This window comes from Condylostylus longicornis, unplaced genomic scaffold, assembly GCF_029603195.1.
Source record: "Condylostylus longicornis isolate FDR11 unplaced genomic scaffold, ASM2960319v2 ptg000013l, whole genome shotgun sequence".
Lineage (NCBI taxonomy): Eukaryota > Metazoa > Arthropoda > Insecta > Diptera > Dolichopodidae > Condylostylus > Condylostylus longicornis.
The window spans coordinates 14,303,528-14,508,571 of NW_026577982.1; the positions used below are offsets into that span (position 1 = coordinate 14,303,528).

The 205,044-nt window shown below is 24.6% G+C and overlaps 11 protein-coding genes and 1 long non-coding RNA gene across 25 annotated transcripts; 6 read left to right on the plus strand and 6 right to left on the minus strand.

Moving 5' to 3' along the window:
• Positions 1–4,709: 4,709 nt before the first annotated feature.
• On the minus strand, positions 4,710–14,062 carry LOC129605318 (uncharacterized). The gene is made up of 3 exons (XR_008696708.1): positions 13,842–14,062; positions 12,978–13,159; positions 4,710–4,845 (listed from the first exon to the last, which is right to left on the minus strand). It is a non-coding gene; the product is annotated as an uncharacterized LOC129605318 (long non-coding RNA).
• Positions 10,352–35,159, plus strand: LOC129605317 (uncharacterized). 3 transcript variants are annotated; one of them, XM_055514999.1, is made up of 4 exons: positions 10,352–10,581; positions 33,977–34,091; positions 34,209–34,338; positions 34,420–35,158. In XM_055514999.1, the coding sequence occupies exons 2-4, from the start codon at positions 34,037–34,039 to the stop codon at positions 34,772–34,774; spliced, it is 540 nt and encodes a 179-aa protein (XP_055370974.1). In that variant the 5' UTR covers positions 10,352–10,581; positions 33,977–34,036; the 3' UTR covers positions 34,775–35,158. The 3 variants fall into 3 exon arrangements, with proteins under 3 accessions (XP_055370974.1, XP_055370976.1, XP_055370975.1); XM_055515001.1 differs by lacking the exon at positions 10,352–10,581 and adding an exon at positions 23,608–23,733 and having other exon boundaries at positions 34,420–35,159; XM_055515000.1 differs by lacking the exon at positions 10,352–10,581 and adding an exon at positions 33,750–33,854 and having other exon boundaries at positions 34,420–35,159.
• Positions 35,160–35,338: 179 nt separating this feature from the next.
• On the minus strand, positions 35,339–52,571 carry LOC129605315 (CAD protein). Its single transcript, XM_055514996.1, has 9 exons — positions 52,436–52,571; positions 48,745–50,027; positions 47,098–48,664; positions 45,891–47,038; positions 45,735–45,839; positions 38,160–38,308; positions 36,213–38,085; positions 35,763–36,146; positions 35,339–35,704 (listed from the first exon to the last, which is right to left on the minus strand). The coding sequence occupies exons 2-9, from the start codon at positions 49,999–50,001 to the stop codon at positions 35,486–35,488; spliced, it is 6,702 nt and encodes a 2,233-aa protein (XP_055370971.1). The 5' UTR covers positions 50,002–50,027; positions 52,436–52,571; the 3' UTR covers positions 35,339–35,485.
• Positions 39,156–45,594, plus strand: LOC129605316 (uncharacterized). The gene is made up of 5 exons (XM_055514997.1): positions 39,156–39,817; positions 42,009–42,140; positions 42,380–42,783; positions 42,841–44,165; positions 44,231–45,594. The coding sequence occupies exons 1-5, from the start codon at positions 39,471–39,473 to the stop codon at positions 45,428–45,430; spliced, it is 3,408 nt and encodes a 1,135-aa protein (XP_055370972.1). The 5' UTR covers positions 39,156–39,470; the 3' UTR covers positions 45,431–45,594.
• A 2,351-nt stretch (positions 52,572–54,922) lies between the features above and the next one.
• On the minus strand, positions 54,923–104,984 carry LOC129605192 (uncharacterized). 7 transcript variants are annotated; one of them, XM_055514791.1, is made up of 12 exons: positions 104,798–104,984; positions 102,056–102,368; positions 68,207–69,020; positions 68,010–68,129; positions 66,465–66,545; positions 61,542–61,650; positions 60,558–60,681; positions 59,246–59,381; positions 58,222–58,272; positions 56,496–56,760; positions 55,913–56,424; positions 54,923–55,851 (listed from the first exon to the last, which is right to left on the minus strand). In XM_055514791.1, the coding sequence occupies exons 3-12, from the start codon at positions 68,778–68,780 to the stop codon at positions 55,733–55,735; spliced, it is 2,091 nt and encodes a 696-aa protein (XP_055370766.1). In that variant the 5' UTR covers positions 68,781–69,020; positions 102,056–102,368; positions 104,798–104,984; the 3' UTR covers positions 54,923–55,732. The 7 variants fall into 7 exon arrangements, with proteins under 7 accessions (XP_055370766.1, XP_055370768.1, XP_055370767.1 ...); XM_055514793.1 differs by having other exon boundaries at positions 104,844–104,943; XM_055514792.1 differs by lacking the exon at positions 104,798–104,984 and adding an exon at positions 104,728–104,743.
• Positions 104,985–108,521: 3,537 nt separating this feature from the next.
• LOC129605176 (uncharacterized) lies at positions 108,522–113,365 on the plus strand. The gene is made up of 8 exons (XM_055514766.1): positions 108,522–108,768; positions 108,840–108,991; positions 109,103–109,285; positions 109,349–109,558; positions 109,625–109,801; positions 109,866–110,158; positions 110,219–110,341; positions 113,284–113,365. Exons 1-8 carry the CDS (start codon positions 108,522–108,524, stop codon positions 113,363–113,365), a joined length of 1,467 nt encoding a protein of 488 aa, XP_055370741.1.
• Positions 113,366–113,387: 22 nt separating this feature from the next.
• LOC129605397 (probable serine/threonine-protein kinase DDB_G0282963) lies at positions 113,388–164,519 on the minus strand. Of its 4 annotated transcripts, none has more exons than XM_055515140.1 (7): positions 164,354–164,519; positions 146,651–146,712; positions 115,675–115,853; positions 114,774–115,500; positions 114,090–114,702; positions 113,754–113,927; positions 113,388–113,686 (listed from the first exon to the last, which is right to left on the minus strand). In XM_055515140.1, exons 3-7 carry the CDS (start codon positions 115,721–115,723, stop codon positions 113,576–113,578), a joined length of 1,674 nt encoding a protein of 557 aa, XP_055371115.1. In that variant the 5' UTR covers positions 115,724–115,853; positions 146,651–146,712; positions 164,354–164,519; the 3' UTR covers positions 113,388–113,575. The 4 variants fall into 4 exon arrangements, with proteins under 4 accessions (XP_055371115.1, XP_055371113.1, XP_055371116.1 ...); XM_055515138.1 differs by lacking the exon at positions 164,354–164,519 and adding an exon at positions 151,216–151,629; XM_055515141.1 differs by lacking the exons at positions 146,651–146,712; positions 164,354–164,519 and adding an exon at positions 151,216–151,629.
• A 1,627-nt stretch (positions 164,520–166,146) lies between these two features.
• LOC129605217 (ubiquitin-conjugating enzyme E2 H) lies at positions 166,147–173,766 on the plus strand. Its single transcript, XM_055514834.1, has 2 exons — positions 166,147–167,256; positions 172,978–173,766. The coding sequence occupies exon 2, from the start codon at positions 173,035–173,037 to the stop codon at positions 173,584–173,586; it is 552 nt and encodes a 183-aa protein (XP_055370809.1). The 5' UTR covers positions 166,147–167,256; positions 172,978–173,034; the 3' UTR covers positions 173,587–173,766.
• A 6,581-nt stretch (positions 173,767–180,347) lies between these two features.
• On the minus strand, positions 180,348–190,817 carry LOC129605362 (uncharacterized). 2 transcript variants are annotated; one of them, XM_055515071.1, is made up of 6 exons: positions 190,658–190,817; positions 188,193–188,815; positions 187,228–188,135; positions 186,279–187,153; positions 180,675–180,874; positions 180,348–180,618 (listed from the first exon to the last, which is right to left on the minus strand). In XM_055515071.1, the coding sequence occupies exons 1-6, from the start codon at positions 190,783–190,785 to the stop codon at positions 180,476–180,478; spliced, it is 2,877 nt and encodes a 958-aa protein (XP_055371046.1). In that variant the 5' UTR covers positions 190,786–190,817; the 3' UTR covers positions 180,348–180,475. The 2 variants fall into 2 exon arrangements, with proteins under 2 accessions (XP_055371046.1, XP_055371045.1); XM_055515070.1 differs by lacking the exons at positions 186,279–187,153; positions 187,228–188,135; positions 188,193–188,815; positions 190,658–190,817 and adding exons at positions 180,933–181,807; positions 181,882–182,789; positions 182,847–183,469; positions 183,665–183,826.
• On the plus strand, positions 184,289–186,061 carry LOC129605363 (DEAD-box helicase Dbp80-like). Of its 2 annotated transcripts, none has more exons than XM_055515074.1 (2): positions 184,289–185,078; positions 185,232–186,061. In XM_055515074.1, exons 1-2 carry the CDS (start codon positions 184,403–184,405, stop codon positions 185,972–185,974), a joined length of 1,419 nt encoding a protein of 472 aa, XP_055371049.1. In that variant the 5' UTR covers positions 184,289–184,402; the 3' UTR covers positions 185,975–186,061. The 2 variants fall into 2 exon arrangements, with proteins under 2 accessions (XP_055371049.1, XP_055371047.1); XM_055515072.1 differs by having other exon boundaries at positions 184,289–185,096; positions 185,232–186,055.
• A 480-nt stretch (positions 190,818–191,297) lies between the features above and the next one.
• On the plus strand, positions 191,298–193,706 carry LOC129605342 (DEAD-box helicase Dbp80-like). Its single transcript, XM_055515038.1, has 2 exons — positions 191,298–192,106; positions 192,242–193,706. The coding sequence occupies exons 1-2, from the start codon at positions 191,413–191,415 to the stop codon at positions 193,063–193,065; spliced, it is 1,518 nt and encodes a 505-aa protein (XP_055371013.1). The 5' UTR covers positions 191,298–191,412; the 3' UTR covers positions 193,066–193,706.
• A 131-nt stretch (positions 193,707–193,837) lies between these two features.
• Positions 193,838–198,548, minus strand: LOC129605345 (short-chain dehydrogenase/reductase family 16C member 6). The gene is made up of 6 exons (XM_055515039.1): positions 198,384–198,548; positions 195,033–195,204; positions 194,818–194,969; positions 194,482–194,659; positions 194,234–194,416; positions 193,838–194,173 (listed from the first exon to the last, which is right to left on the minus strand). Exons 1-6 carry the CDS (start codon positions 198,404–198,406, stop codon positions 193,913–193,915), a joined length of 969 nt encoding a protein of 322 aa, XP_055371014.1. The 5' UTR covers positions 198,407–198,548; the 3' UTR covers positions 193,838–193,912.
• Positions 198,549–205,044: the final 6,496 nt, after the last annotated feature.

The window sequence follows — 205,044 nt, forward strand, 5'->3', positions numbered from 1 at the left end:
TAATATATTGAAAGTGATAGAAATTTTTTCAAAATGTTGAAATATTTTATGAGTGGTGATTGCTTATTGGCAAGTAATATAGTTTGAATCAGCGTAGGAGGCCCTTTCACACGAAATGTAGTTTTAGTCAATTGCATTGCTTTTTGAAGCTACACCTGTGTATTTGTATATTTGTTCAATTTTGAACATAAGCTGCAAGTTCAATTATAATACCATAATGAGCCATAAAATAAATTGCGGTCCCTATACAGACTTTATGGTTTTAGAATATAAAATTCATAAATGTTAAAATAAAATCAATTCTCTATGTATTATATTTATTTCAATTCCAATATTGAGTCGTAATTTTTAAATTTCATTATTTGAATTATTTTATATAAGATTTATGACTTATTTTCTCTATCTTTGACAGTATTTTCTAATTTATTTGAATTTTTAATTTTTATATTATTATTTTGCAGATTTCATTCAAATGTCAGATTTTCATCATTCACTGAATAGTTAGACGAACATTGTGGCAATTTAATTATAATTATGGGATTTTTATTGTATGTAAGAACAATAGCTTAAAATGTAAACACTTTAGTATTTTCATCTGATGATCAGTTATATGTCTTTGTTACTGTACACATGTATATATACTTTCGTGCACAATATACAATATGAACTATAAATATTTATTATTATTATTTTTTTTATAAACTTGTTACATTCGCATAGAAAATTTAATTAATATAGAATATTTGACCGTTAGCGTAAAGTGTAAGTTCAATATCAAGGTTTATTTACATTTGATCTTGACATTCACAATATTATTAAAAAATAAACAATTAAAAAGTCTAATGACTTTTTATATATAAGCGATTTGTCATATTTAATGTTAAGAATTTTTTTTTTATAAAATGCGAATAAATTTTACACATTTTTTATTATTTTATAAAAATTTAATTAAATAAGTATGTACATACATACTATATATACGTACAAGCCGATGTAATTTAATTCTTGTAAATGAATGTCTTTATGTACATTTTACATGAGCAAATTGAACGTTAATTTAACGTTGTCATAAATTTTAATTATAGTTATATTGACTTAAAAGGTTAAAGAATTTGATTCTAGTTAGCTTCATAGCTAACTAATAATTTTTTAGAATGATTATAAATTATTATACAATTACAGGTACAAATGTAGAAGAATATTACTAGTGAGCAATTTTTCTTCGGAAATTTTAAATTTTAGATCGTATTTTTGTATACAAAGTTTAAGGAGAAAATAAAAAGTATTGCCTTTGACATTGGTCAATAAAATAAAATATGTTTAGCCGAAAAATGGTACTGCGTGCGAATCATTTAATGAAATTTTATAAAAATTTTATTTACTTGACACTTTTTATGATTATTTTGACAGTTTCTCTTATTTCAAAATGTCAGTTATTGCATTATTATTACAATATTCAGCAATTAAAACTTACAAACTGTTATTTAAGCCGGAGTTTATCTTCACGTTAATCTTCATGTTGGTTTCTTTTTGATTTCAGCTTCGAACTCATAAATTTTCAACATTGGCTTCATGTTGCCAATAATACTCGGTATATCTATAATTGGTATAAAAAATTATCATTAATTAAAAATCATCAAAAAACCGAGTTACTTTTTTTTTAGTTACCTACAAAAAATTACATAAGTCAATGCAAAATTATTGCATAACTCACAAAACAAATTGTTTTACCTATAGCAAATCTTTCAATATTCCAACACTGCAATATTGTTAATATCATCAGACCTAGTACAATATTGTGACGTCTTTTTATAGTCTTATGATACACTCATATATAATATAATGATAATGATTTATGCATAATTAAAACATATCCAGTATATTCGAGAAAAATTATCATTCAATTATTTTATGATATAAAATTATTCAATTTTTATGCAATATTATTATTGTTTATCAACTGAAATTATATCATTTTAATTGGCGGTATTTTACTGTTTATTTAATTACAATAAATTTCTAAATTTTTTTCCAAATTAAAGTATGTATACAGAAACTGGTCATTATTATCATTATGTAATTTATTGTTTTATTTTATTGCAACGTAATACGATGTAGTGCAATTTGTACTATGAATATGATTTAAAATTTTTAAAAAGTTTTAAAAGATATGTGGGGCCATAAAACAATTCAAAATCGAATATGTGTTATAACAAAGTATTATTTCATACGCGTACTTCTAAATATTAGCTCATGTCTGAAAGTCAAACATGTCCTAACTAAGAATCAAAACATAAAAAGTCGAACAGATTTCAGATTCAATTCTGCAATAGTATATTAGGTCTGTAAATTTTCCTAGAAATTTGAAATCAACTGGTCATCTTAATTTTTCAAGTAAAATAGCGTTATATATTATTTTTTGTTGTTCTTACGGAATAATTCTTTACAATTTTTCTTTACAATTTTTTAATTTAAAAATTGAATAAATAATTTATTCCATTTTCACAATTCATACATTCATATACATACATACTTACATTTTTTTGTAATTTTGATGTTAATGAACGACACTCTTCAATATATTGACTAAGAGAATTCTTTTACTTTCTTATTCAACTGTCATGTTAATTAATTTATTCTTTGTTGAAGAATAAAAAGAACAATAGAACTGGATGTAGATTTCAGTTTTAATTTTTTTTTATAAAGAAATTTAAGGAGATTTTCTAATTACTAATTACAGGAAAAAAATTGCAAATTCTCTCGCATTACATTTTATAATTTTGTAAAATCATTATTAAAAATTTTAATTCTAATGCATTTTTATTTCAAACTTGAAAAAAATAGTGTAAACATATCCTTTATTTCTGATGTATTCCATTTATTGTATAAAAGTTATTCCTATTTAAAAATATTGAGAAAAAAAAGAATTTAGGATTAAAAAAATTAATTATAATTTTCATGTAAATTAAAAAATTATCTGTCAAATGTATGGGAATTTTAGTCCAATTTATTTGTTTTATTGAAAATTAATTAAGAAAATTAATGTTTTAATGAAGTTTTGATTGATTGTCTAAAAGTATGTATTTTGCAATATTCAAACTTTACTATATTAAAAATGAGTTGAGAAAACTTTTTATAACACTTTTAATTTTAATAAGTCAAACGGGAATTATGTGAATATACCTAGCTGTCAATTAATTAACGTTTTGTGTGAACAAATAATTTATTAGGTAACAATTTATTTTTCAATTTCATGGCTTTAAATTGTTAGAATGTTTAAAAGAAATTTTCTAATGGCAAATTGAATGATTTAAAATTTTATTGTTATTAATGTTGTATTTAGTTTTTTATAATATGTAAACGCAGTTAATTAGATGGTCCATGTATAGAAAAATATTAGTCAAGTCAACCACTTAACTAGTAGAATTTGTTAAATTACGGCTGCTCTGAGAATGGTCAATGATTTGTTAAAAACATTCATTCATTTGTAATATACCGTATACTTCACGGGATGTATACATATGTACACCTACACTCATGCTATAATTTAAATGTTGCATGTTCAATTCTATGATTTTAGGTAACTATATTAATTGGAAAAAGTGTTTCATTTCATTAAATTGATTTTCTGTAGATGCAAGATTTTATTTTGTGGAAAAATACAGAATTTATTCATGATTAATTTTCAAACTTTTACAATTTTCACAGATTAATTATCACTTAATTAATATTAGGTATTATAGAAGAACTATTATAACATATGTATCTAATTTTATTATACATACACAAACCGTTGATAGGCGATTCCTGTATATTTAATTAATTTTTTTCTCTATGGGAAAATTAAATTTTATTGCATAATACAATACAACTTTTTTTTTACTAATTTAGCCATTGTTATAAAATACTCATTATTTTTTTTTATTTGACGGTTAGTTTGTCTTGTCAAAAAGGTATACAAAATATAATTTGTGACATCAATAAGTTCACATTGTTTTAATTTCAATAGACTTACTGCAAATGCTTAGAGAGATTTGTTTTATAATTTTAATTTTCAATAATTCGCCAAAATATTTTACCAAAATAGCATACGTGAAAATAGTACGGAAAACTTTGAGTTTAATTGATTAAAAATTTTATAAACGGGGTGGTCCAGAACTAATTTTTAAGCTATCATAGATTCAGGGGGGAAGGTATATCGCGTATCAAGGAGTATATTTGCGGAGAATTGAAGAAAATCGAATTAAAAAAACTCTATCTGAAAAATATTTATAACAGCTCCAATACCGTTGATGCTAGAGCAATGTGTTGTTTGCAGTTTTTTTTTCTTATTCAATGGTCCTATGTATACAAAAGTAATTTCCATGGTTAGAAAATTTTTCCAAATGTGTTAATTATCTCAGAAAAGGTAGCTTTTTATTTTCTTTTTCGGATCAGGCTATTTTCACATCAATTCTTAAGAATTAAGAATATTTTCTTAATGATATAAACCAGTCTACATAACAACCTACTTATTATACTAAAATATTTCACATTGTAATTTTTCCCTTATCATTCATATTATTAGCATGTACTACATATACGAGTATGTATGTAAGAATTTTTATAATTAAGTTTTCAAATATAAGTATGATGAAAAATTCTTTCTTTTTAATTAAATTTAAATATTAGCATATAAAATAATTTATTTCTTTTATACAAATATAGAACATTATAATATTAATATGGAATTTATGATGCAATTTGAATCGAGGATTACAAACTATTTAACTTATTTGTAATTTATTATAACAAACTACAAACGGTCTCATTTAATAATTAAAACAGAATTGCAAGTGTTATGATCTGAAATGAAAAAAAAAACAAGTAAAAACGTTTCAGTCGGTATAAACCGATTGAATTATACCCTGCACCTTTCGTTGTTGTATAGCAATTACTCGAACCTGTGAAATCAGTTTATAGAAACTTGACGGATATGTCTGACCTATAATTGGACATCCGACTACCAAGTTTCATGAATCTGACTTTATAATTTTTCCAAATATTTAAAATTAGCTTTTGGAGTTGTATGGCACGTATCTGAACCTGTCAAGCAATTCTATCAAAACTTCACAAATATATCTGACCTATAACTCGACACACAACTGCCAAGTTTCATGAATCTGACTTTATTATTTTTCCAAATATTTAAAATAAGCTTTTGGAGCTGTATGGCAAGTACCCGATCCTGTCAAGCAATTCCATCAAAACTTCAGAAATATGTCTGACAGATAATTGGACACACGACTGCAAAAGCTCATGAATCTGACTTTATTATTTTTCCAAATATTTAAAATAAGCTTTTAGACTTGTATGAGAGCTACTCGAACCTGTAAAGCAATTTAACCAAAACTTCAGAAATATATCTGGCCTATAACTCGACACACAACTGCCAAGTTTCATGTATCTGACTATATTACTTTTCCAAATATTTAAAATTAGCTTCTGGAGTTGTATGGCAGGTACCCGAACCTGTCAAGCAATTTTTCTAAAACTTCATAAATATATTTGACCTATAATTGGACACATGACTGCCAAGTTTCATGAATCTGACTTTATTAGTTTTCCAAATATAAAAAATTTGCTGTTGGAGTTGTATGGCAGCCACCCGAACCGGTGCAGCTATCCCATTATAATTTTTAGAGCATATGTAGAATATAATTGGACACATGTATACAAAATTTAGTATTTATACCTTTATTAGTTTTTGAAATATTTGAAATAAACTCTTGGAGTTGTATGGCAGCTACCCGAACCCGTTGTCCGAATAAGTCCAATAACAATAGGGCTCGTCCTTGGCACAAAAGAAAAAACTTGTGAAAGTTTGGTGTCGATTGCATTATTCGTTTTTGAGTTATCGTGCGATCGGACGGACGGACGGACGGACGGACGGACGGACGGACGGACGGACGGACGGACGGACGGACGGACGGACGGACGGACGGACGGACGGACGGACGGACGGACGGACGGACGGACGGACGGACGGACGGACGGACGGACGGACGGACGGACGGACGGACGGACAGACGGACATGTCTAAATCGACGCAGAATTTTACGCTGAGCAAGAATATATATATATGTCCATACCGCAGATGACTCCTTCAAGTAGTTACAAACTCCATACCAAAGTTAATATACCCTTCACGAAGTGCAGGGTATAATTATAAATTTTCTAATTATAGTAGCCATACTCGCCATGTATGATTTAAATATCAAAATTATAATTTAATAGAAATTTATTAAAGCAATATAGGTGATAAAAACTGCAATGATATCGACTAATAATTATTAGAATTACGAGTTATAAGATTTTTATTAGAAGAATATTAAGTTATAAGATTTTTATTTAACTTTTCACATAAGCGCTCAGTAATTTATTGTAATTTATTTAATAAAAGTGTAAGTTATAAAGATTAAAAATAATTACTAATGTTAATAAAATAGTTATTTTATATGTACATACATATGTATTCTACATACATATGTACTTATATAGAAACCTTCTTTTAATTACATATTAATATTAAATTTAAATAAATGTAATGGGAATAAATTTAAATTACAAAATAAAAAACAAATAATTAAATTGTAATAAAAATTTTGAATTGGTGAAGTTTACTTTGTAAATATATTTGTAATATGTTTGTAACTATAATTTGTAATATATTTTCATTTGTAATTGAGATTGTAATTGAGGTCTATAGAATATGCATCATATCAGTCTTGTATTTAAAAATTTTACTGTAAATGCAAAATGCAAGCTACAATTAAGTGAGCCACTCCAAAAGTTATTCAGCACAATAGCACAATTACAATAAAATGCATTAATATATGTATATTTACATACATATATTTTTTTCAAATTTTGATGAATCTCTTTAAAGAAACTACTATTTAAATTCGTATTTCAAACTTTTTTAATATATTATTTTGCTTATGTAGTGTAGATTCATATGACCCAGTAATATCATTACTTATATATACATACATATGTACATATAAATATATGTACATGCACTTATGTAAAAGATTAACTTGTTTATCACTTATATTTTGAGTATAAGTGATCCTTATGCAAGCAAATTTTTAAAGAATTTAATAAAAATTGGTAAAAGAAGCAGTTTCTTTTTTATTAAATTTCTTATTTTTAAAAGTTCAGTTTTAGCAAAAAGTTCAAAACATACTCATTATACAGACTTCTACGAAATATATAAATGTATATTCTGATTATGCAGTATAGCATGGTATTATGAGTTTCCCGTTTAATTTGTGGAAAAAAATACAAAGTTTAAATTGAAAATAGAACAAAACGATGCTCTGCATCGAAATGTTAGAATTCATATAGGCACACATGTTGAAATTACAGGCGCGAATTTGCCCTAAATTCCTATTTTACCGCTGGCGGGTGTTTTTTTGTCATGATCAGTTTCTATGAGCATGTTTTTATATGCAAAATCCTGTACAGTTGATTTTGCTCTTCCGGTACTGTTCTGGCTTGCCGTTCACAGTTTTGGTAAAGTTTTTACAATTATCTGCAAATAAAAATTTATGTGTTGGGGAATAAATCAAGTTATGGTTACTCGTAAATAAGACGTATGACTGAAAATGCATTTTGAAAGACACCTTGGGGCAGAGAAATTGGTGGCCGGAACATTTTTCTTTCGTTAAAGTGGTAATCATTTCTGCTTGAAAAGTTCTAATAAGTTCCAATGACAAAACATCAATGAAAAAAATTTATATTAACTTTTATATCAGCTTCTAACGTATAATGAGTTTCTAAACAACGTTGCAGTTACCGAAAAATTCTGTTAGTAATTTTTTCGTGCTTTGCATTTATAGTTGCGATTTCTTTTTTTCATACTTATGTACATAGTTTAAAAAATTCGATAAATATGCAAGTCACACGAGTATCCAAGAATTGACTTCGCGTTAAATTTATCTTCCTTCTTTTATTCATTATTTTCAATAATTCTAAAATTAAAAGTGTGGTTAATAATTTGGGATTTCCAGATTATTTAACAATTATACACAGACACACATTTAAAAATTTATTACCTTTGTATAATAAATCCATTAATTTTTAATAACCAAAATAAAATAATAAGGTAAAATCTATCACGTTTGAGATCACCGGAAATATTTCACTTTTATTTTACTACATAATTAAGAATTTAAGTTTCATTTTTTAAAAGTTAAATTTTTTTTCAATTACTTGTCATCATCAATCATTACAAAACTTAAAGCATCTAAAATAATTATTTTTTTTGGTTTTACAAATTTTATTCACGAATTTTTGGTATTATATTTCTTTTTTAATAAATTATGTGATCAGATTAACTTATATGGAGAGAGGTGCTATTGACTTTTGAATTATAAACACAAAATTGAAAAAAAGAATTCAATTTAAATTGGAACATGACGTTTTCAAATTTCCATATTTTTTTTTCCTTCAAATTTTAATGACCATTTTTATATTTTTTGTATCAAATTAGTGACGTATTAAACTTATTTTTACAAACATTTTTGTTTATTTCTTTAACTTTTTTCGTAAAGGAATTAAATTTTTTTTAGAGTTCGATGATGAATGAATGAACGACGTAACACACTTGTTTTGTGACGCTAGATAATCAAAAATTCACAAACAACCATATTGAATTAATTGGATATTTAAGAAATTTTTTTATTGGCGAATTAAATTTTGATATATTGTGTGTGCATTTAAATGTTTGTATTTTTTGATTATAGTTTTTTACAAAATAAAGTTTATCAATGAAATTTATTTAATAAATTGTTCCATAATTCCCAAAATCTGATTAATTTTAAATCGTTAGCTTCCAAAAGAACATCATATAATTTTAGTTAGCTGAAAACAATATTTAATTATTCTTTTAAGGAGTGAAGATTTTAAATAAAGATTTAATTGTGGGTTTAAATTAAATTTGACCATTGTAGTACAAAAAAAAATATCGTAAAATTAATTTGAAGAAAATATTTACAGCTTCATAGTTACAAAATTCGGGAGTAAGTATTCAATTTACTATAGAGTTTTGTCTGAATCATTAAATTTCCTATTCAATTTTTAATTATAATTACTAAAATTAGTAAAAATATTGTTATTTACAAATTGTTTCAAAAACAATAAAATATAAAATTTTTAATAGTAATGAAATATTTAACTTACAAAGTTGGGCCATTTAGGGCTACAATAATTTAGAAATTATTTGTAAGAGTACAATATTCGTTATGTACATTCTTTTTCATTTATGACACATAAATGAAAACATATAAAGATCCCGGAATTTTAGAACAAAGATTAAAAACTGTGCATTTAAGATTTAATTTCTTTGACATTTAATTAAAATTTTTTGATTTAATTTTATTTAAGATTTAATTGAACGTAATTATGACAATGAGTGAGAGCAATTATTATATTTTTTTTTAAATAACATTATATTATTATTAATTTCTTTGTATATATACCAATGTTTGTATAGGCATAAATACATGTATGTTTGCATGTACGTAAGTGTTAAAATATATTAATAGATCACCCTCATTTTCCGATTATTTTGACTAATACACTCGTTTAAAATTAAAAATAAAAAATAAAATCTTTGTTTTCATTTTCGTATTTATTTTTGTTTTTATGGGAATTTTTGGCACAATGAAAAATTTAGTCCAATATTTGTTTTGGTTTGCTTAAGATCTTATTATATTTAATTTATTTTATATTTTTTTTTTTCGAAAAAATAATTTTTTCTTAAATATTTGTTTAACTTCTTATAAGTTTGAATAAGTCTACAATTTATGCACGTGCTTTATTAGAAAATATGTAAATGACGTTAATAGAAAATTTCGTGCAATTTTAATATTGTACAAATTTTTTTATGTATATATGTATGTATGTAAAAATATAAATATAAATAATACAAAAAATATTTGAAAATATGATAAACATTTTAAGGGTTAATGACCCCTTCCATATGAAAGCTCTTTATTTTTTTGTAATAATGAAATAAAATTAAATTCTACAAGAATTTTAATGTGAATAAAATTTAAAAAATTATAAAAAATCAATATAAAATAATTAAAAATAAATATATTAATTGTGGTTGAATAAAATTTTAACTGATTAAAATAAGAAAAGATTCTTGTGTTTATTTTTAAAAAATTGAAATTAATTGATATTATTCTTTTAAAATTTTTAACATGAATTGATGACGAATATCGTTCAAAAAAATGATACAGATTAAAAAAAATTAATTAAAATTAGCCAATAAAATTGCTTTGATTATTAATAATAAAATTTAAACAAAAAGAAAATAATTCAAGTGTTCGAAAATTATAAAAAAAAATTTAATTTAATTTTAAAACATTTTAAAATTTTAATATCGGGGTGTTTAAAAGTGTGTTGCTAATTAAGATTTGTGGGAAAAAAAGGGATATACACATTTACTGGATACTTGAAATAGATGAACAGATTTCTTATACTACTCGTATCTAGTTATTTAAATAATCACAGAAGATAAAATTTAAGGTAAAAGGATTGAATTAAATTTTTAATTAAATTTAGTGTATACTTATTTAGTCTTTATAGGTTTGAATCAATTAATTATAATTTTTGAGACCCTGGTAGTATAGAATATTTTTTGCGTATTAAGCATTTAGCTAATAAAAACTTAGTTTAAGTAATTTTATACTCATTTTTGAGTAATTTTCCCAATTTGTGTACAATTTTTATAATATTTCTTTTTCCGGTCTTCTACCCGTTAAGAAAAATTGCCATCGTTTAATATGCCAAAACTCTACTGTTGAACCAGTTAAGCCTAGAAAACATGTTGACTAAAATATGTGTATTCACTTTAATCTTTCACTTCTTCAATAATTACCGACCGTATTGTGTAAACAATAGGTAGGTTATGTGATGGCAACAAATTTTGCATATCGAGTTTTCGGTGGGAACGTACTTCTCCATAGTAGGGAAGTGTAAATAAACTATTTTTAGCAACCTGTCGGTCTGTCGGTCTGTCGGTCTGTCGGTCTGTGTGTGCACGCGTGTATCTCAAGTTCGGTTGAACCGATTTTGATGAAATTTTATATGTAAGTTTATTTCCACCATGGCACGGATCGATCAACTTTTGGTATATATCAGGCCTCGGGAACTGCACTTTTTAGCGGGCCTGTTTTACATTTTTGAGCATATTGAAGAACATATTCAACCGATTTACTTGAAATTTCATATATAAGTTTTGCTCTACCGGCGATGAAACCTCCTAACTTTTGGAAGAAATCAGGCGTCAGCAACTGGACGTTTACTACGGGCCAAATATACATTTTTGTGTATATAAAGAGAAATAATCAACCGATTTCATTGAAATTTAATATTTGAATTCCTTGTATTAAAACAATGAACATGTAAATTTTTTGGAAAGATCAGGGCTCGAAAACTGATCTGCGGGCCGATTTTACATTTTTCACCATATCTACGGAACGAATTGATGGAGTTTCTTGAAATTTGATATTTGAGTTCTGATTGTTACCGAAACTAAATGGCGAGCATTTCAGGGAATTCGGGTAGCACAAAGCGAAACTCTACTAAGAGCCAAATTTACATTTTTCTAGGTATGCTAACTATAAGCTTACTAATGTCCTAAAAATTGGAAAGAAGTATTTAACAGACATTTTTATAATATTCTGTAACACTTTCACTTAACTAGACAATACACATTGCGGTCGGTTATGTGCTGACCACATCAGATTTTTTTTATATTGATAATGTTATATACAAACACATACAATTAAAATATGTATACAAATTGTTAAAGATCTATATATGTATATATATCTTGAATTAATTTATTTGTTTTTCTTTAATAAAAACAAAAAAATAAACAAAAACTGCGCAATACTGTGATTTTTGCGATACGATTTTTTTTTTTAAATTTATAAAATTAATAAATGGATGTATGTATGTATGTACACTAAAAAGAAATTTTTAAAAATTCAAAGGCATTATAAGATCTTAATACATCTGTTTGTTAATTTTATTTTTGTGTGTGTGTAGATATTTTGAAAATTATGGTAACAGTAATCATAATAACAGTGAAAAAAGTAGCAATTCTCAATGTTTAGAAAAATTCTGATAAAACATTTTGAGATGCTTTCAATGGGAAAATGCTTTGTATATTTGAATTTTAAACGTTTTATGTACTAATATGGAAATACAAATTACCGTTACAATATTGTTAATGACCGTTATTTTATGATTTTTATTTAACATTACTATAGTTTATAACTCTTCTCAAATTAAGTTCTTGTCTAGAAGTCAAAATTATGTTAATATAAATTGATTAATTTTGTGGTAAACAGTTTTGGCAATAGCGAATTCATTAACTGATTATGTTATCATTATTAGTTCTGCTTCTTTATATACACATACATACACACATACATTCATACGTATGTAAGAAAACAATTTTATTTTCGTGCTTTTCTAATTTTAACAAAAACTATTTCTAAAATTAAAGAAATTTCAAAATGTAAACAAAGTGGAAATTATTCATATCAATATATGAACATTGCATATAAATAACGTATATACCTATACATATGTACACACATTTAATATAATAAAATAAGTAGGACGATTGAAATTAAAATTAAATAAATTCTATTTAAATTCAATAACAATAAATACAGCGGCATCTTTTGTTATTGTTAAATAAAACTTATAAATTCACTATATCTTTACTAAATAAATAAATTGATGAGGCGAATTCATGTTTTGCCAGAGCTTAGTGAAATAAAATAATTCTTTTAAAATTAATCAATCACTTGGGACTATCATTTACACTGAATATTATTTGTAACTGAATATTATGACTTGACAAACCTGATTTTTTTTAAAAATATTATTTAACTAGATTTTTTTACCTACTGCTCCTTGTCCCGCTTCCTGTTTAAATGTTTAGACCTTTAATATACACTTGAAATACAAAGAACTATTCCTCTTAAATTACTATATAGGAGGCTTCTTATTTATACTCGTATTAATAAATATGTTGCACAAACTGACCACCAGCAACCCTGTACATAAATCGAAATATGAAATGTATCTAAAATTAGAAATTTTGTTGTTAGAAGAATTAAATACATATCTATATTTATGTATATATACTAAATGTATGTAAATAAATATGTGTACAAATCTTGTATTTGAATTATTGTTTATGCCAAAATATTGTTTTACATACATATACACTAGTGCAAAAATTTTAATATAAATGTGTGTATTTTTTAATAAGTATTTATGATATACATGTTTGTATGTATGTATGTATTAAAAACTTGTTTTTATATTTATATAATATTTATTTTATTTATAAATACATTCAACATTGAAAATTTATTAAAGATAAAATTTTCTTTAATCTAGCTCAAGTTTAAATCAATTCTATACATTTTTATATGATTAGACGCCAAATTTATAAGAAAAAAATTGAAAATTTTTCGGGAATTTTACTTTGTAAAATTATAAAATATTTTCTTATATATACACAATAAAATCGTGTACAAAATAATACTGTTATTAATTTTAATTACAATGTTTTTAATTTTAATATTATATATACATATATGTATGTATATGTATGTAAGTATTTTTATAATAAAATGCATTTTGAATGCGTCATTTATTTAGTTAGTTGAGGTACTTGACGTGAATCACAAGTCAAATTTTGTGTATTGCATATTGTAATTAATGTAAATCATACACATTGTATGATACAAATTATTTACCCATTGTGAATTTGTTTACTGTCAACTTCTTTAAGGCGTTCAACTTTTTTGATAAGGAATTTCGGTTCTAATATTCCTGTAGAAAACATTTTTGAAGCTAGAATTATATTTAATTTTTTTTTTCTAAAAATTCATGAAGTTAAATAATATTCTCTTAAGAAAACAAAAACCTCCACATTATTCTAGGTATCAAAACAACATTTTATTCGACTTCTCTTAGTTTCCTCACTAATCCTCTCAGGTAATCCTCCTTCGTCTTTTACTGTATTCTTTATTTTTGAATGGCCCTTTACTATTAATCTGCCATCTTCTTAATTAATTTTGTCATTTTATCAAAATATCATAATAAAATGATCAATTTAAAAATCAACCAACTGATAAAATATTATAGATATAATAAAAGAACAGCAATTTCGTGTAATAAAATATGACAAATGAAAAACATTAATAATAAGAAAAACAAATGTGAAAGCAAAAAATTATAAACAAAAAGTTATATCATACCCATACTATGTATGTAATATAGAAAATTTTTTTTTATCATTTAAAATTTATAATTTCTATTAAAAATAAATTTGTATCCATTACACTAAGAGTGTTTTTTTATATACAATAATGTCCATATAATTATATAACAACAGAATGAAAATTATATGCTTTTCCTGAATCAATAAAAATCAATAAAAAGTTGAAATGAAGAATTGCATGATTTTTTTTTTATACAAATACAAAATATCTATAGTAAAGGTACACAATCATTTAATTTGTAAACTCTTTTTTAATAAATGAAATATTTTTGCAATATATATATATATATATATATATATATATAAATATATATATGTTGTAATTTAATCACGACTCTTAAAACAACAGATTCAATTAATTATTGTGAATTAAAGTGTTAAAATCTGTATTTAATATGTTGAAACAGTGTCGTCAAGTTTATATGTGTGTATAAAATTTATTTATAAAATACAAGTTATAGAACATAGTCTATAGTTGTAGTCAAGTTGCGCATGAAAACAGTTTGTCAATGATATCAAATTACTCTTAAGTTGCGCATAAGAAATTTGAATTGAACCGATTACTGTCATTTGTTAAATATGAATACTATCAATTAAATCAGATTGAGAGATTGTTTATTTTCAATACATTCTATTCTGACACATATTTCAAACATATACTTGTAAATACACAAAGAACATTTCTGTACAATTTAAAATATTTCTTTTTTATAATATAAAATATAAAATAGAACCAGAAAAACCTATTAACTCAAAAACTCTAAAATTAGATTTTCTCAAATGTGTAAATTTTGAGTTATGTCAATGTTGCAACAAACGACCGATATGTACATATGCGCTTTTTACTTATGCTTTTAATACATTTAATTTAATTGTTACTGAAATTCCCTCAATCGAAAATAAGTATTTCTCTTCGGTGTATTAAATTAACCAACATAATATAATGATGTGCACAAAATTTATGCATGTCGGCATGTCTATAGTATTTATAATAAAATCTTTAAGGAATTTAATCAAAGAAATCATAAAATTTATTATTTTTGATTTAAATTTATAATTTGATTAATTTTTAATTTAACTTTTGCTCCTTTATTAATTCAATCTCCAAAGAGATTTGAAGGATGGAGGTAGCACAAAAAATGCAACTGTTTTTAAGCACATTTCCTAATTAGTTAAAATGTCAAAATTAGTAATTTGACATAATCTTTAAATTATGTTACATACATATCTTAATACAAGTCAATTAGCTTCAGTATGGGTGTTATATATTAACAAACTTTATCATTTATATGAATTTAAAATCACAATATTGTTTAAAATTTTGTGTTATACAATAAAAATATAAAATTCTATAATGTTTATGTATATGATAAATTCAGATTGATGTACAAAATTTTTAATTTATTTTTTTTCCTTTTGGTTACTTAACATATAAAATCAGAAATAAAACGTGATAACGTTCTCACGTGTAAAAAATTTCAAGATGAATGAGCATAAATAGTGGAAAAATAAAATTTGATAACAATCAAAATCTTTACTATTATAATACAAGCCAATAATTGTACTACACAACAATATTATGATGACATAACAATGTTATGATAGTAATCAGATATAGTTGGCATCTTTTGTTTTATAAATTTTTTTTTTTATTTAAAATTAAGTAATAGAATTTTGTAATAATTTGCAATAGGGAGTATATGTGTAATACTTTACAGTATTTTGTCTCTTACTACATGTATTTTGTAGTTTACTTTTAATATCAATCTGTCAAATAAAATTATAAAACTATTAAATTTATAATAATATACGCAATTTTTGTAAAAAAATATTAACATGCAATAAGAATTAAAATGTAATTTATTCGCTTTAATATGCAATAAAATTTGTATAATAAATCATACCTATACTTACATATGTATATGTACATGAAATTCGAGACTATTCTTAAGTTGAATTTTTTTACTATACATAGGTACTATGCGAAAGAAGAAATATCAATAAACAATGTAGTTCTTTTCCAGTGTTGACTATATGTGAATTATAGTATTCCCATCCAATAAATTAAATGACTTTACGACTGTTATACGTTCGTATTTCAATAAGTTTTATTTATTTAATTGCTTTGTTTATTCTACAATAAATTGCTATAAAGTTGTGATATACAAAATTTTTTTAAAAACTTTATGTTAATCTGTTATATAATTTGTAATATAGAAAATGTTGTACAAATCAGTGTATAACAATTGAAATTTTTAATATTGTATATAAAGGAAATTATATAAAATGGAGATTAATTAAAATAAAGAAAATTTATTAATAAAAATTATTGTGTAGGTTATAAAATTTGATTTCTTTTCACACATTTTCAAAACATTCAAAAAAGTATACATATGCACTTTTTGTTTCATAATGAAATTATATCAGTTATAAATATTTTTTTTGTTGATTATATTGTTAACCCTATCTATGAATTTCATTCTTAGATTTCTACTAAATACAAGCTATAAACATGTGTGTATTTAATATTGTGTTTAATATGTAATTAAACTTGGTATATGTATAATTCGAATCACATAATGCGTTAGTTATTTAATCGATTTTAAATTATGCAATCGTAAATTTAAGAACGTGATATACTCGAATCAAGATTCAAATTCAAAAATATTAATTAAAATTCTAAAATAACAGTATTGAACTGTTTTTCAAATTCACTTACCTCTTATATACATACGAGCATATGTGTATATTTATTTTAATTACATTATATGTGTTTTTTGTATTTCAAATGCAAAATAGGAAATGATTTTTATTTTAAAATCATTGCTTATACACATAATGCACATATAATTTTTTTTTGGAATTATATCAGGAAGTTTATGACCATTTAAATTTACATGAAGAACACCAATCTTAATAAGAGTATGGGTATATACCTTTCGTAAAATAATGAGAAATCGCTTTCTCAATCGAAGATTTGAAATTAATTTCAAATTGCAATTCAATTCAATTTCAACATTTTCTAGAACAAGATGTTATAAATTACTCGAAAAAATATATAATTATAAAACTATTATAAGCCTAGGCATATAAGCCTATTTAATATCGACCATAATATTATAATACAGTATATTTAAAAGTTTAAGATTCAAACTCACTATGTTATACAGGTATATTTATAGAGCAAATCTACCGCCGCCAGTTGTTATGCATATCGCTCTACTTCCTGCTCAATAAACTAATTTTCTATATGTACGTAAATTAATAAATTTAATTCTAGCACGCTTTTTGCATTTATGTGTACAATGGGAATATAAGCTTACATATGTACATATGTATATATGTATATTATACTGAAATTAATGATTTTCGCCACTTATGATTCAAAACGTTTTGATTTTTTTTGTTGCGTATAAATTTATAATGAAAAAATTTGCTTATTGTGATCTCTTGAATGATATGTAAAGTTTTTATTTTGCATAAAAATCTGAATATTCAATAATTTTTTGATATTAATCTGAACATTCAATATTATGGGATTTCGGAGATTTTTGATATAATCATAAATATGTTGTTGATTTGAATAAAGTGAAATTTCGTTCCAAATTTCAATTTAATATAATAAAAAAAGTATACACACACACAGGTTTTGTTTATCAAATCAATTTTTCAATGAAAGTAATTTTTTTTTTCTATTCCATTAACATATGCATGTATGTTTAGCTTTATGTAAGATGAGAACAGTACTGCTGCTCCTACATCACTGTATAATGTGAATTACCAAATTAATTTCTTTTTGTAAGAGAGAATATAAAAACTTCAGACAAATAAAGAATTATTAAAATATTTGCAAAAAAGAAAAAAATTACCCAAAAATAAACATTACCAGCCGTCAAATACTTTGTCTAATTTCTTCGTCTGTCAAATCAGTGGCTTCATTTACTGGCTTCAATCATTGTTTAAAGGCTACAATAAAGTACCTATACTCTACAATGTATACGTTATGAATATACTTATATACAATGACATGCCATTATTCGCTCATGTTACTTACAAAAATATATACAAGTTATAGCTGTTCAAATTAACTAATTATGAGCAGGTTCAATGTTCAAAAATTAGTCACACTTTAAACAAAATCAAACTTTTGCAGCTATAACCAGGTGAACAAACGTGTTTAAATATTAAAACTATTAAATTATCACTTGAAAATAAATTTTTATTAATTTTCTACCTTATAAATAACATTAACATTGTTTAAACATAAACACAAACACATTTACTAAAAATTTCTTTCAATAACAAAACTACTTGTATACAATAGTAATATAAATTTTTACTTTCTAAAAATCTCATTTGTTTTGGAAAATTTTAAATTCTATTTAATTTTAGATCTTGATTCTAGAAAAACAAAAAGCGTTTAAATTACTTAGTTGATAGATTTTAATTTAAGTATAGTATCAGGACAGGAATAGAAAATTGTTTACAATTTTTACAATTGTTTTTTGTAAACATTAATTAAATTTCTTATATACCATATACAAAATTAATGAAAGTTTTCACTATAAATACAGTAAAGTTGAAAAAATAAATATAAGGAGAAAAACCTTGACAATTCGTTAGTTGAAATTTTAATAGATAGTTGCATAGCATATAGAAGCGTAAACAAATGCATACATATATGAATAACATAAGTCATAAATGCTTGCTCAAAACTTTTGTTATGTTTCAGAGAAATTCAAAGTTATAACATGTTTACATACTCAAATCATTTACGAATCCTGAAAATATCTTACAAAATTGAACGCAAATATATTCGATATGTGTATGTCAATATTTATGTGTTAATAATTCACATTAATTTACTTAGATGAAAAATAAATTAAGTATTTTTTAGTGCTTTCTAAAATTGATTTGATTTGTTTTTTGCAAATTGCTTTTCGCAACTTGCGTTACAGTTAAGTCATTTGTTTTATTATAAAAAAATTAATTTAACATGGTTTTATTAAATTAGGAAAATCACAATTGAATTGGATAATAGTGACTTATTTTGAGATTTTACCAGTTTTTAATTGTTCATTATTGATTTCTGTTCACAAATAGAATTGTACTACATATATGATAATTTCTATTAAATATATTTTAAAATTTATGCAGATTTATTCCAATTTTTGGAAAATTTGGAAAATTAATTAATAATTTTTAATAAAATTTTATTTTCACTTCTAAGTCTAGTTCATTATTTTAAAAACTATACAAATTAATCTGATTGTTTACATAATTTAATTATTAAAGCCTTTACACTCTGGTTATAAAAATAATTTGCCCTGCACTATAAAATTACTTCTTCACTCTCTCTATTCTTGAGGCTTCATAGTATCACATTAAAAGCAGTAATAGTCGGAATGTTTAAATTCTAATGATTTATTCCGAATTTTATGAGAGTTTTTCGTTTATTCCTCCTATTTAGTACGATAAGTTTAAACGCTTTGCTATATTCGTACATAATTTTAATAAAAATTTATATCCATTTTTTATTACTAAAGCTATAAAATTAATATTAATATTGCATCATTCCATAAAAAAAAATTTATGTTTTGTAGCACAAACTTACTTGCATGCATATTTAATACATAATTATACGCGTATATATCGTAGTAGTGTCTGTGCATATTCGCCAAATTGATTTTTGCATTATTTTAAATAAATTGAACTTTTTTAATATTGAACTCAGTTGAATGTTAAGGTGAAGGCCATTAAATCTTTAAAGTTGTTTTACTATAATTCAAATTTTACTTTAAAAACTTTTTTTTTTTTGCGAATTTTTTTCAAATTTTTTGAAATTTTTATTTAAAATTATTTTTATTTTATGTGTATACATAATGTATGTATATATTAATTATTTTAAAAATTATTATTGATTTCCGACATTTTGTTGTAAAATTATTTATGAAATATGCGAACCCGCACTTTTTCTTAAATTTAAGATTTTCTAATTACGGTAAAATGATAAAATTTTTCATATCCACCAGTTTTTATGGTAAATAATATAAATTTATCTTTCTTCCGTATATACAATATTTATTAAGAAGCTTTTTACACAGCCACGAATTTTATTAGCATGAAAATGCATAAATAATTAAATGGTATTAACAATTTCTTATTCTGTTCATCGCGTTAAATATACGTTAAATTTCAATTACGATCATATTGTTTTGAACAGTTCCTAAATTTTAATTGCTTCTTAGTCGAATTTATTCATTTGTTTTCGAATACCTGATAAAAGTTCTAAATTAGAAAGATTTTTAGCTTTGTTATTTTCAAAAGTTATTTGAATTCCATATAATGTTAAAATTAGTTTGAATGACTGGGTTTTAGTCGAAAAATTAGGACTTTTTGAGCAGAAATATAAAAATAAACGTTTTATCGTTCTATTAAACAATAACCATTCAGTGAGAAAAGCTTCGATTAGCCGAAAATTTAAATTTTGATGAAATTCGAGAGGCGGCAATTAAAAAGGAGGCTTGAATCAGCTGAGTGGAATCAAGTATCTGAAGAAACAGAATTTAGAATTTTGGTTAATTCGAAAACTTAATTTGAATTCCTGATAATGTGTGTTAACATTTTTTTAATTTTATTGCAACAGTAAGTTGCTAAAAATTGTTAATTTTATAACAGTAATTGCTAAAATAAGATTATTACTTCAATAAAAGAGAGAAATTGACGGACAATCATATCGTGACAGTAAAATAATTTGTAAAATTTTCTCCTTTCCATTTGTGTATGTTTTCAACACACCATACTTCGTGTATATAGAGATAAATTCACTATTTTTGTTTAAATGGTAAATTTGATTAGAACTAATTTTACTACAATAAAATGACTCATCATATAATTAGAGTTAGATCAGAAATTATTTTCATAGTTTCACTTTTATAACAGTTTAATTGGCCATTTGAATTTACTTTCCATTATAATTTTACATCAGTGCTCGTTTTTCAACTGTTCAAATCAATTTTAACTGTGGTATTTCGTATTTATATTAAGATTTATAATGACTGTGAAATAAATTAAAAAAATTTGCAGTTGTTTTTTCAGCTTTTTCCAAATTTTTTTTTAATTTAATTTAACATACTTTAATAAATTCAAAAGATAATTACGTAAATGATTATAATAGGTGTTAAAAAAAAAATAGGTGTAAAAAATACATCTGATCCAAATTAATTATTTAGGTCAACAGAGTGACAATAGTGTAAAAGTCAAAATTTCTTAATAAAGAAATTAATAAAATAAAAAAAATTATAATATTTTCAATAAGGCACAAATATTTTGCTGCAACTGTTTCAACTGTTATGTAATGTTAACTGTTATGTAATTTAACGCAAAGCATTTGTCTTGATTAACTAATCTTCATTTAACTGATATCACAAGAATTGAGCGTACGTGTCTATTAATTACATTCCATTAAAATAATTAAAAATATACTCCTATTGCATATTGTAAGGGGCATAAAAGATTTTTAGGGTCACAGAAATGTTGCATTTCGACACAATTAGTTATAACAAGCTCTAATTTTTGAACCCTTACGGATTTGCAGCTTTTAAGATTAAGTAAGAAATTTTTCAACTAATTCTAAAGAAAAAGGAATTTTGCCAACAAACATTTAGCATAGCAGAATGAATGACAAATTAAAAAGAAAAATTTTTTTAAATTTTATTGAAAACGTGATAGAAATGGCGCTAACTTCAATTTTATTTATATAATTAGTTTTAATAATATTTTTTTTTATTTTTCTCCATCACGTTGTTCCCGATCAATAGTATATTACTCGCGCTCTTAATATTTTTAACTTCTTTTTATACCTGTGCGAACGAATGTTAGATAGGTATTATAAACTTACCACTCCATTTAAGATGTTAAGAAAAAACGCTCTGGAATCTAGGCATAAGTATAGGTTTCAGATCAGTAACAAATTCTTAATCGGTTTAGCTATGTCTCTCCCAGCGGTAATATAAGTCCCAAGTCCCAACATAGTAGCCAACAATGGCTACTATTCAACTTCAAGAATAATTTGATCTTATGATACAAAAAGTCTTACAATTGTTAATAACAAATTCAAAAGCAATTTGCACATACCTCAAAAATTATAAAGGCTTTAACATTTTTGGTGGCAAAACAGAATCACACAGTTGACGTGGCCTTCTTTGTCTTTGCTTGTTAATAAAGTAAAATTGCATATGAATCGTCATAAATAGTATGAGGCCAATACTGAAAAAAAAAGAAATTTTTCCACTAAAATTTTGAAGAGAACAAAAAATAGCCTTTATTAAGTATTTTAAAAGTCTATGCACTTAATCGATTAATTTTTCTTTTATCATGATTATATAAGTCATTCACAAAAGATCTTTTATAATATTTAATATTTGCTAAATAACGTATAACAAACTAAATATATGGAAAGTTTCCAAAATTTAACATTAATTTTTTGTACATATTTACATACATACATAACATATATTATATAAACTTGATACAATAATAATTTATTGTACTTCCCACGCTTATTTATGCTACGTACAAATGGACTTTAATTTCTCGAATTATTATACAATATAACTAAATTGCATTGTTGTAATTCACACATAATTCTAGAGATCAGAAAGATCTTTCTCTCTTAATTTTTTGTCTGTCTCTCTCTATATCTCTCTCTCTTTATCTTATACGTTGTTCGCCTCTTATTAAAATTTAAGAAAAAATTATTTGAAACGGAAAGCTCAATTTTCTTTTTCTCACATAAAATATTTTTTATGTATAGACAAATCATGATTGGGTAGCTGAGCTAGGAAGTACTTCTGAATCTTATGTTTTCATCAATTCTTCAGTTTTTTTTTTTTGTATTATAAATTAAAGTTTTTGCAAAGCTTTCAAAAATTTTTAATGTTGCTGAACTGTTAAGAACGAAAGTGATGTCAAATAAAAATTGTATGCATGTATGTATGTATGTATGAAAAAAAAACACTAGAAAAACAAAAACAATAAGAACAAAAAATTATAATAAAATTAAAATCTTAATTTAGTCGCGTGTCAGACTTTTCAAGCTTGACTCAATTCAAGGGGAAAGGGAGAACAGACAACAGAAGAAAAATAAAAAAAAAAAAACAAAGAAAAAAAAGATAGAATTCTCGTAAAATGTTTTGCGGTTCACAAATCATTTGCAATCGTTACTTTACAGCAGTAGGTTTATTATTTAATTTAACGGTTCTTCTGTTTGATAATAAACAAAAAAAAATACGGTTATTTTTTACAATAAAAAAAATTATAGAGAGAATAGTAAATAAAAATAAAAGTAGAAAAAAATTGAAAGGGTAAGTTGGGAATTATTTTATAAGCGTTATTTTACAGTTATTTTTTTTATTTTTAAATAATTGTAAATGGTATTAATTGTAGTTGATAATTAAATAACAACCTGGTTACATCAAAAATTTTTAATTTTATAATCGGAAGTTTACTTAATAATTATGTGTCAAATAAATTTTAGTAAATAACTTGAAAAATTTTGTAAAAAATCACGAAAATCGTGAAATTATTTTGATTTTTTTGAAAATAATATTTAATGGGTCTGATTAAAATAATATCTTTAAATAAAATATTTTATGTATTGATTTTTATGAATTTATGATTTATCAGTAAAAAAACGTAAATAATATTTTATTTTTAAAATTAAATGAAAACGTGTATGCATTTATGAATTTACATTCCGCCAAAAATTCTCATTAATATTTTATTAATAAATTGGTTAAAATAATTACGTATATTTCACATATTTTACGAATGCCGAACACCATATAGGTAATTCATATTGTTTTTTGGAATTAAATTTAAATAATTTTGTTATAATAATTTCAAAATATTTGATTCTTAATTATGATAATTTAGTAATTGTTATAATCACACTTTAATAATTTTTTTCATAAATCAATTATTATTTTAGAAAATCACTTCATTTATTATACAGAAATTGTACTATTGATCAAATTATTAAGTAATTACATAAATCATAAAAAATACCATGTATATAAAGGCATATTGAAAATTAATTTGGAATATTTAAAAAAATTTTAATTAAAATATTAAAAATTAAATATTTCTGTACATACAAGATGCCTGTAACACTGTTTACTTTAAAATTTTTAATAAAATCGAAATTAATTATCAGTTTTAATATGATGATTTCTAAGAAATTTATAAAATTATAAAAATTAATTGTAAATTTCCAGATATTATTTTTATAATAAATTTTCATTCAATAGAATATTAATCCATACTTAATAATTTTCAATTATTAAAGTTCATTTATAGTCTAATATTTTATAGTCTAATATTTTTTATTCTAATTTTATAATATTTTATAATTAAATTTATATATAAATTTTATATATAAAATAATACGGTGGCACCGACTTACTATAAAATTTACTGTAAAAATTTATTTTTGTAATAATTTCAATATTAACGTGCATTGTTATTGCATATATTAGAATTTTGCTGCGGTTTTCTAAACCTTTATAGAGCGTCATATAAGCTCAAAGTTTTTATTTAAAATTGAAATGATTCTACATTAATGTTACATAAATTGAATTCAAAGTTATTCTAATATTGTAATTTCTATTTACCTTCTCGGTGAGTGTGATCCGTTGATTCATAGGAAAAAGTCTGTGGGCCATTATGTCCTCGTAGCAAAAGACCTGCGGGAATCGATCCCCATACAAGATACTCAAATTTACCCCATGTCTAATATAATCTAATTCAATTTACTCTAATATTAAATGAGATAAAAATAATTAAATTTTTTTGGAATTTATTTAAATTTCATAAAAATTTTAAGTTCAAATTTTAAAATTTTAATATTTTTTAGCACCGCGAATATTTTCTGTATTCTTTGATAATTTAAGTCCTAACGACTATATTTTGCTTTACGTCTGAATTGAATATGAGTATACATATTATATTTACTTTTCCTTCAAAGAGAATGTTTGTTAGTTCATTTGTTCCAATTTTGTTCGAATTCAATTTCAGCTTTTATATCTGTTGTATAACCTTTTTCAAACTGTTTAAATTAAAATTAAAATTTTTATAAAATTTATAACAGATCTATTCCCATTATTTAAGTATGAATATTGCTTTTATTAAATAGTTTCTTTTTCTGGTGGTGCTCTTTAACAAAAATATAGTGATCCCTAATATAAAATAATAAAACTCTTCAAGTAAATTTATGTTGCTCTTCTAAACATTTTGCAATACTTGATTTTTCTTTTTAATTTGGATTTAAATTAAAATGGTTTATATTCTGAATTAAATCTTAATATTGAACTATTACACTTACACTTCCATTTAAACTATATACCCTATATATATGTAGTTAATTAAATTAAACAGGTTCCCGCGTGGAATTTTTTTTCCTCCCAAATGTATTTTATAAATTAATTACTATTTGACAATTTAATTGATCTCTAAATAATTTGTTGTATTGTTTTTTTTATTTGAAATAATTGTTTTTAAATACTTTAAGTATATTTTAATGACGCCATGTGAATTAAAATACTTTTTTTATATTAAAAATTATTAAAAAATATTTACCAATAATTTTGTGCAATATTGCAAATATCAAAACTGCAATGTTGAGAATTTTAAAATATTTTTTTTTTTATAATAATAATGTTAACAATAAAATAATAATTACCTTTCTTATTCTTCTCACTTATTATTTAGTTTTGTATACATTTTATAATAATTAATTAAATAAATTAAAAAATATAATAAATTTTATTATAATCGTTTCATATTAAGTCAATCAATCAGATTGAAAGAAAAACAGAAGAAATATGAAATATAAAAGTTTTTAATCATTACAAAATTGATTATTACATTATATTTGATAATAATGATTGAGTGTTACTTCACTATAATTGATGACATTATGTCAATTTCAATTTGTTACAACATTTTTTTAATTTTTTAACATCTTTTAAATTTATGCAATCTTAGAATTCTTTAAATGTCACAACATTTGACATATAAACAACATATTGTTGTTAATTATGAAGTGATAATTAAAATATATACAATTATATTAATGACAATAATTAATTAATTATTACCTATCGTATTGCGGAGCTTTCGGTGAAAACGCACTTCTTCATGGTAGGGAAGCGTAAATGAACTGCTTTTAGAAAGATGTCTGTCGGTCTGTCTGTTAGCCCGTTTGGTAGTCTGTGTGGTTGAGGTATGTCTGAGCAGATCAGTATCTGAAGTTCGCCTGAACCGATTTTTTCGAAAGTTTATACCTGAGTTTAGTTTGGAAATAAAACTTTTGGAATATATCAGGTATACAGCGAAATAATCAACCAATTTCCTTGAAATTTCATATTTAAAACTTGATTATTAAAATAATGAACCGGCAAATTTTTCGGGAATATCGGGACTCGCAAACAGAACTTTCAGTGAAGGTCCATTTTACATATTTGCTCGCATTTCATGAACCATAATTGACGAATATTTTTATTTGAGTTTTGGCTGTTAACGAAATTAACTGGGAAAGTTTGTAAGGTAGTAAAGGTCCCAGAAGATGAACCTTTACGAACCATCTGATGAACTGAGTTTACATTTCTCTAGCTAAATTAACTAAAACCCACTGTCTATCTTTTATATAGAAAGAATTTGAAATAAATGTTTACAACAAATTTCTATAATTTTATGCAACACTTTTAGCAATACGATCGGTTATGAGCTAGTCACATCAGATTTTTTTGTATATTTTGTAATTTATGCATAAATTATATACATATATGGATTATTAAGAATTTAATATCTTTATATTATATTTTAAATATTTATTTAATTATAATAAAGAAGTCATAAGTTCACTATAAAGATCAAAAACGGTAGTTTAAATTACACTATTGTTAATTAACAGTTTGAGAATATATATACATATATAGTATATCAATCATATTTATTAAAATTCAATAAAATTTCAAACAAGTTTATAAAAAATGTCATAATTTTAATAAATTATATAAGTGAATATTATAAAATAATCGGAAATTTTAATGATCGCTGTATTTAATATTAAAAAAAATTAATAAAATTATTAAATATTTGATGAGATTATATAAATTTTAATTTATATTTAAGAAAATTATTCAATATGGAAATATTGAATATTAAATATTAAAGAAGTTCTTCAAATTTTACCTGTAAATGTTAAAATGTCACTTTTTCAATCAAATAATATTTTACAAAAAAATTTCAAATTAAAAGAACGTAAAGCATTTCTCATAACTTTTTAAAATATGAAAAATATCTGAAATAATTCTAAATTAGGATAAGGTTTTCGATACATGAGTGATTCAAAAATTTTCAGTAAATACTGTCAAGATGTTAAATTACTACAAATTCTAAGGAAATTGGGGAAAACCATGTACTAAAATATTAAATTCTATTAAATTTTAGTATAAAAAGCTTTAGAGTTCAAATTTAAATGAATACTATCATATATTAAAATATATGTATGTCTTAAATCACTATTCAAAATATTTACAACATAATCTTAAAACACTTAGAAAACTTTATAACTCAATTAGTTCTGCTGTTTACCGCAATATCTTAGAAACTCTCTTTAAATTTTTTATCCAAATATATCGAAGTACATAATATGTATGTATATATAAACAAAAATGTTAATTCCATATACATATATACATACTTGTTTATTTACAATGTTATTTTTGCAATTCGGTATACTGTTATAAATTAATGAACTTTAACAATATTTACGTAATTTACAGCATGAATTTATGTGTGTATGGTAACATAGTGTATACAAATCATAAATGGTAATAAAACAATATTTTTATTATCGTATTTCCATAGTATGTATGTATGTACATATGTATGTACACACCCATGTGTAAGTTATGCAAGAATTCAATTAAAATTTCAAAATTTCAAAAAAAATTTTTGCTCATTAACTTACTTAACTGGCATGTTACGAGTATTATTTTTTGTCATTATAATTTTGTATTTTACGATCAAATAGGAAGAATAAATTGTCAATTTTTTTTGTAAAATGTTTTTTTTGGAGAAAAATTGTAATTATTTGTTAAATTCTGATATTTGAAATATGAAGAAAAATATTAAAATTTATTAAAAATATTCTGTATAGTTCTCACGCTAGATGTCTCTATAAAGTACAAAGTAATACCGTTCCGTTTAAATTACGATGGTTATTATGTGACGGATAATTTATGAAGCCAACCTGAAATTTAAAAGAAAAATTTATATTAAATAAAAATTAATTATAAAATTTAAGATTAATGCTAATAATTGGAGATTAATATCTAATTCTAATACTTTAAGTGTTGTTATTATTTTATTTACCTATAGCATTATGGCTAAACTAGATAGTCAAATATAATATAGTTAACATATTGTATAGCAAACATACACACGAATGCATATATGAATATATTTCTGTGGTATCACGGGAAAACTTCGGAAATTGAAAATTTTGGATTTGAGAGTAATTTTCAAAAGAAATTTTTAGCTTTTCATATATTTTGTTTCTCACCTCTGAATTAAAGTCAAATTAAAGTTAAAATTGGAACTGAAATTTTTAATATATATTTATAATAACTGTAAAACTAAACTTAGACAGATTTTGCATGCTACCACAGACTTTATGGCTTTATAACATTTATTAAACTGCCATGGGAAAAATTTATTCTATATCTAATATATTTATTAATGGGAATCAATAAATTAAAATAAAAATTCAAGTTAAAATTTCAATACATAATTTTTGGTTAAACTTTATTCTAAAAAAAAAAATATGATGCAGGAAGACGCAAAAAATAAAAGAAAGAAAAAATTAATTGAATATTATAATTTTATCAATATTATATCGAAATCTCAGCCGGTTTTTTTATATTCACATTTAAAATGGTATTGCGATCTAGAAAATTACGTTTGTTATAAAATTTTGTTGTTATTGCTTTTTAAGGAGGTTGGCAAATTTCGAAGCTTTTAATAGTAAATTACTATGGAGTAATTTTGATGTTTGAAATGTGCAGAAGATTAATATAATTGAAAAATAAAAAATATTTATACAATTATTATTTTAAATATTAAATTTAAGAATGAGTTCTGATTTTCATTAACATCAGCTAGAGGAAAGGGCCGACTTAGGATGTAAAGAAATCTTAAGTTCATAGCCAAAATTTGTGTGAAAGTAAATGAAAAGTAGGTGACTAATATATTTGTCCCATGATTGAATCACTTTTTGTTGTTGTATAACCTTCCTCTTAGTTATGGTTTACATAAACGATAAAATCTATGATTTAACCTGAGCCTTATGAAAGTCTATGTGTAAATCCTGATTGACATTAGATCATCTGCCAGGTTTTTAAAAGTAAAATTGCAACAATTAAATTTTTGTGATAGTTTGAAGTAAATAATTAAATTTTGGAGTCATCAGATAATTTTAGTCTGATATGTAAACAGTCAGAAAATTTTATGTACGATTTAACCTTAGATTTTGTCGTATATGTAAACAGTATACCTAAACAAAAAAAAAATATGAAGTTTAAGGTCAAAAATTTATCTTCTAACTAAAGTTTAAAGCGATAAGCCTCATAGAGGTTAGGTATTAAATATTTTTTATTTTCTTTATAACTATTGTCGTCTTATTGTCTTTTGTTAAAAAAAAATATATATTTTTTTTTTGTTTAGTAAAATTTTAGATTAGCAACTTATTTATTTTAAAAATGATTGTATTATAAAATATGGCAATTTATAAATCAATAAAACTTAACAAAAATTTAAATTAATTTATTTGAAATTTTAATAGGTACACCTTCTTTTTTTTTTTGGTTCTTCTATAAAGAATTGAATAAAATATTATACAAATATTTTAGTTAATTAATATTTTATGAAAATTTAATGATTGATTGAATATTATAGCCAATACGTTAATTCTCTATTTTGGGAATGCTCCACGTTTTTGTGATTTCTTAATAAACCAGACTTTTAGATTCAATTTAATTTATGTTTCAAAATTTTTGGAGAAAAAAAAAATAATTAATATGAATATAAAATGTTTGACAAACTTGATATAGAAGTTATGGTAATGCAAGAATTATTTATTGAATTAAAAAAAAAAAGTGCGTCTTAATTTGGCACACTCAACTTCAGGCTTGTAAGAGTTTTGTGTACAATTATGTATAAGTTATCCTTTGAAACTAGAATAATAGTGAAAAAAAATTTAACTGGTTCACTTTTAACATTATTATTGCTCTTAATAATATTAAATATTCTTCTATCTATACGAAAACGATGGTACTTAGTCGTATTTGTTGGTATCTGACAAACAATGTATAGGTCAATCATAACCTCAATATCTCTTGGAAAGTAGGGTGTAGCGAGTACCGTGATTATCACAAATTGTATGATTGAATTGATAACACACAGTTTAAGAATTTTAGAAAGTTTTTGAGTCAAAAGCGAGGAACATTAAAAAATCACATTAATTTTTTTTTTTTAATGTTTTTAATGGAAAAACAAAAGTCTTGTGATATTATTAAATTTGAAATCCTGTTCGAGTTGTATTGTCATTTTAATTTCTTTTAAAACAAACTAAAAATTTGAATTCGAAAGAAAATAAAAGATATTCTTAATATAATAAAACAAATATTTAAAAGTTGTAAATTTTAAAAATTCTATTAAGATTGTTTTCTTTATAACCGGAATTTATTAACAAAAATAATTTTTAAGACCTGTTAAGGTTTGGCATTTTTCTAAATAAATTTTCTAATATAACAATATGACGTTTATTTAATTTATGTGTATGCATATTTTTTGCTTAATCTTGAACTATCAAATAAAAGTAAGAGCTCTTAATGGTTCTATTTGGCGGAATTGGAATCGCTTTAACTAAAAATAAAGTTATTTAAGCCAGTCAGCCGGTTATTGCAATTTCGGGGTACATAAAATTCTTTCAAATTATTGAATTATTTAAATAATTAAAATTTTGAACACTCAATGAGGAATTTAATTTCACATTTTTGTAAAACATTACTATACGTGTAATTATAGTGATATTCCAGCTTAATTCATTCACATTTCCTAAATTAAATGCGACCATATGCGATTAAATTATTGTCTAAGATATAAATTATGTTTTATTTATTTAATTTTTTCCGCCAAGTTAATTAATTCTTCTAAACTAATAATATAAAAATATAAACTAGTATAGATTTCATCGTATTAATTATCAAAAATTTCCCCTTCACTCTGCTATTAATTCGAAGTTTCAATTGTTCTTATGTTATATTATGCGTCTACATTAAATATTTGAAAAACTTAAACGATTCAATTATGATTTAATTGAAATATCCTTAAAAATGCCTATACAAAATTAAAACTTTGTAAAAATTTTTACAAAAACAATACAATTAATTTGATCATTTCAATTATATGCGATCATAATTCAAGGAATTCATTTGTTAGCTTTCTAATAATACGAGTATATGACATTGTTGTTGAATGGTAAATGACCGAATAATTTCAAAGTTATTCCAATTGGAAACATTAACCTCCATAGGCACATATAATTTTCATCAATTATTGTATAAATTTAAGAATTAGAAAAAAAACGCGAAATTGAAAACCACTTCAAATAAATTAGTTAATGACATAAAAATTGGGTCAACATAATTTCAGTTCTCTTTTCTTGTAATATAAAAGTAAAAAATTAAGAAAATTATTAAATTTTCATAATTACAAAAAAAAACACATAAATAAGTAATAAGTATAATAGCAATAATTATATTTGTAAATTGTAGTAAAAAAATTGCGAATTTTAAAAAAATAAATAAAAATTATGTACTCGTATGGTGAAAATTTAACGAATTCATTAAGGCAAAAAATTAGAAACCGTTTATTGAACTTTGACGACGATGACGACGAACGGTGACAGTTGTATAAATTACTTTAAATTTATTAAAAAATTTCAGAGTAAATTTACACTTCAATAGTATTGCATAACATGATAGTGAAGGACAAGGTTACCTTTATCGTCGCAACACAATAATAATTGCAATAAATGAAATTATATTGGTAATTTTTATTGTTAATGATTTTATTTTGACACTTCGTTTTGGCACTTTGTTTTATGGTTTTTGTTTTGTGTTTCTTTATGAGAATTTGGAATTATTGTATTTTGAAATATGTATAACTTAAATTTTGTTTTATGAATTAATAATTGGTAATTTGTTAATTATTTTCACATTTATTTTAACATTTAAGAATTTTAATTACTGCGTTATATGAATTCTTCAGTCTCTCTCAGTTGTGAGAACAATTGTATAGAAATTCTTTTTATTATTTGGACCAATGTGATGGAATATCTTTTAAAGAGCTGCTTTTAAGTATAAATAATTCTCGAATGGGCAGTAATACTGCTTTATCGCATAATTCAACTTATAGAAAGAAATATCAAGAAATTTTAATTTAATTTTTAGCACTTTCATTCATTAATTTTAAATTTTCAAACAAAAATTCATTGATTTTTAAATTTGGATTCTAAAAGTACTTATGAATAATGCAATTTGTGAGTTCTTACGGCTGAACCTTATACAGTTGCATTACTCCAAGTATAAAAACATATGTGTTGTTTCATGGTTTGTGAATATGTTTTTGCAATAGTATTGATCGAGGAAAAAAGGAATGTTTACCTGAAAATTTCTTTTTGCTTTTGAAAAAACTAAAATTATTTTTGTAGTCTTTACAAGATTATTATTTCATACTATAATAAAAAAGTTTCCCTTTATTTTTTATTAGATATATTGAGGAACTGATATCTATATTACTTATACAGGAAATTCATAGATAAACGATTGAATCAGTTTTGAAAGAAAACAAAAAAAAAATTGTTATCATTTAAATGTTTATAAAAAAATCTATATAACAATATTGCGCGAATTGATGATTATAGAATGATAGCAAACATTTTTGATAATAAAAGAGGTTGTAAAATTATTGTATTTGTATTATATTACTGGTCCTATATTATTTTTATGTTATATTTATAATACTTATAGCTTTTGTACTATTTAATCACATTATAAAAAATGTGATTGACCATTTCTTCTTAAGCATAAATTTACCTAATTTAATGCAATTAATGAGCTCAATCAACAATAGAAAAAATTGTGTTTTTTAGGAAAATCATTCACAATTTACATATATAAGAACATAAATTAAAATTAAATGCTAACTAGATGATGACCTTGTAGAGTTTAATGGAATCCTTCAAATGTGATTTGCAAAATTTAATCAAAATCTGGCCATTAAATTGAAATAGTTTGCTTTAGGGCAGCAATTTTTGTTTGTTTTTCGAAATGGAACAGATAGAATTCAGTCATTATAAGTAAATTAAAGTTCTTAGATTCCAAAAATATCATTGTTTTTATTTATTTATATATGTACATAGATTAATATTAAGTAAATAATTTTCTTTAATAATTAATTTTTTTTCTTCTATTGTTACAGATTCTTATAAAATACTCCAAGTCTTCTTTTACATTTAATCAATTGATTTAAATATTTATTATGGAAGTTTTTACAAGAAGTCGAACAAGCCGATATGTAATTGATGAAGATTTTGGTAAGTTTTAACAAAATCTAATAGATTTTAAAAATTTTCAAAAATTATTTACGTCATTTCGTTGCATTTATACAAAATATTATTCACATTTTATCTACATAATTTTATTTCTTATAGTACCAAAAGCAACAATAGATGGTGAACCGCATGAAATGATGACATTAATTGCTGGAATATCTGGTATTGTTGCTGCCTTTATTATTCTTGCTATTTTGATGGTTTTCATAGGATGTAAACAATCAGAAAGGTAAGCTAATTATTCTTTTGTAATTATTTTGACTTTTTTCTAATTTTTTCTTATCGATTAATTTTTTTTGTAATTTAATAGATTGGAAAAATCTTCATCTTCAACATCATCTACAACATCAACAATTTCGTCACAAACAGATGAAAGTGTTGAAAATGGAAATGTTAAAATAAACGGCAGTGGTTCACATCCCAATTATCCATTGGTATTAAATTTACAAAATTTTAATAATGAAAAAAAGAATGGAACTGCTAAAAACACCGTATCATTTATAATTCCACAAATATTAGAATATAATGGATTACCAACATTAGGGAAATCTAATAATGCATTTAATAATGATGAAATAGATAACAATGGCCATTCAAAATCAGAATCAATAAATTTATCAGAAAAGAGATCATCGGTTCCAGTTGTTATCGTAGAAAAATATTGAATAGAAATTTTAAAATTTATTTCAAATTAAAAAATTGGAGATTAAATTTTTTTTGCAATATCTATTCGAAAATGTGATTTTGTCATCGAAATTTTAAATTGGTTCAATTGCACGTTATCTATCGTATGTAAACACATACAAAAGAAACTACACTGAATTGCAGTTAAACTACTTATATAACATTCAATTGAAAGTACGAGGTACAACTGATTGAAATTTTCAGTGATGGAATTTATTTTACAGAAAAAGAAATTGAAAAGACTGACGACTAATTGTTGAAATATAATTGAGAAAATTTATTTTTTGTTTGTACTATTGTTAAAAAAGTAATTTATAAAAGAAAAGTGATATTATTTTTGTATTTGTAATAAATAAAGTAGTCAATTTATAAATGTATTGGTAATGAATTATAATATTGATTATATGAGTTCGTATAGTTGTAAATTTATAGAAATAAAATATTTTTTAATTAAATAAATTTTGAAAAATATTTTTAAGTTAAAAAAAATTAAAAAAAACTTACGTTTGCGACTACTTCCAGCGTACCCACAAAAAATTTATTTTGGATTTATTAAAAAATTTTTTATTTCACACATCTTAATTAACTTTAAAAAAACAATTTGTTATACTTATGTATAAAATATTTGATTTAATTTTAGAAAATATTCTTTTAATAATTTAACATAATGCAAGAGTTTTTTTTTTATAAGACTAAAAATATTTTCCGCTTGATGAATCACGCCCTAATGTCATCGCTAATATAGCCATTCGAATATACATTCCGTATTCTGCTTGACGGAAATAAGCGGCTCTTGGATCTGAATCAAATTCAGCGCTAATTTCAAATACCCTTGGTAATGGATGCATTACAATTGTTCTCCTATGTGCGTGTGCCATTAATTTTGGAGTAACTATGAAATGACCGCAAACCTGTATTTTGATTATAAACTTTATTAAATCTTTCTAAATCCTAAAAAAATTATCATACCTTCTGATATTCTTCTTCTGATGAAAATCTTTCTTTTTGTATTCTTGTTATATATAATACATCAGTAGTTGGTAATGCTTCTTCAATAGTTTTAAAAGTTTTCTGGCTGATACCTTTTGAGTTAACAAATCTTGTTATATGATCTGGCATATTTAGACTATCTGGACTGACATATTGTAATTGAACATTGTAGAGAGTTAATAATCTTGCAAGTGAATGTACAGTTCGTCCATGCTTTAAATCACCTACCATAGTTATAGTCAAACCATTAACTGTACCAATTTCTTCACGAATTGTAAATATATCCAAAAGAGCTTGTGTAGGATGTTCACCCACTCCATCACCTGCATTTATAACCGGTTTTCTTATATGATGTGCTGCTCTCTAAAAACAAAGAAAAAATAGTCATACTAAACAAAAGTTTATTTTAAATTATGTAAAAATTATTACTGCAACAGCTCCCGGTTCAGGATGCCTTAATACCACGACATCAGAATAACCAGCCATAACATATACACTATCTTCTAATGTTTCACCTTTTTTGACAGAGGAACTTGTTTCATCCATATAAATAACTTTACCACCTAACCGTTGCATCGCAGCTGCAAAACTGCAACATGTTCTTGTACTAACTTCGTAGAATATTGATGCCATTACTTTGCCTCTTAATATATCATCAAGAGGACGATCCTTATTAACTTGAACTTTAAATATTTGAGCCAAATTAAAAATATCGTTGAGTTGCTCCTTTGTAAACATGTCAACTGATAATATATGCTTTCCTAATAATGTCGTACTTGAGGATTCAACAGTTGCTGCAGTACTAGTTTGTTGAATTAATTCCTTCAATCTTGTATTACTTGTGGAATCTAATCTAACACGTGGCATTGGTGATATAGGTCTTGAGCTTGGCTCTCCAGCAAAATGAACGTTCAGTTTTGGTAATGGTTCTGACAGTAATTTAGAAAATACTTCGTTAGTTCGTACATCAGATTCCAAATCAGAGTTTCTTGTGATATCAATATTTTGTAAACCATCCTGAATATCTGCTAAAGACTTATCAAGATTTTCAATTGATTGATGATGCTTACGATAATGTGGACTGCGTACATTTTGACCGTATCCGGGTGGAATTAAAACTTGACCGTCGACAAACGCTACTTCACCTCGTAATACTACCCTATGAACGCGACCTTTTACTTTTATTCCTGCAAATGGTGTCCATTTTGCTTTTGAATATTGTGATTCTCTCGGTATTTCCCATTCATCATCTAGATCAACTTCAACATAAGTGTTTCCTTGATCAGGTAGATTAAATATACGTTTAGGGTTTCTATGAAATTTGTTTTTAATATCTTCAATTGTAAGCCGTCCTTTTTCAACAGCGTCTAGAAGCAAGGGTAAAATTGTTTCTAAACCTGGAAAGCCTGGTGGCGGTTTAATAGAACTTTTTTCATTCACAGTATGTGGTGCATGATCTGTAGCAAAAATATCGATGTATTCCAAATTTTCCCATAAAGCTTGTTGATCTTCTGGAGAACATAATACTGGTCTGACTTCGGACCAACCCTTTCCAATACGTTCAATATCATTTGTTGATAAAAATAAATGATGTGGACAAACTTCACACGTAACCTTGACACCACGTTCTTTGGCAGCTTTTATAATCATAATTTCCTCTTTTCTTGCTATGTGGCAAATATGAATTGAACGATCCAATAAGTGTGCTAGTAATATTATAGCTCCCATTGTCTGACGTTCAGCATGACAGACAATCGGAGCACGTTTTGGCCAATTTTGTAAATGTTTTTCCCATACTGTCATATCAGTCATCTTTAAAGTGCTAAACGTATCATTCAAATACATTTTTAAACCAGCCGCCTGAGACGCAAATTCATTTATTTGATTATAATTTGAGTCGGTGGCTCCCAAATAAATCGCATAATCACAACGTGCACTTACTTTGGCCAAATCTTGAATTAGACTGAACGATGTACGATCAACAATTGAGGGTGTTGTATTTGGCATAGCACATAACATTGTTATACCACCAGCTAAAGCTGCAGCTGTTCCACTAGAAAAATCTTCTTTATGCGTGCCACCTGGTTCTCGTAAATGTACATGTACATCTATAAATCCCGGTAGTTTTATTATATTCCGTGATGTCATACAATCAGTATGAGTTTTCATTTGTGGTGCCCGGCCAATCAGACGCATTGCTTCAACTAATAATTTTGTACATTTTACATCAGTTACCAAAGGGATTGAATAATCTACAGCAAGACGTCGTGTACGATATCCGTGGGTCATGAAAGATGACACTCTTTTTAGAAAATTACAAAAAAATTAGATAATTTCAATTCAGCTATATTTATTTTTTGTTTTATAAATAAAAACCTTCTTGCTCCGCCTCCTCTCATTGGTAAATTTATAACCATATCAAATTGTTTATTCGCAAGAAATTCTGCTAAATGTCGTAGCTCTCCATTGTCATCCTTAGAGTCATCTGCAGTAGATTTGTCAAAAGTCCATTGTACGGATTCAACCTTAATGAAAAAAAAAATATTTATGAATCGCTTAAAGCATTTATTTTGAAAATTCAAGATTAAATAATTTTAAGTCATCCCTTGTTTTTTTAAAGTTCGCGACGTGACGATAACTTATAAAAACCAAGACTAACTAATTTTTACTTAGGTCATTTGTGTTGATCTTGTGATATCATCACATAAAATTTTATTGTATAACGATTGACTTTGTTAAAGAATGCAATATACAGAAAATTTATCAAATGATAACTTGAACTTTCCTGATAAAAAACAGGGTGAATCAATTTAGAATGATTAATTAACAATTTTAAACCCAACTTGAGGGTGCACTCGATTTCCAACTGAAAATTTCTGTTAAACTTTCAAAAGCAATTTTCAAAAGCTAAACTGAGCTCCTTTTAGGCTTTTACTTGTTTTATTTTCTATTATTTTTTTTGACTTATTAATGTTACGTTATTATTGAAATGAATCAATTTTTCAACAAGAGAGTCGTTGTTAATTTAATTAAACTGCCACCTTGAGAGTTATTTACAAAGTAATTGTATTCTCTTCCACTCTCACTCTTTCTAAATTTCTCTAACAAATTTTAAATTGCTCCGAAAAAAAAATCAATAAAATTCAAAGTTTTCGATACAGAAAAACATTTTATCGTAGTTTTCTGAATTTCCTTAAAGATTGCCCCTAGTAGTGATAAAATATATTTATATCTTCAGCAATTAAAATTTTATCTATAATAACATCAAAATGATTTCTTTATCAATTTATCTATCAAAAAGTGAAATTATAGAAAAAAAAATACTTTTTTATTTTAAAATACTACAAAACGCGAGCACTTTTAAAACAAAAATAAAAATATTCAGTCATCATATAAGGTCGGATGAATTAAGTTTGAAATTTCTGAAAAGAAAAAATCCAAATCACACACATACACTTTTAAGTTTAACAAATTCTTGCTACGGAAGCGCGTTTTGACCAAATAATCCGGAATGCGTTTCACGTGAACACAATAAAATTTCTAAAACGATTAATAAACGAACGAGCGTGTCGTCGTATGCTTAAAATGAATATTTTCAATTTTTAATTTAAATGTGATAAATTTATCAATATTATATAGTAAAGAAATTGTGATAAAATTGTGAAAAGTTAAAAAAAAGAAAAAGAAATGGGTCACTCTACGTCTAAATTAAAAAAACCTAATAACGCAGTTGACCGTGAATTGTATAAAGAACAAAAACGTAAACAGAAGCAAATTGAAGAAGAAAAGCGACGAAAAAAACTTGCAGAGAAACAAAAAAAGAAACTTGCTAAAAAATCAAAAAAGGATACAAATAAAAACCTTAATGACAACAATACAGTTTTAGAAACATCAAATTATAAAATTGCTTTTCGCATGGAAGATTATGACAATCAGGTAGCCCTGAAATTAGAAGATCAAATATCAAAAAAATTTGCTCATTTCTGTCTTAATCAAATCGTATTGGCGATGCAATTTTATGGTAATTATCAAAGGTAATAGCAAAAAAAAAATGCTAAATGAATTATAAAGATAAGGGATAGATTTTATTATCGGTTTTACGGACTATTACAAAACAGATTGGATTTTAAAAAGTTATAATTTAATTTCTTGACTTGAAAATTAACTAAAAGCTTATTTTAATCGATTTTATTGAAATTTTAAACCCAGTTTTGCTTAAAACTATTATTGAATTTGAGTCCATAAACAATTGAATGGTATGACAAAAGCGGTATACTCACAATATTCAAGAGTTAAAAATTTCGATTTTTTTTTTTAAATTCAATAAAATACTTAATTAAAATAAAAGTGTTCAAACAAAATATTTTTAAAGTTTGAATTGTAGGACAGTTTTAATACTGGCGTGTTGTTTGTTGGAATTGTTTGCAAAAATTCAATTTCAACTCAATTAATTTAACAAGCTTGTTTCGCGAGCAGTATTTTTAGAAAAAAAATTTAACTCTTACATAATTTGACATTTATCACTGGAGCTATTCAGTGTGTCAGTTTTTGTTTATAAAAAAATTAATATGAGTAAAAGAAATATGTAGAAAACAGAAAAATATTTGACAACAAATTTTTTATGTCAAAAATGTAGCGATTTCTTTGGTATAGTATGACTTTTTTTGCAATCCCCACTATTTTGTTGAAAATGCAGTATAATAAAAATTCTATATTATTTTTATATTTTAATCACAAAATTGATAGTTTTAATGAAAAAAGTCAAAATGCCAAATACATACGTCATTAAGATAAATATGTCATTACATTATTATTATGAGTGTAATATGTATGTACGTACATGAAATCGTCAAATAATTTTTATCTATTTAAAATTTTAGAGATCTTCAAAAAAATTGGATTTCGTTCCATATACCTATATTGCTACATTAATTTGATAAGAATTTGCCAAAATTGTTTTAATAAACAAACTAGATGGCACTGAATTTTTTTAATGAAAATTGTTTGTGTATAGGTATAAGCATGCATACACAATTCATACACACATATCTATAACAGTCATTATTTTGATACACGCGAAATTATGTTCCTTAGAATTTTATTATGTTATTATTTTTTTCGTATATTATGATTTTGATATAATTTGTGATTGAATTATGATAAATTTGATAAAAAACTTTAAAAATTTTAAAGATTTTTATCATTGAATATTTTTTGATTTTAAGGCTTAGAGGTAGCTTTCATTCATGAGTTCAGAGTAAACTTAAGGATGATTCTCTTGAATATTAGAGACTTATGACGTAACATTCAAATTTAGCAACTTTTCTGATAAATTAAATAACTAACTTAGTCATAATAATTAAATTTTCTGCCATACATTATTATTTTCATGCGAAAATGTGTCGGAAAAATTCTTTTAAAAAATTTTCTTCTGAAATTTTTAACGTCATACGCCGGTAAAAAATGGGAGTGGAAATTCAATAATTAATAATGCATGTTATAGGTGCTTAAATAAGGTTTTTTCATTTTTCGAGAACATTTTGATATAAAAAAAAATTTAATTGATTGGTTTTTCAAATTGTTAGAACTTAATTACACAATTTTATATCAAAAAGAAAAGTTATTAGAAAATGTAAATATTTAACAAAAAAATTAATTATCTATTGCGGAAAGAATTGACATTGAAAATAATAAAGAAAATTTTTGTAAATAAAGGTTTTGTAAAATGGAAAGGTTTTTTAACAAAGGCGTTTATATGTGCAAATACATTGCGAAATATTGTAGTAATATTGTTTTAGTTATAGAGATGTCAGCTGAAATTTGCAAGATCAAGAATTTTCAGGCCAAAAAAATTCGTTACTCGTTTCTCTCTTCTTTCGGGAGGCAACAACAAGTTGTATTACGTTTATAATAACTGTTGCGTCTAAAAAACAAATTATTATAGTGAAGAAATTTGAAAATACTTTAAGCTTTTCTTGGAAGTGGAATTGCTTTAGACCGGAATTGAAAGAAAAAATGAATGAATTAATACAAGGAAAACATATTTGAAGATAAATTTCTAGCTAAGGGTATAACAAAACAGCTAACAAAAAAAACTTTTAATCGAAGCAAGTCTAATCAAATTTTTGAGTCATTTATTATTTCGAACAATATTTTTGGTTGAAAGTTGCTCTCTTTTACATACAACATAAATTAAATAAATATAATAATATTATAATTTTTCAGCGAAAAGTCATTGAACTATAAACAAATTTTAAATAGAGAAGCGGAACAGAATCAATATCTTGATAAGCATTCAATTTTACTGCCAAATGCGATTGACGAGGTCGTTCAAAGTAGAATTCAATATAAACCAAAGTAAGTAGAAATTCCTTTTTAGATTATCTATGAGGTTCAGATTACAAAAAAAAAATTTAACGAGTATTTCTAGTATGTTATCTATTTTTTTGGCTTATCTTTATTAATGTTTCAATCAAACAATTTGTTTTAAGGGCCTTATAACAAATGCACTTGTTATAATTTTTTTTTCAATTGACACTTACAAAATATTTTTATTTTTTTGAAGAATTTTTTAATCTCCATTGCATTTTTTTAAGACATGGGCTTGATAAACATGAACTATCACCATTACAATTACAAACAATGTATGTTGTATTTGAAAACGTTGAAATTTCAAAGCCAGATGACGCAAACTATGACTCAATTAATCCTATTTGTAAAGTTGATATTGATACAAATATTGGACGTTCCAAAAAGTTCAAAGGTTATTTAAGACTTCGATTACGTGAAACAAATTCTATGCAAAGATCACATCAATCTGAAAATAGGAGTGATGATGTTGATACAAATAAAACATCGAATTCAAGTATCGATTCTTATTTTGAAAATGATGTTACTTATTCAAAAAATGAATCAAAATTACCAACAAAGGTAACAGAACCGCAATATGATACGCTTCGTATATGTAGGGATTCAAATAGTAGTGGTGTAGATGTAACTGGTAGGTGAACATCACACAATAGCCCAAAATATAAATAAAACGTAATATTTTTTTTAGGTTCAGAATACGCTTATATCACAAGCTTAAATACTCATCAACCGCTTAGTGAATTGTATAAATCAAAAAAATTAAAATCAGAAACTCTTGATGCAAAAGTAGTACCCGAATCATGTATTACAGTAGTTGAATATTATTTGGATGAAGCATACAATGAAGATGATGACGAAAGTACTGATTCAGAAGTTGATGTAATCGAAGTTAAATATTTAAATTCAAAATCTTTTTTTTGTTACTTTGCAACGGTTTTGCAAGATCATCTAGCACAAGATTTGAATTTATGTGATGTCGAATTTGACAGTGCGACTTGGAAAGGTGCATCTATATTCACAAAATCATATGAAATTATACCAGCAATTCATCTTAGATGTTGGCCTGACTGTGCCTTTGAATGGAAACGCAGAACAAGATCTATTATATACAATCCATTAAATGGCCAACAGCTACAATGGCCAACGCAAGAAATGATAAAGAAAGTTGAAAGTTTTGGATGTCATGTGATACCGATGGGATTTGCCCCAAAAACTGGTAAAAATCCATACCGTGAATTGGAATGGAAAATTATTTTTCCGAAAGCTGAACGTTACTTAGAAACCCATTTAACGGATACACAAGTGAAAATTTTCATGGTCTCTAAATTATTGATCAAAACATTTTTGGAACAAAAAAGAGATATTTTTATGTTTACAATGGATCATCTCAGGATGCATTTGTTTTGGGAATGTGAAAAAAATTGTGGGGCATGGCCAGAAGAATTTTTAGGTGAAGTATTATTAAGGTTTTTGAAATCATTTTTAGAGAGAACTACTTCAAAATGTTTACCAGACTACTTTATAACTGGAAGAAATTTATTTGAATGCATTCCTGAGAGCACTTTAGTAAGAATACATCAAATTATTTCGCAAATTGTACAAAATCCAGTTATGCATTTATTAGCAGCCTATCGAAATTTGGAGCAAATTGAACCATTCTTTCCAAAATTAAATTATAAAAAATTGTATTCAATTATTGTAGTTGACAATCCCTTGAATTTGATTGATCAATTAAAAACTTGTGTCCGACGAAATCCTATTTTGATGCAGATGGGAGAAAGCAATACTGTAAATAAGAAAAAGGAATTTGTATTTGCTGGTTACGATGATATTAACTCAGATGAAGAAAATAAAGGTTTAATAGGGTTTTCACATAAACAAGAGCGGAGACAAAAGCAGGGTAGACGTTCAAAACGCTTGAAATCTCGTGGAAGACTGCAGAGTGTAAGAAGAAAAACCAGAGAAGTAAAGTCCGTAGCAAGAGAATCAATCGACTCCATAGAAATGCATCAAGTAAATATTTTAATAAAAATATCTTAAAATTAGTATTTTTGCTATTAATGTATATTAATTTATAGTATATTTTCACAACCAATTTGGATGAGTTAGAACGAGAGAAAAGGAAAAATATTCCAGCAATGGACGACATTCGACGATCGTTAACCATTGAAATGTTTATAAGACAATTTATTCATCAGGCTAAAGCGTCTTATGAACTGAAGTCTTTAGATAAAACAAGAATATATTTAAATCAAGCTGCTCGTCTTTGTAATTTCTTAGCGAAATACAATTACGAAGATGGCGCAAAAAAATTTTTAGATAAAATCGAAAAAATGAAAAATAGTTTTGGATCATTATCACAAGCAAATGGAAGCAATGAAAATCCTCCAGAATTACCAGAGCGAACTAGTTTGGAACCAATAAAATCATTTAGGTTAGAAGAATTAAGTTCTAATAAGAATCACTCTGAACCGGTATTACTAAGAAATCAAGATAGCTCGTCAGCAGAAAGTCAACGTTTAAGAAATGAAAAAGTCAGATCAGTGCATTTCGATGAAGAAAATTCATTTGAACCCAGGACTTTCACTTTCGAGGCCGATGTACATAATCATCCAAATGATGTGTTAAAAAAGAATGACAAAGATAATAGGAACTCAAATCAGAACGAATTTGTCAAACAAAAAAGTTCTGTGGAATCTTTTAATCCTAATAAAATATTAAGGGCATCAAGTATAAGAGCTAGTAGAAAACAAGATTCGTTTAGAAAGCACGTACAAATCGAACCACGTGTAGTTACTATACAAAGAATGGAAAGTTTTAAGCCAAAAAAGCAAATATCTATTGAAGAAAGCCCAAAGGCAAGAAAAAGTATTTTAAAGCCAAGTAGAGAACTTTCCGTTGAAAATACCAATCGAAATACTCCAAAAATGAGGGTAACGTTAAGCGCAGAAGATTTAGAAACTGCTAATATTCCTAATGGCTTGTTGAAGCGCCCAAGCATTGATTCAAATTCTAGTCAAGGTGAAATAAGAGATCAAATATTTTCCAAACATCTTAATATTGATGATGACAATAATTTAAAGTTAGCCAGTTTTAGCTCAGATACAACAATAAGTGAAATTGAGGAAAATACCGCTGGTTTAACATTTAAAGAGTTATTTGAACGTCGAAAAAATCTTATACATAGAAAGTTAGTTTCAAGTTTAGTTTTACAACAAGAAGATGATTGCCACTACAGTAGCGAATCCGATGTTAATGAAAACTCAACTGATTTATAGATCTATTGTAAATTATTTTGTAACATATTGTTATGATTTTATTTAAGTTATAGATAGCAATAATATTAATGTTAGTAACTTTTTACTCTAAGAATTTTAAAATTTATAAATATTTTCAAAAAAAAAATTTGATATTCTTAATTTAGCGAAAATTTTTCATAAAAGTCATAAACGAGTATTAATTAAGATTACAGATATTAAATCATTTTATTTAAACATTTTTAAATTTTGTTAGTTTTATTATGAGAATTTTTTTAAAAAGCTTTCTTATTTATAAATAAGAATAAATAGCTAAAAAACTTACATCAACACCATGTTCTGCATAAAAATCACCAGTTCCCATTGAAGCATATAGTTTATAACCCATTTTGGCAAGGTCTCTTATAGAGGGAAGTAATTCAACTTTGTGCTACAAATAAAGCTAATAAAAAAATCATATTTTCAGAAAATTGAAATTTACCTTAAAGCTCCCAATTGACAGCAAAATTGCTCTTTTTGGTACTTGAAAGCCGGTGGACATCATAGCCTTCAAATATGCTTCATATCGATTATCACCAAAACAGGCAACTTCACCGGTAGAGGCCATTTCAACTCCTAACTGCACGTCAGCACCAGCTAAACGTGAAAAACTGAATTGTGGAACCTTAACTCCAACTTTGCCGCATCCATGTAAAATATCTACCGGTTCAACAACCATCCCAATTATAGCACGCGTAGCAGTTGCGACGAAATCATGATTCAAGGTTTTTGAAACAAAGGGAAATGATCTGGACACTCGAACATTACATTCAATTACTTTCAATTCATTATTTTTGGCTATTAGTTGCATGTTAAAGGGTCCCGTAACATCAAGTAAAGCAGCTAAGTCTCTTGTAATTTCTTTAATTTTTTCTAAAGTTTCAGCGTTTATGTCTTGTGGTGGTGTTACTAATGTAGCATCACCTGAGTGTACTCCAGCATTTTCAACATGTTCTGATACAGCCATACAAAGAATTTCCCCATCGGCTGCAACAGCGTCAACATCAATTTCTTTAGCTTCCATTAAAAATTTTGAAATAACAACAGGATGCTCCTTACTGACAGATGAAGCAGCGTTTAAATATGTTTCTAGGTCTTGATTTGAGTAGGCAACGTTCATTGCTGCTCCCGACAACACATATGAAGGTCTTACTAAACATGGATATCCTACTTCTTCGCAAAATTCAATTGCCGATTTTAAATTCGTTAATTCTTTCCACCGCGGTTGTAAAATACCTTTGCGATCCAACATACGGGAAAATTTAAAACGATTTTCTGCGCTGTCAATTGACTCCGGAGAAGTGCCAAGAACTTTGGCTTGTTGACGATGCAAATCCATAGCGATGTTATTGGGAAGTTGTCCTCCCATTGATAAAATAATTCCTTCTACGTTTTCGACGTTGTAAATATCCATTACAGTTTCAAAAGATATCTCTTCGAAGTAAAGACGATCACACATATCATAGTCAGTTGAAACAGTTTCTGGGTTGTAATTGATCATTATTGTAGATCGTCCAAGTTTTCGTAGTTCTCTCAAACATCCAACGGCACACCAATCAAATTCCACTGATGATCCAATTCGATAAACTCCTAAAATATAAAAATAGTCAGATACATGATTCTCAGAAAAAGATAGTTGTATATATTACCAGATCCAACAACAATAGTAGAACCACCTGGGAATTCAATATCATGGCTATCTGCGTTGTATGTCAGATAAAGATAATTTGTAGTAGCCGGCCATTCTCCAGCTACAGTGTCTATTTGCTTTACAAATGGCACCACTTCCATTTCTTCTCTTTGTTTTCTTACCACCAAATCTGTAACTTTTATAGCCGAAGCTATCTGCTTATCAGAAAACCCTAGCTTTTTAGCTTCAAGAAACATTTCATATTTTAAAGCATTTCCTTGCTCTTCCAAAAAGTTCAAATAACAAATTATATTTTTCATTTTATTTAAAAACCATGGATCAATTTTAGTCAACTGATAAAGTTTCGAGATTGTATAATTTGCTTTTAAAGCTGCAGCTAAAACGAAAATTCTTTTGTCTGTAGCTTGAATTAATTCTTCCTCCCTTACTGGTTTAAGATATGGATCGAAACCATTAACTGTTTCGTCCATCATTCTTAATGCTTTTTGGAAAGCTTCTTCAAAATTTCTACCGATCGCCATAACTTCTCCAACACTTTTCATAGAGCTACCAATGTTTTTACTAACTCTTGTAAATTTAGCTAAATCCCATCTTGGGATTTTAACGACGCAGTAATCTAAACTCGGTTCAAAGCATGCAGTTGTGACCCCAGTTACGGAATTTTTAATGTCAGGAAGTGGTATAGCAAGAGATAATTTCGCTGCAACGTATGCTAATGGATAGCCCGTAGCTTTACTGGCTAAAGCAGAACTTCTAGAAAGCCTTGCATTTACTTCAATAATATAATATTCTTCGGATTCCGGATTCAGTGCGTATTGAATATTACATTCACCAACAATACCGAAATGGCGGATAACTTTTATTGCGGTAGAACGCAGCATATTATATTCGCGATTTGATAAAGTTTGTGATGGTGCAACTACTATACTTTCACCAGTATGAATTCCTAAAGGATCCAAATTTTCCATATTGCAAACAGTAATACAGTTGTCGAAAGCGTCTCGCACAACTTCATATTCAACTTCTTTCCAACCTCGTAAAGACTTGTCTATTATAAGTTGGTTTGAATGAGCAAATGCTTGTTGGGCTAATTCTTGCAACTCTTTTTCGTTATTAGCAAATCCAGATCCCAAACCTCCTAAGGAAAAGGCAGCTCTTGCCATTACTGGATATCCTAACTTTGTAGCAGCTTCCATAGCTTCTTTAATTGAATATACTGCTTCAGACGGAGCAACCTTTTCCCCTATTTCTGAAACGCGTTCAGCAAATATTTTGCGATCTTCAGTTTCAATAATTGATTGGATTGGTGTACCCATAATTTTTACATTGTACTTTGCAAAAACACCAGTGCGCTCAAGTTCAACACCACAATTTAGAGCGGTTTGACCACCAAATGTTAATAAAACACCGTTTGGTCGCTCTGCTTTTATTACTTGTTCAACATATTCTGGAGTAAGTGGCAGAAAATAAACCTTGTCAGCTAAGCCGGTTGAAGTTTGAACAGTTGCGATGTTGGGGTTAATCAACACCGTCTGAATTTTTTCTTCTTTAATAGCTTTAATTGCCTAAAATATTCATAAAGCAAACAGTTAAATTTTCATTTAAAAATACTTACTTCAGAAATATTTTATATGTTTTACAATACCTGTGATCCAGAATAATCAAATTCTCCCGCTTGGCCGATTGACAATCCACCTGAACCTAAAATTAAAATTTTTCGTGGTCTTTCAAAATTCACGAATTCTTCTTTTAATGTGTAGCGTAATTTTTCTATTAGAGCATTTTTTACAGTTTTATCTTGTTTTCCACTTTTTCTGTATTTTACAGCATCTAAAAATATCTCGAATAAGAATTCTAGCTCCTCAGGTCCTGCTGTGTGTTCAGGATGAAATTGTACGGAAAAATAAGGTTTTTCTTTATGAATGATGCCTTCATTGGATTTATCATTTACATTTGTAAAAAGTGGTTCCCAATCATTTGGAAGTGTGTTCACATCAACAGCAAAACCATGATTTTGTGAAGTCATAAAGCATCGCCCAGTTCCATGGTGAATACAAGGTAAATTGTGGCCTCGGTTACCATACTTTAACTTGTAAGTTTTACAACCAATGGCAGTGGCTAAGAGTTGATGTCCCAAACATATTCCGAAAATGGGAACATCTGAGCTCTGCATTACCTTTTTAATTTGGTTAATGGTCTCCCCGCACAGTGCTGGATCTCCAGGACCGTTGCTTAAAAAGAGTCCGTCAAATTCTTTGGGATTTATATCATAATTCCATGGAACAAGATCGACTCTTGCACCACGTTTTATAAAACAACGAATCTGATTTAATTTTAAACCGCAGTCTACAGCACATATTCTCGGTGTTCCCTTTTCGTTATAAGTTTTAACTTCTTTTACTGAACATTCTTGCACCAAATTACGAATATTTGGGTCAGTAAAAACGTAGGAAGTTGGCTTTTCATAAATAATCCTACCCAATATTGATCCATTCTCTCGAATAGTTTTAGTTAAGGTTCTTGTGTCAATATCACTTATACCGGGTATACCCTGTTCTTCCATCCATTTTGAAAGAGTACGAGTTTGTCGCCAATGTGATGGCGTTGTACAAACTTCGCCAACAATGAGTCCTGCTACTGATATTCCATCAAACCATTCAAAGTGTTTGGGGAGACCAAATTCATCGATTTCTTCAGGTGATGGTACACCGTAATTTCCAATCAGAGGATACGTAAGAACAAGAATTTGAGCACGATATGATCGATCAGTCATTGATTCTGGATAACCGACCATTCCAGTTTGGAAAACCACTTCGCCATCAGTAATTTTTCGAGCTCCAAATGATTTACCTTCCAGAATAGTACCATTCTCAAGATACAGATAGCAGCGTTCTGTTTTCATTTTTCAAAGTAAAACAAAAAAAATATCTGGAAAAATGAAAAAATTAGAATGATAAAGTAAATGATGATAATCGACCTTGAAATTTTTACACACGTGTGTGTATGTGTAAATATAATACATATTTATATATACATAACTTTCTTTTTTCAACCCATTATAATAGTGTAAATGCGGTATGAAAAATTTTTATCTTAAAAGCATTTTCTAATCATGCTACTTAAAATATGTCAATTTTTAAATACGGAACAAAATATGAATTAGCGGTAGCTGTAAACATTACACTTTTATGCTACCTTTAAATCACAATTAAAAGAACATCTAAATTTTTTAAGAAGCGATGTTTCACAAGTGCACATTACTTTTAAATTATTAATTGATGAAGCTTAAAATGATTTCGATGTTAAAACAAATTTAAAAAAACAAAAATAAGAAGAAGAATTTTTTTTTTGCTATCTGGTACTTTATAAATTCTATTTCAGTTTAACTATTTTTCAAAAAAAAATGTTGATGACCCTAGTGTGTTTGGCAACATCATCAGAAGAGGCAATGTTTGTATTCAAATTTAAAATAAAACCCAAGAACTAATAATGCAAAATTGTTGGTAGCGAATGAGACAGTTGAAGACTGAAGTTAGTATTTCTCGTAATAGGAATTTTAGGAAACGATAACTGCAGATAAGATTGGGTCTGGTATTTTAAATCTAAAAATGTAATTACAGATAATTTTTTGTTAATGAGTTACAAATTTATTTAATTATTAAGCAGTTATGCAAACACAAAACTTTCTTCCAACTCGTATGATATATTTATATGTTATACGCACATATGTGTATCTGCACATGTAAGTAGTTACGAAAATATAAGAAAAATTTTATTAATTACAAATCGATGCAAAACAATTAATTATAACACCTATTTAATTTTATGTGAGCAATAGAGCACGTGTTTTAATTCAAAACAAAAATTAAATAACAATAAATAAAGAGTAAATTTCCCTTAAACCAAAACAAATACATAATTATTATGAAGGTCAATGTACTCAATTCAAACAAACCGTCTGAGTTTGTTTTTTTTTTTTATTATAAATACTACTTTATTATATAAAAACAGAAAAAAAAACATAAACACAAGTATTTCATTTCAACATAAACATAAATTAAGTCATGAAAGAGCTCAGATTTGAAGATTCAATAACTGAGAAAGCGAGAACTTATTTTCTCAATTTTAAACTTCTCTTTCTCAATTAAAATCTAAAAAGATATTCTCTCAATCAAATTTCAAACATTCATACATAAGCACTTATATTGGTTATTTACGAGATTTCAAACGGCATGTCTAGGATCCATAACTGCATCTAAAGTAGAATCGAATCGAATTCGATTAATTAAAGGATATAATTTGATTTAACTCATAAAATATTTTTTAATTTTTAAATATGCTTCTGCATTGTAGAATTCAAGAATTTTATATTATGTCCATATGCAAATATATAAAAGAACTATGGAAAAAATTGGGTTCATATAATGTTGCGGGAATTGTAAACCATTAAAAACATCACATCATCTAAAAAAAGTCGGTGTACCATTTCTGTTTATAATAATTTGACTATTTACTATGAAGTCTTTAAAAAAAACTTTTCACCGTTGTCAAATGTTAAAACTCAACTTTTTCAGCAACTTTTTCAGCAAACAATCACTAACTTAACTTGTATGCTAGACAAATTTTACAAATATTCCAATAAAAAACATTAATTTAACATATGACATTGTTTACATTTTTAAATTCACATTCTCATTCTGAGTTGAGCCTTCCGATTGTAGTTTAAAGCTTTAAAATGAACAACATGTATTCAACTTCAAAATTATTAGCTCTATACGCCAAATTTTTTCTCTATTTAATTGAACATTTGAACATAACATTTTCGTATCTCTACATAGATACATATTCATATTTAATATATGTATATATATAAAACAATATCTTTACGCAGTATTGAAAATTTATTTGCATAGATACATTTTAGGTCTACATAAAGTTATAAAAACAAAAAAAAACACAATAGATGCATACTTATATTTATTATTTTTATGAGTATTTTAAATTTTCCACATCTAAAAATTCTATGTACCATGTATATACATAAATACATACTTAGAAACCGGTTAACATGTACACTATAAAATATAAATTATGAAGTCCGCCATTTTACACCTAATTCTAACAAATAAATTTATAGTATATTTAGGATATTTAATTTAATTTCAAAATATTTGCATTTTCTTCACATTTATTATGTTAAATTAATATAAAATTCTACTTGAATATGTTTCACTTAAAATTATTAAAATAAATTTAATAAATAATTAAATCGGGTAATAAAATAATAAAGAAACCCACATTGCTGAACTCTTATAATTTAAATAAATTCAAAATACCTTTTCCGTCTTAATATTTTTTTAATAATAATTAATTTTGGTATAATAAACTTTCTTTTTATTCACTATTATTTATAAAATTTTATTAAAATTGCATAAAAATAAAAAATTGAAATATTCCAAACTTAAAAACACGTGGCGAATTTAAAATTTTAAAAAGTGACCGTAAATAAAATAAACACCTTTATTATTCGGCCGCCGTTAAACGACTGAAATTAGTTAATGAAGTTGAAGCTCTGTTTTCTCATTTTAATTTTACTCAAACCAGTCTTGAAGATACATACATAATTATTTCGAAATAATATGTGAGTCGTTTCCATATATCTTAAATAATAGAAAATAAAAAAAAAAATTATTTTTATCATTCGCATATCGCACCGCTTCGCATTTGTTTATGTAAAATGTGAAATAATTGTAGGGAGAGTAACATTGTACAATGTACCTAATGTACTAAACTTTATATACATAAATAATGTAAATGTATTAAGTAAATAATTGAGAAATAATTTTAACGATTATATATTGATACTGATTGACTCAATTGATAAGAGATAAGAAATTGAGGGCAAATTCTCTATCTCGGAGAAAAATTTAAATTTATCTCTCTCATATTGCAGGAAAATTATATTCTCTGTTTTGTATACTTTTTGATTTTTTCTCTTTTTTTTTTAATTTATCACACACGTGTTGAATATTGTTTTAAACATCATATTTTTACTATAAAACACCTGAGAAATCAAAACAGAGAATTTAATTGATTGACAACAAAAAATTAAAATAATCTGAGTTTCATTTTATTTGAGAATTTTCGTTGGTGTAAAAATTAACAGAGTGTACAAGAGCTTCTTCACCTAAACGTAATTTTTATTCAATTGTTAATATAAAAATAAATGCTTTATTACATACATACATACAATGATAATTGAAATGAATTATAATTATACTTTAAGATTTTCAGGAATGTGCTCTTTAACTTCGCTTCTTTCATAATTTAATTTTTACTGTTTAAGATAATTGGGAATATTCCAAAAAGTTGATTATGTCTTTATTGTTGGTGTTGCTGTTGACAATTCTTTAAAGCACAGCAAATATCAAAATACGATATATTGTGGTTAGATATGTGCATATACATATGTTCGTGTTTTATTGTTTGCTCTATAAAAATCTTCATTAAAGGAGCAGGTAAAAGGATAATATAATAAGATTTACCTAACTGATTTAAATAAAATTTATACTTAGGAGGTACTTTAATTTGTTATTGTGTATTCAGCAAATTATGGAAAACATACATTATGAGATTCTGAAGAAATCTAAATTAATATTACAGACAATCATCGTAGTTTTGTGATAATTCAATTTTAAAGTTTTTGCAATTTATGTATAATAATGATAAAATAATTTTGCATAATCTTAGTGTTTATATGCTGGATGATGTAATTTAAAAAGTTTAATATCAATTACTTTATTGTAAGTTAATTTTTAAACTGGTACATCCACAGGTTTTATTTTATTCCTAAAATAGCCTTTAGTTGTTCACTGCGTTTTAAAACCTAAGTAAAATCATATCAATGATGAATACATAAGTTAATACATGAGTTTTAGAGGAGTGAAGATATAATTTATTTCAAAATTATAACATTGTATGTTGATTATAAAAAATTAAATATTAATTATCTAGTTTTAAAAAATTATTAAAATGGTATGATTACACCTTTTCAAATTATGTCATGAAATCGTTCTTTAAAAATTTCCCTTTATTTTGTATTAAATGAAAAGCACAAAAAATTCTTTTTAAATTGAGATTTTTAAAAAATTTCAAGAAAAGGTAGAAATCTTTGCTATTTGAAAATGAGATAATTTAAATACGGTATTAGTGGGAAATTTTTGAAATATTAATTTTTTATTTTTTTGTTTTGTTTACTTTACTAAGAATTAACGTAGCCAAATTCTTGTAACCGTACTTTTATATAAGGATGAGTTTATGTCTTAAAAACAATATAGAAATTTATGATATACGATTTTAGGACGTTACAGTTTCTGCAAAATAACTGTCATAATTTTTTTAAATCTTATAAATTTGAAGTTATACAATCGTACATACACTTTAAAAATTTATAAATCGTTCATCGTAAAAGATTTTTGTGTTACATACTTGCGTTTATGTTTCACCAAACTAAAAAAAATAAAACAGGAATTTTATTTAAACCAGTAATTTTTTTGTTGAAATTTTACTTTATTTTTGTGAAAAAAAGAAAAGGTACTTATATAAAACATATTGTATTCAGGTTACACCTGCACAAATCAGGTTACAGTTTTAGCACAAATTTTGTGATAATTTAAAAAGCCAGCAATAGATGGTACCCCAGAAAGAAATCGAGTTTTCCATCTAGTGAAATATTTTTGAACTAACATTAGACTGATAACTTTTAAAAATTCAGTAAAAATCAAATTTAAATAAGTTCAGTGAAAAACTTGTTTTTTTAATTTTTCTACCATTATATTTATTTTATATATATATTTTTTTCAGTTAAAACAATTGATTTACAAAATTACATAAATAAATAATAAAAAGATAAAATAAATCATATTCTCTTTTTAAAATTTGCAAATTTTTTGTGATGATAAAAATTTTATTCATTAAATTTTGTTTCTAAACGAAGCTGGCGGAATTCGGTTCTGAAAAATCTACCTCAATAACTTGAATTGCCAGAAATAAACAAAATAGTAAAACTAAGTAGAATTTAATATTTCGTATTGAAAATCATAAATTTAAAAAAAAAATGTTGTTTTAAATACATGAATTTTAATTTTTTAAAATACATGAACTTTGCCTTTAAATTTTCAACGTTTTTAATTGAGTGCAATGTCGTATAGCAATCAACTAAAATTAGAATTATTAATTTTTAAAACTTAATATGACTTTATTAATTTTACAAATATTTACTCTCCAAATTTTCTTATGTATAAAAATTGAAAATATCTATTTGGTTTTATTGATTTTATTGTAAACTTGTTAGTATTAAAATAATAATTTAAAAATGTTTTAATTTCTTCAAAACGAATTTGAAAATTATTTTTATTTACTTTGTTTCGACTCTACTAGTTTCGGCGTTATACAATCTTTTATTTCAAATATTTAAATCCTATTTATAGAGAGAAAAAAAAAGCGAGATATTTTATATTATTTTAGACCTTCGTTTACATGTAAATACTTAGATATATAGATATTATGTATGTAAATGTGTAAAGAATAAAAATTAACAATTTATAATTTATTAATAGAGCCATTTATAAATTTTAAACATTTGTTGGAGCATCCATTCCACAAATAATGCTTTTCATAACAGCAGCTGCAATCAATGATGAATAATTCTGCCATTTTCTTGTTGATAATCCATCTTTATAATCAGAAACACCTAAAAATCGTAAAGTTATATAAATATTTTATATTTACACATAAAAGTTACTATTTTATACCTTTAACCAATATGAAACTATCACGGCAATTTCCAATAATACTTTCTAGAACTGAACTCATTTCAACATCTGTAGCTAATAAACCATATTTTTTAGCAAATTCTGTTCTTAAATTATCTGTTTTAATTAAATCTTTTCCAGAACCGATTGGTCCTAAATGTATTCTGGTAGATGATTGATTATTACTAATATCATTATTACTAATTTCATCTTCATTTAGATATTCTGGTTGTGGATGTTGTACTTCAATTACTTCTCTATTACCAATATTCATATATAATTTATCAGTATTGGCTGCTGGTCTACTAAAATCAGTTTCAGTTTTTAAACGTAATTGATGTAATCCTTCATTGAAATATGTTTCCCATGGTTTTTTATCATCAGTTGCAGCAACTTGTAAATTATTTGCAATTTTTTGTAAACAATCATTAACAGGATAAAAATTTTTAACATTATTTTCACTGCTATAAACATATATGTAAGGTTTATTTCCACTTGAGCTATTATTATTTCTAAAATAAGATAAATTACAATTTCATATTAAATATATTTCTGTTTTAATTTGAATAATGCAAATCATTACCCATTCATAATTGGTCTATTTTTATCATAACTGGAAACAACAACATCACCTAAGCGAACATGACGTCTATAATCAGTGAAATGTGGTATTCCACCAGCAACGCCAACAATAAAGACATAATCAACTTTTTGGAATGTTCCCAATAATCTTGTTGTTGTATTACCAGCAGCAGTCATTGCTTCACGGCTACCACCAATTGATGGTAATTTTGTGCTGACAATACGATGTGCACCAATATTACCCAAAGTATAAACATTTGATTCACCTAAAAAATAAATTTTAAAATTTTATTATTAAAAATTAATTTTTTTTTGATCAGTTGGTCAAGACAACAAATAAAAAAAACGTTGGAGTGCTTAAAATTTGTTCTATGAATGGTGTATGCAAAATATAATGCAAAAAATATATGTATAACAAATAAAATAATATTTTTTAAATAATGGTGTTTTGAAAAGCACACAAAATAACTAAGCTAAATCAAAAAAAAAATACACTTATATAAAACAAATTCATTAAACATTAATCAAGGCGGGGAGTTATTCTTTTCAGTTACCAAAATATGGGCAAGCAGACTATGAATAACAAAATGATGATTTATTTTCTGAATGTAAATTTGAAAATGTGAATGTGAAATATAGCATTTATTTTACAGTGATAATTTACAGTGAAAATTTTGATTTCTCTTTTTAGATGGAGGATTGTCGTCATCGTCATCTTTGAATTAATCTTCAACGTCGGCTTAATTCATACGATTAAATTATGCATGATTTAGCTATTATGAACCTAAAACACGTATAACGAGATTGATGTTGTTTACACTTTGTTTTAAATTAGATTTGATCGGTCGCAATACGATAAGTTTTCACACAGAATTACCTCAATTGTTTTGGTCACCATAAAAAAGAATCTACAAATCGTTTTCTAAATGGTTTTGTTTTTTGTATGTAACAAAAACAGGAGAAAAAGTGTTTAAAAACTTTCAATAAAAAGTTTTCCCATATCATGCCTTCATCTTTTGCTTGTATGAAATTACTTCTTATTTTTTCAATAGAAAAACAAGAAGCACTGAAAAAATAAATTGTGTAAACGCAACATGCGTCAAATTAATAAACGAATGAATTGAATGGAAACTGTCAAAATGCGTTGTTTTACAAATGTGTTAATCGATCGATGAGTTTTATTTTCTCTCTAGTAGTTTGAGATGAAATTAAAAATAGATAAATGATTGCATGATTTTCCATGTTAATAAGCATTTTAATCATTTTAGTAATATATTTTTTTTAATAAATTAATTCCGACAATCCAAAAATCCTTTTTAACTATTAAATAATAATAATGTCAAATAAAAAATTTTTCGAACGCTTAACATACAATTATGACAATTATAGAACAACACTTGGGTTCTCAAAATATAAAGGACAAATTTGGGCATAAGTACAAGTGTACCACAAGTAAATAGCAAAAATTTAATTTATTTTGTTAGTTTTTGTGTCGAATTGTGTGTATATATGTAACTATATATTTCTGTAATACCAAAATTAAAATTATGAATAACAAAAAAAAAAATAAATTATATTAAAATTAAATTTGAAACTTTGGAATAATTTTAAATTTAAATAAAAATAAATGTAACAAAAAATTAAGGCAACCATATTAAACGAAATGACAACCAAACACCTACTTATGGTGGATATTGAATTTTTCCGATTTTTTTTCTTTTTCTTACCAAATCTTTTTTTCTTACTACTCGTTCCAGTCTTGGGAATTTTATCTGAATCTAGGCATTTAACAGAAAGAAAAATTGCAGTTGACATAAATTAAAAAAAAAATATTTATTTAATTTAAATTTTCTCATTTAAAATTTTGTTTTTTTTTAAAACGTTGTATGTAATTGGGATATGAGTGTGAATGTCGTTTGTTAGTTGTAAAAGAAATTCAAAGTCCAGAAAAAAAAGGTTTTTTTTTACCAATTTTTAATTTATATTAATAAATTTTTCAATTTGAAATTTAATATTTTTTGAAAAGAAATTTATAGGATTAAAATTTTTTTAAGTTTCCAATATAAGGAAGTTAAATGAGAGAAAATAATTAGAAATCGTTGATTTTATTAATTGTGGAGATTGATACTTAATTGACAATCAACAATATTGTAAGTTTCATTTAAGTTTTTATAACGGAGAATGCAAGACACACAATATTATCAATTGTTATCTAAATTATATTGTCTTATTGACAATTTGACAAAGTGACATAAGCAACAAGAGCATGAATTAAGAAATTGACAGAAAAAATGTCAATATAATTGATTTATTTGGGGTAACTTCAAAGTAATAAATGAATAAATGATAGCATAAGAGAACACATTTCATGTCTATATGTATTAGAAAATTATTTTCTCGTTTGATAATAAAATTTCTTGTTCAAATAATAATGTGTAACGTATAAATGGTTTCTCTGCAAAAAACTATCAAAATTTTGTTTACATTTAAAAATTTTATTTATTAATGAAACGCCAAAATGTCAAATTTTTTATATATGTACTATGAAATGTGTTCATTTCGTTGGCAAATCGAAATTATAATTTTTATATAGACTTTGCTTTTTATCTTTAACTTTGACGAACTTTCTTAAAAATAATTTTTATTATTTGACCCTATATCGTAAATGTGATTTTAAAATTTTTGATGTACATTTTATTTATATGTATAATAAAATTTGTGTTTCGTGTTCCATATTCTTGTTTAACTTACCGACTGTTGTATATCGTACAAATGTTTCTTTATTTTCTAACATTGCATCAACTGCTACCTTTTCACAATATTGTGCTGTAATTATTGCAATTGTTGGTTGCTTATTTGAAGCAATTGTTGGCATTTGTTTAACGACCTATTATAAAGTATATGTATGTAAATAAATAAATCATAAATGTTATAATAATTAATTTCTTTTAATTCTTATACAATCTTTTGATATTATATTGTATATGTTTTAAAAGTGAAAGATATTTTAATAATTAAAATTTAAAAATTTCTTAATTTTATTATTATTATTACAGTAATTTTATTCCCAAAACACTTATATATTAAATTTTATGAGAAAAGATTCATAAAGGGTTTTATACGGGTGTTATACCTGTACAATACGAATACCTAAGTTCAAATTACTTTTTATATACATACTCGTATATATGTAACTAGTATAATTTGTACTTATATATAAAATGGTGTAACAGGGCTGTCAAAAGATTTTAATTTTAATGAAAAATTTTTTAAAAGGGAAGCTCTTTATTTGATTTCTATCCAGTGCCATTTATACGGAACAACAATACTTCAAAAGTTTACTGACCTTCGATTTGTTTAGATTTATTGCTTAAGCCAATCTTTTAAATCTGGTCACAGCATTTATGTGTAAATGTTTGTGTGCCCAAATTTGTGTATAATAAATACTCTTAATAGTCTTTTATGAAAATTTATTTACTTGTCCTTTTTGAAAAGTTTATCATCCGCTTGGTAAATTTCCTTTCTTTCAAAAAAATAAAAAATAAAAAAGGAAAAGCCCCAAAGGATATTTTCATAAAAATTTATATATGTACATACATACATATATAGAACAATTTTTTTTTTTTTGATTTATATTTTATTTTATGTACGAGCGTTTGTGTGTGGCATTATTAAACAAACATCAATTCTTTTATAAATGATATTGAATTGAATTGCCTTTCAAGGATATTCAAAAAGATTTTTCATAATAACATGTTACATAATACATAAATATATGTATATGTGTATGTATAATGTATATTAAGTATAATGACGCCTTTTATGTGTAATTTCATAGACATTCCGTCGTATACTTTTATTCTCATTCTCTAAATCTAAGAAGTAAGGATACAAAAAAAATATGGTAAACAGGAAATGATTGAAAAGATGAAATTAATCAGTTGTATGTGATTTAGTAAATATTTTAAAAATTTCAGTGCTTATTTAAATGATTTTAAAAGGTTGATCATATATGTAAAAATGTTAGAAGAAAACGATTTGCAACAAATATATTTATACATACTTTGATATCGTGATCTTCATGATGAATTCTTGTATATGAATTGAATTCCATTGCTTTGATTAGACCACGTTCTTTCAATGAAATAATTATTCTAAGGATTTCTTGTTCATCCCATCCAAAGTCTCTGTAAAAATAATAATTTTTGATTAATTTTTTTATAATTTATTAGTGCCAACATTAGACCATAAACAATACATCGTCGACCCGAAGTTATACCGTCATACCTTACAAAATAATGAACATAGAACTAAACTCTAAAATTGAGCCGAAAATGGAAATAAAATACAAGTAATTGGAAAGAAAATACGCGACAAAAACGGCGAACAAATGTTTTTTTTTATTCCTCTTCTACGAGCGTATTGATGTCAGGAAAACTGTGACTTTTTCTGTTAGTTTGTAAAATGCAAAAGTATAACTTCGGGATGACGACATGTGCGTAATTAAAAATTTTGAAATAGTTATTAATATTTTATAAATCAAAATTAAATCTACCCCATTTAGAGTAAGGAAAGCCGAAAACGACAATGGCGAACAATTTTCGTTGTTAACACAGAACAACAGTAAAACGGCTATTTTTTTCACCGTCATTTCTGTTTCAACCTTAATATAAGATTAAATTTATTTACAAAAATGAAATATTTTAAAATTGTAGATTGCCATTTTACATACGTCATTAACACTACCAATCCGTATTTATAAAAGTATTCTTTTATTTACATATATATGTATGTATATAATAAAATTCTAATATAGAAAAAGTATCATTTTACATTCTCAAAATAATTGAGTATTACATTTTAAAATTACGAAAATATTATGTAAGTATGTTACAAATGCATATGCTTTTAAAAATATTTATTCCATTTAATTTATTTAAGGAACACTCTCATCATATTTAAGTACTACTTGCCGCATTTCAAAAATGTAAACAAGATTTTTTGACAGATTTTTAATGTAATCGTCATAATTACATAATATACTTACTTAGCTAAATCATCTGGTCTTATTGGATTTGGATAGGCTTGTTCAATTAGCTCAAGAATATATTCCTGTGTTAATGGTTTCGCTTCGTATTGTGATTCTTCCATAGAGGCTATATGTAATAAAAAAATATCGAGGAAATTATTATTTTAATTTTTTGAATATTCAAAAAGTATATACTTATGAAATATCATAAAAATATGATGTAAACAAATTATATTTAATTAAATTAGAAAAAAATTGGAAGAAAAAAAATATTTAATTTAAATAAATATTGCAATTCGGATATTGCAATAATAATCAACCATATAAAAAAAAAAAAATATATATACATACGCATATAATACAGAGTGTTTCAGTATTTGGTCGGTTCTTTAAAATCACTTTACAATAAAGTAAAGTTGACATTTATTTATAGTTGACAGTTGAATTATATTTTAAGTCATGTTTTACTCATATATCGAAAAAGACCGTTCCATTTAAAAATACACATATAAGCTCATGAGTAGTGTGAGCATGTTAATGGAACGCAAATACTATTATCTAGGCAGTATGAATTGCCAAATTGCTGATTAATCAATTGATTTTTATTACTAATCGAGATTTTAATGTTAATCGCTAATTTTAAGATTTGAATATTAAATTTCGAAAATTTTATATATTTTATTATTTTTTATAATTATTTAATTATATTTTTTCGTTTTCATTATGCAAAATATTTAATGAATTTAAAATTGATTACAATCGATTTTTTGATAAATTTTACTTATTAATCGATTTATTTAAATATTTGCAATTCAGTTATTTACAGCGAAACATTTAAATCAGAACTGAAACATTCTGTACATTTGCTCTGTACATGTAAGATTATATAAATATATTTTTTAAATAATATTTTACAGTATTTTGTTAGTAGACATTTATTTGTTTTTATGTAAATTAAGGAAAACAACAAAAAAAACAACACAGAAAACATGATGCAATTCAAATTAACAATGATTGTTAGACTGAATATTTATAATGGTCCAAAATCAAATGGCTTTTTGGGAATTGCAGTTAATATTATATGAGTATTTAGTAATAATGGAAAAATGAAATTTGTTCTACACTTGTATGTCTGGAAATCATATCAGTTCGCACAGTTCAAATTTTGTACATACATACAATATATTGTGAATATTGTGAATATGGTGAAGAGTTAATGTGAATGGATGATTATATATGATAATGCAATATGTTATTGTAACATTATAATGATTTGAAGGAGACAATAAAATTTATTAATAATGACATTGGAGTAGGGATTCATGGATGTACAATGTATACATAGATATTTTTGTTTTATTGATGCAAATTAAGTTCATATACTTTAAATATAAGTTGGGGTCATCATGTACACATTATTTGTGGATATCTGGAAGAACAATAATTTGAATGATATATTTTTTATCATATCTTTATATTGTTATATAACTCATCACAAATAAGTCTATATAATCTTTAAATTAATTGAAATTGAAGAATTAATAAATGTATAAGGAAATTATTTATAAATTTAAGGAATAAAAGCAAGGGAAGAAGGAAAAATCAATTAAGCAGATGAACGAATATGAGCTATAGATTTATGGAATGATGAATTTTTTTTTGTAGTATTTTTATTGTCCAATTACAAAGTATATGCAAAATTGTTTTAATGTAAAAAAAAAAGTAAAAATTGAATTTTTTTTTGCAATTTTTCTTATATTCGAATTTTTTTATTTTATTTAATTAGCCGTAAGTATCATTAGTCGGTTACATTATTATAAATTCTACAAATTTGATTGGCTTGTTGACTGCTAAGGTTAGTAATCTGAAAATATAAGTATAATTATTAAAGAGAGTATGTTTACGGTTTTATCACGCTGCAGATGACGAAAAGAACAAACTATTTGTAGCAAATCTTTTGTGTTATTGTAAGATTTAGATGAACATTTTTTGTAGGACAAGTAATGCTAATAATTGTTGGAGTATACTTATAAGAAATTAAACAAAAAAAAAGTTCATTCTATTGGAAAGTATAGTTGCAAATCCTAACCTACACAATCTTTTCACCACAAGTTTTCAGAACAGTAAGACCTGGTAGTTATTTAAAAATTTAGTTAGTTAAGACGCAAATTTTTATAGTAATCTAAATCCAACATTAAATTAGGATGTGTTTAAAAATCCAAACTCTGCAATAAAGTGCTTGCGATTAATATCAAATTAATTCTTAAAAGGTATCATTTTTAAATGTCTCACCTGAGGCGGCTGCAAATTTATTGAGCTGTTACAAATATGTACACTCTTTTAAAATAAATTTTTCATTCAATTTGAAATTTCTAATTTTGATTTTCCGGGATTTTATGAAACTCTTATTATTTTTTTATTTTTAAAACACTTTTTTATAAAGATTTTGATGCCATGACTTGAAATTCGATTTCTATGTTCGAAACGTAATTTAAATTAAATTTGAAAATTAAATTACCTTGACATTTTTATAAAAACTTTTGAATTTTTATTTGAAATGTAAATAATATTATTAGAAAATTATGACTATGAAAACTATGATTATAAAATCAATCTAGTACAGAAATATTAAAATTTTAAATATTTTGAAATTAAAACAGTAGGATTGCAGAATGTCACTAACCCAGCATTTACACATACAAGTTACTTGCAAGCAAGTTTGTATAATATTAATTGTCAATTAGTTTTTTGAAATGTCAAATTACTTGCTATTATGACGTAGGCGTTTAGCAAGTTAATTTTTGAAAATGTCTTTGAGAAGAAAACAACTAGCAATATATATAATTGTTTATAAATTTTAGAAACCATAAGTTTGCTAAGTTTAATTTTTTCAAAACAAAATTCAAAAATTTTAAATTAAAAAAAAAAAAATCAAAACAACAAATTTTTTTTTGTGAATTTCTCAATATGTCAAATTACTTGCTCAAATTACTGGCAGCAAAATTTTCTTGCAAGTTGAACTGCAAGTAAACAAGCAAGTAGAAATATTTCAATGTGTTAGTAAAATTTTTGTATGTATTGCAACTTTCTTGCAAGTAACTTGTACGTGTAAATGATGGGTAAAGTAGAAAAATAGAAAATCTTTAAATTTTATGTGTAAATTAATGAAATTATTTGTTCGCTAGGAGAACACTGCCTTATATTGAGAAACTAGGACAAACTAATTTGTGTTGCTTTATGAGGAAACTTCACCAAAGATCTTTATTTTTTCCAAATAGAATAGAATAAAATTAAAAACAGTCAGTGTTACATTTAACATTAAAGGTATTAAAAAGGTGTGTGGATTCTGAAACGTAATCTGCATCATTGAATTTTTGAAACATGGAAATATATTCGAAATATATTAAATATTCATTCTTAATTGCATTTAAAAGATAACAACGCTAGCAGAAAAAAAGAATCCTGTAAAGAGATTCACATATGGTATAAGAACAAAGAAGTTGAAATTTGTTCTTTAAAATCTGTTAATAATAAACAAATATTGTTATTGGGCTCAAAAAACAATTATGCGAGAGCTCTACTCCTTCATATGTTTGCCATATATACATTTAAGATTTAGTTTCAAGAAAGAATAACCCAGATTAACGAATATCATTTTAGAATTAACAAAACTTAAATTATTGGACAACAAAGTTGCAAAACATAGATTAGTAAAATATAAAAAATCACTATTCATCAAGATTTTAAGAAGTTTTGTGTAATTTCTCAGAAAACGATTAATTTACTAGCCATCATCAGTGTAGAATGGGTTCTTCAAAAAAACATTTTATATTACTAATCCCAAATTATTTGGTTGCATGTAAAACATTGCAAATAAAACATGTTTTTGTAATCAATTGACATATTAGAATTACATTTGAAGTTTAATATTTTGTTTATAGAAAATGTAGGAATGAACAGGGACGGGGTCAGTTAAAATATTAAAATTTATTTTTATACAATTTTTTTTTCAGTTTTTATTAATTTCCAAAAATTATTTTATTTTTAAAAATGTAGAAGAAAAACAAAATTAAATAAAAGATTTGGTTAAACACCAAAAGGCAAAACAAATAATTTTTTATAAAATATATAGGAAAATTAAAAAAAGAATAATTAAAACAACACAAAAGAAAGAATAATTATATATATATAATATGTTTGTATGTAATATCACATTAGCATTAAAATTGTTACAAGAAAATAATTTTGTCATTATTTTGTACAATGTTTTGTTAATCTCTTTCATATTAAATTTGGAGTATTAGATTTAAATTATTTTATATATAAGTCAATAAAAGAAAAATAAAATAATATAAAACCAAGGAATTAACGGGGTAAAAATAATAATAAAAAAAATTATATTCCATTGACTATAAGTGGTGCAGTTTTAATTTTTATTCATAAATTTAGTTTTATTTTTTATTAGAAAAAAATAAAAAGAAATTTTATTCATATAGGTGAATGTTAAATTGTTCGATTTTTTATATTCGAGTTAAAATTATTTCGAAAAATCATCACTAAAAATTTTTGTTTAAAAAATTGAACTTTAAACCAAATTGGGCCTATTAACTCGTATGTGCGTTGAGCATATGCATAACAGTTACTTTGTACTTCTGACCTCCTCTATTTTACAAATAAATTTTATTTTCGCACAGGAGAGAAGCATAAAAGAATTGTTGTGCTGTTCAAACGCTCAATGCATTCTTGTGAAAATAGGCCCATTGAGAACATAAAATTATTCTTTTATTTTAATTTTGTAAATTTTAAATTATTAAGTTTTTTTTTCATATTAATTTTTTAGTGATTATTTTCGATTTAATGATTTAGTTCGTAAAAGCTTTTTAAATCTATTTTCAGCATAAATATCCAACCAAATTGTTTTCATTAAATCATCACCATCACCTGCTTTTTTCTGTGCCCGAAGAGCTTCTTCATATCTTCGATTACAATCACCATAGCAGTAAATAATGTAACCGTCCCTGGCTATAAAATAAAAAAAAGAAAGAAAGAAAAGAAAAAAAAACACAAAATGTTCACAAAACAACAAAAACAAATTTTTATTTTTCTTCTTTTTTTTTAATTTTTGGTGCAGAATTTTTTCTTTTTTATGCAGAATTCGTCTTTCATTTTGTGCAGAAAATCCAAAAAAAAATAAAGTTTTGTCGTAGTATTTTTTTTCTTTATCTAAGAAGGACAATTTCTAAAATCTTAGTCTCAATAAATTAAAATAAATTTGTGAATAACAGAACGAAACGAAAATTAATAAAATAAAAACAATTACGAATAAAAATGAGGTGAAAATTGTGTGATCGCTAAATTTTAAAAAATTAAAATATTGTAAATATTTAAATTATAAATTTTATAAACAATTGAAATAAAAATAATAGAAATTTAAAAATAAATTTGGATGAGGATTTTTTTTCCGAAAATTTTAATGTTTTTAATTATTTGAATAGTTCGCCCCCGTCGTCGTGAAAATATAACACTGGTTATTGAAAAATAAATTTTACTCAATATGTTTTCACTTGGTTGCTGTTTATTTTTTATGAGAATTTTAAATTACTTAAATATATTTTAAAATTTTCGTAAATTATCATAAGAACGATATAAGCGAAATATTGGAATATTCGCGAATTTTAATGTGAATGTTTTAAATTCGTGAATAAAAATTTATTTGTGGCAGTACAAAAATATGAAAAATGATCTAATAGAAATAAAAAAAATTCTTAAGCACCATTTCATTCCGCGGATATAAAAAAAATAAAAGTATTAATAGCATAATACACAAGATATCACAAAGATTCAGCAATATTTCCGATGTCGAAAGGTTACTTGATTTCAAATTTTGTATGCTATTCAACATAAACAAGGTAGGAATTTTTATATTAATATTTTTACAAAACTGACAAAAATCTGTGTTATTCCAACTTGAAAAATTAATATCCTGTGACATTATTCTGGAATTATCCTCAGATGTTGCTTAATTAAATTGAAATTATTCACCATATATGAAATGGCATAATTTAAAGAAAAAAAAATAATAAATTATTTTTAGAGAAAAAATTTAATCCTTTTGAATATGTTCTTTTTATGACATGAAAAAATATTACTCCTTATTGCGAAAATCCTTGGTAAATTGCCAAAAAAATAAAATGAAAAAGTAATATTCATATTTAGGCCATCGATTCTTGAATAAATGGAAGATTTTTTTTTTTAATATATGGAAAAAATTCTCATCCAAATTTCAATCGGGGTTTTTTTTTTGGTGTCTTTTCCAAAATAAACAAAAAAAATATTATTTTTTAATATCCTTTTGTTTTCTTTTTATATTTTTTCTAAATAAATCCACCATTTCTTAATATAAAAGACAAAAATACAGAAATAAAATATTAATAAAAAAAAATTTATTCTAAAAATACGAAAGAAAAAAAAATAAAAACTACTCACGTGGTCTGGTTGGTGGTTGTTCTGATTCATCCAAAATTTGTAATTCAACTTCCAAACATTTGATTTCGTCATATCCTTTTTGCATTAATTTCATTATTTTCTTAATAAATCCAACATAATCTAATTTAGATTTTAATTTAATAAAAATTTAATTTTTAATTTTTTTGTCCCCTTAATTAATTCTTAATTATAATTACCTCTTGGAAATTCCTTTGGACTAACCAATTCTCTAAAGAAATCTTGTGCTAATTGTGCTTGTTGATCATCATCTTTAATATATTGACGGAACCAAAATCTTAATGTTCTTGATTCTTGTGTATGTTTTCCAGTATTAGAATTTACTAAAAATACACGAAATTCTAATGCTAAATGTGGTGCAAATCTAGAACTTTTTTGATCTTTTAATTGTTCTTTATTAATTATAATACCGGTATGATCACCACCGGCAACATGTAAACGATCATGTACATGATTAACTAATTTTCTTTCAATTAATATTATTGTTGTTCTAGCTGTTTTACTTTTTGGTGTCATTACAACTTGTTCCCGTTCAATATGTGGTGGCGTGTGACAATTTCGAAGACCATTTCCATTCTGATTTGCTATTGAATTGTTAGCAATATCGTTGCTACCATTTGTATTCAAATAATCGTTATTTGTTGCTACATTATTTTGATATTTTGTTGTATCAATGTTTGTTGAAGATGTTTTAACTGGTTTTGGTGGTGGTGGTGGAGGTAAATGATTATTTGCAGATATTCTTGAAGACATTTTTATTTGTTATGTTGCTATATTTTATTTTAATTTTGTATGTATTTGAATAATATTTTCCTTTATAAAAATATTGAATAAAAAAAAATTTCTTTTGAAAGAATTCGTTTATTGGAATGGGAACTTTATAGTTGTAGTTGAAATTCTCCTAATTCTTATTTGGTAGTTGTGTATAAAAATCTCTTCAATATGATAAAGGTTTATTTTGTTGTATGTTGTCTAGGGTTATTTTCTTGTGACCTGGAAAATTATTAATAAAAATAAAAATTATTGTTTTACATACTTTTAAGTAGTTATAATAATTTTCTTTTTTTTTTCATAAATATTTTCGTTTTTCTTTTAAATATAATTTGTTTTCCTAGGCAGGGATGTGCAAATCCCTCAGAAAATATAGATCTTTACAAATAATTAAAAAATTGCATACTTTTAGGGACCTCACACGAAAAGCAGAATATTGTACGAACCATAAGATTAAGAATTTAAAACTTCGCTTTCAGTATAATAGGAAATCCTAAAGCTAGCAAACATCGCAATTTAAATTTTTAACACGTTTTTAATTAAAATTAGAATAAAAGTGATAAATTGAAGATTTCTGAAGTTTGAACAGTTCTTACATCTCTTAATAAATGTTTCGGTTTAGTATGTACTTATAACGAAATTATCAAAATTTATAAATTTACGGTTAGCCAACTTCTAAAACTCAATAAAAGTAATGAAATTAATGCATATTTTAATTGGCTTGATTAACCCTACAATACCAACATTGTGACAATAATCCTAAACCAATTTTATGATATTAAGAGAAGACCTAGAAAATTCTTTTTATAAATGAATCATAAATTGAATTTGTTAGATCTAAATTTGTTTAAGTTTTCATGTCAAATCTCATTTAATATGCTTCTGCACAATCAGTTGACAAAGAGAATATTCCGTACTTCCATAAATTTTGTAATAAAAACATTAAATTCAATAGCTTTGTACAACCCTTAAAATAATAACTTTATATATACTAGTGTAAATGTATGTCGCACAAATAAAAAGGAAAACCCACTGATAAAAATCTCAAAAAGTTTTTACAAATTATTTGTTATTTTCATTTTAGCTGACGTTTTCCGTATACAATCTTTTTTTCGTTTGCATTTTTCCATTTTTTTTATTTAAATTATCCTTTCTAGTACAAGAATTCATTATGTTAAAAATATCCTCAAAAATATTCGCAATTATAATACAAATACAAAAATGTCTGCGATTATTTTTTTTATGAATTTTTTAATAAGGAAAAATATAGTTTTTTTATAAGTATTATAGGGCGCATAAAGTCAATGCAGGAAACCAACAAACAAACTTTTTTTGTGCTAGATTTTTACTTTCTTTTATAACATTTTTTTTTATTTTGAAATATTATCAAAGTCTGATATAGAAAACGAAAACTTCACAAAAGGAAAAAAAATAAAAATTTAGTAAAGGAAACAATAACGATAACAGTTTTGAATTTTACAAGGAGAAAAAAAAATCTGTTTTGTGCCAGAAACCGAATGGCACAAATATCCTTTTTTTTTTTTGTTGGTTTTTCTACATATACACACATTTTCACTAATTTTTTTTACTCTATATTTTGTGCACGATATTTTTAAATAATTTTAATTCTAAATAAAGTATAAAATATAAACGCAGAACCAAAAATATTGGATTTGATCAAGGGCAAAATTGCAATTAATTTGAAATTCCATGACATTTGAAAATATTCAATAAAATATTAGTACATAAACACATACATATACACAAAATTTATTGTAAAAGTATGTAAAAGCATAAATAATATTCAAAATGAAGACAAATTAATAAACAAATAGTTTGAAAATTTTTAGAATAAAAAAAATGTCTTGAAAAGTTTAGAAATTTATTTTGATTTTCTTTTATAAAACTCTTTTGTAGTTGTTTCCATAAAATTTAGAAATTTTTTTTTGGGGGAACAAATGGATTTATGTGTTTGTATTTTAAAATAAAACTAAGATTGACTGTAGTTATTTTAGAAATCATAAAACTATGCGTTTTCATTAAAATAGACGATGAATTTTCTCTAACAACTCGTTTAATTTTTTTTTTTGAAAATTGCATATTTTTAGGATGATTTTTAATTTCTAAATTATTAAAACGTGAAATTCCTATTTTAATTTCAATTAGAGCGTGCTCGTGTCTCTCGCTATTTTACTTGTCAAGTGAGAAGAAGGTGAATAATGACTGTCATAATATTTGTATGTATAATGTAAGATTCGAGTCCGAAAAATTTTACCGTATTGCGTATTTTGTTTTTTCTAAAATACATACATATATACTCACAAAACTTAATTTTTATTTATTCATTTTGTTTGTAAAGGTGACATGGGTTCAGGTGATAATTTGAGAAATATGTGTAATCTTTTTGGAAAAATGAAGTATCCATTAGAACAAAAAAGAAATGTAAGTGATATGAAAAAGCGAAATACACGATTAGGGTGTTATAATTACCTCTTATTTTTAATATAAGTAACTCCGAGTGCGTTCATTTGACTTCTAATTATTAGAAATATTAAGTAAAGCGGTTAATGAACTTTTGCACTAGAAAAGGAGTACGTGTCCTCAATTATTTAGCGCTTGTAATTTTTACATCTGAAATTTAAAATAATAAACGGGAATTTTGAAAAATTCAAATGTCAAATGTCATATTCAAATAAATGTCATATTTATGATTACAAAATTTATTTAAGCCATTGGTTTAAAAACTGCCATGTATAAAAGCCTCCTGCGTATAATAGACGGTTCCGTTAAAAAGAATAATTTTTTAAATTGATCGCAATCAGTAAAAATTTTTTGTATACTTAATTTATTTATTTTTTTAAAATTCATTGCTCATAAATTCCAAATTCAAATTCACATTACCTTATACTTGCATAAATAAATAAATAATTTGTACATTACTCCATTTTTTTTTTCAAATTTTAATTTGTTCTGCTCCTTTTGTTATTTCATTTTTTTTTTAATTAATTATTATTGATTTCAATTAAATTTAACTAAAATATATTAAAAACAAGAATTCGTATGATGTCAACTTGAGTACAAAAAAATCCGATGTATTCATCATATTAGTTGTGTATTTTAAACATATACATATACTTATACATAAACAATTTGTATTCATACCTTTGTGTAGAAAAAAAAACTACACACTTAATGGATCAATTGAGTTTGACATCATAATAGCATTTTAACGATTTTATTAAATAAAAAAAGAGAGCAAAAAAAAAATTGTTACCGCGTGTTATAACAATTTTTATTACGTTTATATATATATAACAAAAATTCAAGGTTTATGTGTGTGTCTCTGATTTGACATGAAAACTTAAAATGGCAATTATTAATTATCAAATTATTTAGAAAAAGAAAAACATATGACAAAAATTTGGAAAGCAATCAATTTATAACAAGAAAAATGCGGACTTTTTTGATTTGCAGGTCTATTTTTCGTTTTATTATATAAGCAAAAGTACACGGTGAAATTACTTTGATACGAGTAATTAAACTAAAAGTATTTTAAAATTTGACAGTTGATCCGGTTCACAATTAATACACACAATTGAGTAACCGTAAATTTTCGATCACGTGATTTATTTTATCTTTGTGTAGTACACAAAACTGTAGCATTACTGTTTTGAGTACATACTTGTATCTACAAATATCTATAAACTTTGTACATGCACACATATACCCTGCAAATATTGATAATTATTATCACTTATCATAGTATTATCTCACTACTACTCCAATAATTGTTTAAAAACCAAAAGAAAAATGATTTTTCTAGTTATACTGATAATTTATTACGTTTGCAATCGATTTAAAGAAATTGAATTTCTTTTCATATATACAACAAATACGAAATTTTGCAAAGGGTCTTAGAATTAATTCAAAACAAACAAAACTCTGTTATAATTTAATTCAATTTTTTTTTGTGTTTTTACAGAACCCATCCCTCATATTGCGTGCAATTGAATTCATTCTTACTTTTTATTACTGTGTTCAATTTTCAACTTATTTTATGATAAAAACTTTTGTATATATATGCAATCAATTAAGTAATTGAAATAGTTTCAAGAACTAAAAAAATTTTTTATTCAATTATTTAATTTGATCGGTTTTCTTTAAGATTTCCAAAAACACATACATATTTTATTTTTACGCAGGATAACTTAATATTAGAACAATAATTATTACTCGTATACTATTTTCCGCAATGTTAGTTGTTGGTCAGACTCTTTGTTGTTAAAAATTTTTTTGTAAAAAAAAAAGTAGACAATTATGTTGTTTTAAAGAGTATTTTATGTAATGTAATCAGTGATATTACCAAATATAGATATTTGTATTACACTATGTAATGGTTAACCCTTTCGAACATATCAAACGAAATTTTTTGTGTTTTCTGTCATTCTTCTAATCTTCTAACTAATCTTCATTTTAAAAATTTGAAAGACTCATTGTGAATTAAGTTTGACAACTTTATACTCAATTATTGTCATCAATTAAAAATATTTACAGTTCATTTTAAAGAAAGAATTAATAGTTTGCATAATATTCTTCAAAAATTATATTCGCACTTAATCTTGGTAATTAAATTCGCGTAAGTATAAAAAATTCAAATCAAAAATTCATGTTAAATTACATGAACAAGAATTGAATTCACACTGCAAATAAAAAGTTTAATTACAAGCTTTCATACTTTCTTTTAATCCGAGTTATGTGTTAATGCAGTGTAGGTGGATGACGGAAATTATCTTTTGCAAAAAATGAATACATATACATACGTCTACATATATACAAAAAAGTACCACTTTAATAAATATTTCTACATCTAAAAAAAAAAGTATGAAAAACTTCAATTTATTGTAATGACAAAATTCGTTTCCTCTACCTTTATTTAATTGTAATCGATTCAAAAAGAAAAAAGAGAAGAAATTCCAAAAGCGGATGGAAAATTAACTCTTCATTTTATTAGGAAAAACGTGAAATGAACTGTCGTGAATGAAATTTGAACAAAAAAAAATTGTGTTTTTTCTTGCATTGAATGTATTTTTTTCGTTATATGCAATTTTTTAAACAAAACTTGCTTTCATTTATCGTACTTGAGTCATGAAAATTAACTTTGTTAATAAAATAATTAAATACGACTTTAATAATTAAATAAGAATTACAACGGTAAATTGATTGAAATGATATCGTGAATGAGAATAAAATACACTTAAAGCGTAGGTCATTTCAGCAAATTTTGTGCAAAAAATAGTAAAGAATCTGTCAAATTTCAGGCGTATTTCAGAATAACTAAATTTAAATGTCACTGTCATTTTTTGTGGAAATTCTCAACTATGTTTTGCGACACAGAATAATTCGATCGTTTAACAGCCCTTTTTGTCTGAATTGTCTGAAATTTCGATTTTATTTTTAAAAATATTTCCAATCAAGTTTTTTGTTTTTTAGTTTTTTTCTCTTGTAGCAAAATAAAAATAATCAATTTTATCAATCAAATGAAACTAAAGAGTTACACTACTACCAAATACTTCATGCTCATTTTTGCTACCTAGTTTAATTGCTTTTGTAAATTACAAACTTTTTATAACTTTTCATTACAATTTAGAAGAAACAAATTAAATTTTTCTTTGCATTTCCATTGTGTTTTTTTCTTTCCATTTTTATAACTTCCCAAAACTCTTGAATCTCCTTCATGACTTGAATACTTGATGATAACAATAACAGTAATATGATGAACTCAATTTGATTTCAGTAAAATTAAAATTAAAAATAAAAAAATTTTCTAATCAATTGTGGGCTATCAGACAAAAAAAGAAATAAGCACTATATAATAGGAAAATTTTTGAAAAGATTTTTACCTGTTTTGTTGAGTTAAAAGTATTTTACCTGAATAATATAAGTATTTTACCTAATACCGTTATTTTGTTATTATTTTTTTCCTTTCTTTGTTACTTTAAGTTGGATGGTTTTCTGTTCTTTTAAATTATAGTTCAGTCGTACTCACTCAACTCAATTGTCAAAAATTATTGTACAACGTTTACAACAAACGGTCGTATCGATACCGTTTCGTTTGCTATAGTAGAAAAAAACATGATGGTGGTTGGTTGTCGATTGTATGGAGTGACTGATTCGAAAAAGACAAAAGTTAAGGTTAACATTTCATGTAAACTTGTAATAAACTTTAGAGATTAGTGACTAACAACATTTTTTAAATATAATGTAAATGTAAGTGATTTATTTTATACATATGTACATATATACGTATAAATATATTTTGGAATAGAAAGTATTTCAAATTAATCATGTTTTAGGAAAACTAGTTTTCTAAGTTAAAAATATAAGGTAAATGTTTGAGAAGAAAATTAATAACAGAAAAACCAATAAAAAATATAAGAATATAAATGTAACAGTAAGCATAAAAGGAAATTAAAGACGAAGGATGTGCTAGTGAAAAGTCTGCAAAAAATATTGTCAAAAACTGATCCGAAAAGAGATTAATAGATAGTCTTCTGACAACTGCCAAACCATTCCGAAAAGATTTGAATTGAAAAATAAAGTTTACACCATTATCGGCATTTTATATTCGACATATTGTCAATATTATTAATAAAATAAAAAGATATAACTTAAATTTACATAAAGAACAATGACAAGTATAATAAATAATGGCGTATAATAGAGAACAATTTCGTAAAAACAATGAATTATAATTAGGAATTTGATTTTTAAGTACAGTTCATGAAAGTATTGCTAAAACGTTGATTGACTACAAATCGGAGAACGTTTGCCATCAAGTACAAGTATGAATGTGAGAACAAGTAAAAATACCAGAATGAGTGTAAAAGTACTGTTGAATACTCGTACTCCCAAACCTTAATGATTATAATTGCATACAAGAATAATGTAGATAATTAATATAACAAATAAAATGTGCTTAAAATTTGTAGCTACAATTGGTTGAGTAAAATTATTTTGTCGCAAACTTATTCTCTATCGTAATTAAAAACTTTAAATAAATATGTTTTTGGCTTTAACAATAATCTTCTGGAATAAAATTTTGCTTCAATTATTTATTGAAGAAACCAACACCTAAATTGCTTTTTCATAAAAAAAATTTATGTATAGAGTTTTCCATTAAAATAGAAAATTATGCTTTCATTTCTTTTAAAATTAATAATTCATCAGACTGACATTATCATTATCATGGAGGGGATTAAAATTATGTCAGTATATTTTAAATTTGTTTGAAAACTCAGACAAACTTATGAAACAATTATGAAGTCTTATTAATTGTTTTGTTGTAATTAAATTTACTTATTATGAATTGCACAACATTTATATGAGTGCTTTAGATGTAGCTTTTAGATATGTAAGTCTTATAAAAGCGAAACAATTACTTAAATAGATAAAAATAGATAAAAGATATGATTTCTATGGTGCTGGTACTTAAATAAGGAAAAAATTGAGAATTTCTAAATGAAAATGACCAAGTAGATTTCATAATTTTTTTAAAATTATTTTATGTAATAAGGTATACAAACCTTAATAGTAATGGATCAGTTTCAAATTACAAAAGACCTTAGATTTTAAATGAATAAAATTATTCAAATTAACAAAATGGGTACTTAAAGAAAAGTTGTTGATTTTTTTTGGTTTTTAAAATATCAATGTTACAACTTATTTAATAATTTCAAAAAATTTACAATCAATGACAGAAAATCAGATTTTTCTTTTCTACAGTTCTAAACTATTTTCTTTTATATTAATGCAATATTAGCAGTAGTTTTATACTTTCTATTATATAAGGACAAAAATGAATCACTGTTCAATTGAAAACTAAGAATAAAAGACTAAATTTTATTCAATTTCCTACAATATTGTCAATTAATCAAATAATTAATCACTTATATCTTATATAACTATTATTGTCTACCTTTTTTTATTCAATTTCCCATAGCAAGTGAATGAATCACAATTTACAGTCTCCAGTATAGAGAAATTATACAACTGCACTAAAAACTGTTCATAATTAATTTAATTTTAACTCTTTTATTTTATAAAAAATAATTAACTTTTTCTTTTTGTATAATTAATTTTTTATTTTAATAGTTTTTCAAAAGTTCATTTTCTATCCATAAAAGACTACAAGTGATTTCCGGAAGAAAATTTCATTGAAAATCCTATTAAATGAAAAGCTAAACACACAAATCTGACAACAATAACAGCAAATATGTTTTTTTCACTTTGATGTTTTAAAATTCTCCGATTTCAAAATATGTTATTCCCAGTCACAACCTGCAATTTGTTTATTTTTCCCATTGGAAAAAAAAAATAGTTGAAAGAGATGGAAGAAAGAGACGACTGAGGGGCGGAAAACACGAAATAAACATATGAATTCGAGAAGGAAATTCAAAATATTTATAATAGATTTTGGTGTTATATTTAACAAGATAAAATAAACTCTACATAACTATACTCGTATAGTGTTATAAAAATATGTAAATTAAATAAATTACTATGTTAATATCATTAACACTCACATCTACATGTAATTAGATAAACTGGCGCTACTAGTTGGTTGACTATTTGCTTCTATTTACTTTTATATTACGGTTTATTCAACTTTATACTTATTAATAGTACAACTATAGTGCACTCATTAGAAGAGTATAAGTTCCTGAAAAATAAAAACGAAATTTTTAATGAATGATAAGAACCATCAAAAAATGTAAAAAAGCATATCATGACAAGGTGTTATGTGGTCAGCACATAAACTACAGCAATGTGTATTGCCTAGTTTAGTGAAAGTGTTACAGAAAATTATGAAAATTCCTTTCAATTTTAAGGAAGTTTGCAAGCTTTTAGTAAACATACCTCGAAAAGTGTAAATTTGGCTCTTAGTAGAATTTCGCTTTGTGCCACCCAAATTCCATAGAATGGTTTCGGTAACAACCAGAAGTCAAATAACAAATATCAAGAAATTGCAACAATTCCTTTCGTAGATATAGTGAAAATTGTAAAATCGGCCCCCAATTAGGTTTTCGAGCCGGTTTCCAAAAAAAATTTATGGATTCATTATTTTAACACCCATACTTATATATTCACATATTTGTATACGCAAAAATGTAAAATAGCCCGTTTAGCCAAACTTGCACACTCCGACATTTCTCTAAAGAAGTTTGTTTACACTTCCCTACTATGGAAAAGTTCATTCTCAGTGGAAACTCACCATTCGAAATTTGGTGCCATCACATAACCTAACTTATTGAATTTAATGCAGTCGGTAAAAATTATATAATGAACTATTTTAATTGAAATGATTTATTATCCCCTTAACATCATAGAGCTCCGGTTAGAAAAATAAAATAGAAAAATTTTATAATAAGAGAGCTCGGTAGCACTTGGTAATTTTTACCAGTGTAATAACAGCAGTCATATTTGACATGCAGCTAATGCATGTCAACATACATTAGCATAATTAACATAATGTAAATTTCAATAGGTTTTATATAGAATTGCAAAAATGGCCAATTTGGAATTAGTTTGACAGTTTTTGTAAATTAGTAATATTTAAAACTTCCGTGCATGCCGAAATTTTTAGTTTAGATCCGCCACGTATGCGTGTGATCTACCAAATTTATCTATTTCAAATTGTTTCTAAACTAAAGATTTTGAAATATTAAGTGAATGTGGTCGTAAACTTGTTCTGTATTTTTTTTAATTTTATGGAGCAATAATGTTTGGGGCAGAAGTAAAAGTATTTAATAGCAATGATAGTATGTGGCACAGACACACATATTCACTCGATGTGCAGTTTGACTTCTTCTTGTTTGTGTGTAAGTGCATTGTAATTCATTTATACGTACATATATAGAAATAATAAATAATTTTCCGCAAATGAAAACTAAATAACAAAAACAAAAGTGAAATAAATTTTTTATTTTTTCCCGTTTTTCGTTTTTTTACTTTACTTTCAACTTTTTCAGTATTTCGTTCTAAAAATTTAGTAATTAAACGCATTAAAAAACAACAAAAACAAAAGAAATGTAACAAAACCCATTAGAATGAAATGAGCCTCTTGAAAATAGCAAAGTAAAAAACGATGTAAAAAGGAATGACGATGGAGAAATCCAAAAGAGAAATGGTCGAAAAGGGGGGAAAGGAAAAGAAAACAGGCAAATGATAAAATTTAGGCCATCCGCTTTAGCATTTTATTTAAATTTCAAAATTTTTTTTTCTCTTTTCCTCCTTCAATTCAAAAAGTCTTTTTTCTCTTCCCGCTTGTGTTTTTTACAATATTTTGTTTGTGACATCATATGTGCATTTAGAGGAATATTTGCATATGTATATAAAAGCCCATTTAAATGTGTGCATATACTCAGTTGTGCTATGATCTGATGATTTATATGTATGTAGTAGGGTTTAGTGATGCATTGATGCACTTTATGTACTCGTATGAAAATTTATTGCATTCATTTGCATATCTAGTTTTGTACTTCCTATATTACAATTTTTGTTTCTCTATTTATTTTTTATTACGTTCCCCTGCAGCGACACTTACAGATAATATACAAGCAAAGTGAATTATTCTAAAAATAAAATTCAAGCGGGAAGGTTATTGTTTCGTTGCCGTTGTACGAGTATATGTATATTTGAAAACGTCATCTTAATTTATGCACTGTACAAAAATATTTGCAATTTTATCATTTTGATAATATAAAAATAGACTGGAATAATGAAAGGGAAATAATTAAATAAGTTGTTGACTCTAGTTGTGGTCATTGAAAATATATACCTATTTTATTGGTCCCTAATATCACAATGCATACTATGAGATTATAGTATACAAAGCATTAATTGTTATTACTGTGATATAGGATTTCGTTTTAAATTAAATATTAGTATGTAATATCAATTTGTTACAAATTACAATTCTCGTCTTATATCAAGTGAGTGAGGTCATGCGTTTCATTATAAACACCCCCTAACTAATAAATTTTATAGTCAAACACTCTTTGCCGTGAATTTATTGAACGTGAACTACTTTTAATAAAATTAGATTTTGTATTTGATCACACTGTTCCTCAAAATGATCAAGAACTTTTTAGGCGTACTATAAGTAATATAATTAAAATTTCTCTAAAACCGAATGTCATCTTATATAATGCAATTTCATTAGAGGCGTTAATTGCGTTCACCAAATATCAAAATTGTTACAATTTTTCTAAATTAGGGTGACAATACATTGTTAAAGAATTTTAAACAGTGGGTAATTTACGAATTTAGTATGATACAAATTTTATTTGTATGAGAAAAGGTTTGGTAAATGATTTTCCAAATATACTTTGTAAAGACATCATATGGTCATGCAAGTTAATATTTTTTTAATTTTAAGGTAGTTTAAGTTTAAGGTAATCCCAAGAATGAAAAGTAAAAATATAAAAATCTCAAATTCAAGAGAAACGTTGGTCATTCACATGTAAACATTTTTATTTCGAAATTAGAGTTACCAGTTTTACATTAAAAAAAAAAACACACACAAAAATAATGCAATGGAAAACACATTACAGATTAGAGTTAGATGGCGCGTGAACGCCATGACGATTTTGCGTTATAAAAGGCATAATGACGGGCACATACATATATATGTCAAATATTGGACGCCATTAAATCTTTAAAAATTGCATTAGATTTTATGAGAAAAATTCTGACCGTAAGCAGAATTTTTACAACTCATTTTAATTAGGGGAATTTAAATATTTTAATATTCCATTGTATTTATGGCACACCTAACATATGTTTTAAGGTAGCCGGAATTCCTTAAGCAAAATTAAAAAAAATGTTTTTTTTTACCCACATTTCATGAATTACGGCTGTCAATATTCATTTTTTTAAAGAATTTCCCATAATGCTCTATGAGAATATGGTTCTTATGCGATAATTTTATATTTTTCCATATAACAATTTCCTATAACGACTATATCTTATTATTTATGTACGTATATAATAATGGTTACACAAATTCTCTGTTGATTCAATTTCAATATTGGCCAAGTCATACTCTACTTTCTCTAATATAAAAGAAAAACCAAAATTAAATATCCGCCAATCAATACACCAGTTTTCTTTATGTTGCGTGTCAAAATTTAATAAAATTCATATCATACAGTATGAGCCCAATAAGTTAATGAACTGAATAATTCTACTAATAATATAGGATCAGGATAAAATTATTGGACTTTGTATGTAAAATGATAATAAATTAATTTTGTGGAAGTAGGAATGAAAAAAAAAAACACTTTCTTTTAATGGCACGTAATATAATGGTACTTTTTGGTTTGAGTCCTTCCGTTTTTATGAACCCAGTTTTTTTGATTTATTTCCAAAAAATGAAATAAAAAAAATTATTTCTCAATTTGTAACATATTGTAGGAAAAGTTTTTGAATTATAGGTAAACAATGAATTTTTAATGAAAGTAATAACGAAATTCTTTTTTAGTTTAAAATTCAAAAAGTAACGAGAAAAAATAGAGACCTAATCAACTCTGTGATACCGTACAAATTGGTTATCCTATGCGCGAATAAAGATGCCATAACTTACTATGGGGCAGACTATGACTTTAAGTTGCCGTATTACCATATTAATTTATGCAAAATTTCAGTACTGTGTTTTTCAAAATACTGTGTGTGCCAAACTACTATTGAAGTTGTACGGCAGGTACCAGAAAGAGCTAAGATATTTTAACGAATTTTTTCAAACACATCGGCCCTGCTAATATATTCGCTTGTGTAAAGTTTCAATACAATAGCTTTTATAGTTTCTGAGATATAGTCAAACAACTTTTGAAGTTGTATGGCAGGTACCAGAAGGAACCAAGTAATTTCAACGACTTTTATCAGAGATAATGGCCCTACTAATATATTTGTTTGTGCGAAATTTCAATATAACAGCTTTTATAGTTTCTGAGATATAGCCAAATAAATTTTGAAGTTGTATGGCAGCTACCCGGACCGGTACCCCGATCATGTCCAATTTAAATAGGGTTCTGGCACTTACCACAATAAATCATTTGTGAAAATTTGGTGAAATTAGCTCAATTAGTTTTTGAGTTATCATTGGTACGGACGGACGGACGGACAGACAAAGCTAAATCAACTCAGAATTCGACGCTGATCAAAAACATACACTTGAGTCTATATCTAAGACCGTTATTTCTCAACGTTACAAACGGTAAGGCAAATTTAGTATACCCTTCGAACATACGTTCGTACGGGTATAAAAATAGTTGTTTAATCGTATCCAAATACCACATTTGACAGTTTTGACATTCGTGCTGTTTGCAATCATAAATGATGAGTTAGTATTTTAGCAATCACATATTAAATTGTCGAGAATCCATCAACATTGCCGACAATTGCACATCCTACGTGAAATCGGAAGTGCGGTTAATTAGAATTAAGTATATAACGATTAGTATAGATAGGTTTAGCTTTTACAAAGTGAGTTCTAAGCGTTATTTTGATCTTAACAGCGATTTATCAGACGTCAACACGAAGTCGTAAACTGTTATAGGTAATATGCTTTAATTTTATGTATAACGGTTTTGAAATGCAAAGGAATAATGTATAATATTTTATTTTAATCAATTCTTATTCTTCAATAATAAACTTACCATTAAATAACGGAGTGATATTATTTAATTAATAAAATGTAAAGTTCAACTACTAAAATATGCAATTATAAGATTAGTTTTTACTCTTACAACAATTTAAACTGTACATACATATAACCTATGTATCGAATTTCAAATATGAAATTTAATACATCAGAAACGATTATATTGCTATAGAGAATCAGAAGAAATTGTAATAAGTAAGTTAATTACTCTTTAGTATACCAATAGTAGTTATACCAATCACTTCGCTTTATAATAAAACATTAAAAGTTAATAAAATAAAAGCGAATCATAAGCACGGAGTTGTTGCAGGCATTTAAAAAAAAGCTAAAGTTATAAAAATTTTCAAATCCAAACACAAAATCGAGTTTTCTTTTAAAAAGAGAAACACTTTATCGTTTTTCCATTTAAAAAATTTTTCTTTTTTTATTTCATTTTTTTTTCACTTTTAAAATCCAACGATATTATGTTTCTAATGATTTCCGTCTCACTCTCTTAATGTACCCTTTTCGATTTACTACAACACAACTCTCAAGTGCTATAATTATAATATAGAAAGCAAGAGTTTTTGCTACATTATGATAATTTTAAGCAATTCTCATTAAATATTAAGCTTTTCTATAATTAATTACAACTGAATCGTGGAAAAAATAATAAACATAATATCGTATATTCATATCGTGTGTATGTATATAAATAGAAACGCACCAGATGGCGTCATCATATCGTACACTTGTTCATTATGTTTCACATTCATCTTTCTTTTATTTAGTACTTATTTTATTGTTGCAATGCCTCTTTATTAGGTACCTAACGTACATTATGTACATATTTAGAGTATTGCAGTATTTTCATGTTGTGTTTACATTCTAGACTTAACCATAACGTCTAACATTAATTTTTCTTTCCTCTCCTTCTTCATTTAATGTTAAAGTTTTTTAATCTCATTTTCAAAAAAGTGTGATGCTTATTTGTGGTTGGTTTATTACTTTGATTATACATGATTGTACAATGTGTGAAAAAATTTTAGGAGTACACGCCATGCCAGTGAACCCCATCTCAATATTTTTTTTTGAAAACTTGTGTAATGTTAATAATAACAAAAGATAAAAATGATGAAAAGTATTTTTAATTTTTTTTTTTTGATTTTTAATTTTAATGTTTTATTTTTGTCACAACTCAAAAGTAATCTGTTTTACGCCTCCTTCATCTCATTTCACCCCGCCTACACCTACAATTCATATCAATTTATTTTTTAATAGTAAAAAAATTAAAAAAGAAAAAAGTGGCAAATAAAAAATTGTAATGTAGAATGAATGTGGTTGGAAAACGTTTTTAAATGGTATTTTGAGATGCAATCCAATTGTATATGAATGAAACATAGTGATAAGAGGAGGGTTTCTTTCAAGTAATATTTTGTATCGACGCTATTCAATTTTATAATTACACACATACAAAATGTATTTTGTATTTATCTTTTTTTGGTTGATTAAGAAAATGAGAGCACGAGCTACGTGTACCTACATAATATTATGAAATTGTGCAATTTTTATTTATCGGTATGATTTATTTATATAAAATACTATATAAATAATATATTATTGATATATAAAATTATTGTGTAAATTACACGTAATTTGGCAATACTTATTGGTAAAATGTGATGCGTTTAGTAGACTGTGAAATTTGTTTGTAAAATAAAAAAATTCTACAGAATGGTGCAGCTCTAGACATTAGTGTAGACAATCCTTTAGTCGATGTAGTACAGTAGAAAAAGGAGAGCAAAAATGAGATTCATGAAAACCGATCAACAAAAAACGGAATAATGAGACTATGAATAAGTATAGCTACGTTTTCCATTTACGTAAACAGTTGCAACTACGTAAACAGTTGCAACAAATATTTAATTTCAGTGGGAATGATATGAGATTTTATTTTCTAATTATTTTCTTTAAATTTTTTAACAACAATAATGTAATTTATTGCTTTAATAACATTACTATAACAGTACACAATTCACTCTTAATTTACACAACCATATAAATAAAATATGCACAAGCCAAAAACATTTTTTTTCTTCTGTAATTACATTAAATTAAAAATTAAAGAAAAAAATAAAAATTACTAGGAATCACAAGTATCACTATAAGTAATAAATAAAAATTAAAAGAATTATACGGATTTCAGGCTTCCGACAAAATGTCAAATAAAATAAAGCCTAATGATTTTAACATTTGGTTTTCTGTTTGTTTTCCCCCTTTTTTCTTGGTTACTTTAAATATGAATTTTGTTTATTGATATTCCTAAACTAATTCACAATAATAAACATTTAGAAGAATATTTTTTGTACGAGTTTTATGTAAGATTGTTGTCATCCCGATTGTCTAAATATTCAATTTAAAAATAATGTAGTCTATTTGACATAATATATGTAATTACTTACAGTTGTTTTCACACATTTTGATATTTCTTGTTTTAGAGATTAAATTTCAAAATAGAAACTTAAATTAGAATTGAATCTCGACCACATATTCGCCCCCTGTGTCTTGAAACACTTTGAATATGCTCTATATAACCGACATAAGAGCATCTAAAAATTTTTATCATAGAGAATTTCTTTCAATTCTTTAACTAGACCATTTGATTAGAACAAGTTTATAAGTCCAATTGTTTTGTATTACAACTTGTGTAGTGTTTGAAACTTCAAATAATAAGAAAATCATTTTTACCATTAATATTTTTTTTCTCCCTAAAATTTTAAATGAAATTTTTTTTTCTTTTTTGTTTATGTAAACAAAAAGAAAACCAATGTGACATTATTTATGATGTAAAATAAACAAAACTAATAAACACAATAACGTACATATCCAAACATAAAAGAATACAAAACATAATTATAAGTATTTGTATGTGTAGGGAGAACATATTGGTTATCTACACAAATGCATAATGTAAACAAACTTTGCCACTCATCAACAATAAAAGCCCTATTGTTTTGACATAATGACATTTCGGTACTGTTCGAATAATTTCTTTTTATATTTTTTAATGACATTCTTTTAAAATATTCCTTTTAGAAAATAAAAGGAAAATCGTGAAAAGTCATTAGAAAAATTCTGTTATACATTTTATTACATACCTACATTAATTTATTTTTTGTTTTTGTAAAAATTTAATTGGAATGACAAGGAATGTTTCCGGGGATACAGGCTATAATTAGCCACATGTTAGCTTTTATTTTCTGATTTTTTTTTTATTATTCTATATTTGTAGAGGAATTTGATATTTATAACAGGAATGACACGTGGGTGTTTGGTATTAATTTTCATTATCATAGCAATATTTATGACAATGCTTTTAATACAGATGCAAAGTATGAATTTGGGTGGGGGGTGATTATGTGATGAGAATTCTAATTATACTGACTCTCTTTAATTCCAATCAAAAATTTATTTTATTTCAAAAGTTATCCTACACTTACAGTTGTATTGACATCTGGGACAATTTTTTTTCGATATTGTATTGGTTATTTTTATCAATAGGTATAGTACATTTATGTACATACACATTTTCTTAATAATGTGGTATAAACGTTTCTTACGTAATTTACTTGTGCATTGATTCTGAAATTTTGGAATTGCCAGAATGTTGCAATAATCATGAGTCGTGACGTCCAATTTGAAAAAAAAAAATTGAGATATTTTTGAAAATCACTCAATTTTATTTTAAATTACTCACTTACGTCATAGTTAAGTCAAAAACCTCATAATGTGTAAACGTTATTATAAAGCTATAGCACGATTATTATTCTCTGTTATTGTTGTATTTAAAATAACTGTATGTAAATAAGTTTAAGTATCTTCTTTGGAGATGACTCATAACATATTAAAAACCATAGTATTCCGGTATGAATATTGTGAAACAAGATGGTGAATCATCATTTTGTTTTGTTTTGTTTATTTATTTTATTCATATTAATAATTTTATGATAATGGTTTTTTTTTAATACACATATACAAATATTAATTTATTTATATTCCTTGGTAGCCATTTATAATGTAAATGCATGTAAATATTAAAGTTATCGTTTGTGTAAAAATATTTTTTTAATCTTTAACAAGAATTAAGTAGTCAAAAAACGCAGAGTGTACTAAAAAGATTTTCCTGTGAAGTCCATTTTAGTAAACAAAGGTAAATAATATTTTTAATGACTCAATACAATTATTTTACTAAAAATTAAGTAGTAATGAGTTTTTAAAATAAATTAAGAAGAATTCATTTTAAAATTTAAGTAGAAAAACAGTTTCTTTTGAGAATCAATTACTATAATTATGTATAAGTACACGTTGGGTGTATTAATTAGGTTTTATCAATATGTTAAATTAAGAAAAATTACAATTTAAAATCAGGTTTTTTACGCTAGACTCTTTTAGCACAGTCTCAGCTATTTTTCGAATACTTTCCTTGCAATCTTGTTTTAACAAATCACCCTGAAAATTTAAATTAAGTTTCAACTTTAATATACCAGTAAAACTTTAATTTATTATATAGTCAAAATATTGATTATTGTTATATTAAAACATCTACTTTTATCACTTAATTTAAATTCAATTCCAAATTTAATTTTCAATTTTTTTCTTTGTATTTTAGCTATTTTGAATAAAAATCAAATAAAAATTTCCATTAATGTAAAAAAAAAAGCAAATTATATTTTACAAGCTATAACTAAGGTAATAGACATTGAATTAAAGAGGGTGAATAAAATTATATTTTTTAATCTTTGAAAGTTTTTATAATAAACCAAACATTTTTAATGTCGACAATGTCATTACACTCGAAGTATAAGTGTATATATGTAATATAAAGTAAAAGTAATGAAGAGTAAATTAAATTGAAAAATTATGTTGTCTTTAGTGAAAAAGAAATGATAACCCCACCGTTATCAAAGTAAATATTATGAAAACAGACGCGTTTTGATAATAATGTTGTTGTTGTTTTTTTTTTTCAATCTCTAAAGTTAAATATAGCGAAATAACTTGTTTATAAAGGTATGTACTTGTATACGTAATATATTTTTGAAAATTAAACATATAGACTAGTAAATTTCATTGAAAAATATTAAATTTTTTTTTACTAAATAAAGTTCACAATTCTCCGCTCACTTTTAAAATAGTAAAAAAATAACTGGAAGAAAGTAAATCAAAATTTATCTTAACTGTAACAGTATATGTATGTATGTATATGTATCATTAAAAAATACAAAAATGTTTACTTATATCAGACATGAACAACATTTTCACTACTATGTGGCTCGAATTAAGATTTCGAGGGACAGTATTGTGCTTACTTCAAGATATAATTTTCATCAATGAATTTTATTTTTTACAAATTGAGAGGAGCTTAGAAATAAATAAAATTTTTATTCTTACTCGACTTGAACGTAAGTATTCTACATACACATTTCACCAACAAAATTTTTATTAAACGATTCGATAATGTTTCAAACATTGCAAACTATGGTCCAATAATGAAAAATTTTCAAATGAAACTTTTTACAGGCCGCATGAAAGAGTTAAGTTGATCGGATTTGGGTCAGATATGTTGTAGATATCGAATGTGCTTGTGCCGGATTTGGCTCTTCGATAGATATTACATACGCCTGGTTTTTAAAGTGTTATAAAAACGAAAACTATTAAATCAATAATTTTGCAAAAGCAGCAAACATATTTTTTTTTTTTGGATTTTCAATGAAATGTTGATTTTCAAGTTTAAAAAGTAAATTAATCAATTATACAATAAATATTTAATTTGTATATAGTTATCGTATAACGGTATAACCTTAACTTGCTTCATTAGGTGAAAGATAAACGTAATAAAAATGATTGCGAATGTATAGACTTCTATGTACCAATGGTAATCTGCATATTTGGGTGTTAAAAGTTTTAAAATTAAAAATTTCACATTATTTAAAGTTTTTCGCCATAAACTATTTCTCTTTTTGATTTCAATATAAGTAATTTATTTTAATAATCTCGCTTTATTTGTAAGAAGGTGTCTTCCTTGAAATCACTAACTTGTATATAAGTATGCATATTATCAGTTTTATATACCATTAATTTACTTATTTTATTTTATCTTCCTTCTACATACCTATAAGGTGTGAGATTAAAATATGCAGGAAAATAAAATTTAAGTTTGTTTTTTTTCTTTCATTTTGGTTAAATGTCAAAAACAAATTTGCATTATTAAGTAAGAGCTGAGCGTAATTGTAAGATATTTGCATTATAGAGCAATATAATCGGAAAACTTTGAGGCCTTTATTAAATGCTGTAGCAAACTATGGTTATTTATTAATAGAAAATGCCTCATACGAACATAAAGTGGCGGGATCTGCGTAGCGTGGACAACGAGGTAATATAGCTCTTGGTAGCGTACAATAACAAAATGAGTGCGGCAAATAATCTGGGAAAGAAAATATTTTTACTTTTATGTAGTACAAAATTAAAATCTGGAAGGGTAACAAAACTTCCAAAACATTTTTCTAAATTTAAAAATTGTTAATAACACACTTAAAAGTCTTAAAAATATCTAAAGGAACTTATTAACTATAAATGAAAATTATTTTCTTAAAACTCTTTAGTTCCTCCTAGTACCTAGTTTAACTAATAGCTTTGAACACCTCTTCAGTTAAAAATAATTTCCAATCAAGTTCAATAATATTTTACATTTTCTTTTGCAAACAAGTTTAAAAATAAGTCAAAGTACTCGTTAATTGCATTTTAACTGATCTAATTTTTCCTACACTACAAACATACCTACACATAAATATTTATTAAATAGTTTTATTCTCGTAAACTATAAAAACTTAAATGTAATTTTATCTAATAATTTAATAGTTTTAGTTGACAAAACGATTTAAAACAGGTAGCTATATAGAACAGAACCTTATAATTGGTGTTCAAAATTACTGATAATTAAAACGATATGAGAAATAAAAGAAAAAGGTTAGATTTTTGGCGGAAATCAAGAAAGAGATGTGGTCAAAAAAAAATGCTTTTTTATTGCTGTATTGTCAATTCTGTCGACTGTCATGAATATCAATGACAGCCTAACAAGTTTATGTATTGAAATGCTAACTTAAGTCTCTTCTATTGAACTTGTTTTTTATCTAAGCAAAAAAAAAACTATAAAAAAAGCAAAAAATGTGTTTTTTTCTGCGGTTTTCGGATCAAATTGCATAATTTATAATTTTTTTTTTCGTTTGATATTTTCTGATTGTGTTTTTGGGTTCACTGTATATAATTAAGTATAGGGGATTTTGATGGTGTCGTTTCCTTTATATTCGATTAGTGTTTGTATTTTCGAGGTTATTCGCAAAAACAAAGCGTTGAACTAAAATGAAAAAAAAAATTTTATAAGTAAGTTATAATAAATTTTAAGTAGTTCTGATTTCATCATCATATTTAATTTTTTTATATGCAATGACATAATTTTTCTAATTTCAGCTTTTTGTAAAACTTTAAATTTTTGCGGTAGAAATTCACACTATTCCCATGTCTTTTGTTGTTGTTATTATTATGTAAGATATTTATTTTGAATACAATGCTACTTTTACATTACATACATATTTAAATAAATAGAATTTATAATTTTTATATAAAATTGTAAAAAATAAATTTGAATATTTTTGAAATTACTTAATTTAAAATTTCGATTTTCTATATAATACGTCGGTTAATCAAAATATTAGAAAATATTTAAGCCATGAACTTATCCATAGAATATATTTTTTAATTTTTCATTAGAATTGCTCTGAAGTCACAGAAATTCTATGAATTTTTACAAAATATGAGCCATAAATCGCATTTTTATACATTTGATTCCGTTTAATTTGCTCACAATATAAATTCGTATAGCTCTAATTTAACAGTTTAGATTTTTTAATGTATAAGAAGAAAGAATAATTTTCGGCTTTCGAATTTTCTTGACATACAATTTTAATTCAAATTTTAAATTTTCAAATGTAATGCTTAAGTAATAAAATCTACAACTTAATAAAAATTAAATTAAAAACTAAGTAATTAAAATAAAAATTTCTTAACAATAAACTTGTTAAATTGTCGTGAAAAATATCTTTTAATTAAATGTAAAATGATGAAAAAAAAACAACAATTTCAAAAATTTTATATTTCATTTTCTTTTTCAAATATGTATAAGAAAGGTCGTAAAAATTCAAAAGAAAATTGCCGTTCTTAAGTATTTTAGTTGTTTTATTAACATGCCTTTCTCTCAAAATACGCACTTCCGAAAACATACTCTAGCTACATAAAATACATAATTTTGAAAGACAAGAAATACTTGGTACATTGCCTATAATTAAATTTTAAAAATTTCATAATAAAGATAAAAAATACTACAAAATATTTCCAACACAAAAAATACATAAAACATTTTGAAACCATAAATAGCACACCTATAAACATAAAAAGAAAAAACATTTGTATTTTTTTTGTTACATTGCATTTGAAATTCGCGTGCGTCGTGCGTATTCATTCTAGATTCTTAAAATCATACCTTTCAAATTCAAAAATTAAAGAAAAAGAATTTTGTATAGCAATAATATTGAAGGAAAATTAAATTTATACACTTGACGGAATGGGTTATCTTTCTTCGATTGCAATAATTTTTGGAAATTATCCAAAAATAATAATTAGTATAAAAAAAATTGAAACCCAATTGAAGAATGTCTATGCGATATACGGTTTAGCTTATAAATTTTTATAAAAGTATTTCGAATATACTTTTACATACAATTATGTTATGTGTATATTTTATGTATTTTAATGATGACAAGAAATCTGTTGAAGATTATCGCGTGCTCATAACATCAATCAAAGAAATTTTTTTCTATACCATACAATGTACCAAATGATTATTGAAAAAAAAAATTTCTTCCACATGATGAATAAAATGAAATTTTAAAATAAATAATTCTTTCTCTCTACCAAGGAAATTGGAAAAAAGAATGTGGAAATGAAAAAAAAAAATATTAAATTCGATTCATATTGAGATTTTCATATTGTCGAACACTAATAATTTGTAGAAAGATGAAATTGGCGTGTATGTGGTCATTGGAATTTTTGTAACGAATGTACATATAAACATAAAAATTTGTTTGCATGAATTTGTTAGCCATAAATGAGTGCAATTCATGTTTATATTAATATAAATGGATATGTGTATGTCAAACGCATAAGATTACATGTACAAGAAAAATGGTGGTCAGGAGAACGGTTGAGCTCAGCGAGAAATTTAATAATTTTAAATAAGTATATGTAGCCACATGTTAATAAAATTTTAATATTCTACTTTAAGTTTTAGTAATTTTTACTTTATATTTCGAAAGTTCGGTTTTGAAGTATTCGGTCAATTATCACCCGAAATTACATGTAGTTGGATTCTATATATAGTGATCGGAATAAGTCTAGAGTAAATATAGGTAAATAATCAAAATTATTGATTAAGAAGTCTTTATACGTCATGTGTCCGGGTGTACTACTAATTTGACTACGAAATTTTAATTCCTAAGTAAGTTAAATTAATATTACTTAGATTTGCTTTTATCTAGATTTATTCTTACAGTTTACTCATGTTTAAATAATTATGTTATAAGCAAATGTAGGTACATAATAGTGATAGCTTGAATGAATTTTTTGAATTTCCAGACGAGATATTCTTGTATTTTAGAAGCACTGATAATAGATGTTTTAAAAACAAAAAAAAATTATGTTGATATCTATCTTAAGGGCAAAATTAGAAAAGTAGCATTGACAGCAGTACACAACACACAGGTTACTGATCTAAACACACAGATCTATGACAATTTTCTGCAAAACAAAAGTCTCATTGGAAACTAAAATATTAAAATAATCTTAAAATTATTCATTTTTCCATTTTTGGTATTTTTTTTATATTTTCTTTCTTATTGCAAAATTTCAAAATAGAATCGTAATAATTTTTCCAACTTTTGTAATTTAATTAGAAAGGGGCAACAACAACAAGCCACACAAAAAAAAGAGCAAAAAAGAACTTTTTGTTTATTTCTAAAAATAGAAAATGATTTGAGTTGGTCGCTGTTTATCAGCTCTGTGTGGATACGCCAATATCGCAAGTTAGAAAATATTTTTTTTTTTTAATATTTTTCCAATTCTTTTACAAATTCGCCTACGGGACAATCCTCGGCGATTACATTATTTAGTAGGTACTCACTATTTCCTGTTTTTTTATACTTCAAAATTGTATATGAAAAAATATTTTTAATTTTTCTTATTTTGTTCTTGATAAATTTTTATTTTGTTCCTTTCAAAAATGATGAAGTAATTATATTGAAAACGATTGAAGGCCGAATGTTTTTTTTTAATAATATCTTGTAAAACTTTATTATTGATTGAAAAATTGCTTGTTAAATTTTTATGTGAAATTGATCACGATTAATTCTATTAACAAACTATTTAATTTTTTAATTAATTTTATATTATCTATTGTAATTACACTATAAAATATTTAAGATGTATGTAAGAAATGTGCGTAAATTAATGTATACATTAAATTGAGCAGAACTTTTAGAAGATACTCGTAATTTGTATTTAAGAAGCTATTTAAAATTTTTTATTTTTTTTATACACATAAAAAAAAAATTAATTAAAATTTTTGTCTTAAATCAGACAGTAACACTAATAGAACGAGCAATTTATTGTTGCGATTTTGGATGTGATGAAGGCCTCCAAGAAGTCTTAAGTAGTAAATCTCGATTTGGAGCAATTTTAAGTGAAGCATGGACAATACTTAACAGCACAATTAACATGCACAGTAAAATGATAATGGAATGTGCCTAAAGTAATCCGGTAAACAACATCACTCAAAAATTCGACTAAGTACATTAGCGTTATTAGTTGAATTGACAGCTGTTTAAAATTACGTTTTTGTTTACAGGCTATAAAAAATTGCATCATTCAAATTTTTGAAAAATTTTTCTATCATTTTCCAATTTGTTCCCATTTATTGAGATCAAGAACATTTTCTTCTAATTTAATAATAAAAAATATGCGCCATTCTTCATTACTACAAACGACAATTTTGATATTTTTCACATTCCATACTTTTTAATTACTATTATACGGCGCTACTTTATCGCATCGCAAAAGTATTATTCTTATGAATATAACTACATACATAACTAAATATATATGTGTATATGTATAAATGTTTATTTTATTTAATTATACGCAATGCACTCATATTTATGATAGCTGTGTTGTAAATGTCAGAATTTTTAAGTAAATAATAAGAAAATTAGTGTGTAGGCGATATCATTCTAAAATTAAATGACAAATAACATAATATTAAGGTCTAGATAATTATTACTTAATTTTGATAAATTTTTGTAGGCCAACATCATTTTACAAATTTTTTATCAATATCATTTTTATGATAATCATTTAATAAAATGATGTGTTTTTTTCTAAATATTTTCAGAATTTTTAATGTTTATTCTAATAAGAAACCATCTTCAATTTAGTAAACATTATAAAAAAAAACTATAAAAAGAAAATTTTTGTTCATTCCTATAACTTCTTTGTTGCGTGCAAAAATTTCTAATGTCACGCCATCTGGTTTTTAATAGAATAAAAAACATGTAAAATGTTTATCGTATGCGATTCTTGAGAATATTGTAAACATTAATTTTTCATATAACAAGAGCGTGTACACGACTTTTGTGCTTTATGTGTTATATAATTTAGTGAGAATAAACAAAATTTGGAACATATGCAAATAATTGGTATGTATTTAGAGCAAAATATTTTTTTTTATATTAAACTTCATTAAAATTTATATTTTAAGGTAATTGATTGAAAAAGCAAGTGGTCATCATCATAACTTTCATTCTATTTTTAGAAATTATTCATTGTTCATTTGTAAGGTATAATATTTGCAAAATTTCAGCAAAAGAGAAAAACCTGTTTTATGAATAAATGTGATAAAATATTTTGGAGTTGATGAGTAAAACTTTACAAATTGTGAACATTTTTTCAAATCAAATTTATCCGATTGAAATTATTTAAGTATTTATATTTGAATTAATAACACTGTGAACAATTAAAGATAATAGCTGATACGACAGTATATGCTCACGTATGAAAAGATACGAGGATAAAATAAAAAGATACCACGTATAAAAGATACCAGCATTTTTTGTAATTAATAAAACTGTTACCTACATAACTTTACGAAACTCCTACGAAGGAGATAGTAATTTTAAAAATAGAATTCAACATTGCATACATACATAGATTGTACAAATACCAGATTACAATACTCATGTTGTTAAATACACATCCATAGAAAAGAAAATGGTAAGGTAAAAGGATCATATCACACTTATTAAACTATTGTACCTTCAAAACTAAATTTTTAACTCAATTAAATAACTCGAATTCAGGAATACAAGATTAGTAGAAATATTTAATATAATTTAATAAACCACATACATATATGTATGTACATACATGATACACTTATCTACTTATTTTCTAATTTGTATCTAATAATTTAAGTTTGCATTATGTGCGTGATAAAAAAATTCTTTATGAAGAAAATTTAAAAAATTTCATTTCAAATAAGTATGTACTTTTGATTTCATACTCATAGTATGTAAGTAAGATAATAAATATTGTATTTTAGATTTTTTGTACATACACATATACCGCCGCCATATTTGATAAGTGCCACTTAAAATTTATATACCCTATCATAATTTATAGTAATATCAAACTTGCTTTTTCAAAAAAAAAAAATTTATTATCAACAAACAATGGAATGTTTTGATAAGATAAAAAAATTTTAATAAAATTAACACGTTACTACATAAAATGTATGCATACATATATGTACATATGTAGGTGAAATGAAAAAAGAGATAGATTTACATTAATTTATCTACTGAAACCGTATACTTATTTTAATGTTGTAAACGCAGTATAAGAGAAACAGCAACAAAATAATTTTTGGCAATCTATTCTAAAACTAGAATGATAAAAATTAAAATCAAAAATATGTTAATCATGTTCAAAACCTTAATAAACAAAAATTATAAACTTTTTACAATGTTTTCGCATCTGAAGAAAAATTTTTCTGCAATTTTAAAAAAAAAATTTTAATACGATTACGTCATTCTGTATAAAAAGAAAGAGAGAGAGAAAGAATAAAAAAATTAAACCTTCAAATAAAGTAATAATCTTTTGCTTTTGTTACCAGACTAAAAAACTCATTAAAAAAAATTATATGTCATTACTTTTAAACGCGGATTTGCAAAATGTATTACGAAATTGATTTCTAATGAATAATGCTGTATTGCCATAGAAGTATCAAAACGCTAGTGTATTCAACAGTTGGAAAATTTATTTATTACCGATTAAGTTGTTGTTGAAAGTAAAATTGAAGAAAGCAAATCATAAACAAAATTACAGAAAAACTTTAAATGATACTGGTAACAAGACGCCAACCGCACGTAATATTGGTGAACAAGACGTTGAACAAGACTAGTGCTATTCTGTATTTTAAAATTTCTAACTAAGTATATACATATTTAAAGTTTTGTGTTTACAAAACTTTAAAAGTCCATATTTAATAATCAAAATATCCATATAATTCATAATAATTCTATATAGATTACTAGAATTACGTGATCTTATTGCAGTTCGGAATAGTTGGCCATGACCTTTATCAAAATTACTTCTTCAATTTTGTAACAATAGTACAATTTAAAAAATTAAAGTCATCGTCACTACACTATTGCTGCTACATTAAATATGCCGTACATAAAACCCTTGGAGTTGGTAGGTGTTGCCTTTTGAAAAAAAAAGAAACAAATTATTTTGTTTTTTATCATATTTCCGTGTTAATTAGAAATCGTTATTACCACGTTCGAATTTGTAAATTTAGTTTTTGTGTTAATTTCTTTTTATTTTTCAGTGTTTGTTCTTGTTTTCAAATGAAATTAAAACCTTAAATCAAAAAGGGTGATTATGGTGTTTTTTATTCATAATTTTTTTGTTAAAATATTAAATGAGTTTTCAGAAAATAAGTAGAATAAAAATATTCTATAGAATTTTTATCAAAATTTCGTTGTTTTTTGATTTTAATAAACCTTGAGTACTAAAATTAATAGAGTGTAAAATTATATATAGAATTTTTGTAATATCATAATTGTGTTTGTATGTGTGTAGTAGAGTTTATAGATTAATTATTATTATTTTTTTGTTGGATTTGGAAAACCTTCGCCGAAAGGAAATGAATTATTTTTAAATTATGAACTTTTTGTTCATAAAAATAATTAAGATTTGACACTTTTAATTCTGATAAAATGTCACTAATAGTTATAATTATGAGAGATAGAACTAAAATTTTTATTTTGACAGGAAAGCAGAAATTATACGATAATACTTATAATACTTATTTGGAGCACCATCACAGAATGGTACAAGGACTCTAATTTACATTCTTAACTACTATACTGCAATACTGAAGTTTAATCACTGTAACATTATAGATCCAATTACTGAGCACCGAACGATTATACTCGCTCGGTTTCATTTAATCAAGTCCGTCACTCGCATCTAAACGAAAAATCAATTTAAATGAGCTAAACAATATGTAAACATATTTATTACACTTAGAAAAAAATTTTTAATAAAAATTTTTAATCAAATTATTCAATTATAGAGAATGAAATCAAATTCGTTCTTGAATTTCAATTTCATTTGATTTATTTTTAGTTCACACTTCATTCAAATTGTTTGTACTTAATTACAATCCATGGTTATAGAATAGAATTTTTTTTTATTAAATTATTTTGAATTGAAATAAATGTTAATCAAATGTTTTTCTTTTTTTACGTTTAATTAATGGAAAATAATATTTTTTTTGTTACAGCCTTATCATATTTATAAACTGGGGTATCATCATTTTAAAATAGAATTATTGTGTAATATTTAAGATTTATGACAATGATCCAATTACAAAGGGGTATTTTGATAATTATGTTATTGTTGTATTAATAAGTTAGGAAGCAATTGAACTATTCAAAGTACATTCACAAATCTCATAATTTAACGCCATCTTGTGTCATTTCTATTGATTGCTGGAAGCATATGATTCAAATGATGATTTCGAAATGCCAAAGTTATATTTTAAAAATCATTAAAATTCAAGAAAGTATGAGCATCCTTCCAAATGCAGATCCTATATGCACACTTGACCTATTAAGCATAACAATTTCAATTTATAATGTTTTAATATAATGTTCTAAAATCTCCATCGGCAATACTTACATTTTTATTTCCAATCAAATAAATTTCAAAATAATTTATATGCAAAATTGAATTTTACCAAGCAACTAAAAAAAAAAGGTAAAATTTTTTATATTGGGTCAATGTACCCACAATTTTTGAGTTCAATATTGTATCGATTTTTCAATAAATTGTACTTTATATTCCGTAAAATAAAATACGTAAGAAAAATATATGAATGACAAAACTAAAAAAGAAGAAACCTTAAAAGTTTCAATAATTCTTCATTAACTTCAGAATTAAGTAAATAGAATATTAGCCGAAGAATAACGACAACGATGACGTTACGTGATTCAACAGTTTTTTTTAGTACTTAAGTACTCGTATACCCTCAATTTGAAATATGAATTTTTTTAATAATTTTGTTTAAGGTATGGAATTTTAAGATGTAAATGTACTTCTATACCCACACAAATGACGTATATCTCCCATGTAGGTTGTGTTCCTTTCAAAGACATGTATAATATTTTCTCGGAGTAGAGTGTAAATGGACCGCCGTTTTGTTTTCAAATTCTATTGCAAAAAAGATTAAAAATCAGTGCTTAAAGTTAAGCACATTATTATTCAAAATTATAGTTAACATTTTTCCGAGCCACTTTTTAAATTACTTGCACTCATGAAAACTTAATCCAATTGAAAATTCAAAAAATTCAAAAATCAATTTCTTACGCTAACTAAAGTGCTTCCATTTCGTTATACTCACAAGAAATTATTTCTGAATTTTTATATTGAAGATCCATTGTTATTTATCAACTCTTGCGTAATTAATTCAACCTATTTTAACATTTCGTTTCATTCTCATATTTTAATCACCAGTAAAACAGTAGTCATTAAGTAATTTTAATAAGTATTTTACGGTCTCATGATCTTAAAAGTGAATGAATAGGAATCTTTTACTTATTTTACGTTAAAAAAAAACATTCTACATAATTGTAAAAGGAAAATATTTTAACTTTTCTAGTTAAATTACGTAAGAAATTGGAAAAGAAGAAAAATCGCAAGCCCTACATATATAGAATCACGTAGGGTGCATTTCCTATAAACATAAAAGACAAAAATGTATGTTAAGACATTCATCATTTCCGATGAGACAATAGACAATAGGTTGTCTGGCTGAAAAATGGCATATGCGTAGGGTGATGTAGATTTTTATATGTGTATGTATGTGCATGCACTTAGGTATTTAAAAAGTAGATAAATTTTTATTACATTCTTTTAGTGTTGCTTTACTAACAAACAACAAAATAGTGTTATAGTTGACTGGGCAACAATATTATTTCAGTATGATAAACTGAAGAGTATAAAGCAAAAACAATTCAACAATCATAATGAAATCAAGCATAAAACAAATTAAAATATCAAAGCATTTCAGCTTGTCAACTTTTTTTTCTCTCTAGTAACCGGTTAATTGGATTTTTCGCTATAATTATTATTAGCTTTTTTTTAACGTTAACTTTTATTCCATAGACAAAGTTTTTTGGTTATGTCATCTTACTTATTTAATAATATGTAATTGTGTTATAACATAAGTAAATGGTATGAGAATACAATTAATCACTATCTGTTGTTAAACAGTAGTATGCAGGGTTTTTTCTAGTAATATTGCTGCAGTATTAACTATATACATTTTAATCATTAGGTGGCATATAATGAAATTTAAATCATTTAATTCTTAAATTTTAATTAAGTATAGGAATTTTAAAAATTGATTAATTATGTAGGAATGGATTGAATGATGATTTCTGTACTTCCTAGTTAGCGAATGCAAAACTCGACCAGAAAAACTGAGAAATCAACGAAAAACATAAAACATAAAGAACAGAGCCATAAAATGTTCTTGCTCAATGCTCTGTGTCAAGTTTAGTGATCTCATATGGTAATTTTTAAAAACCAAAAGCAAATTACAAAGCAAAAGCAAAGATATTTTAAGAAAAACAGTAAGCTGAGTACAACAGCTTTATAAAGAGTAAGTAATTAAACTGTATTTTTAAGATTTTTTATGATGAAGCTCCTCCATTTAAGTATATTCAAAGAAAAGCTAATTTTCAGAATTTTTTTCTCATAATATTTTAACCTTGAATAATTCAATTATAACTGGCTATGTCTATAAAAACATATTCCAATTTATTTTGAAATTTTCGGCAAACTTTTTTTATTTTTATAACAATAAAAACCACATTAATTTACATATGCATACATACATATGAGAACTTGCTCAAAACAATTCACACTGCTATAAAATAAAAAATGAAAATTTTACAAATTGCAAACGATAAAAACAATAAAGAACTTAAGACACGAACACATTAATAAAACTCACACCTTACATTCACTATCATGCCACTTATTCATAAATAGCCAAATGCTATCTTTAACAAAGTACACAAACAACAACCTGTTAAATATATTTTTCTTGTTAAATAGATAATGGCACAACATAAAATCCATTTAAGCTCATTAGGTCATCCGTTTTACTTCTATATTGTTTACTTTTTTCACAAAAAAAAAAAATTGCCATTTTGCATTTATGCAAAAGAAATTTGCACAAAATTTTTGTGAAATTTTTTTTTGTTTTCGCTTTGCAACAGCAATGCTTGTAAAAATTTCAACTCAAATAAATTTTTTTTACCAATGAAAAGCACATAAAACGTCATAATTAAAGATAGACACAGTAAAAATAAAACAAAAAAGTTCCCGCATTTTAATTTTTAATTTTCTACAATATACTCGTAGAAAAATGAACACAAATTCAAACTTTAGCGTTTGTTGGCTTGTATACTAAAATTAATGATATTTCAGACACAGGGAGACCTCCAAAATAAAATGAATAAAAAAAAAAAACAACATGACGGTGAAGGTAAAAAAAAATTAAAAAACAACAACATGGTTCGTTAGAAAAACTATAATAAAAAAATGAAAACACACTTAGAAACATGAAACCCATACTCTACTATGATTTTTCATTAGAAAATTAATATGTAATGCTTAAATTATTCCAGTAGGGTGGTCTGAATTTTATATTTTATTACATAGTTTTTTAACAAAATATAGATTAGCAAGAATTCAGTGCATAGGTAATCAAAATAGATTCTTTGTAGCTTTTATAAATGGAACCCGTTATTCTTACTTTATCGGCTCCGAAGTTCCAATAAACATCCGCTTTTGGCATGCGCTATTGAAACTAAAAAATATAATTATTTTTGACGTTTTACACAAATGCTAATCATACTTTCTTAACGATAAATGCGTTAAGGATCAATTTCGCGATGGCGCGATATGGAGATTATGGTTATCGCATTTTCTATATCGTGTTCATTTATGTTTAATACTTAGAAGGTAATTATTATTTTGAAGTATTTTTCATTTTATTTTCAATTTAAAATATTAATAAAATCCATCTATCGAAATAAATGTGAATAATATTTCTCATCTACTTGGTATTATTTTACTCATATGTTGTTAAGTGTACAGATAAGAGTGTTACATGATAATATGTTCTAAAAGCGAACGTGGTCATTATAATAAAACCACAAGTTTTAACAAATGACTGTGTTACTAATAGACATATAGACATGTAGCGCAATCAACTTCATATTCATTTGAGTAAAACGCGTCTGCGCAGTCTATTGGATACAACACTCTAAAGTCCAGACTGAATTATATTTACAAACATTCATAATAAACTTCGCATTTTAATATGTAAATAGAAATCTTGAAATAATTATTCAAAATTTTATTAAATTTTATTATTGAGCCACACTAATTTTCATTTTTTTTTATTTTGAAAAATATAACCAAATAATTTTCTTTACTATTATTTATTAACCTACTGTGTAACATGCAGTAAAAATAAAAGTAATTATTATTAATTCATATGCAATTACATGTAATCTAGGCATATGATGTAAATACTAAAAGTACAATAATGTTGTAATGACCTTAAAAAAACTTTTACTAAAAGATCATTATTTAATACAGTGAGTGCGCTACCAAATATAGTTTTAGAGTAGGTACACCTAATGTAGGTACAAAAAATGTACTCATATACGTGTAGAGTGTAAATTCCATTATCATTAAATATAGGAAAATAAAAATAAAAAAAAAATCATTTATTCATGACAAATCAACTCACCTGAAATATTTTTAATAATTTCTTATTTTTATTATCTTGTCTCTTTTATTGTTCAGCTATAATTTTTCCAACTCTTTGAATTTTTCAAACTTTGTATGTATATATCTGTGTATACAGGTATTTTAATAATTTTTCTTTGTTTATGAAATCGCGTTTTCAAAAGAAAAAAATATCTACGATGACGATAAACAAAGGTTTTTAATTTTTAATATTAAATTGCAAGTCAATTTTTATTTATTTTATATTTTTTTTAAATACACGTTTTTTTGTCGATTTTTATCGTGATTTCACAAAATTATATTACAAAGTATACCTAGAAAAATTAACAAAATGGTAAAAATAACATAAGATTTTTATCTTAAAAATGATAAAAGTAATAAAATAGTTAAATTATGACCTTCAGCAATTTTTATTTTTACCCCGCAGAATTTTAATTTAATGTTATATGTGATTTATTCTTAAATGGCTATATAAAAAATTTTTTAATTTATTTAAACAATATCAAGAAAATTACACTTTTTTACAACTTTAATTTCATTATCATATTAGTACTTTGCTATTCAACAAAAATTTCGAAAAGTTATGAGTTTGAATACTCTAAATAGAATTTCATTTATTTGAACATTTGCAACATAAAATTTTAACTTTAAATTGGACTTAATCTAAGATGAAAAGTAAAAAAAATGCTATAATTAATTCTGGAATAACAATTTCATGATTTGCAGCAAAAACAGACTAAAATGTAACCCAGAAAACTGTACTGATTTCAGTGAGTAGTTGAATTACAGTCACTGATTAATTCAAGTATAACCGCCTGCTAGTGTTATAATTTGAAATAAGTCCTTATGTAGTTAATAATGGTAATTATTATATAAAGTAAACTGGATGGCTTTTAATGATCTAATCTAAATAATAATCACCAGTGTATAAAATTGATACTTCGTAAAACTTATAAGAAGCTGATTGTCATGCGCATTAAATTTTAATTTAAACAATACTTTTTAATAAATTTTATAAGAAAAGAATGTAATTGCAATAAGTAATTAACACGCGTATTTCGAATAAATGTATAGACAACTTGTTCAAAAAAAAATGTAAAAAAATATGTTAAAATTTACTTAATTAGAAAAAAATTAGTAATTCACCTACTTTTATTCAATAATCTACATTTGTACACATAATATGCTCTGGCCTTAATAATAAACAAATAAGTATGTAGAAAAGGTAAGTAGCACAATGATCTTTGACCGTACTGTTGTACAAATCTATAATAATTATTCTGTTTACTATAATAAGTATACTATGTATGGACATATTCTTAATTCATTTGCGTAGAAATAAATTAAATGAAATTACAAAAAATGTGGGCATATTTTATCAAATTACAATAAATTGCATTGTGCATAAGTACACACACAAGTATTTCATTCTAAATATTTACATAACATTTCCATATAGCTATTTACATACATATGTAAGAAAGAAATTTTTAACCCTCATGTAAATAATATTGTTTTTATAATTTTTTTGTATCAAAAACATTTTAATAACCATGTAGGTATAGATTTTACAATGAAAAATACTTTTAGCTCAAAAATAAGTTTACACAAGTGTATGTAATTTAAAAGCTATCGGAATGCATAACTATAATTAAAATGCAAAATTAATATTAACTGTAAGAATGTACACTAAGTTTAAATATAGTACAAGGCAATTAATTACTGTTATGACTCAGACACTATTTATAAATAAATCAATTAATAAACACAAAATTTCCAAAGTTTTGTATTTTGCTGTTGTCAAACGAATACTCTATCTGGCTTTTGTAAAAATAACAGTATGCACATGCACTTTAGAATTCGGACTGAAATTTTAATATATTTCATGAAAACTAGCAATTTATTTTTAAATTCAATATTTTGCAACATGTTGTTCTTTGAACTACATCTTATGCCGTTTTGCTATGCTTTACTATTAGAACGCTAAGATAGGTATTATGATATTATTCAAAACTATATACACACATAGGTATGTATGACGAACTAAATGTATGTAATATAACCACTAATCACTTAAGCTGAATTCGGTCACTTTAAATTTTTAAGACTAAAATTATGAAATTTCAAAAATTATGCTTTAATTTTTTTCTTCATTTTATACAAAAAATTAAACACAAAATTTTAAATAACGCAATTATAAGCTTGATTACAAGGTCCTTTAAAATATAAATTGGTGCTTCAATTAAATTTTTAATAATTCACTCTAAAATTTAAATAAAAACAAACATAAAAGCGAACGAATAAAAAAAAACACAAAGAACCGATCTTATTAACCAATGACGTCATACTGAATTTTAGTATGAGCTGTCAACTGATGAGATCATCTTTCACACATACTCTCATTTCCCATGTTTGTATTAATAGTTTTGTTTTTTTTTTTTGTAAAATAATATTCTCATTTTTTCATTTTTAGATTTTTTGTTTTCATTTATTTATAATTAATTTAAGTAAATAATTAATATTCATAAAATATAAAATTTTATTAATAAATTATTTTTCAGAATTGATATTTTTCGATTTGATGAAGCTCTAATTAATCTATGCAGAAATTGTTAAGATCAAATTTAAAAAAAATAATTCCACAATATAAAAAACGAAAAACACTAAACAAACCGGCACAGGTAAGTTGATTTTTTACGTTTTTTTTTTTTTAATAAAAAAACCCTGAAAAAAACTTGTTTACCTTCGAGAATACGCAAATTTTATTTTTTTTTATATTTTAATTTTACTTTTTTAATATTCTAATCAAATGCCGACACGAAAAATGTAAAAAAAATTGAATTTTTTAAAGACAAATCACAAACAAAAATACATAAATGTTTCCACTGAAAATACACTGAAAATTCGAAACGAAAACCAAAAATATGTCTTAATTCAAAGACAGCCGTTACATTACTGAAAAGAGTCTAAAAAAATATGAAAATGTAAAAAAGAAATATACGCCATTCGTAAACCACAACAACAAATGCTGTTTTTATTAAAAGGGGAGAGAAGAGTAGTGAAAAATGAAAAAGTTGTTTTCATTTTTCAAAAATTATGACTCAGTTTTTAATATCATATTGTGAGTAATATGTTATCAGTACATACTATTAAAAAAATAACTGAATTTCAAATTTATCTCACTTATTCTAAATATCTCATTTTTTCAAAGACAAAAACCATTACGTTATTTTTTGTACTCAATTTTATTTTTCGAATCACATAACGAACGAATTACGAATGAGTGTAATATTTGTTATTTTGCTCTCATTCGCAATAATGAAAACAATTAAGCAAAATTTGAATTTTATTGATTTGTTTTGAATTGACTGATTTGTATTGTCTTTTATTGCACCTGGGACGCATAGCAACCAAAAAATGAACAAATTAAAGAAATAGTAAGTATTTAAAATAGTTCATAAACTTTTTATTTGACAAATGAGAGAGAATGTAATTTAAAAGTAAATACAAAATATTCTCAGCAAATGTTTTCAGTTCAGTCATTCACTCAACATGATTTGAAATCCACTCAATATACTTTTATTTTGTATTCTATTAATTTTAAAGTAAAAAATATCGTAAATTCATTATTGAAAAATTGAGTGAGTTTCTTACTCATAAAATATCCTTTTCAGTTTTATTTAATTTATTGCTACAAGAATTTTTGATTAAGAACTATAAAAAATACTAAATTCAAATTTTGGAAAACAACACGTCAAAATAATAAAAATGCCAGTGATGAGAGTACTGTGATGCCTATATTGAATTTATTATTCTTCCTCACTTGAAATCAAAACCTTGAACTTGAGAGAATGATTTTCAATACCACAAAATAATGTGCAAAATAAAAAAAATTAAGAAAATCGTCGCATCGTAATTATTGTGCTTATTTTAATTTCTTGCTCTTAAGCACTTGATGTGCACTAAGAAACATACTCATTACATACATACACACATATATATATATGCACATACTTATCTTTTATTTAAAACCCTCATATTACATATAAAATCAACCACACAATAAGTTTGAATATAAATCAACTTTTTTATTATTATTAAAATCTTTTGAGAGCATAGCTTGTTCAAGAAACAAAAACACTTTATAAATTACACACCATGTTAAAATTTTTATACAACAAAAAAAGAAATAGGTTTGAAAATCCACACAACATATACATAATTTCATATACAACCATATGTACACATACTCAATTCTTTGCCACATTTTGTACAAACATTGCATTTAAATATACGAATGTTTATGTGTATAGTTCTCTATCCCGCATATACTTAAAGCAAAACATATATAAATTGTACAAAAGGACATTTTTAAACAAAAAAATTTTAACATTTTGGCCTATTCTCAAAGGATTACAATTTTTCCAATTGGAAATTTTTCGTTTTAAAATGCGATGATTATAATCAAAAAAAGTAAAAACAAAATAGAAAAAAAAAATAAAATCAAATTACAACTAGAATAATTGGAATGTCCTTATATTTTTTATGCAAGTGCATGTATGTATATTTATATATGTGCTATGCTAGATGTAAGTATCCTGTTTCATTTGAATAATTTTAATGAAAGCAATTTCGTTCTTTTTTTTTGCTTCTCTATGTTATGAAAATATGTGAAGTGTATTTGAGGAAATTGAGTCCTTGAGAACAAAAAAAGAATACAACATGAATGCATGTAAAAATAATATTGCACGAAATATAGAATTTAGGTTTTGGCGCGATTAATCATAAATGGAAGAGCAATGAAAAAATGTTTAGCCCGGTTTATTTAACAGCATTTTCTATCTGTTGCCAATGGTTTATAAAAAGCATTTTTAGGAATTCTAAAAAGTATGACTAATTGCAAATAATAATTTGATTGATTTATGATATTAAATTAGAAATTCAAATGAATAAGTTTTTATTAAGAACACATAAAATAGTTTGAAATTATGGCAATAATCTAAATAATGTTTCTGTTCTTGAGTTTCTTGAGCCAAACAAAACAAAAATTTTTTAAACGGACGGGAATGCTATAAAATGCAAGCTACTATATTTATGTATTTTTTTTTTGTTATCAAAAGAAAAGAAAAATGGAATGAGTCAATTGTGACGAATTTTGCTTCTGGTTAAAAATTTTTGGGAGTAGGGTAAAAAAAAAATTTGGTTTTTTTTATTTAATCAAAATTTCAGTTTTTTATGACATATTTTTTTTTCTTATTCTTTAACATAAAAGGGATTTAAAGGGACGATTTATGACGGATTATCGGAGGTCATTGCTTTTTTGCCCCAAAATTAGAACACAAAAAAAATCATTATTCCTTTTGCATATATGGCAAAGCGTTAAATAACGGTTGATGTGAGTTGTAAATAAAAATATTTTCAATTCAAAATTTTTTTGGAATGCACCCAAAAATATATTATGATGTTATACAAGGGTGCATAGTAAAATGTGTACGAAACAGTAGTTAATAATAGAATCGAAAGAATACTGTTTTTTTTTTCATATTACTTAACCAAATTATTAACGTTAAATTAAATTGAAATGTTAAGGAAATTGTGTGTTTATAAAGAAATTTTCATGTACGTGTATGTTTGTGTATGAAAAGAATGTATTTCTAAATATTCCTCCAAAAATCATTATTATACTGAGAATTAAACAAGATTATTGAATTGAGGGGTTTGATTCTTATGGATTATTGAATTTAATAATGTTTTGCACACTTTTATTTACAAATATATATATTTTTATAAAGTATAAGGTCAAAATTAAATTACACTATTTTTACTAAAACAAAAACAGCGAACATCAAAATTAAATTAAGATGAAATTCATTCAAGTTCTTAAAATATAAATTCTATGGTCATGCAGGATTCGCAATAAAAGTAAGACATTATGTTTCGATAGAATTCAAGAATTTGGAACTAAAAAATTAGGAAGAATATCAGTGTTGAAACGACCAGTTACTCAAAGAACAAACTATACATATATTTCTTTATAACATTTTCGAAAAATTCACAGCGTACAGAAATTTGCGATCTTCTAAAAATATTAGAATTGAATATTTGCTTGTTTATTTGATCCGTAAACCGTATCAGACGTACTATACAATAATAAGTCTTTTGCGACAAGCAACCAATCTTATGAGCATTCAATATTTTTTCAACAAATACTTTTACAGTATTTTTAATTAAATCTAGTGATTTTTCAATCATCATATTTGAATATTAAATATCCAAATACAAATATAAATTTTGTATTCATTTTTTTTTCGAAAATTATTTTAAAAATTTAATAGAAAATAGTTTGTAACTTAATTTTTTAATAATTCTAATAATTTATCTTTGGTTGGCCAAATTCATACTTTTAAAAACAGATAAGGTTAATATTTGAAGAATAGAAAAAATATTACCATTTGAATTGCAGAATTATGGAATACAATGGAAATTCGAAAAAATGGAATCGTATTAGATGGGATGATGAAACGATACAAATGATATACCGAGAATGGGGAAAATTTTATAGCAAAAGAGATATTATAGACAAATCAATTTTATTTTATGAAAAATCATTGATGTTCAATGAAAATGATACTGGATGTTTACATAATAAAAGTCTTGCATTATTACAAACAGCCAAAAGTGATAAAGCAATACAAGATTCAACAACTGCTCTAGGTAAATAATTAAAAGTTCTTCTTCAAATGCTCTAAACTACTTTAAAATGCTCTTATATCAAAATTTGTTAGATTTAAAGCGATTAGATTGCCCTATTAACTTGCAATATTCAGAAGCTGAATTTTATAAAAATCGACTTGAGGAATGTCTTAGCTCTCTACATAATAATTCAAGAAAATTTGAGGGTGGCAAATTGAAAGCATTTAAAGAAAAAATATGTGTGGTAAGCCTATTGAATAATTAATAATATTATAAGTGATACCCAAAGTGACCATATTTATTCGTAACTTCTTTATACTTTATTCAAAACAATTTTTATTTTATATCATTAAAGATGGACACGATATTTGATCAAAGCTTAAGTTCGAAACTTGGAACATTTGCTTTGGAGAATTACAATACATTTCTTAAAGTTGGAGAAATTATGAGAAAAGAAGCAGCTTCAGTAAAGCAAATGAGATGGAAAGAATTATTGGATGCAGGGGAATGTGATGTGGAAAGTATTGAAATTGAATCAGTAAGAAACAACTATTATGTATATAAATTAAGTTTTAGAATAATTGGCATTATGTAATTAAAGGAAAAATTGCTACACCCACGTGAACATGAAAGAAGAAAATTATCTTACAAAGTAGCAAATCAAAAATATATTGGACGAAGTTGGGCTGATTTAGTGTTCTTATCGAAACTGAGATATAATAAAACTTTGCTATTAAAACAAACACCCTTTAGTACTAAAGAGCTACAGCATCAAATTGAAGACAAATTTGAACAAGTTACAAAATTTGTGGTACTTATCAATTGGAGTTACAATTAAATTGCCTTTACAAATTTTAATTTAATAGTTTAATTTTAGAAAATGTTACAAAATCGTGATCCATTATATAATTTAAAATTGAAAGTGTGTCCAGATAAGCAGTTACTTGAAAAAGCAAAGCAAGAGCATTTATTTCGAATACAAAGTCAAACAAGGCGTGATATGTTTAATTTTCTAAAGAAAATCAAAGAACTACGCAAAAAAGAAGAACTGGTTGTAGGCAATGATTTACTCATCCAAAGTGCAAAAAACTTATTTCATTTATTTAATTTGTTATTAGAAACTTCGAAATCATGTTGAAAATTTTATGAGTAATTATACTATAATCAAAACAAAGAGGGTTATGCCATGGAAATACGAATTTATGTGTGAAGTTTATAATACCATTGCTTTGGCTTATTTGGACCAACTGAAAATACCAGATGATATTATGAACTATGAATTAGAAGTTCGATTATACAAAATCTTAAACATTGTACCTGTAAAAGAAAAAGAATCGAAACGATACATGTTTGGAGATAAATCAACTTTTGTTCAACCTGATGCAATTGATTTTGAATTCGTGGCATATAAGTAAAATAGCAATGAGTTTTATAGCAATACTGATAATAATAAACAAAAATGTTTTAACAGGCGACGAGTTAGCAGACTAGAGAAATGGTTAGAATTTAGTAAAAATGTTATTGAAAAAACTTTTATATTGCATTTAATATCCCAGTATCATTTGGAGCATGGTAAACTAGAAGATTGTGTTCAGTATGCTACAAAAGGAAGGATTTGTATGATATTAAAATTTTTATTCTAATTCAGCTGAATAATTTTTTAATAATAAAATTATTTTAATGAAGCGGCTCGTTCAATTGGAAATATTATTTGGACATTGTTATCAATTTTACAAGTAATTAAAGCTCAGACTCTTCAAAAAAAATATGATGGAATAACAAAACAATACAGGCAAGCTAGAAAATTAATTAAAAGATTTAAAAGAGCAGCAAATATTAAAAAATTTTTAGCAATGGCACAAAATTTTAATAATCAATTGAAAGTTTATATGAAGGAATCAAAAGAACGAAATTCTAAGTATGCTTATAAAATATTCTTGGATATATGTATATATTTTTTTTTTAAATATAACTTGCATATTTAAAAGTTAAATTTATTGAATAGAGGTGTGAATTAAATAGCGAATTTATTTTGGTGTGCAAGTAACGTTTCGCAGTTAAATTACTTATAGATGAACAAAATTTAATTATTATGAGAACTTATTATAAAGAATTGAAATTATCATTTGTATTATCAAATAAAAATAGTGAACATAATATTCTGTAATAAAAATGTCAAATATAACAACAATTGGACAAACTTTTTTTTCATATTTTTAGTTTTATTATATAATTTTCCTTTATATGTTATTTTATTTATATATAAATATGTCTATTAGTATTATATTGAGATTTTTCTTTAAATAATTATTACTTAAGATGTTTTTTTATTATATTTTTTAAAACTAGCCCGATTTCAACAGTATTTTGATTTTACTAATTCAAAATAATTTTGAACATTCAACTTTATTAAAAACGAGGTACATACAATATAATATAATTTTTCCTTAACAATAATTATAGTTTAAAGCAGTTTTAATATTATTTTAAATGAGGAAAATTTAATTTCAAAACATTTTTATAAAGATATATTATTTTGTAAAGGAGAATTAAATATTCTCTGTAGATAAATACTTATTAAACAATATGAATTTATAACTTAAAATATACATATGTATAGCATTTTTAAGTTTTTAATATAAAATATTTAAATTTGAATTAGTGTTGGAATTGATTTTTTTTATAGTTTTTATTCCCTTCTTAAATAAAATAATTTATATAAATAGAATTTTATATGAACAAATAAATAAAATCCTTGCATAATTAATACATTTTTGTGTATAATCTGAAATTATATTATTTATATTTTTATTATATATAACATTTTTATTTAACTTCTAAAAAGGACGCAATTTATTGACAAATACATAAATTTCTGGTTTTATGAAAGTTTTTAAATACAATTTTTGATCACTTTGTTTAGTAAATAATAAAGCAAATTCATACCAAATTTATATTTGATAATTAAAATGAACAAATTAGCTAATTAAAATAATTTTCTAACTTTATTTTTTACAATTAGTTTTATTATTTCTAAAATTTTTAAAAATTAGATTATTTATTTTAAATGCAACAAATATTTTTGCGTTGAAATTATAAAACTATGTAAATTATATAAAATTAATCAGAAACAAAATATTCTTTTTCAATAAACACAAGTTATTTTGTCAATTTTTTTTTGAGATTTCTATATTTCTGATATAATACCTACAATCTTAATATGTTAGATCATTATATTTAATTTGGAGTACATGTTTTAATATTATGATTACATTTTTTTATAAATATTTTACTTTGTGTCTTAATATAAATAGTAAAATTAGTAATTAATCATAATTTTCTTTGAATATTTTTTGAATACTTTACATATTTTCTTATGTAATGCTATAAAAACTTTTTCATAATATTATTTTTTACATTTTGTTAAAAAAATAATTTTTTATTTATTGCATTAGTATATAAAGTGTTATTTAATAAAATAATTTAATTATAATAACATTAATAACATTTTTCTTAAAAATTAAACAAAAAAAAATTTTACAATTCTATTTTTTTCTTTTTTTATTTGAATTTGAAAATTTAAATGTCAATAGTTTAATAAAATTTTAGTTAAACAAACTTTAAGTGTATATGTCATATAAAAAAATACATGTGTATATTAAACATAATAAATTATTGTTACTTTTTGTAATACAATAAATTATTACAATGTAATTTTATAAAACTAAAGAGGTTTGTAATTATTTAAGTTACAAAAATAGAAAAGCACTTTTATGTTAATTGTAATAAATTAAAGAACTTAATAAAGCATTAGAAACGTTATATAATTTTACAATATGACATAAAGTTTATTAAAATGCAAGCTCTATTTTTCAAATTAAATTTGATTTTCTGTTAGCATTACCAGTAATGCGTTTACACTTTAAATATTTCTGCTACAGAACTAGTGCTGAATTTTCGAATGCGTGGCATGTATAAATTTAAAATAGACTGATCAAAAAATCAAGATCTAAATTAAAATTGAATTTTTCAAAATATCTATAACATATGATTTCAATTTAAAATTTCAAATAAAGGAATTACCAAAAAAAAATCTGTATTAAATATTTTTTTCAAAACAAAAACGTTTCCGAATTGTAAAAATTAAAAAGTTATTCAGTTTAAATTGGAAATATACTGAGAATATAATATTAAATTAATACACAAATTCGATCTTCAATACAATACGTTTGACACAATTCCTAGTACTAATACAATATTTTGTTATATAAGTTTCCTTTAACGAAATAAATTTAACTTTAAAAAAAACAAGCATTAAAGTTTATTCTGAAATTTAATAAAAATTTTTTTTGATTATATGATTTTGGGCATTTTTTTAACTACATATTTTTGTTTTTGTTTAGATTATCACATATAAAATTGAAAATTTGAATAAAATCTAATTTATAATTTCGTACTTTCACATTACTAACTAAATGTAATCAATAATTAGTACATTATTTAAGTGTAGTTTTATGCATTTAATTTAACAAAAAGTGACGCTAAGGGTCATTCCATATTTAATACAGTAAGTGAATTTAATCCTGCAACAGAAGAGCAATTTGCAAATTTAAAATAATTTTCTATGTAGACATTTTTTCAATTTAAAAGCGTCACATTTTTTAAAGAACATTAAAATTTTGTTTATATTTTCTTTTCTGTTTTCCAATTAAAAACTCCAGTTTTACATTTTAAATTCTAATTATAATAAATATTTGTGTTACACGTATAAATTATGACATATATAATTAATTTCTTTATTAAGTTTCATTTTTCATTATCGCGATTTTTAAAGCTTTGTGTGTTTTACTGTGTCAGTCCAATAGTTTTGTATCGTCATTGCTTCCAACGAGTTCAGGAACGAATCATTATCTAAGCTGTACATCTCGTCAGAATTATCCTAAAAAATAAATAATGTAATGTTATTTTAACAAAATTGAGAATTTTAAAAAAAAAGTTTTTTATACCCTTATTGTACTATCATCGATGTACACACTTGAATCAGGTTCACTTAATGCTTGTGGTTTATTTAAAAATCTTCGACGATATAAAACAATTCCAACTGTTCCAACACCGCAACATATCGCCAACACGGATAAACATATGCCAGAAATAGTACCAGCATCCATTACGTAAGCTCGCTTAAAAAAAGTAGATAAAAAATTTTAAGTAATAATTAAAATAATTATGTCAATTATATTATGTTAAAGCGCAATATTTGTAAGCAGTATCTATCATATTTGACAAATTTTAAATCAGCAATGTAATTAACAACATTTTTAAGAAAATAAGTCACAGTTTACCTGTAATGCTTCTGACGAAACATTTCCACCATTATCATCTAAACGATTTCTTTCATTAAAATCCTCTTCTTGTCCTGCTGATCTTGTTAATAAACTTTTTGAATCGGCTGAGTAATTATTAATAAAAGCATCACGATATTCTGATGACAAACCTTTTGATTTACGTACACGTTCTACATCTTTATTTAAACTTTTATCACTTAATTTTGTGACATTTTCTAATGTAATTGGAAGTTTTCCTGTCATTTCATCATGATTACTGCTATTTATTGATTTTATTAATTCAGAATCGAAACCATCCTCACTTTTGCTATTTTCATTATTATTTCCAAGATCAACTGGATGTAATATTGTTGTCATAGATATAGCATCACTTCCTATTGTCGTCTCATCTAAATTAGTTAGAATTGATGATACATTTTCATTATTATTACCATTGTCACCATTGCTTATGCTAGTTTTCGATTTTATTTTACTAGAAGCTTTTGTAACTTGCATTATATGAGATACTGCTTTTCCAAATGCTCCAGTAGTTGTGACTGTAGTTGATGGGCTTGGAGTTGTTGAGATTTTTAATTGCTCATGTATTTTTTCACCTAATGATATATTTGTACTAAAATTTTAGAAATAAAATAAATTTTTAAATTAATTGTTAAAATTTTCGATAATTTTAAACATATGTACCTTAACTTACTAACATTACTATTATTGGTATCATTACTATTACTTATACTATGATTACTATTATTATCGAAACTAACTACATCTAATGACTCCTGTTGTTTTTTTAAATTTTGATGAAGAATTGAAGATGATATTTCACTTTCCGATGTATGTGAATCCAATTCCTTTAAATTCTCATGATTATTTTTTTGATTAATTGCTTTTGGAATCAATTGTATCACACTTTTACTACTATTACGATCACTATTACTATTACTATTGCTATCGGTAACATTCATGTTGCTATTAATATTTGTTTTGATAGTTTCATCATTATTATTATTAAGTTGTTGTTTATGCTGAACTGAATGGTCAATGTCTTTAACACTTCTATCAATTAATTGATTTTCCATTTTGGGTAAAAGTTCTTGGGCGGATGATGATAATGACGATGATGATGATGATGATTGGAATGACGTTGATGACAAAGACGGCACTGCTACCGAAGATATTGAACTATCATCTTTTCCACTATTTAATTTTTCAATAATTTCTTCTTTTATTAATAAAGTTCTTGGAATATTTTCACTTCCTGCTATTATATCATCTACATCTGTTTGTGCTGGCAATGGAAATTCGAGTGGTAACTTTGCATTATTATTGTTATTATTTTGATCTTCAATTTGTTCTACAGATGGACCATTTAAAGGATATGTCGCGACGGATGTAAACGGTAACGTAGCGAGCACTGTAAAACATTGGAATATATTAATAACATGTTACTATCAAGCATACATACATATTATAAGATAGCTGAATAAATAAAATTTTTAAGAAATTTATTTAAAATACTTTTTTCGGTAATAATTTATCAGGTGAATCGAATTATTCATTATATAGCATTTAACATTTTTAAACTTACCGCTAACCACTGTAATCCAAAACCAATGATTCCACCAATACAATGTCATGATGCTATAGAATAAATTTCAATTTTTTACTATTTCGGTGTATTTTTATAACTATTATTACGAACAGTTATTTTATATAAATTGGTTTTATTGATTATAACGGACTTCAATTTTAGAAATTAGAAAGAATCTGTAAAAGAAGAAAAAAATTAACGTTAGAAAATGTTTAAACTTGTATTAAAACTTAATTTAAGCAATATAGATCGAAATTTATATATTTCGAAGTAAAATTATGATTCGAAGTAAAAAACAGAAAAAAAAAATATTAATTTAAAGTACATAATTCAATTTCCTGCTTTTCATTAAAAGAAGTTAAAAATTGGTTAATGGCTATATACAATGCGATTCCGTATTACGTGACGTTATGAACACGAAATGATTGTATTTTGTATAAATATAACAGCTTAGATTCGAAAAGAATATTATGCGATACATTATAGTTATAAAATTCGTGCTCTGGGTCATATAAAACTCTATGAATTTAATTAAGAAAATATAAAAATGACAAAAATACCAAAAAAAATTCATGATCAATTAAAAGTTAAAGTTTGAAGTTGCAATTAAAATTACAAAATTTAAGAATCGATTATTGATTCGCAAAACTAATCGATCTAATACAATAATCGTTTTACTTATTTAACATTTATTTTACATACTGTTGTTTTACATATGTTGATATTTGACATGTTGCTTGATTTAAAATTACTCACTCCAACGAAATATTAATAATTATATTGTCTTCAACTCGATAGCAAATAATAATATAAAAAACGTTAATTTACTTTTAACCAACAACAATTTATCTGTTATATATGTATTTCAAAAAACTTATTTATATAAGTATTTGGTGTTATTATAATGAAATTTTATTTGTAAACTTCCCTAAAACATTTTATATACGCACCACCACTGTCCTGGTTAATATCCATGGCAGCGTTTGATAGTTTTTGACATTGTTTATGTAAATAAGCATAACAAAATAAGATGTCTTTTACAAATAACAATTATTTAAATATTTTAAGTTGAATAGATTTAATTAAGTTTTCAGAATAATTATGAGAAAAAATAAAACTTAATTGATATACATATGTACATATGTATATATGCACATTGTTTATTTGAACGAAAAATAATTTATTTTGACATATTAAACTCAAAATCTCATAATAAAACTTTATACTTCCATGTTTATGGAATTAAAATATGAAAATCAATTTGTTTGTATTCCAAAATTCCCATTAATTCTTATAATTTTGACATTTATGTTAAATTTATGTTAAATAAATATCTTTTTTAATTTTCGCCTTTTTTTTATTAATTTTAAGTTTTTCTGGAATTTATGTATATATAACAAAATTATTTGACATTAAAATATAAATTTTTTTTAAGTTCACCTTCAACAGTAAACTTTTTGTTTTTGTGAAAATTATGCTTCCATTATTATTTGACAACATTGATGTTAGCTTTGACATTAGCTTAATGGTTTGTGTTTACATAATCTTAATAAATTAGTGTTGAAAAAATGAAATAAAATTAATGTAGAAAAATTTCATACAAAATTTGGGAAAATTTCTTATGTAATTTTTTATATAATTCTCAAAGTTTAATTATCTGTAAAATTAATTTAAAAGTAGTTTCAGCAAATATCAAAGATTATCAATAGAAAATTATAAAATTTTTTCAGTATGAACTGTTTCTTAAGAGATAGTGGATAGCAAGCGAATTTTTCTACTTTTATTATAGAGTTAGGAGGAAAATTTTAAGGAAAGCCCTTTTTGTTATTTAATATTTAATTATTTTTTACTATTTAATAGTAATTTATTGTAATAGAAACTTTTTAAATGAATCTTTTTTTTTATTTCCAGGGAATTATAGATTACAGGGCTGTACATCTATTAAGAGTACATATAATAAATTTTTCATAATATTTACACAAAAAGCTCTAAAACTGCAATGTTAATGCTTCGATGAACTTAAAAAAAAACCAATAAAAACTTGCTTGATTCATAAAAGGTTGCACAACATAATATTTATGTACATAATAGTTATTGTTTTGGAAACAAAACTTTCTTTACTATATTTTTGTTTTTTATTTTTCCCCATTTCTTTTTTCCCATTTCATTTGCTTTATTTGAATTTCAATTGTGAAAGAGTAAACTGAATATTTATGTTGAAAAGAAATTGTTTTAAACTTCCTAGGTGTTAGAGTACATAAAAATTGCGATAAAACAACATGTTTATTTAATAATAATTTTTTTTTTTGGAATAAATGAAGAGATTTTTTTAGTTTTGTAACAATGCCAAAAGCAACAAAATGATTAATTATGACCTTGAGAAATCTGCAAGAATATCTCGCTTTAACAGCATGCTGTATTTGGCGCCTTATTTTTTTTGTACTTTATGAATTTGATTTTAATGACGTTTTATTGTTTTTATCCCATATAGTGAAAAATTATTTCAAAAAGTTTGAAAGAAAAAAATTACTTTTTTTAGCTTTATTTATTTGGTGAAATATTTGATCAAAAATAGATAAACAATCTGGCGAAATTCGCTTTGAACTTTTATTTATTAAAAAAATTTTATGTATTAAAAAAGGATAAGTGATATAAATTGAAGAAACCCTAACTCCTAATAAAAACTTAAAAGGGCAACGATATTCAATAATATAATTTTAATATCATCCTTACTTCATAAAACACCCCTACGTGGAATTATAGACCTATATGAAAGTTTATATGTTATCAACAACTTTCACAAGCAGTTTTATAAAAAAATAATTGCATATCTCTCGGCGAAAAATCTGTATTACTCGTATGTTGGTTGAACGATTTCCTTAAACATATTCTTTAAACAACGTTCCATTGCATATCCGTAAGATAATAAACATAAAAGTCACAAAAGTTTTGTATTCTAAAGAATGCAGCAATTTTACAAACAGACGCGTGGACACAGAACCACAAACGAGCAAATTGAAACCAGTAAACATATTTTTTGTTTTTAATAAAAATATTTGGTTGAAAACATACTAAAATAGTAAAATTTTTTCTAACAAGAAGTATTTTCACCGTTATAATTTAATGCTTACGCAAGTTTGTAATATAAAAAAGCGTTATGACCTAGTAACACCTTCAATAGATTTATGATTTAAATTTTTTTATTTTCAAAATAAATTTAAATTTACGCGCATCGTAACCCAACAATAACAATTAACGTAATATCTTATGTATACGTATCCGTTAAAGAATGTAATTTGCTTTATGTACTTTTCAGTATTTTGTATTGCATTATCAAAATAGGTGAGGTTAAATTGTTAAAAGGTGTCAGTTTTCAACTTTTATGTGTACCGTATTGGGTCATGAGAGAAAAATAAAAACAAAATATTTTTCATGTTTTTTCTTTTGTATAATTTTTTTTTCTTTTAGTTTTCTTTTTTTTCGTGTTAATCTTTAGAATTACAACTTATAATAAGAAAACGGGCTAAAAAACATTCAACAATGACAATAAAATTTTATACAATATTGGAAAAATACATATACTTAGGTTTTGTTACAAAACGTCAACACTTTTTGTACCTGTTATTTATGTACGTATTGTTATTATAATAAAAAATAACTGTTAATTATAAATGATGTTAAATAAAATGTTAAAATGTGTGGAAAAACAAAAACATAAATTCGATGAATTTGTAAAATTATTTGCAGTTTTTCTACTCGATTTGGGTCTAATAAGTGTAAACACACATATGCATGTGGACAAGCGCTTAATTACAATTAATTGCATTTTGCAAATTATTTTGTTTTTCAAATATTTAATTTTATGTATGTGTTCGTGTACATACATGTACTTACAATTTTTTAGGTAGGTATATACATGAACTTTAGGTACATATGAACATGAACTTTTAACAAATTATTCAAAGGTCATTGACAGCAAGATTGATTTTGGAATTGCAAAAAGCAATGTTTGAATATTACAACATTAAATAATGTCTAATTCTATCAATTGAGTTAGATGTGTTAAAACTAAGTATATTGCTCATATTTTTAAAAACTTCTTTAATTATAAGTTCAAAAAAATTAACAATTATCTTTGATGTATCGCAATATAACAAATTTCACTTTTCTTTAATTAGGTTACCACGCAAATTTATTTTCTTCAAAATATAATGTTAATTATTAAATTTCATTATGATCATTTAGAAGAAAACAAAGAAACTATATAACTTCTTTATCACATTTTAAAAATCTTCAAAAACTATACCTATTTGTGTTTTATATCGATTAGATCGTGACTTGAATCTGAACTCAATTCAAGTAAATAAAGTAATTTAAAATTTAAATACGTCAAAAAACTTAAACTTTTTTTTATTTGATATTCATTTTAACCTATAATTATAACATAACCTATAATTGTTTATCACATTTAAGCTTTTCTTTGTTATTTTTAACCCACCAACAAAATGTAATTTCTTATGACAATAATAATAACCTGTGTGTACGTGCTTTATATTTGTAAATTTCTATATTAATTGGCATTTATAACTTTTTAATACTCATATTTTGTGTCATCTTTTATTCACATGTAGCAAAGAATTGTGACTAATATTCGTTATTAACTCATTTAATGAAATTAACTTGTCAATTAATTTTTAGCGTAAACTATAAGAGTGGGAAAAGTGTTCTTTTAATAAAATCGTTAAATGCGCATTTATAAAATTCACAAAGTTGTTTGCTGATTTATTTTTTAAGTTTAAGAAATTTAAAATTTTAAAATTAAATTTGTTTTGAATTTCATTTTAATTTCTAAAATTTTTATTCTTTATATGGAACTTAGTGTAAACAAACAATAACAAAATTCCCAATTTGTTGTTTCGTTCTCCCTTAAAGCTTATTTAACGCTTGGTATAATTTTCACGTAATTTGAAAATTAGATTCGCTTTTAAAAATAATACCAATTTGAAAATTACATATAAACACACGTACTTATAAATAATATTATCGTTACTTTAACAATTTTTAAGTAAACTATTTGTGTACAAGTTAACTAGTGAACGTAAGTCAAGTTAAACGTTTATATGATCTCATCAACAACGCATAGCCACTTATTAACTGCTAATAAGTAAATCTAGTTAAATTTTACTTTGATTACTTTTGGTTTTTGCTTTTTTTTTGCTACAACACAAAATACACAAAGAAAATAAGCGAAATTAAAGAAAATAAAAACACATCAATTTCAGGTGAATCACTATACTATCTATATTCACCATATTGAATCAAGTCGGGTCAACTACGTGACTCATCTGAATTTTATTATTTTCCTTCTTTACTCTTGATAAATACTTATTTAATCTGAACATTTTTATATACAACAGGTATACGGCTTCAATATTAAGGAGATAAAGAAAAATACATTAAACACAAATATTTATAAATACATATACATACATGCATACTATTTTATATGCAGACATTTACATACAAAAATTTACAAACGTTCTTTATCAATTTTGAGTTACACAGGAAGAAGTAAAAATATTTTCAGTTACTGAAAATTGGGTGTTAATTTCAGACAGCGATGATCATCCAATCCTCTCATCAATTTATTAAAACGCAAATTTATTAACGAGAAGAAAAGAAAGATTAGTTGATAAACTTGTTTAGTGTTCTTTTATACCTGTAAATAATTTACTAGTTGAAGAAAGAATATTAAATTAAAAATACAAGTCAATTAAAATAAATGGTTTGTAAAACAGCACATCTCGTTTCGATTTATTACGTGAGAATGTAAAAATTAGAAGTTTTATTAAAACTATTAATTATTTCTTATTGCATACTTTTAGACGGAATATTCGAAAAATGAAATAAAAATTAAACCAAACAGGTACTTTAGTTAGGCAAGGAATGTAATATTTTTTATCTTTTAATGAGGGATTTTCCTATACCTTCTTACTTTATTCGAGGATAAGGCTAATTATCCTTAAAAAAGGAAAGATCATCGTCGCAAGCTTTCAAGCGTTTATAACTTAAAGTGCAGGGGTGAATAATTTTTTTTTTAAACAGAAATATTTTTGAGTGACATCTGTTTTCTTGTGAAATTTTAACATTTTATATGAAAGGATGAACAGAGTGAAACAACCGCTAACATTTTTCGAAATTTTTTTCAAGTTAAGCTAAAAATTAATTCGATGACAACACCATTAACAAAACAGTATAAAGAATATCGTGAGTCATTAAAAAGAAAAAAAAATTGATTTGGAAAGTTTACAACGCCAAGCTTCCATATAAAATTCATTTTTATTATTAAAAGTCTTTATAAAACTCATATTTTTAGTGAATTCAACTGCTTAGTGAACCTAAATACAATTTAAAATCAAAAATTTTTCTTAAAGGTGTCATAATTTTTTTAATTATTACAAGTTTATTTAGAATTCTGAACACTGAATTTATTTAGTATTGTTAGTTGGATATTTTTTTTTTTTGAAAAAATTGGATCAAAATTGAAATTGAATTTTTCAGCAATACAATTTTAATTGCTGAATTACTTATTCAACTCCACGTTAGATTTTGTTCTATTTGGTGAACAATAAAATTTTCCTGTAGCGGTAAAACCTTTAAATATTTTGAAATAAAATTTATCAATATACGTTATTGTGAAATTAAAAGAAAAGAAACCGCAAATTTCCTGATACAAAAAACAGATTCGCTTTGCGGCAAATTAATGTTATCAGTATTTAAGTATATTTGCGTTTATCATTTAATTCAATAAGTGTAGGAAATAAACCAAATTACAATATTAGAATGGAAAAGTGCTTCACAACACAAACAATAATTTTTAGTGAGTTCACTGTTCGCACATACACTGTTTAACACATAATTGCGTTAATTTTTTTATACGCATAATGAAAAAAAATATAAAAGATTTTCAAAGAAAATTATAATTAGTTGAATTACTAGAATGAATACTTGAGGGAATCTTGTATGTAGATTTTCCAAAGATTCACTGTCATAGATGGGTGAAAACAAAATTTAGGTATACACCATAAAATCAGCACATTTATTATTTTACTTTATGTCATTTCAAAACCCATTTGAGCTTTTCCGGAAAAAATCTCACAAATTCTATAAGCAATTAAAAGTTAAATTAAAATTTTCATTACTATTGTTAAAAAGTTATTAAAATCCACATACTTGTATTTAAAAGTCATCATCAAAAGTAAGAGAAAGAAAAAGTTGAAAAGTTGAAAAGGTACTCACATTAAAATAATATTGTGGTAGGTAGGGTAATTAGCAAAAAAATTTTTTTTTAGTCTATAATGTTTAATTGGGAAATTTTAAAATTTTGCTATCATAAATGATTGAAACAATAAGGAAAATTAAATAAAAAGAAATTCAAAAAATATTTTTCTACTATAGAGAGTTTTTTCTCTTTTTTTTTTTAATTATTTTCCATTGCGATTTTAAATAAGTGATAGTAGTATGAATGTTATTTATATTTTAAAAGTGAAAAAATTCTCATAAAATCATGGTTTGGTGCTGTTACTATTGAAATAAATTTCTGCTTTTGTGTGTTTTGTTGTGGAAACGCTCTGCTTAAACAAAGACATTTGTTTTACTTTGTTGTTTTCTTTGTTTTCCTTCCGGAAAAACTATATACTTAATGGAGAATTAGAAAACAAATGTTTAAGTACAAATACGAGAAGCTCTACATAATTTAACAAAAATAATTGATTGATCTCCAACAATTGAAATTATTAGATGAAGTTTGCATACAATGCGTAAATAACTGGTTATTCACATTTAAATATGTGCAATATAGCACTCGAAAATTGCTAATTTGTTTGTTTAAGTTTAAAGTAGAGGGCAATAAACTATAAACAGTTCTAAAATCACATTAGATCTTAAAAATCAAAATTAAGTGATTAAGTAAAGTCGATGTTAAATGAGGATATTGTGACAGAAAAAATTGCATACTTCTGGGTTAACTTATATTTAAATAGTAAATAGCTACATAGCTTTGTAATCAAAAGGGTGAATTCTTAAAATACTAGCTTTTATTTGATCATATTCAAAACCAAATAGTCCTACATATATGTATTTATTTAAAATCATAAAAGTTAAACCCTGATTCTGATATAAAAATTTTATAGAAAACTTTTTTGGATCACCTCGTTTTAAATGTTCACATCTAATATAGCTAGTAAGTAAAATATATTTGCATAGTTTTTAATAGTCACAATTATTTAGTTTTGTGCTATTCAAACATTTCTAAATCACTCTTATTTGCTCTTGAAGTGATTGTTTTTTTTTGTTTTTAATTTTAAAATGTATAATTAATTTTATTTTCATAAAAAATCTTTAACATACAACTGTACCAATGTACACATAATATATTTATGTAAAACATGTGGTTCCTCAATATCAAAGAAAGTTTTCACAACTTTTCACTGTCATTTCGGAATAGAAAGTGAAGTATAATTTTTTTTCTTCTATATATGAAATTGTTTTTATGCAAACCGTGAGAATTTCCAAGGGATTGTTAAAAATATTCAATTATTTTTGTAATACGTTTGATGTAGGTGTGTATAAAATGCATTTCGGAAATAAAAATTTTGTAAAATGTTTTGTTATAGAAATTTCGAAAAGAATTGAATAAAATGTAGGTTAGATACAACAATTAGGATGAAAGCTAAATTTTTGAGCGTTATAGAGTAAATTAATAAAATATTAATAAGAGGTTATATTAATCTTACGTTCTCAAATGATGGCCCCAAATCGTTTGATAATTAGGAATATTTCAAAATTTTAATTTATGCATAGATTTTTTTTTTAAACTTTGCTTATTATAAATCTGAAACTATTTTGTGGCTGACCATTTCAATTGATTCCATTTCAGCTAAATAAAATATTAAAAATATTAGAAAAAAAAAGTATTCTTAGAATTATTTAATTTGAGTGGTAAACAAATATTTGAATCATGTCACAAATATTCGAATCACATCAAATTTAATAAAAAACAATTTCGTTGCCAATCCGAAATTTATATTTTGGTTTGCAACGATGTGTAGCGCCAGATCTACCATAAATGCAAAGTAAGCAATTGCAGTGGACGCCGGACAACAATTGCGTCATTGAGAACTTAAAAAAATAAAAATTTTTTACATCACGTATTTTCCAGAAAATTGTCTTCCTTGTTGAAACTCCAAATTTTCGAAAAATTTTATTCTTTTCCAGCGAAAAATATCGGTTTTTTCTAAATCTAGTTCCAATAGTTTTACTGAATAGTATGAAACTAATTTTTTTTAACAATTTTAATTAGAAGAGAAGCAAAAAAAAAAACAAATTACCTCCATATTTAACAAAACATTTTCATTTTAAACAAATTACCATTTTAATAGGAAATCCTATATGAAAAGTAAAAATTCATAACAATTTTTTTGTTTACATGATGAACAATACAAAAAAAAATGGCACGAGATTAAAATTAAAAGCGAACGTTTTAATTACAATCATCATTTTAATTTACATAAGGCAATTCTTAAAGTATTTATATGGCAAGCGTTTATAATTTAAAGCGATAACAACAAAAAAATAATAAAAACACACAGGAAAGAAAATAAAAACACTTAATAAATAAATAATTTTAAGTAATAACAGCAACTTAAGAACAAAAACACGAAAATATAAAAGTAGCAACAATTTTAACAACAACGTAAGAAATTAAAATGTTTCTCCCCAACTTTTTCAAATTACATGCATACCTGTACCATGTATGTATGTATGAATATCGTTTCCATTCTAGTTAAAATAAAAAAGAAGAAAGGAAACGCGAGAAAAACAACGCTGAACAACGTATTGACCCAGTTTTTGTTAACAAAAAACAACAACCGACAACTGCTCTACTACTTACTAGCAATAATATTTGCTATACAACACGAATTTTGTTGTTTATGGTGGCCTTTTTCTGTTCTCCATATTCATATTCAGAGTGTAATAAGAACTACTCTGGCAATACATTCTCATTTTATCGTGATTATTATTGTTATTATTAGTATTGTTGAGTACTCGTATTGTTACTGTCGTTAACTTTTTTGTTGTTCTAAAAAAAATAAGGTGAGTTATTTGATGAATTTCCTGTGCTGTCGCCAAATATACAACAAGTTTCATAATCCCCTTATTTTTTTTTATTTCAATACTACGAGTATATATACATATACATGTATAGGTATTCGTATTTAATACAATATAAATGAAAATCTATTGTGTATAAATGTATACATATACAAATCAAGCAATGGATATGCAAATTAAAACAAAGATTTTTATATTATAAAAGGTTAACATTGTTGTAATGTTGTATTAATGTTCTAAAAATTCAAAAGTATATGTATTACAGTTTTACATTGCATGCATTTTATACTGACACTGTTATGCACAACATGTAACATAATATAATACTTTAGAATTAATATTGTTTAGTAAATTGTATAGTAAATATAACATGGAACAGAGAACAAAAAGAAAAGTATAACATTATGATAATTATACCAGATATATATAAAATTGTTATACAACAAATAATACAAAAACGTATAAGAATATTATATGACTAGAGTTTTATACTACACGTTTAATTTTTATGTTATTGTTAACAAGTGATCTAATTTCAAATTTAAGTTCTTGTTCATTTAACAAAGTATTAGCAGTAAGTATACCAAATTTAGTCAGTATTACCATGTTTACATACTTAAATAATTTCTGATAATTTAACTGCTAAATTATGTCAATATTTTAAAGATGATTGAGTATTAGTTCAACACAAAAAACCTTATCTACTCATGCATTTTTATAAACAACTGGAAAGCATTTCAAGCAATAATATATGAAAACAAGCAGAATTAACTGTACTATTTCTCTGTTATTTCAAAACATGTGGCAATTCCATTGATCTTTTCATTGAACTTTCCTTTAAACCTAATTAAAATTCTTATCGGATTTTATTTTTCTTTTTGGTCTTCTAACTTTTGTAATAACAAATTTATTGGTATTTGGGCATACCAATTAAAATTTAACTATGCCAAATTATATTCTGTGCGACATTATTATTACATTATGATGTACTCATTGTAAGTATACACTCAGTAAAAAACTGTTTTAGTAATTTTTATTTTCACAAAGTAAATTACTATTCAGTAAGCAGCGAAAACTTTGCCTTTTCTTAGCAAACAACTTTCAAATAAAATCTAAATTAATTAAAATATTTTTATATTTTTTAAACATTTAGGTGAGGTCGACCGTTTTGAATTTCTAATAGTTATTCACCATTTAATAAAATATGTAGTTAAAAAAAAAGAAAATTTAAGTAATAATATAAGTAAATTATAATAACAATTTAAAATTATTAATAAACACATTCACAGTTATTTATATTATATAGAAAAATTGTTGCTTTTCACAAGATAATAAAAGCTGAAATAATAGTAAAAATCCTTATGAAATATGAGCTGTTAAACAACAGAAATTTATTAAAGTTGTATAAGAAGTAATAGACAGTTATAAATATAAAGAAAATTCTTTGAAAAATTTCGTGGAAAACAGCTATATGCTTACATGTATAGCGATCTAGCTTATGATATGTTCTTCGGTATATGACTACGAGTATCATGTATACGAGAATACGAGAATATATATATGTTGAACAAGGTTGGGCAGCACCGAACCGAAAAATTTTTAATTTATCAAATTTACTTTAGCTCATGATTATCAATTTTTTATTTCTACTTTTAAACTTTTTATTTTTGGAAAATAAAAAAAACTACTTTTAAAGAAAAATAGATATGAGAAATGGTGGCAGAATAAAAGAAAATATAAGAAAATTATAATGAAAATAATAAAATTTTGAATAATAAAGTGAAGCTATAGAATATTCATACAATAAATTAAATTGATTTTAGTTAAAAGAAAAATATACTTATGATGCAATAAATAACATGACAAATCGAAACTAATCAGACGAAGAAGTTTAATTCAAATTATAGGGTTAAGACAAAGTCTAAATAATTTACGTCTCTGCGTTTTCAATAGTAGTAAATGGTAATAGTTCAAACATAATATAAAAATTTCATATTAAATTAACATTATTTAGTTAAAAATTTATTATTCATCTGAATTGTCTACTCTAATTAACACTATAACTTCATGCAATATTTCCACTTAATTTACTGGATTTTAAATGAATGTTAAATTATTTGTCTAACATTTATAAGTCATTCAAATTTAAAATTATTAAAAAAGATAATTAAGGAAATATTAATTAACATTTAATATCAATTACAGAATAAATTGAGTAGATGTAGAGAAAATTCATCTTTATTTTCATTGCAAAATTTTCTAGAAATTTTATTTTTCATCTATGACAATCAAACAATTCCATATAATAATTAAAAATTCTAGTAAATAAGTTCTAATCTTAAATAGACTATTTTTTTTTTATAAAAATATGTGAGAGTAAATTTAACTATAACGCAATTAAAAAGCTAATTAATTGTTCGAACTAGCTGAATTGGTGATAATGATAATTATCATTCGATAATTTTATTCAAAAGCTCAAATTTACACTTGAAACAGCTTCATTCACTTATTTTTTAAGTTAAATCAAAGTTGAAAGATTTGTCAATACGAAGTTCAATTTACATAATTCGTCACGAAATAAAAATTTAAAACATTGTATTTAAAAAACAAAGGGAAAAAAAACCTGTGCTTTAATTAATGAAAATATTTTTAGAAAAAAATGAGAATAATTTTTTAATTTACGTCACAATATCCGGAAAAATTTATTCCATAAATTTTTTTACCTCGTTTTGGTTTAATTTTTTTTTTTTTTATGAATTGTTTTTGCGGTAAACCCATTAATTGAAAAATCACTTAATTTAAAAATTTTAAATTTTTATTTTTCGACCATGCCATATGCACTTTTAAACATAGTAAGAGAGAGCAATAAAATTTTCGGTTTTGATTTAAAAGCTTTTTAATTATTATATTTTAATTTTATACTTAAATATTTTTATTTTACATTTAGCACCTTTATGGCATAAGTGTGGGTACTAAAAGGAATTTGAAATACAAATCAATTTGAGAGTTAAAATGAAGGTGACTTTTTAAATCTATATAGTATTTGCGCGTAGCAGTTTTGAAAACTGAGAGACAGCAATTTCTTAACAGCAAGTTAATATGCAACCTTTATTGCATTCCGTAGGTACTCAGTTTTTGGTTTTTTTAAATTCATTTTAATAGATCACCTTGCCTTTTAACTGCTAGGCAGAAAGTTTACTATTCAACTGTTTAATATATGTAGTTAATAGATCACCCACTGCAAAAGGGTAAGACTTCAAATCATCCAGTAGCTTTTATACTATGAGATATACGTTATCAAAATAATTACCTATTGGAAATTAACAAATAACACAAGTACACAATATGAATGATCTAATTTAAATTAAGTTAGTTAGCAAATTTACGAAGGTAACAAATTCAAAAAAATCCCAAAATAAACCTTATATAATTGCATAACTGTCAAATATCCTATAGGTAACTGGATCAACTTTTTTAACTTTTAAAATTTTTACATAATTTCATTTTCCATATAAGTACTCGTATAATAAATCACACAATTTTTTTAATGTTTTTTTTCTGTGTACAAACCTATTTATACACAATAAGATTACCACATTTATAAAAATATTTTAAATTAAAATTGACTAACACTCATTTATGAACAATGACAAATATTAAAAGTTAAAATAAACAAAACAAAAGAAAAAAAATTAAATAAATAAAAATTTTGAACACAACGAACCACCTTTGCGATTTTATTTACAATTTTTTAATTTCAAAAAATTTCGCGCGATTATTTGCACTCAAATATTAAACGGTAACTTCTAACTATACAAAATACAGATGTGAATGTATGTACCTACATGCATTATATATGTAGATATTGTAGATATGTATTTAGATACATAAATTCATATTTCTCTTTTCCAAAAAATATAAAAAAAAAATACGAAAAAATCAATTCAAAATTAGAAAATAAAAGAAAATAAACTCGCGTAATCGATGTGTCACATCGCACACTTTTAACAACTATACTAAAATCATCTCATCCATAGTAGGGTATGTAAGCCCAAAAGCTATTAAAGTAAAAACAATGATAATCTTTACCATCATCATTACTATCATCATTATCATCATCACTATATACGGTAACAGTTCTGATTCTGGCTAAAATTATGATTTAACAATAATAGAAGCAGCAAAACTTACAATATCATTTCGCTTTGCTTTATACACCAAATAACAGAAAACGTGCACATATACATACATTCACTCATATTTCCACAATTGTCATTGTAACAATAATACGTCAATCGAAACGGCAACAATAGAAAAATAAATAAAAATAAAAATGCGGATGATCCCCAACAGAGCATCAAATACCCAAATAGGTTAGATTGTAACATTTAATTTTAGATTTAAATTTAAAATTTAAAAGAAAAAATAAAAAACAAGTAAAAAATTATAGAAAAAATAAAATGAAAAAAATTTCTAAAAAGTACAAAATAATAAAAAATAAAACGTGGAAATTTTTACAATTGGCCCAACCTAACATAGGATAAGTAAGTGTAAGTTGTCTTCTTGAGCTCACTCATGTACACGTATATGATTGGTCAAAAAATCTTACTGGATAAATTCAGCCTTGAGTAACAATACCCAAGTTGTCTAAACTTAATTTGAAAATTTATTATAGCAAAGTTATGTTGGACGATCAAATTCACTTTAACAAGTTTGATAATAAGTATAAGAAAATGTTATAAACTTCATACGTAAAGGTGGACCAATCCAGAAGAGCTATTGAAGATTCCATTACATCTAGAACATGGATGTCAAGACTTTTGAAACTATGGGCCAATTTCCAATATTCTGTATGACAAAAGGGCCACAAAATAAAACAATTAATTCAATTTTTAAGGTGTATAAACGTTTATTTATTTTTTATTAGAAGTACTGGGAGCTGAGTGACACTGCTTCTGTTGAACAAGTCTTAAAATATTGGGTTGCATTTTGTAGTAGCCAATCGTAGAATTGCAAGTAGATTATCATCTGTAAGTCGATTTCTTTGCTTTGACTTGTTTAGGTTCATAATGGAGAATGTTTGCTCGCAAATGTATGTTGATCCAAATAATGACAAAAAACGAGCGGCGGCGTAAATTTTTCTTTTGGTCAAATAATTTTTCATACTACAGCCACCAAATATTTTTTTTGGCCAACAAAATCAAAACAGTTTAAAGTTTAAACCATAATAATATTTTAACAATTCGTTTTAGAGGGCCGCACCAAAATAAGAAAATGGCCGCATGCGGCCCACGGGCCGCACTTTTGACATCCATGATCTAGAATAATTGTCTAGAATAATCTAGAATATTCAAATTTTCAAAGTTGTCAATTTAACAATTAGTAGAATTCGAGTAAATGATTTCACACCTTTTCATTTTTTTTTGTTGGTCTACGTCGAGCTATTAATTTATAATAAGAACCAATGGACCAGATTGAAATGTCGCCGCGCATGTATGTCCGCAACTATTCATATTTTTTAATGTTAATACCATAATCTTTCAATATTTTTTGTATTATTCCCTAAAATTGCTAATTCCATCAGGTTTAGAAAAAAAGCCGTACATTTTATTTCATTTACGTTTGCATTGCTTAAAACCTTATTTTGGTATTTAACTTCTTTTTTTTAATTTTTTTGGTGGAAATGTTTATACATTTCTACCGAATGCGTATTCCCAACCTTCCTAAAAAAATCCAATCAAAAAATTGTGATCGTAATTTTAATAGATGACATAAAACAATTACTTCAGAAACATTGCAATACAAACAACATTAACAACTCATGATTTATCCTCTAACATTACAAATGGAGAACGAATTAATATACGATATCTTATAAGCCAATCTAAACGTGTTCAGTTCAAAGGTATTTTAGAGCTTTTCTTTTATACTACATAAATTCATTTTAATTTGTGATTTGTGAATTGGTTAATTGTGTAGCAGTAGCGTTGCAATGTAGTGATGCTTTAGGTGTTTTATATTGTTATTCCCATATGTAGTTTTTCATTCATTTGTTTAGTTGTTAAAAAAAGTATTTTTATATTTTTTTAATATTTAAAGAAATTTGAACTTTATTTTTAATGTGTGACCTTAATCTTTTAAAAGGTAAACGACATGTTCTATTTTTTTATAATTTTAAACTAAAAATAATTTCTTATTTATTCTAGTAGTAGGAATCCCACACATGTCAATTTATTTTAGCAATACTTATCTTTTTTAAAATTGCCAAAATTAAAAAACAATTCTCCAAAAAATGTGAATAATAAAGCAAGTTTCACTGAAAATGGTTTGTTTAAAACTTATTCTTATTATCGGGAGAGAGCTCAATTTAAATCCTAAAAATGTCAGTAAAGGCAATCTGCAATTTAACTAACTTTTTTCTAATCAAATTTTGAGAAGGTTAGTACGATAAAATTTCCAATTTCGAAAATTTTGTAGAATTTGAACTAGAACAAAAATTTCAAAGTTCTTTCATCTTTTAGATGAAGGTTTTCAAAAACCGAAAAATTTCACGAAAGTAGAAGCTCTATCCTTAAGGTGATTTAAGACTATGTAAGTAAGTTATATATGAGTATGACTGAAAGTTAAGGTATGTATGTACTTACATATAAGCAAAATTGCAAAATCTTGTTAATCTAAACACTATTTATTGATTTGCAAACCATAATAGGTTTGAATTGTCAAAATACAGATGTTAAGTTTAACGTTTTTTTTTGTTTAATCAATTATTTATACAACAAAACATAAAAGTATGTACAACTATTTAATGTAATCTTAAAAATATTATGTAAAATTTTAACGCCTTTGCATTCACTCAATATTTATGGCTTCTATTATAATTTTAGTTGCTAATGAAAATATTTTCTATAGATGGAAATTAAATAAATTTTAAATCTATAATAAATTTTTAGTTTTATCGCCCTTAACAAATTTTAAATTACCGATATTTAACACCTTTTTGTTTCTTTAAATACTAATATTTTGTATAAGGGCATTATTGTCAATTATATAAGAAATGACAAATAGATTTTGACGTAGGTATATCAATGTTACTTGTATTTCATATAATATTTATGTATACTATATGCGTCTTTGTATATACACAAGAGTTTTAATAGAATAACAGAATTTGAGGTCATCTATGTTATAATAGAAAACAACGTTATAAATACGTTAATAGTGCTTGTAAAATGTTGTTCGTCTACAACTTACCAAACAATTTGTTTTTCATAAAATATTGTTTAATAATATTTTTTATTCAAGTTTTTATTAATTTTTAATTTCCAGTATATACCACTCAGTAAATCGTCATTCACAGTTCATTAAGCAAAATATATGAATGGGTCATTCCGCATACCATAGCTTGTCAGTAAAACTGCTACTTGTTCTTACAATTACAATGTCTTTGCTGCTATATTTTTTGTGACTGCAATCTTTAATTAGAATTGCAACATAGAACTGCTACACTATACAATGAAATTTTTGCAATATGCCAAAGCTACCATTTTTATATAGATACTAATGCATAATTAAAGCGCAGTCTGCATTTTCGAACATACCCATATTTAATTTATATATCTATAACTTGAATTTTTTAATTTAAATTTTCCTTATTACACACTTCTCTATTATAAAGTTATTTTCAAACGAATTAAACAATTTCATATGTACGCACACACACACACACACACATGAATACATATTTTTTCGGGTACATTTAAGAAGTTATTGCAAGTATTTTATGCATCAAATAATTGAACTTTCATCTAAACGTGCATATTATGTCCGTTTACTCTGCAATTTCTTAACTGTAAAAAGTATAAAAATATTATCAAGTGTCAAGGTTTTTCTCTCTTCTTTCTCAACATTTTCTCTTTACTTTATACACAGACAGGCTGCTTAAGTTAATCATTTGAATGAACTTTAAATATAAAATTTTTTTGAACAATTTTTTTAATATTTTTTTTAATATTCTCTTTAATTTTGCACATATTTATGCACATAATTCAAAAATCATTGAGCATTAAAATTTAACTATGATTTTACTTCATTAATTATGTAGTCCATTTGAAGTATATCGAGAAAACTAAACAACAAAATATTTTCTTTTTACTGTAATCAACTAAACAGAGCGTATTTCACACATTTTATTTCATCAATTTACAATTTTCCTCTACAATTTCTTCATTTCATACCAAAGAATAAATAATTTTAAAAGAAACGCATAGCTAAACATTTTATAATTTTTATAATTTTCAAAAATTATGTATATTTAGCATGTGTGTATGTATGTAATTAAATATTATAATTTAATAAGTTAAGACATAAAATGAAAAATCATTGAAATATAAAAAAAAAAAAATAAATGCTAAGGAATTTTTAAGGCCAACACTGTACTTTAAAAGTGGTTTCAAAATATTTTTATAAAATTCCAACATAACTATGAAGACGCACTGGAAAATTATATTCCAAGTACTGAGATCAAATTTCCGTTCATCACTTATTCTACTGTTTTTTACATTGTACATCATCCTGCCGCATATTCACGATTTCGTATCAAAAAATATCAATTGTAGTAATTACAAACAAACTTAATTCTATACTATTCAATTTTAATTTTGAAATAAGAGAAGAAAAATAATATAAAAAATGTTAAAATATTTCCACAGGTTTTAAATTTCTGAATTTTAAGGTCTTTTACTTTAATTTGTTTTAAATTCAACGTTTTGAAATTAACATGAAAAACAGAAAATTACACGCTTAAGTCGGAATGTTGATATTATTGAAAACACTTCAGTATATTTGTAGATAAAAGAAAATACAAAACGGATCTGAATAATTTACAAAACGAGGTCCAGTTTTAATATTCATTTCAAATTTTGTTAATGTTTTGCCGCACTCTAAAGTGATTTAATGTGAATTTGTCGGTGTTAACAAAATTGATTTCACCTTTAATAATTATAACTTTTGACAATTTATGACAAATGACAAAAATAGTTTGACATTGAACGTCACATTATCACCAATATTATAGGAGAATATTGTATCATTACTCTAATAAGTTATATATAAATAATTTAAGAGGCACAATAAAGGCACAGATGTAACGCAGTTTAAATAAGTACTCGTAAGCATCCTTTCTTCTTCTAATTTTTAAAGAAATGGTGGTAACAAGGAGTCGCCGCATAAATTCTAAGTAATTTTCATCTAAAATTGTGTGTAATAACTATGTTTTGAGTAAGTTGAAACAAAAATAACATCGTGTGATAACACTTTGTGAAAAAATTTTGGCCATTCGATAAAGAATTTTTAGTAGAATCTGAATCTATATATTCACCGAAAATCGAATGATTGTAGTTCATTGAGTCATATAATCGTTTAATCGTCACAAAACAATGACAGCAATAATTCAATATTCTAATTTCCAAAAGTGTAAACTTGAAAACTTAATTTATGTACTCATGTAGGCATGCTTGCATTAATATTTCAGTATAAAAAACTACTAAAACTAAAAAAATTCAATTTTTAATATTAGAAACCGTGGACAAGGTGTACAACTAAATTAAAAATTTATGATTTAATTCCCCTAATTATCATACAATGAAACTTTATACCAATATTGTAATGATTATATAATAAGCTATTGATTTAAAGTAGTCAATAATCGCTTATTATAATGCTACTAGACTGCATGACCGCAACATAATTTATAGATACTTCAACAAAATTAACTTATCGTCATCATCAATACTACGTGAATACAATTATCTTTATGATTACCATAACACTCGTCTATACAATACACTCAAAATTATAATTAATTTGCATCAGTTCAGTCAATTTATTTGAATTTTCCGTTTTCATCTTTTCAATAAAATTGAAAAAATACAGAATGTTATTCAGCACATCTATGGGATACAATAGTTTTTTTACTAAGAAATTTTCTTATTATCCAATTTCCAATGCCTGCGTTTTATTTAAAAGTATATAGATACTTTTAAGTAAACTCGCTAAACTACTCCAAAATAGTATGTAAATGAAAAAATTGTTGTAAATTGAGTAAAACCTAAACTATAAATTTAAATAAGGCTATGTTATGTCAACAAATTGCATCTGAAAGATAAATTTATTCTAATTGTAACTAATTAATTTCTAAGAATATTATTGCCGAAAACTTCAAAGTCAATTTTGACAGCTAAAAAATTATGACAAAATTTGTAACTAAAGAGAAAACTTTACTAAGTGTTTACTTAACAGATTTAAACCACCAATTTATTCTTGAAATTTCAATTTCTTATAGCAAAAATTTAAAATAACATTATAAAATTGAGAACTATTCCTAATCATCATTTAAATTTGAATATCTAAATTCGCGGCTAAATATATGGAATAAAAAAAATGTGTGGGTTAAATTAAGATGTTTATAATGAGTCCACTTATCAATTTTCATACCAATTACTATAAAAAAGCATAGCAAAGCTTGTATATCTCTACAAAACCACATACATACTATATATGAATGTATGTATATATAAATTTTAAAGGTTGTTAATTACCTCGATTATTCTCGCAGCAGCGGATGTTTGTGTATATAAAATATTAAATTACACCTGAATTGAATGATTAATATCAACTATATATACAATAAACAAACAATTTATTAATAATACTTGAAATGGGAATATAAATTTATAATTGGTGAGTACATATAGAGATTTTGGGCATAATAACATTGTGTAAATAAATAAATTTACACACACTCATATAGAAAAAATTAATATATTTCAAGTATTGACGTAATAATTATAGTAAACGATAGCACTTAAAAATTTCAACAACAATAAATGATCAATCGATAAAACACAATACAAATGATGAGAAAAATTTTAATAAATTTGAAAAAAAAAAAGCAAAATTAAAATATTAAATTCAAATAATGAATGAATTGAGAGAGTTTATGATCAAGAAGAAGATAAACAGTTTAATAAAGTAGTAGATAAAGATATAGGAGGGTACTCAACTGCAATCAACAATAAACATAACGTAATCTCTAATTAGCTTTTTAAAAAAAGCCAATTTTTTTTTTAATTTTTTGAATTTTCAAGCTTAAGAAGAAGTTTTTGTTATGTCAGAGTGTAAATCATAATTATCATCATCATAAATTTATTTTTTATTATTCATTTGAATAAATAATAAAGAATTTTAAAATGGTTAAAGTGAAAAGAGCAAAAATTATGGAATTTATGAATTGGGTAATTCTGCAATTTTTTTTTCAAACATTTTCTTTTCTTTTTGGTTGCTCTCCATCTATACCAATTATAATTCTATTATAAAGCAAAAATTGGCCTCAATTTCGATTACATGATTTAGCGAAAAATTTATAAAATAATTTATAATGGATAAGATTATGGACAAACAACAAAGATTTCACAATTGATTGAGGTTTCGAAATAAAGAAAACTTTTCAATTATTACATTTAGAAAATTCTAGTAAGTATATAAAAATGGTACAAATTTCTAATATTTCAAACAAACACTTAAGTAAATTGACATTTATTATTTGATTATTAATTGATATTAGAACAAAAAATTATTGAAAATTTTCGATTTCTAACTTGTTGTCAAATGAGTTTTTATGATGCGCTCACATTTTGACATTTACATTCGGTATACTTTTGACAATTAATTTTCAAAATAAAATACCGCCTAAATTTACCTTGCAGTTCTATCATATATAAATTGGAGCAAATCATACATATAACTTTGTATATTCTAGTGATAAAAATGAAAAGACGGGCATTGAACATTTTATAGTCATAGATTGATTGGAACGAAATGATGGCAACTTAACCAAAATGATGTTACGTGTAATGTATAAGGTGACAGGAACCATCAACTTTTGCAACTTCCAAAAATAAATCAGACGTGCAATTGCAAACCTTTCATGGAACTGACTGATACAATTTTACATTGATAAATCAGCAATATTTGACAAACCCTTGTAGATCGAGAATGTAATACCATTTTTTTAGTGTTCGAATTTCTGATTAATTCTGTCGTTTCCACAATCTAACTGTTAGCTTTGTCAAAAAATTGTGTTATTTTTTCTTTATACTTAATAGATTTATTTAAAATATATTAAATTATTTAATATATCAATAAGAAAGTGTTTTTTTCCTTTTTTGTAAATTTACCAGCTGGCAATTTTATTATAAATTTCGATGTTAAAGTTTTCAACCTTCAGAAATTTTAAAATGGCTTAAAAATTGCCTATTAAAATGTAAAATAACTAAAATATTAGTTTTTGGTAAATTTTTATTTATCATTTTTTATTGTGTGTACGAGAAACATATAGACATACAAAGTGTATATCAATATTATGCGTAAATTTCATTAAAAAATCATATTTTTATTTTTTGAAAATTTATTCAATTAAATGATCTAAAAGTTGTTGCTATTCAATAAAAAATAAAAGACTTAAGAAAAAAAAATATTTTGGAAAAATTAAAAGCTTTAAAAAATTGCCAGTAGACATAAATTATTTTTTACATTTGTATTGTAACCTTTTTATAGAGAAAATGAATCACATATGCCTATACGCTTAAATAATATAATTAAAAATTGTTAAATTAAGCCCACGGTGAATAATATTGGATAATCTGTAGTGAATCACAAGATGAGATTTAAAATTTATTGCAGCACTAGTGTTTCAAAAAAATTTCTATTGAGTCCTCATTGAATAATATTATACAATTTACAAATATTACAAAAATTTTAGATAGTAAGTAATAAAGGAATGCTATTAAAACCACAGTTCTGAAATGCATATTTTAACCCAATTTCAATAAAAGTCTAATGTAAGACATATAAGTAAGTATATAACACAACCACAAGTATGCAATGTATATATATGCAGTGATACACATGCATACAGTAAGTTAACCAAACACTAAGTAATTATTTTTACTTATTACAGAAATTATTGTCACGCAAGTAATTAATATAGGATCGTTCTGCAGAAACAATTGAAAAATGTTATGCTTGCAAATAGAGAACCACAAGAAGAAACCTTACATATATTTACTTAATATTTTTATCAATTAAATGAAAATTATGAAAGGTTTAAAAGGAAAAAGAAATGCTGTAACACAATATCGGTATGTATGCAAAATTACCACAAAATATGTAGGGAATTTGAATTAAATACCTATAAAAAGTAAAGCAACACTCCTTCTTGTAATTTAGTTTTAAAAATTTTATATTATAACGGTAAACAGATGCAAATCAATCACCTCAAAATTGATTAACGGTGTAGGTTTAAAAATGCAGAACTGAATTAAATGAAATTCTGTTGTCTTTTCTCATCCCATCGTAAGTACGCAAGCAATATTTTCTTCTCAAATTCTCTTGCAACATATTTAAATACTAAAGTTGTATTGACTGTATTTATTTTCTGTTTTATATCAATAATTATACTCGTATTAAAGTCATTCAACTTCGTTATTCAAAAAATTAACGCCTCTTCTTTAATTTTCTTGAAATTTTTTTATCGGAGTTCGCTGTCTTTAAATCACTCTTTATTGCTTATTGAGTTGTTGTTTTTCATTTCATTATCATTCTAATTCTATAGTCACTTTTACCCATTGAATTTGGCACAATCTTGTAAATGTTGTTTACAAAAATGTTTTAACAATACTTTTGTAATATTTTCTTGGAATTTTGTTAATTTTTGAAAATATCTTCGTCATTTTTATAAAATATTATCATTTTTCTTACAACACACGATTTGTGTGGTCGCATTAATAAGCAAATAATGCGAATGCATAAATGTACAATTTTATTACACAAAATAATTAAATAAACTGTAACGACCAAAAATTAAAATGTAATAAAATTTTAAAAACTTACACATTAGGCAATTTTTAATATGAAAAACAAAAATTTCCCGCTGTTTTTACACCATTACTTATAGAACTAAAATTTTCATTTGAACTTTTACCTAAGGCATTGCATAAGAAAATATAAACACTTTTTTTGTTAAGTACATTTTAATAGCCTTTTAATTTGCAAAACTTATGTAGTTTATTTTATATTTAACTCACGTAACAGTAAAAAAAGGGAAATGCAATTTTTCAATTTAAATTAATTGAGTTTTAAACATTCTAAAGCATCATAAATTAAATTTATTACACAAATGGAATACTAAAAATAAACAATTTGTTAAAAATATTTTTAAGCATTAATTGTCGTTGTCAAAAACAGAAAAGTTGTAGCGAAATAAGAAATGCCAATATAAATAAAATGAAAAGAGTTGGTCGGTTATCTAACATTATTAGTAAGTATACATCAGAATTTTTTCCTTTAAATTTACCTCAATTTTCTCAAACCAATTTGAAACAGTGATCAAAACTCCACATTTTTTATACTTTTTAAAAATATTAAAAATATCTACAAATATTTAAAAATATTTTCGCAGCTCAAAATAACCTTAAAATTCGTTCTACATTTTTGTTATTTTTGTCATAATTTTTAATTTGCACAATTATTTATTCGGTTGAGAAAATCCTTAAAACATAGAAATTATAAGAAAAATTTTTTGAATTCTCCTTATTAAGATTTCAAGGTTAATTTATTTTCGTTTCGAAACATTGCGACCTTAATCCTTCAATGTGAAAATAAAAATTTTTTGTTCTACATCTTTGCATAATATTTTTCTAAAGCATTTAAGTAAGTATAAAATTTTTTGTATCCGTCGGTAAGTAGGATCAAATCTCAAAAGTTATTATTTCGAATTTTTTATATTGAAGATTAAAAATTCTCTCTTTTTGTTTGTGGACAGAATTCTATTATATTTAAACACATATTTGTAAAATTCTGCAATTTTGAGAAACTTGTCTTAGAGGGAGTTGCAATACAGAGAGCGAAGTTCAATATGGTCAATGATATAGAAATTTTATTTTTGATTTCGTTATAAAACAAGTGAAGTGGTAATGAAATTTGTAGCCTTTATTTCTATAAAATATTAAAATAAAAAATTATTTTTTTTTTATGTTGATACTTTCTTCTTGTAATATAAATCCGAAAAAACGCAACTAAATCGATGTACTTAAAATATTTTAGTTCACCATACATAAGTGTATGTCTACCTCTCGTGTATAAAATACTATGTAAATGAGGAGATTGAGGATTAAAAATTATTTTTGAAATTTTATGAATAAAACAATTCAAGTGTTTTATCCTTTATGATAAAAAATGCTTATTAAAATTAAAAATAAAATAAAAGTGAAGAAAATCATTTCAGTTCAAATTGTGATGATAATTTATGTGTTAGTACAGTGTCTGACAACAATTTCTCTTTCTATCATTGTACCCATTGTAACTATTTGCTGAGAAATGTACTGCGAAATTTATTTTGTATATAATATTTACTTTTTGTTAAATCACTTCTTTTAGATTTCTTCTTTTTAGATTTGGATCACTCCGTGTTAAGAAAGGATTCTATCCTCTCTAATGAAACCATAGTCATATTCATTTTGGTAAGGCTGTTTGTTAATAACCAATCTGCTATTAAGTGAAAAAAGCCTGATATAAACGAAAACGATTTACTTTATTTTTGTTCTTCAATTTATCGGCAAAAAACTTGCTCTCAGCTATTGCAAATTATATTCACCACTTAAGTTTACTTTGGCTCTTTCTTTTCTAAATCCCAATAATATTCCAGCACATTATGAAGTTGAAAGAAGTTTACAAGCAGCATCTTCTAAATATTGAAATCAATTGAATAACTCCGATATAAATGACTTTAAATAGATTGTTTTTGATGAAATTTAGGATCAAATAAACTCTGCTGTGGTGAAAAATACAAAATATACTATTGATATACATATTAAAAGAATAAACGAATCGGAAAATTCAAAGATTTTCAAAAAACGCATTGCAGGATTGTTCTTTAACTATTTAATTATAAGACTATATAGAAGCATTCTATATAACGAAATTTTAAGATTTATTTGCTTGTTGTACTTGTAAAATTAAAAGAAACAACATATACTTAGTAGTTTAATATATTTACATAAGTTAATAATATTTTTTAATTATTTCTATATGATTATCAATTTTATTTAGAAGAAAAATTTAAAATATTTTGCACATTCCAAGAAATCCGTCAAAATCGCGTTATATTTCTGTATTATACAATGAAACCTACATATAAAAATTTTATTTTTAATAAATACCAAAAATTAATCAAAAAGAAATTGAAAGCTCAACTGGAATTCACACATTCACCTGTTATCACGAAATCCATCAAGTAATTTACATATGAAAAACCGATATAATAATAAAAATTCATAGTTTCATAAGCGTTCATATGAGATAATTAAATGAATCGATTGCTCGCTCAAAATAAAATTTCAAAAATTATTTGAAATTAAATCAAAAAAAAATCATAGTTGGTCTCTCTAACGTCGTACCTACATTTTTATTGATTACTTATTGATTATATTAAAGCCATGATATTTATTTATAATTAAGCGATTACTTTTAAGTTATATGGCAATAAAATATGCAATAAGTTTAAAAAAGACTTTCAAATATTTTCATATCATATTACAAAAATTTATTTTAATATTTTTAAAATTTCATTTTTTATGAATTAATAATTTCATTGTATATTACGATTATTTAAAATTTATTTGAAAATTCAGGCGTCTTTTAAATATAAATTCAAATGTAAAGAAGAAGTGAAATAAGTGTAAACTATTAAATAATCACTTTAGATTTAAATGAGCGCAAATATATTTAAAGGCACTCACACATTTACACACGAATATTACACAACAAATTTGTATTCAGGCAAAATTATAAACTTATCTAATCATTTAGGTTTAACATACCTAAACAAAAAGTAAATTATTTCCCTCATTGATCCTGATTACACACCATGTCGTGTAGCGTATTGAAATTAGAGTAACCCTACTGTGTTCCCCCCCTATGGAACATTTTTCATCATTCATTTTTTTTTTTTAAATTTTCTAATAAAGATAACATTTAAAAGCTCATATGCTATATTATTTGACCCCACATCAAGGTAATGTCTAAATTTATTAAAATGTCTTTTATTTTAATCTTTTCACAAATTTTCACACTATTATTAAAGAAGCCGTCTCATATTAGTACAAGCACTTACCGCTATGTGCCGACGCCATTATCATTGTAATCATTCTGTTTTTTATGGCATGTCTTTTTATAAAAATTGAAAATTTCTCACTTTTAGGCGATTTATTAAAGATTCAAAAACAAGCATGGCATAAAATTTATTTTCATGCAATCTATTTTTTTTATTATTATTGTATATAAAAGCTTTTATTTTAATACAGGTAAAAATTTCAGGTAAAAAAAGCAAGAATGAATAAATTTTTTTTTAAATAATTCTCATAAATTTTTTTTTCATATTATGTGCAATCATTATGTACTTATGTATGTTATGTGTGCCCTTATTTAAACAATGGGCGAAAATATTTTGTTCTCTCATTTGAAATAATTACGTTGTTAATTTGAGATAGAAATTGAAATTAAAAAATTCGTATTGTTATATAAATGACAAAGGTTATAGAGCATAGCATTTAAATGTCATATATTAATACACGTATGTAGGCTTCTTTTAGAAAACGGGACATACTCAGCTTATTTTAAATTACTCGTTTCAAAAAAGATGTGCTAAGAATTTTAATTCGAAATTAAATATACAAAACAATTGAGTGACACGCGCTATATAAGGATTGACAAACATACTTATTATTTTCACAAAATTTATTTATAATTTTGTACTTAAAAATCTCTGCCATACTTATTTTCGATTATAGCAATAAAATATTTTCAAACTTAGAAAAAGGAGCCGAACTTCGTAAAATTGCGACAATAGCTGGTTGAAAGCAAGGTCTCAAACCACATATATAAATCACTTCTTTATTTTAAAGATAAAATTAGGTAGTTGAATTGAAAAATACTCAATGTATGTTAGTATGTCAGTACTGATAAAAGTATAGATGAAATATTTATAATTGAAATTTTGTACAAAATCACATGAAAATTTTTTGTGAAACAATTAATTTTCAAGGTAATTAAGAAGCACGAGGCACAACTATAAAACCGGATTAGAATAAAAGTTTGATTTAAATATTAATTTTTATTTTAACATTGAAAATTTTTCCAAAGAATTAACACAAGCACGCCACTTCTTAAATTGAATAAAATAAAAATAAAAATCTTTTAAATCTATATTCTTAACTTTATTTTAAATCAAAAAATTTTCAAAATTTTTTAAATGATCCATCATCACTTAAAAACTTAATATATTTCAAGCAGAGAAGATGGAAATATCCGTATTTCCCTGGCAAATTTTATTTTCATTATTACTATTATTATTACGTAACCTTAAAAGTTAAAGAAGAACTGATCCATTATCATAATTTCAATTATGATTAAAAACTTCTGATACCATACCACACCAAAATAATACCTAAACCATCCATCATCTCAATAACATCATGATAAAATGTTCAAAAATTCTTTCCTCATTTTTTTAATTATTTTCATTTTGCTTTTTTTTTAATTTTTCATAAATAACGTATGTATGTATAAGCAAATTTTAAATTGTTTTGCAAGATAAATCGGCAGAGTTGAATGATTTCCAACATTATTTTTATACAACTACAAACATACATACACAAGCATGTATATATGTCAAAAACATTTTCTTAATGACATTTCAGGTACATAGGTACACTGCGTATTATATACGAAATCTTAAGAAATTCTTTATATTTTCATGTCCATTGTTCATGATGCCTTTATGTATGCCCACGTATGTAGTATTAAATAATAACCTTTAAAACAATAACAATAAAAGTTAAAAAAAAATTAGAAACAAACATAATGTTTCGGTTAGATGGTTTTCATTTTTTACTGTTTGGTAAGCTCTACACTGCACCTGGCTACAGCATATATTGATTAAAATAAAAATTCATATCAAATTCATTGTTACCAGACAAATTAGGAAATTATGAAAAAAAGCAAAAAAAATATGAAAATTCACGTAAGTACCAAATTTCGTGATATTTCAATTTTTAATTTAAGTTTTCATTAAGTTTTTCAAATCACCTAAAAAATTTGGTAAAAAATCTAAGCGGAAAAGTTTTTTTTTCTCCTTCTCTCTCTTTTTTTTTTACGTTTGTAATAATTTGCGAGTAAATAATAATCATTTGGAGTTTCCTTTTCGTAAGGCAATAAATTTTTGTCAAAAAAAATTTTTCAACGCTTTGTAAATATTTTTTTCTTAAGAATTAATTGTAAATTTCAAATTTTTTTTTTTTTCAAATTGTCCGAGTGCATTAGTTACGGTCTATTTGTTTGTCTATAATATTTATTCACTTAGACAATTAATTCTATTTCCATTACTATAGATCTCTTTGCATTAATTTTCTCAACTATTTCATTGTATAACAGATGCAATGGTGAACTGCGACTCGTATGTGATTTAACTAGATTCATTTTTAATAATTTAGAACTAGAAACTTGTGACCTGAAAGAGCTCGACCAAATTGTAGAATTTAGAAAATCATAAATCTCTATTCTTTATTCCTTATTCTCCATTTTCCATTCACCATTTTCCATTTCCTATCCTCTACCTTCAATTCTTGATTCTTAATTTTTTTATTCTATTTCCTAATCTCCACAGAATTTGTGAGAAATGGAAATAAAAAAAATGCTAGCTACGTTGAAGCAGGTTAAACTTACTAAGTTTAAAGTGAAGTTAATACCTAAAAAAAGCAGTTTAACTAAGAAATTTTAATAATAGCACAAGCCACATATGTCAGCTTATTACTAATTCTTATAAATTTTGTACGAGCTGCTACAGTAAAAAAAATAACTATCTATAGCATCTTTATTTTAATACTAACTTCTTTCCAAAAAGCAAAAAAATCAATTATATTTTTTCTTCATAATATTGAGCATAAACAAAAGGTCTTCAACCCTGATCGAATTAATTTTTTAAACAAAAAAAAATTTGATAAATTAATCATAATTTAAATTAAAAATAAATTACCTACCTATTTGTAGGTACATAAATTACAATTACGTATGTACATAGATAAAAAAAGTTCGGTCTTAATGATGGTTATACAATCAGTTAGACAGTAAGCTGAGTACATTAAGCTTGCTACTAAAATTATATTAGAAATAATATTATTTAATCATGATACATGAGATTTTTAACATTTCAATCAAGTAAATGATTGTTACGATCACGATAACGTCATTCAATGTTGTGTACAGAGATAGTGCAGCCGCCATTGTTTACGATATCTTTATTATGTATTTACTTTAACGCGATTAAATTTTTCTCTTTTCTTTTTATTTTTCTTTCTTGAAATTCTTTGTTACACAAGTTAAAATTTGTATAATGGCGAAAAATGCTCTGTTTTTTCTGCTTCTTTTTCATTATCATTTAAATCGCATTTTATTATGAAATTTATACGAAAAAGCCAATAAAATCATTAAGCGATTTTATTGTAATTAAAGTAAAAATATTATTAATTGATTTTTTTTTTAAATTTTACTTTCATTTCAATTAAATTTTTTTAATTAGGAGCACATGGCAAATATAATAAAATCGATTTATTCGAAAAGCAAAAAAATTATGTAAAAAAAAATTTATAAGAAAAATATGAACAGAGGATGAAAAAGTCAGTTGAATTACTTTTATACATAATATATGGGGCTATTAAAATGATATTTGAACCGTGCAATCAACAAAGTGATCTGTAAAGATAAGATTGAAATTTTTATACCATTATTTATTATTATTAAATATAAAAAAATATATTTAATATATTATGCTTTTTTAGTTTGAAAGGTTAAGAATTACTTTACAAAAAATCAATTGAGTCAAAGCAACCAAATAGCACTTGATTGCAGGAAATGCATGCATGAGAGATGCGTCTAAAGTCAATTTAAAAAGGAGGGATAAAAATTGTACCATTTGTGTTCTGACTTCTTACAGCTGCTGTCTTTCAGTGTACTGCCTCTTCTGTCGCTAAGCTAGGCTTGACTGCGTGGAATGACCTTTATTGGCGGGACATGAAAGAGTGAAGACAACTGTTTCATTCAATATTATTTAAATTTAAATAATATCAGGTTTTTGAATATGAGTTTTTATAATTTAATGAATATTAAAGAATTTAAATTACTGTTAAAATTTTCTCCCACTGCAACACCGAAATTTTAAAAATTTATTAATGCGAGTAGTAGATTGCTCTTATAAAAGAATTGGTCTATGATCACTTAAATGCCAATTCGCGTTACTTGCGAAATTGAAAATTTTAATTGAGTTTTTGATTTAAGCACTTTAAATTTAAATTTTAATGCTAATTTTCCAACTATGATAAAATTTTGTGTGGTTTTGATGTTCAATTTTTTTATTCTAATATACACACTTGTAATTTAATAACACTAAATAATCATAATTATACTTTTTATCGTTTCATACCTTATAAGATTTATCAATTAAACTCAATAACAAAACTATAATTGAAACTACACACAAGCTACAAATTAAATAAATATTTGCCTAAAAAATCTGTTACGAATAATTTTTCAATTATTTTCCGCAAAAATTTATTTACCCTGACCTAAATAAGTGTAAAACCTAAATATTGTTTTACTTATACACACACGCAAATAAACATCTATACAGTTATATTTGAAACTGTTGAAGCATAAAAATGAATAATGAATTTTACACTATGCGACTAACCTTTGATGCTAAATTTTAAATTTTAAATATTCCCAAGTTTTTTTCTTTCCATTTGTATATTCACTCACCTGTTCAAGTCTACCATCCTATTATACTCATTTTTTATTCATTTCATTTGACATTATTCAAATAAATCAATTCATTTTAAAAATGAAATTTAGAAAAAAAAATTATTTAATGGCTGTCACTATATAATGTTTATGTAGATGATTATGGGATGACAAGAGCGCGGTTAACCAAAACGAAATTAAATAACAAAATGAGTATAAAAAAATTAAATACTAAAGGGCAAATAATACAAACTCTAGTGACCTAAATTTAAATTAATAATGAATCTAAGCAGAAAAAAAATGAAATAAAAATTGACAATAATTATAACTGTCACAAATTAACTATCGTCTGAGATAAAAAAAATTAATTATCATAAGTTAATATCCATATGGGGCTAATATTATTTGAAAGAAAATTATAAAAATTAAATTTTGATAAAAATGTCCGTCGTTTAAACACATATATGCATACAAAAAAAAATTAAAAGGAATTAAATTAAGAACCATGCATATTTTAAATTAGATGACAGTTAATTTTGACAGTTAAATACTAATTAGACAATCAAAATTAAATTTCGTATAAAATCGATTTTATAACCGCTATTAGTCCACTCAATAGAATAATATAATGCAATTAAAAAAAATGTGCTCGCAAAGGAAGTTGCAAATTCTTAACTTTGATAAATATTTTAAATAATGTTAACTTTTAAATACATGCAATGCATACATATCGCAGGCCACATTTGTATACCTACGCAAATTTAATTAATGAATATGATCGAACATTTAATTTGATTAATGACCATCTCTAACAAGCCAATCGCATCTTCTTTAATAAAATTAAATAATTAAATCAAAGCATTTGGATTGAATTTTAAAAACACCTATGTATATATTGATATACTAAATTTTTGTTGGTTCTAAAAATTAATTTTCACATAAGATTAGTTCATGACATCGATATCAATTTATTTTTGGCCCCAATTTGAAAATGAATTCCAAAATAAAAAAAAAGCCAAACTAAAACAGTTTTTCAAATTTTTTTTTTATATTAATCTGAGGAAATTGAATATTCACTGTAATCCAAATTGAATAGAAAAAAAACAAAAGCAAAAAATTTAATGTAATCGACTAAATATTACACAAAAATAAAACAATCGCAATCGATCGATCGATTCATCGCCATCTATATTGTGTAACAGCAAAGAAAAATGTACTGTAAAAAGTACAATAATATTTTTATCATTTTTTTTCTCACTCTTCATCATATTTTATTGACATTGAATGCAATCAATCATGCTTGAAATGAAAAATTGAATATTTTTTTGTTCTTTTTTTTTTTAAGTACAAACATAAATTTATTTTGAGAAAAATGAAGTTTTTCGAATAAATTGTTTTGTTGAAAACATTTTGATGATATTAAAAAAATGACAAAAGATTAAAAAAAAACACAACTGAATATGCCGAAATCTGATTCTGCAAACAATCAGAAAATATAACAAAAATGACTAGAAGAAAATTATTTTGAATTTCTGAGTAGAAAAAAAATTATGTATGGAAATTTGATATCATAAAAAAATTTCAAAGACGAAAAGAAAAAAAAAAGTGTTGAATTTGTAAAAGTTTGAAGTGAATTACTTGTCATTTATTTACAAAACTTTTCATTTTGGATAGGTCAGTTTTATTTATTTAATAATAAACGTCACGAGTGTTAATGGAGGTGTATTGGATTACAAATTAATATTTTTTGTAAGATTATAATCAGAACTACCGACTACTCTAAATTATAGTATTGGAATACTTTAAGAGCTCTTGTAGAAATGTGGTATATTTATATAAAAAAAACCAGTAATGACGGAATTAATGCCATATTATCAGCTTTTGCTGACTTTCAAATTTCGTCACTGAAAACCGCTCTTGATCTATTTTCAATCCCACATAATACTAGTGCAATTTTTAAGTTATACATTCTCATTTATGCATTGTAAGCAATTTGAAGCTAGTTTTTAAAAAAGCTACATATTTCAACAGTGTTAGCATGATAGATAGCATGAGAGACTTACAAAGTAAGTAGTAAAATTTCAAATTCTTTCCACAAAAAAATATTTGAGTACTTCCAAATTCCGTTACCGGAAAACTCAGTTTTACGTTATTTTGTACGGGAACCAATTTTTAATTTTTTTTATATATATATATACTTACATATATATTAACAATTTTATTCTAAATATGAACTTAGCCCTAAGTCCTTTCTTAATAATCTTTCTAACCCATATGTATTAATTTTTGAAAATCAAATTTAATTTATCAAAATTAAAAAAAAATTTCTGCCTCACTCACATGACTCATTCCAATATCTTGATTTCTAAATATTATCATCATACGATTGAAATATGAAATACAATTAAAAAATTAGTTTTTGTTTCTTTGAATTGAATTCGAGGTTATTTTATAATAATTTTTATAATAAAAAAATATTGTGAAAAAGAAATAAATTTTAATTTGTAAAAAAGTCTATTGCAGTTTACTAACCGCTTCTGCAGTATAGGTATACAAAAGATATTATAGTACGCTCTACACTATGCGCTTTTATATTTCATATTTAATAGTTTTTTTGTTTTATTTTTTGATTGATTGATATTGATCCATATTTGATTGATTGATTTAATCTAATTCATTTTAAAGTAAAGCAAATGAAATGAAGAGGTCAATGTTTATAAATATTTTCATAATAATGTAGGCATGTACGTGTACATAAAAAAAATTGTGTACATTTTCAAGTGTTGATAATGGAAATTTCGAAATTGAGTCAAGTGTATGCGTATAATACGTCCTTACACGTAATAGAATTATGTAAGCAAATGCAAATATGTAGATTATTTCGTTACAAACTAAAATTGCGACCAAAAAAAGATACAATGGAAAATACGGTGGGAGTAAGGCTGTAATAGAGTCAAAATATTGTTTTTGAAGGTAATTATAGGGATCACATAGGAGGGAAAAGAGCATATTAAGCTTTTCACGTATGTAACAGTAATAAGGAATCATTTGAAAGAAAATCCCTGACATGATGCAGGAAATATTCACGCTTATTCTAAGTTGATTCAAAAATTTCTATTCATTTAATGTAGAAGCAATTATTTGAGAATCGAAGAGAACTAGAAATTTAGGAATTTAATATAGATTCTTAGTTTTGTTACACATTATTAAAGTTATAGATAATAGAAACATCCTGATAATCAAAATTAAGTTTTTAAAGTAAGTGACAAACCCCAATATTATAAGCACACGAAAGTATTTTTTTATAATTTGACTTTCATAATCACATTCACAAAATTAATTTAATTTCCTAATTAATTAAATAATTTGGTTGCATACCGCGGAACATACCACGCAGTCAGTTTAATTTATTAAAAACTCATTACATATTTAATTAATTTCAAAAATTTTAACTCACACCTAAATTAATTGAAGTCAATACACGCTTGCTTTGCTTATCTTATTGGTGTTTTTTATTTTTTCGTTTCAAAGTGTAATTAATTTTTTCGATAAAAAAAAACTGATTTCGAATATCACATTTTTAGACAATTTTTTTCTTCTTTATTTTCTATTTAACACTTTTAAAATTCACTATATCTTTTTTTTTTGGTTTTTTCTGCAAATTGTGAGAAAAAACGCGATAAAATAAACGTTAATGATGAGTTTTTCGCACGAAAAACTGTTTTTTTATTCGCCAATGTCAGAAAATTAAAAAAAAAATCGACAACTTTTTACGCATTACACACAAAAAAATAACCAATTACTCATTGGAAATTGGTGTATGAAAATTCATTTTATGACAACAAACCAAACTACAATACTAAAGTTAAAAAATGTAAAGGAAGAAAACACCTCTGCAGGTTAAAAAATTTCCAATCAAACTGATTGTATTGCAAATTATCAGTTTTCCTTCTTTTGCCGGGTTATGAAATTTTCTTCTTTCCATCTCTTTCTCAGCCTTATAAGGCTTTATCGTTTGTATTTATATGTAAGTATATATTTTCACTGCACAGATGTCAAAATAGTCACGTGGTAAAATTATATTTTCGTTTTTATTTCATTTAGTTTTTTTTATTACATTTTTGATATTTTGTAAAAAAGAAAAAAAAATGTTGGAAATGCTCAATGAACATGAAAATAAGTGGAAAACTTAAAATAGTAGTAACTTGAGGAAAAGTTAATTGGATTTGAAAAATAAAGACAAAAAACAAAAGGAAATCTGTTTTGCCTGTTTCAAATTGAATGATTTTAAATAATTGCACGTGGCATTCCAGAACTCATTACAAAGTTTCAGAAGTTTTATTTTCATTCGGGTATAGGAGAAATAATTTTTTTTTTAATAAAAATTTATAGTATTGCGTCAAATCTTGGTATAAAAAAAAAACGTGATTTGTACCAAGGCATTACCATATACAAAAATTTTTCATATAAAATGTGGTTGAAGTGCACCTTTTCCTCATCATTTATTGTGTCATTGTTAATTTTTATTCATTATAGCCATTTTTTTCGTTTACTTGGTTCAGAAAATTAAGCCCATCAGTAAGGTGTTGATGTTTCTAAATACTGAAACCTTTAAATTTCAATAATATTTGCGTACTATCCAAATAGTATTACAAAATTTCATAATGTTATTACAAGCCACGCATATTATTCCTTTAATATATAAATGTTATGACAACATATACATACGAATATATATACACATATGGATATATGCATATCTGGATTTTAGAAGATAATTAAATTTACGCACAATGAGCTTTATAAACTCCAATTTACTTCCAAAATTATCTTGTTTCCATAATACATTAGATATTTGTATAATATTAAAAAAGAACCAAAAATATTAGCAAATTGTTAAGCCTTTTGTAACAATTTCTTTATAGCAGTATTCAAATTATTGTGAAATGTCATTTTTACAATAAAATTTTTGGTAAATTCTACTTAAAATTACCCTTTTAACGCACCTCTTTCAAGTTATATAATGTCAGTTAAAATAATTAACAGTAAAAAATTATTATTTTTAAAAGGAAATCTTCTTCTCTCAAACTCTTCTTTCAAATTCCTAATGTTCTCTTTTAATATACCTTTCATGTTTAATTAAACATTCTATATAGAATTACCCTTCGTCTATGATTTCAAATTGAAATTGTTAACCTTATAACAACATTTTTTACCAGAACGACATACAAAATACATAATTATATTGATTTCCATTTGAAGTTCAATATATTCTGAACTGAAAATTGTATTATTTAATGATACGCATTAGTACTTGTAGGGTTTTAATCTTTCGTTAGTTAAGTAATACTGTAGAATTAAATAATAAATTAATATTTATGTGCATACAATAAATACTGGCATAGAGTAAAAGACGGCAAAAAATTTTCTATTGATCAATTCTATAAATGTTTTGTGATTGATTTTCTTTTAAACCTATGAGCTGTACATTTGTTCACTACATAGATAGATACACATATATTCTACTTATTTTATTAATGGTTATTTCTACAATTTTATGTTTTCCTCAACATTCTTTATTCTTTGTTCAACTATCGTTTTAAGGTCTATTGAAGACTGAATACAATGCAAAATTAAAGAAAATTATAAATTTATATTGAAAAAAAATATCATTAGAAAAGAAAACATATTAAGTAAACCTATTTAATTTATTATATTGCCAGGTAACGAGACGAATAAATAAAACAAAACATTATTTTAAGTTATGGGTTAGTTAGCGAGATGGCCGATGGTCATTCATCTAGAACATAGAAGAAAAGAAAAGGAACATGAATTTTATTACGTCAAGAATAATAAATGAAGAATAAACAATAATTGAAACGCAACAAAATAAAATAAAAATCTATTTAATTTTTGAGTTGAAAATGAGCTGAAAATAATTTATTTTAGCTTCTTTGCAAAGGAAGCAGCTCGTAAGCTAATAAATTGATCAGAATAAGATTTTGTAAAAAAAAAAAACTGTTGAAAATTCAAATGCTTGTGCAAAGGAGCATTTTCTACCAATGCAGAGAATAGGGAATAAAGGAAAACTTGAAAAACAATTCAAATTTTATCATTATTATTCATTTTAATCGGCAAAACATTTAAAAATATTGTTTTAATTAAGTATATTTGCTTACCCTACGGCTTTGAAATATTTGAGAGCTTTTGAAAATAAATACGTTATAATTCTAGGTACTTTTATACACAAATAGACCCAAACACAAAAAACATTAGCCGTATGAGAAGTTTTTATATGGATTCTATTCTACAGCTCTGCAGCTTGCTAAATTTCGTACTTAGATAATTAACACAAAGATAATGCACACCGGAAACTAGCACAACGTCTCTATAGGTTTATTTATTAAAAAACACTAAACACATAATGTTATATTGCATCTTAGGTCCCCATAAATTCCATTATATTGTATGTATACAAATGTGCATATTGAAATGATATAAGTATATGTATATATACATAATATGTATGCATGTGCATGGATTATAATGTTTATATACATATTTTTAGGTTTGACATTGATGGAAAAAGAAAATTAAAGAAAAATTTTTTATTATTCTTGCCATTGGAATAAGAAAATAAAACTTACATGTACTGGTACATAATTTTTAATTGAATTGAATAAATCGTTGACATTATAATGCAAACATATATGTACATACATAAGTATATGCATATCACATTGACATGATAATAATCGAACACTTTTATACTAACATGTAATACAATGAAAATGATTTTTGAATGGAAAAAAAGGTTTAAATACAAAGGAGAAAAAATCAAAGTTCAAAGTAAACTTATTTTGATTTCTATGTTCTTACTAAAGAATACTTGAATCCAATGGCTTCTCCAATAATGTTGTTTAATTTTAAGATAATAAAAGGAATCCTGATAATATAGTTATTGATTATGTAATGCGATATTTGTATGAAAAATGCTTTAATTATTTTATGACATAAAATTTAAATTTTTTTAGCGATAAACCATATAAAATTGTCTTTCCACAGAAAATTATGCAACCAAATTTACGTATGTATATATATTTAGATTTTATAAGCGTTTGGCTTTTAAATTTAAATAGGAACACACAGAATTGCAAATTTTTACCTAGTGTTTATTTAAATCCACAAATCAATATAGTTGCTATTTACTTTTCAATGTAATATCGTGCTCGCAACATCTACATTTTAGGTTGTCCGTTTGAAGGGTTTTGATTTGCATATACTATCCGCTACATATTTGCCACAAATTCGGAATACTCGGTTCATATTCTTTCAAAGTTACAGCTACATTCCATTATTAAAATTTTTCATGTTCCAAGCAAAAACAAACCGAATAATAAGCAAATATATTTAATGCTATTAAAATCAATTAATCTTTTATTTACATTGTTGAATGTAAATAAGTTTCAGCCAAAGAAAATATTATTTTATACATGAGTAGATCAGTTCAAATACAATGTACATATATTTATGAAACGCAAAATAATTAATATCTATAAGGAAAACACTGTAATTTGAATATGATTTTCAAATAGAAATTTAATTTCTGGCTATATATATATATTTAGTTCTGTCTTGCTTAATAAATCTGTTAATGTAAATCTATTAATGTTATCGTTAAATTAATGTTATTTTAAATGTTATTTTATATTCAGTTTTTAAGACATCATTAAATGCTTATTATTATGGCAATTTATTGTTCATTGCATGGAAATTATAATTTCAAAATAAATAGGTACTTATTATAATATCGTTAATAAAATGAATATTTTTATTTTATTTTAAAATTAATAACCATAATTATGAAAAGTGAAATTAAGTTTTTGAATTTTAAACTTAGAAGTTTAAACTTTTCATTATAACAAAACGCACGATTGGTAGCGATATTTCAAAAATTAATTAAAACATTAGAGGTTTTCACTCATTGAAAAGAAAAAAATAATTTCATCCAACTAATAAACGACCAAGAGAAATTTTCGATGTAAAATTATAAAAAAAATCGTAACAATCGTAAATTTTTTATTTCGGAAATATTTAAGAAAATTTATTTTTTTATTCACAAATTGGCACAACAAAAAAAAAATCGAATTTATTTGCTGTCAAAAATAATTTGGTGAAAAACTAAAGAACCATTTAAAAGAAAATAACCTAGACGAAATTTTCAAATATGTAAGTTCGTATGGATATTTTATTGTTTATTTCATTAATATTCTAATTTTATATTTTATACAAAAAAAAATTCAAATATTCTAGAATAAATAAAATTATCAAAATGTCACCATGGTCAAAAATGGTAAAATTCTTGTCAATTGATTTTATCCAAGAAAGTGAATGCGCGCCGCTGTTTATTTCTTGCAAAACCTCCTCAATAATTTCAGTCTCAAATCAAAAATCATATCAAACAAAACCGATCAGATTGCTTCAAAAATATAAACCAAAAAAATTTATAAAGGAGTGGAACTTACATTATAAGGCTCTGCCAATCAAAACTTGTCAGGAAAAAAAAAACCTATACGAACTCATAATTAAGATTTTTAATTTTCAACCGCACTTTTAATTTCAATTTTTTTTTCTTTCATTATTAAAAGAATTATTTATTATTAAATTATCTCTGAAAACTTTATACCACAAAAAAAAATTTACAAAAAGATTCTTTTAATTGAGTTTTCAACTACAAAATGAAACTTTTTTAATTCCAATACAAAAATTTTATTTTTCCTTTGTTTTCTAGCCACGAATTTGTTAATTGTTTTTTACATAAACAAAAAAAAGTTATGGCACACACTTACATACAAAGTTAAGAGAAACACAGTTGAAAAAAAAAATCTATTACAATTTAAAACTTTTTTTTGCTCGTTTTTATCTACTGCTGTTTACTCGTTAAAGTTTTCCTGCTGTAAAGCTCGAATAGCACAACAATGAAAACATTTAATTTAAGTAAGCATTAGATTTTTTTTTAAGTATATGAAGTAAACTGACATGCTAATTACTTTAATAACTTACTAATTACTTTTTTTTTTTTCTAAAAAAAAATATGAATTTACTTTTGAGATGTATGGCAAGTTAAATATTTTATTATTTCGATTTTTTTGTCTTAGAACAAAAGTCGTAGAGAGGGTCAATTAAGATTTATAAACTGTTTATCGTAGTCTTACATAATTATCACAATGTTTATATGAAATTTTATGATTGATAAATCCAGTTGCTTCATATTTTCAATTCAAAGTAATTAAGTTAAGTAAAAAATAGGTAAGGTATGGAAGATCATTCAAATACGTAAGCTTATATGCACAAGCGTACTCAAAAAGTTTAATTCTCAACTAAATTTTATTCTCAAATTAACTTCTCTAAGTACTTAAGTATAGCAATTTCACCACTATTATAATCTGAATTCAGATTCAATTAATAATATTTGTGTTTTATTTAGGACTTTTGTAAGGACTTTTGAAACAACGGTTCCTATCGTGTTTATGTTTGTATTTATAATACTGATTTTGTCATACTATTACTTACTTACACTTGGCCATACTTCACAAAATACTCAAGCTACACAAAATATTCAAGTTACTAAATAACGGTTTTAACAATAAGACAACTTTTGTAAAAAAGCAATCCATTATGTGGAGGTTATTTTAGTGTACCGTGCATCACAGAGTTGATAGTGTCAGCTTTATTTATTCGCACAATTCAATAACAAAAACTTCTTAAGTTAATTTTTACTTTATTAAAATATTTATTCAGTAAATTGAAATACACGCTTTTATAAAACTACTTCTTCCACATAATCTGCTAAACTAAAAAAATAAACTGGAATCTATATGGACATATAACGTGTGTACATACATGCATACATATTTTTTTAATTTCCAATAATTATAAGTAAGAGAAATTTTGTATAATTTATTTAAAAAAATACTTAATATTTTGAAAGTTGACGTCATATTTACTCTTTATAAGTCAAGGCAACTCAAAGTCTAGAAAACTTTCATACATACATATTAACATTCATAAAATATGTTATCTACTTTTCCTCTTTTAGTTTTAGATTTTGTCATAGTTATGGGAGACAACTAATATATGAACATGTCCTTTGAAAAAAAAAATATGACTAAACTTCTAGAAAACTCACCATACCCAAAAAAAAATTTATTAAAATAAAATAGTAATAATTCAAATCCTCTTCATTTATATATTTTTTGTGGTTAATATTCAAATGAAAGATATTTTCATTGATTTTAAGAATTTATAAAAATATACAGTTAATAAATATTTATTCAAAATAATGGTAAGTTGTTGACGTCAGCTGTTATTTATTTCATATCTTAAATAAAAACAAAAAAAACATGAATTTTAATTTTTTGACTAATTGATTTATAATTGAAAAAATTTTAAGATGCCAATATGAGCAGCCATAATTATTAATACTTACGATTATTAATAATATACTTACGAGTAATAATAAAAAATGGCATTTTTAAATAGTGTAAAGAACAAAGAAATCACATTTAAAAAATTGAAATTCACCACAATTTTTTTTTTAATACTTACATATAAAATTCAAAGTTAAGCTTCAAGCAGACATTGTTTTTTCTCTTTAAACTTATATGTATGTATATGTATGTGTATATATAGGAATTTTAATTTAATTAAGATTTTTTAAATTTAACTAAAATATTAGGTTTACTTAATTTAGTTGGCGGCTATAAAACTAAATTATTTGATTCTGAATCCAAGGGAAAAATTTTTATTATTTATTTACTATGATTTTTTTTCTACTTCTTTTGTCTCAAATAAAGCAATTTAATTTTAAAACAGTTAAAGAAAATAAACGAATTTGTTTTGGTAATTGAGATACAATAAAAAAGCATTCATGTACAAATACGAACACAAATTTTTTATATTAATTGGATTATTATGTATATAAGTACATAAAACAAAAATTAAGAAAAAAATAAAGTTGGGTCAAACCAATGGTTTGTATTGTAGCACTTTTCCATTCAACAAGTGAAAATACTGCTTTTAAATACAGTCTGTATATATCCACCACACTATTTTAACTATTTTTATTCATAAACGAAACTATTTCTAGGATTGCATATATTTAGGATCATGCATACGAGTATATGCAGTCTTTGAAATAAAGCGAAAATTAATATAAAGTGGGGTTAACATAATGCTCGATTTTAAGGTTTAATTGTGTGAGTTAAGAAAAATAATTATATTTTTTAATTTCATGGAATTTACCGTAAGCTTTTTGCGCTTATAGAAATTTTAAAAGTCTTGCGGTTTCGGAAATATAAGGTGTCAAAAATTCAAATTTCACAAATTTCAAGAGGCGATAACTTGAGAGGGGATGGAGTTTAAAAAAAATTTTCTTCTAACAAAATAAACAATTTGTTAATGTCTAAAAGCCCCTATTTCAAGCTTCTACAGGCAGGGGTCTAGAAGAAAAACGAGATCAAAAATTTGAAAAAAAAGGACTTTAGATAACGGTAAATTTGAAAGGCCATTTTGTTTTTCTAAAGTTTAACTATGGTATACCGCGTTAGGGGAAGCCAGCCACTGCCTTTCTGCGTTTGAAAAATTTCAAAAATGCTTATGGTTTCATTGCAACAAATATTTAAAAAAGGCCATTTTTAGGGTTTTGCGGGGGTATAACTTCTAGAGGGGGGGGAGATAGGTAAAAATTTTGTTCTACGGAAATAAGTTTCTAGTGAAGATCTATGTATGTATGAAATTTCAGCTTTCTATCTTCAAGGGTGTAGAAGTTTTGTAAACAAAAAAAGTGTTCACGGACGGACGGACGGACGGACAGAGTGAAACTAATAAGTACTTTTTTCAAAAATTTTTTTTAGAAAAGTGCTAAAAAGTTAGAAGAAACTTGTCTAAATATTTACGTATATTTGGTTTCGTATCTGTTTATAAAAATCCAATTGAATCTTTGTAGTCTTTAATTTCGAGTTACTCCAAAATACTATGAAAAAAATTCATTTTTGTTCACTAAAGTTTTTCAAGAGAATTGAAAATTTTAATAACGTAAATTTAACGATACAAATAAGTTGGGTATACGAATAAGTTCGAATTCATATTTTACTTCTTATTTTCACTTCAAAATGAATTTATTTTAAATGTAGAAATATTAGAAATTCGTAACTCCTTATAACAAATAAAAAGTTCACCTGTGTATAAGTTACTCCGTATAAGTAATAAGTGTATATATTTGCGCCTATATAGTTGACAGTTATAAGTTACACAGTCGATAACAAGTGAAGTGAAATTTTCTACAAAATTTGAAATAAAATTTGAAATTAAGTAATGAGCTCTCTTTTTATCTTGATTGCATTATAAATGAGTTTAATCAATGTTAATCGTCAGGAAATTGATAATTTCCTTGAAAGCTGCTTTGCAGAATTATTGAAAATATCTATGTATATGAATAAGAACATTATATGTTATAAGTATAAATATGTATGTATATGTAAATATAATCGTAAAATCATTTTTGGCCACTAAAAATTTTTGTTTCTCCTTGTAGAAAACTATTGATTTAATAATAATTTTTACTCAAATTATTTTATATCTATCTTATATGTATGTATATATATATCTATGTATAGATATATTATGCATACAATATTACATAAATAAATATACATATACAAGAATTATAAAATAAAAAATAAGCGCTATGTATGCAAATGTAGGTTGTATAAAGGATGTACGTACACACAAACGTACGACTATGTGGTTATATGAATACATAACCATGTCCATATTATAACACAAAAGCTTTCAAGAATTGAGATTATTGAAATATTTCCAAAAAAACAAAAAGGAAAAATGACATTTTTTAAGACAATTTTGTAGTTAGCCAACTTAATGATAAAATATTACAGTCTTTAAAAAAAAGAAAGCCAAAATTAAATATTAAGTTTTTTTTATAAAGAATTAGTTGAACATACACAGTATATATATATATATAGACATATAAATATGTAAATTTCCTCCTACAACAAAAATATTTCAAAAAAAGCCAACCAAGTAAATGTTCAGATAAAAAAGGTCAATTTAAATAATGAGGACTGAAAGAAACCGCAACTTCGTCAAAATTGGAAAAGATCTTCAAAATTTTAAATGATTTAAAAAAAGAAAATTTAATTTGAGAATAGTGATATTTAAATATTTAATATTATTTATGTAAGATACCATATATGTATAGAGGGGAGTAGGTGTAGCTATTTTATTAAAATCAAGGAATGAAGAATAACGAAATTTTTAGGAGAGAAATTTGCAAAATTATGAGCAATAATATAAAACTTGACCGAATAAAAAACTTGTTCTAAATTTTATTATCTAAAAGAATATAAAAAAAGGGAGATTTTAAATTTTATACAAACAGTTTTTCTAAGAAATTTAATTTTCTAAGAAATTTAATGAATTTGGTTAGCTGTTGTACTACTTGTATTAGCTGTTATACATATTTGGTTGCTATATTTGCTACATTACTATTCATATGATGAAATCTATCTACAAATATTAGTGCTATATTCTAAGATTACATCGAAGTAGTTTCATTGCAAACTCTCAATACAAAAAGATACATTACATACGCCCATAAATATGCAATTTTTGTGAGTATCTACCTTTTGTTAATTTTTTGTTATTTAGAGTTCAAATTAATATTTTCTTTAATATTGCCGTTACAGAAAAGCCATCAAAGGCTTATTAAGAAGTGGTTACTATTAAAAAAGTGGCCACTATGTGTGCTTATAACGTTGTTATTATAAGTAATATATTTACCTATATTTGGTGTCAAAAGCAAGATTATTTACTCAACTCTATAAAAAAAAGCTCCTTACTTTAATTAAATTTTCACAAACTTTTCAAAAATTTCCTAAACTTTTTATATTTAATTCTAAAATTTTATACTTAAATAAATACGTACTTTTAAAAGAGTTGACTATATGAATCACATATTATTATTCTCGTTACAAATACACAAACACAATTTTTTAGAACAATACATACCGTATTATTTTTATTGCACTCAACCATTTTCTCTTCAAAAACTTCAAAGAAATTAACAACACCATAAACTGTTTCTAAATCACAAGAGAAGAAGTATTTACTTTACTATTTCGATACTCTTTCATATTAAAAGTTGACAAACAAGTTCTCTTTATAGATTTTACAACAGAAGTATTAAAATGTCAATTACCTTTGGAAAAGTTAGAAAATTTTATACTTATATCGTATTGTAATTTACTATATAATGGTTTTGATTTTATATATTGTGATGACAAAAACGACGATAATGAAAAAACATCGACAGCGGAAATAATAGTAAATGACGATTCTGACTGAAGACTCGTAATGGTATTAAGGTAGAAAAAGAGTGAATATACCCGTGAATTGAAAATTCTTCAAAAAACAATAAGGTAAAAAAAATAAATTTGATTTTTCTTCCAACTTTTTTTATTAACCGTCATTTATTATTTTTTTGCTTTTCTTTATTGCAAAACGCGAAATCATATACACATATTTAAATCTATATATTATACTTAATATATGTATTAAGTAAGTATGTATAAAAAATAAACATGTATAATATGTACATATGTGCTGCTGTGGTTTTTATCTAAAAAAAGTATCAAAAATTATTTGCTAGAATGAAATTAATATTAAAAGCAATTTGTTAAAAAAATAGAAGAATTTTTAAAACATGGTTGAAAAAAATTCACAAACAATAAGATGCACACATACTCAGAAATCTTATAGAAATTTATAGAATTTCCTTTTAGAACATTTTATAGAAAATTAAGTAAGTAGGTACCTATATGTTATTTTTATAATTGAAGAAATGCAAATATTTTTTATTTAAAATTAGTTCAAAGTTTTAATTGGGTTTAATTAGTTACACTTAGCAAATTTCAACGCCCTAATTAAATTAAAACAACAATATGAAAATAATTTAAATATACATACATATACTTACACAAAATATATACGTATGCTTGTTTTTTAATTATTTTTGTTGAATTTTAATTATTAGGAAAAGAAGAAAGAGGAAAATTTTTAACAATTTTGATCGATTTGTGCTATTACGTCGAATTGTTTTGATAATTATGTAAGGTAACAACTAACATAAAATATTTAAGTAGTTGCAATAAATTGTAAGTATAAATCACGTATACTTTATGTATGCAGTATCATGCATTCTCTGCAAGGAATTTTTCTAATTCAAGAAAAGTACACAAGTATTTAAGTAAGTATAATTGAAATTTCTAATTCTATAGAAAATAATTTCAATTTTTTTCCTAAAAAAAACCACACCCACATAATGTGTTGTACTGTTTGTAAATAATATGAGCAGGAACCTGCATAACTATTCTAATATACTAGTTTAATTCAACAACACTTTATAAAATTAATTTAATTGAATCCCAATTTGAACTATAATAATTAAACTTTTCTTACAATCAATATATAAATACGTAAATATATTTATACATACGTATATATAAATTTCATTAACATCATTAATTTATAAGGTATTATTTGCCAAATTAGTACAAATAACTCATTTTAATAATTTTAATTAATTACAAATTTAAATAAAATAAAAACAAGGTAAAAGTAACCTAAAATAGTCAGGGAAGAAGGTGATTTCCGTTCAAATTACTGTAGTAAAACTTTATTATTTAGTATTTAAGAAATAATAAAAGCATACTTAAATATCAAGAATTTATTTATCAAGAATTTAATATTTATTAATTAAGTATATACGAAATTAAATTATCGAATTTGTAAAAATATTTTATATTCAATAAATTCCTGCATTTTTGCTTTAAGTATAACTAATTAAATATCTACCTCTAATATATACATACATATTTATTTCATATATAAATTATAAGTAGGTATTTGTTCAAATTTGTTAAGAATTCATAAATTCATTTTATATCCAGTTTAAAATTTTAAATTGAATTAACCTAGTAATTACTCAACTAATATTAATTGGTTACGAATACTGATGCAATTGCAGCATATTTAAAAAATTAGGCATATACTTTATTGGTGTTGAATTATGCTTTCAAGCTTGTATTAGAAACATAATTCTACATTAGGAATTCGCTTTCCGAACACTTAGAATGCCTTTAAAATAATATTTTAGTACTTAAGTATTAAGTACCAAATACAAAAACAACATAGGGAATTAAGTGTGTAGGTTCCTACCTACAGCATAAGTTTACTATAAATAAATTGTTCTAAATTAGTGATGGGGAACTTTCTTGTGCCGGCGTATCCAAAATCTAATTAAACAAAAAAAAAATTGGATCCTATTTATTAATTTACTATGTATGTAAGTTAAGATATTTTTTTTCAAATGCACGCAGAACTATCTTTAGGGGATAGGTATATAATGCATTCTATTTTAAAATAAAATAACATGTCCATTCGATAAATCTTTAAATTAAATTACTTATGTTATATTATTTATACCAAAATATCTTCTAATGGTAAATGAAGCACTCACCTTACGAACAGAAAACTGTAATCCAATAATAACAATCCAGTATCAACTAAAGAAATCTATATTTAAACAAAAAAAGCCGACAAAATAAAATATTTTAGGAAAAAAAATTATCCAACTATATAAAAGTTCTTGTATTTTAAAGATCCTTTTCAGAATTTTTTATACGTTCTAGATTTTCATATTTTTTTGTTACTTATTTAAGATATTAAGTACTTTTTTTTTAAATCAATTAATTTAATACATTTTTTTATAATTAATTATTTCAATTTTTATAACTTTGTATTTCTATAATTTTCACTAAACGATTTCAAATTGTTTTGAATTTTTATAGAACAAATATTGATTTTTCACATCTTTTGCTTTTTAACTTTTCAATTTTGCCACAATTTACAAAAATACTCAAAAACATTTTTCTAATTACAAATATTTTATTTTCCTTTTTATTATTATATTATTTTTAGTAATGATAATTTTTTTGCATCAAATATTAGATTTGAAATATGGAAATTATTACCGCGTTTGCTATAATTTAAAAGCCTTTTAACACTATCAGGTAAGAAATAATAAAATTAATTTCTCACCTGCGCAATAACAGAAACTACCTGACAACTTTCAGCAACTGAGTACATTTTTCATATTATTATTATTCCACTCAAAGATTTCAAGCTGCCATTGATAAAGAAAAAGGTAAACAAAAAGAACAAAATACAAATCCAACGATATCACTATTGTTCATTTCAATTCATTTCATTAAAAGTTGCCGTTTTGAAACCAGTACTGTCGTTAGCTATTCAAATATTTATTAAATAGATAACCTAACCAACAAAAATTCTAATTATTTTTTAATTCCAGATCAACTGATTTTTCATTTCGTTTTCTTATAGAGGCTGAAAATCCTGATATATAAAAAAACAATTTAGAAGAACAAATTTCACATAAAAAAGTTTGCTACTTTGTGATACAGATGGAAAGTTGTTTTTTGGAAATGTCTAGTTTATACGCTACTATCAAAATAGCTTGTCAAAAAATTATACATAAATGTATTTAGAATGTAATATCCTTTTCCTTTTAACATTTGTATTAAAGTTGAGTTTTTAAGAATATTTATTGAAATAATAATGTATATGTACATGATCTTAGTTGATCCGCATAGTATATACATATATGAAATGCGAATGAGGGAATTGCATTAGGAATTTTGGAGGTGGAAGAAAATAGTGAAGGCAAAATAAGAGTTAGAGGAAAACTCCGATACTACTATAAATTTTATTCTTCTGACATTTAAATTTGCTTTATTAATAAACGAAGTTCATACACATAATTTTCTCATATTAAAAATAAAATTCGATTTTTGAATTTTTACGAATAAAACTCTAAAAGTTTTAACAAAAAAATTTTAAAATGTTAGACAGAAGTTTCTCCGCATACGCATTTCGATTTGTCAATTTTCTCGTGATTCCAATATTTGACTAATAATAAAAACGGCAAATATAAGAACTTTCAAAAAAATTTAATAGTTTAAATGGCTTTAGAATAATTTTTATATTATTAATCACTTCAAAATAAATTTTTAACATTAAAAATTATACTTGAAAACTCAATATTTTTATAGACCTCTTTATGCATAATAATATAGCAAATGAAATGTGAATGCATTAATATATCAATATTCTTGACAATAATGATCAATAGATGGCGCAAATATACTAAAGTGGAGAAATGTCATAAAAGTCTGCGAAACTAGCCAAAATACCACAAAAAATTCTACACAAAGTTTACAAAGGCGAAGCAGCTGAGCAGATAAATAAAAAAAGAAAAAAGTGGAAGAGTGAGCTGGTATAGATGTAAAAAAAGTTTTCTCAGTTGAAAATAATTTTAAAATAAAGGGAAAAAAAATTGAAAAAAAATTTTAAATAATTAAAATCTATAATTTTATATTTTTAAAATTTTAAAAATGATAAAAAATTTATGAATTTCAAGTACAATAAATGAAGGGAAACAAATTTTTATTCGAATTTATAGACTAGGAAGTTTTTTTTAAGTGAAAAAAAGAAGAAAAAATAAAAAGAAAAAATTGTGAAGAAAAGAAAGAAAAAAATTCGAAGGCCAATTTGCATTGTGTCAAAAAACAACAATGAATCAATTACAAAACTGTCAAAATAATATTTGAGAAATAAATAGAAAAAAAAGCCAAAAAAAAATCTATTTTATATAAATAAAATATAAGTAAATAAAATTTAGTTACGAGAAATAAAAAATTTAGAAAAATATTTAAAAGTTCAGTGATAATGGATACAATAACAATTTTCTGAAAAATAACCAACAAACAAGAAAAAATTTATAGATTAATTTTTTTATTTTTCATAAAAATTTTAATTTTTTTAATTCTCTTATAAATAATATATAGAAGAAGGTGTTTTTAATTTTCTTGTTATTTTGTTTTTGTTTTATTTTATTATTTCCTTTTGTTACAAAAAAAAAAAAACAAAAAATAAAAATTTCTATATGATCTTTGTTCCGAGAAAGTAAAGTGAAGGAAAAAGGGCCTTGTAAAAAAACTATAAAAGCTACCTTTTTCGATATCGAATATAATTAAACATAGAAAAAAAAGCAAATAGTTTTCTACATTATATACCCACATAATAATATAAGTACATACATGAATTACATATATAATTATATTTTGGAATAATAAAAAAGAAAAATAAAAAAGTAATCAAGAATTTTTATTGAATTTCAAAGTTTGCTTGCAACTTTGCTCGTGTTTCAGCTGATTCTCTCTCTGCTACACAATATACATACATGTAGGTGTTGTTGGTGACTGGGGGTTTTATTGTGGTGTAAAACAAAGAATCTGAAGGAATACAAAAAAAAAATCTATAAATATTTTAATTATAAACAAGGTAACAACAAAATTTTAATAAAATTTTAAAATTATCTCTTTAAAACTAATATAGGAAATAAAATTTTTTTAATTTTATAATAATAATCATTATGATTCACATTAAAATTACAAAGAATTTAAAATTAAAATGAGAACTGGATATTTATTAAAAAAGTTTACAAAAAAAAACTCAATTGTCATAGGTACACTACACAGTGATAATTTTTGAAAAAGACAGCTGATTATATATGTACACATATATTATAAATATGTATGTTTGTATATTATATATGTACATATCTGTATAAATATCTTTTATTTATTTGTTTTTATTCTCTACCCATTTTTATTCGTATTTGAAATTATTTTTATATCATCCATGATACTTACGAGGAGTAGCTCTATATGTAGCAAATGATTGGAATTTATATATGCGCAATTTATTAATTTAAAATCAAATTAAAAATATTATTTTGTATTTGGAATGAAACAACATTTTTTTTTAAATATGTAAGGTTTTTTTTTTATATTTTGTTAAAAATATTTGAAATGGATGACTGCTCCCCCATCCGTGAACATAATGAAATCAAAAGATCAATTTCGATTTGATGGCATTAAAGTACAAAAAAAAAATGAAGCACATAATTCTAAAAATTTTCTTTAGATTTATAATAAATACTTGCGAATTTTTATGTTTTTAAAAAATAGGTATAAATAATTAAATATTTATTATTAGATACGTATGAATGAATATACTGATATATCTACTCCTTATATACATACATATATTTTCATTAAATTTGTTTTCTACACACATATGTACATACATAGGTAACCAAACTAATAAAAAATAAGCAATAGATGCGAATACGAAATTTTTTTACCATTAGCATAAAATATTTTTCTATTTAATTAACTTAACTCCTTATAATACGAATTTTTATTTTGCTATGAAATTATTAAATTTTTAAGGTTAATAAATATTATTCTTCATAATATATAATTAGGTTTTTATATTTATATGTACATACATAAATACGTACAATTAAATATGCAAAATATTATTTATATGATTATTGTACGCTTATCGATATGTATGAATATATGTATAAAAAACAATGACCTTTAATTTTTTAAGTAATTATGATATATGCGAAAGAAAGACAGAGAAAGAAAGAAGCCAATAAAATGTAAATTATTATAAAAACAAAAATAAATAAAATTTCTGATATCACACAATTAAATTTTTCGTTATTTTAGAGCTAGAAAAATTAAACTCCCTTTTTGTTTTTTTAGGAAGTAAGTACCTACCTACCTCCTACCTACCTAATTAGGTTACTAAATTTTTTATAAATAGAGTTTTTTTTTTGTTTTATAATAAACAATTTATTATATAGGTGCCTATTTTTACTACATTACATACATATTTACTTTTATTTCGCATTTAACCATAATTTTACCATACCTACGAAAAGTAACATTTTACAGTGGTAAACAAAAAACTTCCACTTTAATATTGTTGTACTTGACTACATAATTTCTGAATTTGTATTCTTGTTTTCTTTTCGTTTTTATTTTGTATTTCGTATTTTAAAGCGACGACACAAAGAAATCAAAAACAAAATATTGAATATAAAATAATAATAATAAAAACAAAGAGGGAAAGAGGGAAAAAAACGTAGATAAAAAAATAAATTAAAAAAAAAAAGAAAATATATAACACTTAATGTTGCTTTACATCATATTGCGCAGATTAAAATTTACATGCCTACTCACTTACATACATACATATATACGAGACCAAATATTGTAGTCAAAAAATTAAAAGTATAAGGTAAATGTTACCTACAAGTTATAAGATTAAAAATTATTTTGGAAATTTTTGAATTAATAGTTTTGAGGGAAAAGAAATAAGAATAGGATATCTAAATTTTTAAATTGGAAAAATATATTTAATACTTCAATAAAAATAAAAGAACATATTAAAGATCTTTATAAGCGCAATACTGCAAAACAATATAACTTCGAAATGGTGAAAAATATAAAATTTTGAATATGCAATAAATATTTTTAACCATTCTATAAAATCAAAACCGTTCATATGATTTAACTAATTTCACTAAGCTAACTTTCACTAATATTGTGAAAATTTAGCTTTGTTTATGAATCAAACTATATATGTAAATTAGCAACGTATCCATTCGTTTATGAGCACAAATATAGTGCAATTTTGCGCTATATATTGCGATATAGTGCATTTATGAAAAGGTCTCAAATAAATTAATTGAAAATCAATAATCAAACATTCAATTTTTCATTATTTGAAGTTAATAATAGTTTACTTAAAACTTAAAAAGCAAAATCAACAAACTGCGGTCCATCAATATAAGCAGTCTAAGAATGTAAGATATTTATTTAATTTTTGAATATGCATATTTGTTTATCACATTATACATAGAGGTATATACATCACGTAATTACTGAAATAATCAATTCAATGTATACATATAAAAGCATACTTATATGTATGTACTTATGTAAATACTAAAAGAAAACTTAATTAACTAGAAATAATAAAACAAAATTTGTCATGTTCTTTGTTATCGTTTTTATTTAGTTAAAGACTAGTTAAAATAAATACGATCAAAATGAATATTAATATTCAAAAAATAAAAACTGAAGAGGAAAGAAAAAACGGCAAAACAACTTTTAAAATGCCAATAGTCTAAAGATTTCCCCTATTTTTTGTTATTCTACTATATTATTATATATTCCATATCCCCCATTAATATTATGTAGATTTTTATATACAACATATTTACATTCATACACGTACAAATATATATGTATGTATATGAAAAAAACATAAATTTATTTCAAAAAGAATATTATTATTATGTTCATCTATGCATTGTATATAAGTTAAAACATACATTGTATACAAACATATGTATGTATTTATGCTTCTGCATATACATATGTATAACATAGTATGTGAATAGAAGAAAAAAAAAATCTATAAACTTACATAAATTTTATACAAACATATTCATTTATGTTGAGTTCATTTACTATGAACAAAATAACTAGAGATTTAAATTATGTTAAGAGCACTGGGGACCAAAAAGCAGCACGTTAACTAGTGTAAAAAGAAAATTAGGTCAGAAAAAAATTACTTAAGTTTTGTTTTTTCTTGTTTTTATTTTTGTTCCATACAAACAAACATAAACAAGCTGATAGGTGGGCATAGAGTGGGGGGCTTATGATTTTTTAAAGTTTTTGTTTTGTGTTTTTTGAATACTTTTATTTTTTTTTTCTGGTGTTGTTTGATGTGGTATCTTTCATTTAAAAAAAAATTAAAAAATTTTAAAGTTTTGAAATTTTCGATTGTTTCTTTTTTTTCTGTTGTATTTTTTTTTCTCTTACCTATTTTGATAAAGATTAAAAATATATTCTTATCATAAATTAAGAAAGCAAAAGCAAATGTAGAAAAACAAACGCACAAACAAGAAAATCTGGAATAGACGATATTTTTGTTCTGTTTTTTTGTCCTTCTTGCTTTTTGTTTTTCCTGGTTTACTTTTGAAATATGAAATACAGTGGTGTTCCAACATAACGAACTATATAATGTCGGAGTTATTCTTTATACCATATACGTCGAGACCGTTCAGTTTGTTGAATACATCAGAAATAAGAATCATTGTAATACAAAAATTTGCTGTTCGAAACAAAATTGTTTTCGATATCCACTATATAGAGTAATTAATTCAAAAAATTTAGCTGTTCGTTAAGTACATAATAAAGTTTTGGAACGTTCGTTAAATTGGTTTACCTTATATTATTCGAAAACTTGTTAATATTGGAAAGTTCATTATATTAGAATGCTACTGTAATTCAATTTGCTTTGTTTTTTTGGGTTTTAGAAATTAGGGGGCAAAATTCTCTTTCTTAATATTCTAAATTATTATCAATTATTATTAAACAAACAAGTTTAATTTTAAAGATGGAAATTTTAAAGAAAACAAAATACATAGACCTACATAAACTTATATATTTTACTTTTTAATATTAATTATTGCAATATTTACAAATTAGGCAGAAGATAAAATCTTTGAAAGTAAAAAGAAAAGTATTGTACATGTTTCCAAAAAAAAAATCATTTCATTACGTCATACTTCAACAAATACTTTATATTGGTGTTGTTGTATAACAAGAAATTTTAAAACAAAATCTTTTTTAAAAATGTTTGATATATTGTACGTTCATGTACAGGCCGATACATACATCTCGTTATATTTTTTATCATATTCTAATATACAAATTTTCTTTTGTAAATGCTACATACATATATATACATACATATGTACAAATAAACTATTCAAAATATCAAAAACAACTTTATCAAAAAAGACGACAATAACAATTTCAGAACAGAACTACATTTAATAATTGAGTATTAACACGTTCCCGCCGGCGGCCTAATTTGTAGTTCTCGCCATGTGACGGCGCTGTAAATCCTAGTTTGTTTCATCGGACGGCGCTGCGCTGTTGTGACTTTCTCTCAATGAGAGATATGCGATTACGTTCAGAACAAAGTCACTGATGAAATCTGCTACATGCAATTTTAAAGTAATCGCGCTAATATTTAATATCTTTATTTGATTTTTGATAACGAGAACTTATAGTTATTGTGCTCTTTATTGTGAGATTTTTATGAAAGTAATATATAAGTTATTACAAAATTTTATTTTTATTATTTGCTATTTTTATTACAACCAATTAGAATATCAACTATGGGTACAGAAATGAATGTAGGGAGTGTTATAAAAATTTATCTCAAGAAAAGGGTTCTTCTATAGCTGCAAAAAAAGCTAAAAGAGTGACAACATTTTGTAGTGCTTGTGAAGACAAACCATCTTTGTGCTTACCTTGCTTCAATAAGACTCATGAAAATAAATAATTTTTTTTAATGTAATGAACTACACTAACTAATATATATGTTTTTGTTTAAGCCGCTTAAATAGTTTTAACTAAGATCATTTGCAAACTTTTTTTTCTTTTTCATCATTAAATTATATTTTACGTTTTATCCTTTTCACTTTTTAAGCACTCAAAGTGTGTACTTCATTAACATTTGTAATATTTTGTATATTGTTATTCAATTGTAATTTCAAAATGATATCATCTATGAAATTATGTCGTATTTACATAGGTATGACGCCATCATGAATATGTACATGAATACCTATTATACCTATTAACGGAAAAATTTCTGAAGTAATGGTGATATCATTATTGTTTTTTATTTTTTTTTTTAAGTTTGACAATAAGTGGATGGAACGTTTTTTAAAATTAAGTTTTGACTTTTTCTTATTGATAAATAAATCATATTCATGCCTCACAATAAATTAGGGTGGACCATTTTCAAATCATAATAAAATTCAATATTCTGACATGTGATGCCAAAAGATGTAGCGATTTTCCTAAAATTATTTCGTTTAATAAAAAATGAACAAAGTAGTTTCACACATACCTACCTATAAGTACTTACATTATTAAAAATTACATATTATGTGAAAAATTTGAGTAATATATTGTAGGTAAAAAATGAATCAGAAAAAGAAAAATAATTATCTAAAAGCATTTTTAAATTTTTTATACCTAATATTTTTTATATTACTTCAACAAAAACAAATTTCAAACACATATTTGAATATTTTTATTTTTTTTTCCTTTTTAGGTTTATTTTAGTTCAAATCAGTACAATAAGTAAACAAAATAAAAAAATAAAAAAAAAATGTCTTCACCAAGTGCTGGCAAACGACGTATGGACAACGATGTTATTAAATTAATTGAATCTAAACATGAAGTAACAATATTGGGTGGTCTTAATGAATTTCATGTAAAATTTTTTGGTCCTCATGGTACGCCATACGAAGGTGGTGTTTGGAAAGTTCGAGTTTATTTACCCGATAACTATCCATTTAAATCACCTAGTATAGGATTCGTTAATAAAATTTATCATCCAAATATAGATGAATCATCTGGTACAGTTTGTTTAGATGTTATTAATCAATCATGGACCCCATTATATGATCTATCTAATATATTTGAATCATTTCTTCCACAATTATTAACATATCCGAATCCAGTAGATCCATTAAATCGTGATGCAGCCGCCCTATATTTACATGAACCAGAAGAATATAAAAAAAAAGTATCAGATTATGTACAACGTTTTGCAACAGAAGAAGCATTACGTGCTGCTCAACAAGAACGTGATAGCTCTGATAGTGAATCAAGTATGTCCGATTTTAGTGAAGATGAAGCAAGAGATATGGAGTTATAATATCGGTTTTTTGTTTAAGTTTAAAAATTTGTAATATTGATATAAAATAATGATAATACTTATAAAATATATAATAAAAGAATAAACAATATTTTATTATTATTTTTTAATTAAAACTAATAAACATAAAATAAATACAAACAAAATATATATAAATATATATATATATATATATATATATATATATATATATATATATAATAATTTGAGAAATAAAAATAAAAAAAAAATGTAAAATGAGAAAACAGAATTAATAGTTTGTAAATGTAAAAAAAACAATAAAAAAACCAGAAAAAAACAAAACTTACAAGATACAAAAATATTATACAATGCTAAAAAAAACAAATAATAATTTAAATAAATGAAGAGAAAAAACATATTTTACTAAAGCATGTTTGGAATAATAAATTATGTATAAAAGATACTTATGACATTAAAAATAAAAGCAAATTAATTTTATCATTACTATACACAACAGATAAATAAATAAAACTAAAGCAAAAGAACGAAAATGTTACTTTCATATGCAAATAAATGTTGAATATTTTAAATTTAGTTGAAATATCATTAAATTACATTGTTTTAATTTACATTTGTCATTAATTTACAAAACTTATATTGTTTGCATTATAATAATAATAACATTATAATATATACTTAATTCTCCATATACTGCTTTACATGATAATAGTTTTTAATCAATTCAATTACAAATAAATTACAAAAATATATAAGCAATATTTAATTACACATTTAACTAATTGTGATATTTTTTCATAAAATAACCCTTCAACCCTTGAATTTTCACAACTCCAAATTAAAAATTTTTTTGCTACTTATTCAAATTATTTTCAATATTTTTTCCATTATAACTTTTAAACTCAAAACTTAAGTTTTATATAAAAGTAAAGTTTCAATATTAATTTTTAAACCTACAATCAACATTCTTCACTTTAACATACAAAACGATATTTATGATGGAAAATACCATTTTTATATTATAATATAAATTAAATAACTTTTTTTTCAAGTTGCATATAAAAGTATACATTTTAATTCTTAATTTGTTCATTGTTCTTTTTATTGATTACTAAAATATTTAAATATATTTCTGTTTCTCAATTGTATTCATACTAATATTTAATTTTAAAATTAATATAATTTTAAGATAAGAAAAAAATATAACGCTTTAAAGACATTTTATTCGAAAACAATTTAGAATATATATAATATGCATATAATTGAATTCTTGATGAAAAAATATATTGCAATTTGATAACATAATTTTATAAAATATAAAATTAATAATAACATAGTGAATATTCATTTAAAATATTTATAAAAGTAAAAACGTAATATTAATTTTATCAAAAAGTCATTATTATAATTTATAACAACGATTTAAAAATTAATTACTGTTTTATCCTAGAAAATGGTTTTTATTTGATCTTATAATTATATTAAATATATTTATGAAATAATCTTAAAATAATATTTTTAAATTGAATTAATTTAACATTCTTTTGGGAGCTGATTGGAGTTATTATTTAGTTATAGTTGGAAAAAAATATATAAGAATTATTATAATAAAATGTTTTTCTACAAACGTTAATTTCTATTTAACATTTATATTTGTCAAAAACTAATTAATTAGCCTTTTGAATTTTGTTTTGTCTTTGGCTCCCTCTTAAAATCTAAACATTATTAAATTTTAAGACTACATTCAATATTCATTGCAAATCTCAATAAATAATATTCATTTCTCGTCAAATTATATCTTAATTGACTTATTGATAAAATTGATTTTTACCATAATGAATTAATTATTTAAAAAGCGAATTTTCAATTGTTTTTGAATAAATTGCCATATTAATATACATTTAAAAAATAAAAAAATATATTATTATTAATTATTATTCTCATTTAAAATTCTGCAAAGTGTTTTTAAATTAAATAAAAAAGAAGTAAAGAACGATACGATAAAAAAATATTATTAAAATTTGTTAGCTTTTTATTGATTAAATATTAAAACTTAAAGTAAAAAAAAATAAATGAAATGTTTCTTGATTAAGTAAAATGTAAAAAAAAAAAACAATAAAAAAATAAAAAAAAAAAAACAATTTATATAAAATTAAGGTTTAAATTAATTTTGATTGTTTTATTACAAATTATTTCACATGTTGATGTTTTTTGCAATTTCTTTTTGTCATTTTATTTTTAAAAAATATTTTAACTAAAGTTATAATTTTTAGTAAATAACTGTCAATATTTGATATAATTATTTAAAAATATATAGAAGTTTTGGAATTCAATTACGAAAATTTACAATCTACTTACCCATAAAATAAAATTGTCTTAATGTTAAATCAAAAGAAAAATCATATTTATTAGATAAGTAAGAAAAATAAATTGCTGGTGTTTTTTACTTAAAAACATTAGAAAATTTTAATTTTTCATATAATCTATATTTTAAATACATACATAATTTTGTTTTCTGGCAACATTTAATTTCTGCGAATCCAATATATTAAAATGCGTAAATTGATTTAATAAACTCTAATTTTATTATGAACTATTCAAGATCCAGATCTTATCATTATTAAATTCTGTAAGATATTATCATTAGTATTTGAGAATTATTTTTGTAAGTAAATTTTCAAAAAATAACTCAATTGTATGCAATTTTATGCAATTAAATGAATATTTTTTGAAAATTTCATCAAAAACATACTTTATTACTCAAGTAGATGACAATCTTAAAGCAAAATTTTATTAAATAATTCTATTATATTACATTATTTTCAATAATATTTGCTTTTTATATATTTTGAATAATTATATCAAAAGAGAGAATACAATAAATTTATTTTAAAGCATAACACGATAGTTTCGTTAATAGGAGAAAGAATTTTTAGTATCCTTAATAAAAAACTGATTGTATTTTTTTTTTTGTGGATTTTCAAGACTTTAAATCATTTAAAATAAGTCTGTTGCAAAAAAGTTCAAATTATGTTTTTGAAATAAGTCCTTTTACTGCCTAGAGAAATATATTGAAATTTCAATTCTTGATTTATAATTTTTACAACTTTCAATAGTGCTTTTTGCTTGTCTGTTTATTTTGGAACTCATTTCAAAAAAATTGAATATATTTTGTCTTTTATTTTTTTTTCTCTTTTGATAAATGGCACTAAAAGTTAATACATTTGTAATTGATTTACTAGATTTTAAATGTATTAACATTTTGGAGAACATTTTTTTCAAGAGAAAGAATATTTTTAATTAAAAAATAGTTTCATAATACTTGACCAATTTTATAAGAAGATTACCTATATTCATTAATTCTGTTTTCTATTATGTCTTATAATACAAAAAGAAAAATATTCAACAAAATAAAGCGCCCACAAAACAAAAACGTTCTTTTTAAATTATTTTTAGTCTAAAAATGCAAAAAAAAAAAAACGAAGAACAAGATCACCTTAACACCAAATGAAGAAAAAATTTTTTTTCAAACATAAAAAAAGAAAAAAAAATATATTTAAAAAATCTCTCTTAGTTTAGATTTGTTTAAATTTAATTTTATAAAAACGTGCAACATTTTAATCTAATTGTATATTTGTTCGAATTTTGCTTAATAATAAAATCAAGTTGGATTGGTTATTTATTTTTAAACTTAATAATTGTAATATATAAAATGTTTTCAAATTTTATTTATGTATATTAATTTTCAAATAAATATTTTTATTATTATATACCATATTTTGTATATATTTTATATTGTTAAAACAAAAACACTAAAAAATTTAAGAATTCATGAAATTTAATTTCATTAATACAACAATTTTATTTAAAAAAAAAAAAAGAAAAATAATTCATTTCTTATTATTTGCTTAAAATTTTTTATCGAGTTTTAATTATTATAAAATTTTAAAATATTCTGTGTTTGGGTAGCTTTCATTTTTAGATTTTATCGTGCAATATTATCTAAGGCAAAAAATAAATGAAAGTCATAACATTTTGAATTCTTATTGATGAAGTTGTATGATAAAATTTGAAATATTAAAAGCAACTGTTCAGAAATTAATTATTAAACAAGAAAACAAATTAAAATGAAGATATATATATATAATATAGCAACTTAATTTATATTATTGAGCGAAATTTTATTCTAAAATATATAATGGATTCCGATTAATATTTATATGAGTGTATATAAATTATATGTGTATATTATATAATTACAAAAAAAAAGTTAAGCTTAGGTTTAAGTTACTTAAAAAAAAAAACAAAAATAACAATTATAGTTTAAAAAAAAATGAAAACAAACAAATTTAAATGTATATCTAACATATTATGCTATAAACATAAATAATTTTATTATATAAATGATATATATATATATGTAAACAATTTAAAAGTAAGTCGTTAGTTTAGGATAAAATGGAAGAAAATAACTTAAAAACCTGAATAAAAATTAAAAAAAATGAATCAATAAGTAACACTTGCAATCCAGAATCCTAAAATGGTGCAAAATATATGTATAAAATTTTTAATTCTACTAAAATCTACTTGCTTTTCTTTTTTTTTTTTTTAAAAACAAATATTTTTATTATATTTGGTCTAAATTTTTCATCATTTATGGCAGAATTAGTTTTTGTAAAATTTTGTTTACAAAATTCTAAAAAAGATATCAAAAATGTTTTTTTTTAGTTTATTAAATTGTTTAAGAAGTTTGAATTTCTCGTTCATCAATAAGTCTGTCAATATTAATCAGTTTTCAATATTTCAACAGTTCGATCTTACAAATTCAAATAATTTGTTTTAAATTTTCTTAAAATGTGAAAACTACTAAAACTAGCTATACAGTAACTTATTTCAGATATTTTTTTTAAGTCCAACAAGTATGCAACTATTAACTTTCTTATTATTTTAATAAATTTAAATTTAAATTTTGACAAAGCAAAAAATTAAAAGGGTTTTTGGTTTAAATTTATTACAAAATTTTTATATGTATGTTTTTATTAAAACTATAAATTATTAGATATCGTTTTACTTTATTATCATAAAACTATTTTATTTTTTTTAAAAGCAACATACAAATTATGTACAAGGGTACACTACCAAAAAAAAAATAAATTTTAATTGTTCTATAATTTTCGTTGTAAATTTTAAAAATCATAAAAATATATATCAAAGTATGAACTATAATCTTTATTTGGATAATGAAGAAAACTAAAAAAATATTTTAGAATTCAAAAATTAAAAACAAACAATAACCATAATGCAAAAAATCAATATGTAAAAATGATTTAAGAGCAGTAATAATGTTTATTGTATAAAGTAAATAAAGATGAAACAAAGTAGTGTAATAAGAAAAAACTTGAAATTAACAAAAAAAAAAAGTAGATAAAATACATAGATCAGTTATTGTAGTCACGGAACCTCTAGCCACTGAAATTTAAATGTTTTGTGAAAATTTATAAACCTACCATAAAAATGTACGTGTACATATATTATACATATGTATGTATGTATATGAATGTGTGAACATACATAACAAATTAACAGAATAGGAAATCCAATATTACATTACAATAAAAAAAAATATATATATATATATATACAGATTAACAGAATTTTTTTTTAATTGGAATTTAAATTTTAGAAATGCAGTCAAAATTAAAAAAAAAAATAAGATTAAAAAATGAATATTAAAACTAAGTCTATTAAATTTAAATTATTAAAAAAAGTTAAAAAAAAATGTAAGATTCAAATGAAAATTTTAATAAATAATTTAAAAAAATTAAAAATAATGTTAATGTTATTTGACCTTTATAATTTTTTCTATTATTCGTAGTTCTTTTTCATATTGTTCTTAACTTAATATTTAAAACCTTAATTTTGAATTTAAACCATAAACAATAAATTAATAAAAATCTGTCATTGTACCCATTGTAAGTCATTGTACACTGCGTAAATTTTAAATAGTCATTAATAAAATTAGAGATTTCATAGTGAAATTTATCTACACCTATGGTTTGTCGATAAGTTAAGTGAATTTGTCTTCCAAAATACCATGATTTTTTTAATCGACTTATTAAGGACGAGTTATTGCAATTGTAGCTCACTTCTGTACATAATTGAGCCCTTATTAGTAAAACATCAGAAAGACCCTCCAGAACAGTTTAGCTTAAAAAAAAAGAAGCAGAAATAAGCTGCTAGTACTACACATGAATACTCCGTTTTAATTAATAGAAAAATTAATGGTTAAGTTGAATATTATAAAGAAAAATAAAAGCAGTAAAACTTCGTAAATCAGGGTGAGGTTGCACATACAAACATGTCTTTTTATATTCAATAAAACATTAAACTTTCGTATAACTAAATATTTTATTAAAATAAAAAATTATCCATGCAATTCGGTCTTCCAAGGAATACATGGTGTTTTAAAAATTTCGATTTAAACGCAAAAAATTTTAGTCTCAAATATTGCTTATGATGTTGAATTCTTGCAATTTTAAAATTAAATGAAAGCCAAAAATAAAAACTGAAAACATAATATTTAATTTAAACGACATTCTTTATCTTAATTTTATAATAAAAAAATTGGTAATTCAGTACCTTGCAAAAACTTGATAAAAACTATGCAATTTAATTTAATAATTTTGCCATAATTATCAATAAAAAAAAATAAAAAAAAAAGTACAATGTAACACCTACATTTTAATATTAATGAAAAAAAAAAAAAACAAAACCTAAAAAAATTCAGTAGCTAATGAAAATTTTAATATTTTTAATTCCATTTAGAAACCACATATTTGTCATATAAAATTTATAAAAACTAATTAATTGAAATTGAAAGAGAAGTTATAACTTTAAGTTATTTTTAAATTCAAATGTTCTCAATTCCTTTAATTGTAATCAAATATTCCTGATCTTGCGCTTTTTCAACTTTATCTACCGTAATTATTGAATCTGGATGAATAGCTTCATGTAACTTTTTTATGGAGTTCTCGGAAAGTTTTGGTGGGAGACCTAAAAAAAGTTAGACAATGTATATGATTTTAAATTTAAATAAAATATTAATTTACCTAAGAGAATACAAGTATTAGCGTAACAAGGAAACAAAAATTCCTTAGTCATTTTACGAATTTGTTTAGCATTGGAAAGTTGAATATTTCCAAAATCCAAAAACATTAGATTGAACTCATCATTTGATTCAATTTTAAAACAAAGTGCACGATACCAGTTGTTATCTGCTTTAAAAAGTGTGAAACAAATTTCACCGGGTCTAAAAATTAAACAAAATATACAATTTGTTTTCTTTAAATCTGTTAAAGAGGACTTACATTGGGTAATATTCTTTTTCAATATTATCTCGATGACAATATTTTCCAATTTTAGGTTGTTGTACGACATTTAATTCTTTGTAATATTCCAGATCGTCTATTGCGGCAGTAAAAATTCCGCTTTTTATATCACTTGTATCTAATATTAGTAATCGAATATTTTCACCAGCTTTCAAAGACACAGTTTTGAGGTCGCTTAATTTATATATTTTGTTTTTACCAGAATCATTCAATGGTAAATTTTTTTTTTCTGGGTTTGAAGTCGATATTACTCCTGGTTTCAATGTTTCGTTTTGTGCAGGTTTTATTTCATTAAAATCATCCTTTTCATCCACTTTTTCATATAATTCTGATATTAGCATCTTATTTAAAGATTTTGTCTTTTCATGGTCCAAAAATAATTCAACTAAATCCTTTTCCCATTCAAAGATAAGAATTTGTCTGTCTTTGTTAAGTTTTTTTAGGGTCTCAATTGCTCTATTTGATTCATGTCCGGTTTTCATCAAATTTAGTATATAAAGGGAAACTTTTCGTGTAATAAGTGGACAAAATTTCACGAAATCTGACGCTTGTCTTATATTATGTGAGCTCACTTGATATAAACATTCGGATTCACTATGCAAAACTTCGTATTTGGAATCATTAATGATTGAAACGATGTTGCCACGAATATATTTCGTTACATGTTCAGGTTTGAATAAAATTGTATCCCCAATATTATATTTTACTTTCGATTGTGGGGCTTCGATAGATTCACCAATTTCATTGAAAATGTTTTCATAATATGAAATTAGTACTTCTAAGCTTAAAGTTAATGTTGAGTAATCTATTATTCTACTGATGTAAACTGTATTACCAGACCTGAACGGATAAGTCTTGAAAAATAAAAATTAACAAAAGTTAATTTTTTCCGTATATAATTTAAAAAGCTCTATTTAAAAAAACTTACATAAGTATCAAATCCCATAAAGTTCTTGTAATTTCCGTCAAAATTCGTTAAAGATACTATACCTAGCTCTGAATTTTCAGCAAATATAGAACATTCTAGTATTTCACAGTTAGATGAACCTCCCTGAAGCTTACAAATTAGAGTAATTGACTCCTCTGCATAAAGCAAAATATCTTTTTTGTTTTTAATTTTGCTGAAATCTATGCAAACAGTTGAACTAGGAATTACTCTGAAATCTTCAGGTAACCTCTTAATATTTTGAACAATTTTAAGTTCACCATCGTCGATAAAAAGAACAAGGTAGTCCTGGTTATGATTACCAACGACTAATCCTCTTCGCCAGTTCTTCGGCTCAAACTCTGCTGCTATATATGAACCTTCTGCAACACTAGTTTCCAAAATACTGTAATAATTTGATTTACTGTCATCATTCAAAATTTTACTTAAGCCCAACAAATTTTTCACATTTTCCTCGTCTTGTGTGATAATACCAAAAGCTTTGTTGCTGTTTATATTAAGTCTATGAAAAGCTTTCATAACAAATTCATCTTTTAAGGTTGATAAAACACTTGTCTTGGTTATATCAAATGACTTTGCCAATTTTCTCACATCACAAGATTTTGTGTTTTCGTAATTTGCAATTTCCATTTTTTCAATGCACATTTCTTCAACCGAAAAAAGATTATTGCTCAAATTCTTTGAAACTTTAATTTTGATCGATTCTCCAATTTTTACTTTTTTTGGGTACTTAATGGCAAAAGCCATTGCTGGGAAATTTTTTACTATAGCGTTAGGTTTTTTACACTTTTTGTATTGGACAAAAAACTCGTTACCATAATCCAATAATCGAACTTTAATTTCGTCAAATGGATTTATTTCTACAATAACTATTGCCCGGTAATATAAATCTTAAAAAGTAAGCGTAAAATAGAAATTAAAATGAAATTCATAATTTGAACTAATACCTTCAAATGGCGCAATTACTAATGATTCATAGCATACATCATCCTTAGAAACATTTTCGAGAAAATTAACATTATGATTCGTTTCAGAAAGAAGTTTCATAGCATCTTTATTCCAATCCTCATCTGACACCCATACCACATTATTTTTATGATCTGCATATTGCACTATGGCATTGAAATAACCATTTGGATATGATCTTAATGTTTTCCAAATTTTTTTAGAACGATGTAACAAACCATTTGTGGCAATGCTTGAATAGGACGATTTTTCGTCAAAAATTGTTTCTTCTGTATTTTCTCTTTGGATTTCTATTGATTTCAGTGAACTTAATGCAATGCTCGTTTCTTTTGCATTTTTATCTACGTTATCCTTGACTTGTTGTTTATTTGAATAAATACCACATTTTTCCATATTTTGTTGATTCTGACTAGCAACAACTTCAGAATTTAACTCAGTCTTCGAAGCTTCAGTTGAAAATTTTTGATTACCATAAGGTAATCGCATTTGCGTTATATTTAAATTAACATTTTGTCGCGATAATCGTTTTTGTGATTCTACTTCGATGCTAGAGATATCCATCAAGGATTTTTTCATGTATGACTTGCTGGTTTTGATCAAAGCCCTACATCTCAAAATGATTTCATGATTAAACATAGTAGAAAGAACTAGATGTAGGTATACATAGGTATGTACTAGATACATAGCATTTAATACTTATTACCAAAGTATAATTGAACATACACTTATAACTGGTGTACCCATATACCTACTTGTATATTTTTGTTTAAATTTTCGAAAAATATTTGTGTATACTTACGGCATTGCTACACAAAAAAATTTATGATTTTGCCAATCAGCAGTTTGGCACTCTGCTGAACAATAGAATTCTCGACATCTCTGACACTGTAACGTTGCTGATCCTCGGCAGAAAGCGCAATTTTCCATTATATTTTAGATGAAATTAAGTTCCGATACAGATGCCCGCAGCCTGATTGGTAATAAGAATAACAAAAACTTTGATTTTATGAATTATGAATTATAAAATAACAGTTATGATAGTGTGCTGCCAGTTCCATAAACTAATAATAGTGCTCCTATTCAAGCAGTAAGCACAAACACAACAATTTTTCCTTATTTCCAATAACAGCTGTTAATTCACAATTCTACGTGTTGAATTTAAATTGTGTTCAGACATCAAATGAAATATAGCACAAATTTTTTTTAATGTTATTTAGACTTTTGTTAAAGTTGATATGAAACATTTTATTTTTTCTAAATTCACATTCTGTCATTCAAATATTCCTAACAGCATTCAAAGCTCAATGCTGATGGGAAAGTTTGTGAAAATCATTTTGTAAAATTTTTAATGTTCTTCTATTGTGAATTAAATATTAATAGTTGTTGCCGGTTAAACGTCATTTTGACATTTCGTTAAGAGCGAAATTTTGTTAAAATTTCTCATTGCAGTGTGCTACTCATAATTAAAAAAAAAATTTAGTGAATCATTAAACTTATAGAAACATAAGCAAAACTGAAAACAATTTGCGAAAATATAATGGCAGATTGGGCAAAAAAAGCCGAAGATCAGGAAATATCTAAGTTAGTTGATAAACTAGATTTGGAAGGAGCAAAGACTGGAACAAGCGATGAAGCGAACAAAGACGTATTCACACCACCTGCTTCTGATGAATCTAAGAAGAAAGGAGAAAAATCTGATAATAATGACTTAAATTCACGTGAAACTGCTACAACATCTGAAGAAACAGCATCAAACGAGGAGGCACAAGATATTGCTACTCCAGCCGAAACAAGTCTTTTGATGAAAATTATTCGTAAGGGTGTAGTTGAGACCAAACTAGATTTAGAAATTCAACGTAAAGATCCTACTTCACCTTTATATTCGGTGAAAAGTTTTGAAGCATTACATTTAAAACCTGAACTATTAAAAGGTGTTTATGCTATGGGCTTTAATGCACCTTCGAAAATCCAAGAAACAGCGTTGCCAACTTTGTTAGCTGACCCTCCACAAAATATGATCGCACAAAGTCAATCTGGTACTGGTAAAACAGCTGCCTTTGTTCTAGCTATGTTAAGCAGAGTTGACACATCTCTTAATTATCCACAAGTAATTTGTCTTTCACCGACATATGAATTAGCAATTCAAACAGGTGAAGTAGCAGCAAAGATGGCTAAATTTTGTCCTGAAATCAAACTTAAATATGCAGTCCGAGGTGAAGATCTGTACCAAGGTTAATTTATTTGAAATATATTTGGTTAACTTTTTAAAATTTGAGTTAGGTACCTACCTACGTAGATATAAATGCTTAGAAAAAGATATACCAGATCTAATAGAATTTTGTTCTTAAACTTTTGTTAACTTTAAGGTAAGATAAACGAGCACATATTAATTGCAACTCCAGGAAAAATAATGGATTGGGGCCTAAAATTCCGCGCATTTGATTTGAAAAAAATTCGTGTTTTTGTCTTAGATGAAGCGGATGTTATGATTGCATCTCAAGGTCATCATGATCAATGTATAAGAATTCACAAACAGCTGTCGAAGCAGTCTTGTCAAATGATGTTTTTCTCAGCTACCTACGAAAAAGATGTTATGGAATTTGCACAGTATATTGTTCCAAATCCAATTATTATTCGACTGAAACGAGAACAAGAGTCGTTAGATAACATAAAACAATATTACGTTAAGTGTAAGAATCAAGAGGAAAAATATCAGGCGATTCAGAATATATATGGCAGTATAACAATTGGTCAAGCTATAATATTGTGTCATACAAGAAAAACAGCTGGCTGGTTGGCCGGTAAAATGTCTTCAGATGGTCATTCCGTTGCGATTTTGTCAGGAGATTTAACAGTTGAACAACGTTTAGCAGTTTTAGATCGTTTCAGAGCAGGCTTGGAAAAAGTGTTAGTGACAACTAATGTCTTTTCAAGGTGTATCGATGCTGAGCAAGTCACCATTGTGGTAAACTTTGATTTACCAATGGATGCTAGAGGTAAAGCAGATTGTGAAACTTATTTGCATCGAATCGGGCGTACTGGACGTTTTGGAAAAATTGGTATAGCTATAAAAAAGTTAGACAATGTATATGATTTTAAATTTAAATAAAATATTAATTTACCTAAGAGAATACAAGTATTAGCGTAACAAGGAAACAAAAATTCCTTAGTCATTTTACGAATTTGTTTAGCATTGGAAAGTTGAATATTTCCAAAATCCAAAAACATTAGATTGAACTCATCATTTGATTCAATTTTAAAACAAAGTCCACGATACCAGTTGTTATCTGCTTTAAAAAGTGTGAAACAAATTCTATGAATGAAAAAGTGTGAAACAAAAATGAAATCACCGGGTCTAAAAATTAAACAAAATATACAATTTGTTTTCTTTAAATCTGTTAAAGAGGACTTACATTGGGTAATATTCTTTTTCAATATCATCTCGATGACAATATTTTCCAATTTTAGGTTGTTGTACGACATTTAATTCTTTGTAATATTCCAGATCGTCTATTGCGGCAGTAAAAATTCCGCTTTTTATATCACTTGTATCTAATATTAGTAATCGAATACTTTCACCAGCTTTCAAAGACACAGTTTTGAGGTCGCTTAATTTATATATTTTGTTTTTACCAGAATCATTCAATGGTAAATTTTTTTTTTCTGGGTTTGAAGTCGATATTACTCCTGGTTTCAATGTTTCGTTTTGTGCAGGTTTTATTTTATTAAAATCATCCTTTTCATCCACTTTTTCATATAATTCTGATATTAGCATCTTATTTAAAGATTTTGTCTTTTCATGGTCCAAAAATAATTCAACTAAATCCTTTTCCCATTCAAAGATAAGAATTTGTCTGTCTTTGTTAAGTTTTTTTAGGGTCTCAATTGCTCTATTTGATTCATGTCCGGTTTTCATCAAATTTAGTATATAAAGGGAAACTTTTCGTGTAATAAGTGGACAAAATTTCACGAAATCTGACGCTTGTCTTATATTATGTGAGCTCACTTGATATAAACATTCGGATTCACTATGCAAAACTTCGTATTTGGAATCATTAATGATTGAAACGATGTTGCCACGAATATATTTCGTTACATGTTCAGGTTTGAATAAAATTGTATCCCCAATATTATATTTTACTTTCGATTGTGGGGCTTCGATAGATTCACCAATTTCATTGAAAATGTTTTCATAATATGAAATTAGTACTTCTAAGCTTAAAGTTAATGTTGAGTAATCTATTATTCTACTGATGTAAACTGTATTACCAGACCTGAACGGATAAGTCTTGAAAAATAAAAATTAACAAAAGTTAATTTTTTCCCTATATAATTTAAAAAGCTCTATTTAAAAAAACTTACATAAGTATCAAATCCCATAAAGTTCTTGTAATTTCCGTCAAAATTCGTTAAAGATACTATACCTAGCTCTGAATTTTCAGCAAATATAGAACATTCTAGTATTTCACAGTTAGATGAACCTCCCTGAAGCTTACAAATTAGAGTAATTGACTCCTCTGCATAAAGCAAAATATCTTTTTTGTTTTTATTTTTGCTGAAATCAATGCAAACAGTTGAACTAGGAATTACTTTGAAATCTTCAGGTAACCTCTTAATATTTTGAACAATTTTAAGTTCACCATCGTCGATAAAAGGAACAAGGTAGTCCTGGTTATGATTACCAACGACTAATCCTCTTCGCCAGTTCTTCGGCTCAAACTTTGCTGCTATATATGAACCTTCTGCAACACTAGTTTCCAAAATACTGTAATAATTTGATTTACTGTCATCATTCAAAATTTTACTTAAGCCCAACAAATTTTTCACATTTTCCTCGTCTTGTGTGATAATACCAAAAGCTTTGCTGCTGTTTATATTAAGTCTATGAAAAGCTTTCATAACAAATTCATCTTTTAAGGTTGATAAAACACTTGTCTTGGTTATATCAAAAGACTTTGCCAATTTTCTCACATCACAAGATTTTGTGTTTTCGTAATTTGCAATTTCCATTTTTTCAATGCACATTTCTTCAACCGAAAAAAGATTATTGCTCAAATTCTTTGAAACTTTAATTTTGATCGATTCTCCAATTTTTACTTTTTTTGGGTACTTAATGGCAAAAGCCATTGCTGGGAAATTTTTTACTATAGCGTTAGGTTTTTTACACTTTTTGTATTGGACAAAAAACTCGTTACCATAATCCAATAATCGAACTTTAATTTCGTCAAATGGATTTATTTCTACAATAACTATTGCCCGGTAATATAAATCTTAAAAAGTAAGCGTAAAATAGAAATTAAAATGAAATTCATAATTTGAACTAATACCTTCAAATGGCGCAATTACTAATGATTCATAGCATACATCCTCCTTAGAAACATTTTCGAGAAAATTAACATTATGATTCGTTTCAGAAAGAAGTTTCATAGCATCTTTATTCCAATCCTCATCTGACACCCATACCACATTATTTTTATGATCTGCATATTGCACTATGGCATTGAAATAACCATTTGGATATGATCTTAATGTTTTCCAAATTTTTTTAGAACGATGTAACAAACCATTTGTGGCAATGCTTGAATAGGACGATTTTTCGTCAAAAATTGTTTCTTCTGTATTTTCTCTTTGGATTTCTATTGATTTCAGTGAACTTAATGCAATGCTCGTTTCTTTTGCATTTTTATCTACGTTATCCTTGACTTGTTGTTTATTTGAATAAATACCACATTTTTCCTTATTTTGTTGATTCTGACTAGCAACAACTTCAGAATTTAACTCAGTCTTCGAAGCTTCAGTTGAAAATTTTTGATTACCATAAGGTAATCGCATTTGCGTTATATTTAAATTAACATTTTGTCGCGATAATCGTTTTTGTGATTCTACTTCGATGCTAGAGATATCCATCAAGGATTTTTTCATGTATGACTTGCTGGTTTTGATCAAAGCCCTACATCTCAAAATGATTTCATGATTAAACATAGTAGAAAGAACTAGATGTAGGTATACATAGGTACACTGACTCAAAAAATTGTCCGTACGGTAATGTTTAAAAAATAAATCAAGCAAAAAGTGTGTGATGCCAAATGTTTACAGTTATTAATTGATATGTATTTTAATCAGTACAAGTAATACTAACTTATTTATAATAATTTTTTTATACATTTAATTCCAATCATAAAATGTAACGGTAATAACACAAAATGGTACAAGTTTTAGCTCAAAATCTCCGTACGCCAATTTTTTTTACAAAAATTCTCATAAAAAAAAATTTTGAATGGCATAATTAGGTGATTCCCCTTTCTGATAGCAACAATAAATATTGTTTGCAAAGTTTTTATTAATATGCGTTTCATTTAAAAACAAATTCGCAAGTAAGCAAACGTAATTAGAAATTTGAAAAAAAAATGTCAACTTCTTATAAAAAAATTCCTATAGAAACTAAAAAATTAATAGTACGGTTATAGAAAGAAGGTAAAAGCTTGTCAGAAATATCAAATTTAATTGGAAGACCCAAATTATCTATGCAATATGTTATAGACAACTACAAAAAAACGAAAAGTTTTGAAATAGTTAGTGGAAGAGGCCGAAAAACGATCTTAACACCCTACTTAAAACGAATAATTAAAAAAAAATTCAAGAAGAACCATTAATTAGCGCTGTAAAAATAGCTACAAAGCTTTCTGTGACGGAAAAAGTTGAAATAAACCCACAAACAATTAGAAATTACCTTCATTCAATAGGGTATAATGCACGTATTGCTCGAAAAAAGCCCTTTATATCAAAACAAAATGCTGCGAAACGTTTAATTTACGCCAAGGAATATGTAAAAAAACCTGATGAGTTTTGGGATAATGTAATAATTATAGATGAATCGAAATTTAATATTTTTGGGTGTGACGAGCGTCGTTTTGTTTGGCGTAAACCTAATACCGAATTTGGCAAAAAAAATTTGAAACCTACGGTTAAACATGGGGGAGGAAATGTTATGGTTTGGGCAGCTATGGGGACAAATGGAGTTGGAAACTTAGAGTTTGTTGACACTACAATGGACAAGTACCTATATTTGGACATTTTGAAAAGAAATTTACGAGAAAGTGCGTCAAAATTGGGAATGGCGAATGATTTTTTATTAGTTCAGGACAATGATCCGAAGCATTCCTCGTTGCTAGTTAAAACCTGCCTGCTTTATAATGTCAAATCGACACTTCCGCATCCTCCCCAATCACCAGATCTGAACGTAATTGAACACCTTTGGGATGTTTTGGGCAAAAAATTATCAGAAAGATCCATTAAAAATAAAAATGACCTTAAGAACGCAATAGTAGAAGAATGGCAAGCAATCTCGCCAGACATTACCAAAAAATTGGTGAAATCCATGAAGAACCGTTTACTTCAAGTTATAAAAGCTAAAGGATACCACACAAGTTATTAACAACTTTGTTTTGAATTATTGTTATCACCGTACGGAGAATTTTTTGAGTTAAATTTTGTACTATTTTGAATTATTTATGTTTTTTTTCGTATTTAATAAAGAATTTAAAAATAAGTTTTTATGAGATAGTTTTGTACATGTTCATTTATTAAAATTAATAAATAATAACATCTAAAAATATTTTGCATTATACGTTTTTTATTCAATATATTTTTTTAATATAACCGTACGGACAATTTTTTGAGTCAGTGTATGTACTAGATGCATAGCATTTAATACTTATTACCAAAGTATAATTGAACATACACTTATAACTGGTGTACCCATATACCTACTTGTATATTTGTGTATACTTACGGCATTGCTACACAAAAAAATTTATGATTTTGCCAATCAGCAGTTTGGCACTCTGCTGAACAATAGAATTCTCGACATCTCTGACACTGTAACGTTGCTGATCCTCGGCAGAAAGCGCAATTTTCCATTATATTTTAGATGAAATTAAGTTCCGATACAGATGCCCGCAGCCTGATTGGTAATAAGAATAACAAAAACTTTGATTTTATGAATTATGAATTATAAAATAACAGTTATGATAGTGTGCTGCCAGTTCCATAAACTAATAATAGTGCTCCTATTCAAGCAGTAAGCACAAACACAACAATTTTTCCTTATTTCCAATAACAGCTGTTAATTCACAATTCTACGTGTTGAATTTAAATTGTGTTCAGACATCAAATGAAATATAGCACAAATTTTTTTTAATGTTATTTAGACTTTTGTTAAAGTTGATATGAAACATTTTATTTTTTCTAAATTCACATTCTGTCATTCAAATATTCCTAACAGCATTCAAAGCTCAATGCTGATGGGAAAGTTTGTGAAAATCATTTTGTAAAATTTTTAATGTTCTTCTATTGTGAATTAAATATTAATAGTTGTTGCCGGTTAAACGTCATTTTGACATTTCGTTAAGAGCGAAATTTTGTTAAAATTTCTCATTGCAGTGTGCTACTCTATCCACTACTAAAGCATAATTAAAAAAAAAAATTTAGTGAATCATTAAATTTATAGAAACATAAGCAAAACTGAAAACAATTTGCGAAAATATAATGGCAGATTGGGCAAAAAAAGCCGAAGATCAGGAAATATCTAAGTTAGTTGATAAACTAGATTTGGAAGGAGCAAAGACTGGAACAAGCGATGAAGCGAACAAAGACGTATTGACACCACCTGCTTCTGATGAATCTAAGAAGAAAGGAGAAAAAACTGATAATAATGACTTAAATTCAAGTGAAACTGCTACAACATCTGAAGAAACAGCATCAAACGAGGAGGCACAAGATATTGCTACTCCAGCCGAAACAAGTCTTTTGATGAAAATTATTCGTAAGGGTTTAGTTGAGACCAAACTAGATTTAGAAATTCAACGTAAAGATCCTACTTCACCTTTATATTCGGTGAAAAGTTTTGAAGCATTACATTTAAAACCTGAACTATTAAAAGGTGTTTATGCTATGGGCTTTAATGCACCTTCGAAAATCCAAGAAACAGCGTTGCCAACTTTGTTAGCTGACCCTCCACAAAATATGATCGCACAAAGTCAATCTGGTACTGGTAAAACAGCTGCCTTTGTTCTAGCTATGTTAAGCAGAGTTGACACATCTCTTAATTATCCACAAGTAATTTGTCTTTCACCGACATATGAATTAGCAATTCAAACAGGTGAAGTAGCAGCAAAGATGGCTAAATTTTGTCCTGAAATCAAACTTAAATATGCAGTCCGAGGTGAAGATCTGAACCAAGGTAAATTTATTTGAAATATATTTGGTTAACTTTTTAAAATTTGAGTTAGGTACCTACCTACGTAGATATAAATGCTTAGAAAAAGATATACCAGATCTAATAGAATTTTGTTCTTAAACTTTTGTTAACTTTAAGGTAAGATAAACGAGCACATATTAATTGGAACTCCAGGAAAAATAATGGATTGGGGCCTTAAATTCCGCGCATTTGATTTGAAAAAAATTCGTGTTTTTGTCTTAGATGAAGCGGATGTTATGATTGCAACTCAAGGTCATCATGATCAATGTATAAGAATTCACAAACAGCTGTCGAAGCAGTCTTGTCAAATGATGTTTTTCTCAGCTACCTACGAAAAAGATGTTATGGAATTTGCACAGTATATTGTTCCAAATCCAATTATTATTCGACTGAAACGAGAACAAGAGTCGTTAGATAACATAAAACAATATTACGTTAAGTGTAAGAATCAAGAGGAAAAATATCAGGCGATTCAGAATATATATGGCGGTATAACAATTGGTCAAGCTATAATATTTTGTCATACAAGAAAAACAGCTGGCTGGTTGGCCGGTAAAATGTCTTCAGATGGTCATTCCGTTGCGATTTTGTCAGGAGATTTAACAGTTGAACAACGTTTAGCAGTTTTAGATCGTTTCAGAGCAGGCTTGGAAAAAGTGTTAGTGACAACTAATGTCTTGTCAAGGGGTATCGATGTTGAGCAAGTCACCATTGTGGTAAACTTTGATTTACCAATGGATGCTAGAGGTAAAGCAGATTGTGAAACTTATTTGCATCGAATCGGGCGTACTGGACGTTTTGGAAAAAGTGGTATAGCTATAAATTTGGTAGATTCTGAAAAATCGATGAAAATATGTCAAGCTATTGAAAATCATTTTAAGAAGAAAATTGCCTTATTAGACGCAGATAATACTGATGAAATCGAAAAAATTGGATCGTAAAATTTTTAAATTTTCAGTGTTAAGTTTCCTTTAGCATATATATTTTAATTTTAAGAAGTTATTAGATCTCATGAAAATTTTTATCATAAATTTTAATAAATTAAGTGAAAATTAATTTCCATGATATTATTTTATATTATCCGTTCGATTATTTGAAACTTTTTTAGATTTTTTTCAAAGGAGTAGCAATAATTTTTACTGTACAATAGAAATAAATTGATAATTAACTTTAAATATCATGAGATTTAAAGCTTCGTTATACAAACGCATACATTTCTTTAAATTAGTTTTCATACTCTATATTAAATCTTTATTAATTTTCCATTTTTTTTATTGTAAAAAGTAAATAATTTGACAATTAATACTTAGTTGTTATAGAGAAAAAATAAATGTTAAGATTCTGTTGTAAATCCATTAAATCAAAACTATATTTTTGGTACTTATAATTCGATAAGCTTAAATTCATATACTTTACCGAATAATATAATAAGAATCAAATAAAGAAGATAAATAGTCTTGCTATGGAAACATTATCATTTATAAAATATACATAAGTATCTACACTAGCTAAGTTAAATGTCCAAACTGTAAGTTCGTTGTTAATATTTTAATTTCGTTTTCATGATATCAATAATGACAACACAATTCAATAAAAACCAATTTATATAAAAAAAATAGTTAAATTTTTGTCTCAAATTAGTTTCATTCCATCATGTATTTTCTGGAATTGTTTAAAATAATAATGTATGTACACTTTGTAAAACACATAAAATTTACAAAAATTGTCAAACTTTTATTTTTTCATCACTTAATCATAATTTTCTCAATAATTTATTCATTCATAATTCTACAAATCACTATCAACATAGGCTTCCATAAAATCAAATAGCACGTCTGTAGCTCTTCGTGGAAATAATCTACTTAAACGGTGTAGATACAAGAAACGATTTGGAATTGCAAATTCTTCAATACCACGTCTTTGTGCTTTAACAATTGCTTCTGCTGCTTCTTCTTGAGTAACTAATCTCATAAAGTTCGGGAATTTAATCTTTGGTCTCTTACATAATCCTGTATCAACCATATATGGATAAATTGTTGTAAATTTAATCTTGAAAAGGTAAAAAGAGTGTTTAATAAACATTCGTTTAACTATAATTTAAGAACATACATTTAAATTTCTTGGATCATGTCTAAGTTCTTCTACTAACGATAACATTAAACCTTTAACTGCAAATTTAGATGCACAGTACGGCACTAAATTTCTCAATCCAAATAAACCAGCACAAGAAGATAATGCAACAATGTGTCCATGGTTATTTGTAATCATATCAGGTAGATATGTTTGAATAAGCTGCAAATAAAATAAGTTTTAAAGTTAATTGTATAATTAAATTCATATATTAAATATTTCATTACCCAAAAGTGTGCCATTACATTAATTTCAAACATTTTTCGAATTTCACCATCTGTATGTTGTAATAGGGAATGACATGGCATGATTCCGGCATTATTCACTAAAATTGATACAGTTCCAACTTCATTTTTTATTTTTTCAGCAACTTGAATAATATCATCCCGTTTCAAGACATCGCATCTTGAAAAACGATTAAATTTAAATAGATAGTCATAGTATAAAATTTATTATTCTTTTTTGGTTAATAAATTTATTTTAATATTAAATCCATTTGGTATTTTTTATCAGATTTTACAATCATTGATAATGTGTACATTTTCGAAAATAATAATACTTACACATAATGATGAGCATTTCCACCACGACTTTGAATTTCTTTAACAGTCTCTTTATTTAATTTCTCATTGATGTCTAAACAAACAACAGTAGCTCCCAGACTAGCATATTTCAAAGCAGTTTGTTTTCCTATACCATGAGCTGCTCCAGTAATCTTAACCGTTGAATAAAATAAAATAATTATTCCTGAATATTTTCAAAAGTTTCAATAAATTACCAGAACTATTTCACCTTTAACATCTTCTTCTCTTGGAAAAATCATAAAGAATATATGTTCCAAAATATAATAAAAAAATTTCAAATGAATTAAAATATATTCTAAGATTGTTAACAAGACATTGTAAATCTGATGCGATGAGCTTGATCCATCACCATTTGTTGAATAAGATCTAAAAAGAAAAAGGAAAACATAAAAAGAATCTTATGAAAGAATCTTTTGTACCAAAACAAAATTAATCTCAATTGGATGGTCGTAATTTTACATTTATTATTTAGCATAGTTTCTTCGAAATCTTTGCTTTTCAGGCTAAATTCTTAACATTTCAGGATAGGTTATCAAAAAAATATTTTTTTTATTTTATTTTTATTCAATTTTTTTTTATGGTTATTCAAAATGAAAAATATGTACGTTATTATATATTAAATGTATATATGTATATAAACTTTCTGTCTTATCATACCACTTTTTCAAAATATCTTTCAAGTGTTCATGTATATAACGAATAAAAAATAGAATTAAATAGTATTGATTTCAATATTTGATATTACGATTTCTTTTTATAAAACATGATAAAAGTCTAAGGATTAAAGTTCATTAAATATTTTTCAGCTGTGAATCAATCTTTTAATGAATATTTACTTAATTAAAGTTTAAATTTTATAAAATTTTCTATTTTAAGATTATTGTATTTCATTATCAGTACCAATATCACAATTATTAGATTAAATTTCACATTAAAATAGAGAAATACATTATTATTACTATGGCAAAATAATCATATACAGTAATATTATGTACAAGATAATGTTAATTGCACTCACTAGCAGTTCAAATCTGCTAATCTACTATATATTAATCGTAGATGATTATACATAGGTTTCTATTATTTTTAATTTACTAACATCCAAAAAATTTTTCATTTTTCCATAGAAACGAAAAATTGGTACTTAAATTTCCTACATTTTAACGAAAATTAATTTAGTATATGAAAATCTTTTTTTGCGGTTTGCTTTGTAGATATTTATAGATTGGATATAGTGAATACTAGAATTAAAAAAATGGAAAGAAACTACTTAAAATACTGTATAATCTAGAAGGGATTGAACGTTCTCCATAAAGTATATAGGAAAAATTAAAGAAAAGATCTAAAGTTAAAGATTTTTTCATATAAAATACTTTTAAAATAAAATTCTATTTAACCTCAACATCACGAAGGAATTGAAGCACTTTTAAATAAATAAAAATCAAAAAATAATTATAATTTTTTGAATTTATAGATTTTATTTAGACCTTTAGTAGGTTTTAAGGAACAAATGTTTAATGACTTAAATTCAAACTCAAGAAACTGGACAAAATTCTATAAAAGAGATTTAAAGTTTCAAAAAATTTTGTAGGAAAAATATCGTGTTAGACAAAACTAAAAAAATAAAAAAAAAAAAAGAGAAAAATTTGATTTTTTCTAAAATTAGAACGCTTTGTATTCCGAAACTTTATAAAATACTAAGTCAAGAAACATACTGCTTTCAAGTTCTTTCCCTTTTAAAAAGTATTTTTTTAAAGAATCTGTATTTTTTATTGAAAGAAAGTTATTAGCGAAAAAACTTATCTTAAAATCCCTGTAACTCGGAAACTATTTTCATATGCGTGTAGTTTACAGTCCCTGATGTATTCAATAATTATTTAAACATGATAAAAACTTGAATGAAGCAATGCACCATTATTTTTTATTTTTCAATTACCATGTTTTACCAATACATATTATTATTGGATTTATTTCTAGGAAATGAATCACATTTAAAATTTATTCTTCTGATTTAATAATATCTTTTATTACGTGTAATTAAAAAGTGTAAACATATTTATTTTTACTTTTAATAAAAAAAAAATTTATATCGTTTTTTTTAAACTAGTTTTAAAGAACTTTTAGTACAGTTTTTTTTATAATTTGAATTTCTGCTAAATTCTGTATACCAACATACAAACTTAATATTTTATGAAGAAAATTTGTAAAGAAAAAAAATAAAAGGAGAAAATAAAAGTTTGACCCTTGACTTTGAAAACTTGAAATAATTTTGATAGTAATTATAATACTGAAAGTAATTCTATATTATTTTTTTACAAAAATTATGCGTACAACCTATATAAAATAATTTCATCTTAAATTTAATAATAATTCTGTCATAATAAATTGTGCAATAATTTTTCATAATCAATTTTCTAATACCTAAACATATTAATCAAGTTATTATAAGCATGCAATAATTTTTAAAGAATATGCGCATTTCATTATTTATTAATTAAAAGGCATAATATTAATAAATAATAATTTATAATCGATAAACTTTACTGTTTGAAAATTATTGCATTTATTGCAGGTATTTATTGTTAATATTCCATGCAGAATTAAAGTCTACTTTTTATATGATAATTATTGTAATTACAGATACGACATTTAGACATGTACAAAGTACAGACGTACAAAACCGTTATATCAAAAGGAATATTGTATTGTCATATCCATTGTAAAATAACAAGTTTTCATACTAGAGCTAAAACGTAATTTTTTATTCTTATAGAACTTGTTGAATCTATAATTTTATACCAATTATAACAGTTTTTTTTTAATTCATTTAATAAGAGTGATTTTTTATTATTTAATGATAAATTTTAGTGATTTATTATGCGTGATTGTTTAATGTCGAATATTTCTAATATGACTTAGGAAAATTTTCGTCCTAAAACTAATATACTGCTCGTTAAAATTAATATACGTACAATACACCATGCTCATAAGTCATAATATTTCGAATAATTTTGTGATAGAGGTGTGATAAATATTTTTATACACTTGTACCAAAGATTTTATTAAAATTGCACTAAAAAAGACCAAAAATGATATTGATTTAATTAAAATTTATGAGATTTTGAATTTTAAAAAGTGTAAATATATTTTATAAAAACTGAAGTTAAAAGCTCCTTGAAACTAAAATAAACAATTCAAATATCCCATATACTGACTTCGTGAAATCATCTCTGGGATTGAATTTTTTACAGTTAGTCGATTTGTCACTACAGTTTCGAAAATAATTTTTCGAAATTCTTCAAAAAAATTTTGCAAAATTTACGACAATTTACTAAATTTTACACATTTGTTTTTTAATGTTTTCATTAAAATTTTGCGCAAAAATTTTTTTTATTCTAAATGTGATAAAAGACTTCATTTTTTAAAGTTAAAAAGGCACCCATTTTATTCAAAACATTTTTTCGAATTCAATTCTGTTCCATATTTTTCACAATATTCTATACATTTATAAATCTACTATTGCACAATATAAAATATTCACTTACACAGATTTTTCGGAATTCGTCATCCTTTTAATTTAAAATTTTCCAAAAAAAATTTTTATGGGATATTGTTTCAAAGATGTATGTATATATCCGAATAATTAAAAAAAAAGACGAATTACCGTATATATGTATGATAAAGTAATGATGTTAAGCCGGTAAAATTCTTAAAGCGACTGAAAATAATTGAAATCAACTAATTATACTCGCACAGAACACATATACGAAAAAAACCAATTATTAAACAAGAAATTTAATTGTTTTTGAATCTCCAGTAAAAATAAAAATTATCTTTATTAGCTATATAGTACAACAATATTCCTTGACAAAAGTGAATGTGTATAAACAAAACGCTCTGTACATAAAATATTCTAAATTTTTATATACTTATGTATATGTATGTAGATAAACTTATATGTACCGTAAGTAAATATTTTTTTTTTAATAATATTTTTTATTCATTTTATTTATTATGAATTTCAAAAAATTTTGAATGAAACACTAACACATTCTTATTATTTTGTATAAAAGTCACGTACACACAAATATTTATTCATTATATACACTTATATAATATTATTTTAAATAGTTCTTATTTCTTAGAGTATGAAAAATCAAAAAAAAAAAACAAAAAAAATAAAAAATAATCAGTTTTTGAAAAATAAAATTACTCCAACAAATACATACAAATACGCGTACATAACGGTGCGTTAAAATAGCTGATAAAAAATAATAACGAAAAATACAAAAAAAAAAAATTTTCTTTTGTTTCCACAATTTCATGTAATTATGTGCTCATAATTTTCAATAATAATAATACAGAGGGCGCCGCCGATGCTTTACTTGTTCTTGACTTGGTTTTTTATTTTATATGTATGTATGTATGTATATAATTTATTTCTAATATTATTATTTATCGCTTTATCACAATTATGTAAAAAAAAATTTTCGTAATCAGAATTAAAATATTAATTTTTTTTTTTTAAAATGATAAAACACAAAAACCGAACAAAATAAATCGATTGCAATTAAAAAAAAAAAAAAGTGTTTTTACATACAAGCAATTTAAATACAAAACCGATTCACTTTTTGTTCTATTTTTGCATAGATCTAAATTGTATAAAAAAAAAAGAATAGAACTGTCCTAGATCGCGACAGAAAATGAAAAGTTTTTCTAAATGATTTTCTAAAAGAAAATGGAGAAGAAAAAAATAAACTTACATACAAGTATGTTTGTAAACATGTTTTCATAATATACAAATATACAAAAGGAGACAATATGCAGAAAATAATAAAAATTGTTTAAATAAAATTTAAAGAGATTTGAGAGTGTATACAAGCGGTTGATCGTTCTATCATTATTAGTGTTATAGAAGCTTTGCAATAAAAAGCTTTATTTCCGTATATAGATAATCTAATTACGTACAATACTAATACGATAGTTAAAAAAAATTAAAAACAAACAATTTAAAAACATTTCTAATCATAAAACAAAATAACAAAATAAAATTGTTTTTTTTTCAAATAAAATTACAATTACTAATTTTCTTACTACATCTATTCTTTTAAATAAACACTCTCTCTATATACTTGCATGCAAGTGCGTTGTATGTGAAAAATAACAGATGTCAATTTGAAAATTATATGTTTTTTTTTTAATTGGGTAATCGAATTTATTAGCTTATACATATTTATATTTGTACGTAGATACACATTAAATACATAATTGAATACATAAATACGATAAATATGGTGATTCAGGCATGCTATATTAATTTTTTTATTCTCAAAACAAAATTTTTTGAGTGTCGCTTATCTTTATAAATTTATTACTTTGACAATCCGATTAATTATTTAATTATACTTTTGATAATCGTGAATTTTTACAATAACTTGTATAATTTTTTTTTAATTTTAACAATTTATTGTTATTTTAAAAAATATATATATATATTTTAAAATATATATATTTATAGCATATTTTTAGGAGTGGAGCATTTTGCCGAATTTTCAAATATTTACCAGAATTAAAATTAATTTATACATTTAAATACAAATTCTAAAATTGTTTTCAAAAATTTTTGGTCTTAATGCTAAATCACAGCTATACAGTCACAATTATAAATACAATTTAAGGAAATCTAAAAAAAAAGTATAATTTAAGAAAAATTTAAGATTTTGTGGATTAAATTCTTAACATATTTGACCAAATTGTGTTAGTAGTATAAGTAAAAAATTTTAAATAAGGAAGAAAGACAATATTATCTTGCCATCAAGTTGTAGATCAAGTAGCTTATAATAATCTTTATTTCAAATGACATGAACTTGAAATCATATTTCATTGTTTTAAGTGAAAAAATGCAGTTTTCGTTTATTATTTATAGAGTGTAGGGCTCCCTTCAATGCTTAAACAAAAGCAAAAATTAAATTCTAAACCATTTTAGAAAGTATGTTGTTATGTTTCTTCTAAAACACAAAATGACCATGCTCTTTATATACACTTTTAACACTCTGAAATTGATAAAAAAAATTTTCATATCATTCAAAAAAAACAATTATTTATTTTTAGACATTTTTTATCTTTCACTTTTCTTTCTTTTTTTATAGTATTGCTTGAAAAATGTTTGAAATTCGTGTAATTTTATCAAGAATCAACAAATTTTAAATTTTTTTTATCAAATGTTTTAAAAAACAAAAAAAAAACTTATTAGTCATTATAAAATATTTGTTAAAAATTCATAATTAGAATTGATAATTATATAATTATTAATTAAAATGAGCAATGAAATTATTAAAAGAATAAAGAAACAAAATATTTTGCAAGATGACATATTTTCGGGTACAAGATTAGAATTTCTATCAGTAGTCATTTAAAATTTATAAGTGCATTCCAAAATATAATATTCAATATAGGGTTAAAATCCACTTTTTAATCCTTACTGCCGTCACAAGTTTAATGTCGTATATCATCAATTTGACTGATACAAATGAATTCATTATTTATAATTTCTTATAATTATGAATATTTTACAGTTTGGTAATTATTTATTTAGTATATAAGTATTTTTAAAATTTTTTTAATTAATCAATTTTTTTAATTAATAATAAAAATTTAATTAATTACAATGCTTTCAACAAAAAAAAAATTTCTATTGAAATAATTATTAAACTGTAATTTTCTATATTTATTGTATTTCATTGATGCCATCATAAATAATTAACAGATAATATTTAAAATATTATAGAAATTGCAGGAAAAAAGTAATTGCCTTTAATTTTTTAATTAATTAATTACTTTATAATTGTATGAATAAAATTAAATGTGTAAACAAAATGTGTAAACATTATTTGTTTGTACTTTTTTTGTATGACATACATGTTACTGAATGAACTCTCAAAGCAGCTATATCGCCCAAATGCCCACCGATCAACAGTAAATTTATTATTGAATTATAATGTCAATAGTTGGAATTGAAGAGGTAAGTGGACAATGGGGTTAACTTACATTTGCATTGTGACACATTTTTTCATTAACAAATTGAAAAACTATTAATTTTTTTTTAATTTATGTGTCCTATGAAAATTGTCAATCTCGCCTTCTTTTAAGTTTCTACCTATAAGAGTAATTACAGTTGAAATTACAGTTGATAAGAAATTTAATCATGTTCTATCCGAAAAACTCGATTTTCGTCAAAATGTTAGTTAACCCCTTTGTCCACTTACATCTTCAATTGAAACTTAGAAGTTGAATAGGAAAATTATTACACTACAAATAACTACTTTAACAAAATTAAACCCAAAGGGTATTGATTTAAGTAACTTTCAAAATAAACCATTTAAATGTGGTTAAAATATTTTTAAATAACTTATCATATTTTATTTCTTAATGCAACATACATACAGAATATATGAACATATAGCGGTAGAATCGTTTTAAATTTAAATAATTTAATAATTTAATCTTTGTTATATAATTCTACTATAGCATAATTTTGACATCATAAATGATAAAAATCAAAATAATTATTGAAGCATATTTTATACTTAAATGAACTACGCATAACGCCGGATCGAATAAAAATTTTCGATTTCAAATTGTAATTCAATGATATTTCTTTAATATATCAATTTACCTGTACACAAATATTACACTTTGTATATATACGCATAGATGTACTTGAAATACTTTAGCAATTTTATATAATAGTTAATTATTTTAAACCTATCATTATCGCATATACTAGTTTTTAATTTTATTTTTCATTGATTTATTCTTGTATATAAAATAATATTTCTACTTTATGCATAAGTACATACATACATCGCATATATTATAAAAAAATCTTTAATATCACTCTAAATTTTAAATAATTTGACGTTCTCATATATGTAGATCAAACACGTATAAAATTTCATTATTAAATTACTTTAATTTGAATAGTACGTACATATGTACGTACATACTATTCATATGTAAATAAAGACATTAAAAGTAAGTTCAAGTTAAACCGGCCTCTATATAAGAGTTTTAAAAGGTAATAAAAAGTACTTATAATGTATTTGGTAACACAATAGTATTTTTTAAATTTTCCAAACTATAATGCAAAAATAGAAATTAATACAGTGATAATAATAATAAAAAAGTATAATAATGATAATAAAAAATACACTTTTGATTAAAAAATATCGCATTCTAACATTGACATTGAATGAATGTCAGAAATATAAACTTGAAAAATTTATAAAATAAAATAAGATCACCACATAATCTTTTATCTGCATTGTAATCATATCAATTATCAGAATAAATATTTATTTTATAAGTACAAGTACCTGGCTAGAATATATGCTTATATTTTACAAAAGTACTTCTCTAGAGCTTAGGAATTTTTTTTGTAAGCTTTTTTTTTTAAATATATTGGGGTTACCATATTATGTCTACATTTTTTGTTATTTATACTGTAGTATACGAGCTTTATATTTTTAGGTGGATTTTTGAATTGTTTTAACGTCTGCACTAGATCGAAAGCTCTGTACTTTTAAGTGTAAAAATGGATCCAAAGCGATTAACGGAAACGGCGGACGATTTCCTTTGTTAACACAGAATAACAACAGAATCGCCAAATAAACGATTTAGTAATTTGCATATTACATTGTCGTATACATAAGAAAATGAAAAAAAATGCGCCAGCCGTCAATTAGATTCATGGCAATCGGTTGAATTCGTTTATCCTGAGCAGTTCCATTTATATTTATGTATGTGTTAGTGTACTCGTATTCTATATGAATTTTGTCTTTTCGCCGCGGGAAATCTATCTTGTTGTATTTTCACTTTAAAATTTGATAAATAGATGAACATTTTAAAGAATGAATGAAATGTTTACTGACAACTAAGTTCTTTTTGGCCAAAATGTCAAGAACAATAAATTTTGATCAAAACGTCATAAAAATAAAATCATGCTGATATTAAGCTATCGAATTTGAAATATTAGGTGAAAACATTTATCAAGGAGCAAATGGAACTCTTTTTTTTTTTTCAAAAATCAACATTGGTAAGCTTACAAATAAATATAAAATTTTCTTAATCTATTTCTTCTACATATAATATAAAGTGAAAGAGCAAAAAATAATCAAAGTCTTTATTGAATTTGATAATCTTGCTTTAATTCAAATATATAAGTAACTAAACTTATACTATTTGTATATACACATGTAATGTTATCACTATACAATATATATGTATATATATATATATATACAATAATATTGTTATTAAATAAACCTGATTAAATAAACATAAAAAATTGTTTTTTTTTTGTTAAAATTAAAAAAAAATAATTTTTTTCGTAATGATAATGTAATACGATTTCAAAAATATTAAAGGGCAATGAACTTTACGTCTACTCAAGTACAATTACTACTGATTACTACTGATATGTGTGTAGGTAAATATTTGATCTTTAATTTTGTTATAATAATAATTTTTTATACGTAGTAAATAAAGGACATGGCAAATTTTATTATGATTTACTTTTTTTTTTTAGAATTGTAATGAAATAAGAAAAAGTCGTCACTTTTTTAAATTCACCATCGCAGTCTATAAGGTAAGGTTAAGAGAAGAATATATAATTGGTACAGTTCAGAAATAAAGATCAAAATACCAAAGGCTTATAAAAACAGTTCGAATGTAAATAAAATTTAAAACTGTACTGACGTGCATGCTATATAGATTGTACTAACCGGAATTGAAGCGACAAACTCCCGTTTTGTTGTGCTAATAAATGAAAATTTACTTCAAGTATAAAAATTCATTATTCGCGTAATGTTTTAAAAGAGATAAGCACATTGTCTGCAACATAAAATAATTTTTATTTATTTTTAATAAACAAAATTAAAAATAAAACATGATTGAATTAAAATTTGTACACATATACATACATACATCCATAATCTGTTGTCTGACTTGTGTACTATAATTCCATTAAAGTAAACAGGTCTTATTGAAATTTTGAATCTAGTTTACAAAAAACTTTACTTAATTTTGAATTTTTTATGTGCATTTTTTGTTATAATAATTTGTACCGGTCATAATATAACATATAATTCTCCTACAACCCTTTTTACGATCGGATACTGGTTTCTTGATTGAATTTATAACAAAATT

Coding starts and splice junctions, on each gene's coding strand:
- LOC129605315 (XM_055514996.1), bottom strand. CDS start 50,001: ATGAAAACAGAACGCTGCTATCTGTATCTTGAGAATGGTACTATTCTG. Junction 45,840..45,890: donor TGTCAATTGGGAGCTTTAAG/GTAAATTTCAAT, acceptor CTTTATTTGTAG/CACAAAGTTGAATTACTTCC. Junction 38,086..38,159: donor AGAGGAGGCGGAGCAAGAAG/GTTTTTATTTAT, acceptor TTTTCTAAAAAG/AGTGTCATCTTTCATGACCC.
- LOC129605362 (XM_055515071.1), bottom strand. CDS start 190,785: ATGGAAAATTGCGCTTTCTGCCGAGGATCAGCAACGTTACAGTGTCAG. Junction 180,875..186,278: donor GAAAAAGAATATTACCCAAT/GTAAGTCCTCTT, acceptor TTTAATTTTTAG/ACCCGGTGAAATTTGTTTCA. Junction 180,619..180,674: donor TAATACTTGTATTCTCTTAG/GTAAATTAATAT, acceptor AACTTTTTTTAG/GTCTCCCACCAAAACTTTCC.
- LOC129605217 (XM_055514834.1), top strand. CDS start 173,035: ATGTCTTCACCAAGTGCTGGCAAACGACGTATGGACAACGATGTTATT.
- LOC129605317 (XM_055514999.1), top strand. CDS start 34,037: ATGGAAGTTTTTACAAGAAGTCGAACAAGCCGATATGTAATTGATGAA. Junction 34,092..34,208: donor TGTAATTGATGAAGATTTTG/GTAAGTTTTAAC, acceptor TATTTCTTATAG/TACCAAAAGCAACAATAGAT. Junction 34,339..34,419: donor GGATGTAAACAATCAGAAAG/GTAAGCTAATTA, acceptor GTAATTTAATAG/ATTGGAAAAATCTTCATCTT.
- LOC129605363 (XM_055515072.1), top strand. CDS start 184,403: ATGGCAGATTGGGCAAAAAAAGCCGAAGATCAGGAAATATCTAAGTTA. Junction 185,097..185,231: donor AGGTGAAGATCTGTACCAAG/GTTAATTTATTT, acceptor GTTAACTTTAAG/GTAAGATAAACGAGCACATA.
- LOC129605342 (XM_055515038.1), top strand. CDS start 191,413: ATGGCAGATTGGGCAAAAAAAGCCGAAGATCAGGAAATATCTAAGTTA. Junction 192,107..192,241: donor AGGTGAAGATCTGAACCAAG/GTAAATTTATTT, acceptor GTTAACTTTAAG/GTAAGATAAACGAGCACATA.
- LOC129605176 (XM_055514766.1), top strand. CDS start 108,522: ATGGAATACAATGGAAATTCGAAAAAATGGAATCGTATTAGATGGGAT. Junction 108,992..109,102: donor TTAAAGAAAAAATATGTGTG/GTAAGCCTATTG, acceptor ATATCATTAAAG/ATGGACACGATATTTGATCA. Junction 109,802..109,865: donor GCAAAAAAGAAGAACTGGTT/GTAGGCAATGAT, acceptor ATTTGTTATTAG/AAACTTCGAAATCATGTTGA.
- LOC129605345 (XM_055515039.1), bottom strand. CDS start 198,406: ATGACGAATTCCGAAAAATCTGT. Junction 194,970..195,032: donor TTAAAGGTGAAATAGTTCTG/GTAATTTATTGA, acceptor TCAACGGTTAAG/ATTACTGGAGCAGCTCATGG. Junction 194,660..194,817: donor GGAAATGCTCATCATTATGT/GTAAGTATTATT, acceptor TCGTTTTTCAAG/ATGCGATGTCTTGAAACGGG.
- LOC129605316 (XM_055514997.1), top strand. CDS start 39,471: ATGGGTCACTCTACGTCTAAATTAAAAAAACCTAATAACGCAGTTGAC. Junction 39,818..42,008: donor TTTTATGGTAATTATCAAAG/GTAATAGCAAAA, acceptor ATAATTTTTCAG/CGAAAAGTCATTGAACTATA. Junction 42,784..42,840: donor TAGTGGTGTAGATGTAACTG/GTAGGTGAACAT, acceptor TATTTTTTTTAG/GTTCAGAATACGCTTATATC.
- LOC129605192 (XM_055514791.1), bottom strand. CDS start 68,780: ATGTCTTCAAGAATATCTGCAAATAATCATTTACCTCCACCACCACCA. Junction 66,546..68,009: donor ACAACCACCAACCAGACCAC/GTGAGTAGTTTT, acceptor TTTATTTTATAG/CCAGGGACGGTTACATTATT. Junction 55,852..55,912: donor TAGTTTCATATTGGTTAAAG/GTATAAAATAGT, acceptor TACGATTTTTAG/GTGTTTCTGATTATAAAGAT.
- LOC129605397 (XM_055515140.1), bottom strand. CDS start 115,723: ATGACATTGTATTGGTGGAATCATTGGTTTTGGATTACAGTGGTTAGC. Junction 115,501..115,674: donor TTGGATTACAGTGGTTAGCG/GTAAGTTTAAAA, acceptor AATGTTTTACAG/TGCTCGCTACGTTACCGTTT. Junction 113,687..113,753: donor TCGATGATAGTACAATAAGG/GTATAAAAAACT, acceptor TTTATTTTTTAG/GATAATTCTGACGAGATGTA.